The sequence below is a fragment of the Somniosus microcephalus genome, chromosome 2 (genome assembly GCF_052327205.1).
Source record: "Somniosus microcephalus isolate GS21.2 chromosome 2, FLI_Smic_1.0, whole genome shotgun sequence".
Lineage (NCBI taxonomy): Eukaryota > Metazoa > Chordata > Chondrichthyes > Squaliformes > Somniosidae > Somniosus > Somniosus microcephalus.
Genome location: NC_140988.1, coordinates 248,561,767 through 248,827,095, shown reverse-complemented (window position 1 = coordinate 248,827,095; position 265,329 = coordinate 248,561,767). Strand labels below are relative to the sequence as shown.

Genomic DNA, 265,329 nt, shown 5'->3' with positions numbered 1-265,329 from the left:
TAGTAGTGACACAGTAGGTTCCTTTTCCCTGATCATTTTACACACACACCGGTTCCTTCCTCAATCAAGTACGTTGTCACCACAGTCCAGGTAACATTGCACACCCTAAGGAAGAATTCCTCCCGGGTGTTCAGACTAGAGATCGAATAGGAGCTTGTGTCCTCTTTCCTACTCACTCCGTCTCCCACCACTCTTGGTTCCCAATCCCACTGTGTCACTTTACTCACATTAGTCAGTGTACCTGACAGTCCCCTGAGCTTCACACAGGAGGCACCACCACAACCACCTCATACTGGATTTGTACTGGTTTTTCCCATGCTCTGTTACCTATGGAACACAATTATTACAGTTACAAGTTATAATTCAGTCTTACAATCACTAGCACGTTGACTAAGTACATACATTTCAGTGACAATGATGCAGACCAAGAAAACAGACATTGTAAAGAAAGCTACAGATTAACAGCTAATCAACAAATCATGGACTTAAGGGATTCTCCAGATCTCTCTTTTACTCATATCCATCTTGTGGATAATTCTTGCTAGATTTATTTCTCCCTAGCCCTCAATTGTCCCAATCCAAATTCTATATTGCTTTTTACTTAAATTTTAATCCCTCTGACAGGTATAGGTGTGTTTAACTCATTCCTGATTGTTTCATTAATTAGATAGTTTCTTGATGGAGTATGTGTCAGTGTTTTAAAAGTTGTCTCACTCTCTTGAGCCACCTTAACCATTTCATGTTGTGCTGTTGTCGAGTAATTGAGCATGTCTGAGACCCGTTCTTCAGTGCAAATTATCCATGCATCTCCACATGCTAATTGCTTCATACATAACAAATCACATTTGCACACTCACGCCAGTATCCCAATATCATGCCACACATGCCATTTGATACAAGCCATTCTTGGGCTTTCAGGTGATCTCATCAAAAGATTGTCTGGAGATCTTTGCTCATCTCCCACTGCATGGTCCCGATGTCTCGAGTAGTGGCCAGACTATCAAATTCAGTTTTTTCCCCAAAGTTCATAGGCAAGGACACAAATGTCTCCAAGAGAAAGCTATCAGTTTTCTATTTCTAACTACTCTTTCCTGACTTTCACTAGAAAGTTAGGAAAATTCTCATTTGGTAGTGTAATTTTCCTGTTTCAATCTTACACCCTCAATCACTTCCTCTCTCCATTTTACACATCCCATTAATTACCATTCTATCTCATTCTGCTTCTGGGGAAGGTGGGACTTGTACAAGTTGGACGGGTTGCACCTGAACCAGAATGGGACAAATATCCTTGCGGGGAGGTTTGCTAGCACTGTTGGGGGGGGGTTTAAACTAACTTGGCAGCGGGATGGGATACAGAGTGGAGCTATAATAGGGGGTGATGTACAGCCAAATATAGAGGAAAAAACAAGTCAGCTTGGAAGGCAGAGCAAATATGTAACGGCACAAGGGAGTAGGGCAAGACTGAATGGCATTTATTTTAATGCAAGGAGTCTTGCGAATAAGGTGGATGAACTGAAGTTGTTGATGAACACATGGGAGTATGATATTGTTGCTATCACGGAGACATGGCTGAGGGAGGGGCAAGACTGGCAGCTCAATATTCCGGGGTATAGAATCTTCAGGCGAGACAGAGGGGGGGGGGTAAAAGAGGAGGGGGTGTCGCAATATTAATTAAGGAGTCAATTACTGCTGTAAGGAGGGATGATATATTAACAGGTTCCTCTAATGAGGCCATATGGGTTGAACTTAAAAACAAAAAGGGGGCAAGCACTTTGCTGGGAGTGTACTATAGGCCCCCAAACAGTCAGGGGGAGATAGAGGAACAGATATGTAGGCAAATCTCAGAGAAGTGTGCAAATAATAGGGTAATAATAGTGGGGATTTCAACTTCCCCAATATTAACTGGGATAGTCAGAGTGTGAAAGGCTTAGAGGGTGCAGAATTCTTAAAGTGCATCCAGGAGAGCTTTTTGAGCCAGCATGTAGAAAGTCCTACAAGAGAGGGGGCGGTACTGGACCTAATTCTAGGGAATGTGGCCGGGCAAGTGGTAGAAGTGTTAGTAGGTGAGCACTTTGGTGACAGTGACCATAATTCGGTGAGATTTAAGGTAGTCATGGAAAAGGACAAAGATGGACCGGAAATAAAGGTTCTAAATTGGGGGAAGGCCGATTTTAATATGATAAGGCAGGGTCTGGCCAATGTGGACTGGGATCAGCTACTTGAAGGAAAATCCACAACGGAGCAATGGGAGTCTTTCAGAAAGGAAATTGAGAGAGTACAATGGCAACATGTTCCCGTAAAGGTCAAGGGTGGGACCAACAAGCCCAGGGAACCTTGGATGTCAAGGGATATACGAGAATGGATTAGGAAAAAAAGGGGGGCTTTTGGCAGATACAAAGGACTAAAAACAGAGGAAGCCCTAGAGGAGTATAAAAAGTGCAGGGGGATACTTAAAAAAGAAATTAGGAGAGCGAGGAGGGGCCATGAAATAACACTGGCGAGCAAAATAAAGGAAAATCCTAAGGTATTTTATAAGTATATTAAGGGCAAGAGGATAACTAAGGAAAGAGTAGGGCCCATTAGGGACCAAAGTGGCAAGCTGCGTGTAGAGCCAGAAGATGTAGGTGGGGTTTTAAATGAATTTTTTGCATCTGTGTTCACTATGGAGAAGGACGATGTGGACATAGAAATTGGGCAGGGGGACTGTGATATACTTGAACATATTAGCATCGAGAGGGAGGAGGTACTAGCGGTTTTAGCAGGCTTAAAAGTGGATAAATCCCCAGGCCCGGACGAGATGTATCCCAGGCTGCTATGTGAGGCAAAGGAGGAGATTGCAGGGGCTCTGACACAAATTTTCAGAACCTCTCTGGCCACAGGGGATGTGCCAGAGGACTGGAGAACAGCTAACGTAGTACCATTATTCAAGAAGGGTAGCAGGGATGAACCAGGGAATTACAGGCCAGTGAGCCTAACATCAGTGGTAGGGAAATTATTGGAAAAAATTCTGAGGGACAGAATTAGTCTCCACTTGGAGAGGCGAGGATTAATTAGGGATAGCCACCATGGCTTTGTCAAGGGAAGATCATGTCTGACCAATTTGATTCAATTTTTCGAGGGGGTGACTAGGTGTGTGGATGAGGGTAGTGCAGTGGACGTGGTTTACATGGATTTCAGTAAGGCTTTTGATAAAGTCCCGCATAGGAGACTGGTCAGGAAGGTAAGAGCCCATGGGATCCAGGGTGCCTTGGCACATTGGATCCAAAACTGGCTTAGTGGCAGAAGGCAGAGGGTGATGGTCGAAGCTTCTTTTTGTGACTGGAAGCCTGTGTCCAGTGGGGTACCGCAGGGATCGGTGCTGGGTCCCTTGTTGTTTGTGGTCTACATTAATGATTTGGATGTGAATGTAAAAGGTATGATCAGTAAGTTCGCAGATGACATGAAAATTAGTGGGGTGTTAAATAGTGAGGAGGGAAGCCTCAGGCTACAGGACGATATAGATGGGTTGGTCAGATGGGCGGAACAGTGGCAAATGGAATTTAACCCTGAAAAGTGTGAGGTGATGCATTTTGGAGGGACTAACAAGGCAAGGGAATACACAATGAATGGTAAGACCCTAGGAAAGACAGAGGATCAGAGGGACCTTGGTGTGCATGTACATAGATCCCTGAAGGCAGCAGAACAGGTGGATAAGGTGGTTAAAAAGGCATATGGAATACTTGCCTTCATTAGCCGAGGCATAGAATATAAGAGCAGGGAGGTTATGATGGAACTGTACAAAACACTGGTAAGGCCACAGCTGGAGTACTGTGTGCAGTTCTGGTCGCCACACTATAGGAAGGATGTGATTGCTTTGGAGAGGGTGCAGAGGAGATTTACCAGGATGTTACCTGGGCTGGAGCGCTTCAGCTATGAAGAAAGACTGTACAGGCTAGGGTTGTTTTCCTTGGAGCAGAGAAGGCTGAGGGGGGGACCTGATTGAGGTGTACAAATTATGAGAGGCATAGATAGGGTAGATAGAAAGGAACTTTTCCCCTTAGTAGAGGGGTCAATAACAAGGGGGCATAGATTCAAGGTAAGGGGCAGGAGGTTTAGAGGGGATTTGAGGAAAAACTTTTTCACCCAGAGGGTGGTTGGAGTCTGGAAGTCACTGCCTGAAAGGGTGGTAGAGGCAGGAACCCTCACAACATTCAAGAAGCATTTGGATGAGCACTTGAAATGCCATAGCATACAAGGCTACGGACCAAATGCTGGAAAATGGGATTAGATTAGACAGGGCTTGATGGCCGGCGCGGACGCGATGGGCCGAAGGGCCTCTTTCTGTGCTGTATAACTCTATGGCCTAGAAATTCAGTTGTTTGCGCCAGCCGCTAGCGCCTTAGGAGGAGGAGAAGTGGCGTGCTAAGCGGCTAGCGCCCGGGCGCAGCGCGATCTGCGCCTCTCGCGAACTTCAGTTAAGATTTAGCGGCGGCGCAAAACCTTTGCGCGCGCTCAGCTGCGCGCACAGATCCTGATGTCATTTCATGGTGCAACGCCCTTTGTGCGCCCCAAACCGGAAATTCAGTGGCGCCGGCCTATTGTGCGCCTGGCGCCCCTAACGACTGGTAGAGGGGAACGGTTCCCAGTCACTGCGGGGCGCGGGGGGGCGCTAATTAAAGGGCACTCCTCCTGCAGTGTAAATGGCAGCCATTTTGCACCACTCCTTCTTTGTGAGAGACGGATCTTTGGAGAGAGACAAAGGTAGAGAGCTTTCTGGTTTGGCTCAACACTCGCACAGGTACTTGTGGCTTCAGGCCACAGCTTTGCACTTGTCTTTAACTTCAGAGCCATAGCATTGATTGGAAACATATAATGGGGGCTGCAATGGGTGGAAACGTTGGGCTTCTCCATTGCATTCAAAGGGCTCAGAGATGCCGTGAGAGAGTGCCAGTCATGGCCAGACGGAGAAGGGGCAACAGGCGTCGGCAAAGGAGGCCTTACCCACCCAGGGTATACCGCCAGCAGTTCTCATATCTGAACATGTCTGAGGAGCAGTGTGTTCGGAGGCTGCGATTCAGAAGGGCGGTGGTCACTGAGATCTGCCACCTGCTTTGCGGAGATCTGCAGCCACAGCTGAGGAGCAGGACGTCTCTGTCCATGGCAGTGAAGGTGACTGTGGCCCTCAACTTCTATGCCACCGGCTCCTTCCAATCCGCTACTGGGGACATTTCCAACATCTCCCAGTTTGCGGTACATTGCTGCATCCGCCAGGTGACCAATGCCCTTTTCAGAAGGAGACGTCAGTTCATCTCCTTCCCCATGACCATTGACAAGCAGCAACAGCGTGCAATGGGCTTTGCAGCATTAGCGGGCTTCCCCATGGTGCAGGGCGCCATTGACTACACGCATGTGGCTTTGCGGGCACCTCTAGAGAATGCCGAGGATTACCGCAACCGGAAGGGCTACCATTCGCTCAACGTGCAGTTGGTGTGTGACCACAGGCAGCTCATCCTAGCTGTCAATGCCTGCTTTCCAGGCAGCAGCCACGATGCCTTCATCCTGCGCCAGACTTCTGTGGCAGACATGTTCGAGGCCCAGCCTCACCCACGAGGATGGTTTCTCGGGGACAAAGGCTATCCTTTGTGCACCTGGCTGATGACCCCGCTCCGTGCGCCCAGCACCCCTGCTGAAGAGCGATACAATGACAGCCATCAAGCAACCAGGAACATCATTGAGCAAACAATCGGCGTGCTGAAGCAACGGTTCCGCTGTCTGGATCGTTGCGGAGGAGCCCTACTGTTGTGTATGTACCTTTAAGGGAATAACTGGTCTCAGACTGCAGTACCAGCAGTGACCACCCCTGTATAAAAGGCGCTAGCAGCCTTCTGTAGTTTCAGTTTCCCAATTGTCTCCATTCAGTAAAGACTTGTTATAATCAACTCCTGCTGTCCGTGTCTCAATTATACATGGACATAATATTGGCGACGAGCAGATACGAACTTACCTACAGTCTGCACCACCTCATGGGATCCGTTCCTGAAGCGAAGTGAGCAGAGGTCGAGGCCAGAAGGAAGAAAGAAGCAGTAGAAACGGGTGTCAACCATGGGCATCCGCCCCTGAGTCAGCGGAGTTGAAGATTACAGGAGAAGCTGTCGAGAGCGGGGCTTGGTTCCTGTCGACGGTGCTTCAGCTAATCGGGCTGGTGGCAGGTAGTACACTGATCCTTCCTGGGCTGCGGCGGTCTAGAACTCGAGCGGGTGGCTTGCAACGGGGCCGAGCAGCGTTGTCGGGAAGAGGAGAGAGAGAGAGCGTGGAGCACACAGGGCGCGGCCGGTGCTACAAAGCCGGGCAGCGTACGGACCCGAGAAGAGGGAGGCAAGAGTCCCACAGGGTTGTTCCACGACGGGAAAAGAATTTAAAAATATATATATATATATATTAAACGCGCAGAAAACCGCGAGCAGCTGCAGGTTGCAACGGAAACCGCGGAAAGCAGCGCTAGCAACAGCGGGGAAGAAGGCAAAGCGCGGGAGGTGCCATCTTAATCCAGCGGGGAAGAAGGCAAAGCGCGGGAGGCGCCATCTTAATCCAGCGGGGAAGAAGGCAAAGCGCGGGAGGCGCCATTTTGTTAAATCGGGGAAGAAGGCAAAGCGCGGGAGGCGCCATTTTAGATTTCCAAGATGCCGAAGACTGGCTGTATCACTGCCTTTGATAATGCAATAGAGGACTGGACCACGTATGTGGAAAGAGTCGAGGTATATTGCGAGGCAAACGAAATAGCCAATGAAAAAAAGGCATCGGTACTGCTAAACTTAATGGGCGCAAGAACGTATGGCCTATTGCAGGACCTGATTACTCCAGCCAAACCGAAGGCGAAGAGTTTTAACGAAATTGTTGCTATCCTACAGGAACACCTAAACCCTGCACCGCTGCTGATAGCAGAAAGATTTAAATTCCACAGGAGAACTCAGCATAAAGATGAGAGCAATGCTGAGTACCTTACGGAACTACGCAAGCTATCAAAGCACTGCCAGTTCAGAGCAGGACTGGCAGATACCCTACGGGACAAATTTGTCTGTGGACTCCTGAGTGAAGGAACACAGAAGAAGTTGCTCTCAGAGAAAGAGCTGACGCTAGATAAGGCTTTCAGCATGGCAGTATCGTACGAAGCAGCAGCCAGGGGAGCTGCGGAAATACAACAAAAGCCACAGGAATACGGCACCCACGAAATGACACGGGGATTTGCAAAATGTTATCGCTGCGGCAGAACTAACCATGACCAGAAGGACTGCTGGTCCAAGGACAAAATATGCAGACAATGCGGAAAGATGGGACACATTGCATGAGTTTGCAGGTCTGGGAAGAAGACCAATGACAACAAAAAGGCTACTAAGGAACCGTACAAGAAAGTACAAAAGATGACGGACAGCAGTTCCGAAGACCAGATGAGCGATAGTGAATCTGGGAACAAGAGACTAAGCTGTCTCAAACTTCACAATGTAATCGCAAAAGAGGATCACCGAACCATTTGGGTCACCCTCACGATAGCAGGGTCCCAAGTTAAAATGGAATTGGATACAGGATCAGTGCTAACCGTCATGAATCAACGAGACTACGAGCGGCTATTCTCACACATACCCTTGAGAGAGACATCCATCGTCTTGACGACGTATACGGGGCAAAAGGTATACCCCAGAGGAAAAATAAGGGTGCCTGTCGAATACAACGGCAAGAAAATACGGAAATTGTATCTCTACATACTGCAAGATGGTGGACCACCGTTATTGGGACGTGAATGGATCAGAAAGATAAGCTTAGATTGGCACTCCATTCAGGCAATGACGGTGGATGGCAAAAAAGATGATGACGTCACTCCTGGACGATTGTCAACAATCTTAGCTAACGCCAAAGAGGTATTTCAACAAGAACTGGGCACTCTTAAAGGCATAACCGCCTCGATAAAAATAGAAGAGAATGCAATTCCCAAGTTTTTCAAAGCAAGACCGGTACCATATGCAATTCGCCCAGCCGTCGAGGCAGAGCTGGAGAATCTGGAGAATGCAGGCGTGTTGTCTAAGGTAGACTGGAGCGAGTGGGCGACACCCATCGTTCCTGTCATGAAGAAAGCGTTAAACAATAAGTCTGAGGAGCCAAGGAAGGTTCGCATCTGTGGGGACTTCAAGGTGACGGTGAACCCAATCCTTCACACAGTACAATATCCTCTTCCAAGGATAGAAGACATCTTCGCCTCACTATCTGGAGGGAAGCGTTTTACAAAAATTGACCTAGCACAAGCGTATTTGCAGATGGAGGTTGAAGAATCCTCAAGGAAGTATCTCACGATAAACACTCACAAAGGTCTTTACCAGTATAATCGATTGGTATTCGGAGTAGCATCAGCTCCGGCGATATGGCAAAGAGCGATGGAACAAGTCCTGCAAGGGATTCCGGGGACTCAGTGTTACTTGGACGACATCCTAGTGACAGGTGAAGATGACAGTGAACACCTTAACAACCTAGAACAGGTGCTCACTAGACTACGGGAACATGGGCTACGAGCCAACCGCCCCAAGTGTGAGTTTTTTAAGAAACAGATATCGTATTGTGGCCACGTGATTGATGAAGAGGGGTTACATAAGTCCCCTGACAAAATTGAAGCGGTTGTTAAGGCCCTAGCGCCTGAAAATGTGTCGCAACTGAGGTCATTCCTCGGATTGGTGAATTACTAGCATAAGTTTTTACCAAATTTGTCCACAATTCTGCACCCACTGAACGCCCTACTACGAACGGGAGTAGCATGGAAATGGAGCAATGACTGTAAGCAGGCCTTTCAGAAGAGTAAGGACTTAATCACTTCAAGAGAAGTATTGGCTCACTACAACCCATCACTACCGATAAGATTGGCGTGTGATGCGTCTCCCTACGGCATTGGGGCGATACTGTCACATAAATTCCTTGATGGTTTAGAGAGGCCGATAGCTTTTGCGTCATGCTCGTTAACTTCAGCCGAGCGTAACTACGCCCAGATTGACAGAGAGGCCCTCAGCCTAGTGTGGGGGGTGAAGAAGTTCAATCACTACCTGCACGGTCAAAAATTTACTCTACTAACTGATCATCAATCTCTTGTCTCCATTTTCAACCCTCAGAAGGGCGTACCGATAATGACAGCACAACGGCTGCAGGGGTGGTCCCTTTTCCTAGGGGCACACCAATATGACATCGAGTACAAAGGAACTAAACAGCATGGGAATGCTGATGGATTGTCGCGCCTACCATTGCCGACGGTGGAAGAAGAATTTGCAGTGGATCCAATGGAGATATTCCACTCGACCATAGTCGAATGTCTCCCTGTGACGAATTCAAACATAGAAAAGGAAACACGAAATGACCCGACACTATCCCGGGTCTATGATTTAACGGTGAAGGGATGGCCAGCACATGGCGAACCACTGCTGCCAGCATTCTCGCCGAGAAGAGAACAGCTGTCAGTGTGCAGAGGAACCTTGATGTGTGGATCCAGAGTAGTAACTCCACCCAAATTGAAGGATAGGGTGCTCAATGAGCTTCATGAGGGTCATCTGGGAGGGGTAAAAATGAAGAACTTAGCCAGAGCGTTTGTGTGGTGGCCGGGAATTGATAGAGAAATCGAAGAGATGACCAAGAGCTGTACAGGATGCCAGAAGGTCCAAAACGCCCCAGCACACGTCCCTCTACATCCATGGGAGTGGCCCTCATCTCCATGGCAAAGGTTCACATTGATTTTGCTGGTCCCTTCATGGACTCGATGTTTTTCATTGCGGTGGATGCACATTCAAAGTGGCCAGAGGTAATAAAAATGTCCTCAACCACCACGGAAAAAACTATCACAGTCTTACGAACCATATTCGCCAGGAATGGGCTGCCTGAACAGATTTGCTCTGACAATGGACCACAGTTTATGTCTGAAGAGTTCCGGAGGTTCTTAAAGAATAATGGTGTTAAGCATTACACATCTGCCCCATATCATCCAGCCACTAATGGATTGGCCGAGAGGTTTGTTCAAACATTCAAGAAGGCTATCAAGGCAATGTGTAATGAAGATATACCCCTACAACACAAGGTGGACAACTTCTTGTTTGCCTACCGGAATGCGACACATGCGGTTACCAACCAAACTCCAGCCATGATGTTCTTCAATCGAAGACTACGATGCCGCTTGGATTTGGTTAAGCCAAACATCCGAAGAGATGTGGAGAACAGGCAGTTTCAGAATATGAATGAAAGGCCGACCAGGAGTTTTAAGATAGGTCAACCAGTTTTGGCCCGGGACTACCGCACAGAGAAATGGCAGCCAGGAACGATTTGTACACGGCAAGGACCTCTAATGTATACTGTGGACGTTGGGGAGAGCATTGTAAGACGCCATGCTGACCAGATTCTAGAGTTACTGGAAAACGTCAACTCCACACCACGATCTGATACACCTGGCGATGAAACCGACGTACCAATTGCATCTACCGCAGAATCGGTGATATTGGAAGCAGATGAACCAAACAACGACATTGATCCCGACTCAACCTTGCCAGAAGAACCTGATATCCCAAAGAGGCGTTATCCAGACAGAATCAGGAAGCCTCCTCAAAGACTGAACTTATAATTGCTTAACCTCAACCAATGTATCTAGCAACTGTAATTGTGATTGTAATTAGTTATCATTTAGTTGTTAAATGAATGTTATGTACTGTTTATCTAAAAGGGGAGGAATTGTTGTGTATGTACCTTTAAGGGAATAACTGGTCTCAGACTGCAGTACCGGCAGTGACCACCCCTGTATAAAAGGCGCTAGCAGCCTTCTGTAGTTTCAGTTTCCCGATTGTCTCCATTCAGTAAAGACTTGTTATAATCAACTCCTGCTGTCCGTGTCTCAATCATACACGGACATAATACCTACAGTACTCGCCTGAGCGAGTTTCCCATTTCGTTGTCGTGTGCTGCATGCTGCACAACCTGGCTATCCGCAGGACTCAGCCACTGCCAGCAGACATTGGAGGACCACCAGAGGAGGAGGAGGAGGAGGAGGAGGACCAGCACAGGAGGGAGGCAGAAAGTGCAAGGGCCGCCCGTCAGCGGCTTATTTCAAGTCGGTTCTAGGCCCCCTCTCAGGGAATGGCTTGTGCCAATGGCAGAAGATGAATGTAGCCGCTCCACAAGCCCTCAGCCAAGCAGGGCAACCAGGACTTCCAAAAGAAAGCATGGACAGTGCGATTTAAGAAAAATTTTTGCTATGATACCTCTGTGGCCTTCCCACATGACAAACTAATGGAGAGAAACCCCCACAAAAACACAAATACACCAGTCTCGGCCTTTACAAGTAAAACAAATAGACCAGTCTCGGCCTTTAAATATGAAACAAATACACCAGTCTCGGCCTTTAAATATGAAACAAATACACCAGTCTCGGCCTTTACAAGTAAAACAAAACATTTGGCCACACCTTCTACTTTTTCACCTGCGAGGGTGATCCGTTTCGCTTCCATGACTGGCCCCTACCCGCCCTGCAGCTCCTCCTCAATGGGACCCCGGTGGCTGGGGGAAGGCTGGGGGAAGGCTGCTGAAGGTCAGATGGTGAGACGGCAGATGCCGTTGGGGGTCGGCCTGGACCAGCTCTGGGCCTGGAGGGGCCAGCTGCTGACTGCTCCAACTCTGCTTGGGCGGCAGCAGTCTGTCCAACAGCTGGTGGCAGCTGCAATGGAGGAGTGACAGTGTTGGCTGCAGGAATGCTGCCAATCTGACAGATCACAGGCACGCCCTGGTCGGCTGATACATTGGCACGCGCACGGGCCAGCACTGCAGCATGCGCAGCAATCTGCTGAGGCACAGACTGCTGGGCTGCTGCGGCACAGCGAGTGCCCCGGCGATGCCTGGCTGATCCAGCGAGTGTGGCAGCAGTTAGTGCCCGTGTGGCCCTGGTCTGTGTCTGCATGACAGCAGCCAGTGAATGCACGGCACGACTGAGCACTTGGCTAGAAGCCGCCTGTGAAGCAGCGAAGTCCTGCTGACTCCTAGCCTGTGCTGCCGCGATGTCCTGCAGACTCCTGGCCTGTGCTGCACTGAATTGTTGCAGACTCCTGGCCTGTGCTGCCCCGAATTCCTGCACACTCCTTGCCAGTGACTCTATGGAGTCAGGCATCCTTGCCACTGCAGCCATGAGCTCAGTGTGCCTGCGCTCAGCCTGGGCGCCCATTTCCGCTAGGAGCCGCACCTCCTCTGCGCTCACCATAGCAGGACTGGAGGCCGCACTCTCCCTCCGGGGAGAAGGCCGCCGAGCTTCCCCACCCCTCCCGCGTTGCTGCAGCCCGCTGGTCCCCGGAGCTTCACTATCCTCCGACCCTTCCCCCCTGATCCCCTCCAGGGAAGACGTGTCACCATCATGGCCATGAGCTGCCTCGGCTGAGGGTGTCCCTGATGGGCTGGCTTCCTCTTCCTCCTCCTCTATGTCTGACTCGGACACAGTGCCAGCTTGAGGGGCTGCCTCCTCACCTGGCGAGTCACCATCTGAAAGCAGGGAGGCACAAGAGTTGCTTTAGAGTGAGGACAGGGCGGCAGCGAGGGAGGCATGAGTGCTGCTGTGCACTGCATTGGTTCAATAGTGGCAAAGGATGCTGGTGTGAGGCGCAAGTGGAAAGGGAGAGGTCAAAAAGGTGATGACCTTACCATTGGTGCCCAGAACAGGGTCAGCATCTCCAGTGGCGATGGGGCCTCTCAGCCGGCCTGCCATGATCCGCTCCACTCGCTGCTCGAGGTCGCTCAGCTGTTTCAGGTCAGGATGGCCTCCCCCGGTCTGTCGCTGCTGTCTTCTGTTATGTGCCAGCTTGGCCTGCAAGAGAAAGGACCGCCTCTAAGTACAGTGTCAAGCCCTGATCTTGCCTGCACTGCCTCCCATGTTCGATTAGCCCTGACAGTGTCAAGCCCTGATCTTGCCCGCACTGCCTCCCATGGTCGAATAGCCCTGACAGTGTCTAAAGTCCTGATTGTGCAAGTGCTTTTCATGACAGTCCCATAGCTGCTGGATGAGGGCTGGCCATTAGGGCTTTCAGACCTGTTTGGCCATAAAGTGAGGTGCACATGCAGGGATGAGGAGGACACTGGAAAGGGTACTCACCCTGACAACCCGAGTGAGGTCGTTGAATTTTTCCGGCACTGGGTTGGTGTCCTGCCAACTACGCTGTTGGACGTGACCCGGTTTGCCACATCCCTCCATGCTTTCCGATATTCGGCGGGCAGTGGCCTCCTGCCACCCTCAGGGAAGAGGATATGGCCCCTGCGGTCCACTGCGCCAACCAGCAGCCTCAGGTCACCCTCGCCGAAGCGCTGCGCTCTCTCCCTGGCCTTCTCCATTCTCCTGGGCGTGGAGCTGTTCCAGAAGCAGTGTTTAGGCCTTGCCTTAGGGCTGCAGTGTGCAGGGCGTGGCAGCCAAGCAATTCCACCCTCCCCCTTTAAGTGCTGACCGGCGCCTGACTGTCTGCCCTCAATGAGCAACTCGCCGCACCTGCGCTGCGCCCGCCTTCGGTGTTTGCGCCCCGGATCGCCGGCTTAGCGCCTAATGATAGTCGTGCATCGCCTGCTTTAGCGCAGCAGCAACCTCTTGGGGCGATGCAACTGAATATCGGCGAAGGTGGCGCTAAGTTGCGCCGGGCGCAAAAGTTAGCGAACGCCATGCTGTAGCGCCCCAAGCGTGGCTATACTGAATTTCTAGGCCTATGACTCTATGAGCCCTGGAAGAACTTTACTGTCCAATACAATATTGAAGATATAAAACATAGATCAAACATTCCCACTTGGTCCAAGTTATTAGCACATTCTTTTAATTCTTTATAAACTGCTATATTGTGCCTGAGTCCACTTTATCATTTCAAACTTATCCCAAATCCAAACAGCAGTATTGTTGGACTGACAGGTTTTGTCAATGTTCAATTTTATTTCCCATAAACTTTCTTCTTTAATACACGGCAATTGGCAGGACCACCTAGACTGCTCTCAACCAATTTATTTTAATGAACATTTAATTACTGTGGCCACAATGTAAGTTGGGTTTTTACATTTTAATAGGTTAATTATTAACTTCAATAGTTACAATTTAATTCAGACCAGTATCTTATTAACAAACTAATGGAGAATAGATTTTTTAAATAACCAAAATAGCACATGCTTACAAAAAACAGTAAATTACGTCATATTTCTGCTACTCTAATACAGCCAGGAAATCCCCAAATAATGTTTTGGGTCAAATATTTTTTTTAAATAATCAGAGCAAACAAAAGACTTAAGGTGCTTCTTTGGATTGTGTAACACATATATTGGATGCTTTGGAAGTCTGCAGAGTATTTGGAAGGAATAGGCTGGATTTCACTCTCATACGGAACGTATCGAGCAAGTTGTAACTTTATAACATGTAACATCGTATGGCTCAGGGAAAACCCACTTAAATTGCTTTTCTGATATTTGTATGTATTCATCATTAAGAAGCTGGAAGCTATGGGAATACACAACCAAAGCTTGGCTGGGATTTTCCACTTCTGCATCCGCTAGCCCACAATTTTCTTCCATTCATTTTAATGGGTGGAATGTCACAGACTGGTGAGCACAGAAACAGAAAATTCCGGCCCTTGGATTTTATCCAGTATGTGTTGTGCACCTCCAAGATCAGTGTAAGGTTGGAAGACGTGGAGTCACAACACAGAAATATGTTGGGAGTGCACGGCCTGATATTTTCATATGGGCTGCACTGGAGAAGCAGGAAGCTTGTGTTGCTTTGTGGCTCAAGATTCTTTAAAATTGAAAATCTTATGAAAATTAAGGCAGGGTTATCCTCCCCTGCATTTTCTGTTGGTTTGCTCCAGTAGTGCAATGCCATCACTGTATTCCTATATTAAATCAGACTCATAAGCAACCAGACTTCTTGGACTGCAGGTCAAAATTTCTTTAATGGAAGGGACATTGCAAATTAGAGTCTACAGGCCTTGCTGTTCCCTCAATGATGACGAAGAAGAGGCCTTTTTAAGAAAACATCAGTTCACTAAGAAGGCATAGAAGGAACTCTGTCTTCCAATGCAAACTGACCTCCATACTAACTTCAGAACACTAGACTTCAATATGACAAAGTGGTTTTACTCTGCACATATATATTTACAGGTGCTTCTTTTTTCCACTGTGTCTACTCCGGTGCCTCTCTGTGCTGTCCTTCAAACTTTCCTGGTGCTGCAGCGAGGTGATGCCTGAGGGCCAAGGACAGCAGTGATGCTTGGCTGCGCTGTGGTATCATGAGCTTCTTGGGACTGAGATGGCCTTCATGTCAAGGTTTCTGCATCCAGGGTGTACTCTTCAGCAGGTTGCGACACCACTGCAAGTGATTGGGCAGCCTGGTCCTGCTACCAACATGTGTAGGATTTGCAAAATTGAACTTTACATTAATAAGGGCCAAATGGCAGAAGAGGCCATGATTTTAAAGACTGTTTTAAAAGAAGCCCAGAAAAAGGGGCATACAAAATGGCCACCATACCATGTGACTGGCTTATTGGGACACTTTAAAATGGTTCCTGCGCAACCTCAGACAGATTTGTGGATTCAACCCACAGTAAGTTCTGGAAGCCGTTCCTGAGAGAACGAAACCAGACCCACAGGTATGCATGTGGATTAGATGCAGATCTAGTCAAGATCGGCCTGGAGACAGAGGCCATCAAGATGTTGCCCCAGACAAAAGGGGATAATTTCATATTCATGAGAACAGCACCCAGGACTAGATAACGAGATCAGCAGGCCATTAAAAACAATGGAGGTAATTCCAGGCCAGAGATGGGCGTTACCAGTCATTTAAGACATTTAAAAATATAATGGCTACCCCACTGTGCTCGCAGCCCGCCAAAAATAAAACAAAGACTAACCTGATTTTGGGCGGGAAGTGAAGCTTCTGGAAGAAAGGTATATCTGGAAGACTTTTTCGGCAGTTAAAGACACTCGTCACACAGCAGCAAGCTCTCGGGACAGTCAGACACGCCGGATTGGAGAGCTGGAAACACGCAGCTTGAATCCGGACACCCAGAAGAAGAAGAGGCACTTGCAGGAGGAAGAAGAAAGCCAACATCGAGAAGGCCGTCTCGAAACCGGCGTTCCGCCCCGGGGAAGCACATCGGGAGATCATCAACCATCCCTGGGCCGTTGCCGGAATGAGAGGCCATCGACCCAGCTTGGGAGAAGAAACAAAAAAATAAAGGTCCCAAGAGAAGAAACCTTCCAGCCACCCCAGCTCAGGAGAAGAGAGAAAAGAAACCTGAAGAAGCGATGGGAGCCTGCCCAAGGCTCCTCTAACCAGGGTCGAGCCGACAATCCTTGACCCCACCGACATCCAGGCCCGCCAGTGTCCAGCCGCCCCCGACCCCCACCTCAGGAGAGAGGTGTGGCGCAGCTCGCAGGGGCTCCACGATCCACGTGGAGACGAGACGCCTGAAAGGACCAACCACAGACTCGATTTCAAAACCTTGCACTTCCTAGTAGGATTGGTGAGCATGTTTCTGGCCCTTCACAATCAGATCTAGATAGGTTTAATAAGGGGGTGGATTTAAGGGTACAATTAACATGAGTTGTTGTCCCTCGATGTTCCGTGTGTTTCCTTATTTTCATGATAATCTTTGTAGAGTATAAGATGCCTGTATTTGCTTTAGTTAGTACTGTGTCGTTATGATTTGTTTGTGTGTTTTTCCCCTCCCATGTATCCCTTTATCTGCTTGCATTTGATTTGATATTTTTCCTTATGCAATAAAATTTCATTTTGTTTCATCAAACTTGGTCTACACGAGTTTTCTCTACATTGTAGTTCCTGCGCCTAAGTCCAGAGTACAGAATCTAAGGGGCGAGTGGGTCGAACCACTCAAGGTTTACTGTGCAAGAGAGAGAGGCCTCTAGAGAGAGAAACCGCAGGGAAACCTCTCGAGGAAAACCCCTTACACATGATCAGGCATCAGAAGGGACTGGCTAGAAAGGTCACATGAGCAGTCACCAGGCGAGAGAATAGTATCATGAAGGTGGACACTAAGGAGGAAGAAAAGTGTCATGAAGGTGGACTCTAAGGAGAGAGAATAATGTCATGAAGGTGGACTCTAAGGAGAGAGAATAATGTCATGAAGGTGGACTCTAGCCACGCCACTTGAGTTCGATCCTGGATCTGAGTGCCCACTGATAAGTGGGAGGGCAGACTTGATGGTACCAGTTAGACCCTGCAGACCCTCAGAGATGTCACCTGAAGTTGTCAGAAGCCAATTCCAAATGCAATATTCAAGAAAACTGAATGTTTATTTGTAAATCATGTTTCTATTAGTTAACTTATCTGTGTCAGGACAATGCAAAGAACTGGTGTTGGTGGAGGAGGCTGACGGTTGTAATGGCATAGTGCCGCACTCACTTCCATTTCCCACTCTCAGTCTCAATGGGGTGAATGCCACTAGCACTTGGGCAACCTCAGTCAGTGCCCAGAACATCTTGCCAGTATTTCAGGGGCTAAAAATAGATTAAAATTATATTGTTGCACAAAATAGACTAAACACGGTACTTGTGATCAATCTCTGCTCTCTGTCCCCACACTTGTACCCCAGTGGACACCCCTGTGTGCTGTGGACTCCCTATTCTCTCTACCGTGAAATTAAAGGAAAAGTAAACTAAATTCAATAGCCACATACACACAAAGAGAACTTGATACCTGAGTAATGATTACAAATCATTATTTGAGATTGTCTATATATTAATTGATTGAATATCATTTTAAAATACACCAATAACTTATTTTTCAAAGGAAGATTTGAACCCACATAACCTGCTGGAGATCAGAACCAGCACACTGGTGAATAACTCATCATTTCTATTTTTGAAAAATTAGAAAAGAATGTTGCACATACTACAAAAATATTAGATGCCCTGCAGGTAGATAAAGCAGTAACACAATCTTGGCATTTAGCTGGCCCTCCGACCCTCTTGCTACCTGACCCCTTTTACTATGGTTCTACCAATAACTTTCTCCACTGGTTCTTCTGCGGCAAGGGATGGTGGAAGCTGATTCCATAAATAATTTTAAAAGGGAGTTAGACAGGTACTTGAGGATGAGGAACTTACAGGGTTACGGACAAAAATCGGGGGGTGGGGGGATGGTGGGACTAAACACGACTGCTCTTTCAAAGAGCCAGCAGAGGCATGACAGGCCAAATGGCCTCCTTCTGTGCTGTAAGTTTCTATGATTTTATGGGCTAAAAATTCTATTGTCCCTGAAAACGGGCGTGGGTATCTCGATGCAGGATCAACCCTCGTCTGTTCAAAGTAATGCAGGCAGCACGCAAACTTTGTGCTGCCTGCTAATTATAATGATTGTGGCATGCAGCCCAGTGCTGAACACACTGCTGAGTGGCAGCGCGCCTCAGCAGGGGCTCAAGCTCATGCGAGGCTAGCACACTTAAAGCTAGCCTGCACTACTTAAAGGCAGCCTGCACCTCTTAAAGGGGAGGTGCATTCTGGCTGCAGCAGGTGATTCAACTGGCTGGGCAACAGAGTCTGAAAATAAACAACACAGAGTAATGGTGCAACACAGCCGAGAGCGAGTTACAAGATTCTCTGATGCAGCACTGGAGGCCTTGGTGCAAGAGATAGACAGGAGGAGAGAAGTCCTATGTCCACAGGGGTCCAGGAGGCCCTCCAGTCAAACTCTGAGAAGGCAAAGGGAACAGATAGCTGACGTAAGAAAACTACTAAGCACTTGGTCAGAGTATTAAACAAGGCTTTAATCGACTGTTTCACAAAATGGAAGTCTAGTTATCCTTCACTAGTTCCTGTTTACAAAATGTCCCTGAGCAAGCTGGGCCCATGCCTGAGTATTTATACTCTCCCTGGACAGTGCCACTAGCAGGCCGCCCAGTATATTTCATAAGTCATTTCTACATGAATGGCACGATTTATGCCATTCTTCCCGCCTGAAAGATTGGAAGTCCGGCAGCTTCTTTCTACCGAATTAGTCGGACTAAGAATAGACGCAGTCGTTTGGATCTCCGCACGTCTCCTCGGACCGTGTTTTGGTCCCTGGGTCACTTAGTTCGTACCAGCGGGCTAGCAGAGTCCGTGTCACTTTGATCGACCTGAGGGTGACTGGGGAGATTGTGGCTCCGGGTGCATTTGGATATCTGTTGGTGGGCAGAAGGCACGTCTCCTCGGACCGTGTTTTGGTCCCTGGGTCGCTTAGTTCGTACCAGCGGGCTGGCAGAGTCCGTGTCACCTTGATCGACCTGAAGGGGACTGGGGAGATCATGGCTCTGGGTGCAGGCCCCCACAGGTGCAGAGCTGGCTTCAACCTGCCCAGTAGTCAGTGACTGATCGGCATCCTGGCTTCGGGTGGCCATCCCGCAGGGAGCGCTCTGTTCCCTGGGTTGATCCGGTGGAATAGCTGGCAGATCCCTTGACGTCCCGGGTATGGCATGATCCTCAGAGGAGTGTAGGGTATCGGCGTCATTGATACGGGTCCCACCATTGATTGGGTCCGTGGGACCGGTTGGGCAGGGAGCCAGATCCCGGAGTGACACTGCGGATTCCCGGCCATCAGGGTACCGCACGTATGCGTACGTGGGATTGACATCCGTCAGTTCCACTTCGTCGACGAGGGGATCACTCTTCGAGGATCGGACGAATCTTCGGAGCAGCACGGGGCCAGGAGCTGCCAACCATGATGGTAGGGACGTCCCATGAGTGGAGCGACCCCAAGAATCGTTCGTGAGGAGTAGCGTTGGTGGATGTAGAAAGAAGAGACCTGATGGAATGCAATGCGTCAGGGAGCATAGTTTCCCACTGCTAGTCTGATAGGTTGTGTGACCTCAGTGCAAGATGAACAGCGTTCCAAATGATAGCGTTGTATCTCTCAACTTGTCCGTTTCCAATAGGATAATATGGTGTCGTTCTACTTGTGGCAATTCCCTATTGGGAAAGGTAACTTTTGAGTTCGCTTGACATGAAGGAAGGACCCCGATCAGAGTGGATGAAATTGGCCGTACCGTAAAGGGAAAAGACCTGATCGAGGCATTTGATCACTGTGGAAGTAAGCATATTGGGACAGGGGAATGCAAAGGGAAAGCATGAATATTCGTCCACCATAGTAAGCAAGTAGGTGTTTCGCGTTGAGGAAGGCAGTGGCCCTTTAAAGTCAATGCTGAGTCGCTGCATAGGCTGTGTAGCGTGTATGAGTGAGCCATCCGACGTACGGAAGAATTGCGGTTTTAATTCCGTGCAAATTCTACAAGTGGAGCGTGTTCTTCTCACGTCTTCCATAGAAAATGGGAGATTTTTAGATCGCACAAAGTGTAACATACGGGTAACGCCAGGATGGCATAAGTCGAAGTTGACATGGAAGAGCAGAATGCACGCGTGAGGGTATCCGGGGCCACATTCTCTTTGCCGGGTCGATAATGTATGGTGTAGCCAAAGGCAGCCAATTCCATCCTCCAGAGCTGTATTTTGTTATTCTTGATCTTAGTGCGTTTCCGGTTATCCAGCATAAAGGCCACGGAGCGTTGATCGGTTATAAGCGTGAAATGGCGACGAGCGAGAAAATGACTCAATTTACGTACTGCTTCGATGATAGCCATAGCCTCCTTCTCGACAGGAGGATAATGGAGCTCGCTACCCTGCAAAGTTCTGGACAGAAATGCAACGGGTCGACCACCTTGATTCAAGGTAGCCGAGATCGCCACATCCGATGCATCGCACTCGACCATGAAAGGGAGATTTTCATCGATGGAACGAAGCGTGGCTTTTTCCAGTTGTTGCTTGAGGAGGTCGAAAGCTGAAATAACTGTTGCCTTCAACGGAAATGACTTCACGTGAAGCAGGGGCTGGATCTTGTCGGAAAAGTGGGGTATCCACTTCACATAATAGGCGAACATGCCGAGGGCCCGACGAAGAGAGCCGAGATTCGTAGGAGGAGGGAGCTCCTGAAATCGCTCCGGATCCGGTTTGATGACACCATTGCCCACCCAGTAGCCAAGGATGTTGACTGATGGTACTGATTTCACAGATTTGGACTCATTTAAGGTTAAGTTACGATGACGGAGAACGTCAAGAAATTTCTGGAGGTTGGCATCATGCTCCTTCTGGTCATGACCAGCAATGGTGATATTATCCAGATATGGAAAAGTGTCCCTTAAGTTCTCCTGTTTGATTAGGCTATCCATTGCCCGTTGGAAGACGGCCACCCCATTGGTGACCCTAAATGGAAGGCGACAAAACTGGTAAAGCCGACCATTGGCCTCAAAGCCTGTAAACTTTTGTCAGAGTCCTTTAACGGTACTTGATGGTATGCGCTCTTTAAGTCAAAAGTTGAAAATACCTTGTAGCTGGCAAGGTTATTGACCATGTCTTCGATGCGTGGTAGTGGGTAGGCATCCAGGTCAGTGTAGTGTATGTGCCTTTAAGACAGAACTACTTTTACAGCTCCTGTATACTGTAGTACCGGCAGTGACCACACCTGTATATAAGCTTTGCGCATGCCTCTGTACCTCCAGTCTTGAGACTACCCTCCTCCAGTAAATACCTGTTTATTGTTAAGTTACAGCATCCGTGTGGTTATTGAAAAACAGCATACCTTCAGAATCACGGATCTAACAGTGGCGACGAGTGTCAATTCAAATCTACCTGCAACTAAAAAAAAAAGTCGAGGCCAGGAACACGGGCGTCGACCACGAGCAACCGCCCAGTCGTCAGGCAGAGAGTGAACATCGCAGGGGAGGCTGTGGCGAGCCGGGCTTGGTTCCCCAGCCACGACGATCAGCAAGAGACTGACGACAGGTCCAGTGCAGACCCTTCCCGGGCAGCGGCGGCTGGAGCCGACCGACGGCGGAGAGAAAGCCGAGCAGCGTCGACGGGGTAAGACAGAGGGTGAAGCGCACAGGGCGCAGCCGGGGGTTGAAAACCGAGCGGCGTTGAGAAAAGAAAAAAACAAACAAACCGGAGAGAGGGTAAAGAAACAGCCGGGTTCAAGACTGAGTGGCGTTGAGAATTTTTTTTTTTTTTTTTTAAATAAAAAGAAGAACGCGCAGAGCACAGCCAGGGCTCACTGGCTGAACAGGGTCCGCGGGGAGAAGAAGGGAGATGTTATTGAGCTGCGGAGAAGAAGGAAGAGCGCGGGAGACACCATTTTTAGAAGCCGCAGCGGGGAAGAAGGGCGAGCGCGGGAAGGAAGCAAAGCGCGGGAGACGCCATTTTGTGCCAGCGGAGAAGAAGGGGAAGCGCGGGAGACGCCATTTTTGACAGTTAAATCACACCCAGGGATGCCGAAGAGTGGCAGTATCTCTACGTTCGACAATGAAGTCGAAGATTGGGCGACATATGTGGAACGTATTGAGGTGTACTGCAGGGCGAATGAAGTGCCAGATGCTGATAAAGCACTGGTTTTGTTCAATTCCACAGGTGCAAAAACTTATGGGTTACTGCAAAATCTAATAACCCCAGAGAAGCCGGTGAACAAGAATTTCGAAAGCATAGTAGAAATCCTACAGGACCACTTAAACCCCACACCGCTGCTGATAGCAGAATGATTTAAGTTCCATAAAAGGAACCAACACAAAGACGAAAGCAATGCTGAGTACCTAACGGAACTGCGCAAGCTATTGAAACACTGCCAGTTTGGAGCGGGACTAGCAGACACGTTAAGGGACAAGTTTGTGTGTGGGCTACAAAGTGAAGGAACCCAGAAACGGCTTCTATCAGAAAAGGATCTTACGCTGGACAAGGCTTTCAGTATGGCAGTATCACACGAAGCAGCCGCAAGGGGCGCTGCAGAGATACAACGGAGACCGCAAGAATATGGCACCAATGAAATGTCATATGGAACAGGGAAGTGCTATCGCTGCGGCAGAACAACACATGACCAGAAGGATTGTTGGTTCAAGGACCAAGTGTGCAGACAGTGTGGGAAAGCAGGACACATAGCAAGAGTCTGCAGGTCTGGGAAGAAAACCAACAGTAAGAAATCTCCACAGGAGAAGTACAAAAAGGTACACCAGGTGATGGACAGTGGTTCAGATGAACAGAAAAGTGACACAGACTCCGGAAGCAAGGAGCTGGGTTGTCTGAAACTACATAAGGTAACCGAAATGGAGGATTACCAGACTACCTGGGTTACACTCAAGATAGACGGAGTCCAAGTGGAAATGGAATTGGACACAGGATCAGCCCTAACAGTCATAAACCAAAGGGACTACAAGCGGCTATTTTCACATATACCCTTGAAAGCTACAGAGGTTGTCTTGAAGACGTATACGGGGCAAAAAGTCTACCCCAAAGGAAAAATGATATATAAAGGCCAGGAAATACCTCAAATGGATATATATGTATTGCCAGATGGAGGACCACCACTGCTAGGACGTGAATGGATCCGGAAGATACAATTAGATTGGCATTCCATACAGGCACTGAAGGTTGAGGCCAAAAAGGATGACGACGTCACACCTGAACGACTGTCAAAAATGCTACCTGACGCAAAAGAAGTGTTCCAGGAGGGACTAGGAACACTAAAAGGCATAACAGCAATGATTAAAATAGAGGAAAATGCAAGCCCAAAGTTTCTTAAGGCCAGACCAGTGCCTTATGCGATCAGACCAGCTGTTGAAGCAGAGCTGGAAGGGTCGGAACGTTCAGGAGTACTGTCCAAAGTAGACTGGAGCGAGTGGGCTACACCCATCGTTCCTGTAATGAAGAGGTCGTTGAGTAATACGCCTGGGGAACCAAAGAAGGTCCGCATCTGTGGGGATTTTAAGGTGACAGTGAACCCAGTCCTTCACACAGTACAATATCCGCTTCCACGAATTGAGGATATTTTCGCCTCGCTATCTGGAGGTAAACGCTTCACCAAAATTGATCTAGCCCAGGCGTACTTGCAAATGGAGGTAGAAGAAGCTTCGAAACAATACCTTACGATTAACACTCATAAAGGTCTCTATCAATACAACCGGCTGGTGTTCGGAGTAGCCTCGGCTCCGGCTATCTGGCAAAGGGCGATGGATCAGGTCCTGCAAGGGATTCCAGGGACCCAGTGTTATTTGGACAACATCTTGGTCACGGGCGAAAATGACAGTGATCACCTCGCCAACTTGGAGAAGGTGCTCACCAGATTAAAGGAGTATGGGCTACGAGCTAATCGCCACAAGTGCGAGTTTTTCCAGAAACAGATCTCGTATTGTGGCCACGTCATCGATGAAGAGGGGTTACATAAGTCCCCTGAAAAGATTGAGGCAGTAGTCAAGGCTCCAGTACCGGAAAATGTGTCACAACTGAGGTCGTTCCTCGGGCTGGTAAACTACTACCACAAGTTCTTACCAAATTTGTCCACGGTATTACACCCACTGAACACCTTACTGCAAACAGGGGTACCATGGAAGTGGGATGACGAACGTAGACGAGCTTTCCAGAAGTGTAAAGAATTGATCACATCAAAAGAGCTGTTGGCCCATTTCAACCCAGCACTACCAATTCGTTTGGCATGTGATGCATCACCCTATGGTATTGGAGCGGTGCTGTCGCAAAAATTCCCAGACGGGTTGGAGAGGCCAGTAGCCTTTGCGTCTCGGTCACTAACCTCAGCCGAGCGCAACTACGCCCAGATTGACCGGGAGGCCCTCAGCCTAGTATGGGGAGTAAAAAAATTCAACCACTATCTGCATGGGCAGAAGTTCACCTTGCTGACTGACCACCAACCACTTGTCTCCATCTCTAATCCTAAGAAGGGCGTTCCAGTGATGACTGCACAACGGTTACAAAGATGGTCCCTGTTTCTAGGGGCGAATCAATATGAAATAGAATATAAAGGCACGAAACAGCATGGGAACGCTGATGGGCTATCGCGCCTGCCACTGCCTACTGTGGAGGAAGCACCAGCAGTGGACCCTATCGAGATATTTTATTCGTCAATAATTGAACGATTGCCAGTAACGAACGCGGATATAGAGAAGGAGACCCGCAATGATCCGACACTGTCTCGGGTATATGATTTGACGGTGAGGGGATGGCCAACACATGGCGACTCACTGTTGCCAGCATTCTCATCCAGAAGAGAACAGCTGTCAGTATGCCAGGGGATAGTGATGTGTGGATCCAGAGTGGTGATTCCACCCAAGTTAAGGGAGAGAGTGCTAAATGAGCTACATGAAGGTCATCTGGGGGGAGTGAAAATGAAAAGCCTTGCTAGGGCTTATGTGTGGTGGCCGGGAATCGATCAACAAATCGAAGACCTAACTAAGAGCTGCTTAGGATGCCAGAAGGTCCAAAATGCACCACCACATGCCCCTCTACACCCATGGGAGTGGCCCTCCTCTCCATGGCAACGGGTGCATATTGATTTTGCTGGTCCATTCATGGACTCAATGTTCTTAATAGCAGTGGATGCTCATTCAAAGTGGCCTGAGGTGATAAAAATGTCTTCAACCACTACAGAGAAAACGATTGCAGTCCTATGGACCATATTTGCCAGAAACGGTTTGCCAGAGCAGATGTGCTCTGATAATGGACCACAGTTTGTGTCCGAAGAGTTTCAAAAATTTATGAGAAGGAATGGGGTAAGGCATTACACATCCGCCCCGTATCATCCAGCCACAAATGGATTGGCTGAGAGGTTCGTACAAACCTTTAAGAAGGCGATAAAGGCCATGTGCGACGATGAAATTCCACTACAGCATAAGATGGACAATTTCTTATTAGCCTACCGAAACGTGACACATGCAGTTACCAACCAGACCCCAGCCATGATGTTCTTTAACTGAAGGTTGAGATCTCGTCTGGACTTGCTCAGACCAAATGTGCGAAGAAATGTTGAGGACAAATAATTCCAGCACATCAATGAGAAGCTGACAAGGAGCTTCAATGTAGGGCAACCAGTCTTGGCCCATGACTATCGAACAGAGAAATGGCAACCCAGAACGATATGCACAAGGCAGGGGCCATTAGTGTACACAGTGGATGTCGGGGAGAACATTGTGAGACGCCACGTCGATCAGATCTTAGCGTCACAGGAACGCGTCAACCCCATGTCTCGAGTACCTGGGGATGAACCCGACATACCGGTAGCATCTACCTCAGAACCAGTAGCAGTGGAACCCAATGAACTACCCGATGAAAAGGGGTCAGAATCGCCTCTGCACCAAGAACAAAAACCTCAGGAAAGGCACTATCCCAAAAGGGTCATGAAGCCGCCCCAAAGACTGAATCTATAAATGGACTATTGTTGTTTAATGTACATGTTAAAGTGTTAATTGTTATTTGAATGTTAGGGGTACTACTAATCTAAAAGGGGAGGAATTGTAGTGTATGTGCCTTTAAGACAGAACTACTTTTACAGCTCCTGTATACTGTAGTACCGGCAGTGACCACACCTGTATATAAGCTTTGCGCATGCCTCTGTACCCCCAGTCTTGAGACTACCCTCCTCCAGTAAATACCTGTTTATTGTTAAGTTACAGCATCCGTGTGGTTATTGACAAACAGCATACCCTCAGAATCACGGATCTAACAGTCGGTATACTGGTTAATAGTTTGCGAGTAATTGATGCAAAGATGTTTCTTGTGTTGCTTCAGAGGATTTTTAAGAACGACGACTTGAGCCCGCCAGGAAAATGAACATGGCTCAATGCTACCGTCAGCTAGAAGGCGAGAGATCTCTGCCTCGATAAAGGATAGATCATCTTGGCTGAAACGTCGTGATTTAGTGACACTCATAAAGGTCTCTATCAATACAATTGGGGGGAAAGATTGGCAAACAAGGAGGGCTCATCGAGCGAAGCCGCCGAAAGCGCACAAAACGGTACTTTGGAAATAGTAAGCTCTGGTTTCGACCCTCCAAACTCAAAAGTAAATCTTTTGTGTTGTTTCTGGAAATCCTGTCCCAGGAGCACATCACTGCATAGGTTTTTGAGCACCCCGAGCTGGTTGGAGGAATAAGTGCGGCCATTGAGAATAAGGTCGACAAGACAAAAGCCAGAAGAGTTGATGGTCAGTGTCGTCAGATCCATTGAAATTTCCCTGTCCGAGGGGTAAATACGCAGTTTTAACTTACTGACAGCCTGCTCACTGATGAAGCTGTCAGAGCTGCATGAGTCGATTAGTGCACTCAACATGTGTCCATTTACCGAAACTTTTGTGGCTGCATGGGACAGGCTTTGGGGAAAAGCAGCTGTGATAGGAGGAGTAGTTTTACCCTTGACAGTTGTAACCTTAGTAGTGGCTCTTGGGGGAGGAGTAGTTTTATAGATAGCAGCTGTAACCTTAATAGTGGCTCTTGGGGGAGGAGCAGTTTTATAGATAGCAGCTGCAAAACTAACAGGGGCTCTTGACTGGTATACCTTAGAAAAGTGACCTTTCTTACGAACAGAGGCTCTTGAATGGCATACCTTAGAAAAGTGACCTTTCTTACTGCAATGACTGCAGGTTGCATTACGAGCAGGACAAAATTTCCTATAGTGAAATGCACCTCCACAGAAGAAACACTTCCTTCCAGATTGCCAAGATGCCGCTAGGGCAGGGTCATCATCAGTGAGGGCTTCTAGGGTAGGGTCATTCATCGACTAGGTAGAGTAGTCATCAGTGAGGGCTTCCGCCCGAGGCCCATTGGAGGAGTCACCAAAAGTGATAGCAGCAGTCCGTGCATGCGGTAAAAGATAGGCATCTGCGTTTTTTTTGCTAAGTCCAGAGAACATGCCTGGTCATAGGCAGCTTGTAACTTGAGGGTTTTATTCTCCAACAGACGCTGGCGTATGAAAGGAAACGCAATTCCGTTAATAAAGGAATCACAAATTAACTCCTCCTGGTACTGCTCAGCTGAGACAGCTTTGAGATTACAATCCTTGCTGAGCCTGCAAAGCTTTTGAAGGAATTCATCAAGTGATACCCCGGGTTGTTGTCGAGTTGTGGCCAGTAGATGCCGAGCAGGAATTCAGCGGCAGCAGCGGAGCTATAAAAGTCCAGAGACCCAGGTAAGGCCTCAGTGCGTCGGCGGGAATTCAGCGGCAGCAACGGGGCTATAAAAGTCCAGAGACCCAGGTAAGGCCTCAGTGCGTCGGCGGGAATTCAGCGGCAGCAGCGCGGCTATAAACGTCCAGAGACCCAGGTAAGGCCTCAGTGCATCGGCGGGAATTCAGCGGCAGCAGCGGGGCTATAAACGTCCAGAGACCAGGTAAGGCCTCAGTGCGTCGGCGGGAATTCAGCGGCAGCAGCGGGGCTATAAAAGTCCAGAGACCCAGGTAAGGCCTCAGAGCGTCGGCGGGAATTCAGCGGCAGCAGCGGGGCTATAAACGTCCAGAGACCAGGTAAGGCCTCAGTGCGTCGGCGGGAACTCAGCGGCAGCAGCGGGGCTATAAACGTCCAGAGACCAGGTAAGGCCTCAGTGCGTCGGCGGGAACTCAGCGGCAGCAGCGGGGCTATAAAAGTCCCAGAGACCCAGGTAAGGCCTCAGTGCGTCGGCGGGAACTCAGCGGCAGCAGCGGGGCTATAAAAGTCCCAGAGACCCAGGTAAGGCCTACCAATCTCCAGTCTGGGAACTCGGAGGGAAGGAGAGAGGTAAAAAGTAATCCAAGTGTGACGTCACCAGAAAGCGGGTAAGTGATTGGTTGGTAAGTATTTCTCCCTTTTAAAGCTTAAATCTCTTTGGTTTATAGTTTCTAAGGTGTGATATTCACCATCTAGAATCGGGGCAGAGGGTATTTAAGAATAATAATAAATTTAATTAATTACATAGAATGGGAGATCAGGTGATGTGTTGCTGCTGCAATATGTGGGAGCTGGTGGACACCATTGATGCTCACAGTGATCACATTTGCAGTAAGAGTTGGCTGCTCGAGGAATTCCGGCTCCGTGTTGAAGAGCTGGAGTCCGAGCTTCAAACACTGAGACACATGAGGGAGGGGGAGAGTTACCTGGACTCTGTGTATCATGAGGTATTCACACCAATTAGATTAATTAATTCAGATGTAGTCCGTGGCCAGGGTCAGGATGGTGTGACTAGAAGTGAGGCAGGTATGGGGATCCAGGAGGTAGTGCTGGAGGAGCCGCAGCCCTTGCACTTGTCCAACAGGTTCGAGGCTCTTACTCCCTGTGAGGATGGGAACAGGGACTGCGGGGAGGATGAGTAACCTGGCCACAGCACCGTGGAGCGGGGGGCCATTCAAGTGGGGGGAGTTAAAAGAAATGTTGTAGTGGTAGGGGATAGTATCATTAGGGGGATAGATAGAGTTCTTTGCAGCCGAGAGCGAGAGTCCCGAAGGCTGTGTTGCCTGCCCAGTGCCAGGGTTAAGGACATCTCCTCTGGACTGGAGAGAAACTTGGAGTGGGAGGGGGAGGATCCAGTTGTCGTGGTCCATGTTGGTACCAACGACATAGATAGGACAAGGAAGGAGGTTCTGCTGAGGGAGTTTGAGCAGCTAGGGGCCAAATTAAAAAGCAGAACCACAAGGGTAATAATCTCTGGATTATTATCTGAGCCACGAGCGAATTTGGCTAGGACAAATAAAATGAGAGCGTTAAATGCGTGGCTCAAAGACTGGTGTGGGAGAAATGGGTTTTGCTTCCTGGGACACTGGCACCAGTACTGGGGCAGGAGGGAGCTGTTCCGTTGGGATGGGCTTCACATGGCCAGTGCTGGGACTAGAGTCCTGGCAGATCATATAACTAGGGCTGTAGAGAGGGCTTTAAACTAACTGCTGGGGGGGAGGTTCCTAAAGAGCAAATAATAAAGATGACAACAGAGAAGGTCATAGACTTAGGTAGCAGTGGGGAAATTAAAAACCAGAGCGTGTCAGGAAGGGGCAGAAGGTATGGAGTTAAAGGTAAAGTAATAAAAAGGGCAAAAGCAGGAACTAAGTGTCACAAAACATCTTTGAAAGTTCTCTATCTGAATGCATGTAGCATTCGTAACAAAATAGACGAGTTAATGGCACAAATAACTACATATGGGTATGATCTTGTGGCCATTACAGAAACATGGCTGCAGGGTGACAATGCCTGGGAATTAAACATACCAGGTTATTTAGCGATCAGGAAGGACAGGCAGGAAGGAAGGGGAGGTGGGGTGGCTATGTTAATAAAGGAAGGAATCGCTGTAATACAGAGAAATGATATTGGGTCAAAAGATCAGGATAATGAAACAGTTTGGGTGGAGGTAAGGAATAATAAGGGGAAAAAAACACTAGTGGGCGTAGTCTATAGGCCTCCGAACAATGGCAACTCTGTTGGATGGAGTATCAATCAGGAAATAGTTGAGGCTTGTAATAAGGGAACATCTATAATTATGGGGGATTTTAACTATCATATTAATTGGACAAATCAAATTGGGCAGGGCTGCCTTGAGGATGAGTTCATTGAGTGTATATGGGATGGGTTTCTTGAGCAGTATGTAACTGAACCGACCAGGGGCAAGCAACCTTAGATCTGGTCCTGTGTAATGAGACAGGATTAATTAAAAATGTCCCAGTAAAGGATCCCCTTGGAATGAGTGACCATAACATGGTTGAATTCCATATTCAATTAGAGGGTGAGAAGGTTGGATCTCAAACAAGCGTGCTAAGCTTGAATAAAGGAGACTATGAAGGTAGAAGAGCGGAATTGAGTAAAGTGGATTGGGAAAATAGATTAAAGGGTAAGACGATACATGATCAGTGGTGTACATTTAAGGAGTTATTTTACAACTTCCAAAAAATATATATTCCACTGAGAAGAAAAGGGTGTAAAAGAAAAGACAGCCATCCGTGGCTAAGTAAAGAAATTAAGGATAGTATTCGACTAAAAACAAGGGCATATAAGGTAGCCAAATCTAGTGGGAGGATAGAGGATTGGGAAAACTTTAAAAGACAGCAAAAAATAACAAAAAGATTGATTAAGAAAGGGAAGATAGATTATGAAAGTAAATTAGCAAAAAATATAAAAACAGATAGTAAGAGTTTTTATCGTTATATAAAAAGAAAAAGGGTGACTAAAGTAAATGTTGGTCCCTTAGAGGATGAGACCGGGAAATTAATGGTGGGAAATATGGAGATGGCAAAAACACTGAATGAATATTTTATATCAGTCTTTACAGTAGAAGACACTAAGAATATCCCAACACTGGACAAACAGGGGGCTAAAGGGGGGGAGGAGCTAAACACGATCAAAATCACTAAGGAAGTGGTACTCGGTAAAATAATGGGACTCAAGGCGGATAAATCACCTGGACCTGATGGCTTACATCCTAGGGTCTTGAGGGAAGTGGCGGTAGGGATTGTGGATGCATTGGTAATAATTTTCCAAAACTCCCTGGACTCGGCAAAGGTCCCGGCAGACTGGAAAACTGCTAATGTAACACCCTTATTTAAAAAGGGCAGTAGACAGAAGGTTGGAAACTATAGACCTGTTAGCCTAACATCTGTGGTAGGTAAAATTTTGGAGTCCATTATTAAGGAGACAGTAACAGGACATTTGGATAATCATAATTTAATAGGACAAAGTCAGCATGGTTTTATGAAGGGGAAGTCATGTTTGACAAATTTGCTGGAGTTCTTTGAGGATGTAACATATAGGGTGGCTAAAGGGGAACCAGTGGACATAGTGTATTTAGACTTCCAAAAGGCATTTGACAAGGTGCCACACAAAAGATTATTGCTTAAGATAAAAAAAATCATGGGATTGGGGGTAATATTCTGGCATGGATAGAGGATTGGCTATCTAACAGAAGGCAGAGAGTTGGGATAAATGGTTCATTCTCAGACTGGCAATCAGTAACTAGTGGTGTTCTGCAGGGGCCAGTGCTGGGTCCCCAACTCTTTACAATCTATATTAATGATTTGGAGGAGGGGACCGAGTGTAACATATCAAAGTTTGCAGATGATACTAAGATGGGAGGGAAAGTAGTGAGTGAGGAGGACATAAAAAACCTGCAAGGGGACATAGACAGGCTAAGTAAGTGGGCAGAGATTTGGCAGATGGAATACAATACTGGAAAGTGTGAGGTTATGCACTTTGGCAGGAAAAATCGTAGAGCAAGTTATTATCTTAATGGCAAGAAACTGGAAAGTACTGAAGTACAAAGGGATCTGGGGGTCCTGGTGCACGAAACTCAAAAGGTTAGTATGCAGGTGCAGCAAGTGATTAAGAAGGCCAATGGAATGTTGGCTTTCATTGCTAGGGGGATAGAATATAAAAATAGGGAGGTATTACTTCAGTTGTACAAGGTATTGGTGAGACCGCACCTGGAATACTGCGTACAGTTTTGGTGTCCATACTTAAGAAAGGACATACTTGCTCTCGAGTCAGTACAAAGAAGGTTCACTCGGTTAATCCCGGGGATGAGGGGATGGACATATGAGGAGAGGTTGAGTAGATTGGGACTCTACTCATTGGAGTTCAGAAGAATGAGAGGCGATCTTATTGAAACATATAAGATTGTGAAGGGGTTGGATCGGGTGGATGCGGGGAGGATGTTCCCGATGATGGGTGAAACTAGAACTAGGGGGCATAGTCTTAGAATAAGGGGCTGCTCTTTCAAAACTGAGATGAGGAGGAACTACTTCACTCAGAGGGTGGTAGGTCCATGGAATATGCTGCCCCAAAAAGCTGTAGAAGCTACATCATTACATAAATTTACAACAGAAATAGACAGTTTCCTAGAAGTAAAGGGAATTAAGGGTTACGGGGAGCGGGCAGGAATTTGGACATGAGTCTAGGTTCGGATCGGTCATGGCCTTGTGGGTAGCGGAGCGGGCCCAGGGGCCATGTAGCCTGATCCTGCTCCTATTTCGTGTGTCTAATTCTGTTAGATTCAGGAGATGGTTCTGTGATAGTGGATTGGCGGTTAGGATCAGATCAGCCATGATCTTATTGAATGGCAGAGCAGGCTCGAGGGGCCGATTGGCCTACTCCTGCTCCTATTTCTTATGTTCTTATGTTCTTATGTAAAAATTTCATTTGGGGCCTTAACATATAGTTGCTCTAGTATTTGGATAGCGGAGTCATAGTCTACACAGTCTTTGATATAGTCAAACACATGAGGGGAGTATCTCTAACTTATCAGGAACATTCTCACCACACACCCTGAGGAAGTTGCAGAAAGTACGATACCAGTGTTTCCATACCTTAGCCATTGTAGGTGAATTCATGTCCAGGTCAAGACAGGCGGGTCAGAGTTGTTTCTCCATAACGGATTGATTACTACCTTTGGTTTCCTTGTACTGTTTGAGTCGTAGCCGTCTGTTCCCAAAACCACTCAGAACGTGGAGAAGCAAACAGTCGATTAAATTGACGTAAGAAAACTACTTGGTCAGAGTATTAAACAAGGCTTTAATCGACTGTTTCACAACATGGAAGTCTAGTTATCCTTCACTAGTTCCTGTTTACAAAATGTCCCTGAGCAAGCTGGGCCCATGCCCGAGTATTTATACACTCTCTGGACTGCGCCACCATCAGGCAACCCAGTATATTTCATAAGTCATTTCTACATGAATGGCACGATTTATGTCAATAGCCATCGCAGTCAATGCAAGCAGTGTAGCCCCGAGGACCTGGATGCAGTGCCGCAATAAGTTTAATGACCTCACACGATTGGTGAAGGTCAGTGAATTAATTCTCAAATGCCATATCTTTACAGCTGAACAACTAGACTCAGACACTGCTCAGTTCACTACCCCCACCCCACTTCACTCACCTACCAACAATCTATATCAATCCCCACTTATACCTCACAATCATTGATTCACCTCACCATCACACACTTAGCATTGCTGCAAGCCTCACACCCACATCTGACAGCTTGCACACACTGCCAGCTTTTCAACCATGACAGGCACATCACCCAAACACATTGCACCACACTCACTGACACACTTCCCTCTCTCTTGCAGGACTAGGTGGTTCATAATCGGAGCCAGCAGGGGCTACCCATAGGGATAGAGGTGCACCTGCATGACCTAACCCCCATGGAGGAGATGGTGTTGGAGATAATTGGAGCGCCCATCACTGAGCCCTTGGCCAGTGGCTGGGCTGAAACAATCCAAGATGACGGTATACGGATACCTAATCCTCCTTCTCACAACCCACTTCCCCCTCATCCCACAATCTCTTCTGATTTACAAGCTACAGATGGTGTAAGCATGCACATCTTGCTGCCCCCGCACCACCCCCCCACCCCCCGCCACCTTCACCGCAACCCTACCCTTGTGCCTTTCTCCTTTCAGATAGCCAAAAACTGCAACCTGGCCAGGCAGTGGTGGAGGAGTAAGAACTGCAAGAGGAAGAAGGAAGTGAAGCTGAAGATGCACTGTCACTCGATTTCACACTCACAGCCTCCAGCTCAGGTACTGACACTCTGCGTACTTTAGAGGTTAGGTTAGATGTGGGATCTGCATGTGGTGAGACACTGGGCACGAGTAGCCTGCGGCCAGGGCAGGGGGAAAGGGTGGCGCAGGTGCCAGCTCCCCGGAAGGCTAGGTCCCACATGAGTTCTGCTGCGCAGGACTCAGATGAGGACTATGATGGGGCGGCCATCGGTTGATGGGTATGCACAATGAAATGCTTGGTGCATTGGCAGGCCTGCCAGAAAGCCTGAGTGCAATGTCAAGGATCATGGAGGAGTCTGGCACCAACCTTGCACAGGGCTTTGAGTAGAGCTTGGAGCCCATGATTTCCAGCATTGAAGTGATGGGAAACTCCATTAGCGCATTTGTGGACCCAACCATGATACAGCGTCTGATGGCCAATGATTCAGCTTCCATTGCAGCACAAGCAGAAGCCACCCAACATCTGGGTGCTGCAGTGGAAACTCAGACGCCTGTCATGCAAGTTCAGTTTGCTGCCATCATGACTGCAGTTACCAATATGGAAAGGGGCTTGCAGGGTGTCACAGCAGTCCAGCAATCTGTCCTCCAACAGATTACTAGGACTGCTGAGGCGCCACCCCGGGGGATTGACAGTGGCTCTGTGGAGCATGAACCACCTGTCCTATCTCAAGAGGATAGCATTTGTCCTCCCACCACTGTCACTCCACCAGTGCCCTTGCTTTTGCCTGTCAGTCAACCAGCCCGGACTCCAGCCACCCATGCCGAGGTGGTGCAGTCCGAAGCCAGGCCTTCTAGGCCCATAGCTGCTTGAGGTCATCCTCCAAAGCCATCTGCAGTTTCCCCCATTGAAAGTCAGCAGCCTTCCATCAGCCATGCTGCAGCCACTGGGGTAGCACTGCATAGGAGCACAAGGAGAGGCAAAGGCACACAGAAGACAGGCACTAAGGGAATGCATAAGAGTATTTAGTTGACTTTGGTTTGATTTATAAATTTGGTTTGGATTGTTTGTTTTGTGGTGGCTTTTATTATAGCATTGTGGCCAAGATTGTGATGGTCAGTAACAGAGGGAAGGGAAGATAAGGTGTGGGACTATTGTTGATTGGGGAATTGCGTTCACTGGTACCGCAGTCGGATGAGTCAATCACAGACAGCCCGGCCTCCTCCTCCTCCTCTTCAGCTCTTCGCCGTATATGTGGTGGCATGGGCTGTGCCTTCATGATGCCGAGGCTGTGCAGCATGCAGCAGACCACACCAAATTTTGAGACGTGCTCTGGTGAATACTGCAGGGCTCCTCCAGAGTGGTCGGAAGCTTGTTTAAGCATCTCAATGGTCTGCTCGCTCACATTACATGTGGCAGCATGGCTTTTGGTATATGCATACTGACCACGTGTGCTTGGGTTAGGCACCGGAATCATGAGGCATGTTGTTAACGGATAGCCCTTGTTGCCCAGTAGCCACACTCTGGTTTGTCGTGGTGGCTCAAATGCGGATGGTACAGCGGACTGTCGCAGAATGAAGGCGTCATGACTGCTGCCAGGATACTGACCATTGACCTGCATGATGCCCTGAGTATGGTTGCACAACAGCTGGACAGTGAGGGAGTGGACTCCCTTCCGGTTCCGAATTCACACACAGCGCCCGCAAAGCAACATGTGTGCAGTCAATGGCACCCTGCACCATGGGGAAATCTGCTATCCTGGTGAAGCCCCAAGTTCGCTCCGCCTGCTTCTCTCTGGCAAGAGTGAATGAAACATATTCACCTCTCTTTGCATACAGAGCCTCAGTGACCTCCCTTATGCAACAATGCACAGCAAACTGGGAGATGTTGGAATTATCACCTGCTCCAGCCTGGAAGGAGCCTGACGCATAAAAATTCATGGCCATGCTCTGAGGCTGTAGTTCTGCCTGCAACAGGTGGAAGATTTCAGTGAGCACCTCCTTAGCGAAGCGGAGAAGTCGCATGCACTGTTCCTCGCTGAGGTTGAAGTAGGAGAATTGCGCCCTGATGACCCTGGGTGGCTATGGCTTCCTGCTGAGAACCCTTCTCCCCCTCTTCCTCCTCCTTCTTCGAGCAGCTTGTCCTCCTGTGTCACCTGTGCTCATTATCCCTGTCATGCTGCAGGCCAAGGGGGACACAAACTACTGCACCCATGTCTGGCAGCAACTGGTCTGAGCAAAAGCCTTGAAGTAACCTGCCACACCACTCCCTGGACACTTCAGCAACTTCAAATAGGATAACAAACCACCAAACTTGTGCAAACTCACCAAGAGCCAGTAGAAATCAATCAGCAACTAACCTGAAAGCAGTTGATGATCCCTTTAAATAGCGCTGGTGGGGGGGGACAACTTTCCTGCTGCTGAACACATGTTTAGCTGTGTGAGTTTAAGAGAGGGCGTTAGCTGGAGTGTTGAGGTTGAAAATGGCAATGCTGGCATCAAATCAGCGTGACGTCACGATCTGCGTACTCTGCATACTTCTGGCGCACACCCCCCAGTGCCCACACTATCAATCTACCCAAAATGCCATCCTGCGCAGCCCGTAGCAAAAGTGTGTGCACCGTGGATGCCATTTGGAACACAAATTGGTACCCGTAGCGCTGAAAAACCAGGCGCTACGGAGCCGAATTTTGCAGCCAATAATTCTAAGACAGCAGCGCCATCTGGTGTCTGTGCAAATGAGACGTCTGAATTCCTAAGGAGTGCTGGGTCTTGAGATAGATTTTCAAGGTGAACTTGCTTGAGATGTTGCATGAAAATGTAATGGGTAAAATACACCATTACACAAAGCTGAAATTTTCTACCTGTAAATTTTAAGTGGAAATATATAAATATTTAACATGCAGTCTTTATTCATACGGTTCTTATTTCTCTCCCTCACTGTTGTTTGGACAGCAGTTAGACCAGGCACACAGTGGGTATTGACTTCTTCTTCCCCTTCTCCCTCCTCAAAGCTTGCTATCGAAACTTATTTGGACATGATTCTTGAGACCGCTGTGCAGTCAAATACTATGAAACCTTGGGTGAAGTTCTCCCACTGGCAGCATTCGCAACATTTTGCAAACATTCTGCACTGCAAGGCTTGAGTTCTGTCCCATAATCTAATAATCATGGCCAGGGATCTGAAATGATCTTCTATGCCAGATATGACTAATGCGCAGCTTCTACTTTCCTGTCTCTAGTGTCAGTAACACTGCACATTCAAAGGAAAATGCAAATGGTGGGTCAGTATTTGTGCCTACTCCCTGTGCACCCACACCCCAAGTTACTCAGACTCAGGTGTTGCTTCTCACTGCCTGCACTCGGAAAGTGGAGAAAATAGCTGACTTTCTTTTAGTATTAACACCAGATATAAATTTAGGTTGTGATTTAAAGAAAAGATGTGATTAAGAGGCATCTGAAACAAAAACAGAAAAGGTCTGGAGGCCACCGGCACCTGAAACAGGAAAATTGTTTAACATTTTGGGTGGAGACTGTTTGTTCGAACATAAACCTAGGTTGTGATATGGTAATACTGCTGCCAGTGGGAAAATTTCACCTCAGGTTTCATAGTTATTGACCACATAGAAATCTCAAGAACCATGTCTAAATAAGTTTTTGACAACACTTTTTTTTAATCAGAGGTTAGCAATAGCCTTTGGAAAAAAAGAGTCAGTAGCATTGAGTGAGAAATAACTTGCTTGGGAAGAAAGATTGTGCTGGTCTCACAACATGGAGGAGTACTGATTCATCAGCTGAGGGAGGGCGGTAGATGGTAATCAGCAGGAGGTTTCCTTGCCCATGAGCCATGAGTCATGAGTCCAGAGTCAATGTTGAGGACTCCCAGGGCCACTCCTTCCCAACTGTATACCACTATGCCGTCACCCCTGGTGGGTCTGTCCTGCCGGTGGGACAGGACATACACAGGGATGGTGATGGAGGAGTTTGGGACATTGACTGAAAGGTATGATTCCTGTGTGTATGACTATGTCAGGCTGTTGCTTGACTAGTCTGTGGGACAGCTCTCCCAATTATGGCACAAGTCCCCAGATGTTGGTGAGGAGGACTTTGCAGGGTTGAATGGGCTGGGCGTGCCGTTGCTGTGTCCATAGCTGGTGCCAAGGTCGATGCCGGATGGTCTGTCCAGTTTCATTCTTATTATTGTGTTTCGTAGCAGTTTGTTACAACTGAGTGGCTTGCTAGGCCATTTCAGAGGGCAGTTAAGAGTCAACCACATTGCTGTGGGTCTGGAGTCACATATAGGCCAGACCAGGTAAGGACATTAGTGAACCAGATGGGTTTTTACAACAATCGACAGTTTCATGGTTACCATTACTGATACTAGCTTTTTATTCCAGATTTATTTAATTAACTGAATTTAAATTCCCCAGCTACCATGGTGGGATTTAAACTCACATCTCTGGAACATTAGTCCAGGCCTCTGGATTACTAGCCCAGTGACATTACCACTACACTACCATTCCCACAACTTGCATTTATAGACTCCTCCACACATGCCTGGATATATCAGAGAAGACCCGCTTTCATAGCCTGTGCTTCACCAGATAGCCTGTCGCAGAGGGTGTCATCTGCTGCCCTACAACCTGCAGATAACAATTAGGAATGGCATTTTCTGTCGAAGTTAAAGCTAAGAATGTGTGCAAAAGGGCATTAGTTGCTCACAGTATTTCAAATAGGAATATCCAAAGGGTGACATCTGATTTTGTGCTCCCCAGCTAACTGTGCTGCACATCAAGCTCTTTGGGGAAGCTTTACTTGTGCTACTACAAAATTCAAAACCATGGGCCAGTGTAACCCCATTTTTGAATGACTTGAAAAATCAGGGCTTAGGTATAAGGAAATTCAAACTAAGAAATAGCTATTCTTGAGCAATTAATTCATGCTGATTGTCGTAAGTAAACCTAACTTTATCCTTTGGTTTAAAAAAAACTTCGGCAACAATGAAAAATAAACTGAGAATGGTTTCATGTTGTCCAATATAAGTTCATGGAAAATTAAAGGTACAACTTTGTACTTTTTTGTGAAATACACTATAATTTACACCATTACTTTAATAAAGATTTCCATTAAAAATTGTCAGCAGTAGAACCCAAGCCCAAATGTCCAGCTGGAAACCAGGTGCTTGCATTTCAAAACAGCATGATCAAAACTGTTCAGGACAAAGAATTTATTTGCTATTATTATCAGAGAAATGTACAAACTTCAAAATATAATGAATAGTTTTAAGCAGAAATAAACTACAACAACAGCTTGTATTTATATAGCGCCTTAATCGTCCCAATATAACCAATGAATAGGATTATTACTATGAACACACTATGAACACAAGGCTGTTGAACTCTGAACCTTTAAAACTACCAGCCCATAAATAATGATTTTTAAAGATTACCCGCTGCACTATAATCTTTAAACCGGTTTAGGATCAAAATTCCATAAATCAAAGTCCAGGTTTTAATTGCCCAATAACTGATTCCTCCCTCCAAAATTGTTTATGCCCATTCCTCACCTTCCCTCATCCCAAGTATGTCCTGACTGCTTTCCTAGCCATAGGTTTAATAATTAAACCATATCCCTTTAACTTACTAAACCAAACTTTCCTATGGTCTTCAATAAGAATTCTTTCCCACCGAAGTATGTTGTCAGTTAAGTGCTGAACTCCTGAAGTTTACCTTCATTTGACTGAATGAGTTTCATACGTCCATGATCAAATTGAACGTGGGCTCTGGCGGGGAAATGTCTTTGCTGAGTTGAAAAGGCTCTGCATCTTTCATATTCTCTTACGTTTTTACCTGACAACTGAAATTTTCCACATTTTCTTTTTTTTTGTTCCTTGAGTTTCATTGATAATATACTAATCTCAACTGGAAGCACAGGGTACCTTGATCCTGAAGGTTAATATTCTCAGCTACAAGCTTATAAATTATATATTAGCAGATGAATGCTCAACATGCGCATGTGGAATTCTTATGCCCGCCATTTTAGCAGAAGTATTAGCACATTTAAAATAAATGGGTTAGAGGAAGGCCATCAAAACACACTTGTCTGGTCATGTTTCCAACACTAATTTCAACACTAAAAAACCAATATAGCAGCCGATAGTAATAATTTGTAAACCTTATACAAAGTCTATCAGGTGAATTTGCTCATACTGGCTCATATACACATTCTTTGCTCTCAGTAAATGATAGATAGGTTTCCATCTTTTCTATGTGACATAGGCATTTTCCCCAGTCTGTTGCTACATGCTATAAATGTGTAATTGTTAAATTATAATTGTCATGAATGCAAACCACAATACACTGTATTTATTAATGCAACAAGTATTTTAGGGATGAAGTATTTATTTAACTTTTTGTAAATAGTTACCAATTTTGTTCAAAAAACATCATAAATATACTGTTATTGGGGAATATAGGAACATAGGAACAGGAGGAGGCCATTTAGCCCCTTGAGCCTGTTCCACAATTCAATGAGACCATGGCTGATCTGCAACCTAACTCTATATACCCGCCTTTGCCCCATATCCCTTAATACCTTTGGTTAACAAAAATCTATCAATCTCAGATTTAAAATTAACAATTGATCTAGCCTCAGTTGCTGTTTGCGGAAGAGGGTTCCAAACTTTTACCACCCTTTGTGTGTAGAAGTATTTCCTAATTTCACTCCTGAAAGGTCTGGCTTTAATTTTTAGACTATGCCCCCTCGACCTAGACTCACCAACCAGCGAAAATAGTTTCTCTCTATCTACCCTATCTGTTCCCCTTAATATCTTGAGAACTTCAATCAAATCACCCCTTAACCTTCTAAATTCTAGGGAATACAACCCAAGTTTGTGTAATCTCTCCTCGTAATTTAACCCCTGGAGTCCAGGTATCAGTCTGGTAAACCTACGCTGCACTCCCTCCAAGGCCAATATATCCTTCCTATGGTGTGGTGCCCAGAACTGCTCACAGTATTCCAGGCGTGGTATAACCAGTTTTTGTATAGCTGCAGCATAACATCTACCCCCTTGTATTCTAGTCCTCTAGGTATAAAGGCCAGCATTCCATTAGCCTTTTTGATTATTTTCTGTACCTGTTCATGGCATTTTAATGATCTATGTAGCTGAACCACCAAGTCTCTTTGGACCTCCACTGTTTCTATCTTGTCACCATTTAGAATGTAGTCTGTTCGATCCTTTTTAGGACCAAAGTGGATGACCTCACATTTGCCTACATTGAAATCCATTTGCCACAGTTTTGCCCATTCACTTAATTTATCAATATCTCTTCGTAATTTTATGCTTTCATCTACACTGCCTACAATGCCGCCAATCTTTGTGTCATCAGCAAATTTGGATATGTGGTTTTCTATCCCATTATCTAAGTCATGAATAAATATGGTGAATAGTTGAGGCCCCAACACAGATCCCGGCGAGACACCACTAGTCACATCCTGCCAATTAGAGTACCTGCCCATTATCCCTACTCTCTGACTCCTGCCACTCAGCCCATTTCCTAACTAGGTCAATAATTTGTCTTGAATTCCATAAGCTTCAACTTTAGTTAACAATCTCTTATGAGAGACTTTATCACATGCCTTCTGGAAGTCCATATAAATAACATCCATAGACATTCCCCTGTCCACTACTTTAGTCACCTCTTCAAAAAATTCAATCAGGTTCGTCAGGTATGACCTACCTTTCACAAATCCATGCTGGCTCGCTCTGATCAGCTGAAAATTTGCGAGGTGTTCAGTCACCCTATCCTTAATTATAGACTCTAGTAATTTCCTGACAACAGAGGTTAGGCTAACTGGTCTATAATTCTCTGGTTTCCCTCTCTTGCCATTCTTAAATAATGGAGTGACATGCGCAATTTTCCAATCTAAAGGAACGGTTCCTGAATCAAGAGAACTTTGGAAGATTATAATTAAGGCATCTGCAATGTACTCACCTACGTCCTTTAAAACCCTAGGATGGAAAGCATCTGGTTCTGGGGATTTGTCACTCTTTTGTGCCATTATTTTCTTCATTATTTGTTATTTTGCTTACGTTAATTTTGTTGAGTCCCTGTCCCTGATTCAATATTAGTTTCCTTGAGATTTCCGACCTGCTATCCTCTTCCTCTACTGTAAGTACTGATGCAAAGTAATTATTCAACATGTCCGCCATTTCCTTACTATCATTGACAATATCACCGTTATCAGTTTTCAAGGGGCCAACATCACTCCCGACTACCCTCTTTATCCAATATAAATGTAAAAAAAAAATGGTGCTGATTTTGATATCCCTTTCAAGTTTCTTTTCATACTTTGCTGTTCTTTGTATCTTTCCCATTTGCCAGGATCTGTGCTACTTTTTGCATTTTTGTAGGCTTTCTCTTTTAGTTTTATGTTGTCTCTTACCTCTTTAGTCATCCATGGCTTTTTTTGGCAAGAGGAGCTCTTGCCCCTTAGGGGTATAAACTGGTTCTGTATCACATTAAGTTCTTTTTTGAACACCTCCCACTGATCTTCTGTTGTTTATTACCATTAACAGTTTTGCCCAGTTTACTGTGGACCGTCTTTTATCGCATTGAAGTCAGCCTTACCTAAATCGAGAATCTTAGTAGCTGTTTCGCGTTTCTCCCTTTCAAACATTACATTGAACTCGATCATGTTATGATTGCTATTGGATAAATGTTCACGCACCGTTAGGCTGTTAACTAAATCTGGCTCATCACTCATTACTAAATCTAATATGGCATGGGGGGTGATGTGCCTCAATAAATCCGAGACTCAATGTTAGCGGAACAAAACAAGGCTTTTATTAACTTAGAAGGTAACACACAGTGGAGAGGTGTCTTCCATCCAGAGGTCTGCAGTACTGGATGTGAGGCACGCTGAGCCTGCTTACATAGGGGCCAGGTATGGGCGGAGCCCTACACACAATACAATACAAGGTGAGGAAACGGAACTGAGGTAAGGGAAATGAAACTGAAACTAAACCACAGTCACAGGCACAATCACACAGAGAATACAGATGAGTGATGAATGGCGTATTTCATCACAGGGGGGCGGCAGATGTCAGGGATAAAGATAATGCAATAACAACAGAAAATGCTGGAAATACTCAGCAGGCCAGGCAGCATCCGTGGAGAGAGAAACAGAGTTAACGTTTCAGGTCTGGGACCCTTCATTAGAACTGGAAAAAGCTGGAGATGTAAAAGATATTAAGCAGGTGCAGAGATGGGGGATGGTTAGGAGGGGAGGAAGGAATTGAAGAACATCCTGTACTTTTGTAAGGCAGGAAAGATAAAATGTTGCAAATGGGAGTGGCAAAAATCATACAGCATGAAAAATGGGGGCAGGGGTTATTATCTGAAATTGTTGAACTCGATGTTGAGTCCGGCAGGCTGTAAAGTGCTCGTGGACACCAACGCCCCTCCAGAACCTTCTTCCCCGTTACTTTCCTCTGATCCCATCCCTTCTTCCAATCTCACCCCCTGCCGTGTTTTCACTATCCCCTCTGACCTTCCCCTCTCTGACCCCGAACGATCAGTCCTCAGCAAAGGCCTGAGCTTCATCCCCTTACGCCCCCATCTGAATGAATTTCGAGCTCGGCATGATGCTGAGCTCTTCTTCCGTCGCCTTCATCTCCATGCCCACTTCGCTGGCCAGGAGTCTTCCTCCCGCACGGCTGATCCTTTCTCCCGCTTTCTACATTCTCGTTCTACTTGGACCCCTCCCTCTGGCCTCTTACCCTCTCTAGATCTTTTCATTGCTAACTGCCGACGTGACATCGGCCGTCTCCGTTTCTCTGCTCCCCTCTCTCACTCCAACCTACCTCCCTCTGAACTTGCAGCACTCCGTTCTCTCCGATCCAACCCTAACATTATCATTAAACCTGCTGATAAGGGTGGTGCTGTTGCTGTTTGGCGAACCGACCTCTACCGTGCAGAAGCTGAACGACAACTCTCCAACACCTCCTCCTACCTCCGCCTGGACCATGACCCCACTAGCAAACATCAAACCATTATTTCCAAGTGTGTCACTGACCTCATCTCCTCTGGAGATCTTCCCTCCATGGCCGCCAACCTCATAGTCCCCCAACCCCGCACAGCCCGCTTCTACCTCCTTCCCAAGATCCACAAACAGGACTGCCCTGGTAGACCCATCGTTTCAGCCTGTTCTTGCCCCACGGAACTTATCTCTTCCTATCCCGACTCTATTTTTTCTCCCCTTGTCCAGTCTCTTCCCACCTACATTCGCAACTCTTCCGACGCCCTCCGTCACTTTAACAGTTTCCAGTTTCCTGGCCCCAACCATCTCCTTTTCACTTTGGACGTCCAATCCCTTTACACCTCCATCCCCCACCAGGACGGCCTTCGGGCGCTCTGTTTCTTCCTTGAACAGAGGCCCAACCAGTCCCCATCCACCACCACCCTCCTCCGCCTGGCTGAACTTGTTCTCACATTGAACAACTTCTCCTTTGACTCCACTCACTTCCTCCAAATTAAAGGTGTTGCTATGGGAACCCGCATGGGCCCTAGCTATGCCTGCCTTTTCATGGGATATGTGGAACACTCTTTGTTCCAGTCCTACTCAGGTCCCCTCCCTCACCTCTTTTTCCGGTACATCGATGACTGTATTGGTGCCATTTCCTGCTCTCGCCCTGAACTAGGTAAGTTCATTCACTTTACTTCCAATTTCCACACTTCCCTCATCTTCACATGGTCCATCTCCGACTCTTCCCTTTCCCTTCCTTGACTTCTCCGTCTCCATTTCTGCCGATCGGCTTTTGACAAACATCCACTACAAGCCCACCGACTCCCACAGCTACCTGGACTACACTTCCTCCCACCCCGCTTCCTGTAAGGACTCTATTCCATTCTCCCAGTTTCTCCGTCTCCGCCGCGTCTGTTCTGACGATGCCACCTTCCATACCAGTGCTTCCGACATGTCTTCCTTTTTCCTCAACCGAGGATTCCCCTCTACTGTGGTTAACATGGCCCTTGACCGTGTCCGTTCTATTTCCCGCACTTCTGCTCTCACCCCTTCCCCTCCCTCCCAGAACCACGATAGGGTTCCCCTTGTCCTCACCTTTCACCCCACCAGCCTCCACATTCAACGGATCATCCTCTGCCATTTCCGGCACGTCCAACGTGATCCCACCACCAAACACATCTTCCCCTCACCTCCCCTTTCAGCATTCCGAAGGGACCGCTCCCTCCGCGACACCCTGGTCCACTCCTCAATCACCCCCAACAGCCCTTCTCCTTCACCTGGCACCTTCCCGTGCAAGCGCAGGAGATGCAACACATGCCCTTTTACCTCCTCCCTTCCCACTGTCCAGGGCCCCAAACACCCCTTCCAGGTGAAACAGCGATTTACTTGTACTTCTTGCAATTTAATATACTGTATTCGCTGCTCACGATGTGGTCTCCTCTACATTGAGGAGACCAAACACAGATTGAGCGACCGCTTTGCGGAACACCTCCGTTCAGTCCGTAAGGGTGACCCTGAGCTTCTGGTCGCCTGTCACTTTAATTCACCGCTTCACTCCCACTCTGACCTCTCCGTCCTTGGCCTATTACATTGTTCCAATGAAGCTCAACGTAAGCTCGAGGAACAGCACCTCATCTTTCGATTGGGCACTTCACAGCCTGCCGGACTCAACATCGAGTTCAACAATTTCAGATAATAACCCCTGCCCCCATTTTTCATGCTGTATGATTTTTGCCATTCCCATTTGCAACATTCTATCTTTCCTGCCTTACAAAAGTACAGGATGTTCTTCAATTCTTTCCTCCCCTCCTAACCATCCCCCCGGTCTCTGCACCTGCTTAATATCTTTTACATCTCCAGCTTTTTCCAGTTCTGATGAAGGGTCCCAGACCTGAAACATTAACTCTTGTTTCTCTCTCCACGGATGCTGCCTGGCCTGCTGAGTATTTCCAGCATTTTCTGTTGTTATTTCAGATTTCCAGTATCTGCAGTATTTTGCTATTATAAAGATAATGCACATGTTATTAAAATAAAGCTGTCAACATATTTTAAGTTCAAACAATGTTAAGATTATAAACCAGTTATTAACATATTTTGTTTCGAGACACCAGGTGTATGATATCTCGCTTGGATCAGTGAGTACAACGTTGGTGTCCTAGACAATAAATCATTAAAAAAATTCCCTGCAGAAAATGATAAAAGAATATTAACGTTGACTGCAATTAATGACACCAAGGCATGGGAATAGTACTTGAAAGTAATCTTCTTGTCAATGACCATCTGCTTGCATGCTTGTTAGGCGTCGCAGGTCACCTGATATTCCTACGGTATTAATGGTCACATATTCCTCGCTAGTGTTAGCTTTGAAAGGTTGGATGTGATTGTGGAGACAATGGGAGAGCCTTTAAGAGCTTGTTGAATGGCAAACAAGGTATCAAATGAAATAAAAACAAAGCAACTTGGAAAAACATAGTGCTTAATAGAATCTGACAAAGAATGGCAAGATAGTGTTTCAGGTAGGGATATTTTATCAGAACTAACCTAGTGTCGCTTACCTAAGTAACTAAAAGTCTTCACTCCGAATTTCCTTGTGTGTTCTACTGTGTCTCTTCAGACTCTGGGGGCTAAAAGTTGAGTATCGCCCCTAACTTCGCCGGGGCGCTACTTTTAGCGCCGGAAATTGAGTGTTTGCGCCCCAAGAGGGGTGCTGTGATTCAATGTCGCAGTGCTACATGCCGCGGTATTGCAGGCCTTCCTTCCCTTCTTAAAGGGGAGGGGCCATGCGCAGCACAACCTGGGGCCCAGCTGGGCCCCCAGGGATCGGGAGTGCCAGCAAATGAGCCCAGCACGCAAGAGAAGTGCCGGGCTCTTGGAGCACAGCCGGCACTCCGCGGGGGGGCGGTGGGGGTTGGTTCAGAAGGCTGGGGATGGGAGCGCAGGCAGCTGATGGCAGGCGGCCAAAAAATGGCCGTCCCGCACCTCGCCTTTAAATAACACCTCCCCGGCCGCAGGTAGGCTCCCCTGACCTCATAAGACATAGTGTCCAGCAGTAAGTCAGGGGGCGCTCCTGAAGATCGCGGCCGGGGTGCGAGCAGGGCGCTGCGCACGACGATGATGTCATCGCCAGCGGCGCGGTGGCGTGGGACGCTACTGTTTAGCGCCACCGCTACCCTCCCACTGAATTTTTCTCCATGGGAGTTTCTAGTCAGCCTCTGCCTGTTACTTACAAAGTCAATAATGCAAAGGTGCCACAGCCAGGGGCAGTTCTCGGGGTAGTGGCACCCTATGCTGTGAGTTTCTGCTTCCCCATCCCAGAAGGGTGCAAGTGGTCCCCCTCTGGGGAAGTAGACTCGACCCCAAAGATAAGGTGAGATTTTTTTTAAATTCTCTATCAGTCCCTTTACACAAACGGCTAAGTGGGGATTCCGTGGGGTTTTGGAGGGGGGCAGATGTCGGATTTTCTGGCAGTCGGAGACAGGTAGGAGCCTGAGATGTGCCATTAGTGGCGTAGGTGCCAGCTGACCCATTGTTAATGAGGTTCCCTCCCACTGATCTAACAAAATCCAGCAGGGCCAGCACAAAGGTGCACAGATGGGGGGGGGGGGGCATCGTACCTGTAACTATCAGAATCACAACTTGTAGATGTTCAGGCCTTCAGTCCAGTGAGTTTCCATTACATCACATCCTTCAAAGGTGGTGTGGTATCTTTCAGTGTCAGGAAGGTGTGTATCATGTTTTTTACATCAAGCCAGTTGTATGATATGTTACTCAGTAAATGTGATGTATCACAGCAATGGGCAAACCGCTGTAGCAGGATAGTAAACATCAGAAACCATTTTTGAGATCCTGGGTACCTGGGAGAAACAGCACAGAAAGTCTACCAATTTATTTTAAAAAGTAACCTATTTTAATGTAAGTCCCTCTGAATTCAGATGACGTGTCCTACCTGAAATGTTGACTTAACATTTCTCTTTCAAACATTAACTGACCTGCTGTGTATTTCCAGCTTCACAGTTTTTCTTTTTATCTCATAGTATCAAATGAATTGTGTTTTGTATGAATGTAAGAAGTCACACAACACCAGGTTATAGTCCAACAGCTTTATTTGAAATCACAAGCTTTCGGAGCGCTGCTCCTTCGTCAGGTGAAGTGGAGAGATGCATAAAGACACAGCTTATATAGTCAGAGAATACTGCCAGATGATTACAGGTAATCTTTCTAACTGCCCTTTCTCACAAAGATATGCTGTGTCTATATGCATCTCGCCACTTCACCTGACGAAGGAGCAGCGCTCCAAAAGCTTGTGATTTCAAATAAAGCTGTTGGACTATAACCTGGTGTTGTGTGACTTCTTACATTTGTCCACCTCAGTCCAACACCGGCATCGCCACACCATGTTTTGTATGAGACTAACTGATAATTAACATAGAAAATTAAGAAGCTTAAAGGTACAAAAACAATCCTGAGGAAGGCTAGTTTTCTGTAGTTCAGGGGAGCTCTTTATTTAATATACCACATGGTAAATGTAGATTTGGACACAGGCATCCTTATCTTTGAAATAAATGTTTGTGTATATCATTTTATGTTGATATAATCTTTATGACATTTTTGAATTACAGTTGCGAGGAGAATAAAAGATGTCGGAGAGTGCACTGCACGGCTGTAACAACTGGGCTGGTATATAGGCGTGGAGCTTTGCGCTTGGAGTTAGTAGTTTGAGTTAGTGTCTTGCATAATTCCATCGTCTTTATCGCGATATTTGTAACTGAATTTGTCTTTCATCTGATAACACACCTACCAGCAGCGGGGAATGTTTAGAGTGATTTTTTATCATCAAAGCTTTTCAAACCATTTAAGCATGTGGAGCTGTGTTTGTTTTTAAGAGTGACATACATCAAAATAGATCACAATTTTAAATCAAAATAAATGATTGTCACTTATTTTGAGTGCACTTGGCCAGAATGTCTTAAGTCTTCGTGTGATACCCGAAGGCTTCTGAAAAAGTATTGTCAACAAGTACACTGTCTTCTGACCAAAACGTTGTTGCTAAATTTACCATTCAAAAAGCGGTTTAGATTTTGCACAATAAACATTGATTTTTTTTGTTGCATTTTCTGACTACTTTAACACCGTGAACAAGGTAGCATTAAATGTTTGTGTATCACTTCATGTTGATATAAGCTTTATGAATTTTTGAATTACAGTTGCAAAGAGAATAAAAGATGTGCGAGAGTACAGTGCAAGAACTGGGCTGTCACGTTGGCTAAGTAAAGGTGTCCACGTCTATAATTGGGCGTTGGGAAGGTTGGAAAAGCACGCGAGGCGCCGGCCGCAGCGAGCTTTGATCTGACCGCGGGTGGGGCGACTCGCGGGAGCGGCCGGGCTCAGCCTGCGACAGGAGCGCCAAGTGGGGCCTGACTTACCGAGTGAGAGCAAGTGGAGAAGGTGTGTTGGACTGCGCTATGTTAGGTTTTGGAGTGTGGAAGATGTGGGTTCGTGTGAGTACATTTCTAATTGCACGCTCCAAAGTGTTTTGAAGTATTATTTGTGAACTCTTGGTGTTTCATTTCCGAATAGGATTTTAAACACCACATCAACAATAATGTAATTGTTTTTTCCTCCGTATCGTTTCGGGTCCAAATTGTAACCAAGGTGATTGTGGGGGTGAGGTGCCGTGATACTTTTTGGATGATGTAGTTTTAGTCAGTGTCTGTTGAAGAACTCCAACTCCCGCAGATCACTGCGGAATCTGTAACTTAAAACAATCCAGGTGTTGCAGCTGCAGCCCGCCGCCCTCGCTTGGGTTCTGGCACCGCCAATGAAACCTGTTCGAACTACGAAAGCAAAGTAACCCCCTTCTTTGAAGGGATCATGAAATGGCGATTTGGCATTTACTTGGATTTAATTTCCTAGTAACAAGTGTACACCGAGTGGCAATCAATGGATTGTATTAATACTTGCAGTAATTTAGTGTGCAACTTCAACTTTTCAATATTCCAATGCCATCTTTCAAGCGATCTCTTGCCTTCCCCCCCGAATGTATTTTAGTAAGAATGTAATTGTAAATCGTTGCGTTTAAATGTGTCGGCTAAGCCATCATTTTTTTGTGTCGTACCAAATACTTTACAAAGGAATATGCACTGAATCAACCGCTACCGGGTAAAGTTGTACTTGGTAATGTGAACGGCAGTACTTTTACTTAAAGAAGGTGCTTGATGAAACAGGAAGTCGAGGTTTTAAAACGTGAACCGAATAAAGTGTTTTAATTGCTAGTTTTGTTTTATTAATTGATATATTATAGAAGAACCAGATTAGTGATTAGCTATTGGCTATAGATGTATATTGCATTCGATCACGCTTCTACGAAATGCTTACGTATTCGAAAGGATTGGCTTCCCAACAGCTGCCAAAATTCCTCCGGGTTAAGGAATAGCTGTTGCAGGGCAACTGAACTTTGTGCCAGCTACTTATCAGTGAGTTGTTTCTAAGTGTTTATTCTGTTTGGTTTGCTAAGCAAGCAAGCAACTCTACATCACTGGGTTATGTCGTAACATACGATTTTATTTCCGCTCGTTACTGTAGCAACTGGCTTCCTTCTATGTAGTAGGTAGATTTTACAGCAATTAAATTCCTATTGTAGAAACTGCTTGTACGCGTGGAATTTTCAACTCGAGAACCACTACCTTTCCCCAAAACCTGACGGCGTAACTTTTTTTGGGGACGATTTGATTTGACACATGCCAAGTTGCTGTGGATGTATATAACTATATATAGATGTGTGGGCCAAACAGTGTCCCTTGGTGTGCATTGCCTTGTTTTGCATTTATTTGCTTTGGTTTGCTGCCTTCTAGCTGTTATTAAATGTGCTAATACACCAGCATAGGATTATACAGTTTGTGAAAATACTGGGAATTGATTGAAGGGGAAGGGAGGGCATATTTTTAAATTTTAATGTCAGTTAGTGATATATTTTGGTAGCAAGAATGAAGAGGGGCAATATATTCTAAGAGGGTGCAGGAGCGGAGAGACCTGGGGATATATGTGCACAAATTGTTGAAGGTGGCAGGGCAGGTTGAGAAAGCTGTTAAAGCATATGGGATCCTGGGCTTCATAAATAGAGGCATAAGAGTACAAAAGCAGCAAACTTATGATGAACCTGTAGAAAACACTGGTCTGACCTCAGCTGGAGTATTGTCCAATTCTGGGCACTGCACTTTAGGAAGGATGTGAAGTCCTTAGTGAGGGTGCAGAAAAGATTTACAAGAATGGTTCCAGGGATGAGGGCCTTCAGTTACATGGATAGATTGGAGAAGCTGGGGTTGTTCTCCTTAGAGCAGAGAAGGTTAAGAGGAGATTTGATAGAGGTGCTCAAAATCATGAGGAGTCTAGAGAGAGAAACTGTTCCCATTGGCAGAAGGGTCGAAAACCAAACTACACAGTTTTAAGATGATTGGCAGAAGAACCAAAAGCGACATGAAGAAAAACTTTTTCACGCAGCAAGTGGTTATGACCTGGAATTCACTGCCTGAAAGGGTGGTGGAAACAGATTCAATCGTGGCTTTCAAACGGGCATTGGATAAGTACCAGAAGGAAAAAAATTTGCAGGGCTACAAGGAAAGTGCAGGGGAGTGGGACTAGCTGAAGTGCTTCTGCAGAGAGCTGGCACAGGCTCGACGAGCCACATGACCTTCTGTGCTGTAACCATTCTATGATTCTAGGGGGAGGAGAAATAGAACCCATCAGCACTGAGCTAGTTGATGGATAGCTTGATGAGTCAAACTCCTGCTGTATTGTTAGCTCTGGCTCAGTTGGGACAACTCTCTGCTGAGTCAGAAGGTTGTGTGTTCATGTCCTAATCCAGAGACTTGAGCACATAATCCAGGCCACCACTCCAGTGCAGTACAGAGTGAGTGGTGGTACAGAACACTGTCGGGAGGTGCTGGCTTTCAGATGCAGCATTAAACCGAGGCCCCGTGGGTGGATGTAAAATATCCCATGGAACTATTTTGAAGAAGAGCGGGGTGTTCTCCCTGGGGTCCTGGCCAACGTTTATCTCTCAAAACACCACTAAAACAGATTATTTGGTCATTATCACATTGCTGTTTGTGGGAGCTTGCTGTGTGCCAATTTGGCTGCTGCTTTCCTATATTACAACACTGACTACACGTCAAGAAGTACTTAATTGGATGTAAAGCACTTTTGGACGTCCTGAACGGCACTATATAAATGCAAGTCTCTTTTCTTGCCCACATATACTGCTGAACAGCAATTGCATCAGTGAAGGTTAGAATTCTCTGCAGCACACTGTTGGAAGAGTCCACAAATTCTTTCAACAGGACATTTTTTGTTGAAAAGCTCTGAATATTAGAGGAGTGAGTAAGAGAATGGCAGTAGACTGTGATTTGTAGTGAAATAACACTACTCCAGAGTTGATAGGTTAAGGAGCTTGATTGAAAGCATTGCCATGCTAACTGTTTTTAAAAAAAAAAAATACAGTATTGTTTTCCCTAGAGAATTGTTGCTGAATGTGTTCTGTAGCATTGCTACCTTACTGCTATTTTTGCTTTTGTTAGAATCTTTCTATTGCAGTTGAATGTAGTTATTTTGGCTTATGTTTCAAGTTTTAAAAACATCACTTATTTCGAACTATTTGTTAATTAACTTGAGCATGTGTGGATTCAATAAACAGTATCCAATTAATGATTGGTAGTGGCTAATGCACATGCTATGTTGCTGTACCTTTTTTGTAATGAGCAACATTTCACATTGCCTAGAACAGACACCACTCTGAATTAAACATATATAGTTATTGGACTCCTGGCTGGCCTCCCACATTCTACCCTACGTAAACTTGAGGTCATACAAAACTTGGCTGCCCAAGTCCCGTTCGCCCATCTCCCCTGTGCTCGCTGACCTACATTGGCTCCTGGTTAAGCAGCGCCTCGATTTCAAAATTCCCATCCTTGTTTTCAAATCCCTCTATGGCCTCGCCCCTTTCTATCTCTGTAATCTCCTTCAGCCCCACAACCCCCCTGAAATATCTGCGCACTTCTAATTCTGCCCTCTTGAGCATCCCTGATTATAATCGCTCAACCTTCGGTGGCTGTGCCTTCTGTTGCTTAGGCCCTAAGCTCTGTAATTCCCTGCCTAAACCTCTCCGCCTCGCTACCCCCTCCTCCTTTTTAAGACGCTCCTTAAAACCTACCTCTTTGACCAAGCTTTTGGTCACCTGCCCTAATTTATTCTTTTGTCTTAAAATACTCCTGTGCAGCACCTTGGGACGTTTTACGATGTTAAAGGTGCCATATAAATACAAATTGTTGTTGGATATATATTTAATATCATTAGCAGTTTGAAAATTTTGAAAACTTACTGCAAAATTAACACTAATTTGGATATTTGCAGTAAACACTAGGAAATTTTGGAGCTTAACTGTTAGGACTATATAGTAGCTTTTGAAAGTTAAATTTCTAATTCTAGAAGCAACTTCTATTTATTGTAGTTTGCTTGCTCCAAAGAGAGGGTGGGGGCAGGTACTGGTGTACCTCTGTAGCATTATTTATCCAAGCGCTTGTTTTGGGAGTGTCATATCGGGCATGCCCGATACGAGTCTCCCAAAACAAGTGCTCTACTCAGAACTCCGACACGGCAAGAGAGCCCCAGGTGGGCAGAGGAAACACTTCAAGGACACCCTCGAAGCCTCCTTGGAAAAAGTGTAACCTCCCCACCGACACCTGGAAATCCCTGGCCCAAGACCGCACAAAGTGGAGGAGAAGCATCCGGGAAGGTGCCGAACACCTCGAGTCTCTTCGCTGGGAGCAAGCGCAAGGAGCGCACGTCAACCCAAGTACCCCACCCACTGTCTGCCCCACCTGTGACAGAGACTGTAGGTCCCCCATTGGACTAGTCAGTCACCTGCGAACTCATTTTTAATGTGGAAGCAAGTCATCCTCAGTTCTGAGGGACTGCCTAAGAAGAAGATGATGATGATGATTTATCCAAGCTTTTTCCCTTCAGTTTGGTTGGAATACTGTGCACCAAGCCTTTGGAAAAAGAGGTAGCTCTGTGGCATGGCAAACTGGGCAGCTATGCTGGTAACTGTTTGGTTCACTGGTGGGCACATAATCTCAGATCTGGTTGAACTTGTATAAATGCTTTGGAATTTTGTGTAGCCATAAATTTATCCCAACAGTTGGAAGTTTTTTTGATGTACTTCACACAGTTGTCCTCAGGACTTTAAATGTGTGGAACTTCTTTCTCCTACTTTGTTTTACCCCCAATAAAGTTTTTTTTTAAAAAGCTAAACACCACTGACTTCCAACTTATTAACCATAATTAGCCACCACCACTAACCCTGGATGGTTATCAGAATTGGTGAAATGTTGTAACTTTTTATTCCCCTACAGCTTGTTGGGGTTTAGGGCTTTTTTCTGTGCTTTTTGTTAACTGCAGTGGTCAGTTTGAGCCTATACTTTGTCTCAACCGCTTCATTATAGTTATTCTGCTTAGCAGTGTAAACTCTTTGGTCACGAGGGTACAATTTCAGAGATTTTCATTTTTTTAATGGTTTGATATCTGAGAGTATTTATAGCACTTTTCACCTCCTTAGGACATCCCAAAGCACTTTACAGCCAATTAAATACTTGCGAAGTGTACTCATTGTAGGGAAATGTGACAGACCATTCTACAGTCCCACCAGCTGCAGTGAAATAAATCGTGGTTTATTGGCATTGATCGAAGGGTCTAGGGAAGAACTCTGGATGAAAAGTTCATCCCTAGATGAACTTGTGCCTCCCCAATTCCCTTTGCCCCACCATTGGCAGCTATGCCTTCAGACATCTAGGCCCTAAGCTCAGGAATTCCCTTCCTAAACCTCCACCTTTTTAAGGACTTATTCAGAACTTGCCTCTGACCAATCTTTTAGTCACTCTTCCTAATATCTCCTTTGGCTTGGTGTCAATTTTTGTCTGATTGCACTTCTGTGAAGCTCCAAGGGATGTTTATCTGTGTTAGAGGCACACTATATATAAATGCAAGTTTTAAATTTGAAGCCGTAATAGAAGTCTATTAAGCTTTGTTCATGTATCATTACTGTCACAAATTCCTCCAGTTCTGTCATATTTCCAATGCTTCTTGAGTTCATGTTTTGGCATCACATAATTTTTTTCATGTCTCCCCAGTGTCGGCTTTTTTTCCTGAGGTCATGCACAGGTTTGTAACTGGGTCCATACCTACCTGATGACTATATATCCTGTGATCCATTTCATCTCCTCTCCACTGCCATCCACCCATCTAGTTTAAATGATCTTTAATTGCAGCTTCTTAAATCCTACTTAAGGTACAGCCTGTACCAGTCTCTTTGTTTTATTCTGAATGTTATGAGTTTTAAAAAATTAAGATAGCATTGTTTTAAGAACACAAGAAATAGGAGCAAGAGTAGGCCATTTGGCCCCTTCAGCCTGCCCTGCCACTTAATGAGATCGTGGCTGATCTGATCTTGGGCTCAGCTCCATTTCGCTGCCTGCTCCCCATAACCCATCACTCCCTTATTGTTCAAAAATCTGTCCCCTGTCCATCTCCACCTTAAATATATTCACTGACCCAGCCTCCACAGCTCTATTGGGCAGAGAATTCCACAGATTTATGACCCTCAGAAGAAATTCCTCCTCATCTCAGTTTTAAATGGGCGACCCCTTATTCTGAAACTATGCCCCCTAGTTCTAGATTCCCCCCATGAGGGGAAACATCTACCTTGTTGAGCCCTCTCAGTATCTCTTATGTTTCAATAAGATCACCTCTCATTCTTCTAAGCTCCAATGAGTATAGGCTCAACTTTCTTCATAAGTCAACCCCTTCATCTCGGGAATCGACCTCGTGAACCTTCTCTGAACTGCCTCCAATGCAAGTATATCCCTCCTTTTTAAATAAGGAGACTGAAACAGGTTGCTAGCCATTTACTTACATCCCTAATTTTATTATTGAGCTCCCCCTTTATTGAACACTGGAAATGTACTGGACAATGCTACTTTGCTTCCTAATCTGAGTTTCAAGGCAATAGGCAATTTCCAATTCCAAGTATTGCAAGTGTATAACTAAAAGACTGTATTCCAAATTACAAAACCTAAAATGAGCATTACAATTTGCACATGAACAGGCCAATCATCTGTTGTAATATTAAGAGCTTTACTTTTTCAAAAATAAATTACAGCTTTTATTTTCTAAGCAGAGTTCTCTTAATCCCAGTGGTAATTTGTTTTAAGTAAATGGGTTATTGCTGATTTTAAAAAAACATTGAGGATAGTAACAGACTTCAGGAGCACATAAACAGACTGGTGAAAGGGGCAGACAAATGGCAGATGAAGTTTAACGCATACAAGTGTAAAGTGATGCATTTTGGTAGGAAGAATGAGGGGAGGCAATATAAACGCAATGGTACAATTTTTAAATGGGGTCCAGGAACAGGGACCTGCGAGGGTACATATGCAAATCTTTTGAAGGTGGCAGGACAAGTTGAGAAGGCTGTTAAAGCCAAAGATGATATATGCTTTTATAATAGAAGTGCGAGTACAAAATCAAGTTATGCTAAAACTTCATAAATCATTGGTTAGGTCCCAGCTGGTGTATTGCATCCAATTCCTGGCACCACACTTTAGGAAGGCTGTCAAGGCCTTGGAGGGTGCAGAGGAGATGAGGGACTTCAGTTATGTGGAGAGACTGGAGAAGCTGGGTTTGTTCTCCTTTTGAGCAGAGACGGTTAAGGGGAGATTTAATAAAGGTGTACAAAATCATGAAGGGGTTTTAGAGTAAATAAGGAGAAACTGTTCCCAGTGGCAGAAGGGTCGGTAACCAGGGACATCGATTAAAGGTAATTGGCGAGATGAGAATTTTTTTTACACCGAGTTATGACCTGGAATGCATTGCTTGCAAGGGTGGTGGAAACAGATACAATGTTAACTTTAAAAAGGGAATTGGATAAATACTTGAAGGAGGGGCAGGACAAGGAAGTAGGATGATTTGGATAGCTTTTTAAAGAGTTGACACAGATACAGTGGGCCAAATGGTGGCCTCCTGTGCTGGATCATTCTATGAACACTGGGGAAGTTCAGGCTTGCTTTTGCACTCTAACCCCACAACCTTATTACTGAATCTCTGGTAATTCTGCACAGGTAGTGAGAATAAGCAAAGCATGTTCATGTATTTACACCAAAGAATCGTCTCGCCTGATAAGTGGATACAAACCGTGTTTTAAGAACTTTCATTTTAGGCAACAGCAAGATTTACTCAAGTTCTTTTTTTATATTTTTAGCATTTCAGCAGTTTAAAGCTGATTGCTAAATAAATGTGCACTCTGCTTCAACTATAACTCTTAATTAATTTGTAGGTGGAAAAATTTACAACCAGTGGGAGAAAGTGGTGTCTGATTCTGACGAACTCTATTCCTGCTTTTCAGCTGATCTGATTGATGCCTCTAATCTCCAGCGGTGGGGGGAAGCTGATTTTTTATTTTAAATTAAATTTCTTAATGTGATCAAGAAGTATAGGTTAAAAACTGTGGCATATCTGAGGCAGGGTACTGCACACAATGGAATGGACAGTTTCAGGTTTAGTTACAACAGCTGCAGATGTAACACTAAACAAGCTAACTTGTGAACTGATACTTAAATGTTGAAAGTATGCTTGGCAGTTTTAATCGTTATGTTTTGCCATTGCAACTTTTATCTCATTAGACTAGTTCTGTCATGTATTGATTTTTCAGTATTCAGCTTTTTCTTTTGTGTGGCCTAAGTGGTTGAAAGCAGTATTCTGTTTCTGTTCATGCTCATCAAAAAAATCGGAGGCATTTAGTCTGTGGATTTTGAAGCTAATGGATTTTGTTTTTACGCAGTGACTTGTGATCTGGAATGCATTGCATGAAATGGTGGTGGAAGCAGATTCAATACTAACTTTCAAAAAGGGAATTGGATATATACTTAAAGGAAAAAATTGCAGGGCTGTGGGACAAATTGGATAGTTTTCTTCGAAGAGCTGGTACAGGCACGATGGACCCAATGGTCGCCTCTGGTGCTGCATAATTCTATGTCTTGCCAATCTGTAATTCTTTGGGGCCAAAAGTGGTGGACAGGTACCATCTTGTTGGATTTTCATTAGGCTTTTGCTATTGTGAAATTAGTGACAAATTAGCTACCTGGGTTGAAGACTGGGCTGGAAATGGAAGTTGATGAAAGGAGAGCTTTGTTGGCAACGGGGTATCACCGTGGTAAAAGCAGGGAATTTAGAATTGACCCTTTTGCGTTAACGTTGTTAAACCAGTAGATGCAAAGCCATGTGGTCAAGTGACAAATGTATAAAGGCGATGAACAGAAACCTGAGATGTAGACTGGTAAAGTATGTCGTCTAATTTTGTTAATGGGGCGTTGGCTGCAAGTTTATTCTTGTCTTGATGCCCAACATGGAATAGTAACTTCCATGCTTAGGTGCTAGGGAAACAAGAGTAACTGCATTTAACGCATGCTATTGATTTTAAGATTTAAGTACTAATGAATGTGGGAAATGGTTGCAGATTGAAGGAAACAATCCTGTATTTGCAGGACAAGGAACCCAGGATTCAGATGTGCAGGCTTTTTTTTCTATGATTTAAATACCTGCTCTAGTGGAATAGCCCACGTATGAACATTTCTAACTTTTTTTTATAGTCTGATGGGGAGGGCTCAGAATCTAAAGGATAATTCTGAGATTTTGCTGTGGAGAAATTTGCAGGCCGGGTCTTTTCCATTTTTGAGAAAAAGAACATGATCCACGAATGTATATCAAAAGTGACTTTAATGTGTTGTCGGCAGAAGTCAAAATTAGATTGTTGAAGTGGGAACAGCTCCTGTGATCTCTTTCATTCCCTTTTCTGAATATGTGCAACAAACAATTAGTAAATTGCTGTCAACTAGTGCTTTCAGAAGGGAGCTGGATAAATGGCTGCCATTTATGAGGATGGTGTGATGAGGGGGAAGGGTCTTGATGTGCTTCTCCCCACAAAGTGGTTGTGCCTCTGGCTGGTTGTGAATTGGAGGCATAATGCTTGGCATGTGGCTCCTGCTGGACTGTATGGAATGCGGAGAAGAGGGTGGTGGTGTATTGGAGTGCTAGCCAGGATTTAATGTCTGTTAATAGTATGGCATCACCACCTTTTGGAGATTAGTGTGGATTCATGATTGAATATACCAGCTGCATAACTTGTGGATTCATTGGACTTTTTGGGCTGAAGGGCAATCTGTTTCTTCCATGGCTTGTGTAGCAAGTTGAAGGTTTATTTCCTGTTTGAGCATTATGTCTCAATTGGCATTGGATGGCTATCTGACGTAAGAAGGCATTTTTTTAATAATGGTGTTCATAAAGATGTTTGGAAGTTTCATAACATAAAAAATAGGAGCAGGAGTAGGCCATTTGGCCCTCTGAGCCTGCTCCGCCATTCAGTAAGATCATGGCTGATCTTCGACCTCATCTCCACTTTCTTGCAATATCCCCATATCCCTTGATTCCCATAATATTCAAAAATCCATTGATTTCTGTCTTGAATATACTCAACGACTGAGCCTCCACAGCCATCTGGGGTAGAGAATTCCAAAGATTCACCACCCTCTGTGAAGCAATTTCTCCTCGTCTCAGTCCTAAATGGTCGACCCCTTATCCTGAGATTATGCCCCTTGGTTCTAGACTCCCCAGCCAGGGAAAACATCCTCCCTGCATCTACCCTGTCAAGCCTTGTAAGAATTTTGTATGTTTCAATGAGATCACTTCTCATTCTTCTAAACTCTAGAGAATATAGGCCCAGTCTACTCAATCTCTCCTCATAGGACAATCTCCCCCATCCTAGGAATCAGTCTAGTTGCACTCCCTCTATGGCAAGTATATCCTTCCTTTAGGTAAGGAGACCAAACCTGTATACGCTACTTCAGGTATGGTCTCACCAGGGCCCTATATAATTGCAGTAAGACGTCTTGACTCTTATACTCAAATCCTCTTGTAATAAAGGCCAACATACCATTTCCTTTCCTAATTGCTTGCTGTGCCTGCCTGTTAACTTTGTGATTCTTGTACAAGGACACTCGGGATGCTCTGAACACCAACATTTCCCAATCTGTCTCCATTTAAAAAATACTCTGCTTTTCTATTTTTTTTCTACCCAAGTGGATAACTTTCTCATTTCTCCGCATTATATTCCATTTGCCATGTTCTTGCCCACTCACTTAGCCTGTCTATATCCCCTTGAAGCCTCCTTGCATCCTCCCCACAACTTCTATTCCCACCCAGCTTTGTATCATCAGCAAATTTGGATATATTACATTTGGTCCCCTCCTCACTATCTACATCAATGATTTGGAATAGCTGAGGCCCAAGCACTGATCCTTGCGGTATCCCACTAGTTATAGCCTGCCAACCAGAAAATGACCTGTTTATTCCTACTCTGTTTTCTGGCCATTAACCAATCCTCAATCCATGCTGGTATATTACCCCCAATCCCATGAGCCCTGTTTTGTTTAATAACCTCTTGTGTGGCACCTTATCAAATGCCTTCTGAAAGTCCAAATACACCACATCCACTGGTTCCCCCTTATCTGTTCTGTTAGCTACAACCTCAAAACACTAACCAATTTGTCAAACACGATTTCCCTTTCATAAATCCGTGTTGCCTCTGCCCAATCCTATTATTATTTAAGTGCCCTGTTACCACGCCGTTATTAATTGATTCTAGCATTTTCCCTACTACTGATGTCAGGCTAACTGGTCTGCAGTTCCCTGCTTTCTCTCTTCCCTCCTTTCTTAAATAGTGGGGTTACATTTGCCACCTTCCAAGCTGTGGGAACTGTTCTAGAATCTATGGAATTTTGGAAGATGACAACCAATGCATCCACTATCTAGCCACCTCTTTCAAACCCTAGGATACAGGCCATCCGGTCCAGGAGATTTATCGGCTTTCAGTCCCATTAATTTCACCAGTACTTTTTTTACTAATGCTAATTTCTTTCAGATCCTCATTCTCGCTAGAGCGTTGGCTCGCCACTATTTCTAGGAAGTTTTTGGCGTCTTCTTCCGTGAAGGCAGACCCAAAGTATTTGTTTAATTTCTCTGCCATTTCTTTATTCCCTATCATTTCCCTTTAATGTCCAAGCCTTTCCATGTACGCACATCACTATAGCAGGGCGGAGGGTGGGAGTTACGACTGAACAATCACTGAAATTCAGTAAGACACTTCTCAATGTGTGCTCAGATCTGTCCAATAAGGGGCACTTTTTGAAAAAGTGATTTCACTGTATGACAACATATTACCAGAAACTCCACATGGACATTGGCTAAACCTCTCAAGTGCCCACCCTTGTGTGGTGTTAGTTGGTATGCTTGCAGTAGAATGAGGGGAAGTGTGAAGGTTGGCTAGTGAGATGGGGAAGTGATAAAGTAGATAGAGACAATAGCAAAATACTGCAGATGCTGGAAATCTGAAATAACAGAACGCTGGATGCTGTCTGGCCTGCTGAGTTTTTCCAGCGTTTTCTGTTATTTAAGTAGATAGCGAGGGTTTGGTGGAGGTGCAAGGTAAGTTGGTGTCCTGGGGAGGTCTCTTCTTCCCTTGGAAGGGAAGAGAACCTCCCTGCATACTGTGACTCACTCCATAAGCATATGGAGGGTTCATTGGAGAGCCTGGGTGCAAGAGTTTACCTTTGTGCAGTGATTGTTGGTGTTTTCAGCACCTTAATGCTGTCAAACACTGAAAAATCAACTGTCAAAATAAAATTGTGCATGGTCCCTTTAAGGAAACCGGCTATGACGTGTCATCAATTTACATAATCAGACCTGCTTCCTGTTAATTGGCTGGTGCCAATCAAGGGAAAATCATGTCTGCAGAGCAGAGGCAGCTGGGGGCGGAACTGGAACCTGGAAACCAGCTGACCCGCCCCCATTGCGACACCGATGAGAAAATCGCGGCCAAAGTATTTGTTTAATTTCTCTGCCATTTCCTTATTCCCCATTTATAATTTCTCCTGTCTCAGCCTGTAAGGGACCCATATTTACTTTTGCTAATCTTTTCCTTTTTTTACATTCCTTTTTTTACATACCTAATAGAAGCTTTTACAGTCTGGTTTTTATGTCTCTCGCTAGTTTATTCTCGTATTCTATTTTCCTTTTCTTTATCAATTTCTTGTTCCTCCTTTGCTGAATTCTAAAATCCTCCCAATCTTCAGGCTTACTGCTCTTTTTGGCAACATGATAAACCTCTTCCTTTGATCTAATACTATCTTTAACTTCTCTTGTTAGCTGCGGTTGGACCACTTTTCCTGTGGGGTTTTTGTGCCTTAAAGGAATGTATATTTGTTGTAAATTATGTATTAATTCTTTAAATGCTAGCCATTGCTTCTCTACTGTCATACCTTTTTAATGTAGTTTCCCAATCTACCTTAGTCAACTCGCCCCTCATACCTACGTAGTTTGCTTTTAGATTTAAGACCCTAGTTTCAGATTTAACTAAATCACTTTCAAACTCAATATAAAATTCTATCATATCACTCTGCCCTATAAGCTCCTTTACTACAAGTTATTAACTAACCCTTTCTCATTGCACAATACTAGATCTAAAATAGCCTGTTCCCTAGTTGGCTCCTCAACATACTGATCTAGAAAACTATCTTGCATACATTCCATGAATTCATCCTCCACTCTATTACTGCAAATTTGGTTTGCCCAGTCTATATGTAGATTAAAGTCCCCCATGATTACTGTATTACCCTTGTTACATGCACCTCTAATTTCCTGATTTATACTTTGCCCTACATTACAACTACTGTTAGGGGGCCTATAAACAACTCCCACCAATGTTTTCTGCCGCTTGCTGTTTCTTAGCTCCACCCAAACTGATTCTCCTTCTTGATTTTCGGAGCTAAGATCCTTTTCTTTCTACTGACTTTATCCCATCCTTCATTATCAGGGCTAACCCTCCTTTTCCATTTGGCCTATCTCTTCTAAAAGTTATGTATCCTGGAATATTTAGTTTCCAACCTTGGCAACTTTGCAAACATGTCTCTATTATGGCTATTAAATCAAACATGTTAATTTCTATTTGCGCTGTTAATTCATCTATTTTGTTGCGACTGCCTTGCGCATTCAGATATAATGCCTTTAGCTTTGACTTATTTCTATTTTCCCCTGATGTCAACTTAGTCACTGTGATGCCTTATTACCTTTGTTACACTCTGTCCCTTCCTGACCCACTCTACTTATTTTTACTCAAAACTCTACTCTAGAGCCTTGACATTTCAACTGCTTTTAAATTTACTCTTTCCTAAATCCTCCCACCCCCTCCCCCCTTCATCATTAGTTTAAAGCCCTGTCTACTGCCCTAGTTATTCAGTTCACCAGGACACTGGTCCCAGCCTGGTTTTAAGTGGAGCCTGTCTCCACAGAACAGCTCCCTCTTTCCCCAGTACTGGTTCCAGTGCCCCATGAACGAAAACCCCTTCCTCCCACACCACTCTTAGAGCCATGCATTTGAACCTCTAATCTGTTTGTCCCTATGCCAATTTGCATGTGGCTCAGGTAACAATCCAGAGATTATTACCTTTTTGAGATTCTGCTTTTTAATTTGGATCCTAGCTCCTCATTCCCTCAGCAGAACCTTATTCCTAGTTCTACCTATGTCGTTGGTTCCTACGTGGACCATGACAGCTGGATCCGACCTCTCCCACTCCTAAATCTCTTTCCAGCCACGAGGAGATGTCTTTAACCCTGGCACCGGGCAGTCAACACAATCTTCGGAACTCTGTCGCGGCTGCAGAGAACAGTATCTATCCCCATGGCTTTACTGTTTCCTACCACAACTACATTCCCTTTCACTCCCCCCACTTGAATGGCCTCCTGCACCATGGTGCCACGGTCAGCTTGCTTATCCATCCTATAGGCTTTTCCCTCATCCACACAGGCAGCAAGAACCTCATACCTGTTGGATAAGGGCAAAGGCTGAGGCTCCTCCTGCACTGCACCTGGGGTCCCCTTACCTACCTGAGTTGCAATCACACCCTCCTGTCCCTCTCCCTGACCACTAACCAGGCCTGTACCACTACCTAACCTAAGGGGTGTGATTGCCTCCTGGATCAAAGTGTCCAGGTAACTCTCCCCATCCCTGATGCCCTGCAATGTCTGCACCTCAGACTCCAGCTCAAAAACCCTGAGCTGAAGTTCCTCAAGATGCAGGCACTTACTGCAAATGTGGTTGTCCAGGATCACAATGCTCTCCACAAACTCCCACATGCTGCAGTTGAGGCACACCTCCTGCACTGCCATCCCTATATGACCTTGTTTTATTTAGTTAAATTTAATTAAATTTGTAATTAGGTAACTTAGTTTATAGTGCAGTTTCTTGACTAATTACTTGATGTAGATTAAGTTAAGGATACTGAAATTAAATACAGTATCTAGCTGTAACACAAAGCACTACAAGTAGTGTAGGCAAAAAGCAACAACTCCTTCACCCTCTTCAAATTCCTACTCTTTCCAAATTCCCAACTGTTCAGGTCCACTCCATTTAATCCAGCTCTCAATTTCAATCATGTCACTTTGCTGTCCATCTTTCAAAATACTCTATTGCTTCCACTTATGAAAATTGTGTGTTGCAATCATGCTCACTTCAAGCTATTCTTTATCTGCTTCATGTATATAAACATGTTCCTATTATAATTTAACACTTGAAAAATATGTTTCTTGAATTTCTTCGATGACTTTTGGAACTTTTGCTCATGGCTAATTTGATTTTAATACCTAGCCAAAGTCTTCTGATTAATTTTGGAACTGATGACAAGTTTGGTAAATTCTAAATATTAAATGGGATAGTGCAGTAATCAATTTTTGTTGCTGTTTGGTGTTTCATGAACACACTTGTATGTGTTTTGTTGCTGATTTCCCTTCCTGCTGGAGGTTGAAAACTGCAATCTGTTGATGGTGTAAGAACAGTTCAAGCTGCCACTTGGATTAAGCATTTGATATTGATAATCTTAAGCCAAATTCATAACTTAGCATTGTGATAGTCAAACACATGGAACCTAGAAATGCTTTCACTGTTAACAATGGCACAAATTTGCATTTTTTAAATTATACATAAGGACTCAATTTCAGCTCTCTGGAGGCCATGTACATAGGAACAGGAGGAGGCCATTGAGCCCCTCGAGTCTGTTCTGTCATTCCATGAGATCATGGCTGATCTGCGACCTAACTCTCTCTCCCTGCCTTTGGCCCATATACCTTTGGTTAACAAACGATCGATCTCTGATTTTAAATTAACAAATGATCTAGCATCAAATGCCATTTGCGGAAGTGTTCCAAACTTCTACCACCCTTTGTGTGTAGAAGTGTTTCTTCATTTCACTCCTGAAAGGTCTGGCTCTAATTTTTAGACTATACCCCCTAGTCCGACACTCCCCAACCAGCAGAAACAGTTTCTCTCTATCTACCCTATCTGTTCCCTTTCATATCTTAAACTTCGATCAGATCACCCTTTAATCTTCTAAATTCTAGGGAATGCAACCCTAATTTGTGTAATCTCTCCTCGTAACTTATCCCTTGAATTCTGGGTATCATTCTGGTAAACCTACACCACTCCCTCCAAGGCCAATATATCCTTCCCAAGGTGTGGTGCCCAGAACTGCTCACAATACTCCTGGTGTGGTCTAACCAGGGTTTTGTATAGCTGCATAACTTCTACCCCTTGTATTCTAGTCCTCTAGATATAAAGGCCAGCATTCCATTAGCCTTTTTGATTATTTTCTGTAAATGTTCATGACATTTTAATGATCTATGTACCTGGGCCACCAAGTCTCTTTGGACCTCCACTGTTTTTAGCTTTTCACCATTTAGAAAGTACCCTGTTCTATCCTTTTTTTAGGCCCAAAGTGGATGACCTCCCATTTGCTTACATGGAAATCCATTTGCCACAGTTTTGCCCATTCACTTAATCTGTTGATATCCCTTTGTAATTTTATGCTTTCTTCTACACTGCCTACAATGCTGCTTATCTTTGTGTCATCCTCTTGCATATCTAATAGCTGTCAGTGTGAGCTGTTTAAGGCCGTGAAGCAGGCCAGCATCTGATGTAATGTGCTGCAGACATTCAAAGTTTAAGAAATGCCTTTAATAGAGGAAGTTCTTTCTACACATGATCCATTGCGAATGTAAGCTGTTGCAGTTTGCCAACAAATTGAAGAATGATTCAATAACATGGATGCTTATTTTAAGTTCAAGAAAGCCATTAAAGCTGTAGGTGGATTGTAAGCTAGTGCAATACAAGAACTGCAAGACACACTCATCCTCATGTCAGTACATCTTTTCCCACAATGATCTCCACATGATGCTGGTTGTTCTGGTCTAACCCCACAACCTCTATGTATTTAACAGGAATTTAGACAACATGTTTGGAGTGTACATCAAGTATAGCAAGTTGGGATGGGCTCTGAATCCTCTAGTAAACATAGAAGATAGGAGCAGGAGTAGGCCATTCGGCCCCTCGAGCCTGCTCCGCCATTCAATGCGATCATGGCTGATCATCCAAATTCAGTACCCGGTCCTTGCTTTCTCCCCATACCCCTTGATCCCTTTAGCCTTAAATATATCCAACTCCTTCTTGAATATATTTAATGTATTGGCCTCTACTGCCTTCTGTGGTGGAGAATTCCACAGGTTCACCACTCCTCCCGGGTGAAGAAATTCCTCCTCATTTCTGTCCTAAAAGGCTTACCCCTTATCCTTAGACTGTGACCCCTGGTTCTGGACCCCCCGACCATCGGGAACATCCTCCCTGCATCTCGTCTGTCCAGTCCTGCCAGAATTTTAGAAGTTCCAATGAGATCCACTCATTCTTCTAAACTCCAGCGAGTACAAGCCCAATCGACCCAATCTCTCCTCGTATGTCATTCCTGCCATCCCAGGTATCAGCCTGGTGAATCTTTGCTGAACTCCTTCCATGGCAAGAATATCCTTCCTCAGATAAGGTGACCAAAACTGCACACAATACTCAAGATGTGGTCTCTCCAAGGCTCTGTACAACTGCAGCAAGACATCCTTGTTCCTGTACTCAAACCCTCTTTTTGCTATGAAGGCCAACATACCATTTGCCTTCTTAACCGCCTGCTGCACCTGCATGCTTACCTTCAGCGACTGGTGCACCAGGACACCCAGGTCTTGTTGCACTTCCCCTTCTCCCACTCTATTGCCATTCGGATAATCTGCCTTCCTGTTTTTGCCACCAAAGTGGATAACCTCGCATTTATCCACTATGTTGCATCTGCCATGCTTCTGCCCAATCACCCAACCTTTCCAAATCATCCTGTAGTTTCTCAGCATCCTCCTCACAGCACACATGACCACCCAGCTTTGTGTCGTCTGCAAATTTGGAGATATTACATCTAGTTCCCTTATCTAGATCATTAATATATATTGTGAATAGCTGGGGTCCAAGGACCGATCCCTGCGGTACCCCACTAGTCACTGCCTGCCACTCGGAAAAAGATCCGTTTATTCCAACTCTTTGCTTTCTATCTGCCAGCCAGTTCTCTATCCAAGTCAATACCTTGCCCCCAATCCCATGTGACTTAACTTTACACGCTAATCTCTTATGTGGGACCTTATCGAAAGCCTTCTGAAAATCCAAATACACCACATCCACTGGTTCTCCCTTATCTGTTTTACTAGTTACATCCTCAAAAAATTCCAGTAGATTAGTCGAGCACGATTTACCTTTTGTAAATCCATGTTGACTTTGTCCGATCCTGTCACTGTTTTCCAAGTGCTCTGCTATTACATCTTTTATAATAGACTCTAGCATTTTCCCCACTACCGATGTCAGGCTTACCGGTCTATAATTCCCTGTTTTCTCTCCTTTTTTGAATAGTGGGGTAACATTAGCTACCCTCCAATCCATGGGTACTGTTCCAGATTCCATCGAATGTTGGAAGATGATCAGCAATGCATCTACTATTTCTAGGGCCACTTCCTTAAGTACCCTAGGATGTAGATTACCAGGCCCTGGGGATTTATCGGCCTTCAATCCCATCAATTTCCGTAACACCATTAGCTTGATTCAAGTCCACTAAAATGACTTTTTCTATCTTGAACATCAGTGGGAGTGTTTGGGATTTCCTTAACGGGTACAAGTTTGATATTCTAACATTTTGGTATCTGGATAATCCTAGGCTTCAAGTTTCACATTAAATATGGTATTGCAGATATTCTGTTGTTTATCAAACAACAATACAAAAATAGTAAGTAGAATTGCAACAGATTTGCAGAAACAGTACAGAATGGCCTAGACTTTCCCCGGTTTGCACTAGTTTTCAGTGAAACTGGCCAAACTAGCGCAGAATATTTCCGCAAATGGAGTCTGTTTACAGCCATTCAATGAGGCTCTTCAAATTGAGATCCTTATCTTTAGATGCACAGGCACTGGTAGGCACATTTTAAAAGTTTTTACATATTAAAAAATATTTAACATTAAGAATCAGCCAGTGTACATCAATAAAACTAGTAAATGGTTCCATATACAGTAGTTTGTCATTTTCTGTCATTTAAAATCAAGTTACTCGGGTGGAGGAAAAGACACATTATTAAAAAAAAAAAAAAATTATAAATCCATTTTGAGCTATCAATAAAACTAAATAAAAATAAATCGGGTTACCATTCTTAAATACGTCAATGTAAAAAAAAAAACTTGTATTCTATTACACTGACCTTTGACCCCGCTGTCCTTGCAAACTATCGACCCATCACCAACCTTTTCCTCTCGAGTCCTTGAACATGCTGTCTTCCCCCTAAATCCATGCCCATCTTTCCTGGAACTCTGGTTTCCGCCCCTGCCACAGTACCAGAACACCCCTTATCAAAGTCACAAATGCCTGTGTGACTGATCATTGGTAATCTATTCCTCCTTGTTCTCTTGACCTGTGCAGCCTTTGACACGGTTAATCACAGCATCCTCTTCTGCGCCTCTCCTCCGTCGTCCAGCTGGGTGCACTCACCTGGTTCCATTCTTATCTATTCCATTGTAGCCAGAGAATAACGTGCAATGGCTTCTCTACCCGCTCCCACACTGTTGCCTCTGGTGTCCCCCAAGGATCTATCCTTGGCCCCCCTCCTATTTCTTATCGATATGCTGCCCCTTGACGACATCTTCCGAAAAAAACAGCGTCAGTTTCCACATGTACGCTGACCTTGACCCCTTCCACTGTCTCTAAATTGTCAGATTGTTTATCTGACCTCCAGTACTGGATGAGCAGAAATTCCCTCCAACTAAATATTGGGAAGACCAAAGCCGTTGTCTTCAGTCCCTGCCACAAACTCCGTTCCCCAACCGCCGACTCCATCCCTCTCCCTGGCTCTCTGAGGCTGAACCAGACTGTTCGCAACCCTGGTGTCATATTTGCCCCCAAGATGAGCTTCCGACCACCTATCTACTTTTGGTCATCTGCCCTAATATCCTCTTGCAGCTGTCAAATTTTGTTTATGCTCCTGCAAAGTGCCTTGGGACCTTTCACTTCGTCAAAGGTGCCAAATAAATGCAAGTTTTTGTTGGTTCACGGAAGATTTTTTGGTTATGATTGTACAAATGAATTTTAGTGGAAACTTGAACTGTAACCTAACCAGCACAACTTGCGCCCAATTTTCCATTTACGCCCAAAACACAAACTCTACCCCAATTTCTTTTGCCTCTGTCAACAGTTCCGCAAAGTGCATTGTTACATGAATGCATACATTTTCATGAAGAATCCTGTGTTGAGATTTTTGTAAACCGCTTGCATCTCCACCTTCTGGATAAAAACTTGCCCAAGGGTTGTTGTCTTTCACTTTTAAATCATTCTGCTGTACTTTGTATTCTTGCTAATGTAGTTCTGGAAAGTAGACTTGCTGTGCAACGCTTGGTGCTAATTTAGCCTGACCGATCAGACCCTCCCATTTTAGTGACGAAAGCAACCAGTTGCTGCTGCTGAATTTTGGCTCAGTTGCTCGATTGGACCTTGAACTGCCGCATAGGAATATTACTACGTTGAGAAAGGGGCAGCCTACAGCGAGGTGTCTGCAGATTTTAGTGATGAAGTATTGCCAAGACTTGGCATTCCACACTGTCTGAAAAAGTGAATGCTTGCCCTTATTGCTGCATGGCTGAGTTAATCCACAAAAAAAAGAGCAGTCCCATGGGAGAGCCCTTAATGCAAGCTGATGGTTTGGTTTACAGTACATCTCCATTTCTAGAATGTCGCAATCGACAAAGCAGCTAAAGTAAAGCTGCAGTATAATGAGTGCACTGAGTAAAGTACTGGCAGGCAGAGGAAGCTTTCATGATTTGACTCATTGCTTTTTAACTTGCTGTCCTTTACACGATACATGTTTCATGGTAAGTTGCTATTTATTCTACCAGTGTTGATTCCTCCTGGTTGTAAATTTTATTAGATGTGCTGCTCTTGAGTGCATTCCAGCAACCTTGTTTTTTTAACTGCTTCCAGACCACAATCCAAACTGGAAAACTTCTATATGGTGGGTTATGATAAACTACTTAAAAGTTAAGTGCAGGGATGTCTGACGTATCATAATGGCCAAAGTTTTCTGAAAAAACTGCTGAAATAGTGTGAAGTTTAAAAGAGCTGGACTGAGGGTGAATGGGGGCAGTTTGGTTGTGCTTTGTAGAATTAATAATTTTGGTAATGAGTCCCCAGCCAGAAGTTCAATTTATATTTTTTTAAAAACCCCAACCGTTAATAAATTTTTGTGGCTAGCTTATCCTCCCTCCCTAATTAGAAAATTGTTGCCTAAATTCAACATGATGTAACTTTTTGTTGCTGTTTACCTGTTTGGCACAAAGACATGGTTGTCTTCAGACTGCAAGCTGTTGAGATGTGCTGCTCTTTTTGTGTCCTAAAAATAACTGGGTGGTTTAGAAGGTGATGACCAGTTTTTCATTGCATTGATCTTGACCATTTAGCAAAAGTTTATTTTTATGTAGTGGAGAGGAGAATTCTGATTGTGAATCATTGTTCGCCTTGCAAATTGATCTATAGAGCCAAGCAAAGTCATGTCCTAAAAGGAGTTGCAACAGAAAGGTGATCTGGAACCTGCTTTAATGGTCAATGCAAACTTGTTACTCTTCCACTACATCTTCAAGTTTGCAGGCTGTCTGTCACACAAATAATGTTCTTTTTTTAAGAGCATATTTTAGTAAATGAGCATGACTTACGTTTTCAATACAAATTTAGGTTAGAATGAATCACAGCAACCTGACTTTCAGGATGTTATGTGGTAGTATCACTGTTCTATTGGTTGCCGAATGCTCGGTGCTATATATGGTCTTGTGCTCATTTTAAAAACTTCCACTGGGGTAAGGGAGCCAGAATTTGTGTAAAAGCATCAACATTGGTAAAGGTCTGAAGATATCCGGCAAGATTGCACTCCTGCCTTCAGAGAAACTGTTTGAATTTAGTCTTTTGTAGAAATGGTGTAGATTTGACGAGAAGAATTATTATAGTAACGGTTTCTCAAGCAAAAACTTTTTGAGGCTGATTTTTATTTTGGGAGCAGTAGTCAAGAGTTTCAATCAGACTGTTACAGGAACTTGGGCTGCCCAACATGGTGATTGCCTACTGTGGTGCTTTTGTTTTTTTTAAAAAAAGCACTTTTTAAAAAATTGGTTACTTTGACCTATGACCATTTATAACAAAGCTTTTCTTGACGTGATTAAATTGTTGGAATTATCGAAGATGACGACCCATTTGTAATGTCTTTTATTGCAATTTATTCTTTTGTTACATATTGCTCGCTGCACACAATGCACTGTAATAATGAGGTAAAGCTGAATTTGAGTAAAAGCATTTCAAGATATTGAGGGGAACAGATAGGGTAGATCGAGAAACTATTTTGCTGGTTAGGGAGTCTAGGACTAGGGGGCATAGTCTAAAAATGAGAGCCAGGCCTTTTCAGGAGTGAAATTAGGAAACACTTCTACACACAAGGTGGTAGACGTTTGGAATTTTCCTGCAAATGGCAATTGATGCTCGATCACTTGTTAATTTTAAATTGGAGATTGATAGCTTTTTGTTAACCAAAGGTATTAAGGATTATGGGCCAGAGGCAGGTATATGGCATAAGGTTGCAGATCAGCCATGATCTCATTGAATGGCGGAACAGGCTCAAGGGGCTAAATGGCCTACTCCTGGTCCTATGTTCCTATTGAATTATGCAGTCCATTTTGTCAATCTCTACAGAGCCATTAATCGATTTTTAAAATTGCTCCTTGTTCTGAGGAATTATAAGCCTCCTTGAATCCATTGCCAGAGTGGAAGTTGATGTAGTGTTTTTCTTCAGCAATGCAGTTGAGTCATGGTTATAATGTGCTCAAAGCTCATCTCCTCGTCTTCAAAACTTAATTACAGCTACATTAAATTATTACAAACTTCTCTTCAGAATTAACTGCACAGATGAACTTTGGTATCGCTCTCAATAATAGAATTACATAGTATCTACAGTACAAAAGCAAGCCATTTGGCCCAACTGGTCTTTATACACCAACAGCTTGACTTGGTAAACAGAATTGCCCACTCACTTTCTCAATGGTTTAAAAACATAACTGATCTTTCAAATAATCCTTTTGAATGTTCTTGCAGCTTTTGGTATAAAATCCCTTGGGCTAGACCAGGTAAGGGTGGTAGGTTTCCTTTCCTAAAGACATTAGTGAATCAATTGGGAGTTTGCAACAATCCAACAGCTTCGTGGTCACATTTTATTTAACTGATACCAGCTCTTTTTGAATTCAGTTTTTAAATTGAAATAAATTCTCAAGCTCCCAATATTGCCAGCAGCAGCAGACTAAATTGATAAAATATTAATACATTTATCTTGTAATATTCAGTCAACAATAAAACTTCAATTGCTGAGGGGGTGTTTCCTTTGAACATGTCGGGGACTTAGCGAGGGTGTGTTTTCAATTTGAAGGTGGTGGATTAGGTAATGGATGAGGTGAAATTTGTCTGTCTGGTTATAATCTGGTCTCTGAGGAGTTGGCTACCTGAGCGATTCCCCCTTTGTGCCAGGTTTGGAATCCACAAGTGGTGACTGCATCTGAATTCCCCATCAAACTACAATGGGTGAATGGTGGTTGATATGAGCCTCTCTCCAGTGGTGTAATGGGCTAGTTCTGGATTCTTCTGACCTGCCCAGGTAGAAATTGTTGGAGGCATCTTTGATTGCGTCGCACATGGCAAGTCAAAGAACATGGTCACTGTTGCCTATATGTCCTTGTGTTGCTGTTTCTTTGTCTCTCTAGCTGCAGGCTTATTTGGGATGAGGGTTGTGGGGGAAATGTGTCCCTCAGCCACTGTTTCCATTCACTCCCTCAACTGATCATCCTTCATGTCTCCTAACATTATCCACTCACTATATTACATTCTCACTTCCATCACTGCCCTTAATATCTTTCCCTTTATGCTGCCCACTCAAAACAGTTTTTCTTTAACTCTGCTGTCGTTCAACTCTTTCTCTTCCCCTTTCAGCCCCCTCCATTTTCTGAGGCTTTTTGCTTTTTAAAATTCAAGTCTTGTAGCCTTTGCTTTGCAAATTTTTTTTAATAGTTATAATTGGAAGTCTTTCCCTTTTTTGCCTTTTTTTAAAAACAAAAAAACTGAATTTTGCCATTGGCTTTTGAAGCTGTTGTCTACCTTTACTCCAAATAACTTTGAAAAATGTTTCAGCTGAGACATCTGGAAGCTAAAGGAAAAAAATATTCTATAGTATAATGTACTGGTGCATCCTTGGAAATTGGAAACACTTCATGTTTATCTCAGTATTGCAGTGCTGGGCAAAAAATCAAATTCAAGCCCAGGCTCTTGGAAGTGGCTGAGGCCTTTAAATGTAAAATGAGGGCATTAAAAGACACCAGCCAATTCCTGTTTCTTAATATAAAATTATATCAATGTGAAATGTCTTGAATTTTTCATAATTTGGCTGAAACCATATTGTGGGCATGCAGTTACTGAGTGGGAAAAATATTCATGTAATTGAGAGAATTAAGACAACCCAGTGGCCAGATTGTGAAATCAGTGAGTTTATGAAGACTGTTTGAATTATAACTCTAGATATAGGAATATATAAAGGAAAAAAATTGAGTGTCAAAGATACTGGTGTGCATGGATTGTCTGTCTGCTAGTCAAGCAAGATAGTGGCTGATTTAAAAATGTCAAAAAATATTTAGTTTGCCTTTTCTCAAATTAAGAGAAGTGTGGTTTTTTTTTCCTTAGTGTTTCTGCCTGCAATGGTTTGTTCAGCAGTAAAATATCAGGCAGCCAATATTTTTTAATCAATATGCTAATTAGAAGGATATGTGATGGCCTAACTTGTGGGAACATGTGCCAGATGCAAAGCTTTTAATTAGATAGAAGTTGCAAGCCAGTCAACAGATTGGGTTGCCTTAAGGGTGTAGGGTGGAGGAGCAGAATTTAATTTGGTGGTTTGATGGGATAAGTTGGCACAGAACCAAATATATAAGGACCCCATCAACCTGATGCCTACAATAAAAATGCCATGCACAATTGCCACCCAGTGTCCTTTGTCTGAAGTGATGTTTTTGTACATGACCTCCAGAGAGAAATGGAAGCCTGTTATTCTTGCATGCTCACAGAACTCACAGAAACCCCACAGTGCAGATAGAGGCCATTTCGGCCCATCGAGCCTGCACCGACACATATCCCACCCGATCCCCGTAACCCCTACACCAACACATATCCCACCCTATCCCCGTAACCCCACGTATTAAATTGACCCTTAGTGTTAGGGGGATTAATCATAGCCAATCAACCTAACCTGCACATCTTTGGACTGTGGGAGGAAACCGGAGCACCCGGAGAAAACCCACGCAAACACGGGGAGAATGTGCAAACTCCACACAGACAGTCGCCCGAGGCCGGATTCGAACCCGGGTCCCTGGCGCTGTGAGACAACAGTGCTAACCACTATGCCACCGTGCTGTACTGTGTCAATGAAATGCTTTTGTGTGGTTTAATCAGAGGGAAAAGCAAGCAAATTAAGATCACATTCAGCCAAAGCAGCTGAAATGTGACTCCAATAAAATCAATTAAATTGTATTAGACTTGTGTGCAAAATCTGTTTTGAGGTAAAGGTAGCTAATCCTACAGCTGATTTGCCATTGTCATTTCAAACTGTTTTTAAACGACCCCAATGTCTGAATTAAATACCTAAATTTGAAGTTCACAAAACCATAAGGGTTGCCATACTGACTCCTGTGAACTTCAATGGTACAGTATTAAATGTCTTTGCAGATTCGTCCATGACTTATTATTTCAGTGGCATTTAACATTTTGTCAGCCAAATTTTTGTGCATTGCTATAATGTGGATTTATTCTTGGATCTCCAACAAAGTATTCCTTAACTTCCTTTTGGATGGGAAGAGGAACACCAGAGATTGGAAAGATGCATTTTGGAGGACGAACCTTATTTAACTTGTACGTAGAGTGGAATTCACACAATTGAGAGCAAATTAGGTGTATTGCTCTCAAGTTGTGAATTGTGTACATTAAAACAATAAAACCTTACAATTGGGATGGAGGTGGGGCATTTGGACTAAATTCCTAAGATTGCATTGTCTGATTTTTCCCTCTGGTTTTTGTGAGTTCAGTAACTTACTATCCAATCCATAGTGTCACCTTGGGCATCCTGTATGTGCTTAGTAAAACATTTTTAAGGCAATCTTCTACAAAGCATGAATAATTAATCATGCTGATCAAAAAGATGGCGATTTGCCTGGTCGTCTTGTTTTTGATTAAAGTGTTTTTGTTGAAGGTCAAATGTTATGTCTGCTGTGAAAGTAATCAATTCTACTTGGTTCTAATGGGGTCTGTAGTTCGGCTCATTCTTCATTCCTTTTCATTTAAAGCTAGGGGCAGAGACCAATAATTGACTTGTCTTACTTGGGTTTCACCTCCGATTTTAGCTTTGCGTTTTTGGAACTTGATAAAATCCACCAACTTCAGACAGTTACTGCTGGTTTGCTGAACTTCTGGAGCATATGTATTGAACTAACCTGAAGAGTTAAGAATGCAAATGTCTCTTGTTTCACCCCCCCCCACCCCCCCCCCCCCCCCCCCCCAAATGTCTAAATAAGACTTTTGGGATTAAAGCAATCCCTTAAGTCCAGTATTTGAAAATCCTACTCCTATGTTCCAAAAACAACTTCCTGCTCTAAAATGAAATCTCCTTCCTTGAATGTGGCTTCTTGTGCTGGGTGCAGTTCCATGGGTGTTGGCACACCTCTCTTACCTTGCCCAAGTGGTCATTCTTAGTTGAGGTGGAAAATTTGCCTGAAGAATTGAGTTTTGAGGTTCGGAGATGGAAACCAATGGGATTAAAGACTCTATCACCAGAGATGGGTGAAGGATTAATAGAAGGCTAGAATTATGAAGAATGTTTGGGAGGGGTTATATGACTGGCAGTGTTTTTAAGGTAGGGTGGAGCAAAGCCACAGTGGGATTTAATAGTCCAAGATAAGAATGTTAAACTTTAACACATTAGGGGATGGGAAAACAGTGAAGATCATCAAGAATGTGTTTAAGATTGCAGAGGTGGAAGTCTGTGATCTTGGTGATGGGTGGTTCAAAGCTCACCTTGGGGTAGAGATTGCAAGCAGTCTGGTTTTGTTGGAAAGTGATTTTTGTTGGGGAATGGAATCAGTGGCCGGGACTAAAGACCATATTGACTTGAGAGCAGGATGCACCAGGCACAACAGATGATTAGGTTGAGGGGATAGAAAAGGTTTTTTTTTTTTTTTTAATAAAGATTTATACTTTTTAGGGATAGCAACCTTTTCTTCTTGGGAGGAGAAGCTGGAAGTTTTGGTTTAAGGTGAACTATCCTCGTTGAAGTCGACATCCCTATTTTGGGTTGGGAGGGAAGTGTCTCATTTGAAATGGGTTGTGGGGTGGAAATTCACCAATTTCAAACTTGGTTTTTTGAGGCATTTTTATTCTACATGGTGACTTCTATTTAAAAAAAAAAAAAAGAAAATATTTACGTTCCATTATGACTGTTGTAAACTGCACTTGGCTTGACATTTTTACACACGTGTGCTAATCTAGTTTTTCTGATCTAAAATTGTGTTGTGAGCTGCTAATTAAAGCACACTCATATTTTCTAGCAACTATCTTTAGTGTTCTGCCAAAACATGATTTTTGGGGAATTATTGAGCCAGCAACTTTTCCACTCCATTGCATCTGTTTTAAAATGCTGTGTTCAGCACTTTTTTAGTCACTTTATGGTCGAGAGTTGAAGAGGTTGGAAAATGTTAAGTTGCATGGGATATTTTAATTGCTGTTTTATAGTTTAGGTATGCAGATGTAAATGCTGGCTTGATCACAGTTAGCAGCTGCTGTTTTATTTAAAATAACATGCTTGCATTTCTCAAGTAACTAATCTGTTTGTTTAAATGGAGGAGTCAAACTGTCTTGCTATACTGGTTCCAAAGAATACTTAACAGTATACTTAATTTTATGATGGTGGAAGGCAGGACTGTAATTGAAGAGGAAGAGTGCAAAATATTAGCGGAGATAAACCTAGAGAGAGAGAGGAAGTATTCAGTTGTTTAGCATCTTTGAAAGCAGATAAATCACCAGGCCCAGATGAAATTTATCCCAAGCTGTTCAGAGAAGCAAGGGAGGAAATAGCAGAGGCTCTGACCATCATTTTCCAATCCTCTCTGGCTACAGGTGTGGTGCAGGAGGACTGCTAATATTGTTTAAAAAGGGATAGACCAAGTAATTGCAGGCCAGTCAGCCGAACCTCGGTGGCAGGCAAATTGTTGGAGAAAATTCTGACAGACAATATTAATCATCATTTAGAAAGGCATGGATTAATCAAGGACAGTCAGCTTGGATTTGTTAAGGGAAGGTAATGTCTGACTAATGTGATTGATGTTTTTGAGGAGATAACAAGGAGGGTTGATGAGGTTAGTGCGTTTGATGTAGTCTACATGGATTTGTAGCAAGGCCCCACATGGCAGACTGATCAGAAAAGTAAAAGCCCATAGGATCCAAGGGGAAGTGGCCAGTTGGATCCAAAATTGGCTCAGTGGCAGGAAGCAAAGGGTAATGGTCGACGGGTGTTTTTGTGACTGAAAAGCTGTTTCCAGTGGGGTTCTGCAGGGCTCAGTACCAGGTCCCTTGCTTTTTGTGGTATACTTGAATGATTTAGACTTCAGTGTAGGGGGTATGATTTAAGAAGTTTGCAGATGATACAAAAAATGACCGTGTGGTTGATGGTGAGGATGCAAGCTGTAGACTGCAGGAAGATATCAATGTGCTGGTCAGGTGGGCAGAAAAGTGGCAAATGAAATTCAATCTGGAGAAGTATGAGGTAATGCATTTGGGGAGGGCTAACAAGGCAAGGAAATACACAAATGGTAGGATACTGAAGTGTAGAAGAACAGAGGGACCTTGAAGTGCATGTCCATAAATCCCTGAAAGTAGCAGGACAGGTAGATAAGGTGGTTAAGAAGGCATATGGAATAATTTCCTTTTATTAGCTGAGGCATAGAATATAAGCAGGGAGGTTATGCTTGACCTGTATAAAACACTAGTTAGGCCACAGCTAGAGTACTGTGTACAGTTCTGGTCACCATATTACAGGAAAAATGTGATTGCACTAAAGAGGGTACAGAGGAGATTTACAAGGATGTTGCCAGGACTGGAGAATTTTAGCTAGGAGGAAAATTTGGATAGACTGGGGTTGTTTTCTTTGGAACAGAGAAGGCTGAGGGGAGACTTGCTTGAGATGTATAAAATTGAGGGGCCTAGATAGTGGATAGGAAGGACCTATTTCCCCAAGCATTTTGGTCAATAACCAAGGGGCATAAATCTAAAGTAATTTGTAGAACGATTAGAGGGGAGTTGAGAAATGTTTTCACCCAGAGGGTGGTGGGGGACTAGAACTCACTGCCTGAAAGGGTGGTAGAGGCAGGAACCCTCATTGCATTTAAAAAGTACTTGGATATGTACCTGAAGTGTCGTAACCTACAAGACTATGGACTAAGAGCTGGAAAGTGGGATTAGACTGGAGAGCTCTTTCTCGGCCGGCATAAACACAATGGGTCGAATGGCCTCCTCCTGTGCCATAAATTTCTATGATTCTATGACTGATGTGACAAGTTATGATGGTGCAAGGCAAAAGGAGGTGAATGAGACCAGTATAGAAACAAAAGATGGGTCCAGAAGAGGTGTAAATGGTTACAGCAGGGTAGCAGATTGGGAGGGAAGCATGGAAAATCTGGTGAAGGTGAGATGAGCAATACCACAGATCTAGTTGTCTTCTGTTACTGTATTTCTCTCGCTCATGGGACTGTGCTGTACACCCAAGGTTTTAACAACATAGTAACAGAGATGCACTTACCTGATGGGTTAATTGATCTGCGCTTTATTTCCAAGGTTTGTTCTTGCAGTCCACTACAATTAGCGTTCACTGCAGCTCCCTCATTGGAATTTTTTGAAATCTGCAAAATCTCATCCTGCTGAAGTGTCTCCAAATGAAACTACTGAAACTTTTTGTAAATTTTAATCAGTAATTTCTGTTTTGCCTTGTGACATGCACACTTTTATTCCATCCCTTCCCCAGCCTTTTTGTTCCCCTACCTACATAATGTCTCACTCCACTTAGTTAAGAACAGCTTAAGAAGAGCTATTGCATGTGGAGCACCAGAATATGTGTAGGTATACTTATGGAATTTAACCTACAAGAATGATTTATCTTACCGAACAGAACATGATATTCCTGTTTGTCCAATTTACACATTAGGGTATTGCTTTCCAGGGTTTGCTAGAAGGAAGGTGGGAAGTATCCCAGGTCCCATCCATGTGCTAGTCTAGCTAATCAATAACCTGTGTCCTGGAGTACTGCAGTTGCCAAGGCTTGGGATCTGTGAGTTAGTCAATCAATTCCAAGCATCGATTCTGGCTCTAAGCTGCCATCTACTTGGGGGATCAGAACAATCAATACCAGAGATCCCACTTGCCTCTACCCAGAAGGATTGATTTAATTGGTCAAGCAACTCGAGCATGACTCGTACCAGAAACTCAAGTGGCATGGTGCACAACTTGCTGTAAATGAAAATGCATTGCCTCTCCAGAGCATAATGTGGAAGTGTACATAGCCATCCATATCCAATAAATAGTGGATTCACAAGTTGGATGTTGAGCATCAACTGCTTGAACCTCTGCAAACCAGTCAAGGCACTGAATACTGCATAAGAGCACCTGGTCCCATAACTGATTTCCAGCAGCTGTCGCCCAAAGCCTGATGTGGCAACATTCTAGATGTTCAGTGTCCTGTACCAGGCTTACTTGACACCAACTGCTTTTAATCAAACATAGATAGGAGCAGGTGTAGGCCATTTGGCCCCTCGAGCCTGCTCTGCAATTTAATAAAATCATGGCTGATCATCCAAATTCTGTCCCTGCTTTCTTCCCATAGCCCTTGATCCCTTTAGCCTTAAGAAATATATGTAATTCCTTGAATATATTTAATAAGTTGGCCTCAACTGCTTTCTGTGGTAGAGAATTCCACAGGTGGTTCACTCTCTGGGTGAAGAAATTCCTCCTCATCTCAGTCCTAAATGGCTTACCCCATATCCTTAGACTGTGACCCCTGGTTCTGGACTCCCCTGCCATCATGAACATCCTTCCTGCATCTAGTCTGTCTAGTCCTGTTAGGATTTTAAAAGTTTCAATTAGATCCCCTCTCATTCTTCTAAACTCCAGCGAATATAAGCCTAATCGACCCAATCTCTCTTCATAAGTCATTCCTGCCATCCCAGGTATCTGTCTGGTCAATCTTTGTTGCACTCCCTCCATGGCAAGAACATCCTTCCTCAGATAAGGCATCCAAAACTGCACACAATACTCCAGGTGTGGTCTCACCAAGGCCCTGTACAACTGCAGCAAGACATCCTTGCTCCTGTACTCGAATCCTCTCGCTACAAAGGCCAACATACCATTTGCCGCCTTAACCGCCTGCTGCACCTGCATGCTTACCTTCAGCGACTGGTGCACAAGGACACCCAGGTCTTGTTGCACTTCCTCTTTTCCCAATCTATTGCCGTTCAGATAATCTGTCTTCCTGTTTTTGCCACCAAAGTGGATGACCTCTCATTTATCCACATTGGGCAGATGCAGTATAATCACCCAACCTGTCCAAATCATACTGGAGTTTCTCTGCATCCTCCTCACAGCACACACGCCCACCCAGCTTTGTGTCATCTGCAAACTTGGCGATATTACATCTAGTTCCCTCGTCTAGGTCATTAATAGATAGTGAATAACGGGTCCTAGCAACGATCCCTGCGGTACCCCACTCGTCACTGCCTGCTACTCGGAAAAAGACCCGTTTATTCCAACTCTTTGCTTCCTGTCTGCCAACCAGTTCTCTATCCAAGTCAGTACCTTACCCCCAATCCCATGTGCTTTAACTTTGCACGCTAGTCTCTTATGCGGGACCTTATCGAAAGCCTTCTGAAAGTCCAAATACACCACATCCACTGGTTCTCCCTTATCTATTCTACCAGTTACATCCTCAAAAAAATTCCAGTAGATTAGTAAAGCACGATTTACCTTTTGTAAATCCATGCTGACTTTGTCCGATCCTGTCACTGTTTTCCAAGTGCTCTGCTATTACATCTTTTATAATGGACTCTAGCATTTTCCCTACTACCGACGTCAGGCTTACCGGTCGATAATTCCCTGTTTTCTCTCAACACCTTTTTTGAATAGTGGGGTTACATTAGCTACCCTCCAATCCATGGGAACTATTCCAGAGTCTATAGGAGGAACTTCAGTTATGTGGTGAGACTCGAAGGTTGTTCTCCTTGGAGCAGACTTGATTGAGGTGTTCAAAATCATGAATTGTTTTGATAGATTAAGTTTCCAGTGGCAGGAGGGTCATTAACCAGAGGACACCAATTTAAGGTGATTGGCAAAAGAGCCAGAGGCAACATGAGAATCTCTCTCTCAGCTGTTGTGATCTGGAATGCACTGCCTGAATAGTAACTTTCAAAAGAGAATTGGATCAGTCCTGGAAGGGAAAAAAATTACAGGGCTATGGGTAAAGAGCAGGGTACTGGGATTAATTGGATTGGATAGCTCTACCAAAGAGCCAGCACAGGCACAATAGGTCAAATGGCCTCCTGTGCTGTTCCATTCTATGGCCTTTAGCAAAGAAGTGTGCTAGCAGTGAGGCTGGCTTTTTTTTCTTCTCCACCCTCTTCCCCTCCCCTTAGCATTTTTTTTGGGTGGCTGAAAAGACTTGTGCTGCATGCGGATGGGTCGTTGATAGGTATTCATAGTTTTCAGTCTCTGTGTGATGTTCAAACTTAAACTCTAGACATATTGTAGGGTTTCATTCTGTATTTGAAATGCATTAAATGTACAATGGCCTCTCCCTTGGATTTTAAAACTTAATGCAAAACATATGACTAGCTTAATTCAGCATAAGGAACATGGATAAATCTTGCACCTAGCATAATGGTTTGGGACATCTTGATTTTAATGAAAAATGAGCTATCTATAATTTTTTTATTCTGGCAACTGATAACCCAAGTATCTGATCCAATTTGTAAAAATATAAGCATTTTCTGTACTAATCCAAAATGTACTGTGCATTAAAAAAAAAAATTTTTAATTACTGTTGTCAATATTTAACCAGCGTATTCTCAAAATAGAACAGGTACCAGTACACTTAAGAATGCAACTGGCAACCTATTGAACCTTCTGATATTTAATGAGTAACTTTTTGGTTTAATTGAATAGAACACTTGTCAGTGAAATTGCCCACCTCGTAAATCACAAGTCTTCTATTCAGCCCATAACAAAGTTGAATTATAAGAAATAATTCCTGAAGTGAAATAACTTTTGATGCTTCAACTAAATACAACGTAGTACAATTTCAGGACGCTGAAGTAGAGAATAATTCAGGGTAATGGGCATAACTTTTTTACTCTATAAACTGCTCCCTCTTGGGTAAACCTCATACCATGGTGGTGTCGTGATTGTTACTGGGTTAGTAACAGGATGGAAGTTAAAATAATGCCAATTTAACTATTTGAATTTTTTAAAAAATCAACACAAATAAGTAAAAGTGATTGTAGCTGTCGCATTGTCATAAAAATCTGATTGGCTCACTAATGTCTGATTTGGGAAAGTAACCTGCTGTCCTTAGCTGGTCTGGCCTACATGTGACACCAGTCCCACACCAACGTGGTTGACTCTCAACTGCCCTCTTCCCCCTTGAGTGGCCTAGCAAGATACTTTTTTTAAATTTTGTTTGTGGGATGTGGGTGTCGCTGGCAAGGCCAGCATTTATTGCCCATCCCTAGTTGCCTTCGAGAAGGTGGTGGTGAGCCGCTGCAGTTTGTGTGGTGAAAGTACTCCCACAGTGCAGTTAGGTAGGGAGTGCCAGGATTTTGGCCCAGTGACGATGAAGAATCGGTGATATGCTTCCAAGTCAGGATGATGTGTGACTTGGAGGGCAACTTGGAGGTGGCGGTGTTCCCATGCGCCCGCTGCCCTTGTCCTTCTAGGTGGAAGAGGTCGTGGGTTTGGGAGGTGCTGCCGAAGAAGCTTTGGCGAGCTGCCATAGTGCATCTTGTAGATGGTACACACTGCAGCCACGGTACGCCGGTGGTGGAGGGAGCGATGTTTAAGGTGGTGGGTAGGGTGCCGACTGTAGTGTCCGCGCATCAATAACACATGGACTGCAGGAGAACGATAATAAGAGGTGTTTACTGAAGAGAGTATGCTGGAACTGAAAGTATAGAAGCCTGCTACTGCTTTATATACAAGGGTGGTCACTGCTGGTACTACAGCATAAAAGCAGTTCTCTCTCAAGTACATACACAACAATTCCCCTTTTAGATAACCAGAACATAACATTCATTTAACAATTGAATAATAACTAATTACAATTTTCTTTGTTTACTTTCAGCTGATGTATATAGTACACTTATGAATTCAGTCTTTGAGGAGGCTTCCTGATCCTGTCTGGATAGTGCCTTTTCTCGAGTATCCTGTTCTTGCGGCGGAGTCGATTCTGGCTCATTGTCATTGGTTCGTCGGCTTCCAATACCACTGATTCTGAGGTAGACGCAAGCTGTGCTTCGGGTTCATCACCAGGTGCGCATGCTCGTGGTATGGGTTTGACTTGTTCCTGTGACTCTAGAATCTGGTCAGCATGGCATCTCACGATGCTCTCTCCAACGTCCACTGTGTAGTGGTCCCTGCCGTGTGCATATCGTTCCTGGCTGCCATTTTTCTGTTCGGTAGTCGCGGGTCAAGACTGGTTGCCCTATCTTGAAGCTCCTGGTTGGCCTTTCGTTGATGTGCTGGAATTGCTTATTCTCAACATCTCGCCTTCTGTTTGGCTTGAGCAAGTCCAGGCGACATCGTAAACCGCGGTTAAAGAACATCATGGCTGGAGATTGGTTGGTGACTGCATGTGTCGCATTTCGGTAAGCGAACAAGAAATTATCCACCTTGTGTTGCAGTGGTATGTTGTCGTTATACATCGCCTTTATTGCTTTTTTTAAAGGTTTGAACAAACCTCTCGGCCAATCCATTTGTGGCTGGATGATATGGGGCTGATGTGTAATGCTTTACCCCATTATTCCTCAAAAACCTCCGGAAATCCTCGGATACAAACTGTGGTCCATTGTCGGAGCAAATCTGTTCTGGCAAGCCATTCCTGGCGAAGATGGTCCGTAGGACTGCAATAGTTTTCTCCGTGGTGGTGGAGGACATTTTGATGACCTCTGGCCATTTCGAATGTGCATCCACGGCGATTAAAAACATTGACTCACTGTGTACCCGTTGCCATGGAGACGAGGGCCACTCCCATGGGTGTAGCAGGGCCTGTGGTGGAGCGTTTTGGACTTTCTGGCATCCTGTGCATCTCTTGGTCATATCCTCGATTTCTTTATCGATTCCCGGCCACCACACAAACGCCCTGGCTAGGCTCTTCATTTTTACCCCTCCCAGATGACCCTCATGAAGCTCATTGAGCACTCTATCTCTCAACTTGGGTGGAATTACCACTCGGGATCCACACATCAAGGTCCCCCGGCACACTGACAGCTGTTCTCTCCTTGGTGAAAATGCTGGCAACAGTGAGTCGCCATGTGCTGGCCATCCCTTCACCGTCAAATCATAGACCTGAGAGTGTGTCTGGTCATTTCGGGTTTCCTTCTCTATACTTGAGTTTGTAACAGGTAGACATTCGACTATGGTCGAATGGAATATCTAAACAGGGTCCACTGCAGGTGCTTCCTCCACCGTAGGCAGCGGCAGGTGCGACAGCCCATCAGCGTTTCCATGCTGTTTCGTGCCCTTGTACTCTGTCGTATTGATGTGCTCCTAGAAAAAGGGACCATCTTTGCAGCCGTTGCGCCGTCATCACCGGAACGCCCTTTGGGTTAAAAATGGAGACAAGAGGCTGGTGATCAGTCAGTAAGGTGAATTTCTGCCCGTGCAGGTAGTGATTGAACTTCTTTCCCCCCCCCCCCCCCCCCCCCCCCCAAACCAGGCTGAGGGCCTCCCTGTCAATCTGGGCATAGTTACACTCGGCTGATGTTAACGAGCGTGACGCAAAGGCTATTGGCCTCTCTGAACCGTCAAGGAATTTGTGCGACAGCACCGCTCCAATGCCGTAGGGAGACGCATCACATGCCAACCGAATCGGTAGTGATGGATTGTAGTGAGCCAATACTTCTTTTGAAGTGATTAGGCATTTACATTTCTGAAAGGCACGCTTACACTCATCACTCCACTTCCATGCTACTCCAGTTTGCAGCAGGGCGTTCTGCGGGTGCAGAATAGTAGACAAATTTGGGCAAGAACTTATGGTAGTAGTTCACCAACCCGAGGAACGACCTCAGTTGCGACACATTTTCCGGTGCTGGAGCCTTGACTACTGCCTTAATCTTGTCTGGGGACTTATGCAACCCCTCTTCATCAATCACGTGGCCACAATACGAGATTTGTTTCCTGAAAAACTCGTATTTGGGGCGGTTGGCTCGTAGTCCATATTCTTGTAGTCTAGTGAGCACCTGCTCCAGGTTGGCAAGGTGTTCACTGTCATTTCCGCCCGTAACCAGGATGTCGTCCAAATAACACTGGGTCCCCGAGATCCCTTGCAGGACTTGTTCCATCGCCCTCTGCCAAATAGCTGGAGCTGATGCTACCCCGAATACCAGTCGATTGTACTGATAAAGACCTTTTGTGAGTGTTGATCGTGAGGTATTTCCTAGATGATTCATCTACCTCCATTTGTAGATACGCTTGGGCCAGATCAATCTTCGTAAAGCATTTCCCCCCAGATAGTGAGGCGAAAATATCTTCTATCCGCGGAAGTGGATATTGTACCGTGTGAAGGACTGGGTTCACAGTAACCTTGAAGTCCCCACAGATGCAAACCTTCGGTTCCCCAGGCGTGCTGCTCAATGATTTCTTCATTACAGGGACGATGGGTGTGGCCCACTTGCTCCAGTCCACCTTGGACAGCACACCCGAACGCTCCAGACTCTCCAGCTCTGCTTCCACGGCTGGGCGGATCGCATACGGTACCGGCCTGGCCTTAAAACATTTTGGGTTTGCGTTATCTTCAACTTTTATCGTTGCCGTTAGCCTTTTAAAGTCCCAAGTCCTTGCTGGAACACCTCTTTCGCGTCAGTTAGAATTTTTGACAGTCGTCCAGGTGTGGTGTCGTCATTTTTTTTGTCAGCCACAGTTAGTGCCTGAATGGAATGCCAATCCAATTGTATTTTTTGGATCCATTCACGTCCCAATAATGGTGGTCCTCCATCTTGTAGTATATATAGATACAGTTCCTGTGTTTCCTTGCCGTTTGTATTTAACGGGCACCCTTATTTTTCCTCTGGGGTAGACTTTTTGCCCCGTGTATGTCTTCAATACAATGGATGTGTCCTTCAAGGGTATGTGTGGGAATAGCCGCTCATAGTCTCGTCGTTTCATGACAGTTAGGGCTGATCCTGTGTCCAATTCCATCTTTACTTGGGACCCTGCTATCATGAGGGTGACCCAAATGGTTCGGTGATCCTCCTTTGCGATCACGTTGTGTAGCTTTAGACAACTTAGTCCCCTGCTCCCGGAGTCATTGTCACTACTCTGGTCTTCTGAACTACTGTCCATCACCTTTTCTACTTTCTTGTACTTTTCCTTAGTAGTTCTTAGTGTTGGTTTTCTTTCCTGACCTGCAGACTTGTGCTATGTGTCCCATTTTTCCACATTGCCTGCATACTTTGTCCTTAGCCCAGCAATCCTTCTGGTCATGGGTTGTTCTGCTGCAGCGAGAACACTTTTCTGCTCCATATGCCATTTCATTAGTGCTATATTCTTGTGGTTTCTGTTGTATTTCCGCAGCTCCCCGTGCTGCTGCTTCGTAGGATACTGCAACGCTGAAGGCCTTTTCTAGCGTAAGGTCCTTTTCCGAAAGTCGTTTCTGGGTTCCTTCACTCTGGAGCCCGCAGACAAACTTATCCCTTAAGGTATTTGCCAGTCCTGTTCCGAACTGGCAGTGTGTCGATAACTTGCGTAGTTCCGTAAGATAGTCAGCATTACTCTTTGTGCTGGTTTCGTTTATGGAACTTGAATCTTTCTGCTATCGGCAGCGGTGTAGGGTTTAGATGTTCCTGTAAGATATTGACAATCTCTTCAAAATTTTTCTCCATTGGTTTAGCTGGGGTAATTAAATTTCGCAATAGGCCGTACGTTCTCACGCCCATCAAATTTAATAATATCGACGCCTTCTTTTCAGCGGCCACCTCATTTGCCCTGCAGTACACTTCAACTCTTTCCACATACGTGGTCCAGTCTTCTATTTCGTTATCGAAAACAGTGATGCTGCCACTCTTTGGCATCTTGGGTGGTTTAAAATGGCGCCTCCCGTGCTTTTCTTTCTTCCTCAATGGATTAAAATGGCGCCTCCCACGCTTTTCCTCCTTCCCCTTGCTGCCAATGCTGCTCCTCGCGTTCTAACAGGTAATGGCGGCGCCCCGCGGCTTTCTGCGCGTCTCTTTTTCAACGCTGCCCGACTCTTGAGCACCGGCCGCGCCCTGTGCGCTCCACCCTCTCTCTTTGTCTTCCCGACGACGCTGCTCGGCCCCCTTACAGAGTCGCTCGCCCGAGCTCTAGCCCGCCGCAGTCCGGGGAGGGTCAGCGCACTACCTGCTACCAGCCCGATTTGCTGGGACACCTTGATTGGAGAACCAGGCCCAGCTCTCCACAGCTTCCCCTGCAACTCTCTGGACTCCGATGGATCACAGGGCGATTGCCCCAGGTCGACGCCCGTTGCTCTGGCTTCGACCTCCAAGAAGCTTCTTCCCAGGGATGGATCCCCGTGAGGTGATGCAGTACTGCAGGTGAGTTCGAACCTGCTCGTCGCCACTGTAGTGTCCATGCTTCAATAACACACGGACTGCAGGAGAACGATAATAAGAGGTGTTCACTGAAGAGAGTATGCTGGAACTGAAAGTACAGAAGCCTGCTACTGCTTTATATACAGGGGTGGTCACTGCCGGTACTACAGCATAAAAGCAGTTCTCTCTTAAAGGTACATGCACAACACTGACCAAGCGGGCTGCTTTGTCCTGGATAGTGTCGAGTTTCTTGAGTGTTGTTGGAGCTGCACTCAGCCAGGCAATTGGAGAGTATTCCCTCGCACTCCTGACTTGTGCCTTGTAGATGGTAGAAAGGCTTTGGGGAGTCAGGAGGTGAGACACTCGCTGCACTTTTATCAAACCATAGCAAAGAATAACATTTGTAACGAGGACTGTAGTGTTTCAAGAAGGTAGGGTTGCAAAATTCTGGGAATTTTTAAGAGGAAACTTTCCATGGGAATTTTTGGGAATTTTGAGGTTTTTTGCACTCTGATGGTTTTTGTATCTTTGTCATCAAAATAGACATGCTGTTCCATACAAATAAACAGGCTTTCAAAACTTTATTTAGGTTATAATTTTGAACTTTATTGAACCTCACAAAAAAGACCCATCTAAAATAATATAAAAAGAGCGTCAGCTTATTTAGCCTGTAATTTGTCCTTATTTTGTCCCTTTTGAGTTTTCTGAGTTTTCTACTCATCATTGCTCCTCCTGATTCTCTGGCTCTGATGTGTCCATTTCCTCCTCTGTCACTGTCTAGCTGTGTGGTGGACACTTCTGTATCTGGCTCAATAAGTTGTAGGTTCGCCCGGATAGCCACCAGTTTCTCCACTCTCTTGTTAGTCAGCCTGTTGCGCACCTTTTGTATGCGTATTCCCAAAAAGTGACCAGTTTCGTTCAGAGGCCGCTGATGAAGGTGGGATTTGGAGTATCACCGATGCAATGGATGACGGGGCCTTAGATGCACAAAGTCCCTTCCACTAGGTATGTGCACTGATATGCTTGCATGATTCCCATATCCCGTCCCCATTCCAAAGAATGGTAGAGAACTTTGCCCGACTTCCCAGAACTTTGCCCACGTCCAGATTGAGGTGGCGTGAGAGGGTAGAAATCACACTAAGCACTGTTGATCTGTTCTCCAGAAAGTATTGGTCTCCCAACATGCTTTGGGTCCAGCATGTATGCTGCAGCATGAATCGGCTTGACACAAAATTCTTGACGCGTCTGTATGAATTGAACAATTGCTTTCTCCTCTGCTTTGAGCAGCAGGGATGTGGGTAGGGCAATGCTGATTTCTTTTAAATCAGCAAAAAGCCTGAGAACATCTGACAAGACAGCATCATCTTCAATCTGAGCAATTGCAGATGCTACTGGTGAGAGTAGTTTAAGGCTGCTAACCACGTTCTCCCAAAACACATCCAGCAGTATTTTCTTGATGGTGGTTTCCATATCCCCAGACTGGGATATTGCCATTTCTTGCATTATGACAACGCCACCCCATCTAGTGTTGCTGGGCAGCTTCAGTGTGCTGCTGTTGTTCTTTGTCGTTTGCTTGGAGTTGTAGGTTGCTGCAACTACCTGTTTTCCCCTGACATATTTAACAACTTGCTTGGCTCTCTTGTACAGTGTTTCCATGGTTCTCAAACCCATGATGTCCTTGAGTAGGTTGAGCCCATGAGCTGCGCACCTAATAGAGGTAATATGAGGGTAGGCCTCCTCCACTTGAGCCCAAGCAGCCTTCATATTCGCAGCATTGTCGGTAACTGCTGCAAAGACCTTTCGTGATCCAAGATTGTTGATGACCGCTTCCAGTTCATCAGCAATGTATGTGCCTGTGTGTCTGTTGTCCTTCGTGCCTGTGCTTTTGAAGAACACTGGGAGAGGAGTGGAGATGATGTAGTTTATGATGCCCTCCCCTCGTACATTTGACCCCCCATCTGAGATAACTGCAACAGAGCGTGCCATCTCTGTTGTTTCTTTGCGCTTTCCTTGGACTCTGTTACACTCGGCCTCCAGCAAATAAGTAGACAAAGCATGTCTGGTGGGAGGACAGTATGCAGGGTGAATTACATTGAAAAATCTCTTCCAGTACACATTGGCTGTGAGCATGAGGGGCGAGCCTGTTGCATATACAGCTCGAGCAAGGCACTCATCTGCATTCTTTTGGCTATGGTTATCCATTGTATCAAACCTTCCAAGTGGGCCAGGAGTTGCTGATAAGGAGCCTGATGCTGAATGTGAACCATCAACTTCTTGAATGGAAGTAGAGGAACTCTGGGTTGACTGCTGTGAGCTTTGAGTGAAGTTGTTGCATTTGGATAAATGCTGCTGCATCTTTGTGGCATTCTTTACATATGGCATTGTACAGTGTTTGCACATGTACAGTCTTTCCACCTTTTTAATGCCTGGGGTAAAATGCTTCCACACATCCGACGGTAAACGTGGCATTGTTCTATACAGAGAAATAAAGGGCATTCGTCTGTCGAACTGCGGTCGATCAGCACGATTGCAACAGGGTGAGTAAATTTTTCCTGATGCTCCATGTGATGGAAGCATGACCTGTGCATGCACGACACTACATTACCAATAGAGGGAGCTAATTGCTCATCCACTCATCCAACCAATCAAGGCACATTTGTTCAGTCACACACAAAACTTGTAATTATTAAAACAAGCCAAGTAAGAAGATAAACATATTGATTAAGAAATTCCTTAATAAAGATTCCATCTCCGTTTAGTAATTTTAAGAGTGGCTCTGGGGGTGGGGGGGTGGAAGGGAAATGAAAGATACAAAAAAAAAAATATTATGCTAGCATATGCTTTTTTGGGCAAAATTCCCAAGCTAAACTTCCTGTGGGAAAATTTCCAGAAATTTACCAGACACTTTCCATCCCTTCGCAACCCTAGTAGGCCACCACCATCTATCCAGGGCAACTAGGGATGGGCAATATATGCTGAACTTGTCAGTGATGCCCACATTCTGAGGTGAATTAAAAATAACCTGGTAAACCTTCTGATTGTCGAGCTAAAGTCATTAGGACTTGAACTTGAAAGATTATTTGTAGTTAAGTGGCAAGAATCCCAGCCCTTGTTGATCTAACTATCTATCTTTCCAACTTTGATTAACCGGCCTTGCTCATGAATAATTCATAACCGTATCCTGAAGTACTGGGACTTGCATGGTTTAGCTATCTGATCAATTAATTTGCTGCAGTGAGTTTTTCCAAATTTTGATCACCAGGTATATTGTTCTAAAGCCGCCTCAGCCCCCTTAGTTCTCATTGATGGATAGCTCCTTGCATTTATACAGTGCATGTAATGTAATAAAATGTCCTGAGGTGTTTCATATTTTAGAGAACGGACCAAACAAAAGCATGATGCAGAATAGTGTTAAAGAATGCTTTTGTAAGTGGGAAGGGCATAGTAAGACGAACTAACAAATGGCCCAGAAATTCGTGTCTCCACGGGTGAGTACGCATGGGGTACTCACCCAAAAGCCCAAAGGAAGTGCCGGTTTCGTGCATTCGCGGGAAACCGGCACTTCCGTTCCCCCTGAAAGAAGGGGTTCAGAGGTGGAACGTGTGCACGGGAGAGGCAACGCGTGCGCATCGAACTTGAGTTTTTTTTGCAGGTTTTCCCGGGAGGGATTTGTAGGGCATTGTCTTGAATTATGCTCTATAAAACTTGTTCCTTGGCAAATCTTTTGCTACTCCCAGATAATGTCGTCATCTCCATTGACCTTGCAAGGAAAGGATCATTTGGTTGTTTTTCTTTGAGTGGTGGGGACATTAATTTAAATCACGATTAGTTTCTACAAGTAAACTTACGTTCAGACAGTCAACACACCAGCTTTTAAGGTGTAACTGTTAATTTTGTGCTATTGAAGGGTGAACTCAAGTTCCTTGATTTTAAGATCATTAGAAATTTATATATAAATGAAACAAAAAAAGGGTGTATTATGAATGTCAAGTGACTTCTTCAAGGGAGAACCAGACCAAATACAATAAGTTGTGAGGATGAAAGGGGATGTGAGGATGAAAATAAGATTGGCAAAGAGCGAATGAGAGTAGAATGGCAGTTAACATGAAAGGGAACCCAAAAATCTACTGGCATGTAACCAGGTAGTAAGTGGCGGGGTGCGGCCTATTCGAGACAAAAGGTGATATATGCTTAGAGGCGCAGGGCAAGGCTAGAATACTCAATGAGTACTTTGTATCGTGTTTACTAAGGAGGTGGCTGCTGACCAAATTATCGGTAGAAGTGGAAAAGGTAGAAACAATGGAAGGGGTGAAAATTGATAGACAGGATGTACTAGAAAGGCTGGGCATGCTTAGAGTGGACAAGTCGCCTGGTCCAGATGGCTTGCATCCCAGGTTGCTAAGGGAATTGGGGGAGGAGATAGCGGCAGGGCTTGCCATAATTTTCCAATCTTCCCAAGACGTGGGGGAGGTGTCTGTGAGGATTGGAAAGTGGCAAATGTGACCCCATTGTTCAAGAGGTGTAAGGACAATCCTAGTAACTACAGGCTGGTCAGTTTAACATCCGTGGTGGGTAAAGCTTTAGAAATGACAATCAAGGAGAAAATTAACAGGCACTTGGAGAGATTTAAGCTAATTAAGGAGAGCCAACACTGATTTGTAAAAGACAGATCGTGTTTGACTAATCTAATTGAACTTTTTGATGAAGTAACAGAGGATTGTTAAAGGGAATGCAATGCATGTTGTCTACATGGATTTTCTGAAGGTGTTTGACAGTACCACATAGAAGGCTGGTTAACAAAATTGAGGCTCATTTAATAGGTGGGTCAGTGGCAGCTTGGATAAGGAATTGGCTTAAGGACAGAAAACAGCGAGTTGTGGTATAAAAACAGAAAATGCTGGAAATACTCAGCCGATCAGGCAGCATCAGTGGAGAGAGAAAGAGTTGACGTTCTGACGAAGGGTCATCGACCTGAAACGTTAACTCTGTTTCTCTCTCCACTGATGCTGCCTGACCTGAGTATTTCCAGCATTTTCTGTTTTTATTTTAGATTTCCAGCATCCGCAGTATTTTGCTTTTGTATTAGTTATGGTAAGTGGCTGTTTTTCAGACTGGATAGACAGTGATGTTCCCCAAGGGTCAGTGGATATTGGAATACTGGAGTAGAATTTCTAAATTTGCCGATGACACCAAACTTGGGGCTGTGGCAAACAGTGATGATACCAATTGACTGCAACAGGACATAGAAAGACTAGCAGAATGGGCAGACAAGTGGCAGATGGCATTTAATAGAGGTGTGAGGTGATACATTTTGGCATAAGGAACCGGGAGAGGCAATATACACTTTATGGCCAGTTTTAAAGAGTGCGCAGGGACAGAGGGACCTGGGAGTTAATGTGCATCGGTCCCTGAAGGTGGCAGGACATATTGTGAGAGTGGTTAACAAAGCATATGGGGTCTTGGGCTTCATAAATAGAGGTATTGCATACAAAAGTAGAGATGTTATGCTGAACCTTTAATAAAGCGCTGGTTAGGCCACAACTGGAGTATTGTGTCCGGTTCTGGTCACCACACTTTTTAGGAAGGATGTGAAGGCCTTTGAGAGGGTGCAGAGGAGATTTGCCAGAGTGATTCCGGGGATGGGGGATCTTGACTACAAGGACAGGTTGAAGAAGCTGGATTTGTTTTCATTAGAGAGAAGGAGGTTGAGGGGTGATTTTGATAGAGGTGTACAAGATTATGATGGGTTTGGTAGGCTTGACTGAGAAAGGCTGTTCCCACTGGTTGATGGTACAAGGACTAGTGGACACAGATTTAAAATTTTGGGCAAGGGGGGGGGGGGGATGTGAGGAAAAAACTTTTTTACACAGCGAGTGATGACCTGGAATTTGCTCCCACTGGAAGTGGTGGAAGCGGAGACACGTTTTCAAGGAGTCTGGATAAGCACTTGAGGGCAATAAACTTGCAGGGCTGTGGGGAATGGGACTGACTGGATTGCTCTACAGAGAGCCCACGCGGACTCGATGGGCCGAATGGCGGCCTCCTGTGCCGTTATGACTCGGAGATTAAAAAGGGGAACCTAAGCTATGCAGGTCAACTGTTCCATCCCTAAATAGAAAAGAATAAGCTAGTTGTGATTTGCAAGATTCTATATAATCAGAATGCTAATAAAATAAGGGAGCAGCTTTCACATACTATCCTGTCCATCGAAGGGTTCTAGGTTTAAACATATTCCCAAAGTGATTGCGAGATCCATGTTTTGATAACTAAAACTTACATTAAAAACCTTATGAATTCATTTTTTTTCTTTCTCTGACAAGATCCAATATTTAGTAAATGTGAAGTATACACTGAGATTACCACAGTTTGCTCCTAGTTCAGCCGTGAATTTTATAGTGGCTTTGTCCCATCAGATGGCCCACCTCCATAATTGCAAAATCTGCAAATCCAGCAAGACTAAATTATCTATGTTAGAGATGCAACAAACCTAATTTTTTTTTCTTCTCTTTTCAGCTCTAGCAAAGAAAAGTCACTATTTCAAATCTTGATTCCTCAAGCAAGTATAACGGGTGTTGCTATTTTGGAAAAATTCATAGCCTTTCATCGTACTGACTTGAGATTCAAATTCAATTTTCTATGTCCCTTGAAAGTGGTGGGCGCACTGCTTCTGATCCCAAATCTATGCTCTAGAAGGCTTTTATTTAAATGGAAATCTTTAAAATGAGCTTTCAAGCCAACTCCAATGGAATGGGGGAGTCTTCAGACAATGAGATGATAAACAGCTTTCACCTGCCTGTTTTGATCAGTGACCCAAATGGCAATGAAGTCCCCTCCAGCGCAGGAATATCTCCTGAAACAATCCATGTTACAACCCCGCTGACTAATGGAAATTGTATGAGCCCAAATGTTCAGATGTTTCCATTTAATATTGGCATTGATGTCAGGAAAACCGTATCTGACCAAGCAGCTTGTCGGCTGCAAGGTATATGTGCACCTGAATTGGAAATGGCTAGAGATTATCTCTCTGATCATGAAGCATCTGTTGGCACTGATTCGAGAAGTAGCTCTTCAGATGATCAATACGTGACTGCAAATTTGAGTTGGAACGCTCAGAGTTCTGACTCCTCAACAGGTCCTGGACAGTGTCTGCTAGAACACAAACAAAACCATACTGTCAAAAGTCAGTTGCCTTGCAGTGAAGCCATAAGTGAGTGCTATGGAACCGATATTGAACAAAAGTTGAACCTTTGTGTTACAAATGAAGCACATCTTCAGCAGAAGACATTGCAGCATCCTGTTTCAGGTAACAGCTTGAAGTCGGGTATAACTGACAATCCTACTGACACGGTTATGAGAATTACAACCAATATGGAAACGAGTCTGAAATACTCAATACTACCTTCTGAATACGAGTTGGAAATGAAGGACAGCAGTGTAGGCAGCACTGAGCATGAAGCTAGTATGACTGTTCTTGAATCATCTGTATTTTCTAATAGTTTAAATGATCAAATAGTAATGTCAGATCCATCATCAGAGGCTTTTGAATCTCCAGGTGTGATGGAGATGATGGATGATGCAAAGATTGCACATCAACTGCCAGTGGAAACCAGCTTGAATTCTAAAGAGTGTGCTGTAGATGTATCAAATCAGCAGCAGGCCCTAGATAAAGCAGGAAAAAAAAAATTTCAAACAGATTTGAGTAACCAGAGTACTGGATTATCACTGTTCTCCACCCTCGATCCAAATCAGAACTTCAGAGAGAGGGTGTGTTACAGTGCAACTAGTTCTACTGATACTTCACACATTTGTAAACATCAACTGAAAGAAACAGTAGATGGGCAGTTACCAGTTATAAATGAACAGTGCTATCAAGAAATTAGTATTACAAGACCTAATCTAGGAATGGCTGTAGCCAAGATGGGTGAAGCTTACACAAAGCCAATAAGCTCAGCAATGAATACCACATTTATAGTGCTAAGGGAAGAAAATAACTCTTTAAAACCTGGATCTGAAATTATTAGCTGGAGAACTGAGGTACAGGATCTTGTACCCCAAGCAGGAACACCTAGCCAAAGGAATGCAAATAATGAAACTTTTTTGGTTTCCAGTCCAACAATTCATGAAGATGGAAGTTCATATTCTCAAACATCAACTCCTTTGCCAGAGTCCAGAAAAATGGTTTTCTTCAGCTCACCATTTCAGAATCTAAAACATTTATCTGATCGTGAGAGCTGTTCCACACCTGTGGTAGAAGAGTCTCCAACTAACTTGGTGCTGCAGCCAAATGCAAGGGACCCTGTACAGAAACCATGTTTCAAAATACAATGCAACACAAATTTGAAAGCAAAATTGACTAAAGTGGAGATCAAATGTTATCCTAAACCTAATTTTAACAATGTCAAACCCAAAGTTGTATCTAGAGCTCAGCAAATGTCTTCACTACCAAAAAGCAATGTGCCTCTTTCAGCAGAGGGTTCATTTAAATACTTTCCAAAGTCTACCAGTTCCATCTCATCTCTTCAGTCTCCGTGTTCTCTATCTCCTGCACCGAAACAACTGAAAAAGGAACCACTTTCACAATCGAAACCGAAATCAGCAATTTTGAAATTCCAGAAGGTTTTTAGGAAAACTCTCCCTACAAACAAGTCACCTACTACTACTCTTACAGAAAACAAAATTTCAAAATCCAATCGCAATAACAGCCCTCAAACCAAAGCACCTTCAACCTCAACCTTTGCAAATGGAGCAGAAAGTCAAGTATGTGGCTCGTTGCACTTCTCCAAGTCATTGCTTTCTTCTTTGGAAGCTACTACACGCGAACTTTATAAAACCTTTCACTATGATGGAACAGAGAGAACTAAACCATCAAAGCAGATTGTTCCAGTTGTTGAAAAACCAAGAGCACGATGTAGAAGCTTGGCAGGTGCAATAGATGACCACTTGGTCAATTTTAATGGTCCAGTTTCTGCTACTACTTTGGAGAAGGTTTGCACCACAGCAGAAGTAAGTGATGACTAAAATTGTTATTTATATGCAATTTGAAATGTATAGCTCATTTTTACTGTGTTTGGGGAAAACCATCTTGCTGATTGGGTTGAATTTCTATTAGACAGTCAAATCTGTGACAGGCATCATTTGAAGGGTTTGATCGAACTTGGGTTGATCAGAGTAAGCATTTAAGCAGGACAGAGTTCAGCTTGTATTGGTTAAATGTGCATTAATTTTTGCGCTCTTTCACTCCATATAGAACAGGGCAATAGAGTTTTTTTAAATTTTCCAAGATTGACAATAGCTATTTTATTCCAGTTTAAATAGGAATGCTTTTTACAAGGTATCCAGGATTGCTTCCTAGATCAGTGTTTTTCTCGTCCAACAATAAAAGGAGCAATGCTTAGTTGAGTTTTGGGAAGTGACCTGGGGAATGAGTGGCAGAATAATTAGGAAATGATGACCACTGCATAATTTTGGTTCTAATTAAGAACTGAAACGGGTACGTGAGATTAAAGTGAAGATGCTGGACTGGGGAGCAAGATGTGATCTGGGCAGAAAACTGCTAAACAGGTTCATGGATCAGCAGTAGTGTGTGGAGCAATTGTCAGTCTAACTTTGTCAGAACTATATTTCTTGACAGTTTTTTGAGAATTGAATACTTTGACAGTGTATGAGGCAGCGACCAATACTTTTGAAGGAAAATTGATACTTGTTTGAAATCGAGGAAGATGCAAGGCAATGAAAAAAACATGGAATTTGCATTAGTTTTGCTTTGCTTAAACAAGGTTAGCAGAGACACGGTGGGTCTCATGACCACTTTGTGCTGTATTTCTGTTTCTATTTAGACGCTTTACCAAGTATTTACTAAAAATTGTAAGACCCTTTCCTGAACAAATGTTGCAAAGCCTCTCTTGATTATCTACTCCACTGTACAACTCAACTGGTAGCCACTCTATATTTAGAGGACATCTTGTTGAACGCTCTCATGACATGAAGCTTATCTCATCTACATGTTGTCCCTCAGCGACATCATCCGAAACAAGTCTGGTTCCACCAAAGGGATAATTAAACTGATGGTGAGATCGGTTCCAATTGAAAAGTTACTGGAAACAGTTAAATTAATGTAAAGGTAAATCAATAGCAGTCCTATTTGATTAACCCTTTGCTAACAGCTTCCCGCCCCCACTTGTTGGCTGGAGATATTTAAGGCCAATACTAACTCTTTCATCAGGATCATGCATCTACCTCAATCAATTCTGTGTCTCAAATTTCTACCAGTTTGTTTTACATAACATATCAAAAATATTCTGTATCCTTTTGCATTGAATGGCAAGTAAAGCCTATTACAGGAAACTTTGTGATATCTGGCACCGACGGGACCGAGCTGTTGCCGATCTATCAAAACTGCCGGACAAACCAGCGGCAATGTTGAAGCATACGGAGATTTGCAGCTCCGTATCTGGCAACAAACACGGTTGCTTAGCAACAGCTTCTAAACAGTCGGCCGTACCTTGGAAGCGTCTCTGTAGCTTAGCAACAGCTTCAGAGAGACTTTGCAGAGCCTGACTGTTGAGAAAAAAAAAGCCACGAGAAGAAGAAAAACGCCACGAGAAGAAGAAAAACCTAACAAAACGGCTCCTGATTTCTGCCAGTGGATCGAGGTTTCCGGACATACAACCTCCGGATAAACCAAAGTTTCCTGTACTCCCATATATCAGTCATCCCCTGGACATAAAGATCCTCAAGTGCTCTTAGTTATGCATATTGTGGAAAATTTCAATTAAAATTTGGGTGTTTCACTCTGAATTGGCATTTCCAATTTTATGCCTCTCGAAGCCTATCCTATTAGCTTTCTTTTGGAGCATGTCCGTGCCAGCACGCTTATACATTTCATGACTGGGATAGAAACCGAAAACCTTGCACTTCTATCTTTTTTTCTCTCCCACCCATTCTCTGGCCTGTGACTGCTGAAGTCAGCTGTAGCACTTTTTTTTTTCCTCTCCCTGCCCATTTTTTTTTTTTTTTTACACTTGCACTTATGGAAATCAGCCAACTTGATGCAAGCCAATGATTGACCCTAGTATGGTTCAGTGGCACACTGTGGCTTAACACCGTTTTAAGATGTGTTTAGGTTACTTAATCTGATAATTCTACAGGAAAGATAGGGAAAATGGTAGATGGGGAGGAGCAGCCTTAGTGATTGAGGATGAAATCACTTCAATGATGAGAGAGGCTATAATGAAAGGTAAGCAGGCAGTGGAGACTTTATGGGTAGAATAGAGAAATAGAAAAGGATTCAAGACTGTAGTGGGAGTTGTGTATAGACTTCCTGGTAGTAGCTGTGAAGTGCTAGGTTGTATAAATGCTGAGATTAGACAAGCATGTAGTAAAGGCAGAGTGGGTTTAATGGGGGATTTTAACTTCCATATAGATTGGGATAAGCAGATGAGCACCTGTCAGAAAGGTAGTGGATTTCTTGCATGTGTCCGGGATAGTTTTCTACAACATGTCCTAGAGGCAACAAGGGGGCAAGCCATATTAGATTTACTAATAAGTAATAAGCCAAATTTAGTTAACAGCCTAACTGTGCATGAACATTTATCCAATAGCGATCCTAACATGATCGAGTTCAACGTAGTGTTTGAAAGGGAGAAACACTAAACCGCTACTAAGATTCTAGATTTGGGTAAGGCCAGCTTCAAAGGGATGAGACCGAGACTGTCGACAGTAAACTGGGCAAATCTGTTGGCGGGTAAACCAATAGAAGATCAGTGGGAAATGTTCAAAAAAGAATTTTAAGGTGATACGGAACCAGTTTATACCCCCCCAAGGGGCAAGAGCTCTGCTTGCCAAAAAAACCCCCAGCTATGGACGACTAAAGAGATGAGGGACAGCGTCAAACTAAAAGGAAAAACATACAAAAATGCAAAAAATAGCACAGACCCTGGCGAATGGGAAAGATACAAAGAACAGGAAAGGGTCACAAAACAGTAAGCTACAAAAAGGGAGTATGAAAGGAAAATTGCAAGGGGTATCAAAATCAACACTTTTTTACAATTATTTGGAAAGAGGGCAGTCAGGAGCAATATTGGCCCCTTAAAAACAAAGTGGTGACATTATCAATGATAAGGAAATGATGACATTGAATAATTACTTTGCGCCAGTATTTACAGTAGAGAAAGAGGATAGCATGCCGGAAATCCCAAGGACACTAAATCAGGGACTCCATAAAATTAGCCTAAGTAAAATAACAGTAATGAAGAAAATAATGGCACTAAAGAGTGACAAATCCCCAGGACCAGATGGCTTCCACCCCAGGGGTTAAAAGAAGTAGGTGCGTACATTGCAGATGCCGTAACTATAATCTTCCAAAGTTCTCTCTATTCAGGAACTATTCCTTTTTTAGATTAGAAAATTGCGCATGTCACTTCACTATTTAAAAATGGTGAGAGGGAAACCAGGGGCTTATGGACCAGTTAACTTCATTTGTTGTTGGGAAATGGCTACAGTCCATAATTAAGGATAGGGTGACTGAACACCACAAATTTTCAGTTGATTAGAGAGCCAGCATGGATTTGTGAAAGGCAGGTCATGCCTGACAAACCTGATTGAATTTTTTGACGAGGTGACTAAAATAGTGGCTAGGGGAATGTCTTTGAATGTTGTTATTTAAAAGGACTTCCAGAAGGCATTTGATAAAGATCCACAAGAGATTTTTAACTAAGTTAGAAGCCCATGGAATTGAGAGCAAATTATTGACCTGGTTAGGAAATTGGCTGAGTGGCAGGAGACTGGCAGTAGGGATAATAGGCAAGTACTCAAATTGGCAGGAGGTGACTTGTGTCCTGCAGAGATCTGTATTGGGGCCGAAACTACTCACCGCATTTATTAAGGACTTGGATGATGGGATAGAAAGTCATATATCCAGATTTGCCTATGGCCCAAAGATAGGTGGACTTGTAGGCAGTGTAGATGGAAGCATACAATTATAAAGAGATATCAACAGATTAAGTGAGTGGGTAAATGTGGCAAATAGATTTGAATGTAGGCAAATGTGAGTTCATCCACTTTGGACCTAAAAAGGATAGAACAGGGTACTTTCTAAATGGTGTAAAGCTAAAAACAGTGGCTGTCCAAAGAGACTTGGGGGTTCAGGTACATCATTAAAATGTCTTGAACAGGTACAGAAAATAATCAAAAAGGCTAATGGGATGCTGGTGTTTATATCTAGAGGACTAGAATACAAGCGGTTAGAAGTTATGCTGCAGCCCTGGTTAGACCACACCTGGAGTACTGAGAGCAGTTCTGGGCACCACACCTTAGGAAGGATATATTGGCCTTGGAGGGAGTGCAGCGTAGGTTTACCAGGATGATGCCCAGACTTCAAGGGTTAAGTTACGAGGAAAGATTACACACATGAAGATTACAATCCCTAGAATTTAGAAGCTTGAGGGGTGATCTGATCAAAGATTTCAAGATATTAAGTGGAACAGATAGGGTAGATAGAGAAACTATTTCTACTATAACAACAGAAAATGCTGGAAAAACTCAGCAAGTCAGGCAACATCCGTGGAGAGAAATTTGAGTTGACGTTTCGGGTTTGACCCTTCTTCAAAACTGGAGAGAAAAGGAACTAGATCGAAGGCAGGGCTGCGATCGGACAAAAGAATAAAAGAACCAAAAGAAGTAAAAGAGATTAGAAGCTAGACGAGATGGTAATAGGCTGTGATTGGGTGTAAAGTGTACTGGCAGGGCAAAAGATAGCTGCCAGGTGTGAGAGAGAAACAAAAGGAAAGGGGGGGGGGAAAAGGAAAGGAGTGGAAAAATATAAGTGAAAATGAAATAGGGGCCGAGGTTATGATCTGAAATTGTTGAACTCGATATTGAGACCGGAAGGCTGCAGACTGCCTAATCGGAAGATGAGGTGCTGTTCCTCGAGTTTACGTTGAGCTTCCGTGGAACAGTACAAGAGGCCAAGGACGGTGAGGTCCGAGTGGGAATGGAGCGGTGAATTGAAATGACAGGCGACCGGAAGCTCGGGGTCACCCTTACGGACTGAACGGAGGTGTTCCGCAAAGCGGTCACCCAATCTGCGTTTGGTCTCCCCAATGTAGAGGAGACCGCATCGTGAGCAGCGAATACAGTATACTAGATTGCGAGAAGTACAAGTAAATCGCTGTTTCACCTGGAAGGGGTGTTTGGGGCCCTGGACAGTGGGGAGGGGGGGAGATATAGGGGCAGGTGTTACATCTCCGCTTGCACGGGAAGGTGCCAGGCGAAGGGGAAGGGCTGTTTGGGGTGATAGAGGAGTGGACTAGGGTGTCTCGGAGAGAGCGGTCCCTGCGGAATGCTGAAAGGGGAGGGGAGGGGAAGATACGTTTGGTGGTGGGATCACTTTGGAGGTAGCGGAAATGCCGGAGGATGATCCGTTGAATGTGGAGGCTGGTGGGGTGAAAGGTGAGGACAAGGGGAACCCTATCGTGGTTCCGGGAGGGAGGGGCAGGGGTGAGGGCAGAGGTGCGGGAGATAGAACTGACACGGTCGAGGGCAGTGTCAACCACGGTAGAGGGGAATCCTCGGTTGCGGAAAAAGGAAGACATGTCTGAAGCACTGGTGTGGAAGGTGGCATCGTCGGAGCAGATACGGCGGAGAAACTGGGAGAATGGAATAGAGTCCTTACAGGAAGCGGGGTGGGAGGAAGTGTAGTCCAGGTAGCTGTGGGAGTCAGTGGGCTTGTAGTAAATATTGGTCGATAACCTATCCCCAGAGATGGAGACGGAGAAGTCGAGGAAGGGAAGAGTCAGAGATGGACCATGTGAAGGTGAGGGAAGGGTGGAAATTGGAGGCAAAGTGAATGAAATTGTCAAGTTCGGGGCGAGAGCAGGAAACGGCACCGATAGTCATCAATGTATCGGAAAAAGAGGTGAGGGAGGGGACCCGAGTAGGACTGGAACAAAGATTGTTCCACATAGCCCACGAAAAGGCAGGCATAGCTAGGACCCATGCGGGTACCCATGGCAACACCTTTGATTTGGAGGAAATGAGTGGAGTTAAAGGAGAAGTTGTTCAATGTGAGAACAAGTTCAGCCAGGCGGAGGAGGGTCGTGGTGGATGGGGACTGGTCGGGCCTCTGTTCAAGGAAGAAGCGGAGTGCCCTCAGGCCATCCGGGTGGGGGATGGAGGTGTAGAGGGATTGTACGTCCATGGTGAAAAGGAAGCGGTTGGGGCCAGGAAACTGGAAACTGTTAAAGTGGCGGAGGGCGTCCGAAGAGTCGCGGATGTAGGTGGGAAGAGACTGGACAAGGGGAGAAAAGATAGAGTCAAGATAGGAAGAGATAAGTTCCGTAGGGCAAGAACAGGCTGAAACGATGGGTCTACCAGGGCAGTCCTGTTTGTGGATCTTGGGAAGGAGGTAGAAGCGGGCTGTGCGGGGTTGGGGAACTATGAGGTTGGTGGCAGCGGGGGGAAGATCTCCAGAGGAGATGAGGTCAGTGACAGTCTTGGAAACGGTGGTTTGATGTTCGGTAGTGGGGTCATGGTCCAGGTGGAGGTAGGAGCAGGTGTCGGAGAGTTGGCGTTCAGCTTCCGCTAGGTAGAGGTCAGTACGCCAAACAACAACAGCACCACCCTTGTCAGCGGGTTTAATGACAATGTCAGGGTTGGATCTAAGAGAATGGAGTGCTGCAAGTTCAGAGGGAGGTAGGTTGGAGTGAGTGAGGGGAGCAGAGAAATGGAGACGGCCGATGTCACGGCGGCAGTTAGCGATGAAAAGATCTAGAGAGGGTAAGAGGCCAGGGGGAGGGGTCCAGGTAGAATGGGAATTCTGCAAGCGGGAGAAAGGGTCAGTTGTGCGGGGGGAGGACTCCTGGCCAAAGAAGTGGGCACGGAGACGAAGGCGGCGGAAAAAGAGCTCAGCATTGTGCCGAGCTCGAAATTCATTGAGGTGGGGGCGTAAGGGGATGAAGCTTAGGCCTTTGCTGAGGACTGATCGTTCAGGGTCAGAGAGTGGAAGGTCAGAGGGGATAGTGAACACACGGCAGGGGGTGAGATTGGGAGAAGGGGGGTCAGAGGAAAGTGAAGGGGAAGAAGGTTCCGGAGGGGCGTTGGTGTCCAAGAGTTGATGAAGCTTGCGATCCTTGACATCGGAAAGGAAGAAAAGTTTTTTGTTGAAGTGTCGGATGAGTCGAAGGATGAAGTGGAACTGAGGACCCGGACAGCTTTGAGTATTCAAGACTAGGGGGCATAGTCTGAAAATTAGAGCCAGACCTTTCAGGAGTGAAATTAGGAAACATTTCTACACGCAGAGAGGGTGGTAGAAGTTTGGAACTCTCTTCCGCAAATGGCAATTGATGCTAGATCAATTGTTAATTTTAAATCTGAGATTAATTGCTTTCTGTTAACCAAAGGTATTAAGGGATATGGGCCGAAGGCGGGTATATAGTTAGGTTGCAGATCAGCCATGATCTCATTGAATGGCGGAGCAGGCTCCAGGGGCTGAATGGACTACTGTTACTATGTTCCTACGAATGTTAAAACTAATATCAACAGTTGTACGTGCTGAACATCAAGAAAATTTTTTACCTTCTCTGCTAGGCACACCATATTTTTGCAAAGCAAAACCTATTGAGTAATGTGGGAGTTCGTGCATTACCCTTGTCTAGAGTTTGGTTTATTTACAATGTAGACAGTTACATATGGTTGTTATGATATATAGGGGAATGCTGGATATGCTCGGGTGGGGGGGGCTTGCACAGTGCTTTAGGCAAAACAGAATCCTTATTCAGTGGGTGTTTACACACAAGGGAAGGAAACTGGGAATGTTGCCAGTTTCTTGAAGCATAGTTCAACAGCAAAATTCTATAAATATATAATGAAGTAAAATCTTAAATGGCTTGTAATAAAAGAAAATTAGGCAACACTTTGCAGAGAATATGTTTGTCTTCTGTTTCCCCCCCAAAATTTCCATTTTTGCAGGCTCCTTTAACTAAATCATCAGCACCCATCAGTGAAGTTCAAGTTGGACGGAGGCCATCTCTCAGCAATACTAGGAGCCTGACTGTGCAGTCTCCATCTGCAAAATTAAGAGTGCCACCTTCTGTGTCTAAATCACGATTGGGAAGTGTGAACAAAGATGGCAACATGCAGTGTCCAGCAAATAAACAGTCATTGATCTCTGGTAAGGATCTATATTGATTTTTATATATGTTAATATAAACTTTATTAAATTGGCTAAAATTTAAGTGCGTATAATACTTTACATTAGTAGTTTAAGCAATTGTAAACATTATCGACATGGAATTGTATAACTTCCTTGGTTAAATTATATGTGAATCTTTCAGGTAAAAATAGTGCTTTGTAGCATTTTGTCACTTATTGACTAGAAGTAATAATACCAAATGGGAACTGTAGATAAGCATTTCAACCTGTGGCAGGCATCCTGTGTGCTGCTTTCTAAAACCATGAGCTCCTGTACCTTGCAGAAGTCTTGAATTCTCAACACTAACACAATTGCCTTCATTACAGTTTTGAACAAGGTGGATTAGCTTTTATTTATGCTGTTCAAAGCGAGTACAGTTAAGTGAGGGGTAAATGCTGCAATGTGGTTTTGTGAGCTTCTCAACTTGCACTACAGCTGTGGCTGTGGCACAGGAAAGAACAGCAGCTGTAACAGTAGGAAGCCATCTGATTCGCTGCAAACTATTCCTGGTGTTGACCCGTTCACTGTCAATCTTAGTAACGAGATCTGAATAAGATTGTCGTCTTAGATTGCATTTTTTGATTAACGCCCATAAATAGTGTAGCAATTTCTGAAGCCTAAAATTTTTTTTAAAAAGGCTGTGAAGGAAATTTTCCATTTCTATGCAACATTCCTTTTGGAAGATATTGGGTGTATTTGAAAGGCACATGAGCGAAATACAAAAGTTCTGAGATTCTGATAATTTTGTGTGTGCTTGTGCACCTAATGTCTTTTTCAAAATAAGTATTAAGCAACTGATTATTGAAAGCCCAATCTGGAAGGAACTTGAGATGAGCATCTTTTTATATTCACGAAGTAGCATGGATCTGCTTGCCATACCTTCTGATTGCAAACATTTACCATTTTAACTGCATATTTAACATCCCTTAGCTTTGGCAACTCAACAATGCACTGCTGTTGCTAAACACAGAAAATGCTGGAAACTCTTAGCAAGTCAGGCAGCATCTGGAATGTTACCTTTTTGCTCTTTCTTCCATAGATGCTGTCTGATCTGCTCAGTGTTTCCACTGTGAAGTTACCTAAATTCTTCTGTTGCCAAGTGTGTTGTTTTTGCGTTCAATACTTTGGCATTAAAGCCAAATTGAAATAATTATGCAAATCTATTTCAGAAATGGGCTCTGGTGATGGACACTTGAATTAGGCGAACCCTTTTTTTTCCCTCTAGTAATTATATTTGGTTTGCAAGTATACTTCTACCTAATTTTTGAACGAGGTACTGCAGTAGCTTAAGGAAAGCTATTCTTCAAGGTATTTTTGGTTTCTGTCCTAGAATTGTTTAACAAAGAAGTTCTTGTCTACTTGATAATTGAAACCAAATGAAATTCCTTGTTGAGGCTGCAGAGTCGAGTTACGAGGGCTGTGAGGTTGAACACAAGGCATGCACATTTAAATTGTGACTGACTTAATTTTGATGAAAGCCTGTTGCTTATGAGTCCGTGGTACTGCTGTCACTGTATTAACTTACTAGCTGCTACAATCTTGTAGGGAATGTTGTACTTTATGGGCCAGTCATTATTTTTAGATTTTAGCTCAAATGAAGAGGTTAAAAAATTCCCCCTAATAATAGACGCCATGGTGTTTGAAGTATATTAATGATGCTAAAACCCAACTTTATGCTCATTCTATATTCATAAAAACATAGAAGATAGGAGTAGGCCATTCGGCCCCTCGAGCCTGCTCCGCCATTCAATGCGATCATGGCTGATCATCCAAATTCAGTACCCGGTCCCTGCTTTCTCCCCATACCCCTTGATCCCTTTAGCCTTAAGAAATATATCCAACTCTTTCTTGAATACATTTAATGAATTGGTCTCCACTGCCTTCTGTGGTAGAGTTCCACAGGTTCACCACTCTCTGGGTGAAGAAATTCCTCCTCCTAAATGGCCTACCCTTTATCCTTAGACTGTGACCCCTGGTTCTGGATTCCCTGACCATCGGGAGCATCCTTCCTGCATCTAGTCTGTCCAGTCCTGTTAGAATTTTATAAGGTTTCAATGAGATCCCCTCTCATTCTTCTAAACTCCAGCAAGTACAAGCCCAATTGACCCAATCTCTCCTGATACGTCATTCCTGCCACCCCAGGTATCAGCCTGGTGAATCTTCGCTGAACTCCTTCCATGGCAAGAACATCCTTCCTCAGATAAGGCGACCAAAACTGCACACAATACTCAAGGTGTGGTCTCACCAAGGCCCTGTACAACTGCAGCAAGACATCCTTGTTCCTGTACTCAAACCCTCTCGCCATGAAGGCCAACATACCAATTGCCTTCTTAACCGTTTGCTGCACCTGCATGCTTACCTTCAGCGACTGGTGCACAAGGACACCCAGGTCTCGTTGCACTTACCCTTCTCCCAATCTATTGCCATTCAGATAATCTGCCTTCCTGTTTTTGCCACCAAGTGGATAACCTCACATTTATCCACGTTATATTGCTTCTGCCCAATCACCCAACATGTCCAAATCATCCTGGAGTTTCTCAACATCCTCCTCACAGCGCACATGCCCACCCAGCTTTGTGTTGTCTGCAAATTTGGAGATATTACATCTAGTTCCCTTGTCTAGATCATTAATCTATATTGTGAATAGCTGGTGTCCAAGGACCGATTCCCTGCGGTACCCCACTAGTCACTGCCTGCCACTCGGGAAAAAGACCCGTTTATTCCAACTCTTTTTTTGCTTTCTGTCTGCCAACCAGTTCTCTATCCAAGTCAATACCTTGCCCCCAATCCCATGTGCCTTAACTTTACATGCTAGTCTCTTATGCGGGACCTTATCGAAGGCCTTCTGAAAATCTAGGTACACCACATCCACTGGTTCTCCCTTATCTATTTTACCAGTTACATCCTCAAAAAATTCCAGTAGATTAGTCAAGCACGATTTACCTTTTGTGAATCCATGTTGACTTTGTCCGATCCTGTCACTGTTTTCCAAGTGCTCTGTTATTACATCTTTTATAATGGACTCTAGCATTTTCCCCACTACCGATGTCAGGCTTACTGGTCTGTAATTCCCCGTTTTCTCTCTAGCACCTTTTTGAATAGTGGGGTAACATTAGCTACCCTCCAATCCATGGGTACTGTTCCAGATTCCATCGAATGTTGGAAGATGATCAGCAATGCATCTACTATTTCTAGGGCCACTTCCTTAAGTTCCCTTGGATGTAGATTATCAGGCCCTGGGGATTTATCGGCCTTCAATCCCATCAATTTCCCGAACACCATTTCCCTACAAATATTCAGTAACCTGTTTAAAATTTTAGTCCTTTGGCTACAAAACCAATGAACGGAGTGAAATAACAACAGAAAATGCTGGAAAAACTCAGCAGGCCAGGCAACATCCGTGGAGAGAAATTAGAGCTGACGTTTCGGGTCGAAACCCTTTTTCAAAACTGGAAAGGAAATAAAATAGATCGAAGTCAGGGCTGCGATAGAATAAAAGAAGTAAAAGAGACATTAAGAGGTATTCAAAACCAGATGAGCTGCTAATCGGACAGTGGAGACACAAGACGGCTCAGATTAGGTGTGAAGTGTACTGGCAGGATAAGAGACAGCTGCTATGTGGGAGAGAAGAGAGGGGGGGGTGGGGGAGGAAAGGAAAGGTGGGGGGAAGGGAAGACCCAAAACAAAAGGGTGGAAAAAATATAAGTAAAAATGTAATGGGGGCCGAGGTTATGATCTGAAATTGTTGAACTCGATATTGAGTCCGCAAGGCTGCAAAGTGCCTAATCAGAAGATGAGGTGCTGTTCCTCGCGTTTACGTTGAGCTTCCGTGGAACAATACAAGAGGCCAAGGACAGTGAGGTCCGAGTGGGAATGGAGCGGTGAATTGAAATGACAGGCGACCGGAAGCTCGGTCACCCTTACGGACTGAACGGAGGTGTTCCGCAAAGCGGTCACCCAATCTGCGTTTGGTCTCCCCAATGTAGAGGAGACCGCATCGTGAGCAGCGAATACAGTATACTAGATTGCAAGAAGTACAAGTAAATCGCTGTTTCACCTGGAATGGGCGTTTGGGGCTCTGGACAGTGGGAAGGGGGGAGGTATAGGGGCAGGTGTTACATCTCCTGCGCTTGCACGGGAAGGTGCCAGGGGAAGGGCTGTTTGGTGTGATAGAGGAGTGGACTAGGGTGTCTCAGAGGGAGCGGTCTCTACGGAATGCTGAAAGGGGAGGGGAAGATGTGTTTGGTGGTGGGATCACTTTGGAGGTAGTGGAAATGGCAGCGGATGATCTGTTGAATGTGGAGGCTGGTGGGGTGAAAGGTGAGGACAAGGGGAACCCTATCGTGGTTCTGGGAGGGAGGGGCAGGGGTGAGGGCAGAAGTGCGGGAGATGGAATGGACACGGTCGAGGGCCGTGTCAACCACGGTAGAGAGGAATTCTCGGTTGTGGAAAAAGGAAGACATGTCGGAAGCACTGGTGTGGAAGGTGGCATCGTCGGCACAGGTACGGCGGAGACAGAGAAACTGGGAGAATGGAATAGAGTCCTTATAGGAGGTGGGGTGGGAGGAAGTGTAGTCCAGGTAGCGCTGGGAGTCAGTGGGCTTGTAGTGAATATTGGTCGATAACCAAGAACTGAGTGAGTCTGTAAGAGGCAGGTGCTTTTAAGGTTAGACTGAGCGACATTAGTGACGAGCCTTCCATTTGCAGGCACCGGAGGACACATTGACTCAGGGTAAGGAGTAATTGGAAACCAGTTCCTTTTTTTGAAGCTGACTAAAACTGGGAAAACTAGAAATTATGTTGAAAGCATGATTTGAGTTTTCCAATGACCACTGGACTAGCCATTATCAACATCATAACCACAACAGCAGAGCAGAGGCTGGTACGGAGTGTCTTGCCTCTTGACCCCTCAACTTCTCCACCATCTAGAAGACTCAAGTCAGGAGTGTGATGGAATATTCAACATTTGCCTATATGGGTGCAGCTGCAACAGCATTCAAGATGCTTGAAACCATCTAGGTCAGAGCAGTCTGCTTGATCGACACCCTTTCCATTGGATTCAATATGCATTCCCTCCACCACTGTCGCACTTTGGCTACAGTATGTAAGATGCCCTGCAGCAACTCGTTGACGACACTTTCTTGCCTTTGATCTCTACCACAGAAAGGGACAAAGTGCTATCCTCCCAAAGAACACATCTTCCTATACACTTTACCATTTAATCATGTAGGCACATCTTATACTTTCCATTCTGAGAGTTTGCATTCTAAGATTTCTCCATATTCAAGATTTTCTTCCAACATGCTGAATTTCACTTTATGCCACAGCACACTTCTGTGCATTACACCTGTGCCACTTTTGTTAGCATTGCCCATATCCAATCATTTGTTGACAAAGTAGGCCTTCACCTTCAACCACTGCAACCTTTTGTGCTGATGGTGTACCCATGATAAAGGATAGTAAAGGATCCTCTGAGGCAGAGTGATCATAATATGATAGAATTTCACATCAAGTTTGAGAGTGATTTGCCTAAGTCCGAAACTAGAGTCTTCAACTTAAATAAAGCCAATTACATAGGTATAAGGGGCAGTTGGCTAAGGTAGATTGGAAAAATAGATTAAAAGGTATGGTGATAGATAAGCAGTGGCGAGCATTTTAAGAAATATTTCATAATTCTCAAGAAAAATACATTCCATTGAGAAACAAAAACTCCACGGGAAAAGCGATACACCCGTGGTGAACTAAAGAAGTTAAGGATAGCATTAGGCTGGTACGGGTGGATGCAGAGTGATAGAAGATTTGAGGTTAGGATCAGATCAGCCATGATCTTATTGAATGGTGGAGCAGGCTCGAGGGGCCGATTGGCCTACTCCTGCTCCTATTTCTTATGAAAGAAGAAGCTTATAATGTTGCAAAGAATAGTAGTAAGCCTGAGGATTGGGAGAGTTTCAGAAACCAGCAAAGGATGACCAAAAAATTGATAAGGGAAAACATAGATTGAGAGAAAACTAGCAAATATAAAAACAGATTGTATGAGCTTCTACAAGTATGTAAAAAGGAAGAGAGTAGTAAAAGTAAATATTGGTCTCTTAAAGGCTGAGACAGGCGAAATTATTATGGGGGATAAGGAAATGGCAAATGTTAAACAAAAATATTTTATATCTGTCTTCACAGTAGAAGACACAAAAAGCATACCGAGGGTCTAATGAGGGTGATGAACTTATAAATAAATACTAGAGGACTAAAAGCTGACAAATCCCCTGGGTCTGATGGCTTATATCCTAGAGTTATAAAAGAGGTGGCTGCTTTGGTTTTGATCTTCCAAAATTCCCTAGATTCTAGAATGGTCCCAGCGGATTGGAAGGTAGCAAATGTAGCACCGCTATTCAAAAAAGGTGGGAGAGAGAAAATGGGGAACTACAGGCCAGTTAGCCTGACATCAGTAGTGGGGAAAATGCTGGAATCCATTGTTAAGGAAGTGGTATCAGGACACTTAGAAAATCATAATCTGATTAGGCAGAGTCAACATGGTTTTATGAAAGGGAAATCGTGTTTGACAAATTTATTTAGTTTTTTGAGGATGTAATTAGCAGGTTAGATTAAGGGGAACCAGTAGATGTAGTATATTTGGACTTCCAAAAGGCATTCGATAAGGTGCCACATAAAGGTTAGGGCGTGTGGGGTTGGGGGTAATATTAGCATGGATAGAGGATTGGTTAATGGACAGAAAACAGAGTAGGGATAAACTTGTTGGCAGGCTGTAACTAGTGGGGTGCTGCAAGGATCAGTGCTGGGGCCTCAGCTATTTACAATCCATATTAATGACCTAGATGAAGGGACTGAGTGTAATGTATCCAAGTTTGCAGACGATACAAAGCTAGGTGGGACAGTAAGCTGAGAGGAGAACCCGAGTCTGCAAAGGGATATAGATAGACTAAGTGAGTGGGCAGTAAGGTGGCAGATGGAGTATAACGTAGGGAAATGTGAGGTTATTCACTGGTAGGAGAATAGAAAAACTTTTTTAAATGGTGAGAAACTTTCAAATGTTGGTGTTGAGAGAGATTTGGGTGTCCTCGTGCAAGAAACACAAAGCTAGCATGCAGGTACAGCAAGCAATAAGGAAGGCAAATGGCATTTTGGCCTTTATTGCAAGGGGGTTGGAGTGTAAGAGTAAGGAAGTCGTGCTACAATTGTACAGGGCCTTGGTGAGCCCACACCTGGAGTACTGTGCAGTTTTGGTGTCTCTCTTTATCTAAGGCAGGACATACTTGCCTTGGAGGCGGTGCAACGAAGGTTCACTAGATTGATCCCTGGGATGAGAGGGTTGTCCTATGAGGAGAGATTGTGTAGATTGGGCCTATACTCTCGAGTTTAGAAGAATGAGGTGATCTCATTGAAACATACAAGATTCTGAAGGGGATTGACAGGATCGATGTTGAGGTTGTTTCTCCTGGCTGGAACATCTAGAACTAGGGGGCATAGTCTCAGGATAAGGGGTAGGCCATTTAAGACTGAGATGAAGAGGAATTTCTTCACTGAGTTGTGAATCTTTGGAACTCTCTGCCCCAGAGGGTTGTGGGATGAGGATATTCAAGGCTGAGATAATTGATTTTTGGACTCGAGGGGAATCAAGTGATATGGATATTAGGCGGGAAAGTGGAGTTGCAGTCGATGATCAGCCATGATCTTACTGAATGGCCGAGCAGGCTCGAGGGGCCGCATGGCTGCCTCCTGCTCCTATTTCTTAGGTTCTTATGTTCTTATGATATTCCTGGTATTCCCTACCTACAACTATTAACCCAGTGGCTATGAAGAAATAAGGTTTTCTGTCCAGTTAATTGGGTAGTGGTTGTTAATGGACAACAAATCCAGAGGGCTAGATTAATAATCCAGAGAATGAGTGCAAATCTCATCATAGCAGTTTGAGAATTTGATTTCAATACTTTTTAAACTCTGGAAATAAGCATGTACATGTGAATAAATGGCCTGCCCTACATGTGACTCCAGCCCTATGCTACATGATTGATTCTTGAAACCCTTGGCAACCAGGAATGGGCAATAGATACTTGCCAGTCTTGACAACATTCCAAGAACAAATGGGGGAAACATTAGAAAAACTAGAAATTAAGTTACATATTTAAACCCCTTTTAACAACAGAATTGATCTTTGGGTGCACTTTTGATGTGCACCTTGATGAACTCTCTGACCATGCAATTTATATACAAGCTAACTATTATATGCTATACACATACATTGGGGTAGGGAAACTGGTGCATGCACATTAACTGCATTCAGTGGACTGTGCTCATTAGGCCTGATTTTAATTTTACTCCTACCCTACCCTATTCTGTCATTTTGCATCTTTATTAATTTTGCTGATCTACCAATTGTCACATTGTGTGCCTTATATTACATTTTGGGATTTCTGACTTAGCTGACCAAGGAATCTTGATGTAATACATTAAAAATATTACTCTTAAATTAAAATAAACTCTGGAGGGGTTAAAATTACACGTCGGCAGAGCTGGGAAATGTAAATTCCAATTCAGATGGGAGAAAGAAAGACTTGCATTTATATAGTGCCTTTCACGACCCCTGGATGTCCCAAAGTGCTTTACAGCCAATGAAGTACTTTTTGAAGTGTAGTTACTGTTGTAATGTAGGAAACGTGTCAGCCAATTTGCACACAGCAAGCTCCCACAAACAACAATGTGATGATGACCAGATAATCTGTTTTAGTGATGTTGATTGAGGGATAAATATTGGCCAGGACACCTGGGATAACTCCGCTGCTCCTCTTCAAAATAGTGCCATAAGATCTTTTACGCCCGCCTGAGGGGACGGATGGGGCCTCGGTTTAACATCTCGTGCAAGTGTCAGCCTAGATTTATGTGCTCAAATTCCTGAGTGGGACTTGACCGCACAACCTTCTGACTGCAAGGTGATGGTGCTACCCACTGAGCCATGGCTGACGCTGTCTGAGCAGCATGCTTCTCGCAATGTTTTTATGTTTCATGCTTCTCATGGAAGTTTGGAATTCTCTTCCGCAAACAGCAATTGATGCTAGATCAACTGGTTTTAAATCTGAGATTGATAGCTTCCTGTTAATCAAAGGTATTAAGGGATATGGGCCAAAGGCAGGTATATGGCGCTAGGTTGCTGATCAGACATGATCTCATTGAATGGTGGAGCAGGCTTGAGTGGCTGAGTAGCCTAATCCTGTTCCTAGTAGATGTGATGAGGAAAGTTATAGACTTCAGGATGACAGACTGGATAATGGAAGGGGCAGAAGCATGGCAGGGGAGTTCAGTGTGGAGAAGTGTGAAGTGATGCACTTTGGGAGGACTAATATGGAAAGAAAGTATACTATAAATGACGTGATTTTGAGAAGTATAGATGAGCAGAGACACCTTGGTGTCCAAACACACACACCCTATAAGAACAGGAGTAGGCCAATCGGCCCCTCGAGCCTGCTCTGCCATTTTAATAAGCTCATGGCTGATCTGATCCTAACCGCCAATCTACTATCACAGAACCATCTCCTGAATCTAACAGAATTAGACACACGAAATAGGAGCAGGATCAGGCAACACGGCCCCTGGGCCCGCTCCGCTACCCACAGGGCCGTGACCGATCCGAACCTAGACTCATGTCCAAATTCTTGCCCGCTCCCCGTAACCCTTAATTCCCTTTACTTCAAGGAAACTGTCTATTTCTGTTTTAAATTTATGTAATGATGTAGCTTCTACAGCTTTTTGGGGCAGCATATTCCATGGACCTACCACCCTCTGAGTGAAGTAGTTCCTCCTCATCTCCGTTTTGAAAGAGCAGCCCCTTATTCTAAGACTATGCCCCCTAGTTCTAGTTTCAACCATCATCGGGAACATCTTCCCTGCATCCACCCGATCCAACCCCTTCACAATCTTATATGTTTCAATAAGATCGCCTCTCATTCTTCTGAACTCCAATGAGTAGAGTCCCAATCTACTCAACCTCTCCTCATATGTCCATCCCCTCATCCCCGGGATTAACCGAGTGAACCTTCTTTGTACTGACTCGAGAGCAAGTATGTCCTTAAGTATGGACACCAAAACTGTACGCAGTATTCCAGGTGCGGTCTCACCAATACCTTGTACAACTGAAGCAATACCTCCCTATTTTTATATTCTATCCCCCTAGCAATGAAAGCCAACATTCCATTGGCCTTCTTAATCACTAAAGGTGGCAGGGCAAGTTAATAAGGTGGATTTAAACAAAGCATATGGGTTACTTGGGTTTATAAATACAGCAATAGGATATAAAAGCAAGGAAATCATGCTAGAACTTTAAGTTAGGCTTCTGTTGGAGTATTGTGGACAATTCTGGGCACCACAACAGGAAAGATATGAAGGAGAAAGGGTAAAGAAGAGGTTTACCAGGATGTTACCAGGGATAATGGACTTCAGTTATGAGAAGAGGTTGGAAAAATTAGGACTGCTCTCCTCTGAACAGAGAATGTTAGGAGGTGACCTGATACCGGTTTTCAAGATGATGAGAGGTTTTGATAGGGTAGATAGAGAAAAATTATTCCCTCTGGCAAGTTGGTCAATAATTAGAAGTCATAGATTCAAAATCATTGGCAAAAAAAAGTAGGAGAGCTGAGAATTTTTTCACGCACAGGATCAGGAACGCTCTACCTGGGTTACGGACAAAAAGCAAGGATGTGAGACTAAGCACAACTGCTCTTTCAAAGAGCCAGCACAGTCACGATGGGCCGAATGGCCTCCTTCCGTGCTGTAAGTTTCTATGGTTCTACTAATATTTTGTAGTAATTTTTGTGTAGCCACTTGACTTTTGATTGACCTATTTTATAGCTATAACTGAGTAACCAAATCTCTGGTGTGCATCATGTCGTGGACCAATGACTGATGTGTAATGAATCAGAATTTGTTAACAGTTTAATGGTAAGGGAACACCTTGTGAATAGGGGCCATAATAGGAGTGAATTTTGATATTGGGTTTGCGGGGGAAGAATCATCAAACACATTTTTAATTTAAGTAAGGCAGACTTCAAAGAGATGAGAAATTGACCACAGTAAATTGGGCTAATCTGTTCATTGGTAAACCAACAAACAAACTGGGATGTATTAGAACTCCAGTTCCTAAAGGCAAATTCTCCACTTCTGTAGTTAAGCACCCATTGTTGACAAATGAAGCAAGACTTCATATCAAGCTAAAAGAAAAGGCTGTACAAATCCAAGGAAAAGTGACAATCCAGCAGACTTGTATCCCTTGGTTGCATTTTTTGCTTTTTAAAGCTCTATTAAAATAAGAGGTGCAAAATGGAAAATTGCATTTTTTTAAAATTCCAATAGATACCAAAGCTTAACAGTAAGTTTTTATAAATGTAGAGAAAGAATGGGAATGTGGGCCCATTAAAGCAGCTGCAGGCGAGACTATAATAGACAATAAGACAATTGTGGAATTGTTACAAGATTACTTTGTATCCATTTTCACATTGGAGCAAGAGGTCAAAATGTGTCTCTACAAGAGAGCCTAAAATAAATGGAGTAATCTAACTTAGTGGATTTAACTGAAATAAAATGGTAATGGAGAAAATAATGGGACTTAGACAAGTCTCCAAGACCTGATGCACCCCAAGGTATTTAAAAGTACTAAGTGAGGAAATTACAGATGGTAATTTTCTGAACACATTCAGGAATTGTGCCTTATTTTGAATTGAAAAATTGCATATGTCCCTTCATTTAAGTAGGGAGGCAGAAACCAGTCAGTTTAGCATCAGTTGTGGGAAAGTTACTGGAAGCTATGACTGGATAGTGAGCACTTGGACACATGAGCTGCTCGAGACACGGCATGGATTTATGAAGGGTAGATCATAATTGACTAATCCTAGTTGATTTTTTTTAAGGAGGTCACTAGCATGATGGATAGAGGAGTGCTTATGATTGCCCATAGATTTTCAGCAGGCATTGCATAAGATGCACAGATTATTTGCAAAAATGAAAGCTCACTAAATTAGAGGTAACTTTGTGATGTGGGTTGACAATTGGAGTAGGCAACGGCAGTAGGGATAAAGGTAATGTTCTCTTGGAATGTGACAAGTGGTGGTCGCCAGGGATCTGTAGTAGTGACTCAGCTTTACACCATCTATGTCAATGACTTGGAAGAAGGAATAGAGAATTGAAATGAGTTTTCAGACAACAAGTTAGGAGGCACAGTAAGTTGTGTAGATGGGAGCAAGAAGTTATGAAGGCAGCCTAAATGAGTGGAGAAAAAAGTGGTAGACACAGTGGGGAAGTGAGAGGTCATCCACTTTCGATCCAAGAAATGTAAATGGGGAGAGACTAGGTACAGTGGAGGAGTAAAGGGTGTCCATGCACTCATTGCTAAAAGCTAGTGCATAGGTACAAAAAGTAATCAAAGGCTTGTGGAATATTGGCCTTTGCCTCGAGCGGCCGAGAATATGAAGTGTAGGAAGTTCTGCTTCGACTGTATCGAGCCTCGGCAAGACCCCATCAGGCGTACTGGCATTGATGATGGGGGTACTGCGCAGATTTATCAATATCCGGGCTTAGTGTTAAATTACAAGGGCTGATTGTACAAACTTGTTTGCATTCCTGAGTTTAGAAGGTTGAGGGGTGATCTAATTGAGTTGTTTAAAATGACAAAGGGATTAGATGGGGTAAATAGAGAAACTATTTCCTTTGGTCAGACAATGCAGAAGAAACAATAATCAAGGAAAAAATTAACGGGCACTTGGAGAGGTTTAAGCTAATTAAGGAGAGACAACACATTTTTAAAAGGCAGATCGTGTTTGACAAATCTAATTGAATTTTTTGATGAAGTAACAGGATTGACGAAGGGAATGCAATGGATGTTGTCTGCATGGATTTTCGGAAGGTGTTTGACAGTATCACATACAAGGCTGGTTAACAAAATTGAGGCTCTAGGAATAGGTGGGTCAGTGGCAGCTTGGATAAGGAATTGGGGATCTTGGGTTTCATAAATAGAAGTATTGAGTACAAAAGTAGAGAAGTTATGCTGAAACTTTATAAAGCGCTGGCTAGGCCACAACTGGAGTATTGCATCCAGTTCTGGTCACCATACTTTAGGAAGGATGTGAAGGCCCTTGAGAGGGTGCAGAGGAGATTTACCAGAATGGTTCTGGGGATGGGGCATCTTCGCTACAAGGACAGGTTGAAGAAGCTGGATTTGTTTTCATTAGAGCAAAGGAGGCTGAGGGGTGATTTGATAGGTGTACAAGATTATGATGGGTTTGGATAGGCTAGACGTGGAAAGGCTGTTCCCACTAGCTGATGGTACAAGGACTAGGGGACACAGATTTAAGGTTTTGGGCAAGAGATACAGGGGAGACATGAGGAAAATCTTTTTTTACTCCAAGTGGTGATGACCTAGAATTTTCTGCCAGCGGAAGTGGTGGAAGAGGAGACACTCTGTTTTCACGGGGAGACTGGATCGGTACTTGAGGGAAATAAACTTGCAGGGCTACGGGGATAGAGTGGGGGAATGGGACTGACTGGATTGCTCTGCAGAGTCTCGGCACGGACTCGATGGGCCGAATGACTACCTTCTATGCCGTTACGACTCTATCAATGAAATAGGCAAGTTTTTTTTCTACACAGGATAGTGGAAATGTAGAACACTTTTTTTTTCTCCCCTCCCCAGAAGGCTGTGGATGCTGTTTCAATTAAAATTTTCAAATCTGGGAACAGTTTATTTTCGTTAAGTAACGAGGGTTAGGATCAAAGGCGTGTAGATGGAGTTAAGGTATAGACCAATGATGTGATTGAATGGCTGAACAGGCTAGAAGGGATAGATTTCCTTTTCATGTTTGGGTTATTACTCAATTAACAGAGAAACTGATTATCTGCATTGTTTTTAATTAGATATTGGCCAAACTTTAAACTAGGTGGTGATGAGTTGGTATGCCAGCTTTCCTCCAATTTTTCTCCACTCCTTCCTCTCCACTCTAGAAGGCTGTACCTGTACTGTGGTGTAGTTCTGTGGGGACCAATGGATTTCTAATACTAGTTTTTCATGTGAGCCTAGACAGAGTATTGGGCAATCTTGCTGTGGAGTTGTTGCAGCCATATCTGATCTTCACCTCAAATGAACATATTCCTGTAGAGGTTACTGGATTGTCAGCAAAAAAACGAGCTTATTTAGTTTCAACTCCACTTCTTGGCTTTTAAGTGCAATAGTCACCTAAGATGTGTGTGCCAATTGCTCATTTTACTTTTGCAAACTGCAAATTCTTGACTGTACTCTTTGAAAACTATTCCAAACGATAGCTTTACAATTTTTTTCACAATCTCTCTCTCAAATGTGACTGAAGTTGGCAGCCCCATGGGTACAAAGGCAACAAATCTACGTTCAACCTTTTTTATGTGGAGTGACTGCCAATTTTGTTTAGTATGACAATTATAATGCACAAGAAAACCTTTTTATATGGCAACAGCCTTCAGTACTGTTTGACTGACCCAACCTGTGCCACTAATGTACCCTTTTGAAATGGCACTTGGTCTGAAGTTGTTTGGGCTCAGTAGATAACCTTCCTGCAATTCATTTCTGGAAATTGGCAGCTCCTATAGTTGCCTCACATGTTCCTGTTGTAATTTGAGCTCCAGTGACATAATAACACGTGTTTGGTGACGTAAGCTGAAGATAAGTAGAGAGATTTGACAGGTTATGCAGGTATTTGTATTGGTTTCTGTATTCTTGCACTGGAATTTCCAGTGCTGTCCAGGAAGATGAGTGGCATTTAGTCCTTGAATGCAATGTATTGCCGCATATAAACCTAAAATACAATTGTCAAGTAATTATTTAGAGCATCAGAGCGGTTGAAAGCATCCTTGGTGCCATTTTTAATCTCTTGTAACTGTTTGAGTTTTGTGCATGTGATCTAAAATGTCAGCTGAACTACAGGAAAATATGGCAGAGGTGAACTGTTTCTGGAATCACAGCACCATAGTAACTGGTAGGAATGTGTTCTGTTTGTAGTTATATCGTTTTATCAACTTCAAAATGCCTTGTAAACCAATCCTATTTTTTTCCTGTTGTAGCATAATGTCATTAGGGCAATTAAGACTAGCTCTTTTTGCTGATCGTGCTGTGTAAAGCAAAAATGGGACCAGAGAAGGGCAGGAATTTTTTTTTAAACTTGAAATTTCACTTGTAGTGGACTGGAAGTGTTCAGCAACTTGATGCTTCAGAACAAAAATATCCTATTGACTCGGGGTATTTGAACTGGAAGTTCCTATTTACGTGGTTTGTTTTGATACATTGGGAATTTCTTGAACTGTTGAATTAATAAACCTTATTTACATGCCCAGGATATGTCAATTTCAAATAAGGATAGTGGGGTAGAGATTCCATTAGGTTGCATTGCTTTTTCCAGCACAACTCGCCCAAAATTGGCCAAACCAGTGCAGAAGCCTGCAGAATTTCAACCGCAAGTTGCGTTCAGTGCAATTTCTGCAGTTTTTTACGCTAGTCTAAAATAAGATCATGCTGGAAGCCGGCCCTGCTCACAAAACTAGCCACGCCTCCAGATTGAATTAATCATATGGTGAGTTTCTGCTAATTACACCCATTTTGCGGGCCTTCGAAGAGGTTCTTAAAATTAAGCTTTTTTTAAAGTTATTTTCAATTATTTTAAAATGAGGTTACTCTCAAGTGGTCAACTAGGCACTTTTTAAAAAAAAAAAGTGTTTTTTTTTGTAATAAACCCATTTTACTCTAATAATGAAACACAAATTTGCATTTATATAGCACCTTTTTAGCATACTAAAACATCCCAAAGTGCTTCACAGGGGCATTATCTAACAAAATTTGACACCGAGGGGAGATAAGGACAGACGACCAAAAGCTTGGTCAGAGGTAGGTTTTAAGGAGCATCTTAAGAGTTAGAGAAGTTTAGGGAGGGAATTTTAGCGCACTAGGTCACCACTCTGAAATACAGGTTTGAGCGTCTTGAATCCGGCAACCTTGGGACCGAGGCTGAGCCGGTTTTCATGTTTTTCCGAACTTCGGAGCGTGTTTCTGATGTCCGAAGTCCGGAAATATTGCAACCTTGGGCTTGGGCGTTTCCGGACATCAGAAACACGTTCCGAGTCATGAAATGCCTGGGCCCAGCTGGCGGCAGAAACAGGGTGTCTGGATTACGGAACATTTTACGGATTCCGGATGACCAACATGGTTGACTCTTAACTGCCCTCTGAAGCCACTCAGTCATCTGAATACCACCTGGGCACTAGCAACTAGGGATGGGCAATAAATGCCAGCCATTACAGCAATGCCCACATCCCAAGAATGAATGAAAGGGAAGACATATTAACGGTTCTGTAAAATGCCACCAATCAGTCTGGATTCCGGAACATTCCAGATTTGGAACTCTGGATTTTGGGCGCTCAACCTGTATACTTTATATAAAAAAAATAAAAAAAAAGTTACATTCTAAAACGCTGCCTGATTGTGCTGGTTCATGGACGATTTTATGTTTGTGATTATACAAGTGAGTTTGAGCAGAAATTTGAACGATAACTTTCATTTTGGAAAACCAGTGCAATTTGCATCCAATGCAAACATTCTAATGTCTTTTATTTTTCTTGAATTATCCAAACTCTTTTTTACAATTATTCCATCTCCAACTTTCCTGTCCTCTTCAGGCCTGGGGTGCATCAAGTATGTCTTCTGCTCTATTTGCTTCATGCTGGTGACCACACCGAAACCCTTCAGCTTGCTGGGTATGTTGTGAACCCATGGGATCTCAGACATCCAGATGTGGTAGAATGATCTATTCGATCATGGCTTATAAATAACAGAATGGATTTATTCATGACCGTTTAACAGTAGCAAAAAATAATAAAGCACATTACAGCATTTTACAGAACAGTTAATGTCTTCCTTTCATTCATTCTTGGGATGTGGGCATTGCTGTAATGGCTGGCATTTATTGCCCATCCCTAGTTGCTAGTGCCCAGGTGGTATTCCGATGATTGAGTGGCTTCAGAGGGCAGTTGAGTCAACCATGTTGGTGTGGGACTGAATGCATGTAGGCCAGATTGGGCAAGACAGCAGGTTTCCTTCCCTGAAGGATATTGCACAAAAGCATTCCTGTGCACACCTGAGTCCTCAACTTCATCCTGCAGCATGCTACCTGCCGCCACCTCGCACAACCCCAGCCTGGCATGAGGTTGAAAAGGCCATCCGACAACTGAAGAACAACAAGGCCTCGAGTAGATGGAATCCCCGCCGAGGCACTAAAACATGGCAGAGAAGCACTTTTGTCATGAATACATGAACTCTTTTCCCTTATTTGGAAGGAGGAGAGCATGCCAGGGGATCTCAAATGCCGTAATCATGATCATCTTCAAGAAAGGTGACCAGTCCGATTGCGGTAATTACAGAAGAGCCTCCCTGCTGTCTGCCACAGGGAAAGTCATCAAGAATCCTCCTCAATTGCCTTCTCCCAGTGGCTGAAGAGCTCATCCCAGAGTCGCAATGTGGATTCTGCCCACTAAGGGGCACAATGGACATGATCTTCACCGCACGTCAACTGCAAGAGAAATGCAGGGAACAGCACCAATCGCTGTACATGACCTTCTTTGGCCTCAGAGGCCTTCGACACCGTCAACTGAGGGATTATGGAGTGTCCTCCTCAAATTCGGCTGCCCTCAAAAGTTTGTCACCATCCTCCGCCTGCTTCACGACAGTATGCAAGCCGTGATCCTGACCAACAAATCCACCATAGACCCAATTCACGTACGGACCGTTGTCGAGCAAGGCTGTGTCATCGCACCAACGTTCCTCTTGATCTTCCTGGCTGCAGTGCTCCATCTCGCCCTCGGTAAGCTCCCTGCTGGAATGGAGCTAATCTGCAGAACAAATGGGAAACTGTTTAACCTCTGTCACCTCCAGTCCAGATCCAAGGTCGTCCTATCCTCTGTCATCGAACTACAGTATGCAGATGATGCTTGCATCTGCGCACACTGAGCTCGAACTCCAAACCATTGTCAACACCGTCACTGACCACTGACTCGTACAAGAGCATAGGCCTTGCACTAAACATCCGTAAGACAAAGGTCCTCTACCAACCTGCCCCCGCCACACACTACTGCTCCCCGATTATCAAAATCCACAACGAGGCCTTGGACAACATGGACCACTTTCCATACCTCTGGAGCCTACTGTCAACAAGGGCAGACGTCAATGATGAAGTCCAACACTGCCTTCTGTGTGCCAGTGCAGCCTTCAGTCACCTAAGGAAGAGAGTGTTTGAAGACCAGGACCTCAAACCCAGCACCAAGCTCATGGTCTACAGAGCAGTAGTGATACCCGCCCTCCTGTATGCTTCAGAGACCTGGACCATGTACAGCCTCCAAGATCCTGCAAATCCATTGGCAGGTTAGGTGCACCATCAATTTTCTCGCTCAGGCCAACATCCCCAGCATTGCAGCTTTGACCATGCTCGATCAGCTCCGATGGATGGGCCATATGAGATTCCCAAAATGAGCGCTCTACTCTGAGCTCTGACACGAAGAGAGCCCCAGGTGGGCAGAGGAAACGCTTCAAGGACACCCTCAAAGCCTCCTTGGAAAAAGTGCAACATCCCCACCGACTCCTGGGAATCCCTGGCCCAAGACCGCACAAAGTGGAGGGGAAGCATCCGGGAAGGCACCGAACACCTCGTCTTTTTGCCGGGAGCAAGCGTAAACAGCGGAAGGAGCGCATGTCAACCCAAGCACCGTCTGCCCCACCTGTGACAGACTGTAGTTCCCACATTGGACTCATCAGTCACCCGAGAACTCCTCTTTAGTGTGGAAGCAAGTCCTATTCTGTTCCGAGGGACTGCCTAAGAAGAGAAGACTAAACCTGGACTGGCAACCACGTGGTGACCTTTTATGGATTTCGAAGGCTCCCCTTCAAATTTAATGTTTTTTCTTGATGTCTGTGGTACTGACACTATTGGGTAAGGTAGCATAATAATGGTGATGTTACTGAACTAGTAATCCAGAGGTCTGTACCAATAATCTGCAGATGTGATTTCAAATCCCACCATGGCAGTTTGTGAATTTCAATTCAGTTCATTAAATAATCTGGATTAAAAAGCTAGTATCATTAATGGCGACCATGAAGCTATCTCTGTTGTTAAAAACCCAACTGGTTCACACATGTGTCCTTTAGGGAAGGAAACCTGCTGTCCTTATCCAGTCTGCCCTATATGTGACTCCAGACCCACAGCAATGTGGTTGACTCTTAACTGCCCTCTGAAATGGCTTAGCACACCACGGAGTTGTAACAAACCGCTACGAAAAGTTACAATAAGAATAAAACCAGGCGGGCCATCTGATTCGGACTCGACAAAGGCACACCCAGCCCAGTCGACTCTGCAAAGTCCTCTTCAGTAACATCTGAGGACTTGTGCCAAAATTGCGAAAGCTGTCCCATAGATTGGTCAAGCAACAGCCTGACCGTTATAGAGGAGTACTGATTCTTCAGCTGAGTTAGGGCAGTAGGTTGTAATCAGCAGGAGGTTTCCTTGCCCATGTTTGACCTGATACCGTGAAACTTCATGGGGTCCGGAGTTAATAGTGAGGACGTCCAGGGCCACTCCCTCCCGACTGTATACCACTGTGCCGCCACCTCTGGTGGGTCTTTCATGCCAGGGATGGTGATCGAGTCTGGGACGGCTGAAAGGTATGATTAAGTATAACGATGTTGAACACCACTTGGAAGAAGAACTGAGGGTAGCAAGGGCACAGAACATACTCTGGGTGAGGGACTTCAGTGTCCATCACCAAGAGTGGCTCGTTAGCACTGCTATTGACCGAGCTGGCAGTCCTGAAGGACACTGCTGCAAGACTGGGCCTGCGGCAGGTGGTAAGAGGAAAAACCTACTTGGCCTCTGCCTCACCAATCTACCTGTCGCAGATGCATCTGTCCATGACGGTATTGATAGGAGTGACCACCGCACAGTTCCTGTGGCGACAAAGTCCTGTCTTCGCACTGAGGACATCCTCCATCATTTGTGGCACTACCACTGCTAAATGGGATAGATTCAGAACGGGTCTAGCAGCTCAAAACTGGGCATCCATGAGTCACTACAGGCCATCACCAGCAGCAGAATTGTATTCCACCACAGTCTGTAACCTCATGGCCCGGCATATTCCTCAGTCTACCATTACGCCAGGAAATCAACCCGGGTTCAATGAGTGTAGAAGAGCATGCCAGGAGCAGCACCAGGCATACCTAAAAATGAGGTGTCAACCTGGTAAAGCTACTACATGCATGCTAAACAGTGGAAGCAGCATGCTATACATGGAGCCAAGTGATCCCACAACCAATTGATCATCTCAAAGCTCTGCAGTCCTGCCACATCCAGTCATGAATTGTACTGGACAACTAAATAACTAATGGGAGGATGAGGCAGCTCCATGACTATCCTGATCCTCGGTAATGGTGGCGCCCAGCACGTTAGTGCAAAAAAACAAGGCTGAAGTGTCGTAGCCATCTTGGTCTCCTCCTGAAGTGCTCACCATCACAGATGCCAGTCTTTAGCCAATTCGATTCAAACCATGTGATATCCAGAAACTGCTGAGTGCACTGGATACAGCAAAGGCTGTGGGCCTTGACAACATCCTGGCTGTAGTACTGAAGACTTGTGCTCCAGAACTAGCTGCGCCTCTAGCTAAACTGTTCCAGTACAGCTTCAGCTGTCCATCTCGTGGAGGAACTGAAATTTCCTTCAGTTTGTGGACAAAACCATGTGGCTCTAGTCTTGGCTCCCTCAAGCTCCTCACCTTGTCAACTAAACTACATCCAGATGTGCAGAATCTTGGTGTACTGCTACACCGAGTTTCTTAACCCATCAGAGTAGGTGCTGCAGAATTGAAGAAAGGGCTTCAACTTGATAGGATTATGCTTTTGAAATTATATGCAGGGATGTAATGATTACTTCAGATTTTATCAATGCAAAACCTTTTTCTAGAAATTGGGCAAGTTGATTGGTGTAGAAACTAAGATCAATCTTGAAGTATAAATATGGAATACCCAAATTTTTGATTTTAAAGCATTACTGGATTGTGCGAACTTGCCTAAAGCAGGAAGTTTTCAAATCCTTTTCCTTCTATCCCTATAATTTTGTATCTGGCAGTGTAAACATTACATTTTGTTGTTGACATACTGGATTTTGCTTGGGTAATTTGGAGTGAGTGAAATGTAAAATCTTCACATGGTATTTAATTTATATACAGTAATTGCTATCTCACTGTAGTACTAGGCAGTGCCATAGGGTGGCATGAAGCTATAGTAATAAATTAAAATTAACAGATGGTAATGAATATGTGACATTTTTGCATTAATGCCTCCCAGAAGGTGTGATTGCTTCTGGTTTTATATTCAGAAGACATTAAAAAAATGCAGCACATTTAAAATTAAAGTGTCCTACATAATTTGCATTGTGTTTTGAAGTTGCATACATTGTGCACATTAAATTCATTATGAATTAAATGTGTGCTGTATAGTTGGCTGTAACACCTTTTTAGATATGATCTCAAACCTGGAGATCATTGCCATGGTTACCTACTTTACTGCTTGTTCCCTATAGGACATAATGACATCACTAAAAGCAGGGAAAGGCAAAAAAAAAAATCTTAAACTATTAAAGGGGCACTACCATGGAAATGTTTGAATCTTTTAAGGGGAACTGCAAGAGCACTGTCTTTTAATCATGTCCCATACAAATGGCAGTGATATGATTTGTATCCTGTTTTCAAATTATTTGAATATATTTGTAAACCTAGTAATGATTTTATGGACTTTGTTAAATCTATAAGGTCCTTCAGTATGATATTTGGGAGAAATGCATGCATATATTTGTTACCCTTGGCTAGTGGTAGCAAGAAGGTAAAGACTCAAGTACATTGGCCCCCATTTTGTGGTACTAATAATGGAGAGGCTATTTGTGCTCACTGTTATGGAGTAAATCGAACAGCTACTTGGCCGTCCGCACATGCGCAGTAAAAAGTGGAAATGAGGAAGCTGCTGTCGTATTTGCCCTGCTCCTCCACAAGCTTCGCTACACCGATACTTCACTGATAGATTGGGCATTAAAACACACAGGGTCTGATTTGCCCACTAGTTAGCCATTTAACAGGCCAGATAAAGTTGGGGCTTGTCCATTCAAGTGTAAGTGAAATTTTAATGGTGTGGTAAGTCTTAATTACGACCAAACAACACCTCTGGCACTGAAATTACTTTTACAAGTGTGGAGCCTCATTCCTTCAGATTTTAATTATTGGAGATTGTTTAAAATTAAACTTCTTTATTTTCTGTTTCTCATCTCTTTCCCTCAAGCCCAACTCTCTCTCTCTTTTCTGCACATGATTTTACATTGAATTAAATATTCTAACTTGCACTTCCTGCTTTAGATGCTGCATGCCTGCAGTAAGGATTCTTCAATCTGATTGGTTGAAGAGACACACTGTTGCTTGCCTTGTTCAGATGGGTCCCAGATTCTCTGTAGAAGATGCTGCGCTGAAATAGCTCTCTAATTACTGTAATTTTCCATGCAAAATCCCACTAAAAGTCTGTGGGCAGCTGTAGCGTAATGAACGGTGAGCACTGCTTGTTTGCCGCTGACTGCAAAATCCAGGCCATTATCTAGGCTGACATTTCAGTGCAGTACTGAGGGAGTGCTGTCTTTTCAGATGAGTTGTTAAACCGATGCCCTGTCTGCCCTCTAGGTCGGTCTGTCTGTCTCCTGTCCAGTTTGCCCAACATCATTTCAAAGTAGCTGGAAACTGGCTGCCACTATTTCTGATGCAGTTTCAGAATTGGACACAGTATTAAAGGTGCAGTCTAATCACAGCACTGTGGTGTGATTGTTGCATAGAATGTACAGCAAAGAAACAGGCCAGTTGTCCACACCTTTGTTTATGCTCCAAGCCTCCTCATCTAACCCCATCAGCATAACATTCTATTCTTTTTGGCCTCTTGTTTATCTAGCTTTCCTTTAAATGGATCAATGCTATTTGCCTCAACTGCGGGGAACCAGCATGGGTTCGACAGACCAAATGTCCTCCTGTGCTGTAACCTTTCTCATTCTAACTACTACTTGTGGTAGTGAGTTCCACACACTAACCATTCTTTGCGTAAAGAAGTTTCTGCTGAATTCCTTATTGGATTTATGGATGACTATCTCCTATTTTATGGCCCCTAGTTTTGGACCCTTCCACAAGTGGGAACACGTCTACCCTCTCTTCCTTTTATCATGAAGATCTCCATTAGATCACTCCTCGGTCTTTTTTCTATAGAAAAGAGCCTGAGCCTGTTGAGTCTTTCCTGATTGGTATAACCTCTTAGTTCTGGTATCACCCTTGTAAATCTCTTTTGCACCTTGTAAATCTCTTTTTGCTCCTTATATTCAACTAGTGCAGCTGTGTGGTTGATCTTATTGGTTTTGATTTGCTGCTCTGCATTGTATAGACATGTTTAGTGTAGTTAACTAAGGGTCTTGACCAAGGATGAAGCTGAAAGATCCATTTTGACACTTTATGGAGTACACAATTTTCCCTTCCTAATGTGTAGCATTTGTCTGCATTAAAGTTCATCTGCCATTGTTCTGTCCACTTGCATATCTTGTCCAACTCTGAGCTGTCTCCTCCGATTCCACTACCATTTGGAGTTTGGTTTCGTCTGCAAATACGACCATGTTGCATTGTATATCCAAATCCAGGTCCTACATGTAAATGAAGAAAACAGTAGTTTGGAAGTTGAGGTACACCATGATCGCCCAATTGAATTGTGGAAAACCTTTCCATTTCTGCCAGAGATTAGTCAGGCAGATTCTCCCCCTCTGAATCCATACTGGTGGCTGTTAATTTGGTTATAGTTTACTTCTAGCAATCAATTCCATTATTTTACATGGAATGGAAGTGAGGCTAATGGGTTTGTAGTTGGCCCTGTCTGTTTTGTCACCTTTTTTGAATATGGGTACCACCTTAGTCTGTTTTCAATCTAATGGTATTTTCCCAGTGTTCACTGACTCCCTCAGAATTCAGTTTTACAGGTCTTCTCTCTAATTTCTCTCTGCAACCTGGGATCAATACCACCAATTCCAGGGGATTTATTTGTCTTGAGCCATTTAGCTTGTCCAGGACTTCCATCTCCATTTATAATGTGGTAATTGATTCTATTTGGGACATCTTTTTCTGGAGAGGTTGTGCTGCTCCTATCTTGCATATACTTGTAAATATTCTGAAAGAAAACTTCCATCAGTTTCATGCTCATTTTGTGATCGATTTTCATTGCTTCTCAGACTGCCCTCTTGCTGTTGTGCTGAGAATGTTTTTACTGATGTGCTTGGCTTCAGCTGTATGCCTCTTTCCAAGTATCTCTCTGCCCTTCTAACCACTCTTAACATGTTTCTACATTTTCTTGTATTTAATCTAGTGAGTGCCATCTTCTTTCTCCCTGCAGAATTTATAAACAAAGAACTTTCATTTCTTCGACATCTGAAAGCACTTCAGCCAATGAAGTTCGTTTGAAGTTTAATCATGGTGCAATGTAGGAAAATATGGTAAACCATTTGCACATAGCAAGGTCCCACAAACTCAGGAAAAAAAGACCAGATAATCTGTTGTTGGTTGATTTTTGGCCATAACACTGGGAGAGCTTCCCTCCCCTCTCCCTCTCCAAATGAAAAGAAGGCAGATTCTATAACTGGCAGGTAACCTGCATCACTGGAATAGCGTGCAGGCAATGCGGATGGAAAATCTACCTCCCTCCATATCTATATTCTCGGGCTATTGTACATTTAAAACTAGCTGTAACACTTCCTGTGAATGACCCTGGTATTTAAAACCCGTGTGTACGGTGAATGATGTAAAGAAAAATGCCAAAACCATGATGCATTATAGACAAAAATCTTTAATTCTTTTCACAACACACCATTTTGGACTTGTGCAAGAGTTCCAAGAGAGTGCTATTGTGAGGATCAAGATTGTGATGAAGGCACTATCTTGGGAGATTTCTAGGCATGCCTAAAATTCTGGCCCTACTTATAATATTGCATGTAATTAAACAATTCCCCTGGTGACAAAATGGTCGTAAAACAAGTGGGGTTATCCATAAGTTTGCTTGCTCTATAATGTGACAATCCGATGACAATTTAATGCCTTTTGACATGGGCTAATGCAAAATATTGGACCAAATACAAAAAGGCATTGCTAACATTGTGTCACTGACTGTCCATTTGCCAATAGCAATTTTGACTATGAAACGAAATACTTTTTGAAGTGTAAGAAAAAAGGAATAGTGACTTTTTTGCCAGATTGACTATCAACTATATGGTAGGCAATGCTAAAAACTGCAAATGGTGTTCATAATATTTTATCTTTACATACTGCATAGTAAAAGACCATCTGAAGGCTTCCATACAGCAGGATTCACCTTGTACAGCTTTGTCGTAGCTAAAACTTTGAAGTGTGTTATGGAAAATCTGTAGAATGCTTTATTGTTGGGTGTGGTAAGCTTGGAAGGTGATTGTTGCTTTTGGTATGCACCGTACATGTCTTTGGTTTCTTTGGGCACCAACTGGAAGAAGGCACTATCTAACTTATCTAGTTTAACTCTTGCTAGAAGTGCAGTTTTAGTTGAGTGAAAATTTTGCTTTTGCATTTTAAAACTAAAATGAAATAACATTGCCTTATTTGTTACAGTTGAGCAAAAAGGAATTTCTATTAAAGCAAAACCAAGGCTTGCATCAGTCAAAACTGCTTTGAACTTGGGAGGTAATACAGTAAAAAGCACACCCAGCTCTAAACTACCTGTACCGGCTTCTGGGTTGCAACGAGTCAACAGCTTGTCATCAGTCAGCAGTGGTGTGTCGGTTCAGAGTGTTCTGAGCACTTGCAGTAATAAATGTAAGTGTTCTTTCATCCTATTTGTTGAAGGGCTTCTGTTGAAAGGATGTTGATAGCGAATATAATTTCTTTGATGTTTAGCTAACTGTATAACTCCAAACAAGATATTTATGTTGGCTGCCAAAGTGTCGGATAAGTATTCTGTTGAAGATTTACCTTTTTCTATGTCAACTTATTCAAAAGACTTTGAAATGTGTTTGTTTAGAAAAATAACCATTCTGGACAAAAGTGTCATCATAAATTCTAATACATGCTGGAAAACTTATCCAATATATAGAAGCTGAGATATTGGCCAATAAAATCCTTACTCATCCATCTAATTGCAGACAATTATCTGCTATGGTGCCCTATTCCTCCTAAACTGGAGAAGTGTGCATTTTCTTTCTTACACAGAATGTGCACTTGGCTGAGAGATTAATTCAAATGTTTCCATCTTCACTCTTATTATTGCCTCAGTAACAGCCATGCAATAGCTGTTATTATTCTGACTAACCTGACTGACTGATAATGATTTGGAATGCACTGCCTAAAATGGTGGTGGAAGCAGATTCAATAGTCCCTTTAAAAAGGGAATTAGAGATATACTTGAAAAGGAAAACATTTCAAGGCTATGGGGAAAGAGTAGGGTAGTGGGACTTAACTGGATAGTTCTTTCAAAGAGGCGGCACAGGCACGATGGGCCAAATGGTCTCCTTGTACATCATTATTCTGAGATTCTAATTGTTAATTTTGCAATAAGCTTGCAATGCAACAGTTAATTGGCCAATGTGAATGTTCTGCATAAAGTGGAGCCTGCCAGCATTTGGTTTTGGCAGAGACTTTTACTTGCTTAACAAAACAAACTAGTATGATTGTAGTAACTGTTTATGTAGTGTACGTCGTGAGGTGCAGATGGCATTTGCTCAAGCTTCACATTCTAAATCTAAATGGCTTGACAGCATCCAGCCAAAATAAAACTGGAAATGGCTTCATTAATTTGATAATGGTATTTTTTTCTGGTGCAGTTGTTTTTATTGTCCATCTGTCTCCAGTTTAAATGCTAGAGTGCAGTGTGCTCCTAAGAAATGGGCAGCATTCCGCAGCAACACCGAGGAACAAAGGCAATCTAGCCAAAATACGGTGCATAAGAATGATTCACTGTTCTGTAACAAAGGCAGTGACTAAAACGATGTGTATATGAGCAACCATTATAATAAAACCCCATTCAAAATATTGAGGGTGTAATTTATACAGATTTGCGACAAATTTTAAAAAGAATCAAGGTGTCTAGGCACATGAATATAAAAGATGTAGCATGGAAATTCCTGTAATGCAGTTTTTAAATGAAGCTTGAATTCTATATGCTGCTGCTCTTTGTTTCCTTTGATTGGCCATCTCTTTGTGCGTGTGTGTAGCTGGAGCACAGCACACATGCATGCCTAGCAAATTAGTTTATTTCCACTCTATTTCACTGAGGGTCAGCGTAGGAAATGGCAGCATGAGCAAGGGTGAAATGTTACTTCTGCGTCTGCTTGATTTTGGACCATTTCAATGACTGTACTAGGAGGACTTCGAAGCTGCACCCACACCACCTTTTCTCCACGTATTTTCTCCAATTCTACACTCGTGCCACCACACACTTCAGGAAGTCGTAATGATGTCATGTTTGTGACCTTTCTATTAATTGGATCTTATAGTTTCTGTATTGTTCCTTTGTTAGCAGTCTTCATTGGACGACCTAAATACCAGCACTTAAAAAGTAAGTTCAGTGTATGTTCAACAAAAGCTGTTTTTCTTGCAGATTAACTGCTTGTTTTAGTCCCACTGATTTTAATAAATGAAGATTTTGTTGAATTGTGTATTTTACTTGAGCTTGAAATCTAAAATTTAAGGATCTGACAGTTGCAAGCTGGGGAATGGCGGTACAAAGGCAGTTGCATTTTTTTTGTGATAAACATTACTACAGAAACAGATGGATTCCTCTGGGACCAGTTCGTGCTGTGATCTCATGGTTATGAATGAATTGTAACCCTAAAAGCAGTTAGTTAAGCAAGTGTGCAATTTTATTTGTTTATTCTGTGCGGTGTATTCCTTAACAAACCAAAGCAAATTGTAAAAATGTGTGAAATGGTTATTGCATAGCTACTTGAATACAAAACCAAAGGGTAACCGTTGCTGATTAAACAAGCTGTACTCTTGTTTCGATGGTGAAGCAATTAAGCTTTTTGGAGTAAATCTGTTCTGAGCTTGTGCCAAAAATAATCTGTCAAAGGCTAGCTTTAATTTCATGAATAGGGAGGTACTTTGTGCGGTCGATCAATCAACCAAAGCTTGTCGTCCTGCTGGTACTGCCTTGTCATGTGACTCTTGTATTCTTGCAATATACAGTAACTACTTCCATTTGTAGGATGATTAATTCAAATTTACATGTCTAAAATTGATTTTTTTATATACTGTTCCTTTTTGTGTAAAGTATATAGCTAGCATAAATTGTTTTCTACGAATGTAGATATTTATTGGTCTTCCCTGAAATTAATTTGCACCAGTTACAGTTGTAGGTTTGTTTGCTTGTTGAATTGAGGTAATCTTGTGCAATGTGCTGTTGTGGACCAACAGACTTGTATTAATCAGACTTGTATGAATCAGATTTTAGAATGTGTTCTGTGCAGGCTCCTGTTTGGACAGGGAAGGGAGCAGACTTGTCAAATGTTCAAATTAAAAATTGCTTCCAAATGAGATCTCATTTCAGAAATAGTTAGTCTGATTTTTACCCACTTCTGTGCAAAGTATCTGTTTGATGCGGCAGCAGATGGGTCACAGTTACGTCATGAAGGAGGTAGCAGCTAATAGTCCAGAGTTTGCAATGCAGTAGTGTCTGCTATGGTTTTACTTTGACCTGATAGTTGTATTAAAAAGGTTTAGGGGTACCCAAAGCTCAGCCTTTTCTTTCAGATACACTCACTTGCATCTTTACTTGATATTACATTGTTATAACTGTTAACTGGCACAGTATCTGAGGCAAGCACCAAGTCTCTGTGTACACATCATCTGAGGATAAGCCTCTAGTCTGTAGCACACTATACGCCCATCTTCAGTAGATCTATTTAGTGTTGTCATTTTAAAGCAAAGTGGCTGGTTGCTATAACTGAGATTGTAAACCTTTTTTTTCCAGCTACAGTTGCTTCAACTAATCGAGGAGGAGATTGTCCTAGGAAATGTGTGCTTTCTGCATGCACTAGCGGTATTCGAAAGCAATCCACAAAATCAGTGCAGAAAAATAAGTCTGTTTCTGTGAAGACCCCTTGCAGAGGTAGATGTTCCACTTAAACTATGTGCCAAGAACACTATGTAGAGTTTTATTTAAACAAGGACTTTGCTATGACAAAATTACTGTGTGCGATTATATGTCCTAATCAAATTTCTGAATAAAACAAATCTGGTTTTTAAACTATCAAATGGTGAAGCAGCTCACTATGCTTTGGTAGTTTTTGACTTTCCTGGGGGTGCATTTGTGTTGTGGAAGTGACATTAGTACACTTACTGTTAGCTTTGTTACTGGAAAAGTTTTGGCATAACCCTAATCTGCTGTGATGATGACTTATTCTGTGAGACAGTTATATTTTGCCGTAATCTGACTGTCGATTCGCAAAACAGGAGCTCAGCAGGTGACTTGGCCCGTGAGAAGTTGAACGTAAAGCACAGACCAGGAATTGAAGCTGGGTCTTTCCTCATCTGACTTGGTTGATATTAATGTGGACAGTGATGAGGTTGATCCAATTGGTTTGCAATAGAGGAGGGAAAAATATCTGCCTTTCACACAAATTCAAACTTTTTTTGTACTGCCTGCCACCAACACTTCTGTAACATTCCAGGCCCGAAGGAATGATGAAACCTGATTGGTATATATATATATATATATATATTTTTTTAAGTGTTTCCTTCCCCTCCCTGGCCTAAATCCAGCAGGGAGCAGTCTTTTCTAATCCTAGTGGCCTGAGATTTGAAGCGCTAAGACAGGTTGACTATTGACACAAAGGAAAGCAGAAACTGCAGGTTGGGTAAGGTATTGTGTGGGCTATCCAGTTTGGAACTTTTTTTATTGCTGCAAAGCAGTGTGACTGCACCCTGAAAGGATCAATCTGCACCTTCAAATTTCAAGCATTTCCTTAAAAGGTGGTTTCCTTACTAAATGATGACCTTAATTTTGTTTTCTATTTCCTGCTTGGAGTGTCCACTGTATACTTGCAGTGAACTAATGAATACTAAAGGCTCTTTGGTCACGCATCGTTATTACTGGTCACTTCAAGTAACTTTAAGTATGCATTATCTATAAAATGTAAAGGTGTTTCTAATATGGTGTTACTCTGACAGAGGATTTCTGATTTGTTACTGATTTTTATTTTTTAAATGCAGTGTTGTGTAGAGTTTCGAAAAATAATTCCAACCAATATTTGCAAATTTTAACTTTTTAAAAAAAACCAGGAGCATACAGAAATATCACCACTCCACCAAGTCAGATCCTTCCAGGATCATCATCAAGGTCTGCAAGACAACTGAGCACTTCACACAAGTTGAAAGGTAACTGAAATTTTCTAATTTTCTTTTTTGATTGATTAAGTGGCTAGACTTGTTGGTCATGGTAGTAGCTGTCAAAATAATTCTGTACTTCATCCCAAAGAGGTTTTGTTTGGGTGGGATGGAGGACGAAGATGGAGTAAGATTGTGTTCACAGATGCCACCACATGAACCAGATGTGTGAGACTTTGAAGTGTAGTCACTGTTGTAATGTCGGCCAATGTGGCAGCCAATTTGCACAGAGCATGGTCCTGCAAACAGCAATGAGACACATGACCAGATAATCTGTTTTAATGGCGGCTGTTTGAAGGATAAATATTGGCCAAGATACCTGGAGAACTCCCTTGCTATTTAATTAGTGCCGTAAGATCTTTTACGTCCACCTGAGGGGGTAGACTGTTTAATCTCTGAACTGAAAGATGGCACCTCTGACCGTGCACTTCCTCAGTACTGCACTGAAATGTCAGCCTGCGCTTCTCTGCTCACGTCCGAGTGGAACTTGAACCTACGACCTTCTGACTCCTGTGAGACTGCTACCACTGAGCTGACGCTGGAGACAAAACTTTAGGCCAATGCGGTGGTGGTGGGGGTGGTACTTGGTAATTCCCCTCCAATGGCAAAGAAGGCAAGGAGACTGCAGCAGTCACTAGCATTGGCGCAAGCAGTTTCATGTGGCATAGACTCTGCAGTTCTTGTATAAATGTAGCCAAACCTGGAATCAGGGCCTGCTGAAAATTCAGTTTGGGCCTTGACACCCTGATTTATGCTATACAACATTACCCTCCTTCATTAGCATTTAGTGACTTGTGTACATGGACACCCACATCCCTTTGCTCCTCCACAGTTTCTAGTCTTACAGCATTAAGAAACTATTCCGATTTGTGTGTCTCTCTGGTCCAAATCCAAATTGCACTGTCCCTGTATTGAACTCCAACTGCCATAGTTCTGACCACTCACTTAGTCTATCTATGTCCCTTTGTAACTTCCTGTTCCCATCTGCACAACTTAGTGTTTCCTACATTACAACAGTGACTACATTTCAAAAGTACAACACTGATTGATTGTACAGTGCTTTGAGACATCTTGAGATCATGAAAGGTGCTATATAAATGCAAGTCTTTTTTTCTATTTCTAACTTTGTACCATCTGCAAACTTCAATATACAACTATCTCTTCCTTCATTCAAATCATTAATTTATAAGGTGAAAAGCTGAGGCCCCAGTGCAGAATGCTGAGGAACACCACTTGCCTTATTGGCAGGATGTAACAATGTTTCTTGTGTCCCTACTTTTGAATTTCCTACTTCCCAACCGAATGCTGACCCATGTCACATTCCATGAGCTTCAATTCCATGAGCTTTTAATTTTGCTGAAGTATAGATGTGAAGGAATAGCCATGAGTCAGAACTACATGATACTATGAACAGCTTTCTAATATCTTCTAAAATTGCGCCTGCGGTATCCAAAAAACATTCAACATTCCGCTCATTAGCATCGAGTGACGTCGAGGTCGACCAATCGTACGGTCGAGCGACCCGACGGTCGACCAATCGCTGTGTGGCGGGCGGCGGGTTCCTGGCGCTTGCGGGCGAGCTCTCCTAGAGTCGAGTGACTGGACGATTGACCAATCCTACGCTTCGGTGACGTGACGATCGACCAATCGGTGCGTGTGTGGGCGGGCCTTATCGTTCTGAACCGAGGTGCGTCGCCGCCATCTTAATTCCAAACTTTTCATTTCTTTTTCCCGCTTTCTGCGTGTTTCTTTTCAAATCTACATTTCCAGCAAAAAAAAGGTTGCTTTTAAAACACATTGTTTTTTAAAAAAGTTAATTAATTTGTAAATCTTTTCTGTAACATCTAGAATTTTCCTACCTTTAACGGTTTTTCCAGGCCTGTAAGCCTGGGCCTCTGTTGCCCAGCCATGCCCGAGCTAGGCACCTCCCGTCGCGCTGAACAAGCAGCTCGCGATCTCCGCCATCTTTGTGAAGGCTGGAGGGGGCGTCGCCACCGCCGCCATGCTAGTAAAGGCGGGTGGGGCAGGAGTCAGCGCGCGCTACTTGAGTCCGGCCGGGCCCCTCACGGTAGGTTGCGCGGTGGCGTCTCTGCTCTTGAAGCCGGTGGGGCTCGGGAGATCGGGCCTCCGGGGGGGGGGGGCCGGGCCTCGGGAGATCGGGGCTCGTGAGTTCGGGCCTCGGGAGGGCGGGGCTCAGGGACTCCCTCTTTCCCCCCTCCCTTCCCCTTCCCCCTCCCTCCCCCCTCTTCCCCCTCCCTTCCCCCCTCTTTCTCCCCCCCAAAACAACAACATGCCCTCGAAAAAGCCTCGGCACCGCCGGGCACTCCAGCTAGTTATTAATAAAAGACATACTGGGTTTAAAAGACACAAGTCTCAGCAGACAAGGCTGTAAACAGAATACAGGCTTCTGAGAGAAGATCAGTTGATAAAGTTGTAAACCAGCTTTGATATGGGAATTAGTTAAATATTCTAAAACAATGAAAGATTGAAGCAAACCATTGGTGCTTCAGAAACACAATGAACACAATGAGAAGGCCCAGTTTAAAGTGTGACGAGCTAACACGTAAAGCAGAAACACAAACATTAAAAGAGGAATGTGCCTTTGAAACATGACATCAAGTAAAGAAACATCTGCTGGTCAAATAGTCTTATGTTAAACTTGGAAAACAGGAACCATAAGATTAAATGAGATAGCTAGAAATGCATGAACCACCCTGGTCAAAGTGTCTTTTAATTTAGATATAGTAAAAACCATACCAACAAGACTTTGAAGATATAACTTCAATAGATGACACCAAGCAATTGCATTGTGTTTGTATTAAACTTCAAGTAGAACGGAGTCAAAATGTCTGCTAAAAAGCAGTTAAGCCAATATTTAAGAATTGAATGGAAAGCATTTCATAATGACATCAAACAAAAACCATACCTGTCATTGTTTTTATGATCGTTTTTAGAACACCTAAAGGTAGAGAAATAATTATGCATGCAATAGTAGAATTGATGGTAAATAGAAAGCATTCGAAAGAGGTATCAATAAAGACAATTAGCTGACATCAGAGCACATCAAAGAAGAAACCAATGCCAAAAGGGTCTAAAAATAAGACCTTTTTAACAGAAGTCAGAACGTGCTTAACGGGCAGAGCGTTTCTCAACTTTCCAGAGGCATCTCTGCAAGTCTTTAACTATGAGTCTCAGCAGGTCAGATTGACTTTGGTGGATGTTCTGGATTTAGAAATAAGTAAGAAATGTAACGAAGCAAAGATTTGAGAATAAGGATCTCTGAGAAATAAGAAATGTAAGCTAATTGTATTTTGAATTGTTAATGTTGCGACTGATACAACAACTGTTAACTGAATGTCGGCTCTTAAATAAAACGATATATTTTTAGAATTGTCTCGAGAGTAAATCTGTATAGACTCGCAAACCCACAAATTCTGTACACTCTTTTGAAAGGAGTTGCAGGATTCTGGGGGGTATTCCGGACCCTTATAATATCCGGAAGGTTACAGTCTAGTTCAACTTATTAAAAGTACTATCCGGAGGACGGGAACATCTTTAGTCGTTCCTTTCCTTTAGGGAGAGATAGCCTGAACCTTTAGACCCATTTAAGTGTCTTATGGAATTCGGCTATTTCTAACTTAAGTTGAGGGTGAACGTCTGGGGAATACGCCTGATCTGGGATAGCCCAAAAGGGCCAGGACTGTAATTACCCCTTCATGGAGTACACAACAACTTACATTTATATAGCCCCGTTAATGTAGTAAAATGCCCCAAGGCACTTCACATGGGCATTAGCAAACAAAATTTTGACACGGCCACATCAGGAGATATTCAGACAGGTGAGGAAAAGTTTGGTCTAAGAGGTAGGTTTAAAGGAGGAGAGGTGGAGGGGTTTCAGGAGGGAATTCGAGTTTGGGGCCTAGGCAGCTGAAAGCATGGCCGCCAATGGTGGAGCGATTAAAATCAGGGATGCACAAGAGACCAGAATTGGAGGAACGCAGAAATTTAAGGGTTATAGGGCTGGAGGAGGTTGGAGAGATAGGGAGGGGTGAGGCCATGGACTGATTTGAAAACAAGGATGAGAATTTTAAAATCAAGGCATTGCTGGACTGGGAGCCAATGTAGGTCAGCGAACACTGGGGTGGTGGGTGAACGGGACTTGCTGCAAGTTAGGATGCAGACAGCAGATTTGGCTGAGCCAGTTTATGTAGGGTGAAAGATAGGAGGCTGGCCAGAAGAGCATTGGAATCGTCAAGTCTAGAGGTAACGGGCGTTGAGGTTTGCTGAAGCAGGGGTGGAGTCGGGCAGTGTTATGGACATGGAAGTAAGCGGTCTTGGTGTTGTGGATATGTGGTCTGCAGCTCCTCTCTAGGTTCAAGACAACACCAAGGTTGTGACCTGTCTGAAATAAAAACCGAAAATGCTGGAAATACTCAGCAGGTCAAGCAGCATCTGTGGAGAGAAACAGATTTAACGTTTCAGGTCGATGACCTTTCTTCAGAACTGGTGAACTTGTGAACTGTCTGGTTCAGCCTCAGACAATTGGCAGGGACAGCGATGAATCGGTGGCGCGCGGACCAAGCAAGGAATTTGTAGTCAACCTTTATAAATCACTGGATGGGCCTCAGCTGGAGTATTGTGTTCAATTCTAGGCACCACACTTCAGGAAGGGTAACAAAGCCTTGGAGAGGGTGCAGAGATTTAACCTGGGATGAGGGACTGAGGTGAGAATGGAGACGCTGGGATTGTTCTCCTTGGAGCACAGAAGGTTAAGGGGAGATTTAATAGAAGTGTTAAAAATTTTGAAGGATTTTGATAGAATAAATAAGGAGAAACTGTTTCTGCTGGCAGGAGGGTTGATAACCAGAGGGCACATTATTAAGTTAATTGGCAAAATAATGAGGGGCAATGAGAAACTATTTAACGCAGTGAGTTATGATCTGGAATGTAGTGGAAGCAGATTGAACAGTAACTTGAGTATATAAATTGTAAAAGTTAACAGGGCTTTGGGGAAAGAGCAGGGGTGTGGGTTAATTGGATAGTTCTTTCAAAGATCAAGCACAGGCATGATTGGCAGAATGGCCTCCTTCTGTGTTGTGATTCTATGATCTCTTGTGTGGAACTGTATCAAATCCCTTCTGGAAGTTCATATAGACAACAGTAACAAACTGTCTACCATGTTGCTGAGTTCCTCAAAAAAAAATAATCAAAATTAGTCTGATATGATCTACCCTTCTCAAATCTATGCTGACTCTCTTACTCTCTGATCAGTTCATACTTGTCCAAGTGCTCAGTCACTGTCTCTAATGGACTAAATGAATAGGATTGTTGAGCTAATGGTGTTTATTGGCTAGTCATCAACTGTATATAGCAGTGCATGAACCCCTTTGAAATAATCTGCATAGGATGTGGTAACTATTGCATTAGTACCAAGTAGAACTTCATGGTGGCTCCAAGTAGTAATAATAGTCCACAAATGCTGAGATATTGCGTCAACTGAATAGCAAATGAGACCGAGTTCGCTGAGCTATGGTCTTGCATTTTGGACAAGTAAGTACAAGATATTATGAGAAAAGTATTTACGATGCATGGAGTATTGCCAAATGGAAGGTGGATTACTTTCAATTTAATTACTGTAGTTATTCTTCAAATAAGGTTGGGTTACATGCAGCATTCACCCTCCCTTCCCATATAGATTTATTTGTGAGGAGGTGTAACTGGGTGTGAGGTGTTTTTCTTCTTTGTCAGGTGTGTCCACATTTAATTTGAGGGGTACTGTCATAAGGTGACTATACTTAATTTATTCTAAGAGTTTTTAGACTTTCTGTTTGAGATCTTGAATTTTGATATATTGAATGTGTGTAGTTCAGTTAAAATTTTCATGGTTGCAGATTTGCTGAGTATCCTAAGGCGATTTCTTCAATCAGTATGTATGTGTTGAATATCTAGAAGGTGTAATTGTGTATCTAAATCCTTGGGCTAAGATGCCGTCTTTGTCTGAGGAAAAAATGACTCGGCAAAAAGGAGAAAGAACCATTTGAAGTTGTGCTGCGGAATCATTCTTATGATTCTTGCTCAGAAACTCCAGACAAGTGATCCTTGATGATTTTTTTTTTTTTGTCTGCTCCCATAACGTGTTGTAACCATGGACCAGTATATGGTTACTAACTTTCATTTGAAGATGACTACAGCATTTGGAGGCAAGTAATGAAGTATTTGATGTACTTTCTTTTGGCTTCATCGTGGTTTATATAGTTTTTTTATTCCTGTAGCAATGGCATTGTGATGATGGGTGATGTTTTTGGATCTGAAAGTGTATAATTTGACTAATTTTGACCTGGGGGTTCCCATATGCAAATCTTTGACAGTGGCAGGACAAGATGACGAGGCTGTTAAAAATGCATACAGGATTCAATTCAATTTTATTTGCCATATGTAACCAGTACAAGTACAATGGAATGCTTACTCCCCGTAGGGACACGTCAGCTATTTTTACAGCGCCGTGTTCAGAAAGTCAATTCTTTGGCATCCAGTGGCAGTGGGAGCACAATGTCCCTCAGCCGCTCCGTCCTCCTCGTCACCGCGGCTTCCTCCTCACTGTTGCCGGCTCGGCTCCACGTGTGGTGGCCTGCTTCTCCCGCTCACCCTCTGGCCACCATTCCTGGCTCCCCTCCTCCCAGTCGGACTGCGAGTCATCGTGGCTGTTGCTGTGTCCCGATGCGCTGCGCTGCCTCCGCCCAACTCGCCGAACACATCCTCCGGTCGCTGCAGTCTCCACCTCACCGTCGCTGGCTCCACGGTCCGACGGCCCGGGCCTGCCTTTCCCGCTTCCGGTCTGGCCTCTGGCCGCCATGCTCGGCTCCCCTCCTCCCAGGAATGCCTTCCTGCTGAGGAGCAGCCGGCCGACGTGCCCTAGCGGGTCAACGTGGCGGCTGCTGCTGCATCCCGATGCGCTGCGCTGCCTCCGCCCGACTCGCTGAACACACCGCTCCGGTTGCGGGAGCAAGCGGCGAAAGCGGGCCGCCCGAAGCAGGGAGAGCGCGGTAGCGCCGGACCGTCTTGGGCGCCATCTTGACGATTCTGCGCAACATAATTGGCTTTATAAATAAGAGGCAAAAGTACAAAAGGAAGGATGTTGTGCTAATCCTGTACAAATCACTGGTTAGGTTTCAGTTGGTGTATTGTGTCCAATTCTGGACACCACACTTTAAGAAGGATTGGAGATAATGCAGAGGAGATTTCCCAGAATGGTACCAGGGATGAGGCAATTCAGTTATGCGGAGAGACTAGTGAAGCTGGGGTTGTTCTGCTTAGAGCTCAGAAGGGTAATGGAAGATTTAAGAGGTGTTCAAAATTATGGGTTTTGATAGAGCAGGGAAGTGGGACTAATTGGATTGCTTTTTTAAAGAGCCAGCATGGGCACGATGGACTGAATGGCCTCCTTCTGTGCTGTATGATTCTATGATGTCATGCTGCACCAAATAATTTGCCTCGTGATTTTCTTTTGAACTAGTGAGAGTTTGCCTTTTGAAAACTGGAATGAAAGATTACTTGTAATTGAAAGTACTTTGTAGATTTTTTAAGCATTTGTATATGTACTGTACAAAGCATCCATAGTTGGATTTTTTTTGAATTGGGGTGGGAGAGGAGGTAAATAGGACATTCTTTAAAGGCTATCTATGAACAAATATATCTAATAGCAAATCTCAAAGCACTGAATCTGAGATAACAAAATGGAGGGCATTTGTATACTGCTGGAAGTCTCATCCGACCAAAAGTGTAAAAAAAATCTGGCTCTTCTGAAACTAACCTGCAAAAATCATGATTGCAGGAAGTTCTCTTTTTCAGTATACAATATTTGCTCTAAATGTTTTTTATAACAATCCACTGAACATTATTGAGAGCAAGTTTTTGGAGGAAAATTGGGATATAGGCAAGGAATAGTAAATCTCCAGGAGCTGAAGGAGGTGGGCATATATTTTCTCAAATGGAAAGACTCCATAGAGTAGAATGTAAGGGAGTAACTGTATTGAAGGTGTATATTTTTGAACAGCATCACAGGTGCCTATATTCCTACCATTAGGAGGAAAACTAAACTAAAATGTATGCCCTGTTGGTCTGGATCCCTTAAAAGTTGACTGAGTTAACCAATGGTCAGTTAACTTTCATTACAATTTTCCTATACAATTTTCCTATAACTCTGCATCTCTTGCTTAGGGAATTCTAGAATTTGATAACTAACATTGTACAAAACCGAATAGGATTTAAATACCCTATATTTTAAAGGAAAGTTAAAGGTCCCATTCTAAATTCAAGGTGTGGAAGGACAGTCTGAAGCACTGACCCAAATACCACTTAACTGCAGTGAAATGTTCCTTGTGCTAATGTGCACTGTATATGACCCCTCATGCTAGAGAATCTTGTGTAGAATTCCTTATTGTAACTACTTCCCACCCTTCAGTGGAAAAAGTGTTTGCAAGTCTCTTCCCGTTTGGAATCAGAGCCCAAACATAACCAAAATACTGAAGTGCTAATCTTGTCCAATATTAGCAACCACAAGGATTCTGTAGCATTCTTGTAAGCGTGTATAAACTATTTTTGGAGTGTTATTTAAATCATGTGTTTCTTTTTTACTTAACCAGTTATTGCTATTCTAATTGTGAATCAGCAAAATGGAGCCAGTTGTGAGATCTGATTGGCACACTGAATTATTGTACATCTGTTTGCAATCTGGGTTTGAATTCAAACTGAAATGGATAAGTTTCCCATCTCCAATCGATATGGGTCCTCTGTGAAATCCCTCTGATCAATTATGGGTGACTTTGTACAAGCCCATGGGGAACTGGCTAAATTGGCAAAATCAAACAATAAGAACAGCTAGTGCACAAAACAGAAACATGCCAGGCCTGTGCAGTACGCAGTGTTCAAGGTGGCAAGAGCTGTCTGCATCTGGAGCTGCTTGATGCTGAATGCCCAAAATTTAAATTGTTCCATTTCCTCAGCAAGAATATATACTTGGAATTTGTGTAAATTTGCCACTATAAATCCACTGGATTTTGGTGATTTAAAAAAAAAAACTGATTTGGGGTTTCTGTAATAGCTGAACTCTGCAAACAAATTGACATTGCTGTCACTGGTCATCTGCTTCCTGTGTTCTTGTCCAAACAAAAGCCTCAAATGGCAATTTAGACTCGTGTAACTTGCCCCTCCTTTTGACATGGCTAAGGAGTGAAGGAAATGCTTGTTTTCTTTAGTTTTACCAAGCCATGGACGAATAAAGCTAGATAGGAGAGTGAACGTTAAGCAGGCGTGTATTAACTTTGTTTGTTGTAATTTCCATGTTCATCATTCCTTTGATAATGCCCTGTTCTCCAATATAAATGCTTCATTCCAATTGATTGTTCAAAGCTCTTTTGAATAGGATGGGACCCTGCCTTGAGATTGTAACCATGTTAATATTGTAAATAACCTTGGATCAGATTTCAGACTTTGTGTACTTAATTCATCAATACACAAACAAACTAAGCCACAATGTGCAATGCATCAATATGCAAAAGATATTTTTGCAAGGTTGGAATGTGATGTAAAAGGAAATAGATATTTTCCAAAGCTACATCTTATGGAAATGCAAGAAAAATTGAATTATGTTGGAAATTATAGATGGAAGCAATTTGGTCCCCTTCAAGCTGGCAATGTGTGGTGTGGTGTTCAAGCTTGCTGCAGACCACTTTAAATCTAAAATATTTTGGCACTTTGTCAGATTGGTGTGGGTTGGTTACCTTGTATTTAAAAACAATAAATTGAGATTAAACCCATGGGCAAACAAATTCAGTGTTAACTTCAGTTTTTTGGAGTCCAAGTTAATCCAAAAAGCTTCAATCCAGTTAGGATGTTTATTTCATCAATACTGTGTCAAACTGTATAGGTCTACTAATGCATTTAGTATTTTGATGGTAACCTTAGCAACTGCAGTGTTGTTTATATTGCCCAGGCTGCAGCATTCATGTAACCTGAAATGTACATGTGCACTGTGAATGCACAGATTGCAATTTTTATTTAGGCTTTAAATATTTGGTATTTATCTGTTGCCCCTCTTTCAAAGCAATGCAACAGTTCAGTTTTTGAATGAAACTTAAAATAAAAATTTTAGTTAAACTCTGGAATTGAACATTTTTATACTGGTCTGTTGAGGCAACTTTAAAAATACATTGGCCTGGAAATTCGGGTCTCCACGGGTGAGTACGCGCTGGGTACTGTCATGTATTGATTGCAAGTTTGACACCAGTAAATACGGTAATGTAATGTGCATTGCATTATGGGAATTACCCAGGAAAGCAGCAGTCAGCCATTTTACCAATAAAGTAAAGATCACTGTTAGAAGCCTGTCTGCCTGACTGATTTAATTCGACAGCTCTACATGCTTGATTGAACGTATTAAAGCATAGATACAACATTGGCGACGAGGATAACAAAGAATCATTTTAAAAAGGTAGATGCCCAAGTTTTAGTTAGCTAGGATTTTGCATGTTTCGCCGAGCCAGCCATGTTGGGTCCAAGATGGACGAGGTGGTTAACGTCTTTTGAGCTTTATGCTGACGGCAAAGGACTCCTTATCGACGATATCTCTACAGCTGCCACAAAGCGGAGAAGAGCTCTACTTCTACACCTAGCAGGACCAGATGTCCAGGATATCTTTTCGACTCTACCGGACACAGGAGAGCCAGCAGACTACTCGGTGGGAGTTAGTGCTTTGAATCACTACTTCGTGCCCCAGGTCAACGCAGCATTTGCTAGACAGACTTTTCATAAGTTGTCCCAGAAGCACCTGCCACAATTTGCTACTCGCTTGTGGCAGGCTGCTAAAGACTGTGCTTTTGGGGAGGATGCGGATAATCAAATAAGAGACGCTATCCTGAGTAGGTGCACGTCAGCCTATGTGCGGAGGAAATTGCTAGAGGAAGGGCATGGTCTAACGCTTGCCCGCAGGTTACAAGTGGCCTCACAATGTGAAAATGTCAAGGAGCAGATGTCAGCCATGTCATGTACAGAGAAGGCGGCGACAGATACTGTTTGTCATGTTACACAGAAAAGAGGGTGACATAAGAAATAGGAGCAGGAGTAGGCCAATCGGCCCCTCGAGCCTGCTCCGCCATTCAATAAGATCATGGCTGATCTGATCCTAACTGCCAATCCACTATCACAGAACCATCTCCTGCATCTAACAGAATTAGACACACGAAATAGGAGCAGGATCAGGCTACGCAGCCCCTGGGCTCGCTCCGCTACCCACAGGGCCATGACCGATCCGAAACTAGACTCATGTCCAAATTCCTGCCCGCTCCCCGTAACCCTTAATTCTCTTTACTTCTAGGAAACTGTCTATTTCTGTTTTAAATTTATGTAATGATGTAGCTTCTACAGTTTTTTGGGGCAGCATATTCCATGGACCTACCACCCTCTGAGTGAAGTCGTTCCTCCTCATCTCAGTTTTGAAAGAGCAGCCCCTTATTCTAAGACTATGCCCCCTAGTTCTAGTTTCACCCATCATCGGGAACATCTTCCCTGCATCCACCCGATCCAACCCCTTCACAATCTTATATGTTTCAATAAGATCGCCTCTCATTCTTCTGAATGCCAATGAGTAGAGTCCCAATCTACTCAACCTCCTCATATGACCACCCCCTCATCCCCGGGATTAACCGAGTGAACCTTCTTTGTACTGACTCGAGAGCAAGTATGTCCTTAAGTATGGACACCAAAACTGTACGCAGTATTCCAGGTGCGGTCTCAGCAATACCTTGTACAACTGAAGCAATACCTCCCTATTTTTATATTCTATCCCCCAGCAATGAAATGCGATAAGCTCGACAGAGAAACCAAAGGGAAATGGCGATAGGAACGAAAGGAAATGTTACAGATGTGGAGACACAAACCACATGGGCAGAGATCCGAAATGCCCAGCACGTGGACAAACGTGTCAAGTGCAAGGGAAAGGATCATTTCTCCAAAGTATGCCGTACAAAGAAACAGTGTGAACAATGCAGAGGAACAAAATAACTCTGCATTTGCTGTTACTGGAAATAACGTGACGGCGACTTACATTTTGTGTGGGGGGAGTAAACCTGAGTGTTAATTGATTCAGGTGCAACTAATAATGATAGATGAGAATACATGGGAAGGATTAAAGTCAGAACACTAAGTGTCAGTCACATGCCCCTAAGACAGAGAAAGTTATTCTCATGCTTCTAGCTGACCACTGTCAGTTAAAGCTATATTCACATGTGGGATTACAATAGGTAAGAGAACTGAGCAGGCGGAGTTCATTGTGGTTAAAGGCCATGGAGTGCCATTGCTAGGAAGGGAGACAGCCATGAAACTGGGAGTTTTAAAAATAGGCGCAGATGTCTCCGCTGTGGTCGATGTAAGACAGCTACTGGAACAGCGGTATCCAAAGGTGTTCCAGGGAGTAGGAAGGCTGAACACAAAACAGATCAGTTTGTATATCGACCCATAAGAGAAGCCTGTGGCCCAGCCACTCAGGCGTATACCATTCAACTTAAGGGGGGCAGTAGAGGCCAAAATCAAACCATTGAGGGACATGGACATTATCGAACCTGTAACTGGTCCCACCCCATGGGTAAATCCTGTGGTTATTGTACCAAAAGTGGATAAGGATATAAGGTTATGCCTAGACATGAGACGAGCAAACCAGGCAATAGTGAGGGAACGATATCCAATCCCCACCGTTGATGAGATACTCCAAGGTATGAACGGCTCGACGGTGTTTAGTAAGCTAGACCTGAAATGGGGTTATCACCAGCTAGAACTGACCCCTGAGTCACAAGAAATCACAATGTTTGCAGTACATAACGGAGTATACAGGTACAAGAGGCTGATATTCGGTGTATCTTCAGCTAGTGAGCAATATCAGCACGAGATAGCTAATGCCTTAGCTGGAATAGAGGGTGTTGAAAACATCTCAGACGACATTATCGTGCATGCACATGACCAGGAAACGCACGACAGACGCCTGCACGCTGTCATGACCAGACTAATGGAAAGTGGACTGACACTAAACTCAGAAGTGCCAATTCAACATGGACCGATTGATTTTCATGGGAATCCTGTTGTCTGAAAAGGGCATCGGACCAACAGAGAGTGCGAGCGGTGGCAGAAGCTCGGGAACCAGAGAATGCTAGAGGTGAGGAGTTTCTTGGGACTCGTTGGGTACAGTAGCAGATTCATCCCGCAGTTTGCAACGCTATCAGAGCCACTGCGACGCCTGACTAGAAAAGACACGCCATTTAAATTTGGATCACAACAGAGACAGTCATTCAGTGTGCACTGAGGTACGGAAGGCAATCTCACTGACATTTTGAGAACTGTAAAGCTTATGCAGCAATTGCAAACGAGCTGTGCGTAGTGGGGTACCTAGTTCTTCGGGGAACGCGCATCGTGCAACCCACAGTGTTACACGCACGAGCCCTGGTGTTAGCACATGAAGGACACTTGGGAATAGTTGGAACAAAGCAACACCTCAGAACCAAGGTTTGGTGGCCTGGCATGGACAAGGCAGCTGAAAAACACTAAAGCATGCCACGGCTGTCGGATAGTAGCTAGACCCGACCCACCTGAACCGTCGAGACCAACACCATTACCGGAGGGCCCCTGGCAGGATGTAGCTATAGACTTACTGGGACCCTTGCCATCCAACCACTCCATTCTTGTGGTAGTTGATTATTATAGTCGCTACTATGAATACGACATCATGACCTCCACAACAACGGAGAAGGTTATTGATAGTTTAGAGTCAACCTTCAGCCGTCATGGTTTGCCAATCACCTGCAAATCTGATAATGGTCCCCAATTCAGATCTGAATTATTCAAAGGATACTGTGAAAACAACAGGATCAAACACCTGAAAATGACAGCAAAATGGGCTCAGGCTAACGGAGAAGTCGAGCGCCAGAATGCATCGCTGATGAGAATCAGAATTGCTCAGTCAGAAGGACTAGATTGGAAACGTGAACTTAAAAAATGTGACTGTGTACAGGAGCATTGACCATGCCACGACAGGAAAGAGCCCAGCAGAGCTGCTCTTTAAACGGAAAATGAGAAGAAAGCTGCCAGACATCACAGACGCGCGCAGACATGGAAGTACATGACCGGGATGCAGAACAAAAAGGCCAGTCCAAACTGTACGCAGATGAACAGCGGAGAACACCATACTCAGAGGTGGAAGTTGGCGACACGGTGCTGGTACGGCAGGACAAAGTGGACAAGTTCGCCACTCCTTTTAATGCCACGCCGCACAAAGTTTTGAGTAAAACGGAGCCAAGTAGTAGTGGAATCTCCAGAAGGAGCACGCTACTCGAGAAACACTACGTTTGTGAAGAAATACAGAGCCAATGGACCAAAGGAGACACTCCATGAGCAGGAGGAAACACAAGGGACTGAGGACAGTATAGTACACCCTGACACACATACCACTGTGACACAGGCAATACCCACTGACACCAACATGTCCGACATACCCAATACAGCCAGACCTCAAAGGTTAAAAGAAATCCCCAAAGACACTGATTATGTCACAACATAAACTCTGCGAGAACTGCATGGGTGATGTTAAATGTTTAAACCTGAGAATTATTTAGTTGTGTGCTAAGACACAAGTTTGTAAAGTTTATAAATCAAGTTATGCAGTGTTATTGTAAGCAACTGTTTGTAAACTGCAAGTTTGTTTCCAAGGAAAAGGGGGATGTCGTGTATTGATTGCAAGTTTGACACCAGTCAATACAGTAATGTAATGTGCATTGCATTATGGGAATTACCCAGGAAGGCAGCAGTCAGCCATTTTACCAATAAAGATAAGATCACAGTTAGAAGCTTGTCTGCCTGACTCTGATTTGATTCGACAGCTCTACATGCTTGATTGAACGTATTAAAGCATAGATAAAACAGGTACTCACCCGTGGGCCCGATGGAAGTGCCAGTTTCCTGCATGCGCGGGAAACTGGCACTTCCGTTCCTCTGAAAGCAGGGGTTCAGAGGTCGAACGCGTGCACGGGGGAGTCTGCGTGTGCGCTTTGAACTTTTTTTTTTACAGGTTTCTCCGGGAGGGTAAGTCTTTAGAATTTAGAAATGTAAAAAGCAGGCATAAGGTTAATTAATTAAAATTAAAACATTTTTTCCACAAGTTTATTATTTTTAAATACTTTAAAGCAAGGTAAGTTTATTTTTAGGCCTGTTAGAATATTTAAAAAAAAAAAAATTCAAAAATTTTAATTATTGTTTAAAATCGTTTATTTAATGTAATTTATAGTTTATTTTAAAAATGTGATGTTTTTAAAATTTATTTGAAGGTTTACTGCTATTTTGGGGCCGTAGTATTTATTAGTCTTCCCTGCTCTGATTGGCTGCCCATGGCCCACGTGATCCCAGGGGATGCATCGAACTAACTGCGCCCCTGGGACACGCAAGCACTGCGTGCCGGCAGCTGGGCCAGGCCCCTGATCGGAATTCCACGGGGCCCTACAGCTCAACTGCCGGCGCGCAAGCTAAGTGCAGGTCGGGGGCTTGCACCCGCGGGAAGCCCCCGACCCGAATTTCTGGGCCATTGTGTTTAAAATGAGTGTGAGCTTCCGATGCCAAGTCCTCTTCATGACAAAGGTGGCCTCGTTCTACCTCCTGTAATATCTCCCATCTCTACCCCTGCCTCAGCCCATGTGCTGCTGAAACACTCATCTGTGCTTTTGTTTCCTCCGATTCAACTATTCCAATGTTCCCCTGGCTGGCCCCACATCTTCCACTTTCTGTAGAGCCCATCCAAAACACTTCTGGCTGTATCCTAACTCGCACCAAGTTCCATTCACATCACACCTGTACTTGCTGACCTATATTGGCTCCTGGTCCACCAACACTAAAATTTTGTTCAAATCCCTTCATGTCCTTGCCCCTCCCTATTTCTGTAACATCCTCCAGCTCTACAACCCTCCGCGAACTCTGCATGCCTTCAGTTGTGGCCTCTTGTGCTTCTCCAATTCCTTTTCCCCCACATTGGCAGCTGTGCCTTCAGCTGTCTTCGCCCTAAACTCTGGAATTACATCCCTAAATCTATGTGCCTCTCCACCTCTCTGTCCTTCTTTCAAGGTGATTCTTAACACTTGCCTCTTTGACCAAGATTTTGGTCATCTGTACTAATGTCTCCTTCTTTGGCTCAGTGTCAACATTTGTCTGATTTACTCTCCTGCGAAGTGCCTTGGGATGTTTTGCGAGGTTAAAACCGGTATATAAATGCAAGTTGTTGCCGCACATTTAACAGAATCACAAACCTGAATTGATTAGAATGGACTGGGAAAATAGATTAAAGGGTAAGACGGTACATGATCAGTGGTGTACATTTAAGGAGTTATTTTACAACTTCCAAAAAATATATATTCCACTGAGAAGAAAAGGGTGTAAAAGAAAAGACAGCCATCCGTGGCTAAGTAAAGAAATTAAGGATAGTATTCGACTAAAAACAAGGGCATATAAGGTAGCCAAATCTAGTGGGAGGATAGAGGATTGGGAAAACTTTAAAAGACAGCAAAAAATAACAAAAAGATTGATTAAGAAAGGGAAGATAGATTATGAAAGTAAATTAGCAAAAAATATAAAAACAGATAGTAAGAGTTTTTATAGTTATATAAAAAGAAAAAGGGTGGCTAAAGTAAATGTTGGTCCCTTAGAGGATGAGACCGGGAAATTAATGGTGGGAAATATGGAGATGGCAAAAACACTGATATAAAATATTCATTCAGTCTTTACAGTAGAAGACACTAAGAATATCCCAACACTAGACAAACAGGGGGCTAAAGGGGGGGGGGGGGGGAGGAGCTAAACACGATCAAAATCACTAAGGAAGTGGTACTCGGTAAAATAATGGGACTCAAGGCGGATAAATCACCTGGACCTGATGGCTTGCATCCTAGGGTCTTGAGGGAAGTGGCGGTAGGGATTATGGATGCATTGGTAATTTCCCAAAACTCCCTGGACTCAGCAAAGGTCCCGGCAGACTGGAAAACTGTTAATGTAACACCCTTATTTAAAAAGGGCAGTAGACAGAAGGCTGGAAACTATAGACCGGTTAGCCTAACATCTGTGGTAGGTAAAATTTTGGAGTCCATTATTAAGGAGACAGTAACGGGACATTTGGATAATCATAATTTAATAGGACAAAGTCAGCATGGTTTTATGAAGGGGAAGTCATGTTTGACAAATTTGCTGGAGTTCTTTGAGGAAGTAACATATAGGGTGGATAAAGGGGAACCAGTAGACGTAGTGTATTTGGACTTCCAAAAGGCATTTGACAAGGTGCCACACAAGATTACTGATCAAGATTAAAAAATCACCGGGATTGGGGGTGGTAATCTGGCATGGATAGAGGATTGGCTATCTAACAGAAGGCAGAGAGTTGGGATAAATGGTTCATTCTCAGACTGGCAATCAGTAACTAGTGGTGTTCCGCAGGGGTCAGTGCTGGGTCCCCAACTCTTTACAATCTATATTAACGATTTGGAGGAGGGGACCGAGTGTAACATATCAAAGTTTGCAGATGATACTAAGATGGGAGGGAAAGTAGTGAGTGAGGAGGACATAAAAAACCTGCAAGGGGACATAGACAGGCTAAGTAAGTGGGCAGAGATTTGGCAGATGGAATACAATACTGGAAAGTGTGAGGTTATGCACTTTGGCAGGAAAAATCGTAGAGCAAGTTATTATCTTAATGGCAAGAAGCTGGAAAGTACTGAAGTACAAAGGGATCTGGGGGTCCTGGTGCACGAAACTCAAAAGGTTAGTATGCAGGTGCAGCAAGTGATTAAGAAGGCCAATGGAATGTTGGCTTTCATTGCTAGGGGGATAGAATATAAAAATAGGGAGGTATTGCTTCAGTTGTACAAGGTATTGCTGAGACCGCACCTGGAATACTGCGTACAGTTTTGGTGTCCATACTTAAGAAAGGACCTACTTGCTCTCGAGTCAGTACAAAGAAGGTTCACTCGGTTAATCCCGGGGATGAGGGGATGGACATATGAGGAGAGGTTGAGTAGATTGGGACTCTACTCATTGGAGTTCAGAAGAATGAGAGGCGATCTTATTGAAACATATAAGATTGTGAAGGGGTTGGATCGGGTGGATGCGGGGAGGATGTTCCCGATGATGGGTGAAACTAGAACTAGGGGGCATAGTCTTAGAATAAGGGGCTGCTCTTTCAAAACTGAGATGAGGAGGAACTACTTCACTCAGAGGGTGGTAGGTCCATGGAATATGCTGCCCCAAAAAGCTGTAGAAGCTACATCATTACATAAATTTAAAACAGAAATAGACAGTTTCCTAGAAGTAAAGGGAATTAAGGGTTACGGGGAGCGGGCAGGAATTTGGACATGAGTCTAGGTTCGGATCGGTCATGGCCCTGTGGGTAGCGGAGCGGGCCCAGGGGCCGTGTAGCCTGATCCTGCTCCTATTTCGTGTGTCTAATTCTGTTAGATGCAGGAGATGGTTCTGTGATAGTGGATTGGCAGTTAGGATCAGATCAGCCATGATCTTATTGAATGGCGGAGCAGGCTCGAGGGGCCGATTGGCCTACTCCTGCTCCTATTTCTTATGTTCTTATAAACTGAATATTGGGTTACTGGAATATGTGGAACTGCAGATTATTGATCAGTCACATTATTCAGACAAATAAATTATAGTAGTTGCCTGTGAGGGTTGGATGTGGCGGATAAGATCATCAGTTAACATGTAATTGATCCATCATTAATAGCCAGAGGGGAAAGCAACTAAGAATTTTTTTTTAAATAGGTATTCATATGTATATTAAAACCTTGCATTTAGAATGGTACTTCACAGCCAAAGAATTGCTTTTGAAGTGTAGTTACTATTCTACAGGCAAACATGGCAGCTAATTTGCCTACAGCAAGAGCACAAATACCAAATGTGATGAATGAACAGCTTATCTGAACTTTGTTAAGTAGAAGTTTTGGCCAGGATACCAAATAGTTCTATGGGATCTTTTGCGTGCATTTGAGAGGCACTTGGTTTAACCTCTCATCTGAAAAATGACACCTGGAGAATGTAGCATTCCTTTAGTACAAGTGTTGAAGTGTCTGCTTAGTTCATGTGTCATTCCTATACTTGATTTTTGAATCCACTACCTTCTGACTAAGCCCTACTGACAGCTTAAAAATAGAACTCACCTGGATTATTCTGCTAATTGTTCCCAGTGCTTTGAACAGGCAGTTTTGCTCCTGTTGGATGCTCCCCTCCCCTGCCACTTCAAAAGTTTTATTTTGTTGCATTGGCACTGGTTATCTCCGTTGGCAAACATCTCTACTGGTAAAGGTAGGTCAGACATTGGGAATTGTCACTCCATCAACGTGGTCTCCTAGAGATAGCTTGAGGGGTCAGTGGAATTTACCAGAACTTTTTCCTAAATCGGCCTATTTTTTTTGCCTTTCCTAGGAGATTGTGTAACTGTGTTTGGGAGGAGTAGCAAGAGAGTGGTGGTGACGTGTGCATGCTGTTTTTTTTCATGCTTTTTTTTTGTATATTCATCTGGTACCAAAAGTGGATATTCTTTGTGAGCTAAACAGTAAGGCTATTTGTACTTTCAAGTTGGAGTTAGTAGATAGCAAACTGAAGAAAAAAGCTGAGCTTGTATAGAATAGAATGGTTACAGCACAGAAGGAGGCCATTCGGCATGTCAAGAACATGCTGGCTCTGCAAGAGCAGTTAAGCTAGTCCCACTTCCCTGCCCTTTCCCTGTAGCCCTGCAATTTACTTCCTTCAGGTACTTATCCAGTTCCCTTTTGAAAGCCATGATTGAATCTGCGTCCACCACCCTTTTAAGTAGTGCATTCCAGATCATAACCACTCGCTGCATAAAAAAAAATTTCCTCGTCACTTTTGGTTTTTATGCCTATCATAAATCTGTGTCTTCTGGTTCTCGAACCTTTTGCCAATGGGAGCAGTTTCTCTCTATTCTTTAGATTAGCAATGGAGAGGAGCAAGGAACAATGTAGATTGGAACTTCCAACCTGGAATAGGGCTAACTTCAATGGGATGCGAAAGGATTTAGCCAGGGTAAAATGGAACCAAATGTTGTGTATGTAACCTGTTCCACCTTAAGAGAGCTTAAGCCTGTTCCACCTTAAGAGATGTACTACTTTCTCAGGCTGCTGTAGACGTAATACCGGGGGTGAACACACCGGTATATAAGCACTGTGCAGTAATCTTGTATTCAGTGTAGTCCCTACCTCCTACCAGTAAAGACCTGTTTTATTGTTACTGATTAAGTCTGAGTATTAATTACTTGAACAACTCACAGACTTAACACCAAAGACTGAAGGGAAACAACTGTAACGGAACAATGGGTGATCTTTAAGGAGGAGACGTTCCAAGTACAGGCTAGGTACATTCCAACAAGAGGGAACTAAAGCAAGGGCTCCTTGGATGATTAGGGCGACAGAGAAGATGATGAAACAAAGAAAGCGGGCGTATGATTCATGTCGGGTGAATTTTTCAAGGGAGAACCAGACCAAATAAAATAAGTTGAGAGGGGATGTGAAGATGAAAATAAGATTGGCAAAGAGAATGAGTAGAATGGCGGTTAACGTAAAAGGAACCCAAAAAATCATCTACCGGCATGTAAACAGTAAGCGGGCAGTGAGAGGCGGGGGTTGGGTCTATTAGAGACAAAGGTGGTGATATATGCTTAGAGGTGCAGGGCAAGACTAGAATACTCAATGAGTACTTTGTATCGGTGTTTATTAAGGAGGTGGATGCTGACAAAATATCGGTAGAAGTGGAAAAGGTAGAAGCAATGGAAGGGGTGAGAATTGATAGGCAGGATGTACTAGAAAGGCTGGGTATGCTTAGAGCGGACAAGTGGCCTACTCCAGATGGCTTGCATCCCAGGTTGCTAAGGGAATTGGGAGAGGAGATAGCGGAAGAGCTCACCATAATTGTCCAATCTTCCCTAGATGCGGGGGAGGTGCCTGAGGAGGATTGGAAAGGAACAATGGTGTCACATTTGCCAAAGAGGTGTAAGGACAATCCTAGTAACTACAGGCCAGTCAGTTTAACATCAGTGGTGGGTAAAGTTTTAGAAACAATAATCAAGGAAAAAATTAATGGGCACTTGGAGAGGTTTAAGCTAATTAAGGATAGCCAACACTGATTTGTAAAAGGTGGATTGTGTTTTACTAATCTAATTGAATTTTTTTGATGAAGTAACAGGATTGATGAAGGGAATGCAATGGACGTTCTCTACGTGGATTTTCTGAAGGTGTTTGACAAGTACCACATAGAAGGCTGGGTAACAAAATTGGGGTTCATGGAATAGGTGGGTCAGTGACAGCTTGGATAGGAATTGGCTTAAGGACAGAAAACAGAGTTGTGGTAAATGGCTGTATTTCAGACTGGAGGATGGTAGACAGTGGTGTTCCCCAAGGGTCAGTGCTGGGCCACTTTTTTTTTGATATATATAAATGACCTGGACATTGGAATACAGTAGAATTTCTAAATTTGTCAATGACACCAAACTTGGGGGTGTGGCAAGCAGTGAGGATACTAATTGACTGCAACAGGACATGGAAAGGCTAGCAGAATGGGCAGACAAGTGGCAGATGGAATTTAATAGAGAAGTGTGAGGTGATGCATTTTGGCAGAAGGAACAGGGAGAGGCAATATACACTTAATGGCAAGTTAGTGTGCAGGAACAGAGTGACCTGGGAGTTGATGTGCATTGGTCCTTGAAGGTGGTAGGACATATTGAGAGAGTGGTTAACAAAGCATATGGGATCTTGGGCTTCATAAATAGAGGTATTGAGTACAAAAGTAGAGAAGTTATGCTGAACCTTTAATAAAGCGCTGGTTAGGCCACAACTGGAGTATTGCGTCCAGTTCTGGTCACCACACTTCAGGAAGGATGTGAAGGCCCTTGAGAGGGTGCAGAGGAGATTTACCAGAATGGTTCTGGTGATGGGGGATCTTAGCTGCAAGGACAGGTTGGAGAAGCTGGATTTGTTTTCATTAGAGCAAAGGAGGTTGAGGGTTGATTTGATAGAGGTGTACAAGATTATGACGGGTTTGGTAGGCTAGATGTGGAAAGGCTGTTCCCACTAGTTGATGGTACAAGGACTGGGGGGCACAGATTTAAGGTTTTGGGTAAAAAATACAGGGGGATGTAAGGGAAAAACTTTTTTATGCATGAGTGGTGATGACCTGGAATTCGCTGCTGATGGAAGTGGTGGAAACGGAGACGCTCAATGTTTTCAAGGAGACTGGATAGGCATTTGAGGGAACTAAACTTGCAGGGCTACAGGGATAGAGCGGGGGAATGGGGTTGACTAGATTGCTCTACAGAGAGCCGGCATGGACTCGATGGGCCGAATGTCCTCCTGTGCCGTTATGACTCTGACTCTACTGTCTAGACCCCTCGTGATTTTGAACACCTCTATCAAATCGCCTCTCAATCTTCTCTGCTCTAAGAACAACAACCCCAGCTTCTCCAGTCTATCCAGTAACTGAAGTCTCTCATCCTTGGAACCATTCTTGTAAATCCTTTCTGCACCCTCTGAGGCCTTCACGTCCTTCCTACAGTGTGGTGCCCAGAATTGGACACAATACTCCAGTTGAGGCCAAACCAGTGTTTCATAAAGGTTCATCATAACTTCCTTGCTTTTGTACTTTCAGCCTCTATTTATAAAGCCCAGGATCCCATATGGTTTTTTTAAACCGCTTTCTCAACCTGGCCTGCCACCTTCAATGATTTTGTGTACATTTATCCCCAGGTCTCTGTTCCTTCACCCCCTTTAGGATTGTACCCTTTAGTTTATATTGCCTTACCTCATTCTTCCTACGAAAATGTATCACTTCACACTTGTGTTAAATTTCATCTGCCACGTGTCCACCCATTCCACCAACTTGTCAATGTACTCTTGAAGTCTATCACTATCTGTCTCGCTGTTCCCTATACTTCCAAGTTTTGTTTCATCTGCCAATTTTGAAATTGTCCCCTGTACACCCAAGTCCAAGTCATTAATATATATCAAGAAAAGCAGAGGTCCTAGTACTGACCCCTGGGGAATACCACCTTCCAGTCTGAAAAACAACTGTTCACCACTACTCTGTTTCCTGTCACTTAGATAATTTCATATCCACACTGCCACTGTCCCTTTTTATTCCATGGGCTTCAACTTTGCTGGCAAGCCTATTATGTGGCACTTTATCAAACGCCTTTTGGAAGTCCATTTACACCACATCAACCGCATTGCCCTCAGCAACCCTCTCTGTTACCTCCTCAAAAAACTCAATCAAGGTAGTTAAACACTCTTTGCCCATAACAAATCCGTGCTGGCTTTCCTTAATCCACACTTAACCAAGTGCCTATTAATTTTATCTTTTCTAAAAAGCTTCCCCACCACCGAGGTTAAGCTGACTGGCCTGTAGTTGCTGGGTTTATCCTTGCATCCTTTATTGAACTCGGATGCAACATTTGCAATTCTCCAGTCCTCTGGCACCCATATCGAAGAAGGATTGGAAGATTATGGCCAGTAATTTCCACCTTTACTTCGCTCAGAATCCTAGGATGCATCCCTAGTGACTTATCCACTTTAAGTACAGCCAGCCTTTCTACTACCTCCTTGTTACCAATTTCTAGCCCATCCAGTATCTCAACTACCTCCTCTTTCACTCTTACTTTGGCAGTATCTTCTTCCTTGGTAAAAACAGATGAAAAGTACTCATTTAGTCCCTCTGCCTCCATGCGTAGGTCTCCTTTTTGGTCCCTAATGTAGAGATTCGCATATCTCTGGTAAACGGGATCGAGTGCAAATGAATATGGTGGGTATATTGTGTTTAATTCCATGTTTGAATCCCTCCAATCAGGTTTCCGCCCTTGCCACAGTACCAGAACGGCTCTCGTCAAAGTCACAAATGACATCCTTTGTGACTGTGACAAAGGTAAACTATCCCTCCTCATCCTTCTTGACTTGTCTGCAGCCTTTGACATGGTTGACCACCCCATCCTTCTCCAATGCCTCGCCACCATCGTCCAGCAGGGTGGGACTGCACTCGCCTGGTTCCGTTCTTATCTATCTAATCGTAACCCAGAGAATCGCCTGCAACGGCTTCTCTTCCCGCTCCCGCATCGTTACCTCTGGTGTCCCCCAAGGATCTATCCTTGGCCCCCTTCTATTTCTCATCTACATGTTGCCCTTGGTGACATCATCTGAGAACACAGCGCCAGCTTCCACATGTACGCTGATGACACCCAGCTCTACCTCACTATCTCTTCTCTCGACCCCTCCCACGGTGTCTAAATTGTCAGACTGCTTGTCCGACATACAGTTCTGGATGAGCAAAAACTTTTTCCATTTAAATACTGGGAAGATTGAAGCCATTGTTTTCGGTCCTCGCCACAAACTCCATTCCCTAGCCACTGACTCCATCCCTCTCCCTAACATCTGTCTGAGGCTGAACCACACTGTTCGCAACCTTGGTGTTATATTTGACTCTGAAATGAGCTTCCGACCACATATCCGCAGTATAACTAAGACCGCCTACTTCCACCTCCGTAACATCGCCCGTCTCCGCCCTTGCATCAGCTCATCTGCTGCTGAAACCCTCATCCATGCCTTTGTTACCTCTAGACTTGACTATTCCAATGCACTCCTGGCTGGCCTCTCTCTCATTCCACCCTACGTAAACTTGAGGTCATCCAAAACTTGGCTGCCCGTGTCCTAACTCGCACCAAGTCCCGTTCGCTCGTCACCCCTGTGCTCGCTGACCTACATTAGCTCCTGGGAAAGCAGCGCTCGCTTTAAAATTCTCATCCTTGTTTTCAAATCCCTCCATGGCCTCGCCCCTCCCTATCTCTGTAATCTCCTTCAGCCCCACAACCTCCGAGATATCTGTGCACCTCTAATTCTGCCCTCTTGAGCATCCCTGATTATAATCACTCAACCTTTGGTGGCCATGCCTTCTGTTGCCTAGGCCCCAAGCTCTGGAATTCCCTCACTCAACCTCTCCACCTCTCTGCCACTCTTTCCTCCTTTTAAGATGCTCCTTAAAACTTACCTCTTCGACCAAGTTTTTGGTCACCTGCCCTAATTTATCCTTATGTGGATCGGTGTCAATTTTTTTGTCTTAAAATACTTCTGTGCAGCGCCTTGGGACGTTTTACTACGTTAAAGGTGCTACATAAATACAAGTTGTTAATCAGAGTTCAGGATGGAATATAACACACTAGTAATACAGCAAAAACATACGACCGTGACAAACAGCTCGTACTGGACTTGATCAGACAGACGGCTGGCGTGCGTGAGCAGTTCTTTGACTTGTGGCCTCTTCCTTTTGTCTAGAACTGGTGAGTATGGGATCACTCTCAAAGCGCTTGACCAGCCCAACCTTTGCTTAGCTGTTCCCTCCACTGTATGTGGGGGAAGCAGTCAGGGTGTTACTTTTATTCTCTTAGGGGTGGGCCTGAGGCCAAATTATTGACCAGACCATTTAACCTATCGAGATTCCCCTAAAATCTCATCACCCAATGGGGCATCAAATTCTTTGTCTCGATTCTTGGATGAAAGCCCTGCCCTAAAGGGGATCCCATTACCTCATCCAATTTGTCATATTGTTTAATCTTTCTGAAGGTTCTTCCTTTGTAATTCATGTCTTATCTCTGTCACCATCCTCCCTGTTACAATTGCTACTAGGCCTGTCCTTGTACCCCTTCAATTAAGAGTCCCAAGCCAGAGCTGTCCCACTCCAGCCAGTCATTATCTCCCTTTTATTCTATGTCTTTCTATATTAATTAACTTTTAACTATCTTCACGAGCAGTTCTGCTAAACAAACTCCAAATTCTATCTGTAGAGATTATAGTATGGTTATTGGTAATAATGGAAGAAACATAGGTTGGGCCTTCATTGGCCAAATTAAAGATACATTAACCAAGTCAAAACCCTAACTTACAACCAACAGATATGGCAGGCAAGGCCATCATGTGAGCCCCTGTGGAATGTTTATGCCTCATCTAATCTAACTAACTGAAGACATTTTGTCTCAAATTCTAATACGAACCTCCAGGAAAATGAAACTTATACATTAACCCCTTACTTGTCTCGAGCAGCAACATACAATCATTTAAACACAGTATTATTCGCGTAGCCATATACATTTTTAGGCACCCCTAGTTTCTAACACTAATCAGCCCCACCCCTCTTACTCCCCGTTTACTATTTATATGCCTCTCCAATTGGATTCCCTTTTATGTTAGCTATTCTGCCCTCTCAACGCGTGGCTATGCAGAGCTAGACAAATAGCGAACAACTTGATATCTTCCCATAAAATCACAAGGCTTGACTTTTCTTGTAAAACTTTACTGAAAGATTCTTATTATTGTAAAACTGAAATACAACACAGAAATGGAAGCACACATTAGTATACAAGCGCATAACTGATATGTATACACAAATTTAGGTACGCCTGAGCAACACAGTACATTTAGTATGTAAATTACCAAACACGTGGAAACACAGCTTACTGTGAATATACATTTAGCAAACTGGGAGGCATTCTCTTTAAATTAGCCCTGTACATAGTGTATCAAAATACAGCTACTAGTTAACCAGCTAGACAGAGAAAAGTTACAACTAAACGTTTTCTACAACATACAGTGCACACTAATCATCTATAGCATTCTAAAATACTTACAGACAAATAATTTCCAAGACTCAAGCATGGGAACAATACAACTTCTCAGAGCCTGTGCTGTTGTAGGAGCACCGTGGTGTAGGTCTTGTCCCAGCGGGGACTCCACGAGGGCTGGGTTCGCAGTCCTGTGGGGAGCGTGATGACCTCATCACACTCGGTCGCGTTTGCCAGCGCTTGGGGCGTCCCGTGACTGCGTAGTTGCGTCGCTGGCCGTGTTTCTGGCCGTTGAGGCCGAAGTCGGGAGCGGGAACTGGAGGCCAGGCTGAGCCGGTGCTTGCCGCGGGAGCGGAAGATCGCGTCTCTCCCGGCGGCTGGTCGATGCGGCCGAAGACGCTAGGCCGGGCTGTGCCGGCGGCCTTTCTGGAAGGCCGAGTCGGGCCGGCAGCCGCCTCACGCACGTCACGTCGTACGTGACGTGACGTCAGCACGCTACGTCGTACGTGACGTGACGTCAGCACGAAGGCGCGTCTTAAAGGGGCAATGGCCCTGAAAGGTAAGTTAAAGGGGCAACGGCCCCAATAGGTAGGTTATACATATATAAGTAAGTTAAATACATAGTGAGGTTAAGTTAGAGGGAGAGGCAGCACATTAGCTGCAAATCTATTCTCATACTCTTTGCCCCTCTTATTTCCTTTTTCACTTCCCCTCTGAACTTTGTTTCTCACTTGTATTCTCAACCTGACATCTGTCATACGCCCACTTTTTCTGCTTCATCTTACTCACTCTCTTGTCATCCAGGGAGCTGGGGAGGAGCGATCATAATACGATAGAATTCTTCATTAAGATGGAGAGTGAAGTAGTTGACTCAGACTAGGGTCCTGAATTTAAATGAAGAAAACTACGATGGTATGAGGCACGAGTTGGTTAGGATGGATTGGGGAACGTTACTTCAAGGGTTGACGGTGGATAGGCAATGGCAAACATTTAAAGATTGCATGGATGAGCTACAGAATTTGTTCATCCCTGTCTGGCATAAAAATAAAACAAAAAAAGGTGGCGCAACCGTGGCTAACGAGGGAAATTAGGGATAGCATAAGATCCAAGGAGAGGACATTTAAATTGGCCAGAAAAAGCAGCAAACCTGAAGATTGGGAGCAGTTTAGGATTCAGCAAAGGAGGACAAAGGGATTAATTAAGAGGGGGGAAATGAAGTATGAGAGTAAGCTTGCAGGGAACATAAAAACTGACTGTAAAAGCTTCTATAGATATGTGAAGAGAAATAGATTGGTGAAGTCAAGTGTGCGTCCCTTGCAGTCAGAATCAGGGGAATTTATAATGGGGAACAAAGAAATGGCTGACCAATTTGTTGTGTATTTTGAATGTGTATTTGAATTGTCCCACATGGGATACTGTAGAGGTGATTTGCAATGCACTGGGAAATGTAGTGCATTGAGTGAAGAAGCACATTGTAAATAAAATGGCCGTTAACTAAACTCTCCACCCCGGAGTCCGTCCTTAATTGTTATATCGGTAAGGGTATAAAACCCCTTGAGACACAAATCTTCACAAAGGAGGACACAAATAACCTCCCAGAGATGTCGGCTAACATAGGGTCTCATGAGAGGGAGGGACTGAATAAAATCAGTATTTGTAGGGAAATGTTGTTGGGGAAATTGATAGGATTGAAGGCCGATAAATCCCCAGGGCCTGATGATCTACATCCTAGGGTACTTAAGGAAGTGGCCCTAGAAATAATAGATGCATTGCTGATCATCCAAAATTCTATAGACTCTGGCACAGTTCCCATGGATTGGAGGGTAGCTAATGTAACCCCACTATTTAAAAAAGGTGGTAGAGAGAAAACGGGGAATTATAGCATGACCTGGGTAGTGGGGAAAATGCTAGAGTCCATTATAAAAGATGTAATAGCGGAGCACTTGGAAAACAGTGACGGGATCGGACAAAGTCAACATGGATTTACAAAAGGTAAATCCTGCTTGACTAATCTACTGGAATTTTTTGAGGATGTAACTGGTAGAATAGATAAGGGAGAACCAGTGGATGTGGTGTATTTGGAATTTCAGAAGGCTTTCGATAAGGTCCCGCATAAGAGATTAGCTTGTAAAGTTAAAGCACATGGAATTGGGGGTAAGGTACTGACATGGATAGAGAACTGGTTGGCAGACGGGAAGGAAAGAGTTGGAATAAATGTCTTTTTCCGAGTGGCAGGCAGTGACTAGTGGGGTACCGCAGGGATCGGTGCTAGGACCTCAGCCATTCACAATAAATATTAATGATCTAGATGGAGATATTACACCTAGTTCCCTCAAGTTTGCAGATGACACAAAGCTGGGTGGGCGTGTGTGCTGTGAGGAGGATGCAGAGAAATTCCAGTATGATTTGGACAGGTTGGGTGATTGGGCAGATGCAGCATAATGTGGATAAATGCGAGGTTATCCAATTTGGTGGCAAAAACAGGGAGGCAGATTTTTATCTGAATGGGAAAAGGGGAAGTGAAACGAGACCTGGGTGTTCTTATGCACCAGTCGCTGAAGGTAAGCATGCAGGTGCAGCAGGCGGTTAAGAAGGCAAATGGTATGGTAGCCTTCATAGCGAGAGGATTCGAGTACAGGAGCAAGTATGTCTTGCTGCAATTGTACAGGGCCTTGGTGAGACCACACCTTGAGTATTGTGTGTAGTTTTGGTCGCCTTACCTGAGGAAGGATGTTCTTGCCATGGAGGGAGTGCAGTGAAGATTCACCAGACTGATACCTGGAATGGCAGGAATGACTTATGAGGAGAGATTGGGTCGATTAGGCTTATATTCGCTAGAGTTTAGAAGAATGAGGGGATCTCATTGAAACTTATAAAATTCTAACAGGACTCGACAGACTAGATGCAGGAAGGATGTTTCTGATGGCAGGGGAGTCCAGAACCAGTGGTCACAGTCTAAGGATAAGGGGTAAGCCATTTAGGACTGAGATGAGGAATTTCTGCACCCAGAGAGTGCTGAACCTGTGGAATTCTCTACCACAAAAGGCAGTTGAGGCTAATTCAGTAAATATATTCAAGAATTAAATATATTTCTGAAGGCTAAAGGGATCAAGGGATATGGGGAGAAAGCAGGGACAGGGTACTAAATTTGGATGATCAGCCATGATCATTAAATGGTGGAGCAGGCTCGAGGGGCCAAATGGCCTACTCCTGCTCCTATCTTCTATGTTTCTATGAGCTCTTGCTTTGGTTGCCCTACGTTTCCCCCTCGTGGGAATGTACCTCGACTGTACCTGAACCATCTCCTCTTTTAAAGGCAGCCCATTTTTCAATTACAGTTTTGCCTGCCAATCATTGATTCCAATTTACCCAGGCCAGATCTGTTCTCAACCCACCAATTATGTATTTTTATTCTAGATTGCTCCCTTGTCCTTTTACCTTAGCTAATCTAAACCTTATACTATGATCACTGTTCCCTAAATGTTCACCTGCTGACACTTGCTTTACTTGACCCACCTCATTCTCCAGAACCAGATCCAGCAATGCCGCCTTCCTTGTTGGGCTGGAAACTTACTGATCAATAAAGATCTACTGAGCACACTTCAGAAATTCTTCCCCCTCTCTGCCCTTTACACTACTGCTATCCCAGTCTATATTAGGATAATTGAAGTTCCCCATTATCACTAGTTCTTGCATCCCTCTGTAGTTCCCTGCAAATTTGCTCCTCTATCCTTCCCACTAGTTGGTGGCCTATAAGAATACACCTAATAGTATAATGGCACCTCCTGTTGTTTATTAATTCTAACTAAATAGATTCTGTCCTAGACCACTCCAGGACATCCTCTCTCTCCAGCACTCTAATATTCTCAATCAATCCTATCTTTCCTGAACACTTTATATCGAGGAATATTTAAAACCTAATCCTGCCCTCTTTTGAGCCAGGTCTCTGTTATCGCCACAACATCATATTCCCATGTGGCTATTTGCACCTGCAGCTCACCAACCTTATTTACAACGCTTCATAGGTTAACAGTGCATGTGTATAAACATATCTTAGACCTTGTATTCTTAGTACGTTATTAGGTGGGGTCAGACTATTTCTTACTCTAGTGCAATCTGTCCCAATCCTTTGTACACCTTGTTTCTCCTTTCAAATGCTATATCCTAGTGCCCATGCCCCTGACAAATTAGTTTAAACCCTCCCCAACAGCACGAGCTGTAATGTATATACCTTTTTAAAGGGGGGGGGGGGGAACTACTTTTTACAGCTCATGTATACTGTAGTACCGGCAGTGACCACACCTGTATGTAGCACTGAGTAGTAATCTGTACAGGCAGTTCCACATTGAGTGAACACCTGTTGTACCGTTTCTCCATGCAGTCTGTGTCTTATTATACACAGACACAACACGAGCAACCCCACCCCCCCACGAGGATATTGGTTCCGGCTCTATTGAGGTGCAAATCGTCCAGCCTGTACAAGTATCACCTCCCCCCAGAACCAGTCCCAATGTCCCAGGAATATAAAGCCTTCTTTCCAGCCACGCATTCATCGAAACATAGGAGCAGGAGTAGGCCATTCGGCCCCTCGAGCCTGCTCCGCCATCCAAATTCAGTACCCTGTCTCTCAATAGCCCTTTAGCCATCTGCTCCATCCTCTTCACATTACTATACTCAGTAGCTCATGGCACAGAGAGTAATTCAGAGCTTATTACCTTTTGAGGTCCTGCTTTTTAATCTTTTTCCTAGCTCCCTAAAACCTGCTTGCAGGACCTCGTTCCTGTTATGTATTGTGTGTTCTCCTCCCACCTGTGGTGGCGCTGTCACAGGAGATAAATGGCTGGGTGTTCTCGGTTAAGTTTAGCTCTTTGGAACTTTCCAGAATTTCCTTTCCTTCCAATAAAGCACTTCATGTTTGAATCTCTGAGTTCTGAGTCCTAAATTGTGTCTAGGTAGAAAGGTACCGACACAACAAGTGGCGACGAGGAGCGGATGAATCTGCGTACGTTACGGGTGCAGTGAGTAAACAGAAAATTTAATTTGAAATGTGAGATGGCTACTATATTAGGAAACCGGTGATTTTGATGAAAATGTGGAGCAATGGAGCGCATATACGGAACGTTTTGACTATTGTATTGGCGAATGCGGTGGCAAATGAAAAGGTCGTGCCTACCTTTTTGAGTGTAATCGGGCCGAAGTCTTTCAATTTACTTCGCAGCCTCATGCAGCCAGATAAGTCAGGAACTAAAACATATAAGCAACTAGTGGAAATTCTTGGAGCACATTTTTCACCAAAACCTCTGGTTATTGCTGAGAGATTTAGATTTCACAAACGGAATCAAGAGGAGGGGGAAATCAGTGACTATGTTTATTGCTGCTTTAAAAAGGTTGTCGGAACACTGCCAGTTCAAGGAGGTGCTGAATGACACCATTAGAGACAGACTTGTGTGTGGTCTGCAAAATGCAGCCACACTGAAGCGCCTTCTTACTGAGGACAACCTTACTCTTGAAAAGGCCATTGAAGTTAGTGTCTCCATGGAGATGGCGGGAAAGGAGGCTCACCAGTTGAGTTCAACAGGGAGAGTTCACAAGGTGTCGTCTGAGCCGAAAGGTGCGCGGAACAGCACATGTTACTGTTGTGGGAAAACGGGCCATCACGCTAATGACTGCTGGTGTACGGAGCTGGAATGCCGAAATTGTGGCAAAAAGGGTCACATTGAATGCGCCTGTAGAGGTAAAAAAAGAACAGACAGCTGGGAAGCATGGAAGCAAAATGTCTGTATTTGGACAAGAGAGGAAAAAGAGTGTTCATTCAGTGCAGTATGATGGAACAAGCAAAACAGAGGGGAGCGACACCTCTGAGGAGGAAGAGGTGCACATACTGACGGTTGCAGGTGGTTCAAATGGCTACTGGGTATCACCACTGGTGGAGGGACAATCAGTGCGGATGGAGGTGGACACAGGCGCGGCTGTGTCCCCTGTTTCAGACACTGTCTACAACAAAATGCTAAAGCATCTTCCCTTCGAAAGGACCGGCGAAGTCCACATGTACTCGCTGCCCCACTTCTGCAGGCCAATCCCAGGGGTGTAGGGTTGCCAGCTGTGGAACATTCCGGACCCTTTGACATGGGGAACATCAGATTTTGAGTGGACTGCCAGGAGTCCAGTGCTACCTGGACGACATCCTTGTCACTGGGACAAATGAGGAGGATCATCTTCTGAACTTGGATGCGACACTACAACGATGGCATAGTGGTTAGCATTGTTGCCTCACAGCGCCAGGGACCCGGGTTCGAATCCGGCCTCGGGCGACTGACTGTGCAAACTCCACACACATTCTCCCCGTGTTTGCGTGGGTTTCCTCCGGGTGCTCCGGTTTCCTCCCACAGTCCAAAGATGTGCAGGTTAGGTTGATTGGCTATGATAAATTGACCCTTCGTGTTAGGGGGATTAAATACGTGGGGTTACGGGGCTAGGGAGGGATATGTGTTGGTGTAGGGGTTACGGGGATCGGGTGGAATATGTGTCGGTGCAGGCTCGATGGGCCGAAATGGCCTCTATCTGCACTGTGGGGTTTCCGTGATCTCTGAATACGGACTCAGAGTTCGTAAAGACAAATGTGAATTCTTTCAGTCTTCAGTTGAGTACCTGGGGCATGTGATCGACGCTGCTGGCCTGCATAAGGTGCCGCCAAAGGTCAAGGTGATCGTGGAGGCCCCAGCACCCCAGAATGCGAGCCAGTTACGTTCATTTCTGGGGCTACTTAACTACTATGGGAAGTTTATTCCAGACTTAGCAACTGATGTAACGGCTTCAGCAATGTTGCTATGTCAAGGCAAAACATGGAAATGGACTGAACTGTGCAACGAAGCTTTCGCCCAAGCAAAGAAAGCATTGCTGAATTCGGAGGTCCTGACACACTTCGACCCAAAGCTACCCGTGCAGCTAGCATATGATGCATCACCATATGGTGTGGGAGCAGTCATATCCCACATCATGCCTTCGGGTGAAGAGAAACCTATCGCCTTCGCATCACGCACCTTGAACAAGGCTGAGAATAACTATGCGCAGATTGAGCGCGAGGCCTTGGGAATCGTTTTTGGAATTCGAAAATTTCATCAGTACCTGTTTGGGAGAAGGTTCACACTCCTGACAGACCACCGTCCATTGACTTCAATCTTCGGGCCCCACACCGGCATTCCGTCTCTCGCTGCAAGCAGGATGCAAAGGTGGGCTTTACTGTTGTAAGGACACACATGACATCAAATATCGCAAATCAGACTTGCACGGCAACGCAGACTGTCTCTTGAGGCTACCCTTGCCTGTTACTCCCCCAGAGCCTCGTCAGATAGACATCATCTACTTTAGACAAGTGGAAGGAGCACCTGTCACTGCAGTTCAGGTGCGAAGGTACACCCGCAACGATCCAGTCCTGTCTGAGGTAATGGATGATGTCATTCGAGGGAGAGCGAAAGGAGATTCTCCTAGTTTGAAACCTTGCGTTTCAAAAAGAAATGAGCTCTCCGTCCAGGCAGGTTGTCTTCTTTGGGGACGCCGTGTCATCATTCCGCCACCTCTGAGAGAACCTATACTGCAACAACTTCATACAGGCCACAGTGGGATGGTTCGGATGAAGGAAATGGCAAGAAGCTACTTCTGGTGGCCAGGTCTCGATGGGAATATTGAGGAGAAAGCCAAAAATGTTCCCCATGTCAAAGGGTCTGGAATGTTCCACAGCTGGCAACCCTACACCCCTGGGATTGGCCTGCAGAAGTGTGGCAGCGAGTACATGTGGACTTCGCCGGTCCTTTTGAAGGGCAGATGTTTATGGTGGTTGTGGACGCTCGTAGCAAGTGGCCGGAGGTCGCTGTGATGAGGTCTACCACGGCAGAGAAAACAATTGAGAAACTTGGTGAGATGTTCAGCCGTTATGGCTAACCAGAACAACTCGTAAGTGACCACGGTCCACAATTTGTATCACAGGAGTTTGCAACCTTCCTGCATGTGAATGGTGTCCAACACATCAGGTCTGCGCCCTATCATCCCTCTACTAACGGCCAGGTAGAAAGGTTTGTGCAAACTTTGAAGCACGCCTTGAAGGCATCGCAAGGTCAGGGCTCAATCCACCAACGTCTGAACAGCTTCCTGTTGTCCTACAGGAACGAGCCGCATGCCACAACCAAAACTTTCCCCGCTTCGCTCATGATGAAGAGGCAGTTGCGGACAAGTTTTGACTTGCTCAAACCTCCAAGGGCAGAACAGGTTGTCCATTGTCAACAACAAGCTCAAGTTGAAAAGAGCCAAGGAGCGACTGTTTCATCCGGGAGAGCACGTCCTAGCTCGAAACTACAACACTGGACCGAAATGGGTTCCTGCTATGGTGATCGCGCAGACGGGCCCTGTGTCTTAGACGGTTGAGACTGCTGAGGACGTCGTCTGGAGAAGACCCACAAATCAACTGTTGCTAGGAGCAGAGACAGCCACAGAGGCTCCAACGGCTGGTTGGCCTGAACTGTTTCTGGATGATACCGCAAACCAGCATCCTTTGCCACAGTGCTCTTCTCCAACACAGGAAGTCAAAGAGACTGTTCCACTTGTGCAAACTCCTGACTTTCAACTGACACAGGCACCTTCTCCATCCAGGCCTGTGTCAATGCCTACTGCTGTGGAAGCCAGCGATGACCGCCGGTATCCTGCCAGAGAGTGGCGGCCTCCAAGACACTTGGATCTGTAGGCTTAGTGACTTACCCACAAGACTGGGGCAGAATAAACCCCAGGGTAAAGTCAGGGTTTGAGGCAGTCTACCTCTACCCTAGGTTCGTTGAGCACATTGAAAGTAACTTACCTGTTGAGCAATAATGTGGACCTTCCATTTAAGAGGGGAGGAAATGTTATGTATTGTGTGTTCTATTGTGTGTTCTCCTCCCACCTGTGATGGCACTGTCACAGGAGATAAATGGCTGGGTGTTCTCTGTTAAGTTTTAGCTCTTTGTTCGGAACTTTCCAGAACTTCCTTTCCTTCCAATAAAGCACTTCATGTTTGAATGTCTGAGTTCTGAGTCCTAAATTGTGTCTAGGTAGAAAGGTACCGACACAACAGTTCCTCTTTCTAACTGTCATTGATACCAATATGGACCACGACCTCTGGCTATTTACCACCACACGCCCCTGCCCCCTCAATGTTCTGCAGCTGCTCCGTGACCTCCCTGGCACCAGGGAGGCAACATATCATCCTGGAATCACGTTTGTGGCCGCAAAAACGCTTGTCTGTTCCCCCTAACTATTGAATCCCCTGTCACTATTGCTTTCCTAATCTCACTTTCTTTTCCCCTCCCCCACCCCAGTATAGCTAAGCCACCTGTGGTGCCGTGGAATTGGCTCTGGCTGTACTCCCCAGAGGAACCACCTTGTCTGTCTGGCATTCACCCATTCCCTCTCTGCCTGCAAGCTCTAAATAGACTATTTACTAACTTAACAGAAATAAACCCAAGACTTGCACATCAGCTTCTTCCCTTGTGCTGACATCACTTTTTTACCTCGCGCTCTCTGGCCTATCTTTTTATCTCTGGCCATTCCTCTCGCTCTTCCACCCACCCCCCCCCCCCCCCCCCCCCCCAAAAACCCCTGGTCCACTCAGGCCTATTAACTTAGAGTCCTTGGGTTCTGTGGCTCCACTCCTCCTTTTCAGTTAGACGTCTCAACCACCTTCCTCCTTGCCACTTTATTCCTATCACCAAATTCTTGTACACTGCTTGCGATCCACTCCAACTGTGTTCTCCCAGCCCTGTACTCAAGCTCTAGAGGTACTAAAACCAGTTCTAACATTGTCCCACATCAACAAACTTTTTTTAAAATCCCTCTTTGTTCTTTTGAAGTAAGAATCTGAAAGGGGCTGTATGCCTCTGGCCACTGAAGGACTATCATGTGGAATCACCAAAGACCGCATGCATGTCCCCACATTCGCAATAGGAATTGGAACCCTGGTTAAAGGCTTGGTTTTCCTTCCTTTTTTAAAAAAAAAAAACAATAAGAGCCTAATACTTTCCAAATTATTCCCTGTCGGAACAACTTGCAAGGGAATTTGTTGGGTAGCTTGGCCCTTCTCAATAATGGGGATGGGGAAAAAGACTCAGAGATTTGCAAGTTCAGTATGTGCTGCACCACTGTACCCCGTTATAGTTGTTTGTGCAGTTATATGGAGAGGCATAACTGGTCAATTTCCTTCAGTGAGCTTTTCTCAATATAGCTTTTACCCTATTGTCTGTCATTTTGATGAAGTCTGTCTGAAATCAGCATGTATCTACAACTATCCGGCTACTAAGCAATGGCCGAAGAATCTTATTGCTTAGCTTTCACACTGGAATGTTAATGTTAAAGTCCAATAATGCTGTCTTTTTCCATGGTATCAAAGGTCAAGTATGGTCATTTGTACAGTAAAGCTTTTATGTGGCAATTGGAAGGATAGCAAGAATTCTATCCCAATTGGTTGAAAAGACTACATTGTTTTGCACATCCGCCTGCATGAGTTATTACATTCAAATGAATCTTTTTAAGGATTTCAGTTTTGTGAAGTAACAATGGAAAAAAAAAAAAACCCATACAAACGTTCCAAGTTTCTTATTTTCTATAGTGGCCTTTACTACAAACTATATATGAATAGACGCTTGAATTTTCATGTACTACAGTCTCAACACTTTTTAAATTCAAAACTAAATGTCCCAGTTACCAAAGATAAAATATTGTGTGGCCAAGTCCCAGTTGAAGGAGCATGATCTTGTGCTTGGTAGTCAACTGGTCTAGCTCAGAAGGGAGCAAAAAGTAGAAATGTGGACATCAAATGATTCAGTCATAGGTTTGGATTTCATGCTCAAATGGAATGTGCATAAATTGCAGCTTCGCACAAATGTGTTGACCTGCACGCTTGAGGGCAGAGCATGTATACTGTTGCTGCAATATTTTGCTTTCTGGTATAAAAATTGTAAGTGTTAAATTTTACAGTTGAGCACACACTGCTGTTCTCCTTCCTTTCCCTTCACATCCCCTTTTGTACTCAATATACAGGAAACTTTGTGATATCCGGCACCAACGGGACTGAGCTGTTGCCGTCCCATCAAAACTACTGGACAAACCAGCGCTAATGTTGAAACATACGGAGCTTTTGAGTTCCGTATCTGGCAACAAACCCTGTGCTTCTAAACAGTTGGCCGTACCTTGCAAGCGTCCCTGTAGCTTAGCAACAGCTTCAGCGAGACCTTGCAGAGCCTGACTGGTGGGGGGAAAAAAAAGCAACGAAAAGAAAAAAAACTTAACATAACGGCTCCTGCTTTTTGCCGGTGGATCGAGCATTCCTGACAGTTAACCTCCGGATAAACCAAAGTTTCCTGTACTCCCAATGCTGTTCCTCATTCTACCAGTCCTGCCTATTCCAGTTTTGGTCATGCATTCCAGGCTATTAGCTAGATCTAGGCAGTGATTTCATTGTCCTAGAAAGAAGACAAAATATTGTCTGCAAGTCTCTTTGATTACATTTAAGTTACTGAGAAGTGGATAATGGCTTGATTTGCTATGATTTTATAGAACTACATTACAGAATTGTTAAAATAGGCGCATGTTGAGGCAGTATAGATGTAGAAAATATATAGCTTTTTAAACTTAAATAGAATATTTTACTAGTAACCTTGTGGCAGAACTGCAACCAGTTTGTGAGTGTTTAAAGTTGTCTTTCCTAACTCTTACAACCTGGCATCTGTTTTTACCCAGTTACATTTACTACTTTCAAGGTGCCGTATAAAACAAGTTGACTTCTGAGATGATCTCTATTAAGAGATGATCTTGCAGAAAGCTGATGCAAATGATCCTGTAATGTATACAGCAGTATAGTTCTTGATTTTTTTCATTGAAGTACACCTACCTCAGAAGTCTAATTACAGTCTAGAAATGCTATTTGCCAATGTTACAGGATAACTTAAAAAAACAAATATGCATCACAAGGTGAATGTTTACATGTGTAGTTCTGAAATGTTTCCAATTTTATTTCTAAGTTATGCTTCTAATAATCAAGTGCACTAGTTTCTCACCAACTCTGGTCTAGAATCCTTTGTTTGAAGCAGCAGGATGAAGAGCTACCTTAGTGCATTTCAGAATTGATTTTTAGAGATGGCATTGTATGAGGGATTTCAGAATGAGGTAGAACTTTTTTTGTATTAAATGGGAAACAGCGCACAAAATAACTTGTACTGCAGGGGTCTTCACCATTTCAGGATAAAGTAAAATTGAAGCAAAAATGGCCAATTTTGTACCACTGCTTGTTTTGTTTCTGATTCCATGGAAGCAGCATCTATGAAACCACTGCTAAATATGACTCCTCCACCCCAGAGGAAGAATCATTGATCCAGTTTTTTTCCTGTTTTAAAATTTTGCTGAGCTAATGGAACTAAATTTGGTAATGTCAACAAAAGAAGCTAGCTTATGAACATTAATCTCCTGGAATCTTACCTCAACCTGAGGGACTACTGTATTCAGACGGAACGTTGAACTGAGGACTTGCCTGCTTATTCAAAAACAAGTTGTGTTTATGTAAGTGCCTTTTAACGTAGAAAAAGATCTCCAATGTGTTTTACAGAGGCTTTAAAAATCAAAAATGTTTAGGAGGACACACAAGATCCCATGGTACTGTTTGAAGAGCAGTGAATTCTCCTGGTTTCCTAAATAAGCTTCTTGCCAAACATCACCAAAAGCAATTAACTGGTCATTAATTTAATTTGATTTGTTGATTGAGTCTTGCTGTGTGTAATTTAGTTATTGCAATAGTTTACCTATGTGGCTACATTTCTAAAGCGTTTCAAAGCCAATTATTTTTGGATATCTGGAGTGTGTGAAAAGATGGCATGCAAGTGTCGGCACCTGCTTTCATTACAAGTGTGTAATTTTTTTTTTAAACTCTCGCTTTACTGCTTTAGAATATAGAGAGGAAAGGATTGACCAAGGCTAAAAACTTTTTTCTAAGTAATTGGTTTTATTGACACTAAACCAGGTTTTACAGATGGAGATGCTTACTACCTTAGTCAGTAGTATGGCTCTGAACTCAATGATCAATTCTTCTGCATCGGGAGACTGAGGAGTTGATTCTTCATAGACTAGGAGACCAAGAAGGAGGTCAGTCATCTCAAGCAACAGTTTGCTAATGTGTGTGACAGTTTCTCTGTCTTCCAAGGTCATGTCAGGTAGCTATATTATCTTTAACCTCGCCCTTATCTCCACAAAAGTACATCAAGTCTCAAACACAGCAGTTTGTAAGCTATAGTACTTGGTCAAGCTTCCCAGCATGCCTTCTTGAACAGTTAACTTGACCAGTTCTATATTCTAGCCTTTAATACTGTAAACCAAATTCTGCTCTTTTTAGCAAGTAATCCAGGGTTTTCAGTCCATCCTTTGAGTTTTCCTTTAAAACTGGTATTAAAACTTTTTTAAAAAACAAAATCCCAAATTCTTCAGTGTATATGTTGTCTCACTCGCTCGTGCTATTAAAATCAGTTAAATATGGCAATATGGTTTTGACTCCATGTGAAATGACTTTTGCTACGTGGAAAATTATATAGAGGAAATGTGCTTTTATTCTGGGTTGATGTGGGAAATAGTGTATGTTCTTGGCCTCTTCCTGCGATACAGTAGCAGTTGGTTCATAACCTCCCTACCCTCTGATTCTGCACTAAGAATTGAGTGAAGAACACAAAGTAAAAATCCACTGAACAATTTGGAGGAACATACAAGGTAGGAGAGGATGCAGTCAAGACAGCTGAGAAGGTGATCTCTAACTTTGAGCCAAAAAATTCCATGAGATCCTTTGGATAATTGTCAGGTGGGGGTGCAGGGTCGGGTGGAGTGAGAAGGGAAGGAAAAGAAGCAGGACTTTGGTGGTGAAGGAATTGAGGGGATAAAGGCATTCAAAGCAGTGAGTTGTTGAGGCTGTGGAAAGGCAAAATAGTGACAAAGCTAGGCACAAGGAGGTAGCTTTTATAATGCCTGTCCCTAATGTTGAGGAAGGACAATACCAAGGCCATTGTATGGGAGAGACGGTCTCTACTAATGTCATGAGTCAAATCCATGCTGCGACTGTGTTTCCATCGTGAAAGTCAAAATAAATAAATGCAGCCACTCTTCTAATTCAGTGGAACCCAAATGCTGGAACCCAAATGCTGAATGTAACAAAATTTTGAATAATTTAGTGGAAAAATAAAGGATCCTCCTTTTGTTAAACACTTAGCATTTTTTTTAGTACAAAGAAACTTTCATTTAGCCTGCAAATGTTTGTAAGTTGTCTTATGAACATACGAATTGGGAGCAGGAGTAGGCCACTCAGCCCTCCGAGCCTACTCCGCCATTCAATAAGATCATGGCTGATCTGATTACTCCATATTCCCGCCTACCCCCGATAACACTTCACCCCCTTGCTTACCAAGAATCTATCTACCTCTGCCTTAAAAATATTCAAAGACTGCTTCCACTGCCCTCTGAGGAAGAGTTCCAAAGACTCACGCAGTGATTGTATAATTTTAGAGGCCATAATACCCGCATTTAAAGACGCTCTACTTTGCAATGTGGCAATTGTATTCTTCAGCTAGCGAGATTATAACTTTTAGGATTTATAATCCTGGAAATTACAACACAGATGTGCCTATTTGGTTCATTTTGCCTATACTAGTTCTTGAACGACTGCTGTCTAGATCCATTTAAAGGTCTATGTATCTGGACCCTAAAACTTGCTTCACTGACATTTTAACCATTTTGACTTTCCTTTCACTGTTCTTGTTCTCGGTGAACTGCTTCAAATTACTACAAGTGCTACCTACTGCCCGCTCCATTAACCTATGTCCTCCTGCAATCTCTTGTCTGCCTGACAATTTGCCGTGGCTCTAATTTATCAGCACACTTTGCTATATCGTATCCCTTCATTCTGCCTCTAGCTCTCCAAGACATTAGTAAATTGTTTTTACTAAACGTAATCGTATTTTGTTCGAGAAAGTGCTGATTGTGTATATTGTACTTTGTTACATGGTCAACAGCACACAAATCAGTTACTCGGCCCAACTGGTCTATGCCACAGTTTATGCTCCACACGAGTCTCCTCACCCCTCTTCATCTAACCCTATTAACATATCCTTCTATTCCTTTCTCCCTCATGTGCTTATCTAGCTTTCCCTTAAATGCATCTATGCTATTTGCCTCAACTAATTCTTGTAACACGTTCCACATTCTTATCACACTTTGGGTTAAGAGGTTTCTCCTGAATTCCCTGTTGGATTTATTAGTGACTCTTTTTTTTACATTTATGACCTCCAGTTTTGGATTCCTCCAGAAACACTTTCTCTGTCTACCCTATCAAACCCTTTCTTAATCTTCAGACCTCGATCAGGTCACCCCTCAGCCTTCGCTGTTCTATGGAAAAGAGCCCCAGCCTGTGCAGCCTTTCCTGACAAAGCATGCCTAGAATTGAGAGGATTCTACTTCTCAACTGAGTCTGAATTTTATATGCGCATACTGCACCTATTTTGTTTTTTAAGAGATGTCTCTTGTAACCAACTATTTAATAATGTATGGCTTTTGTTTACTCTATCTTTTAATTCATGCCTAACCATGTACAGAGGACAAGGTTTGACATAGAACTGAATAGGAGGCATGTTAAAACCTGGGGATACAAGATTTCTTTGGTTCAGATAAATTCCTTACCCTGCTTGCTATCCTTGTTATCTTCCCCTATGAACCACTCCCCAAACATCAGACGAGTTTGTGGATTTTTTAATCTCCAGGATAGAGGCCACTTGCTGAGCTGCTTCCTCTCCCACCTTGTTTGTTCCCCCAAATTTTTGCCCTGACTCCATATCACTTAATGATTTCTCCCCATCTTCCTTTTATCTTTTTTTTTTCCCCCCCCTTCTCACTTTCTCCCCCTCCCCACCTGCCTTTCCTATCCAGCACTTTCCAAGCTTATCTCTATGGAGCCCACCTCCTGCACCCTTGACCCTCTCTCAACTTGAGTCCTTATCATATAACCACTTCTGCTTGGCTTATCTGCCATTGTCTATAGCTCCCTTCTTCAGTCTTTTTATCTTTTTTTCCTCCCTCCCTCCCTCCCTCCCCCCCCCCCCCCCCCGCAAAAAAAAAAAAAATCCTTGTTCCATCCAACCTCCACTTCTTTGAACATGTCATTGCCAGCTCCTAGCCGGTTGCTTCCTCTTCGAGTTTCCACACTGGACAAAGTCACCCATTATATTCTGACTGATTTGCAGTCTATTATCTCTTGTCCTCCCTAATATGAGAAACAATGGATCATTCCATTCTTCTCAATCTCTTGTCTGTGATCTTCTTCTGTGCTGCTTGATTCCACTTCTTGTCCCAGCCAGCAAATCTCCTTTCGTGGTTTCTTTTGCAGCCCCACATTTGGGTGCGCTCCGATCCAAGTCTTCACATTTGGCCCCTTACTTTATCGACATTTTGTCTCTTGGTAACATCATTCCTTGGCATGGGGTATGCTGACGACCCACAGATTTACCCCACTGCCACCACTCTTAAGCAAAACTTCTTGATCACAGCTATGCTGTTCAATTGCTTAGGCAATATCCAGTATTTGCAAGGGCGCATAAGAACTTTTCAACTCAATCTTCCAAGACTGAAACCTTTGTTTCACCTGCCTAAAGTCTGCACCTTGGCATCAATCACCTTCCCTCTCCCTGACCGCTTGCTCAGAATGAACTTGAGATGCAAACTCGGCATTCTATCTGCTCATGCTGAGCTTCAAACAGCAAAACGTGTCCATAAGCAAGAATGCCATAATTCTACCTCTGCACCATCACCTGCCTTTGCTGTTGAAAGGTTAGCAGCAGTCCTTTCATCACATCCATACTCTTGATCCCATTTTCTACCAATTTGCAACTTGCAGAGAGCTGAATTTTAAAAGTTTTGAACGAGTGCTCTATACTCGAACTAGTATCAGTACTAGTTCCCCGAGATGAGCTTCAACCACATATCCACACCATCACACTGAGGCTGCCTATTTCTACCTCTGGAACATCGCCTGACTCTGCCTCTGCTAATCTGCTGCTGAAACCCTCAGCCATTCCTTTGCTACCACTAAACTTGATTATTCCAATACACCTTACCTGGCCTCCCAAGTTTCCACCTTTTTTATATAAATTTGAGCTCATCTAAAACTCTGCCTGTGTTCTAACTCTCACCAAGTCCCGTTCACCCATCACCCCTGTGCTCACTGCCCCGTGTTCTAACTCTCACCAAGTCCCGTTCACCCATCACCCCTGTACTTGCTGACCTACATTGGCTCTCAGTTAAGCAGCGCCTCAATTTTAAAATTCTTACCTTTTTTTGTTTTCAAATCCGTCCATAGCCTCGCCCCTCCCTATCTCTGTAAACTCCTCCAACCCTACAACCCTCTGCAATATCTGCGCTCCTGCAATTCTGGCCTCTAGCTCATCCCCAATTTTAATCACTCCACCATTGGCAGCTGTGCCTTCAGCTGCCTAGGCCCTAAGCTCGAATTCCCTCCCTAAACCTCTCCGCCTCACTACCCCTCTTTCCTCCTTTAAGACGCTGCTTAAAACGTACCTCTTCTCTCCTAAAATCTCCTTGTGTGACTTGGTGTCATTGATGCTCCTGTGAAGTGCCTTGGAATGTTTTACTATGTTAAAGATGCTATATAAATGCAAGTTGTTGTAGTTGGCCTCCATACAACTGAGTGTTCTCATTTGCTATGTGGAATAGTACTTGCAAGAACTGAGGTAAATTTCCCTTGAATCCGACTAGGGTTTCAAACAGTTTCCTTAGAGGTTATCCTTTTTTTAATGCAGTTATTGTAGAATTTTGAAATTCATTTATGTGGATTATAACCAATTCCTTCTCGAAGCAAAAGTTCTGGGGTTTTTTTCCCCTTCATTCTTGAAAGCTAGGATGGGAATGGGATCTCTACTCAGAAAATAATTAGTACCTTTTTTGAGCCAGTTGGGTTAAATTTCTTCATTTGGAGCTGTGAGAACCTAAACAAAATTTCTGCTGTATGCCTCAGATACCAAATATTCTGGTATAAATTTAAACCAGGTGCCTCCTTATTAACTCATTTGAAGCACAGGTCACAATTACACCCCTGGGACTCTTTTCCCCCCCAGCCTTTAATAGTTTTTATCTGCAACGTAGATAATCTTGGTATGATTTTCTAAGTATGTTTGAAAATTACCATTTGTGTTTTTTTTTATTCATTCATGGGATGTGGGCCTCACTGGCAAGGTCAGCATTTATTGCCCTTGAGAAGGTGGTGTTGAGCTGCCTTAGTGGCTTGCTAGACCTTTTCAGAGGGCAGTTAAGAGTCAACCACGTTGCATATAGGCCAGACTGGGTAAGGATGGCCAATTTCCTTCCTTTAAAGGACATTGGTGAATCAGATGGGTTTTTGCAACAATAACTTCCTGGTCACCATTACTGATACTAGCTTTTTATTCCAGATTTATTTAATTATCTGAATTCAATTCATAAACTGCCTTGGTGGGATTTGAACTTGTGAACTCCAGGTTAGTAGTCCAGCCCTCTGGATTACTAGTCCAGTAACATAACCCTGATTTTCCTAGTGGTCTAGCTCTTGTCATGACTTCCAAGCCATAGAACTGAGAAAAGCTAAGCACTTCAAAGAAGCTGACACGGCCCCCCAAAGGAGCAGAGAAATAAGATGACCTACACCGGTAAATGGCTTTGAATGAAGGCCTGTGACCCAAATTACTGAATAAAGTGAATTCCTTGATTAAATTAAATTGCAGAATAAGCTCCCAAACCTAACTATCCTGAAATCCAGTTTGTTTTTCTGGGAAAACTGTGAAAGTGGGCTAATGTATGTCACATAGTTGCAATGAGTGGAATTTGTCATGACTTGATGTACAATTATATTGAATATTTTCTGTTTGATCATTGGGGGGAATAATGTAAACAAGTAGAGTTAGAAATTTTTGAAGGGAGAAGCAAGTCAGAATCTGTGCAAAATGTATCTCCTGGAGGAAGGGGCTATGAGCCCCCAACACCAAGAAGTGGGTTTCTTTTTTATTTGGGTGTGGTTCTGTTTTTGAAGCCAAAAATTTATTCTAGAATTTATTTTGGTATGAAACTTTACATATTAGAAATTTAAAGGAGGAAAAAAGTCTATAAATTATGGTACAGGAACACCAAGCTACTTAGTACAGTAAATAAAAATAAAACACAACCTCAAGGGTAATAATCTCTGGATTATTACCTGAGCCACGAGTGAATTTGGCTAGGAAAATAAAATTAGTGTTTTAAATGCGTGGCTCCAAGACTGGTGTGGGAGAAATGGGTTTTGCTTCCTGGGACACTGGCACCAGCACTGGGACAAGAGGGAGCTGTTCCGTTGGGACGGACTTCACTTGGCCAGTGCTGGGACTAGAATCCTGGCGAATCATATAACTAGGGCTGTAGAGAGGGTTTTAAACTAATTAGTGGGGTGGAGGTTTCTAGAGCAAATAATTAAAATGACGACAGAGAAGGTCATCGACTTAGGTAGCAGTGGGGGAATTAAAAACCAGAGCGTGTCAGGAAGGGGCAGAAGGTATGGAGTAAAAGGTAAAGTAGTAAAAGGGGAAAAAGCAGGAACTGTCACAAAACATATTTGAAAGTTCTCTATCTGAATGCACATAACTCGTCCATTTTGTTACGAATGCTAACGGCACAAATAACTACATATGGGTATGATCTTGTGGCCATTACAGAAACATGGCTGCAGGGTGACCATGACTGGGAATTAATTATACCAGGTTATTTAACAATCAGGAAGGACAGGCAGGAAGGGAGGTGGGGTGGCTATGTTAATAAAGGAAGGAATCACTAATACAGAGAAATGATATTGGGTCAAAGGATCAGGATAGTGAAACAGTTTGGGTGGAGATAAGGAATAATAAGGGGAAAAAAACACTAGTGGGCATAGTCTATAGGCCTCTGAACAGTTGCAACTCTGGACGGAGTATTAATCAGGAAATAGTTGAGGCTTGTAATAAGGGAACAGCTATAATTATGGGGGATTTTAACTCTCATATTGACTGGACAAATCAAATTGGGCAGGCCAGCCTTGAGGATGAGTTCATTGAGTGTATTAGGGATGGGTTTCTTGAGCAGTATGTAACTGAACCGACCAGGGGGCAAGCAACCTTAGATTTGGTCCTGTGTAATGAGACGGGATTAATTAAAAATGTCCTAGTAAAGGATCCCCTTGGAATGAGTGACCATAACATGGTTGAATTCCATATTCAATTAGAGGGTGAGAAGGTTGGATCTCAAACAAGCGTGCTGAGCTTGAATAAAGGAGACTATGAAGGTATGAGAGCGGAATTGAGTAGAGTGGACTGGGAAAATAGATTAAAGGGTAAGACGGTACATGATCAGTGGTGTACATTTAAGGAGTTATTTTACAACTTCCAAAAAATATATATTCCACAGAGGGGGAAAAAGGGTGTAAAAGAAAAGATAGCCACCTGTGGCTAATTATAATAATTAAGGATAGTATCTGACTAAAAACAAGGGCATATAAAGTAGCCAAATCTAGTGGGAGGATAGAAGATTGGGAAGTCTTTAAAAAACAGCAAAAAATAACACAAAGATTGATTAAGAAAGGGAAGATAGATTATGAAAGTAAATTAGCAAAAAATATAAACCGATAGCAAAAGTTTCTATAGTTATATAAAAAGAAAAAGGGTGGCTAAAGTAAATGTTGGTCCCTTAGAGGATGAGACCGGGAAATTAATGGTGGGAAACATGGAGATGGCAAAAACGCTGAACAAATATTTTGTATCAGTCTTTACGGTAGAGGACACTAAGAATATCCCAACACTGGACAAACAGGGGGCTCTAGGGGGGGAGGAGCTAAATACGATTAAAATCACTAAGGAAGTGGTACTTGGTAAAATAATGGGACTCAAGGCGGATAAATCCCCTGGACCTGATGGCTTACATCCTAGGGTCTTCAGGGAAGTGGCGGTAGGGATTGTGCATGCATTGGTAATTTTCCAAAACTCCCTGGACTCAGCAAAGGTCCCGGCAGATTGGAAAACTGCTAATGTAACACCATTATTTAAAAAGGGTAGTAGGCAGAAGGCTGGAAACTATAGACCTGTTAGCCTAACATCTGTGGTTGGTAAAATGCTAGAGTCCATTATTAAGGAGACAGTAACGGGACATTTGGATAAACATAATTTAATAGGACAAAGTCAGCATGGTTTCATGAAGGGGAAGTCATGTTTGACAAATTTGCTTGAGTTCTTTGAGGAAGTAACATACAGGGTGGATAAAGGGGAACCAGTGGACGTAGTGTATTTAGACTTCCAAAAGGCATTTGACAAGGTGCCACACAAGATTATTGCTCAAGATTTAAAAAAAAAAAAAAAAAAATCATGGGATTGGAGGTAATATTCTGGCATGGGTGGAGGATTGGCTATCTAACAGAAGGCAGAGAGTTGAGATAAATGGTTTGTTCTCAGACTGGCAATCAGTACCTAGTGGTGTTCTGCAGGGGTCAGTGCTGGGTCCCCAACTCTTTACAATCTATATTAATGATTTGGAGGAGGGGACCGAGTGTAACATATCAAAGTTTGCAGATGATACAAAGATGGGAAGGAAAGTAGTGTGAGGAGGGCATAAAAAACCTGCAAAGGGACATCGACAGGCTAAGTAAGTGGGCAGAGATTTGGCAGATGGAATACGATACTGGAAAGTGTGACGTTATGCACTTTGGCAGGAAAAATCATAGAGCAAGTTACTATCTTAATGGCAAGAAACTGGAAAGTACTGAAGTACAAAGGGATCTGGGGGTCCCGGTGCACGAAACTCAAAGTTAGTATGCAGGTGCAGCAAGTGATCAAGAAGGCCAATGGAATGTTGGCTTTTATTGCTAGGGGGATAGAATATAAAAACGGAAGTATTGTTGCAGTTGTACAAGGTATTGGTGAGACCGCACCTGGAATACTGCATACAGTTTTGGTGTCCATACTTAAGAAAAGACATACTTGCTCTCGAGTCAGTACAAAGAAGGTTCACTCGGTTAATCCCGGAGATGAGGGGGTGGACATATGAGGAGAGGTTGAGTAGATTGGGACTCTACTCATTGGAGTTCAGAAGAATGAGAGGCGATCTTATTGAAACATATAAGATTGTGAAGGGGCTTGATCGGGTGGATGTGGTGAGGATGTTCCCAATGATGGGTGAAACTAGAACTAGGGGGCATAATCTTAGAATAAGGGGCTGCTCATTCAAAACTGAGATGAGGAGAAACTTCTTCACTCAGAGGGTGGTAGGTTTGTGGAATTTGCTGCCCCAGAAAGCTGTGGAAGCTACATCATTAAATAAATTTAAAACAGAAATAGACAGTTTCTTAGAAGTAAAGGGAATTAGGGGTTACGGGGAGCGGGCAGGAAATTGGACATGCGTCTATGTTCGGAACGGTCATAGCCCTGTGGGTAACGGAGCGGGCCCAGGGGCCGTGTAGCCTGGTTCTGCTCCTACTTCTTGTGTTCTAATTATGTTAGATTTCAGGAGATTGTTCTATTCCTGTTCCTGGCTGGGGTGGAGATCATCTTTACAGAAGGTAAGTACTGTAGAAAATATAGGGACAGTGATCTCCTGGACGAGTTTCGATCGCCTAGATGGGCCGGAGAAGAATTTCCCAGATTTTTTTTTTTCTCCCAAATTGGCCATTGGGTTTTTTATCTGGTTTTTCACCTCTCCCAGGAGATCACATAGGTTTGGGAGGGATGTAGAGTGATAGTAGATTTGAGGTTAGGAGCAGATCAGCCATGATCTTATTGAATGGTGGAGCAGGCTCGAGGGGCTGATTGGCCTACTCCTGCTCCTATTTCTTATGTTCTTATGTTCACACTTGTGCATCCAACCATTTCCTCCACACCATTCCCTTTCACAAATGCACTCCACCCTCAATCAAAGCAGTTCAGAGATGCTGCTCCCCACCCTTTAACCTGAGACCCTCAGCTCCACATCTTTGGTTCATACTGTCTTCTCTTCTCCCCATAAATGCTAGTACACTCCACTTTCCATTAATGCAGGAACTCTCCTCTCTTCCTTCCTGCTCTCGCTCTCGCACACACACACCCTTGCTTCCATTTCCAACTCTCATCCACTTACCCCCCCCCCCCGGTGGGTACCAAGAGTTTTTTTAGGGTTCAAAATTATATTTATTCTGTACGTGGTCCAATCAATGCATGCAGCACTTTGAATTACATCCATCTTCAGTTAGGCTGCCAGTTATGTTGTGTTCACTAAAAACTTTCATTGCTGTGTTTATGGAATAAATTAAGTCTTTCTCATCAAGCCATTTGTGTCAATTTGTGATGACCTATAAAGATACACCAACCATCAGAAATGCACCTTTACATAGTCGTAAGAGGCATAAATCAGATTGGGGTGTGATTGATTTAAAATGGAAGGTTCATGATTTGTAGCTAACTTGAAGGAAACTAGGGTGCAAATTACAAATGTCGATGGGAACAGTTCTGAAAATGTGATTGTATTTTAGCAGTTACCTGAAAAATATTTTGGATTGCTCTAGCAGACATGATGAGTGAAATGGCTTTCTTTTGTGCAGTTAAAAAGGCAGTGTAAACAGCATCTCAAAATGGGCCTCAGAAGCCCAGTGCTAAAACCTCGAATTATTCCTCTATGCACCTTTTTTGAAGGGTAATGAAAGTGGAATGGTAAGTAAATCCACATTGATATTACTAAATGCTTATTTAGATCAAACAAATGGAGTCTTTAGCTTCATGTGAGAAGGGAGTCCGATTAGCTCACTTGATAGTACTGTTGCCGCTGAGGCAGCAAATTTTGGGTTCCTGTCATCTACAGGCCTCCTTGTTTTCTCTTGATGTGGACAAGGCTGTACTTGTCCAAGTGCACATATCTAGGCTAATGCTTCAGTGCATTACAGAAGGAATGTTACATTGTTGACTGCACTTTTATTTTAGTTGAGACCATTCGAAGAGCAGGAAGTTCTTACCACTCATCATCTCCCTCAACCAAAAAAGAATTATCTGCTCGACTGTTCACTGCTGTTACGGGGACCTTTCTCTTCACAACTTGGCCTGCCCTGTTTGCAAACATAATGTATTAGATGTGAAATGCTGCAGACATAAGATTCTATATCTTCCACCCGCCCCCTCTCTTCTCTCTGTCTCCCACACGCCCCCCCCCCCCCCCCCCAAAAAAAAAGAAATGAAACTAAATTGCAATGCAGGATCATAATGGTCAAAGTTGAAGAGAAATGTTACAATCATTACGTCATGTGTAAAATTTGAAATGGCATCCAGTATTTAAAACTGCAGGTCATAGCTTAATATATTATTGACCTTCTACTGCACCAGAAGGTTCAAAAGAGATCGTTGTAGTTTATTTCTCTGTTGTACACTGTTTCTTATTAAATTTGCCTTGGTAATTATCTTCAGATTGTATGACTAATTCAGAAGGTCAGTAAGTCTGTTTATTTCTTTGATCTATTCAAATGACTCCTCAAAGGAAAATGGTAATATGTTGCTAACCACGTGACTTGACATAACTTCCTATCCGTTGAGAACATGAAATCTTAGGGTATATTTTACTGAGAGACAGGAATCAAGTAATTTTCTGCTGGAACTTTGGAATTAAATATGCTCTTAATTTTTAATGTCCATTTAATGTATTCTCCTCCCTTATGAAATCAATACCAGTAGTTAGAAATCTAAACATGCTGGAGTGGAAGTCATAATAGTGAACCTAGGTGAATGGAATGCGCACTTCTGGTTTGCTTAAGAGCCCTATGTGCTAAATCCATAGTTACCCAGTGATTATAGCAGAAATTAACTAGTTAATGTGTTAAATTTTAGAATTGCAAGTAGCTGTTTTTAGTTGCAACCAATTTATTAATGCCTGAAGAACCTACTTTAAAAAAAAAAAAAAAAAAAAAAAAATTCTTAGCATTGGAGCCGCATGGGTTGCATTCATAATTGTGCATATTTAAATTTTTTGAGGGATAGTCACTTAAAACTTGTTAATCTGCTGAAATTAGTGCATCACACTGAACAATGTAAAATGTGCACAAAAATAGATACATTTTCAATGTTTTGGAATATTTCCCATAACTCAGAACTTTCCATAGCTCCGAATTTGAGACTGGGCGTGGGAATGAACCTCAGCAGATTTGCAGCAGGAAACCTGTTTACAGAACAATAAGCTTACCAAGGAGCCAGAATTCCTTTGAGGAATGTAAGAAATCTCTTGCAAAAATTATACAGTTACTTATAATCCAGAGCCTTTTACTCAAACTAAACTAAACTTTACAAAGTATTTTATGTAATAAACTGATTTTTGGTAGTGTACAACATTTTCAATGCAAAGTTGAACATCGAATCTTTGTTTTAAACCCATAAGAGATTGCTTTTCTTTCCAGTTTCAGTCCCCACCCCCACCATGTTTGTTGTAGCAGATTAAGCATGTAACAGCAATGCAATTTAGGGGCTGGCTTGTTGCTATATGAATTAGTAGGAAGGTTTGTTGTCTGCTCGGTCTTTGACTGTGTCACAACTGTGAAGGAAAGCTCTGCTAAATGGATGTATTCTCCTCTGGTCTGAATAATTCTCAGATTTGAAGAAGCATTTTCATTCTAGAGTTATTACACAAGAATCAAAGCAATTACATGTTTTGCATGGTTTGGCGATGGTGATGGAACTTATGCTGTGCAGTATGTGATTGTAGAGGAGCATGATTTTTTTCCTTCAGTCTTCCATTATTATCTTGAAGAAATGTTAGGGAGTTCAAGAATCTCCCTAACCAGAATCCATGTGCGACTGACCGTAAAAGGATTGCTCCAAAATCTTCAGTTTCTATCCGTGTACAGCAAGAACACAGTTGTTTTTCGAACAGGTTTGTGTCATGTAGCTGGAGTGGGGGAGGAGAAGATCTTGCTGTAATTGCAGCATGTGCCTGTATGGATGTACTGTATATCACGTAGAAACATTCACATCGGAGTAAATGGGCCACAATTGACCATTTTTACAATTTCTTGGTGCTTCATAAACTCCTAGCAGGTTTTGTTTCTCAGGATTTTGTAATCTCAGTATCAGCATTTTTTATGTTGGAAAATTGCGTAACTTAATATACTTGGAGGAACCCGATAGTCCTTAAAAGCTAGAACGTACTGTTGTATTTTGGCAATTTAGAAAGGTGAAAATTATAATTTTTTCACTAGGTAACTCCTTTATGTATGGAATAATTGCCAAATAATGTAATGCTCTATTAATCACATTCTCTATTTAGTAAGCATCTGCAGGGATGTTTCTAAATATTCTGTTAGAAACACAATTTGTGTCTACAGATGTGGAAGCAGCTCCCTTTTTGTAATCCACAGAGAGCTAAAAATATTGCTGACAAAGTACCAGTGCATGTAGTTGTAATTTGAGATACGAGAGTGATTATACTTTTAAGCTAAATTCAGCTCGTGTTATGCAGCTAGTGTAACTAAATAAAATGTTAAATTTGGTACAAGCAATAAAAATGTACAGCTGTGATTTACCTGCTCCAATGAGCAATGTACTGTTGGTGACATCTTTGTTGCTGTTTTTTAATAATTACGTTACGTTTTTCTTCATTTTTGAAATGTATAATGAAGAACAGCAGGCATCCATATCCCTTTTTTTCCAGAAGTACAGTAGCGGCCTTTGTAATTACTGACCGTGGAGTAGCTACCATTGTAACCTATTTAGTCAGTAAAGCAGTGTAATTCAGTGAGTAGATTTCTCCATCTTTAGCACCAGGTGTCAGTGTTATTGCTGTTTGTATTCATAACGGCTTCAAATTCATATGCTTCCAATTGAAACTGGTTCAGGGTGGCACAGTGCAGCATATTGAATCTTTGCAGTATGCCACAATGTGGCATTCAATTTTTAAAATATTTTACTGATTTGCCACAGTGGATCTCTTGGTCATACTGTTTCCCTCGTGTTAGCTGGAGTAATGGTTACAATTGTGAACAGTCTAGCTCAGTAATACATGGAGCCAGGCATCCGCTGTGGGTTCACCAGTATTGTAAACTGCTCTGGCAGGGTGGCAGTAGTGCTACGTCAAATGAAAATTTACATAGATTACGAATCACGTCTACTAGTGGTCATGATCCGTGATTCTGAGGGGATGCTGTAACTTAACAATAAACAGGTATTTACTGGAGGAGGGTAGTCTCAAGACTGGGGGTACAGAGGCATGCGCAAAGCTTATATACAGGTGTGATCACTGCCGGTACTACAGTATACAGGAGTTGTAAAAGTAGTTCTGTCTTAAAGGCACATACACTACAATATTAGTCATGCCATAAATCCCATTTGAGGCATATTGCTGCTTTTAAAATAAGTATGGAATGCTGGGTGGGAGGACGAGAGAAATAGTAATCCAAACCTGCAGTTGAAGATAAAGGGACTGATTGCATGACACTAATCAACCTGGATCTGTGGTTGGATGTAGATTTGTGCCTGTTGCTTGTATATTAATTTGCTGACATTTTGGGCCTATTGGAGGATGCCATTCATCAGAGAGAAAATCACCTGAGCTGCACGTGTGTACTTTTTCAGAGCAACACTGCCAGGGGCTTGGGAGCAGTTTTCTTTTCCCATCCTCTGCCAGGAAATGACATGTAGAAGTGGAAAAATCTGATGCAGGAAGAAAATTACCTGTGCAAATAATGTTCCCTGTAACAGAATACAGTTTAATCATGCGAAGCAGTGCTAAAAGTAAATCTGACTCTTCTCTGGGCCCTATCCAATAGCCATATTAACTAAATTACTTGATATTTTTAAAAAACTGTTTTTTGCAAGTAACATTGCCGATGAAATGTCAAATGAGTGCTGCCTTGTTAACTGCAGTTGCCTTTGTGTTAGAAGGTAGTGGATTCAAGTTCCATCATCTAGTCTGACATTCAGTGCAGTACTGAAGAAGTGTGGCATTGTTAGAAGTGCCCTCCTGGATGGGATGTTAAACCCCAGGTAATATTTGCCTGGCATGGTTTAGGTGGACTTGGAACATCTCGTGATACGTGAAAGCCAAGGTGTTAATGCATTCCTCCCCAAGCAATACCAGTTGTTTTTTTAATCATCCATTTCTTCATACAATCATAGAATTTTACAACAGAAGGCCATTCAGCCCCTCGTGCCTGTGCCAGCTCTTTGAAAGAGCTTATTCAATTAGTCTCACTCCCCTACTAAAGGCATAGGTGTAACGAAGGTTTACTAGATTGATTCCTGGGATGAGCGGGTTGACCTACGAGGAGAGATTGAGTAGATTGGGCCTATACTCCTCGAGTTTAGAAGAATGAGGGATGATCTCATTTAAACAAACAAGATTCTGAGGGGAACTGACAGGGTAGATGCTGAGAGGAATGGTTCACCTGGCTGGAGAGTTACAACTAGGGGGCATAGATAAGGGGTCAGACATTTAAGACTGAGATGAAGAATTTCTTCACTGAGGGTTGTGAATCTTTAGAATTCTCTACCCCAAAGGGCTCTGGATGCTGAATCATTGAGTGTATTCGGAGCTGAGATAGATAGATTTTTGGACACTCGGGGAATTGAGGGATATGGAAAGCGGGCAGGAAAGTGGAGTTGAGGTTGAAGATCAGCCATGATCTTATTGAATGGCAGAGCAGGCTCAATATGGCCTACTCCTGCTCCTAATTCTTATGTACCCTTTCAGAAAGTGTAAAAACAAAATTCTCCACCTCCTGTTTGGTTCTTTTGCCAATTATCTTAAATCTGTATTCCATGGTTACCGTCCCTCCTGCCAGTGGAACCAGTTTCTCCTTATTTATTCAAAGCCCCCCGTAATTTTGAACACTTCTATTAAATTCTTCCTTAACCTTCTCTGCTCTAAGGAGAACTATCCCAGTTTCTTTAGTCTCTCCACATAACTGAAATCCCTCATCTCTTTTCTCTTTTTGGATGTTGCTGGTGCTGAAACGCTGTACCATTTGCCTACATAGGTAACTGCTGTTCAAAATTAATTTGCGGTACATTCTGGAGTACTTATGATCATGCTTTAAAAGATGTACTGGTACCACCACTTTTAGCGGGCGCATTGGTGCTAACATGACATGTTGGACCAATTAAGTGATCAAAACATTCTACTATAATTAAAGCTTGAAATAGACACAAAAATCCTTCAAGGGAATAATCATGCCATTGGTACTCATAGAAAAGGAATAGTCAGATTTCATTTGCTTGTTTGCCAGAAATGTCTTCCACAATGATTGCCTGCATAAGAACACTGGAACGGTAGCATAGTGGTTATGTTACTGGACTACTAATCCAGAGGCCTAGACTAATGATCCAGAGACGCAAGTTCAAATCAAACCATGGCAGCTGGGGAATTTAAATTCAGTTAATTAAATAAATTTGGAATAAAAAGCTAGTATCAGTAATAGTGACGATGAAACTACCGGATTGTCATAAAAATCCATCTGGTTCACTAATGTCCTTTTAGGGAGGGAAATCTGCCGTCCTTACCCAGTCTGGCCTATGTGTGGCTTCAGATCCACAATAATGTGGTTGACTCTTAACTGCCCTCTGAAATGGCCGAGCAAGCCACTCTTGTACACAACACAATAAGAATAAAACTGGACGGACCACCCGGCATCGACCTCTGCACCGGCTTTGGACATGACAATGGCACACCCAGCCCAGTTGACCCTGCAAAGTCCTTCTTACTAATATCTGGGGACTTGTACCAAAATTGGGAGAGCTATCCCACAGACTAGTCAAGCAATAGCCTGACACAGTCATACTCACAGAATCATATCTTTAAGGAATTGTCCCAGATTCCTCCATCACCATCCCTAGGTATGTTCTGTCCCACCGGCAGGACAGACCCACCAGGGCTGTCGGCACAGTGGTATACAGTCATGAGTGGCCCTGGGAGTCCTCAATGTTGACACAGGACCTCCTGAAGACTCATGGCTTCTGGTCAAGCATGGGCAAGCAAACCTCCTGCTGATTACCACCTACCGCCCTCCCTCAGCTAATGAATCAGTACTCCTCCATGTTGAAAACCACTTGGAAGAAGCACCGAAGGTAGCAAGGGTACAGAATGTAATCTGGATGGGGGACTCCATCACCAAGAGTGGCTCATTAGCACCACTACTGACCAAGCTAGCCGAGTCCTGAAGGACATAGCTGCGAGACTGGGCCTGCAGCAGGTGGTGAGAGAACCAACACAAAGGAAAAACCTTCTTGACCTCATCCTCACCAATCTACCTGTTGCAGATGCATCTGTCCATGACAGCATTGGTAGCTATGACCACCGCACAGTCCTTGTAGAGACGAAATCCCGTCTTCACGCTGAGGACACCCTCCATTATGTTGTGTGGCACTACCACCATGCTAAATGGGATAGATTCAGAACAGATCTAACAGTTCAACTGGGCATCCATGAGGCACTGTGGGTTATCAGCAGCAGCAGAACTGTATTCCACCACAATCTGTAACCTCATGGCCCAGCATACCCCTCACTTTACCATTACCATCAAGCCAGGGGACCAACCCTGGTTCAATGAGTGCAGAAGAGCATGCCAGGAGCAACACCAGGCATACCTAAAAAATGAGGTGCCAACCTGGGGGAAGCTACAACACAGGACTACATGCATACTAAACAGCAGAAGCCGCATGCTATAGACAGAGCTAAGCGATCCCACAATCAACGGATCAGATCAAAGCTCTGCAGTCCTGTCGCATCCAGTCGTGAATGATGGTGAGCCATTAAACAACTAACGGGAGGAGGCGGCTCCATGAATATCCCCATCCTCGATGATGGAGCCCAGTGCAAAAGTCAAGGCTGAAGCATTTGCAACCATCTTCAGCCAGAAGTGCAGAATGGGTGATCCATATCAACCTCGTCCTGAGATCCCCACTGTCACAGAAACCAGTCTTCAGCCAATTCGATTCACTCCACGTGATATGCAGAATCGGCTGAGCACACTGGATACAACAAAGGCTATGCGCCATGACAGCATCCTGGCTGTTGTGCTGAAGACTTGTGCTTCAGAACTAGCCGTGCCGCGAGCCAAGCTGTTCCAGCACAGCTACAACACTGGCATCTACTCGACAATGTGGAAAACTCCCCCAGGTATGTCCTGTCGTCAAAAGTCTGGATAAATCCAATCCGGCCATCAGTCTACTCTCAATCATCAGCGACGTGATTGAAGGTGTCGTTGACAGTGCTATCAAGCGGCACTTGCTCACTGATGCTCAGTTTGGGTTCCACCAGGACCACTCGACTCCAGACCTCGTTAGTGTCTTGGTCCAAACATGGACAAAAGAGCTGAATTTCAAAGGTGAGCGTTTGACCGAGTGTGGCATCAAGGAGTCCTAGTAACTAAAGTCAATGGGAATCGGGCAAACTCTCTACTGGCTGGATTCATACCTAGCACAAAGGAAGTTGGTTGTTGGTCAATCCTCTCCGCCCCAAGACATCGCTGCAGGAGTTCCTCAGGGCAGTGTCCTAGGCCCAACCATTTTCAGCTCCTTAATCAATGACCTTCCCTTCATCATCATAAGGTTAGAAGTGGGGATGTTCGCTGGTTGCACTTAAGTTCCATTCACAACTCCTCAGATAATGAAGCAGTCCATACCCGAATCAAATCAAATCAACTTTTATTGTCATTGTTAGTGCACAAGTGCAGTACAACAAAATGTAGGCTTGTGGCTCCCGAGAGTGTACATTTGGATTAAGACATTTAACATTCAACATACATTTGACTTGTAGTATATTAACATAAATATAACCATAATAAAGTGCATTGGCAGATGTGCAGGCTTTAGAGTTTATTTGTGGAGTTCAGTAGGATGACAGCCCTGGGAAAGAAGCTGTTCCTAAATCTGGTCGTACGGGTGCAAGACCTAGACAATGTAGCAAGACCTAGACAACATTCAGGCTTGGGCAGATAAGTGGCAAGTAACAGTCTTTGCCAGGCACTTGTGGCGCCAATATCTCCAAGCGAGAGTCTAACCACCGCCCCTTGACATTCAAAGGCATTACCGTCACCAAATCCCCCACCATCGACATCCTGGGGGTCACCATTGACCCGAAACCTAACTGGACCAGCCACACACACTGTGGCTACAAGAGCAGGTCAGAGGCTGGGTATTCTGTGGCGAGTGTCTCACTTCCTGACTCCCCAAAGCCTTTCTACCATCTACAAGGCACAAGTCAGATGTGTGATGGAATACTCTCCACTTGACTGGATGAGTGCAGCTCCAACAATACTCAAGAAGCTCGACACCATCCAGAACAAAGCAGCCCGCTTCATTGGCACCCCATCCACCACCTTAAACATTCACGCCCTCCACCACCAACGTACCATGGCTGCAGTGTGTACCACCTACAAGATTCAGTGCAGCAACTTGCCATGGCTTCTTGGACAGCAACTCCCAAACCTGCGAGCTCTACCATCCAGAAGGACAAGGGCAGCAGGCACATGGAAACACCATCACCTGCAAATTCCCCTCCAAGTCACTCACCATCCTGACTTGGAAATATATCGCCATTCTTTCATCGTAGCTGGGTCAAAATCCTGGAACTCCCTAACAGCACTGTGGAGTACATTCACCACATGGACTGCAGCGGTTCAAAAAGGCGACTCATTTCCACCTTCTCGATGGCAATTAGGGATGGGCAATTAATGCTGGCCTTGCCAGCGATGCCCACATCCCAGGAACAAATTTTTAAGAAGCAGCAGGAGAGGAAAATCAATTCCACTGAAGCTTTGTAGGGTTAGCAGGTGACAAACTAATACCAAAAATAAATATTGTCTAATTAAAAGGTTGAATTATCTGAAGCTGAGCTGCTTGGTCCAGTTATTGTCATGTAATTTACTCTCACTACTCCTTAATGTGAGTGAACTACTCATTGAACAGCTGTTTCTGCCCACAATAGCCAGGGCACTTAACATGCTGTGATTGCTGACTTTGTAATTGACTATAATTGTCATGGAAATTGGTTAGCTCTATTAAAAATCAGGCAATTGTTTCAAATGAGTAGTTTAAGTGGTGTGGCTTGAATGAATTAGAAAGGGTTAAGAGAAGAGTGACCATGATGATTCTCACTTTGAGCACTAAATTATAAAATGCTAATGACAAGATCTAAGGAGACTGAGGAAAGATATGATGTGGATCATTTCATGACAAAGGTACAAAAATGTTCAAATAAGCAAGCTATTTAAATAAAATTGAGTATAGGACTAGTAGATACTAGTACAAATTTCATAATCTTCCAGGTTATAGTATAGGTAGTTCCATTGATTGTCTAGCTAGAGTGAAAGTGACAACATTTCGTTTTTTTTAAAAGTATTAATTCTGTGGGATGTGGATTTCACTGGTAGGGCAGGCATTTATTGCCCATCCCTAGTTGCGCTTGAAGGTGGTGGTGAACCACTGCAGTCCGTGTGGTGGAAGTTCTCCCCACAATGCTGTTGGGGAATTCCAGGATTCTAACCCAGTGACAATGAAGGAGCGATATGTCCAGGTCAGGATGGTGTGTGACTTGGATGAGAACTTGGAGGTGATGGTGTTCCCATACACCTGCCCTTGTCCTTCTAGGTGGTGGCAGTCATGTGTTTGGGAGATGTTGCTTAAGGAGCCTTGCCAACTTGGTGCAGTGCATCCTATAGATAGTATACTCCTACAGCCATGGTGTGCCAATAGTGGAGCCAGTGGATGTTTAAGCTAATGGATGGGGCTCCAATCAAGTGGACTACTTTATCCTGGATAGTGTTGAGCATTTTGGATGCTGGAGCTGCACTCATCCAGGCATGTGGACAGTTTTTCTGTAAGTTTCGGTGTCCATTTGACACTGGGAAATTAAGGCGCTCAATGGTCTAATCTAGGGCATTCATCATCCAAATCCAGTATAGTTGCAATGTATGGTCTGTTTGGGGGGGCAGGGGTTGGAGGAGGAGAAAAGAGCATGAACAAGTGCCTGTGATTTGTCCCATTTTGACACTTATTTGCAAGAAGCACCTTTCTTGCAGTTTAACTGTTAGTTAGTTGGCATCTTTATACTATTTTAAAATTGAGAGGATTATGAAATGCAATATTTGAAATATTGAGCTATAAAATTTGATGCCACCTCCATGAAATGTTTCTGAACCAGCACACAGGAAAAAAAGCAACTATGTAATTACACCCATTGCATCCACTAATAAAATTTGCATTGAAGCCTTTCAATCTAGTCATTCTAATTCCACAGTACTCTCAGCATGTGGTATACAAGTGGATAAAGCTTTAAGGGATGCAAATTATAATGTTGCACTAACTCCAATACTCTTGTAAATTTGTTGCATGTATGTCACGGATCTAAGTTATTTGCCACCGGTCTTGTCTGTATATTGCACAATTGCCTCTAATAGAACGTGGGACATGAAACCGAAGCAACTGAATAATGTGTAGGGTCTGGACACAGGAGAACATATTGGAGTATGGGAAAGAAGAACTGCAACATGTCAAAATAATGCAGTTGAAACTGAGGGGGAAGATTAACTTTAACCAACTAGGTCTGGAATAAGTAAATGAATTAGACATGCACTGTTTCCATTAATATTTGATTGGATGCTACTGCGAAATGTAGTTGAACATGTGCAGTTCCAGTGAGTTTTTTGGTTGTTCTTGCCGGACTTCCCACAGATTGGTGAGAAAGGAGGGGAGTGGGTGGGGAAGAGAGACTGCTGCTGGCAAACTCAGCCCTGTCGGGAAGGAGGGCAGCGGGTGGGGATAGAGCCTGCTGCTGGCGAACTGAGCCCTGTCAGAAGAAATTTAAAATTAAAAGTTGAATTGGTGTTTCTATCGGCTTATGTTGAATTGGTGTTCCGGCTCGTTGGCAACTTTTGTGCGCGGAATGCTTCTGCACAGTTTCCACTTCATTGGCAGCAGTCACTCTGATAATAATGAAGATAAGTGAACAAATAATAGTTAAGGCGGGGTGGGAGGGGGGGGAAGGAATGTGACTCTCAAATTAACTTGACATTCTGGTTATGGTAATGCAATCTGACATGCAATCAGATGTTTCCTCTCCCACTGTTGTATCTGTTTCCCTGGGTTTTTTTTGATCCTCTGAAGTGCCTTGGCACAATTTCTTTGCTAAGGGCCATACAAATAGTAGTGGTTGGTTATTTAAGTACAGCTTTGTGTCGTATCCCACTTCTCATGTTTTTCAGTTCCATTTTAAATTCACAGCATACTGCCTTAGCAAATATTATGAAAGATGTACAGATATGTTACAATATGAAGCAGGATAGGATTCTGCTGCCTTAACCCAAAAGGATGCATAATTTTTTTAACATTTGATCTCTGGATGTAGGGGTCACTGTCATGGCCGCATTTATTGCCCATGTCTAGTTGCCTTGAGAAGGTGGTGGTGGGCCGCCTTGAACTGCTGCAGCCTGTGTGGTGATTATTCTTTGTAGCTGTTTGATACAACTGAATGGGTTGCTAGGCCACTTTAGAAGGCAATTAATGTTGACCATGTTGGTGTGGGATTGGGGTCACCTATAGGCCAGACCAGTTAAGGAAGGCAAGTTTCCTTCCCTAAAGGACATTCGTTGAGTTCAGCCTTAACGTGAATTTTTTAACGCCTTAAGTTAATAAAGCTAATCTCTTGATAGTTTGCACAGTCTACACCAAAATTCCAGTCAGCGAAGATAAATATTAAATATGCACCACTATTGCACTTTTGGAAAAATATAACCTTTAATTTCATATGTTGTGAAAATTAATTTTTAATCTAATCTCATTATGTAACAACATACATTTTTGTTTTGTAGCTGACAGAACTTGGGTGAAGTCGAACTCTTCCACACAGAAGCCAGGCTTCCGAACCCCTTATGCATCAACCCAGGCTCCACCGGATCTGCTTCCAGTTGAAAAGAAAGCCCCTGGGTTACCTCACTACAGAACTAAATGTGAGAAGCAGGTTGAATGGATTGCATTGCTGAAAGAACTATTAAAAACCAGTAACCAAAGATTTGAAGCTGTTGCAATAGTGGTTCAATATCTCCAAGCCCAGGTGAGAATTTCTGTTTCTTCTGAGGTTGACTTCTTTGGCTTTGCCGACGGTAATGGTAAAATGGGACAGGTTGATAAATTGATGTAAAATTGACGAGCTTTTGTCCTTCTGATTGAATAATTGTGCTCAAAAGGCTGCGGTAAAAATCTTGAATTGTTGCAAATGGCTTAATTTCTATTGAAGTAGGAATCATTAAAAATTAACTTGGATGAGCTAATGTTCTCTGGGGCAAAAGCTTTGTGGTGGAATGTGCAGGTTCAACGTGTGCTATTCGCTCTTGGTTAACTCTACATGCACATAACTAGTTACTGGTATTTTAGGACTTTACACCACCTGTTACTAAGGATTAAAAGGTAAATGGAACTTGGTTTCTTAATGAAAATCTACTTTCTCGGAAATGGGTGGGGGTGTTTACAAAATGAGAGATCTCGTCACAAATTGGCTGGGTATCCAATTTTCTTTTTTGATGCAAGTAGCTGTTTCTTGGATAGCCTTGTAATTGTGCAATAGCACTGGACCTGTGGTGTGTATAGTTCTGTTTGCATTTGAGGTTTTGTGTCATGCTTACATTTTTCTAACATCAGTTTTACACAAAATTTAGCTGAAATCTTTGAGGGAAGGTAAGTAGTGACATTGGCAACTGGATTTGAATTTGAAACTAGGACCTACAGTTGAACAACAATCTAGAGATTGTTGTGTATGTACCTTTTTAAGAGAAGAACTGATTCTATACTGCAGTACCGGCAGTGACCACCCCTGTATATAAAGCCATAGCAGGCTTCTGTATTTCAGTCTTAACTTACCCTCTGTTCAGTAAATACCTGTTACTATTCTCCTGCAGTCCGTGTATTATTTATACTCGGACACTACATTGGCGACGAACAGGTTCGAACTCACCTGCAGTACTGCATCACCTCACGGGGATCTTTCCCTGAGAAGAAGCTTCTTGGAGGTCGAAGTCAGAGCAATGGGCATCGACCGTGGGCAACTGCCCAAGGATCCATCGGAGTTCGGAGAGTTGCAGGAGAGGCTGTGGAGAGCTGGGCTTGGCTCCCGAGTCAAGGTGTTCCAGCAAATCGTGCTGGTAGCAGGTAGTGCGCTGACCCTTCCGGACTGCGGCGGGCTCGAGCTCGATCGAGCGGCTCTGCAAAGGGGCCGTGCAGCATCGTCAGGAGGAAAAGAGAGAGGGTGGAGCGCACAGGGCGCGGTTGGTGCTCAAGAACCGGGCAGCGTAGCAAAAATAAAACAAGGGGAAGGAAAAGTGAGACACGCCAAAGCCGCGGGTCGCCGCCATTACCCTGCAGAACGCTAGGAGCAGCGTGGCAGCAAGGGGAAAGAAGGAAAAGCGCGGGAGGCGCCATTTTATTCCATTGGGGAAGAAGGAAAAGCGCGGGAGGCGCCATTTTAAATCACCCAAGATGCTGAAAAGTGGCAGTATCACTGCTTTCGACAATGAGGTAGAAGACTGGACCACGTATGTGGAAAGAATTGAAGTGTACTGCGAGGCAAATGAGGTGGCCGATGGAAAGAAGGCGTCGGTATTATTAAATTTGATGGGCGCGAGAACGTACGGCCTATTGCGGAATTTAATTACCCCAGCTAAACCAATGGAGAAAAGTTTTGAAGAGATTGTTAATATCTTACAGGAACACCTAAACCCTACACCGCTGCTGATAGCAGAAAGATTCAAGTTCCATAAAAGAAACCAGCACAAAGATGAGAGCAATGCTGACTATCGTACGGAACTACGCAAGTTATCGAAGCACTGCCAGTTCGGAGCAGGATTGGCAGACCCCTTACGGGATAAGTTTGTCTGCGGGCTCCAGAGTGAAGGAACCCAGAAATGACGACTTTCGGAAAAGGACCTGACGCTGGAACAGGCTTTCAGCGTGGCAGTATCCTACGAAGCAGCAGCACAGGGAGCTGCCGAAATACAACAGAAACCACAAGAATACAGCGCTAACGAAATGGCATATGGAGCAGAAAAGTGCTATCGCTGTGGCAGAACAACCCATGATCAGAAGGACTGCTGGCTTAAGGACAAAGTATGCAGGCAATGTGGGAAAATGGGACACATAGCAAGAGTCTGCAGGTCGGGAAAGAAAACCAACACTACAAGAACTACTAAGGAAAAGTACAAGAAAGTAAAGAAATTGATACAGTAGTTCGGAAGATCAGGAGAGTGATAAGGACTCCGGGAGCAGGAGACTAAGTTGTCTAAAGTTACACATGATCGCAAAGGAGGATCACCGAATCATTTGGGTCACCCTCATGATAGCAGGGTCCCCAGTAAAGATGGAATTGGACACAGGATCAGCCCTAACTGTCATGAATCGACGAGACTATGAGCGGCTATTCCCACACATACCCTTGAAGGACACGTCCATTGTATTGAAGACATAAATGGGGCAAAAAGTCTACCCCAGAGGAAAAATAAGGGTGCCAGTTGAATACAACGGCAAGGAAACACAGAAACTGTATCTATATATACTACCAGATGGAGGACCACCATTATTGGGACGTGAATGGATCCGAAAAATACAATTGGATTGGCATTCCTTTCAGGCGCTAACTGTGACTGATAAAAAGGACGATGACCTCACACCTGGATGACTGTCAAAGATTCTAACTGACGCGAAAGAGGTGTTCCAACAAGGACTTGGGACTCTAAAAGGAGTAACAGCAACGATAAAAATTGAAGATATCGCAAACCCAAAATTTTTTTTTTAAGGCCAGACCGGTACCTTACGCGATCTGCCCAGCCGTTGAAGCAGAGCTGGAGCGTTCGGGTGCGCTGTCCAAGGTGGACTGGAGCGAGTGGGCCACACCCATCGTTCCTGTAATGAAGAAATCATTGAGCAGCACGCCTGGGGAACCGAAGAAGGTTCGCATCTGTGGGGACTTCAAGGTAACTGTGAACACAGTCCTGCACACAGTACAATATCCACTTCCACGGATAGAAGATATTTTCGCCTCACGGAGGGAAACGCTTTACAAAGATTGATCTGGCCCAAGCGTATCTACAAATGGAGGTGGAAGAAGCATCTGGGAAATACCTCACGATAAACACTCACAAAGGCCTTTACCAGTACAACCGACTGGTATTCGGGGTAGCATCAGCTCCGGCTATTTGGCAAAGGGCGATGGAACAAGTCCTGCGAGGGATCCCGGGGACCCAGTGTTATTTGGACAACATCCTGGTCACGGGCGAAAATGACAGTGAACACTTTGCCAACCTGGAGCAGGTGCTCATGAGATTACAGGAATATGGGCTACGAGCCAACCGCCCCAAATGCAAGTTCTTCAGGAGACAAATCTCGTATTGTGGCCACATGATTGATGAGGAAGAGTTGCACAAGTCGCCAGACAAGATTGAGGCTGTAGTCAAGGCTCCAGCACCGGAAAATGTGTCGCAACTGAGGTCGTTCCTCGGATTGGTGAACTACTACCATAAGTTCTTGCCGAATTTATCCACAATTCTGCACCCACTGAATGCCCTACTGCAAACTGGAGTAGCATGGAAGTGGAGTGATGAGTGTAAGCGTGCCTTTCAGGAATGTAAATGCCTAATCACTTCAAAAGAAGTATTGGCCCACTACAATCCAACACTACCGATTTGGTTAGCATGTGATGCGTCTCCCTATGGCAGCAGTGCTGTCACAAATTCCTTGACGGTTCAGAGAGGCCAATAGCCTTTGCGTCGCGCTCGTTAACCTCAGCCGAGCGTAACTACGCCCAGATTGACGGAGGCCCTCAGCCTGGTGTTGGGGGGGTAAAGAAGTTCAATCACTCTCTGCACGGGCAGAAATTCAGCCCCTGGTCTCCATTTTTAACCCAAAGAAGGGCGTTCCGGTGATGACGGCGCAACGGCTGCAAAGATGGTCTCTCTTTCTAGGGGCACATCAGTACGACATAGAGTACAAGGGTACGAAACAGCATGGAAACGCTGATGGGCTGTCGCGCCTACCGTTGCCTACGGTAGAGGAAGCACCTGCAGTGGACCCTGTGGAGATATTCCATGCGACCATAGTTGAATGTCTACCTGTTACAAACTCAAGTATAGAGAAGGAAACCCGAAATGACCCGACACACACTCGGGTCTATGATTTGACGATGAAGGGATGGCCAGCACATGGCGACTCACTGTTGCCAGCATTCTCGCCAAGGAGAGAACAGCTGTCAGTGTGCAGGGGGACCTTTGTGTGGATCCCGAGTGGTAATTCCACCCAAGTTGAGGGAGAGTGCTCAATGAGCTTCATGAGGGTCATCTGGGAGGGGTAAAAATGAAGAGCCTAGCCAGGGCGTTTGTGGTGGCCGGGAATCGATAAAGAAATCGAGGATATGACCAAGAGATGCACAGGATGCCAGAAGGTCCAAAACGCTCCACCACAGGCCCCGCTACATCCATGGGAGTGGCCCTCATCTCCATGGCAACGGGTACACAGTGAGTCCATAAATGGACCAGCAAAATCAATGTTCCTAATCGCCGTGGACGCCCATGCGAAATGGCCAGAGGTCATCAAAATGTCCTCCGCCACCACGGAGAAAACTATTGCAGTCCTACGGACCATCTTCGCCAGGAATGGCTTGCCAGAACAGATTTGCTCCGACAATGGGCCACAGTTTGTGTCCGAGGATTTCCGGAGGTTTCTGAGGAATAATGGGGTGAAGCATTACACATCTGCCCCATATCATCCAGCCACAAATGGATTGGCTGAGAGGTTTGTTCAGCCCTTTTAAAAAGGCCATAAAGGCAATGCATAATGACAACATACCACTACAACACAAGGTGGATAATTTCTTGTTTGCTTACCGGAATGCGACGCATGCGGTCACCAACCAAGCTCCAGCCATAATGTTCTTCAACCGAATGCTAAGATGTCGCCTGGATTTGCTCCAACCAAACATAAGACGAGATGTTGAGGATAAGCAATTCCAGCGCACAAATGAGAAGCCAACTAGGAGCTTCAAGATAGGGCAACCAGTCTTGGCCTGCGACTACCGAACAGAAAAATGGCAGCCAGGAACGATATGCACACAGCAGGGACCACTAATGTACACAGTGGACGTTGGAGAGAGCATCGTGAGACGCCATGCTGACCAGATTCTAGAGTCACAGGACCAAGCCAAACCCGTACCACGAGCAGGTGCACCTGGTAATCAACCCGAAGTACAGATTGCGTCTACCTCAGAAGCAGTGGTATTGGAAGCTGACGAACCAACCAATGACAGAGCCAGAATCGACTCCGCCGCAAGAACAGGATACTCGAGAAAGGCGCTATCCAGTCAGGATCAGGAAGCCTCCTCAAAGACTGAACTTATAAATGATTATTTCAGTTGATGTGTATAGTACAGAGAAAATTGTAATTGTAATTAGTTATGATTTAGTTGTTAAATGAATGTTATGTACTGTATATCTAAAAGGGGAGGAATTGTTGTGTATGTACCTTTTTTTTTAGACGAACTGATTCTATACTGCAGTACCGGCAGTGACCACCCCTGTATATAAAGCCATAGCAGGCATCTGTATTTCAGTCTTAAGTTACCCTCTTTAGTAAATACCTGTTGTTGTTATTGTTCTCCTGCAGTCTGTGTATTATTTATACTCGGACACTACAGAGATGGTTTCCTCGCTGGTCAGATGTCAAGAGAAGTAGATATGATTTTTGGTGCTGTTTCAGGTTTAAAGGGAGTTGTGGGAAATGAAGGAAAAATAAAATGTGCATTATTGTACTCTTTTTAGGCATAGAGGTAGACCGAGGAGGTATCCTCTGCATCTGCCCAAAGCTGTACCAGGAGTACAACATGTACAGAAAAAGGATGTCCTACTTCTTTGCATTGATGTGCCTCATTTTGGTACAGATTTTCAGTGAGGTATAACCAAGTTTTTTTTTTTTTTTTAATTCATTTATGATGTTGGCATTGCTGGCAAGGCCAGCTTTTATTGCCCATCCCTAATTGCCCTCTAAGGTGGTGGTGAGCCACCACCTTGAACCGCTGCAGTCCGTAGTGAAGGTACTCCCACAATGTTAGGTAGAGTGTTCCAGGATTTTGAACCAGTGACGATAAAGGATCGGTGATATATTTCCAAGTCAGGATGGTGTGTGACTTGGAGGGGAACTTGGAGGTAGTGGTGTTCCCATGTGCCTGCTGCCCTTGTCCTTCTAGGTGGAAGAGGTCGCGGGTTTGGGAGATGCTGCCGAAGAAGCCTTGACGAGTTGCTGCAGTGCATCGTGAAAGAAGTCAGAAATGTTTGTAGCAACTCTTGATGTGGTTGCTCTCAATTATTCTGGAATTGGCATTTTAATCATTAGGATTTTTTCAGCAGCTGCTTCTGTTGAAATGGAACTTGATAGTTGATGCTTTAGAACTTTAAACATTGAATTTTGTGGATTTGCTTCTTTATTGAGATCTGTAGGAAGCTTTGAAAATTTGTTCCATGTATTGTCCATTTAATTGACTTGTGCTACATGTACTGTTTTTTGGCTTGAAGTTTGTATTTATGTGAAAAAGTAAAATAGATTGGAGAAAGTGGATGAGGTATAGGTTTTAATAAGCCATTTTTCATCCATCCCCAATTAGAAGGTTTGGATTTAAATGCCCTAGATTGCATATGTTATGACTATACACTATACAATTTGCATATACTGAACTATAAACTGTTTTACAAATGTATGCCAACAGTATTGCTATATAATTCAGGACACTTAAATCTGGACTGAGTCTTTTGTGAAATCTGAATCTTGTCTGTGAATATCCATCTGTGTTCTGCTTCTTCACAATCGCTCCAGCTGCTTCACTGACTTGCTAACACTAGCTCATCCACCTGCCACTAAAACCCTTGTGTGTCTTTTTAAAGTTCCATCACTAACAACTCACATTTATATTGTGCCTTTAATAAAAGTCCCAAGTCACCTTAAATGGAAATAGGGATTCCAGAGAGTAAGGCTCTCCATCTCTCCGACACTTAATTACAATTTCTTGCCCTAAAATGCAATTCCCTCCATGACTTTGTCCCTCTCTACATGTGAAACGTAGAAGAATGGCAGGTTCATGGTGCACCTGAGCATCATGAACCACCATCCCCATACCCACCCACCAGCAGCTGCACAATCTCTTGGGAGAGGTCAAAAACCCTAGGCCAATTCAGGGGGAGAAACCCTAAGCAATTGCTCTGTGACCTCTGAGGCGAATCCAGACAATTTCCACGAGAAGCATGATCATGAGACACATTGTCCAGTGCCCCACACATCTTTCTGTAAGCTGTGGTATCAACCATGACACATTTATCCAGCTCCTTTTTGAATGTTTGTCGTGAATCTGTACTCAGGGCACTAGCCAGCATTTTGTTCCAGAGATTGACCCTCTGCAAAAAGAAAAACTTCCTGACATCTAACCTTCTATTCTTGCATAATTTGTATGTGTCCCCAGTCCGCTGTCTTCCTCCTTCGCCCCCCCTCCCCCACCTCCTTGCCAATCCCACGAGACTCTACTTCGTAGCCTATTGTGTGGCACCATGTCAAAGGCTTTTTAAAATTTTGAGTATACAATGTCGACTGGGCTACCTATGCCCACCAACCTAGTAACTACCTCACAACATTCAGTCTGGCTGGTGGGACATGATCTTTTCCAAAAGCCATTTTGAGTCTTTAATAAACCTTCCTCTGTTAAGGTGGCCATATCTAACCCATTCTAGCAATTTTATTGCAACCAATTTCTAGCTAATGTGTTTGTAATTTTACACTCTTGCCTTGTTGGGCTTTTTGAAAAGCATCAGAACATGGGCCTCTCTCCTGTCCATGGGAGTAATCCCAGACACTGGGCTATTGAATATGTGCAAGGGGTTTACTTGAGCACATTTCTTTGAGAACTCTTGGGTGAGTGTCTTCAGGACCAGCAGCCCAATCTGTTTTGAGGCTTTTTCTTTTTCAGCATCCAGAGTCAACTGTACATTGCATTATTGGTACTGAAATGAAGATTGGTGCAAAGTAGTCATTTAAAACCTTGGCTATATCCTTGGAGTCCACCTGAATATGCCCTGAGGAATCCTTATGACTTTGCAGTCCTTAGTGTCCCTGTGGCTCCTAACCTAGTTTGAAAGATTTTACTAGTCATTCCACAGCTATCCACTATCATCATCTTTAATTACTTTTTGACTGCTCTGATGGCATGTTTTATTGTCGTAAGCTGAGCTTGATACCTATCCCTGTCTTCCTGAGAACTATTTTCTTTTAGTCTACAAAAGTTTTGTTTTGATCAAGCCTGATTTTTGTCCCTGCACATGACTTCTTTCGTATTAGGATAGTTTTTAAGGTATTCCATTTTTCTGTGGTAATTTCCCCACGCAATAGGATTGCCCAGTTGATTCGATTTCAAGTTGCCTACCATCTTTACAAATTTAGCCCTCTTGAAATCTGGAACTAACATTACATTTTTAGCCATTTTGGTTTGGATGATCAATGTAATTTAATATTGTTACTGTTGCCCAATTGGTTCCTGATGCTGCATCAGGGTCATTACTAAAATTCAAAAAGTATCTGGTTTTCTCATAGTTTTCTCTAAGAGTATAAATAGGAGCAGGAGTAGGCCATACAACCCTCCGAGCCTGCTCCATTCAGTAAGATCATGGCTGATCTTTTACCTCAACTCCACTTTCCCACCCTATCCCAATATTGCTTCTACTTAGCTACAAATATCTACAAATCTATTATCTGACCTGCCTTCAATGGCTCACCACTGGACCAGGCAGTAGTGGAAATTAATGTTTCAGGACTCTTGAAGTCCAATTGATTTGTCAAACCATTTAACGTACAATTTCCTTGCACTGAAACACTTCAGCTGATGAAAGGTTACCTGTATTTAAATCTCTCTGGCTTTGCCCCACTTAGCTTTTGCTGTATTGCCAACTTTCATAAAGCAAGGTAAATCTCCAGCACAAGTGGGAAAGCTTTGTCTATTTAGTAAGAGTTCAAAATATAAATACTCTTGAGAATAGAACAGCAACTTGTATTTATATTGTACTTTTTTTATATAAAAAATATTCAAAAGTACGTCACAAATCAGCTTAACAGAAGCAGATACTCAGCTAGAAAGGGGGACGTTGGGAGATATGCCCAGAAGCTTGGTTGAAGGAGTTTTTTTTTAGAAAAGAGGGATTGAAGGAGGGAATTCCTTTGAGTAGGATCTGGGTGGCTGGGACCAAGGTAGGGTGGGGTGCAGAGAATGGAACGTTAGGAAGTGGGTTGTGGCACGCCAGAAGCCTTGTAGAATAAACATAGGGTGGGGCAAAGCAACAGAGATTTAAATACTAGGATAAGATTTTTAATTTAATGCATTAGGGGAAAAGGAGCCAATGTATGTCAGCCAAAATGGATGACGGGTAAGTCGGATTTGATGCAGGACAAGATGTGCAGCAGAGTTTTAGAAAAGTTAAAGTTTGGGGGTGGAGGATGGGAGCCTACCAAGGAGAGTGTTGAGTAGTCCAGTCTGGATTTGACACAGGCATATCAAAGTTTCAATAGTAGTTGGGTTGAGGTGGTGGGGACAGGCCATGTTACGGAGGTGGAAATATGCAATCTTTGTGATAGAGAGGATGTAGAATCAGAATCTAACAATACACCATGGTTATGAATGCGCTGAGATGGTGAGCAGGTGGATTGAAGTTGTGGTGGGAATGAAGGTGATTGCTTTGGTCAGTCTGATGTTTAGCTGGAAGAAGTTCTGACTCGCCCAAGACTGGATGTTTGACATCTAATCAATCTGCCAGCACAGAGATCATTGAAAGGTGATGGAGAATTGGAGTTGGGTGTTATGGGATCAGCTGCCACATGCATGCCAATATTCCCAAGGGGCAGCATGTTGAAAGGGTGGTGCACTCCAGAGGTGATCGGTGCAGGAAGAGAGAAAGGAGGGTATTGCTGCAGATGCATTGGGCAGACATGTGGCAAATGAAATTTAACGCAGAAAAGTGCAAAGTGATACATTTTGGTAGCAAGAATGAGGAGAGGCAATATAAACTAATGGGTACATTCCTAAAGGGGGTGCATGAAAAGAGACCTGGGGGTATATATGCACAAATCGTTGAAGGTGGCGGGGCAGGTTGAGAAGGCGATTTATAAAAAATTAAAAAAAAACATATGGGATACTGGGCTTCATGAATAGAGGTAGAGAGTACAAAAGCAAGATGGGTATGGTAAACCTTTTATAAAATATTTGTTCAGCCTCAACTGGAATATTGTGTCCAATTCTAGGCACCACACTTTTTAGGAAGGATGTGAAGGCTTTAGAGAGGGTGCAGAAAAGATTTACAAGAATGGTTCCAGGGATGAGGGACTTCAATTATGTGGATAGACTGGAGAAGCTGGGGTTGCTCTCCTTAGGGCAGAGAAGGTTGAGAAGATTTGATAGAGGTGTTAAAAATCATTGAGTGGTCTGGACAGAGTAGATCGAGAGAAACTGTTCCCAGTGGCAGAAGGGTCGAGAACCAGAGGGCACAGATTCAAGGTGATTGGCAAAAGAACCAAAGGCATCATGAGGAAAATACTTTTTTATGTAGCGAGTGGTTAGGATCTGGAATGCACTTCCTGAAAGGGTGGTGGAGGCGAACTCGGTTGTGGCTTTCAAAAGGGAATTGGATATTACCTGAGGGGGGGGAAAAAAAAATTGCAGGGCTACAGGGAAAGGGCGCGGGGGTGTGGGACTAGCTGAAGTGCTCTTGCAGAGAGCTGGCACGGGCTCAACAGGCCGAATGGCCTCCTTCTGTGCTGTAACCATTCTATGATTCTAGGCAAGTAGGACAGCAGAGGAATATTAAAGGTTGGGGTAGGGATTCGGACGAAGTTTGTTTTGAAATGCTAAGCTGCTTTCTTCTACAGCAAGGTGAAAGAGCAACAGTAATGATCAGGGTCTCTCTAACCAATCAGTACAACATGCGTTTGCACAATACATAAATTTGCATTCCCACATTGATGGGTCGTCATAACTCAAACAGATTGCGCCGGATCTTGTTGGAGTGGGGCATTTCACAGTTGAGACTTTTTTCTGCACCCTTCAACTCCGAAGTTTTCTGTGCTGTAACTTGCTGGAAGTGTGAGCTGATAATGGCGCCATTAACAGGGGCTATGGTACCTTGGTTAACAGCAGGACCAACACTATGTCCTTAACCAATGAGATTTAAGGCATCAGAAAGATGCACAGGAATGACTGAGATGGAAGTTGAATTAGACTGGGTGAATTAGTCAAATCGGGTACAGAAAGAGACAAAAAGATTGAATTGAGAGAGAAAAAGACAAAGGAAAAGAAAAAAATAATTTTGTTTAAATTGCTAAACAATTGACTACATGCAGGAATGAGATTGAATACTTGAATATCATTCTGGGCCAGAGAGGTTGATTGGCAGTGCACTAACAGTTATCTCATTGTTAAAAAGGTAGCTATGCTCTTAATGACCAGATTTTGCTTTCTCTGGCGAGTTTAATGAGCAATTAATGTGCAAATCGAGTGAGTTCTTAAAAAAAAAAAAAAAAAATAACTGGGAGACTAAGGGCGAGATATCGTTTGTGCAAAGCAAATAGTGGAGCGGCATAAATCAATCAGCAAGTTTGGGAGATTCGCAACACACTGCGTATCTCTTAATCCCCTGATCTTGCTGGCTGATTTGTGCATTAATAACGGTGTGCATCATTAACATTTTTATTTTTCCAGCACGATCCAGCCCAATAACTCTATCCTGCCCTACAGCCCTGGACAGAGCTACATCTACCTGTGGTTCCTTTCTTCATGCTTCTTGCAACAGTTGTGTGACTGACTTTTTATTTCATTTTATTTTGTTTTGTTTTTTTAAAGCCCCTCTTATTGTCAAAAGGCCTGACCCTCTTCTACTCTTCTCTCAAACCAACAAATCAAAGGATTTTCTAATACAATTCTGAAGTGTCTTTCTGAATAACCGACAAGCTAACACATTGCCTAGTTTAGTCTCTGAGGTAGGGCACCAACTTCTATTGAAGATATTAGCCATATTTTCATCTTGGTGCCTTCTATTAATATACAAAAGTACTGACTATGCAGTGTTTTTAAAACCTCAAATTGTAAGTCCTTTTCCAAATCCTTTCTTTAGAAAAATGGTCAGAAAATCTATCCAGGCTAAACCTGGCTAATGAGCACATCTGCACATTTTGGATGCAGTTGCGGAATCTTGCATAGGGAACGGTGGGGGTTTGGGGAGATGGCGAGGAAAGAGTTTGAGGGCGGTTGTGAGGAGAAATACGAATGCCAAACCATGCGGTCAGATCATAGAATCATAGAAAGTTACAGCATGGAAGGAGGCCATTTCAGCCCATCCTGTCCGCGCTGGACAAAAGAGCTATCCAGCCTAATCCCACTTCCCAGCTCTTCATCCATAGCCCTGCAGGTTAGAGCATCCCAAGTGCACATCAATGTACTTTTTAAATGTGGTTAGGGTTCCTGCCTCTACCACCCCTTCAGGCAGTGAGTTCCAGACCCCCACAACCCTCTGGGTGAAGAAATGTCCCCTCTAAACCTTCCCCCAATTATTATTTTAAATCTGTGCCCCCTGATTTTTGACCCCTCTGTTAAGGGAAATAGGTCCTTTCTATCCCCTTTTATCTATGCTCCTCATAATTTTATACACCTCTAAGGTCTCCCCTCAGCCTCCTCAAGGAAAACAGACCCAGCCTATCCAGTCTTTCCTCATAGCTAAGATTCTCTACTCCTGGCAACATCCTTGTGAATTTCCTCTGTACCCTTTCTAGTGCAATCACATCTTTCCTGTAATGTGGTGACCAGAACTGCACGCAGTACTCTAGCTGAGGCCTAACTAGTGTTTTATACAGTTGAAGCATAACCCCCCTGCTCTTGTATTCTATGCCACGGCTAATTAAAGGCGAGCATTCCGTATGCCTCCTTAACCACCTTATCTACCTGGTCTGCTACCTTCAGGGATCTGTGGACATGCACTCCAAGGTCCCTTTGTTCCTCGACACTACTCGGTGTCCTACCATTTAATGTGTATTCCCTTTCCTTGTTAGCCCTCCCCAAATGTATTACCTCACACTTCTCCAGATTGAATTCCATTTGCCACTGTTCTGCCCACCTAACCAATTTATTGATATCTTCGTGCAGTCTACAGCTTCCTTCTTCAGTATCAACCACACAGCTGCTTTTAGTATCATCTGCAAACTTCTCAATCATACCCTCTATGTTCAAGTCAAGATCGTTGATATATACCACAAAAAGCAAAGGACCTAGTACTGAGCCCTGCAGAACCCCACTGGAAACAGCCTTCCAGTCACACACACACACCCATCAACCATTACTCTCTGCTTCCTGTCTCTGAGCCAGCTTTGAATCCAACTTGACACTTTGCCCTGGATCCCATGGGCTTTTAACTTCGTGACCAGTCTGCCATGTGGAGCCTTCTCAAAAGCCTTGCTAAAGTCCATATACACTACATCAAGCACACTACCCTCATCTACCCTCCTTGTTACCGCCTCTCAAAATTCAATCAAGTTTGTCAGACACGACCTTCCCTTAACAAATCCGTGCTGACTGTCCTTAATTAATCTGTGTCTTTCTAAATGAAGATTTATCCTGTCCTTCAGAATTCTTTTCAACAATTTTCCCACCACTGAGGTTTGGCTGACTGGCTTGTAATTACTCGATCTATCCTTTTCCCCCTCTTTTAAACAAGGGTACCACATTAGCAGTCCTTCAGTCTTCTGGCACCACACCTGAAGCCAGAGAGGATTGAAAAATGGCCAGTGCCTCTGCTATTTCCTCTTTTGCTTCGCTTAACAGCCTGGGATACATTTCATCTGGGCCTGGGGATTTATCCACTTTTAAAGCTGCTAAACCCCTTAATACTTCCTCTCTCTCTGTTTATTTCATCTAATATTTCACACTCCTCCCCCACCCCCCCCCCCGATAGTAATGTCTGCTTTTCCCCTCTCATTTGCGAAAACAGACGCAAAGTATTCATTAAGAACCCTACCGACGTCTCCTGCCTCCACACACACATTACCCTCATGATCTCTAATAGGCCCTACCCTTTAGTTATCCTCTTTACCTCTTAATGTATTTATAAAACATCTTTGGGTTTTCCTTGATTTTACTTGCCAAGAATTTTTCATGCTCTCTCTTTGCTTTCCTAATATCCTTTTTAATTGCACCCCTGCACTTTCTGTATTCTTCAAGATTCTGGAGTATTCAACCCTCGGTATCTGTCATATGCCTCCCTTTTTGTTTCTTTATCCTACCCTGCATGTCTCTAAACATCCAGGGAGCTCTAGATTTGTTCGTCCCACCTTTTAAGGGCACGTATTTGGTCTGAACCCTCCGGATCTTGTCCTTGAATGCCTCCCACTGCTCTGACACTGATTTACCTTCAAGTAGCTGTTTCCAGTCCACTATGGCTAAATCCCCCCTGAGCTTAGCAAAATTTGCTTTTGCCCAGTTTTGAATTTTTATTCCTGGTCTATCCTTGTCCTTTTCCACAACTACCTTAAATCTAACAGAATTATGGTCACTAGCACCAAAATGCTCCCCCACTCATATGCCTTTTAACTACCCAGCTTCAGTCCCTAAAACTGAGTCCGGAACCGCCCCCTCCCTTGTTGGGCTAGCTACATACTGGCTAAAAAAGTTCTCCTGGATGCATTTTAGGAATTCCGCACCCTCTATACCCTTCACACTAATTTTATCCCAGTTAATATGGGGGTAGTTGAAATCCCCTACTATTACTGCCCTATAGTTTTTGCACTTCTCGGAAATTTGTGTACATATTTGTTCTATCTCCCTCTTACTGTTTGGGTGTCTGTAGTACACTCCCAGCAGTGTGATCGTCCCTTTTTTGTTTTTCAATTCGACCCATATGGCCTTGTTTGATGATCCCTCCAACATATCATCCCTCCTCACAGCTGTAATAGTTTATTTAATCAATACCATGACCCTCCCCCTCTAGCCCATCTGAAAATCCTGTAACCAAGAATGTTGAGCTGCCATACCTGCCCCTCTTTCAGCCACGTCTCTAATAGCTATAATATCATAGTCCCAAGTATTGACTGTCCTCAGCTCATCTGCCTTGTTCACTATACTCCTTGCATTGAAGTATATACCATTTAGTACAGGCAAACCTCCTTGTTGATTACTATCTAGCCCTTGATTCCTCTGTCCTTCCAATTGACTTTCTATGTTTTTGTTTTCCAATTCCAGTTTTTCTTCCCTCCCTATTGACTCTATACTTAGGCTCCCACCCCCCCTGCCAAGCTAGTTTGAACCCTCCCCAACAGCACTAGCAAACCCTCCCACGAGGATATTGGTCCCATTCCCGTTGAGGTGCAATCCATCTGGCTTGTAGAGGTCCCACCTCCCCCAGAAACAGTTCCAATTCCTCAGGAATCTAAAGCCCTCCTTCCTACACCATCTCTCCAGCCACACATTCATCTGCTCTATCTTCCTATTTCTGAACTCACTAGCACGTGGCACTGGTAGGAGATTACTACCTTTTTGAGGTCCTGCTTTTTAATCTCTTTCCTAGCTCCCTAAATTCTGCTTGCAGGACCTAGCCCTCTTCCTACCTATGTCGTTGGTACCGATATGGACCATGACCTCTGGTTGTTTACCCTCCCCCCTCAGAATGCCCTTCATCCGTTCAGGGACATCCTTGACCCTGGAACCAGGGAGGCAGAAATGCCTGTCTGCTCCCCTAACTATTGAATCCCCTATTACTATTGCTCTCCCTCACCTCTTCCTGCCCGCCTGTGCAGCTGAGCCTTCCATGGTGCGGTGGACTTGGCTCTGGCTGCATTCCCCAGAGGAACCATCGCCCTCACCAGTAGACCATCTTCCATGGTGCTGTGGACTTGGCTCTGGCTGCATTCCCCAGAGGAACCATCGCCCTCACCAGTAGACCATCTTCCATGGTGCTGTGGACTTGGCTCTGGCTGCACTCCCCAGAGGAAGCATCTGTCTTAAAACAATAGGGGCCAATTTAAATGCATAAGCTCAAGAATGGTAGTTGGATTTTAATGTAAGTAAATAGTTATGCACATTGCCATGAGAAGCATTGAGATGTACATTAAGGGATGCCCATTAGCTACAGTGGAGAAGTAGTTGAGTCACTTGAAACCATTGTTAATGTATCTAATTTGAAGTTATTAGCGAGATTAATTATATATTGGAATGCTGCTTAAGGGCATTTAATCAGTTGAAGTAACTTATAACCTTTAGTGGATCATTGAGGCCATATTTGGGATATCATTTTCATAGAATCATAGAATAATACAGCACAGAAAGAAGCCATTCGGCCCATCGTGGCTATGCCAGCTCTTTGGTCGCACTATCCAACTAATGTCGCTCCCCCTGTCATTTCCTCATAGCCCTGCAGATTTTTCCCCTTCCAAATATTTATCCAACTCCCTTTCGAATGTTACTAATGAACAGCTGCCTTAACTTGTCCTGCCACCTTCAAAGATTTGTGTTCATACAGCCCCAGGTTTCTCTCTTCCTGCACCCCCTTTAAAATTGTGTAATTTAGTTTATATTGCCTCTCCTCATTCTTCCTACCAAAGTGCATCATTTCACTCCTCTGTGTTAAATTTCATCTGCTGTGTGTCTGCCCTTTTCACCAGTCTATCTATGTCCTCCTGAAATCTGTTACTACCCTCCTCATTGTTTACTACATTTCCGAGTTTTGTGTCATCTGCAAACTTTGAAATTATGCTCTGTATAAGTCCAGGTCACTATATACCAAAAAGAGCAGTTGTCTTAATACCAACCCCTGGGGAACACCACTGTATACTTCCCTCTGGTCTGAAAAACAATCTTTCACCCCTACTGTTTTCTGTTTTTTGGCCAATTTCATATCTACACTGCCGCTGTCCCTTTAATCCCATGGGCTTCAGTTTTGCTAACTAGCCAATTATGTGGTACTTGGTCAAATGCCTTTTAAGTCCATATACACACATCAACTGCACTACCTTCATCCTTTCTGTTATTTCATCAAAGAACTCAAATCAAGTTAGTTGAATGCAATTTGCCTTTAACAAATCTGTGCTGACTTCATTTATTAGCTCATGCTTTTCCAAATGGCAATTAATTTTGTCACGGATTATTGGCCTTAAAAGTTTCCCCACCACCGACATTAAGCTGACTGGCCTGTAGTTTGCCGGGTTTATCCCTCACCCTTTTTTTGAACAGGGGTGTAACATTTGCAATCCTCCAGTCCTCTGACACCACTCCCATAAAGGCGGAGGATTGGAAGATTGTGACCACAGCCTCTGCAATTTCAGCCCTTTGTTCTCAGTAACCTAGGATGCATTCCATCCGAACCGGGTGACTTTTCTACTTTGAGGAGATGCCAACCTTTAAGCACCTCCTCCTCTTCTATTTTTATCCTATCCAACAGCAGTACTACCTTCTCCTTCACTGCTACATTGACAGCATCCTCTTCTCCCATGAAGACTGATGCAAAGTACTCATTTAGTACCTCCGCTATGTCCTTAAGATCTCCTTTTTAGTCCCTAATCGGTCCCACCCTTCCTTTGACTACTTTCAAAATACATTGTTTGATAAAAAAGGTAAAAATTGCAACTTTTTGGAAATATGAAATCAAATTAGAAAATGCTGAAAATATAGAACAAGTTTGTTAACTGAGAAAGGTTGGGTTAAAATTTGGGTATAAACTCTTCATCAATACTGGACAAGGGTCAACATTGAAATCCAGAACCTTAACCAATCTTTCCTTTTATTGTTGCTGAAACCTCCTGTAAGTTTGTTGTGTACAGTCCGCTCCTGTTAATTTTGAAGTTTTTTGGCTGAAATAGGTTATGCAATAGTTTTAAGTCATTTAACTAAAATACCACAGCAGGGTTTTACCACCACAGGGGTTTTTGCGTTCTTTAAATGAAAATCAATAGATAATTTAAATTAGCAGCTTTGAATTTAGAGGCGTAGACTGCATCGTAAATGCTCCATGGGAACAAGATTGCTACTTTGCATGTCCAATATCTGGTGATGAAGTGTTGCCTGGAGTTGAACGTAGATCCCTGATATACTTAGCTTGCGAGATAGAACACGGGCCTTACCTGAGTGGCTCAGATTTCAGAAAGTACTAGAATTAAAACTTGGACCACAGCTTAGGCTTTAAACGGCAGAATAACTTTATTAAAAGCACAAAAAAAATAACACGGTGCAACAGATTACAGTAATTTCCAGGACATAACCATTCCACCTTTGGTTTAGAAAATAAATACTCGATGCTTCAGTAGTTCCTTTTTAATTTTGCACCTGCAACAGCTTCCATTAGTAATAACCTTGTATCAAGTCCCTAGCTTTCCTCTTGATTGCTACCTTTTTGGTGAGCTGGGAGCACACACTGAGATACCCCTTTTGAAGTTTGACCAGGAATAATGAAAATTCAGAATGTATTTTCCAAAATCAGATAAAGCTGCAATCATACAGAACCTTAGATACAAATAAAGGGAAGGATTTGCATTTATTTAGCATCTTTTATAACCTCAGGATGAGTCAAAGCACTCCACAGCCAATGATGTGTAATGCTGGAAATGCAACAGCCAATGTCCCACAAACAGCAATGAGATACATGACCAGATAATCTGTCTTGGTGGTGTTGGTTGAGGCATAAATATTGGCCAGGACACGGAGAATTCCCTGTTTTTCGTCAGATAGTACCATGGGATCTTTTTGTAAAGTCTGTGGGTTGTGCAGTTAATAAATACACAGACTTCAGAAGTAACAAACAAACAGGTCTTTACTATTCGAAGGTCCGGGCGAATCTGCCCCAGCAATCCTGCCACAACACTTATATACTGGTGTGGTCACTATCGGTATTACAGTATACAGAAGCCAAACAAATAGTGCCACACCTAAAGTAGTTCTCTTAAAGGTGAACGGTTACATTCAATAGTTCCCTTAAAGGTAGACGGGTACATACACTACAATCCTCCCTTTTTAGCTTATTACTTAGAGTCCCCGTTAAACATACATATCTTCAACTTACTATAAAACAAATTACAGATATAATCTCGGTGGAGTCAATGTCATATAAAACAATTTACAGATATAATCTCGGTGGAAACAGTTCACGGGTTCAGTCTCTGCGGAAACGGTTCATAGATTCAGTCTCTGATCTTGACTCGTTCCGAACAACATTTCTTTGGTGTAGCCGGTTCACCTGGCTAGCGTGACTCCTCCATAGCCTTTTTCTTGACGTAACAGCTTGAACTTTCGTCCTGTTGAACCAGCAGTGCGGACTTTTACAACCAACTGGCTGTCTTGACATTTTCCAGTTTTGCAACTAATTTAGCTCCTTTAGTAATGTCCCGCCTGGGATGGTAGAAGTGCTAATATTTTAGACAGTTATTATCTTCTGCTTTTTCTTTTCTGCCTTTTTGAAACTCTCGGAGCTCCTTTCTCGGCTGCCAGCTGTAGCGCCACCAACTCTCTATGTTCCTTAGACCTTAAGTGCTTCATCCGGATTTCAGTACTTTGGGAGTTTTCATCACAAGCTGGGCAGACCACATCCTCGTAATATTCAGTGTCACTCAATAGGTCATGGTAATATTCGGGTTCGTCCTGAGTTAGGCCAGCGAGAGAGCCGCCGCCTTCCTCCTCACCCGTCTGGACGTTAGCTGACGGTGGTTCCTTCCCTAGACATCTTTCTTGAAAAGACTTCTTCATGCATTCATATTCATCCCGCTCTTCCTGGGTTATCTGCCATTCCTTCACGACAGACCTCATTTGTGAGTTCAATACCTTCCCTTCCATCGGGAATTGCGTTATCAGGCTATTTAAACCTTCTACTGAAGTAACGGTTTCCACATTCTTCTGTTCACCTTGACGTGATTCAACGTACTTTTGGCATCCTTGTAAAATTTGTGTTGCCACCTCAGCTATCTCTGTGACTTTTGAGAGCTCCGAACTCGTTCCCCCTGAAGATTGAAGCTCGTGTTCAGATTGTTCCCCTTGCAGAGTCTTGTCCTTCAGCATATGAAGGAGTTGGCTGACTGTTAACTCTTCCCTGGGAACACGGTGGATCAGAGTCTTCTCCATTTCATCCACCTCTTTCTCCAATACTTCCACCTTACGTTCCTCTTGAACTTTGGCTTTCAGCGCTCGGAAAAGTTGCGCCCTGATGCGCTCTAGTTCATGTTCAGGGGCCATTCTTACAGTCTCTGAGTTTCTTACAGTTTCCTTTTCTTCCACTGAAAGGATTCCCAGTTGAATCTGTTCTTCAAGTTGTTGAACCTCGGTCATTGCCGCCTCATATTTGTCTTGGGTGTCCTTCAATGTTTTTATGAGTTCTTGGACATCCTGTCTTTCATGCTCTGCCATGTTTTTCACCTCTAATTTCTCATCTATGGATGGAACTTCTACCGATGAGTCTGTCTTGGCCTTGAGCTCATCAAGAATTTCCTGCAGCCTTTGGACTTCTTGCTCATGTTCAACCTTTAGTTGTTCATATGCTTCTACTGAAACTAGCTTTTCGGAGGCTGCCGAGTTAACCCCCTCCAGAATTGTAGCCTGGGCCTGTTCATACTGTTCTTTCAACTTCTCACACTCTGCTTGTAAGGAGTCGTAGAGAAGAACTGGAATAAAATCCTGGCTTCCTGAAGATTCCTCTTCCTTTGGTTCGTTCTGTAAATATTCTAGTTCCTGAACAGCATCAGGGGAATGTGATTGGTATTTGACCACGATGGCTCTGTGGTCGCTCTCTGCTTGAGCTAGCTGTCTCTGTTGTCTTTCCAGGTTCTCCCATTCGGTGTCCCAGAACTTTTCCATATTTTTCATCTCTTGTACGAGACGGTCACTCAACTGTTCTAATTGTTGTCGTACTTTGACATAAGTTTGCGTCCGAGCTCGGTGTTCTTCCGTCGTGGATGAATCCTTTGCTTGAACAGGCTCAGAATTCTCTGTCAACCTGGAGTTCTGCTCTGCAGCTTTATTCTTCCTGGTACCATAAGTCCTTCTGCATGTCTTCGTTTTCTTCCCCATCGTCGGCAAGTCCCTTTTTAGCCTTGTCTTCCATATTCGACTTGGTCTTAGCTCAGATTCTGAAATGGATGATGATAATAGCTTGCACCGAGTCCTCCCTCATTATGGCTTTTAGGTAATGCCATTCTATGTCTATTTTCTTAATCCACTCCCGTCCTAGAAGTGGTGGTCCTCCCTCAGGTAATACGTACAAGTTCATTCTTGGGTGTTCTTTACCCCTATCTCTCACCTTGACTCTTATTTTCCCCACGGGGTATACGTTATGCCCCGTGTATGTCTGTAATACGAACTTGGTATTTCTTAAAGGTATGTGAGAGAATAGCCGGTGGTAGTCCCTTCGGTTGATGACTGATAGAGCTGATCCAGTGTCCAGCTCCATTCTTACTTGGACTCCAGCTATTTTTAGTATGACCCAGATGGTCTGTAGATCTGTTTCTTTACCCACATTGTGGATTCTCAGACTACCCAGCTCCTGGTTGTTTGGGTCTGAATTCTGTTTGTCTGAACTCTTCTCAGCCACCTTGTGTACCTTGTTGTACTTTTCTTGTGGTGGCTTCCTTTGATTGTTGGTCTTTTTCCCAGACCGGCATACCTTTGCGATGTGACCCAGTTTGCCACATTTCCTACACTCTTGGTTCTTAAACCAGCATTGATTCTGGTCATGCGTTGTCTTCCCACAACGGTAGCATTTTGTTGTGCTTGAAGTAATTTGGCCCACCCCGAGTGCCGCCGCCTTTAGTTGCATTTCCGCCGTTCCTTTCGCTGCGGCTTCGTGCGATGCAGCTATAAGGACAGCCCTGTCCAGTGTGAGGTCGTTCTCTTCCAGTAGTCGCTTCTGCGTCCCTTCTTTGGACAATCCGCATACGAACTTGTCCCGCAGCGCTTCTGTCAGATTCCCTCCGAACTGGCAGTATTTCGCTAGCCTACGCAGTTCGACCAAGTATTCCGCATTGCTTTCGTCTTTCCTCTGCGTTCTTGCGTAGAATTTGAATCGTTCAACCAGCATCAACGGTGTGGGGTTCAAGTGGTCCTTCAGCACAGCCACAATCTCTTCGAAGGTCTGATCCGCTGGTTTATTTGGTGCTATTAGATGCTTCAAGAGCCCGTATGTTTTTGCCCCCATCGAGTTTAGCAATGTTATCGCCTTGTCGTCTTCCTCTATTTTGTTGGTTTCGCAATAGATCTCTATGCGTTCCATGTACGTGGCCCAGTCTGCTATTTCAGAATTAAAGTCGTTAATATTCCCTCGCTTAGGCATCTTTCTTCCCTTGGGAGCAGCACCAGTATTTCTTTAAGTATTCTTATTTATTTGTTTATTTCTAAGATGGCGGTTTTCCCGCGAAATCGGCGGTTTCCCGCTCTTTCCTTCTCTCCCCGCCCACTTCAACGGCGGTATGTCAGTTAAGATGGCAGTTTTCCCGCGAAAATGGCGGTTTCCCGCTCTTCCTTTCTCGCCCCGCCCACTTCAATGGCGGTTTCCCGCTTCTGGCGTCTTCTCCGCCTAATGGCGGCTTCCCGCGTTTCTTCCCGGTGGAAGGGGTACGCTTCCCCCCACAGCGGACAGGTTCAGCACAGCTCCCCTTACTCGGCTCTGTCTTTTCCTCCCGCCCGCACGGCTCTACCGGCGCTGGGTACACCCCGTTAACTGAGGACAGTTCAGCCGCTGGACTGGCTCTCGCGCAGTCTCTCTGTACCCGGCTCTGTCGCTCTCTCTCCCGCACGTTCGGTGCTACCGGCCCTGGGTACCCCGTTGGTGGAGAACAGTTCAGCCGCTGGACTGGCTCTCGCACAGTCTCTCTCCCCTTGCTCGGCTCTGTCTCTCTCTCCCACCCGCACGGTTCCTGTTCACCTCCCAGCCCTCTCGCAGACCGGTGTTTCCCTCCCCGGCTGCGGCTGGGTTTCTCTTCCCGCGCCTACTCACAGTCTCAGCGCTTCGTGGCTGCGGTCGCTGCCCGGTTTTCCCGCCGATCGAGGTCCGACTGTCTCACGACGCCATTGGACCCGACTTTCTGACCGGCTCCGTTCCCCCCTCGACCGTGGTCGAGTGCACAGCCCTTATCCTCCGGATATTCTCTACACCTTCCCCTACTCACAGTCTCCGCGGCCGCCTTGTTTCCAGCTGATCGGCTCACTCCGCACCGTGGTAGAAGGGTAGTCAGTGCCTGTTGCAGATGGAAGCTTTTGTTGCTAAAGTCTTCCTCCTTCCTCCTGCTGCAGCCTCGTGTTTTCTTTCAGCAGCACGCCGAGGGCGGTTGCCTCTCTTCGACGCTCTTCGTTGCTTTGGTAGTCTTGCCGCAGGGTACGATCGGACTCGTCGCCACTGTAAAGTCTGTGGGTTGTGCAGTTAATAAATACAGACTTCAGAAGTAACAAACAAACAGGTCTTTACTATTCGAAGGTCCGGGCGAATCTGCCCCAGCAATCCTGCCACAACACTTATATACTGGTGTGGTCACTATCGGTATTACAGTATACAGAAGCCAAACAAATAGTGCCACACCTAAAGTAGTTCTCTTAAAGGTGAACGGTTACATTCAATAGTTCCCTTAAAGGTAGACGGGTACATACACTACACTTTTTCATCCACCTGAGGAGGCAGACAAGATCACAGTTTAACATCTCATCTGAAAGATGCTACCTCTGACAGTGCAGCGCTCCCTCAGTGCTCAACCTCCCTGCCCTCAAGTTTGTCACCATCCTCCGCCTGCTTCACAACGACATGCAAGCCGTGATCCTGACCAGCGGTTCCACAGCAGACCCAATTCACGTACGAACCGGGGTCAAGCAAGGCTGTGTCATCGCACCAACGCTCTTCTCTGTCTTGCTGCAATGCTCCATCTCATCCTCCGTAAGCTCCCCGCTGGAGTGGAGCTAATTTACAGAACAAACGGGAAACTGTTCAACCTCCGTCGCCTCCAGTCCAGATCCACGGTCGGCCCATCGTCTGTCGTCGAATTACAGTATGCAGACGACGCTTGCGTCTGTGCTCACTTGGAGGTCGAATTCCAAACCATCGTGAACACCTTCACTGACGCGTATAAGAGCATGGGCCTTACACTAAACATCCGTAAGACAAAGGTCCTCTACCAACCTGCCCCCGCCGCACAGTACTGCACCCCCCCCCCCCCCCCCCCCCCCCCGATTATCAAAATCCACGACGAGGCCTTGGACAACGTGGACCACTTTCCATACCTCGGGAGCCTACTGTCAACAAGGGCAGACGTCGATGACCGAGTCCAACACCGCCTTCAATGTGCCAGTGCAGCCTTCGGTCGCTCGAGGAAGAGTGTTTGAAGACCAGAACCTCAAACCCGGCACTAAGCTCATGGTCTACAAAGCAGTAGTGATATCCGCCCTGCTGTATGCCTCAGACATGGACCATGTACAGCAGGCACCTCAAAGCACTGGAGAGGTACCACCAACGCTGCCTCCGCAAGATCCTGCAAATCCATTGGTAGGATAGGCGCACCAACGTCCGTGTTCTCGCTCAGGCCAACATCCCCAGCATCGAAGCTTTGACCACGCTCGATCAGCTCCGATGGATGGGTCACATTGTCCGCATGCCCGATAAGAGACTCCCAAAACAAGTGCTCTACTCAGAGCTCTGGCACGGCAAGAGAGCCCCAGGTGGGCAGTGGAAATGCTTCAAAGACACCCTCAAAGCCTCCTTGAAAAAGTGTAACATCCCCACCGACACCTGGGAATCCCTGGCCCAAGACTGCACAAAGTGGAGGAGAAGCATCCAGGAAGGCGCTGAACACTTTTTGAGTCTCTTCGCCAGGAACAAGCGGAAGCCAAGCATAAGGAGCGCACGTCAACCCAAGCACCCCACCCGCCCCTTCAACCACCATCTGCCCCACCTGTGACAGAGACTGTAGGTCCTGCATTGGACTCATTAGTCACCTGAGAACTCATTTTTAATGTGGAAGCAAGTCATCCTTGCTTCTGAGGGACTGCCTAAGAGAGGGAGTCTCTGGAGTAGAACTTGAACCCACAACCTTCTGACTCAGACGAGAATGCTACCAATTGAGCCATGGCTGACGCATACTATAATAGTCCTACTACTGTATAGACGAAAAAGTCTTGCATTTCTATAGTGCCTTTCATGACCACCGGACGTCTCAAAGCATTTTAGTCAATGAAGTACTTTTTGGAGTGTAGTCACTGTTGTAATGTGGGAAACACGGCAGCCAATTTGCACAGCAAGGTCCCACACAGCAATGTGCTAATGACCAGAGAGTCTATTTTTGTTATGTTGGTTGAGGGATAAATATTGGCCAGGACACTGGGGATAACACCCCTGCTCCTCTTCGAAATAGTGCCATAGGATTCTTTTACGCCCACCTGAGAAAGCAGATGGGGCCTCGGTTTAACGTCTCATCCGAAAAAGGCACCTCCGACAGTGCAGCACTCCCTCAGGACTGCACTGGAGTGTCAACCTAGTTTCATGTTGAACCCACAACCTTCTGACTCGGAGGCGCGTGTGCTACCAACTGAGCCACAGTTGACACTTTTATATTAAAAAAAAAAGTGTTGCACTGAAAATTCCATGTTGGTTTATTGAAATGGAAGAGAGCCCAAATTAAGACCGTAGTAGTTTGATGTATTTAAATTCCACTAACGTGTGCATGCCTATTCGTGTTACCCAGTCTTATCATGTGAAGATAATTGTTTGCCTATCGACTGGAAAAAGGGTGGTGTAATTGTGCAAGATATAACTGTTTGAATTGCCTATCTGATTTTGGCTATACCTGTTTCAAAGGCTTCCATTGTACTCTTTGTGGAAAGTGAAAAAGTTAGTAATCAACATTTTGCTGTGTAGGGCGGAGGTTTTTTACTGAAAATCGTGTCGGCTTGGCTCGCTTTAGCCTCTAAGTCCGAAATTTGATTTTAAGACACGCCAGGACTTCAACTTGAGTAGAGTGCTAAATTCGTGAAGGAACTGTCTTTTCGATGAGACGCTCAATTGATGTCCGATCTTTCTTTGTGGTGGTCCAAATGAACATCATGGATCCCACAAGAAAAGCTTCCATTGTCCTGGCTGACATTTCTCTGAACTACCATCAAAAAACAGATTAACTGCTCATTCATCTTGTTGCTGTTTGTGGGGCATTGTGTGTAAAATGTCTGCTGTGTTTGACTACACAACTTAACTGTACTTCAAATGTCATGTGAGGCATGCTATGTAATGGTTGTGTCTCATAACTGTGTGGAATTCATGATGGTGCAAATTTGAATACAGGTTTGCAGTGTTAAGACTTGACCTATATTGTCTTGTGTGCAAGTAAAATAGCAAGCTGAGCAATCAATGGAAAATCTTGTGATTAGCCTGGCAAACTTGTTCCTTTATGTTGAAATCTATGGGGTATAGTACAATACCTTTAACGTAAATGCACAAACTTGGACCTGGGAAAAATCCAAATGTGGCTTAAGCAGACATAATATGGATTAGTCTTAAGCGCACTTTAAATTTCCAACATTAATTATAGTTGAATTCAGTTCCTCAAGGGTATATTTTTTGTGTTTCCCTAAATAGTCATTTAGAAGTCTTTCAGAACATGATCTGAGGCACCATAGATATAATTGTTGTCACTAAAAGTTTTAACACATCAGATATGTTTAACACCTTTTTGCTGAGCCCCCTCCTCTACTCCCTCTTCACCCACGACAGTGTGGCTGTTCATGGTTCCAACACCATCAAGTTTGCGGATGATACCACGGTAGTAGGCCAGATCACCAACAACGATGAGTCAGCCTACAGGGAGGAGGTCCAGCATCTCGTGAAGTGGTGCACCGATAACAACCTGGCCCTTAACATCAAGAAAACCAAAGAAATCATTGTGGACTTCAGGAAGTCTAAAGGCGGAAGTCACACCCCCATCCACATCCATGGGGCTGTGGTGGAAAGGGTGGACAGCTTTAAGTTCCTCGGAGTCCATATCACGGAAGACCTCTCCTGGTCCCTCAATACCTCCTCTCTGGTGAAGAAGGCCCAGCAGCGCCTATATTTCCTAAGGAGGCTGAAGGGATGTAACCTGTCGCCCCTGATCCTCTCTAACTTTTACCGCTGCACAATAGAGAGCATCCTGACTAACTGTATCACAGTACGGTATGGCAGCTGTAGCTACTATGACCGGAAAGCCCTGCAGCGGGTAGTCAAAACTGCCCAACGCATTACCGGCACCCGGCTACCGACCATAGAGCACATATATCAGAAACGCTGTTTACGGAGGTCACGGTCCATCATCAAAGACCCTACCCACCCCAGCCACAGTCTGTTCACCCTCCTGCCATCTGGGAGACGCTACAGATGCATTCGCACCCGAACGACCAGATTTAGGAACAGCTTCTTTCCCAGGGCTGTCATCCTACTGAACTCCACAAATAAACTCTAAAGCCTGCACATCTGCCAATGCACTTTATTATGGTTATGTTTATGTTAATGTATTACAAGCCAAATGTATGTTGAATGTTTAAATGTCTTAATCTAAATGTACACTCTCTGGAGCCGCAAGCCTACATTTCGTTGTACTGCACTTGTGCACTAACAATGACAAAGTTGATTATTATTATTATTTAAGCAAGGAGGCTCAAAATGCCTAATCTGCTGAGCTTGTTTTCTGAAAATCAGCTGATTGGAAAAATGTCTAGAAAATGTTATCAGAAGTTGCTTTAAGAATTTTTGCTCAATGTCAAATGTAAGTGGAAAATACAAATGACAGCATTTACTTCAATTTCCTAATCTTGAATCACAAAATTTAAAGCATTTTAAAGTGCCACATTAAAATTGCAGCACAGTAGGGCAAAATAAGTCTGCGTGGGCTCATCAGTTTGAGCTACATTATGTTAAAAATGTAATGTTTTTATTTTAAATAGCTTTTAGATTAAAATAATAAACTTCCAAATGGAACTGGATGGTGCAGTGAGTTAGGCACTGGTATTTAACCTCTGGGACCTGGGTTTAAATATAGGCCAGACTGATTGGATTGAATTCTCCCCTGGCTACTTTCTGTGAGGTTCCTGTGAAATGAGTTTGGCAGCCTCAATCCAGTTCATAGTGTGCAGCCCATAATAAGCACTAAATGGCAATGTTAGGGGAAATGGGAGGAAAATGCCATACTAGTGCAGTGGAGGTGCTCTTTTTAGAGGTTGGGGTTAAACCACATGCAGAGTAGAATGAGCTTTGTTCTGCATCTGGCCACGGTATAGGTAGACAAGGAGTGCTTGCTGCTGACACTGGTGGCATTCCCCAGTACTGGCATTCCTCACCTGATGAGTGCAAAAGCAGTTCAAGAAAAATATCTAATGTTGAGCAAAAACACGAGATGTGCTCAATTAAATTATTTGCTGGAGGTTGCGTCAAACACATCTAGGCATATTTGGGTTAGTGTTGTAAAAGGGTGGTAATCTGTTTGCATCAATTGGTCAATACATAAAACTGCTGAAAGCCACCACGCCAAATAATGCTAGTTATGTATTGGATTGCTAGTTAACCCTAGTTGAGTATCTGCCTTTATGAAACTGAATCATTATTTGCAATGCAAGCTTTATAATTTTGACACTCCATAGTTGATCTACCAGTGACTACAAATGCACTTCCATTGTCAAACTTTAGCTATGCAACAAATATGAGGAATGTTATAAAGGCTTGGGAATGGAATATGTCTTTATCGTTATTAATGCAATGTGAAGACTGTATAACCTTTTAAGCCTAGCAAATGCAGTCCGTCTGTTGCAAGTTTCAAGGGGAAAATGTTGTAAATACCTTGTGGCATTTTCCACTTTAATACAATTATATAAAAGTGCTGCATATCCAGTGAAGAGCTGGGTAACAGTAGAATGTGGAATGTCCCTGCAATACTCCAAACTGAAACGTAACCTTGTGCAATGCTAATGATGTATGGTGAAAAGGTACTGTTGGCTTCTCGTGACGAGCAGTGCTCAATATGCTTCAGGCATCGGATTAAATTGAACCAATTTGAATAACATTTTTGACTCTTAATTTTGCAGTCTACTGTTAACAGGCTACATCTGGATGATAATTTGAAATTAATTCCCTATTAAGGCACATGTTCTTCACTAAGGAGTTAGCATTATGCATTATTCCAGATACCCTCCTCTGAACACATTGTCTACTTTTGACAGGGTAAGCCCATCTGTTAAGTACCTCGTGTTCATGCATGTTTTTTCAGTATTTGCCAGAGCTGCTACTTTGAAAGGTGATTCTAAATAACTTTTCTCAATTCAGACTGTCCACCCATCAAATTGTCAAGTTATATATTTTAAAGTGTTCAGTGTGTTTTCTTAAACTAGCTAACCTAGCAGTACGTTCACCTAAAATGCTTTGCATTGAAAATGTAATCTTCTAGCACTTGAAATATTTTTACTTTTTGATCATTTGGGCTGATGTGCTGCAATCTTGTGGCCCAATCTGCCTTAACATTGCCAACATAACACTTAAACCGACTACAATGACTAAAAAGGCTTAGTTTTGTACTGAAGTTTTATAAAGGTGGGGACATGTTAGTGAGCTTTTCACCACCTGTTGGCTGTCAGTGTGGCAATATCAACACTGCGATAGCAATTACCTTATTCTCCAGTGTACATGCTCACTTGCATATGTCTAATCCCTTTCTGCTGCCCCTCAAGAAAAATTCAGATTTTTGTATTGCATTTTTAAGTTATTTAAAAAACCTCAGCAAATTCCAATACAAAAACCTGAATTTCAGAATTATATATTTGTACTGTAGCTGGGTTCTGAATTAGGATAAGTTGAATTGGAAATATGTGTAGCTTGCATTAGAATACAAAACTGATTTTGTTGGGAGATTTTAGCAGTGCGTTTTGTTTTCCAGCTGGCCTGACCGCCCTATTGGAGGTGCTTGATAGCATTACATATTAAGCTGGGATATAAAAATAGAGCTTTTCCATTACTGTATTAGTTGGAAGATCAATGAGTGTTCCAGTGCTCCGCTTTAGCTGCTGACATTTGAGTAAATTAACATTGATCAGCTCTGCCCACTCCTCGTCTCCAGTTTGCAGACGCATAGGGCTGTGCCTCCTGTAATGAGTGTCTCCAACTGCTTCATTTATGAATGCAGCTGTTTTTTTTTCAGGGCAGAGTACTGCAGGAAATATGGTACACATCCTGCTCTGAAAGTTAACTTGGAAGGCAAGGCCTAATGGATCTTTTCCTTCAAGTATTTTAAATGTAGAAAGACCAGTTTGGGTTGTGGTGTGGCCACCTGTGCTTCTGCACAATACACACAAACAACCAGGAAAAAGGAGAATGGGCTGCAGCAGCAGCAAAATGTGCCTCTACGGTCCTTGTGCTGGAAAGAGGGTAACTGATGCATCCTTTTGTGATTTGCTGACTGGAAATGTGAGGGTTTGGTAACTGACGCAAGTAGTTTCAACCAATTCTTTTATTTCCAGCTGTTCCTCACTACTGTATATTGTTTCCCCTCTTTGCTACATAATAGGTGAATAATTATGGTGCATTGGGTAGTCAGATTATTAAGCAGGAGAGCTCGGAACATCCTATGGCATTTTATAGCCACATCCTGACTCTGCTTTAGGGATTAGAAAGCTCGAGTTCAATTTCCTGAGAATTATTGATTGCTGGTGAATCAGATATCACTTAATTTATCTGCCTATGATATTGAAGCTGATGCAAGGTCTGCCTGTTTCCTTGCCGATTTTTATTTGTAATTGTGTACTCGTTGGTTTATATTTTATCTTCCAATATTTAATAAGCTAAAAGATGTTTCAAAACCATGTTAAAGCCACTCTTGCTGGTTAATGTAATTAAGTTTAATTTTAAAAGAAAATACAGCAAGGACTGTGAACTAAGAACTAATTCAAGTCTTATATTTGGTTAAAATACAAAGTAATTTTTTGGAATGGCAGTGCATGCAGTCTGATGGATATGCTGATCCTGACTAGGTGTGCAAAGTTCTGTGCTCATTAGAAAACCTTAAGCAGGTTAAAGCTGTTGTCCCCTGTTAAGTCAGCTCTCTGACTTGTAGCAGTCGAGGCTTTATGGCAATACTAAGCGAAAAACACTGGATACTGGAGTTTTGTTTTTAATGAAGGTAAAGTTGTCTTGGTTTCTGAGGCTTTATCTAGAAAGCACACATGGCAATTTATGTTACTTTCTCATCACATACCTTTTAATGCAAAATGAATTGATGCGTCATCAGATTTTGCTATTGTCTGTTATGGGGTTTTTATACTAATTTCAGTGCACTAGTGATTTCAGACAAAATATTTCAGTTTCAACAGTTTTGAAAACTACATATTCACTTATGTTAACTGTTTAAAGTTTGTAGTTCAAAGTTTTGTTCCACTAAGGATATTTCCATAGTAACAAAATATTTTTTTTTCACAGCGGGAGGAAGTAGGCAAACAACACAAGGAGTTGGCTCGGGAGCTGCTTACTCTGCATAGTGAACTAGGTAAGAATTCCAGCAATGGGGCTGCATATCGAAAATTTTGTGGTTCAAAGTTCTTTCTAAAAAGAATATGCATGATGTGATCTGTTACACTCTGAACTGTTTAGTAATATTTCTACAGCTGACTCTTCCATGATGACTGTTAAAATACTTCTGCTTTAAATTTCCCTGGAGGCTGGCAGTGTGACCTAAGTTCATGGAATTCCAAGCATTTGCTGTACCAGGAACCGCCTTGGGAAAATGTGTTTTCCACCCCCCCATTCATCTGAGTTTAAATCCAAATAAGTTGCTTCACTGTTATTTTTCATTTAAAATTCATTTAATGCTGAACTTTCTTAATACACTTTTTGCTTTAAAGTTTATTAATATTGAAACAATTGAGGACTTGATGCAGTGGTTTAGAACATCACTTTTTATGTCTGGCAGAATGTTTTCAAATCCAGCCCAGAATTGAATAATTCTTCCATTGGTTAGTTGTAAGGAATTGAAATGAAATGCATAGTTCATTTCAGCCATGTTCATAATAGGCATAAATCTTTAGCAGAAATGCATCCATAGTTGAGCGAGCAATCATTTGGTGCCAGGGAAGTGTGGCAAATAGAAAAACTTAGTGGTGTTGAGGATGCATTTGAGTTTGATTTAAAGCAGCACAAGGGGATTGTTTCTCTCCACCTATTTTATAAATGACTTGGCATGCTTGATACCAACATGGGTTCAAAAGTAGAACAGCATTCCAGCCCCCAAAAGTGATATCCTTCCCACTGATGAACAAAAATCACCACCTCCCAAAATAAAACATCCTGGCATACTTTTGTCTTACTATTTATGAATTAAATAGGTTTGTTTTTTGTGAACACTAGTTATGGCCAGTTCCAAGGCAGCTTGTTGACTTGTGCTGTGAATCAGTGAAGGGGCATCTGGGCATGCACTTGTGAAAGACTGGTTTCATGCTTGTGGGTTGTTTTATGTCTTATTATTTTATCAAAGGTATCCTTAAAAACAATGAACTATTTGCTTCTCTGGGGTAACCTTTTTTAAATGAGGGGTTTTCTTTTTATTTGTGGAATTTCTTTTGTGCAATGCCTCAATTGTCAGTATGTGGTACAATATGTACTTAGATTTCTGCAGTAAAGGCCTTTTCCCCTCATAGGCGCAATATAGACAGTTTATATTCATGGCCTGCGTGAACTGATGTACCTAATTTTTGGTTAGAAGACTTGGGATGATATTCCAATTCCTCCAGGGTGGTGTGTATATGTCATGGAAGCCATTGGGCCGGAACTTGCTGAAAAAATAACATCATGTGAATGATGCACGGCATTATTGTGCAAATTGGCCAGCAGGTTCAGGGAATTGAGATACTCTGAGTTGCTGGTTGATTTACGCCATTCCACCGTTTGCTTCATAGAAACAGCATCTTGGCCTTAGTTGCCCCGTTATTTTTTAAGAACTTGCTGTATTTGCACATTAATTGCCCATTAAATTTGCTGCAGAAAGTGAAGCCTAATAATTAATAGTGCAAGTACACTTTTAATGATGTGATAATTGTTAATGTCTGCCAATCAACCTCTCTGGCCCAGAAAGTGAACAATTTAAACTGTGGCGTCTCATTCCTTCAGGTAGTAAATTGTTGTTAGAAATTTTTTAAATGTCAAATCTTAAACTATTTCTTTCTTTTTGGTCTCTTTCTCCCCCTCTCAATCCAATTTTTCAATTCCTGTCTTTATTTTTCCTTCTGTACCTGATTTGATTCTAATTCACCAACTCTAATTGACACTTCTCTTCTGCCGTTTCTCTGTTTATTTCTCAATCCTTGTATCTCCTTAAGCAAGGAGATTTATTACTGGTCCCACCATTGACGAAGGTCTGAGATGCCTTGTTCCCCTCACTATGCTGTTATAAGCTTGCACATCCAGCAAGTGAGGGCGCAAAAATATTGAGTTGAAGTGTGGAGGGAAATGTTGAATTAACGACATACACTGTGGGATGCATTGCTCCAGCAAGTTCCGTCCCATTATATAAAGGTAGAAAAATGAACAGCTGTGACAAGTGGGTTTTCTTTGAGGCATGGTATCAAATAAATCATGAATAGTTTCCATTGACCTCTAAAGTGGACTGATTTTAATGTAATATTGTAGTTGACCGTTTTATGCTATTTTAAAGCAAATCGATTTAAATTGGAGAACAGTTTGATTGGTAACTTTTTATAGTTCAACGTTCTGCAAATGGGTCTATCACTACAAGAATTGTGCTGCCACATTTGAAGCTAACTGCACATGTTAAGAAAGTACTTGGATTTTTTTTTTTAAACTCCATTGCGTTGCCATCAGTTTTCAGGTAGGCTTGGGAAGTGCCCAAATTGTGATTGGTGGGTACAACTTGCATTTCAGCAGATGCTGTACTTGCTGTGATGTAAACTTTGCAATATAATTGTGATTGGTTTCAATAAAAACAAATTGAAGAAGTTATGGCTACAAAACTTGGTGTCGCTGTGCACAATAGAAACCTGGTAACATCTAAACTTTTTTTTAACCATCATAAATATTTCTCTCTCATTCTGTAAATAATAGATAATAAATTTGAAAAAAAAATACTCTTAACATTTAGTATGAAGTTATCACTTTGACCCATACTTCATGTCCCAGAAAAATGTTATGTCCTTGGAAAGATTATCTGAAGATGTAATGCGCAGAGTTGGTTTACATAAAATGGAAGATGACCTAAAATTTCTTGAAGGGAATTTTTTTTTTTCGAGTGGGGAAGGTTGTTGATAATGGGAATAGAAAATGCTTCTACCTTGCAATTAGGGTTGACACTTGTTTCTGGCCAGACATCACTTTTTTGAGCAGCTGTCGTTTAATTTTTCATGCAAGATGGACATCCCTTCCTGAGTGTTAACTGCACTGCATCGAAATCTGCATCAACTAAATGAAGAACTGGCAAATGGCTAGGAGCCAGGAAACCCTGGAATACAGATGGCACTAAAATAAAGCTGCCCCTTTACCAGTTGAAGGTTGGGGCCATGCAACAGTTGAAATTTGCTTCAATACAATTTATTACAAGTTTCTTTCTAAGCTATGCCTCAGGATTTGTCCCCAGCCACACTATTTTGGACCTGACAAAAACCCTACTTCAAATGTACAATCTCTTAATGTTTCTTTTAAAGGATGAATGAAGTAGGTCACTAAATATAAATGGTTTTGAGTTGATTTTTTTTAAATGATGTAACTTCAGGTAATGGGATGAATGAGAGATTTTATTGGCATTAACTGAGCAAAGATGAACTAAAAATTTAATGAAATGGAGGGTTGTACAAATTTAACCAAATAATGGCTTTGCCGTGGCTGGGATGGGAAACGCTTGGAATAAGCAGACTGTTGTAAGTTTAGATTTTGCCTTGGATATTCTCTTGAGTACAGTTGTGCTGGTCACTCAACAAAAATAACTTGTATTTATATAGTGCCTTTAACGTAGTAAAACGTCCCACGGTGTGTATTATAAGACACACAATTTGACACTGAGCCACATAAGGAGAAATTCGGGCACGTGATCAAAAGCTTGGTCAAAGAGGTAGGTTTTAAGAAACGTCTTTAAAGGAGGAAAGAGCAGCAGAGAAGTTTAAGGAGGGAATTCCAGAGTTTGGGGCCTAGGAACATTCTTGCAAGATGTCTGACCATCATGTGTTTAGGGTGTGGCCATTCTATGATGGCATATCCCAGGGGTGCAACAATGGGACCACCTTGTGATCTGAACTGGATATCGTGTCTTGTACATGTGTCATGCTCTTCTCTGAAGGCAGATTGAGAAACACATGGTAAAATGAGGCCAGATACGAAGGGTCCAGCTGCTTTATTTTACAGACATAAAGTGAACATGCAGAGTAATAGTCGAGGAAAAATTCCAGTTACTTGGCTCAATCTCAGTTACCCCTTGAAAACATGGGGAAAAAATGAATGAACCTCATGCCTTTTCCTTTCATGGGCTTAATTGTTTTTGGCATTCTTTCTTTCAGTGTACTTTGAGCTGTAAAAATGAATATCCTTAATTTCTGTCTTCCATTCTCCAGGTTAAGGGCTATGTTTCGCAGTCCTATGTTCAAAATCTGATTGGGCATGTGCCTATTATCCCTTGTCTCTTGATAGACAATCTCTGCCGACTTTTCCATACAGCGATTTCTCAGCAGACCTATCAACTAAACTGTTTTTTTTTTTAAAAACAAAGTTTAAACCCATTTCTCTCCCGAGATATTTTCCATGAAGAAAAAATGACCAAACTCCTGAAATGTGACGGGCATAAACTCATGTTATATTACGTATGTCGCCATGTCTTTGTATGATAACATCCTCCTCTCTCTCACTGGTGGTTCACCCTGTGTCTCATTATGGATGCCTATGGTTGCTGCAAAGTTTTTATACTATGCAGTAAGACTTTTTTAGAACTGAAGGATTTTAATTGCTGTGCAGTTGTAGTACAGGGAATCATTAATCAAATGCAGGATGTAAATATAATGAGATGTGCAGAAGGTATTTTTCTACCATTATCCAGATGAAATGTTATTACCTGGTCCTTTGTCAGTTCCAATGGTGTTCAGATGGATGTTTGACCCCACAGCACTATTTTAAGATATGCAGTTTATTCTCTTGGTGTCCTGACCTCCCTCAACCAGAACCATCAGAAACTGATTTAATAGTCATTCACTTACTGCCATTTGTGGCATCTTGCTCTGTGCAAAATGGCTTCTAAAGTGACTTGTCTATGAGGCACTGAGGTGTTGCAAATTTGAGGGCCAGGGTGGAGCAGTAGGTTATTGTCAGGAATTTGAGACCATTGACAACTAAATAATAGCGTTGGACTGGATGGTTTCTGTGGTACCTAGTAGTGTTTGGTATGCCCATCTTTTTTCTTTTGACTCCCTGTTGGTTAATTTTGCAGACAGTATCTTGTGTTGGGCTTCAGGAAGATGGCCCAAATTGCGGTCTCCGGTTGGCAAATCTGCTACAGCTTAAACCTGCTCTAAACCACAGTGTAGGGGTGAACTTTCTTGAAACTAACTATTAATTGTGTTTGCTTGCAGTTCAAGTAAGATTTTCTGTTTCCTTCCGAGGCAGATAGTGGGTTAGAGGGATGCATGAGGACAGTTGTAGCCATTGTGTTGTCTTAAACTATCCTTAATGTATGGATCAGTAAAAGTGTCTCGCTGCAACCTCTCTAGCATTAGTCTAGGAGGGTTGAAATTCATGAAGTTTGTGTTAGGTGCTTAGTGACTCAGTGTAGTCTGTTCTTAAATCAAATACCATCATCCAAAATAAAAAATCTTTCTTTGCACCCACTTCTATCCAACACTTTACGTTATAAATTCCAATGTCTACATTTTAATGGAAATTGGGAACAGCCCTTGACTCTCTTGTGCTGTTGAAGATACAAGCAAGAGGGACTGAGAGCATGTGTCATTTCTCTTTAATCACGCTTGGGTGAATGTCATCTGGACCTGAAGGCTGATCTATTTTGAGATTTTCTATTTTTTATTTGTTCCTGGGATGTGGGCATTGATGGCAAGGCCAGCATTTATTACCCATCCCTAATTGTCCTTGAGAAGGTGGTGAACCTCCTTGAACTGCTGTAGTCCATGTGGTGAAGGTACTCCCACAGTGCTGTTAGGGAGGGAGTTCCAGGATTTTGACCCAGTGACGATGAAGGAAAGGTGATATACTTCCAAGTCAGGATGGTGTGTAACTTGGAGGGGAACTTGCAGGTGATGGTGTTCCCATGTGCCTGCTGCCCTTGTCCTTCTAGGTGGTAGAGGTCGCGGGTTTGGGAGGTGCTGTCGAAGAAGCCTTGGCGTCTTGCTGCAGTGCATCTTGTAGATGGTACACACTGCAGCCAGTGGTGGAGGGAGTGAATGTTTAAGGTGGTGGATGGGGTGCGAATCAAGCGGGCTGCTTTGTCTTGGATGGTGTCGAGCTTCTTGAGTGTTGTTGGAGCTGCACTCATCCAGGCAGTGGAGAGTATTCCATCACACTCCTGACTTGTGCCTTGTTGGTGGTGGAAAGGCTTTGGGAAGTCGCGAGGTGAGACACTCACTGCAGAATACCCAGCCACTGACCTGCTCTTGTTGCCACGGTATTTGTGGCTGGTCCAGCCAAGTTTCTGGTCAATGGTGAACCCCAGGATGTTGATGGTGGGGGATTCGGCAATGGTAGTGCCGTTGAATGGCAAGGATGGTGGTTAGACTCTCGCTTGTTGGAGATGGTCATTGCCTGACACTTGTGTGGTGCAAATGTTACTTGCCACTTATCAACCCAAGCCTGAATGTCATCAGGTCTAGCTTCATGCGGGCATGGACTGCTTCATTATCTGAAGAGTTGCGAATGGAACTAAACACTGCGAAGATCCCACTTCTGACCTTCTGATGAGGGAAGGTCATTGATGAAGCAGCTGAAGATAGTTTGGCCTAGGACATTGCCCTGAAGAACTCCTGCAGCAATGTCCTAGGGCTGAGATGATTGACCTTCAACAACCACAATTATCTTCCTTTGTGCTAGGTATAACTCCAGCCAGGGGAGAGTTTTCCCTGATTCCCATTGACTTCAATTTTACTAGGGCTCCTTGAAGCCACACTTGGTAAAATGCTGCCTTGATGCCGAGGGCAGTCACTCTCCCCTCACCTCTAATTCAACTCTTTTTGTCCATGTTTGGACCAAGGCAGTCATGAGGTCTGGAGCTGAGTGGTCCTGGCAGAACCCAAACTGAGCATCGGTGAGCAGGTTATTGATGAGTAAGTGCTGCTTAATAGCACTGTCGGCAACACCTTCCATCAATTTGCTGCTGATGATGATGATTGAGAGTAGACTTACGGGGTGGTAATTGGTCAGATTGGATTTGTCCTGCTTTTTGTGGACAGGACATACCTGGGCAGTTTTCCACATTGTTGGGTAGATGCCAGTGTTGTAGCTGTACTGGAAAGACATGGCTAGTTCTGGAGCTCAAGTCTTCAGCTCAACAGCCAGGATGTTGTCGAGGCCCATAGCCTTTGCTGTATCCAGTGTGCTCAGCTGTTTTCTGATATCGCGTGGAATGAATCAAATTGGCTGAAGATTGGCTTCTGTGGTGGTGGGGACCTCCGGAGCAGGGTGATATGGTCATCCACTCGGCACTTTTGGTTGAAGATGGTTGCAAATGCTTCAGCCTTCTCTTTTGCACTCGCGTGCTGGGCTCCCTCATCATTGAGGATGGGGATATTCATGGAGCCTCTACCTCCTGTTGTTTAATTGTCCACCATTCACTACTGGGTGTGGCAGGACTGCAGAGCTTTGATCTGATCCATTGATTATGGGATCGCTTAGCTCTGTCTATAGCCTGCTGCTTCTGCTGTTTAACACGCATGTAGTCCTGTGTTGCAGCTTCCCCAGGTTGGCACCTCATTTTTAGGTACGACTGGTGCTACTCTTGGCATGCTCTTCTGCACTCCTCATTGAACCAGGGTTGGCCCCCTGGCTTGATGGTAATGGTAGAGTGAGGGATATGCCGGGCCATGAGGTTACAGATTGTGATGGAATACAATTCTGTTGCTGCTGATGGCCCACAGCACCTCATGGATGTTCAGTTTTGAGCTGCGATAGCTGTTCTGAATCTATCCTATTTAGCACGGTGGTAGTGCCACACAACACGATGGAGGGTGTCCTCCGTGTGAAGACGGGACTTCGTCTCTACAAGGACTGTGCGGTGGTCACTGCTACTAATGCTTTCATGGACAGATGCATCTGCGACCGGTAGATTGATGAGGCTGAAGTCAAATAGGTTTTTCCCTCGTGTTGGTTCTCTCACCACCTGCCGCAGGCCCAGTCTGGCAGCTATGTCCTTCAGGACTCGGCCGGCTCGGTCAGTAGTGGTGCTACCGAGCCACTCTTGGTGATGGACATTGAAGTCCCCCACCCAGAGTACATTGTGTCCTTGGTACCCTTAGTTGTTCTTCCAAGTGGGGTTCAACATGGAGTACTGATTCATCAGCTGAGGGAGGGCGGTAGGTGGTAATCAGCAGGAGCTTTCCTTGCCCATGGTTGACCTGAAGCCATGAGACTTCATAGGGTCCCGAGTCAATGTTGAGGACTCCCAGGGCCACTCCCTCCCAACTGTGTACCACTGTGCTGTCACCCCTGGTGGGACTGTCCTGCCAGTGGGACAAGTGGAGGAGTCTGGGACATTAGCTGAAAAGTGTGATTCTGGGTATGATTGTCTTTCTATCCAAGGTGACATCCCTATCTTTTTTATAATTTTATTGTCTACCGTACATCCTGCTGTAGATAAGCTGGGGCTGCTTCATTAGTAGTTGTGAATGCAGCTGAATGCTGGAATGATCAGTGGGCAGTCCTTCTCTGATAGAGAGAAGGTCATTGGTATAGCTGAAGATGATGGGCTGAGAGCATTGCCTTGAACTCCAGCCACTTTATGGGGCTGCAATGATTGATTTCGTACGACCTCAGCCATCTTCTTGTCAAGGCATAAGCTTGTAATTATGTATGTGCAAGCTTTTTGTATGAATAATTAGTACAATCCAATTTCTGCCTCCAGGCTGTGATATTACTGATATTACAGCGGGAGGAGGATAAATGGAGGGAAAGGAAAAGAAATGGTCCGCATAGACCAACAGTGTTGAGATTGTATTTGGGTAGATTGGGAAATCAAAATACCTCTGGCCAGACTAATGGTCCTTTTAGATATTGCTCGATATTTAGCTATTGTGTCCTGGAAGTACTTTGTTAATACTGGTGATGAAATTATTTCACTTACCAACACTAATATCCTTCAGAAATCTGTTTCACTGTTGAATTTATGCTTTCATTCCATTTGACAAAGTACATCTGGCTTAGTAGAACTCCATTAATGTGGAACAGAAAATTTAATTTTGAAACACTGGCGATAAGTTTGTTTATGTAATGTTTCCGTGGGTGTACTTTGCTTTCAAGTGTTTTAACCTGTAAAGCTATTTTCAGCAACTAAAGTCAAAATGTGTTGAGCTTTTGTTTGGTGAATCAGATGCATTTTTGATATGTGAACTGTGCAGTCACACCACATCCTGCCAATTAACCTGCCTGAATGCAAGGGCATTGCATATACCTTGGAGCGGTTGTGTACATGTTTCAGAACAAAGGACTCGGTTTTTTGGATCTTGGAGTGTATTGCTAGATAGCATGATGGATGATTGTTCTGAATAATGTAAACAGCTGTGATGATGTCACTTGGATTCATGCCAGCAGTGCTCAGTGGATCCAAGCATTGCAGCATCAAGAGGCTGAAGGTTTTTCCGACTGCAGTCTACTGCATTAACTGTTATAACTTCACTCTGATATTGTAACTTGATTTGTAAATTGATATAGCTCCTAGCAAGCATGTTTATTCTAATTACTGTGCAGTTATGGAGTTGCTACTGCAGCAAACACATTTTTGCTCAATGTTACAAATGTTTCAAATGAGCACGAGCACAATCAAAAGCATATGCAAGATTTTTTTTTTTCCTGTGCTATTCAGATTGTGAAAATGTTGGACAAGATTAATTGTACACACTTTCCTCCTCCTCCTCCTCCAAATAAATTCACAAGTATAACTTGAGTCCGGCAGACAAAAGTTGCATTTAAAAGCTTGTACTACTGTTTGAATATGAATTACAGCAAAAATGCCTTTGTGATGTTGGTTTCAGATTCCTTTGGTTAAATATAGGGGAGTTGGTGCGTAACATTTGAGTATCCTTAAAATGATCCAGTTCCAAGTGGAATCTCTTGTCCTGATCTCTCTCGCTTCTCCTGAAAAAATCCCAGCTGTGTATTTGTGTTTAGATTTTTAGATTACAGCTCCCAGTACCATGGAATGTGCTATGCTTATACCCAATGTCCATTATATAGCTGAGCCATGCTGTAATGGGGAATAATGAATGGCAGTCAAGTGTTTCCATGTAGGAAGACAAAGCAGAGTAGCCTAGGACATGTTTGTTCTAATAGCAAAACTCTCTGTGGCATTTGTGGAGAACTGGAAACAGATTGCCCACCACCCTTTATGCAAATGTAAGCCCACTATTTAAGAAAGGAGGGAGAAAGAAAACTGGGAACTACAGACCAGTTAGCCTGACATCAGTAGTAGGGGAAATGCTAGAATCTATTGCATAAGAGCGTGAGAAATAGGAGCAGGAGTAGGCCATGCGGCCCCTTGAGCCTGCTCTGCCATTCAATAAGATCATGGCTGATCTGATCTTGGCCTCCACTCCACTTTCCTGCCCGCTCCCATGACCCTTGATTCCCCTGTTTTTCAAAAATCTGTCTATCTCTGCCTTGAAATATATTCAATGACTCAGCTTCCACAGCTCTCTGGGGTAGAGAATTCCAAAGATTCACGACCCTCAAGAAATTCTTCTTCATCTCTGTTTTAAATGGTCGACCCCTTATTCTGAAACTATGCCTCCTAGTTCTAGATTCCCCCATGAGGGGAAATATCCCCCCTGCATCTACCCTGTCAAGCCTCCTCAGAATCTTGTGTTTCAATAAAATCATCTCTCATTGTTCTAAACTCCAATGAGTATAGGCCCAACTGGCTCAACCTTTCTTCATAAGACAACCCTTTCAACTCTAGAATCAACCTAGTGAACCTTCTGTGAACTGCCTCCAATGCAAGTATATCCTTCCTTAAATAAGGAGACCAAAACTGTACGCAGTACTGCAGGTGTGGTCTCACCCATGCCCTGTACAGTTGTAGCAAGACTTCCCTACTTTTATACTCCATCCCCCTTGCAATAAAGGTCAATATTCCATTTGCTTTCCTAATTACTTGCTGTACCTGCATGCTAACTGTTTCATGTAGGAGGACACCCAGACCCCCCTGTACGGCAGCATTCTGTAGTCTTCATTTAAATAATATTTTGCTTTTTATATTCTTCCTACCAAAGTGGATAACCTCACATTTTCCCACATTATACTCCATCTGCCAAATCTTTGCCCATTCACTTAATCTATCTATATCCCTTTGCAGACTTTGTCCTCCTCACAACTTGCTTTCCCACCTATCTTTGTATCATCAGCAAATTTGGCAACAGTATACTCGGTCCCTCATCCAAGTCATTAATATAGATTGTAAATAGTTGAGGCCCCAGCACTGATCCCTGTGGCACCCCACTAGTTACAGTTTGCCAACCTGAAAATTACCCATTCCGACTCTGTTTTCTGTCAGTTAGTCAATCCTCTATCCAGTCTAATATATTACCCCTAACACCGTGAGGTCTTATCTTGTGCAGTAACCTTTTATGCGGCACCTTATCGAATGCCTTCTGGAAATCCAAATACAGTACATCTACTGGTTCCCCTTTATCCACCCTGCTCGTTACATCCTCAAAGAACTCTAGTAAATTTGTCAAACACAATTTCCCTTTCATATAATCAAGAAGCCTCAACATGGTTTCATTATGATTTTCTAAATGTCCTGCTATTAATTCCTTAATAATGAATTCCAGCACTTTCCCAATGACATGTTAGGCTAACTGGCCTATAGTTTCCTGCTTTCTGTCTTCCTCCTTTCTTGAATAGGGGACTTACATTTGCAGTTTTCCAATCTGCTGGGACCTCTCCAGAATCCAGGGAATTGTGGTAGATTACAAATAACACATCCACTATTTCTGCAGCCACTTCTTTTAAAACCCTAGGATGCAGGCCATCAGGTCCAGGAGACTTGTCAGCCTTTAGTCCCATTAGTTTGCCTAGTACTTTTTCTCTAACGATGGTGATTGTTTTACGTTCCTCCCTCCCTATAGCCCCTTGATTATCAATTATTATTGGAATGCTTTTAGTGTCTTCTACTGTGAAGACTGATATAAAATATTTGCAAAGTCTTTGCCATTTCCCTGTTTCTCATTATTCCCCAGTCTCATCCTCTAAGGGACCAATGTTTACTTTAGCTACTCTTTTTTATATACTTGTAGAAGCTCTTACTCTCTGTTTTTATATTTTTAGCTAGTTTACTCTCAATCTATCTTCTCCCTCATTTTTTTTGGTCCCTGTTATTAGGGATGTGGTAACAGGGCACTTAAAAAATAATAGGATTGGGCAGAGTCAACACTGATTTATGAAAGGGAAATAGTGTTTGACAAATCTGTTCATTTTTTGAGGTTGTAACTAGATATGGGGGAAACCAGTGGCTGTGGTGTATTTGGATTTTCAGAAGGTATTCGATAAGGTGCCGCACTAGGTTATTGAACATTATTCGGGCTCGGGATTGGGGGTAATATACTAGCATGGATTGAGGATTGGTTAATGGACAGAAAACAGAGAGTAGGAATAAACGGGTAATTTTCGGGTTGGCAGGCGTAACTAGTGGGGTATGGCAAGGATCAATGCTTGGGCCTCAGCTATTCACAATCCATATCAATGATTTGGATGAGGGGACCAAATGTAATATATCCAAGTTTGCTGATGATACAAAGCTGGGTGGGAATGTAAGTTGTGAGGAGGATGCAAGGAGGCTTCAAGGGGATATAGACAGGCTAAGTGAGTGGGCAAGAACATGGTAAATGGAATATAATGTGGAGAAATGTGAAGTTATCCACTTTGGTAGGAAAAATAGAAAAGCAGAGTATTTTTTAAATGGCGAGAGATTGGGAAATGTTGGTGTTCAGAGGGATCTGGGTGTCCTTGTACACGAATTGATGAAAGTTAACATGCAGGTACAGCAAGCAATTAGCAAAGCAAATGGTATGTTGGCCTTTATTGCAAGGGGATTTGAGTATAAGAGTAAAGACATCTTACTACAATTATATCGGGCCCTGGTGAGACCACACCCGAAGAATTTTGCAGTTTTGGTCTCCTTACCTAAGTAAGGATATACTTGCCTTGGAGGGAGTTCAATGAAGGTTCACCAGACTGGTTCCTGGGATGGGGGAATGGTTCCTGGGATGGGGGAATTGTCCTATGAGGACAGATTGAGTAGACTAGGCTTATTTTCTGGAGTTTAGAAGAATGAGAGGTGATCTCATTGAAACATAAAGTTCTTATAGGACTTGACAGGGTAGATGCAGGGAGGATGTTTCTCCTGCCTGGGGAGTCTAGAACCAGGGTTCACAGTCTCAGAATAAGGGGTCGGCCATTTAGGACTGAGATGAGACATTTTTTCACTGAGGATGGTGAATCTTTGGAATTCTCTACCCCCAGAGGGCTGTGGAGGCTAGTCGTATATTGAAGACAGAGATCGATAGATTTTTGAATATTAAGGGATTCAAAGGATATGGGGGTAAATGAGATGAGGTAGAAGATCAGACATGATATTGAATGGCGGGGCAGGCACGAAGTGCCAAATGGCCTACTCCTCCTATTTCTTATGTTCTTATGATGCACAGATACAAATAACAACTTGTATTTATATAGCGCCTTTAATGTAGTAAAACATCCCAAGGCGCTTCACAGGAGCGTTGTAAGACAAAAAATAAAAAATTTGACACCGAGCCACATAAGGAGAAATTAGGGCAGATAACCAAAAGCTTGGTCAAAGGGGTAGATTTTTTGGAGCGTCTTAAAGGAGGATAGATAGGTAGAGAAGTTTAGGGAGGGAATTCCAGAGCTTGGGGCCTAGGCATGGCCACCAATGGTTGAGCAATTAAAATCAGGAATGCTTGAGGACAGAATTGGGAATGCAGACATCTCGTGGGGTGGGGGTTTGTGGGGCTGGAGGAGATTGAGATCGGGGTGAGGCCATGGCGGGATTTGAAAACAAGATGAAAATTTTAAAATCGAAGCGTTGCTTTACTAGGAGCCAATGTAGGCCAGCGAGCACAGGGGTGATGGGTGAACGGAACTTGCTGCGAGTTGGGACACGGCCTGTTTGAATTTTGTTTTGCTTTTGTGATACTCGCCTCAAAGGCCACAGTCTGCCTGATGCTACTGTATTGCTGGTTGATTGCTTTATGCAGAGTTTCTTTTGAAGATGTTTGAAAATATTGTCACTCTGATTTTAATGGAGGCAATAATATATTGAGGGGTTGGGACCGTACAGGTAATTGATGCTCCATAGCGATGCACAGGAGAGTGGCAAGACTTGGTTTATGGTCCTTGGATTTTCTGACAAAAGTTAATTGATTTTCCCCATCCTCTTAATGGATGTGCAGAAGTGTAGATACTACCCTACACAGGGAGATAACATCAGAGTATACGTGGGCTACTTTCTCCCAACTTTTGATTGACTAGAAAGCGTCCTGTAAGGTTGGGCCCAATCGGCTCTCTTGATTAAATAGTGTGTATTTGCAAATGGAGGGGGAATTAAAAGGGTTAGTTTTATAACCTGTCCAAAGCAGCAAATCTTGCTTTCCTGAATAAATACTATTGTGCAAAAATACTAAAAGAACAGTCATTAATTTGAGCCAATCTTGAACTCTGAGCACATTTTTGCAGTCTTAAATTTTCCAATTGAATGAATAGTACAGTATTACAGTTCCTTTAAAAAAAAAAGACATCTTTGATATTTTGTGGAGCTGTGCATTAAACTTCTAAAATCCTAGAATCAGACCACCACATAGCTAGAATCCAGCTTTTTACAAAATTAACTGTCACGGGTTCGTTACCTTTTTGTAAAGAAATATTTGGTATATTAGGAATTTATGTTGCATTGATTTGGTAACAACCTACTGAGTTGCATCTTGAGAAATTTTGCCAGAGGTGCACAAGAAAGAACCCTCTATTTGCAAGGTTTACTGTTGCGGGTTTACTGCCAAGAAATGTTTAAGCTCGGAATTATGCTAATAACGCACACATTCATTGCAGAAATCAGGAATTTTTTTTGTAATTTGTCTTAACTCACTATTTTATCACTTATCTGCTTTTGTCAGAAGCGAGGAATTTGACTTGTGTTCAGATAGAGAAGGATCGAGAGGAACTGCAAAATAAATACGAAGGAGTGATTCAAAAGCTATCTGAAGAACACCAGACTGAACTTAAAGTGTTGGAAGAAAGACTCGAACAGCTTTTCACTGCAGAGAAGGAGCATCTACAGCAAAACTTTAAAAATGATGTGGAGAAACTGCAAGCACAGCTGCAAAAGGAGGTCTGTTTCTTTACTGGTTTGCCTTAATATTTTTCCCCCCCTTTCTTTCCTTCCACCAAGAGGATAAAATATAATCTCTGCTCTGCTCCCTTTTTTTACAACAGCAAGGCATATTGTTTGATCTAATTGTCTGGTTTGTCTGAGTATGGAGCGGAGTAAGTTGCTTTTGACTTTTTCTCAAACTGCCACATTTGCTAATTACTGTCCAAAAAAACTAATGAAACTGAAAAAGAAGAAACTGACACTCTCAACACAAACACAAGAACTACTTATCCTGCTCACTGAGGCTTGATCTGTCCTTTACAGCTCTTCATAGATTTGCATTCAATGTGAAAATAATTCTGCTTAAATTAGTATGAAGTTGAATAAGCAAAGTTCCTGCAAACTGCACTTGACTGTTTCTCCTGTCTGATAATGTTAGCTGGATTTTACTTGGGTGTCCTGAGCTGAATTTTTAAACTTTTTAAATATTTCTGTAGTCCTAGAAGCAATTTTTGTCAATGGGGGCGCGTTGGAGGTGGGACTGCTGCTTGTCAGGTTTTAGTCCCGCCTCCATCGACTTCTGGCCAACCCATGCTATTTTCCCTTGATTGACCTTGTTAAGCCCGCTCAGTGGGCTTAGCAAGCTAATTAAGGGGAAGCCGGTTAGAGAACATCGGCGTATGATGTTTCATCTGTCAAAAATGTTTGACAGATGAATTGTTATTGTTTAACAGCTCTGAAGCTGTCAAACACTGACATTCTCTGTTGTTTGACGAGTTCTTGTATTCAAGACTCATCAAACCTCTTGTGAACAGAAATTAGATGGCTGGTGCATCGCAGAATGCAGCAGCCATCTGTCATCTCTGCCATTGAGATGCGAGAATCTCTGCATCCCCAACGGTTGAATGAAGCTTGCAGGAAGAAACAAAGGTAAGTAAACATTTTCTATCACTTTACACTCACCTCACATACTCACCTCTCCACACTTGCACCCATCACTTACCTTCACAACGCACTTTTGCACCCCTCCGACCCCCGCAGACCCACTGCTCGCCTCAGTGACCCTGGCGGGGTGTCCCGACGTCGGGAAACCCGCACCTCAGCTGGAAAAATGGGGATAATCCTCTTAACTGCCTGTTAACAGGTAGTTAAGTGGCTGTAATCCCCTTCCTGCCTCCAGGAGACTGGACCCGGCACGAGTCGGCTGCCTGTCTCTTGGGAAGATGGCACGGGGCGGGATGGGCACCCGCCCCCAGATTCTACCATTTTCCCGGCAGTCCCGCCTCCAAACCTGCCTCCCCAGGGCTGGCAAGATCGTGCCCCTAGATTCAGCATGTAAGGTTTTTTTTATAAAACATTAAGCTAGCAACCTGAAAGCATCTAATTGTCAAGACTTTCCTCAAGATGCAAATTAATTTATGGTCTCAATAGTGAGTTAAGTGCTAATTTTGAGAGACATGCCAGCATCAAGATCCCTTGTTTACTCAGATGTTGAAGCTGACTCTAATAGGAAACTGTTCACTGGAATGATCAGACTCGTTGACTAGCATTTAAGGCATCAGCTAAAAGTGTTTTCATTGACTATTGATGAATAGCCTTTCTAAGTTAATTAAATAAATGAACTTTACCCACATTTCTAGGAGGATGTCTAGACTGATGTCCTCTGTGATCAACAGCAGGACCCCCTCACCCCCCCCCCCCCCCCCCCCCAATCCACTAACTGCTGCAAAGTAGCAGCTAAGGGAGGCAAGGGCAGGCTTTTGCAATCTAACTGTCCCACACAGAATGTGTTCTAGTAAACAGGAATTTACCTGTATATTAGATTAAACCAACTAGTTTCAGAAGCTTGGCAAGCCCTTTTCAAAGTTGTCTACATTGTTTTTCATAATAAAGGTGCACAGGAAATTGATGGCTCTCACTGTGAAATGTGTATCCTGTTCATTCATTTGTTTTGTGAAATAGACCAGTTGTTGGCTTGACGTTGCGCATTGCTTTGCTCTATAGGGGGCTTTTGGTCCATCTTCCATAAATAGAAAACACATGGTGATGTGAAATATTTCAGATGCGACTGTATGGAAGAGGTTTCTCTGTTGCAACCCCTAGGTCAGGTGCTAAGATACCACAAGATGTTGGATTGTAAATGGTACACACCAAATCATGGATGTGAGGTTCACTTGCCGGAGTGACCGACAGCACTGAACCTGAGAATATCTAATGCAAAAACCTGAAAATTGTGACTGTGCCTTGAAGATGACTTTTATTGCAAATTGAAATAAAGGATGATTATGCTGGGGATAAAATAATTTTTCTTGTTTTGTGTCGAAGATATATAAATTTAAAGGGTGGGGAATCTGCCTTTTTATTTCAGAGTAAGTATGGCAAACAATGCTGGAGCATGCCTGATGGGCTGAATAACCACTTCCTGTTCCTAGGTTTCAAAGTACCAGCATTCACTTAAGCAGCTGAAAGATTAATGTGTCTCTTGTATTTAGGTTGAAGGCTTAACTTCTAAACATGAAGCCCATAAACTGGAGCTTGTTGAAACTCATTCAAAGAACCTCGAGTCTCTCGAGAAAGAATATGAACAGTCTCTGGCAGGTAATTAATGCTGAATAAAATCTGGTATTTTATCGATAAAGTTACATTGTGAAAGGAACAAATCTAATGCTTTGTAACACAGCTGACAAACATTTGTCACTCCCCAGTATAATTTGTTGCATAATATCAAGTGATTATCGCAGCAGATGGGCTTTATTTTATGTTCATTGCAGAACTGACGAGATCACATGAGCTGGAACAGAAGACACTTGAAGAGAACTTTAAAGAGAGGCAATCACTGATGCAGGTTAGTCTAATTTGCTGCGAAGAAAATGCTTCACAGAGAATTAATTTGACTGTGGGTAGGTACAGTAGCAATTTTACACATATAATGGTAACACCAATGAAGTGAATGACCAGACAATCATTTTGGTGGTAGTTCAGGGAGGAATATTTACACTAGGAAAACTGCACTTCAAATATTTCTATGGGATGTTTTAATGTCTGCTGTAAGAGCTGTCACTGGCAGACGATCTTGGTTTAACATCTCATCTGAAGGATGATGCCTCCAACAATATAGTACTCCTTCAGTACTGCATTGAAGTGGCAGCTTAGCATCAAGTCAAGAGTTAAGGACTGAAATCAGTCTACGGCAGAAGTGTTAACAAATTTGTCAAAGTCGGCTAGCATTTACAAAAACCTGAAGTACAGCAAAGTAATTAAGACTAATTACAAGATATATATGGATGAGGCTTTTTGTCCCATCTTAGTTCATCCATTGTGTGCAAGAGTTCAAAAATAGAGGTAACCATCTAGAGAAATTTGACTTCCCATTGGCACCATATTCAATTTTCCAGCATTCTGTGATTCCAGATACAAGTTTCAGATTTTAGATATCAAACCTTGTTTCAGTTATACTACTGTTGTACTATCTAGTACTAAATACAAGACAATGGGTACAGTGATCTAGTGGGTACGATAGCCTAGCAGTTATGGTACCAGACTAGCGACCTAACGCAGTGAGTTGATATAGCATGTTGTGAAATTGTATTAATTTGTGATCTGGCACCAGAAAATGATATTGAATGCTATTAGATTGCTATAAAAACCCAACGCTTCCTGTGTGCGGATGTCTCGGATCAGAAAAAATCTATGCACTTACCTGCCGGCTCCATAGGTCCTGAGATTTGCGATCCTGGGCCTCTGCTCTATGAAATGCGCAGAGGCCCAGGTATCCCAGGGGCACATGCAGTTCACAAGCATCCCTGGGATCACATGGGGAACCAATCAAAGAAGGGAATTCCCCTCCACACTTTTGACAGGTCTCTACGCACAGACCTATCAAAAGTATGAATGGGGGTCACAATTAAAAAGTTAAACATTAAAAAAAAAAATTTAAATCACGTTTTTAAAATTACATTAAATTAAATATTTTAAACAAATTCAATTTTTTGAAAGTGTTTTATGGGGCTACAAGTAAACTTTTTAAATGATAAATGAGTGAAAAAATTAAATTTTTAAAAACTTTTTTATGCTGGTGAAAGCAGGCCTTCCGCTTGCTTTTACCAGGCGGAAGATTTTTAAAGATTTTCAGCGGGCGGAAGTTGTGCAGAAAGCGGAGCTCTCCACCGCAGAGGCCCTTTTCCCGAGCAGTCGGATGATCTTTAAGAGGATTCTTGACGGATCGCAAGTGCCGGGTTTTAGCGCATACGCTTCGCATGCCTGAAACCGGCACTTGCGAGGCCCCTACGGGTGCGTACGCCCCCCGTGGGGGTCGGAAAATCTGGCCCAATATGTTTCAGGGAAGGGAGCCTGCCATTCCTTTTCAGTCTGGCCTACACTATACGGTTGACTCTTTTATCCCCTTAAGGCAACTAGGGATGGGCAATAAATACTGCCTTGCCAGTGTTGCTGTCATCCCAAGAACCAATGTACTCTTGGCCGGGGGGGGGGGGAGCTTGCTGTAAAACATTGAATCGTAGAATGATACAGCACAGAAGGAGGCAATTCAGCCCATCATGCTTATGCTGGTTCTTTGGTAGAGCTATCCAATTAGTCCCATTCCTAGTATTTATCCAATTCCCTTTTAGAAAGTTATTATTGAATCTTCTTCCGCCACCCTTTCAGGCAATTAATTCCAGATCGTCATAACTTGCTGCGTTTATAAAAAAAAACTCATCTCGCCTTTTTTTTTGCCAATTACCTTAAATCTGTGTCCTCTGGTTACCAACCTTTTTGCCACTGGAAACAGTTTCTCCTTTTTTAGCCTATCAAATCTCCCCTTCACTTTCTCTGCACAAACGAGAACAACCCCAGTTTCTCCAGTCTCTCCACATAACTGAAGTCTTTCATCCCTGGTAGCATTTTAGTAAATCTCCTGTGCACTCTCTCCAAGGCCTTGACATCCCTCCTGAAGTGTGGTGCCCAGAACTGGACACACTATTCATCTGTAGCCTAACCAGTGTTTAAAGGTTTAGCACAATATCCTTGTTTTTGTATTTTATGCCTTTGTTTATAAAACCAAGAATCCTGTTTTTTTTTTTAATGGTTTCTCAACTTGTCCTGCCACCTTCAAAAATTTGTGTACATACACCCCCAGGTCTCTGTTCTTGCAATCCCTTTAAAATTATACCATTGTGTGGTTATATGATGATTCCAAACCAAGTGCAACTGTTATAAGGATCCATGTCTAATCAACATCTTTCATTTTCAGGACCAAATTGTAGAACTGAATGAGGAAAATGAGTCTTTAAAGGAGGAAATTAAAACCCAGGAGGAAGTCACAAAAACATTAGGGCAGAAAGATCAAGTAAGTCCCATCTTATTCCCAAGGATTACTTTTTTAGTTTGGGGCTGCTCTTTAGATTGCACTATTAATCATTAAATGCTCATTTAAATTGGATTCACATTATTTGTGTTGGTATTCTTGAAATATTTTTGTACCGAGTTCAGCTCATACTTTTTTCCCTCAATTTTTCAATCACTTTTTAATGTGGAGGTGTTTGGCATATGCACAGTTAAGTGCAAAAGCATATTTTTTAAATTAAATGAAACTGCTTTTTCTGAGGTAGGATTTTCAATGAAACATCATTTAAACAAATTTGACATTAAGTAACTTGTGCAAATACAAACGAGAGTGCAACATTATAAACTAGAAACCATCAAACATGGATACAAATTGTTTTTCTCGTATCTGTGAATTACTACAGTAACTGCAATTTGCAGTTGTACATCTAATATTAGGCATGAGTTACACTCGTTAATTTTATCTTTGACCTTGTGCGTGGCCATACCTCCACCAAATGTGTAAAACTGTTCTCCTATAGCTTGGATATATTCTCTTTCTATACCTCTGGCTAACTTGTAGGATTGAATCTTCTATTATGTTTCCTGCGGGCTATGATTGGTAATGCCAGAGAATAAAGGATCTTCAACCAAGAATGGGGACCATATAAGCAAAAACTTAGTTTGGTCCAGCCAAAATGAGAGATTTCTTCCAGAGAAATTGTGTTCACTTTTCTGCAGAAGAAAGTTTCTGGGGAATCATTCTCAACGTTATGGAGATGTTATCACCTGAAGATCTGCAGCTTTGGCTGTTTTGTTTTTGTCTTGTCATTTTAAGCTTTTTCAGAAGTCTAAAAGCACAAAGCTTTCAATCAGAAATGTTTACTTTGTTCAGAAGACATTGAGCTACAATGTAAAACTGGTACAGCTATTAATCTGCTGACCAAAAATATTCAGTGTTTCAAACCTATTCTTATAAATATGAAGCATATGGTATTCTGAGAACTAATTGTTATCTTAACTATTAGTATTATGTTACTGGACTAGTAATCCAGAGGTCTGGATTAATAATTCAGAGAATGAGAGTTCAAATCCCACCATGGCAGTTTGAGAATTTGAATTTAGTTTTGAAAAGAATATGGAAATTTAAAAAACTGGTTCCCGTATATAACCCCCCCCCCCCCCCCCCCCCCCCCCCCCCCGAGATGTCTGTGCTCCTCTAATTCTGCCCTCTTGAGCCTCCCTGATTATAATTGCTCAAACATTGGTGGCCGTGCCTTCTGTTGCCTCGGCCCTAAGCTCTGGAATTCTCTGCCTAAACCTCTCCGCGCCTCTTTCCTCCTTTTAAGACACTCCTCAAAACTTACCTTTTTCACCTGCCGTAATTTCTCTGTGGCTCGGTGTCAATTTGTTTCTTTTAATACTCCTGTGAAATGCCTTGGAACATTTTGCTACATTTAAAGGCGCTATATAAATATGTGTTGGTGTGTTGTTAAAAAACTGGCCATGAAGCTATCAGATTTTTGTAGAAAAAACAAACTGGTTCACCAATTTCCTTTTTTAGGGAAGGAAAGCTGCCACCCTTCTCCAGTCTGGCTTATGTGACTCCAATTCCACGCCAATGTAGATGACTCTTAACTGCCCTCTGTAGTGGTCTAATAAACCACTTCGTTTATGGATAGGCAACAAATGCTGTCTTTGCCAGCAACGGCTACATCCCAAGAATTCATTTAAAAAGCCCCAGAACAGTCTAGTATGATGGATGACAAATCTCCAGTGTAACAGCAACCTGCATTTATGTAGTGCTTCCAACATAGGACAATTTCTCCAAGTGCTTCACAGAAGCATAATCAGGGAAATGGGGCCTAATCAGCTGAAGGCACAGCCGCCAATGGTGGGGCAAAGGAAGTGTGGGGATGCACAAGAGTCCAGAGTTAGAGAAATGCAGAGTTCTGAGGGTTGTAGGGCTGGATGAGGTTTGAGATAGGGAGGGACATGACCATGAAGAGATTTGAACACTAGGACCCTTTTAAATTGGCAGTGTTGGGGGACTGAAAGTTAATGTAGGTTACTGAGCACAGGTGATTGGTGAGTGGGACTTGGTACATGTTAGGATACAGGTAGTAGAGTTTGGATGAGCTCAAGTTTATCGTGGGTGGAGGCTGGAAGGCCAGCCAGTAGAACGTTGGAGTAGTCGAGTCTGGAGATGACAAAAGCATGAATGAGGGTTTCAGTAGCAGTTAGGCTAAGCTAGGGGCAGAGACGGGCAGTATTAGAGCTGGCTGTCGGTGGTCATTGTGATGGAGAGGATACAGGGTTGGAAACTAATCTCTGGGTCAAATTGGACACTAATTGATTGCGAACAGCCTGGTTCAGTATGAGACCAGGGAGGGTGGTGAAATCTGTGTCGAGGGAACTGAGTTTGTCAGGTGGGGGTGGGGGGGTTGCATGCAGGCAAAGACGATGGGCTGGATTTTACTTTTCGGTGCGGCCTAGGGGCAGGACAGCTTCCTTCCGGGTTCCCGCCCCCATGACGTCCGAGACAGATGCTATTTTGCGTCAATTGGCTTTGTTAAGCCCGCCCTGACGGATGATTTTTAGTGTTTGACAGCATTGAGGTGCTGCAAACACTGACGATCACTGTACAAAGGTGAGCCCTTGCATCCAGGCTCTCCAGTGACTCCCTCCTTAGGCTAGAACAGATGGTAGCTGTAGGTGAGGTTACAGAAGCGATCTGTCACTAGTAAGAGGTGCTCCCAATGAGGTGGGACTAGACAAACACTTCAAAACTTGTTACCTACAGAAAAGTCTAAATACATGAAAAATTATTTTCCTACATTTTCTTGCCTCTGAAACTCACCAGTGGATCTTTCACACCACTTCTGCAGCTGTCATCAATGAAGAAACATTACAGTAGACGCACAGCATTCCACACTTACCCTGGTGTGGTGTCTGGATGTCGGGAAGCCTGCAGTAGACCTGTCACAATTGGATAAAGCCTTTTAACTGCCTGTTAACTAGCAGTTAAGTGCCTATAATCCGCTTCATGCCACTAGGTGTCGGGTCCATGCGCAAATCGGGGGCCCGACACCTGGGAAGATTGATTGGAGGTGGGATGACGGTGGGTTTCCAACCCACTGTCAATCTTTGCAATTTTGCCGGATGTCCCGCCTCCAAACCCGCCCCCTGAGCGCCGTTAAAATTCCAGCCGATAGCTTCAGTCTTACCAATGTTTAATTGAAGAAAATTGCTGCTTATCCATTGCTGCTGTGTGTAAGAAAAGCCAGCTGACTACACAAGGCAGTAGAGGGGCTGAGACACTGGAGAGGTAGAGCTGGGTGTCATGGACAAAAGAGAATCATTTGTGGAAATAAAAAAAATCTCTTCAGTTTAAACCCCATGGGAAATGCTACATATATATGCATTGTGTTTACATGGTCTGTTTACAGCAAGCAATGGCATATGGAAACCAGTGTTTTGGTTATGTATTTCTGAAATGGCTTTTTGAAACATTTCTATTTTTCTTAAATTCATTTTGCTGTCAAATGTTAATTTAATTATAGGAAATTTCACCTGATGTATCCATCCAGTTACTTTAAGGAACTGAATTCCTTCCACATTATATTGAGTTGTTTCTTGTCTCCAGATGTGTTGCAATAGATAACTGCAGAAAATAAGGAAACCAGAAAACTAAAGCTTTCTAAACCTAAAACAAGGCAGCTCAAGCAATGCTGGCTCAAATATAGCACCATTGAGAACCTACAAGTTTAAGTTTGCTTTTATTTCTAGAAAATTGACCCCCTGAGTCTATATCTGAAGCAAGAACTGGAAAGCCTTAAGGCAGTGCTTGAAATAAAAAATGAGAAGATACATCATCAAGAAAAAAAGCTGATGCAGATGGAAAAGCTGGTAAGTAGACTTGGTCAGGGAGAGGCAGAATCCAGTGCAGGATTGTCTAGTATTCAGAGTAGGCTCAGATTCTTGCATCAGAGAGGGATGTTGAGTCATTGACATAAGTAACTTCTGTTACCATTTTTATCAAACTTGATGTCAAAGTAACACACTGTTTATCAAAACAGTCATTAAACTTGGATAAGAAATCCTAAAAGTGCAGTGGATATTGTGATTCAGTTCCTGGAACAGTAATCTGAAATTTCCGCTGTAGCATAACAAGCTAACGGCAGCAAGTTCACACTATACACTCCTGAAATACATTTTTCCATTATCTTCCATATAATTGTCCTGCATATCTAGCTCATCATACTTAAAATATGCGCATTACACCTAGCATGTTTGTGGCATCAGATGAAATGGCTTCTGCTGTCTTGTGTAGAATTACATAGAAATTAGAATACAAAAACAGGCCATTTAGCCTAACCAGCCCATGTTGGTATTTATCCTCAACACAAGCAGTAGCCCACCCCATGTGCCTGCTCAGTTCCCATATCCTTTTATTCCCTTTTCCTGTAGTCCTCTATGTAACTAATTGACATGGTCTGTGCTTCAATCATTAACTCCGGTGTGTTCCACAGTATCGCAACCCTGTATGTATAAAGAAGTTTCTCCTGCTCTCGGTCTTAAACCTCTTGTATTGCATTTGCGTCCTTTGTTCTGGACCTCTCGATCACTAGAAAGTCTGTTTCTTTCGACTCTGTCCCATCCCTTCATAATTCTCTCTCAAATCACCCCTCTTAGTTCTAACAACAATAGACTCAATTTTCTAAGTGTTTATTTGTATTTCCTCGTACCAAGCAAATTCTGAATGAATCTGCGCTTACCCTCTTTAAAGCCTCAACATCCTTACAAATTGCATGGATCTCAATGTCTCGCAGTACTTAAACTGTGGTCTTCGAGGCACAAGGATAATTGTGGTTTAATCCAAGAGGGTTTCAAGCCTGGGATGGTGGTATTAAAGTTTGTTGGCGGAGGAGTAGTGTTGATTTGGGATAGGCATGAGAGGGGTGAAGTAATTGAGGGGAATGAAAGAGAGGCAACTTAACTTCAACCTGAACAGATAATTTTTTTTTAAGACGGAAAAACATATCGTGCTAGATGAAAAGCTTAAAATTGTGCTGCAAGAAAATGAAGATTTAAAAGCTCGAATGGACAAACACATAGCTGTGTCTAGGTAAGTGAATAAATTACTGTTGCGTATATTAACTAAAAATCGCTGAATGATCAGGGCTTTTGGTCTCTCTGTACAGTTTCACCAGAATTGGATATAAAAGATGAAATTTTAGTGGGCTGTGGTATTTATTTTCAACTAAGTTATTTGAACTCACCATGATGCCTGTAGCTCCACAGTAAATGCTGGGAGATGGCAAAAAACCTTGATGGAAGGAAGATCAAGCAGCAGAGATGAGAGGAATCTAAAACTCATCATGACAACAATTAAAGAAATGGACAAAGGAATTTGAGTTTTTAAACAAAACATGAAGAGGAATTTTAGATTTAGATAAGTGTTTTGAAAAATTTGCATTGCAACATGTTTGCAAAATGATCAATTTCTAGAAAAATTGCTCTGCATTTGAGTAATGTGTACAAAGTGGTAGGTCAAAGGTTTCAAATAATCTCTGATGCCCCTCTAATATAGATGTTCCCTGTATCCCTGAATTAGAAAGTATACTAGTGTAAGTAGTAAGATATATTCCAATTGTTATGAAAGTAGTAAATTTGAATTACTATGGTTCTGAATAATATATGTAATGAAACATCAAAATTGGTTCAATATGTTGGTGCTGTCTCAGTTGAGGCAGTTTGGGTAATGTCCTTTATCATCCATCATTGTGGCACTGTACATTCTTACAGAATTGGTTCTGACTTATCTGCAGAGAATTGTTCGTACCACCTATCGGCATGAATTTTCCCATATCCAAGATATGGCCATGGGGAGAGGGAATAAGGGTCAGTGCCTAGAAATTGAGCCTGCATCCCCATGCTTTGTGGTGTGGTTGCATATGAGAGCAGCTTGTAATAAAAGCCAGATTGTTAATCAGGTTTCAATTACCCAGGTATTGGCTAAGAAAACAAAAGCAAATCTATAGTTTTTTCTAAAACTAGTGTCGGTTTGCTTCCTTAATTTGTCAAATAACCAATGCAGTTGGTGGCTGTTCTGGATCTAATATTGAGTAATCATCCAGGTTTGGTAAGTAAGGTATTAGCGCATCAAAGATGTAATGGCATTAGTCTGGCAATCTTCATATTAAAAAGGACTGGCTCAAAAAATTGGAGTTTTAAAAAATATTGTCTGCCTCCTGTTCCTCAACATGTTGCAGCTGCATCTGGAAACACTGGGCCAGCTTCCATATGTACACCAACGACCTCCAGTTCTACCTCTACACCACTTCCCTCAACCCTCAACTTCCTTTGTACTGTCTGGCTACTTGCCTGACATCCCACCTTGGTTAAAGACAAATGTCAAGTATCTAACTCAGAATTCCAGAAATTGTATCACAGGATTTGGTCAGCCTGCTAATAGCTGATCTATTTGGTTATTAAAAGGTTGGACAGTCTTAATATAGACAATACAGACCACTGGATTTTCTTCCAGATAGCATTGGAAAGACCAAAGTCACCATCTTTCATCTCATTCCCATCTCAATACCTTAGGTTTAAATCCCTCTACGGTTTCACCCCACACTCTCTGCAATATTTTCCAGCCCTATATTTAACCTTCTCTTTCCTTCCTCCCCACCCCATCATTGGCAGCAAAGCCTTCAGTCATCTGGATGCTAACAATTTTAAATTCCTCCCTAAATCCTTGTGCCTCTATCTCTTCAATCAAGCTTTTTGGTCAGCCTCCAAACTTCTCGCTCCTGGCTCAGTGTCCAATTTCCATATGCTTACCTGTGAAGTGCCTTGGAATGTGTTTTTATGTTAAAGGTGCTATAAATTAATGCAAATTGTTGTTGGACCAGACTTCAATGCATGTCAATGGAATACAAAATAAAATGAGAAATTCAGTAGACAAGAGCTTGTGTAATTTTAAGACCAGGCAAATTAAGTTAGAGAAGCTAAGAAACGTTGATGCTGAGAATATATAACTAAGGGCTTTTCAAATGTATGCAGTAAGCCAAGGTTGAAATGGTCTTAGTCCATTTTTAAAAATGTTGGGAAGCTGGAATGCAAAGACTTATTAGACAATTCCCTTTCTTTTCCTGGTTAAAGACAAATGTCAAGTATCTCTCAGATTTCCAGAAATTGTATCTCAGAATTTGGTCAGCCTGCTAATAGCTGATCTATTTGGTTATTAAAAGGTTGGACAGTCTTAATATAGACAATACAGACCACAGTTTCAACCGCAATCATATATTAACTTCAGCCCCTGCATCCTTTTTAATATTTTTGTAAGTTTGTTAAATTCAGGAGAAATTCTTGAGCATTGGACAGTCACTAGCCTAATTCCATTATTTATAAAAATAAAAGTGAAGAGACGCATGCAAACTAGAGGTAAGTAAACTTAACATCAGTTGTAGGTGAAGTCTCAAACTGTCTTGGGATCTAGTGGGTGAACCCATTAAAGGACAGTTGGCATAGATTCAAAGAAGGGAGGCCATGTTTAACCTGGAGTTTTGTGAAGACATTACTGACCTTGTGGACAAGGAAATGCAGTTAGGAATTAATACTTGGATTTGCATAAAGCTTTTAACAAGGCACATGGCAATTAATGGCTGCCATAAGGAGCCATGGAAAAGATGGGGGTGAATTATGGCACTAAATGAAAACTCTTTAAAAATTGCAATTGGAAGTAGCAACAAATGGAACCTTTTCCAGTCTGAAAAGTTGCCAAGTAGAATATCCCAGAGTTGCTTGTGGGACCTTTTGTTTTGAATGTAAACACGATTATCTGCCATAACATTGCTCGTGGATCAAAATTAAAAGCAAAACTGAAGACCAGGCTAGGCAAGGAATTGAAGGAAACTGGTACTGTACTAATGGTATGGGTAGGATTTTCTTTCTTCCCTCTCCTCCATCTTTCTTTCTTTCCTTCTCCCCTACTTAATTTGACTTTGGAGCTAAGCTTCAAATGCCTCATCCTATCCTTCACCTCTTGTTTCCGCTTGTGTAGCATCGCGTAGCATCGCCCATTCTCCCCTGAACTTGCTTCCATTGTCACCTTTTGGATTTTATTTCTCAAAATCCTTCTTGCTGGCCTCCCATCCTTCACCCTCCAAAAATTCCAATTTGTCCAGAACTTTGCTGCTTGTATCCTGTCCCACGGTCGGTTCTGTTAACTCATCACTCCCACCCTCGCTGACTACATTGGCTCCCAGTCCCCCCAACCCATGAATTAAAAATCCTCATCTTTGTCTTGTGGTCAAAGTGAATGTATCCAAGACTGCTTTCTCGATCAGTAGACTTGTTGTCCAATAAGGAAAGCAGCATAGATTGATTTAGTTCTTGGAAATAAAGTGTGACAAATAATTATTTCCCAGTTGTTCCCCTATTCTTGCAGTATAGTTAAGTTCAGTGTGAAAATGAAAAAAGATAATGAAATGAAGATGAGCATGCTGGACTAAACAGGACAAAGTTCAGGGAGGTAAAAGATCTGGCCAAAATTAACTGAGCGTTAGCAAACTGTTTGGGTTAGCAATGAGGAATCTGCAAATTTGAGATAGCTAGAGTACAAAATAAGATATTCCTATGACAAGAGCATCAAAGAATAGACTTCTATGGATAAGTCAATTAAAACTAAACTGAATCTTAAAAGGAAGGCGTAGGATAAAACTAGGGTGGTTAATGCTAAAGAGTATCATGAATATAATTAGTGAAGAGGTAAACAAAAGATGAGAAGCAATAAAAGGGAATATGAAAAAACTAGCAGATCAGATCAAATAGGCTTTTTAAGCACATAAAGGAAAGTGAGGCAGCTCACGAATGAAGGAGGGAGTCTAATTGTGGAAAATTAATGTATGGTGAAGATATTAAACATCTTTCATTGGTTTTTACAAATAGTGCAAGTGAGAATGTAAGAGTTACTAGTGCAGGATATGGATCAATGGTTAGCGATAACTAGAATAGCAATTGGTATTGAAAAAAATTAGCAGAACTTGGTGGCTAACATGCACCCTCGGTTGTTGACAAAAGGAAAAAAACGGGCTATGAATGTAATTTTTCAATGTTCCTTAGATATGCAAATTGTGCCACAGGGCTGGAGCATAGCCAATTTAACACTAAGAAGGATAAACTGGGTACCTGCAGTTGGTTTTGGGCAAACTCTTGGAATCCATAATTAGAGATCAAATTAGTGAGTATTTGGCAGTGCATGGGATAACTACAGACACTCAGCATGGATTTGTTAAAGGCAAATTGTATCTTGGGTGGAAAAAAAATAGATTTTTGAGTAAGTGGTTATAAAGATAAAGGGAATACAATAGAGATAATGTATATGGATTTCCAGAAGACATTTGATGAGGGTGTTATTGAAGTTTAGGTGTATGGTATAAGAGTAAATGAACAGCATGGTTGGGAAGTTGGTTTTCGGACAGGAAACAAAGGGTTATATTTGGGTATAGGGAGTCTGATATTGAAACTTTGATAACACAAAAGCAGGGGGTTTAAGTAATCGAGGACTGTAGAAGATTTTAAAAATGGAGGTTAACTGGTTTTATAAATAGGGAGTAAAAGAGTACAAGAGATTATTATAAATTTATAAAAGGTAATGCTAGGCTACAGTTGGAGAACTGTGTAATTTTGATTGCCCTGTTTATAGAAAGGGGTTTTTAAGGCTTTGGTGCCCTTTTTTAATTACTGTCTTTCACGTGTGAGCTTTTTTGTTCATTGATTTTTAGAATGCAGCTCACTTCATATAAAATTATTATACAACATAAACCCTCAAGTCTTGATGCAGTCAAACAATTGAGTACTTTGGTCTCCAACATTTTTTGTGAGAATTAATAGAGATTTCCCAAATAAAAGTATAGGTACTTGTGATGCTCCAAGGTGTAAATGCTGCATATGCAGTAAATCCTTCACAGGATTTTCTATATCTACATATGTAATATGAAAGCAAGATTCTGAAATTAAATTTTCACTTACCAGCAAACTAGGCCATGAACTAATTCTACCTTTTTTCTCCTCTTGACAAGCAGCATCTTTATAAAAATCCACTAATTTCTGTATCTTTGCAGGCAACTCTCTACTGAACAGGTCGTTTTACAAGAGTCATTGCAGAAAGAATCAAAAGTCAACAAACGCTTATCTATGGAAAATGAAGAACTTCTGTGGAAGCTACAGAATGGAGATGTTCTTAGCCCTAAGAAGCTGTCACCAACCGCCTCTTTCTCCTTTCAGCCTTCCAGAAATTCAGTGTCCTCATCCTCTAGCCCTGCACCATCACCAAGGTGACACATTCCAAATCATTGCCATTCAAAATTACCTGTTTTTATGCCGCTGGCCATTATGACAAACCAGGGCTTTTGGATGTTGACCATGACGTACAAAATACTGTTCTATTATATGGCTTAATTGCTCCCATTTTTATTTCTAATTGTATATGATAGAATGTATATAGAAAATGTTGCACAAGAGCACTTAATTTACACAGCAAGATCCTTGCTTTTGCCTTTTTGCCTATTAAAAGAAAACTCAGGGCATGTAGATTATATTTGACAAATTTCAGTTTTCCTCATTCATTTGTGAAGAGGATTTGTGTTTAGTAAACTGAGCATTTAAGATTGAGCTGAAGTATTAAGGATTGCCTTCACTATTAGCTAGCAGGATGCTGCTAGAATTTTTTTCCAGCAGATAGAATGAAGAAATCTTGTGTTGCAGTCTGAAGTTGCATAACATGTGGCATAAAGGAACTAGGAACAATCTAGATAACATTCTCTAGGTTTTGTAAAATATGCCAAGAGGATGCTTGTGCAGTATGTAGTCTTTGATCTGTTAAATTTCCGTGGATACCTATATGTACAAATTTAAAATCTATTGAAAACTGATGGCCAGAAAATCTAGCATCATGGAGTTTAACAATGGGTGTTTTTATTTTAGAGCAAAATGATGCTGTCAATTTATCTAAGCACTTAAGCAATATTAAAGTAACAGTTTACATTAGACTGGTAGTGCAAATGGAGCACTTAAACCCTGATCCCAAGGTCACAGAGCTAGCTGCCATTTGCTTACATCTGTTCTGTGTGGATGAATTTTGGATGTGTTTTTTGGCGAGGTGAGAGCGGATCTGTGTGCTCGACAGTGCTGCAGGAAAGCAAATCATACCACCCTGGAGTTTATTGAGATGGTTTTAAACATGTATCCACATATAGATGGATGCTGGTTGTGAAGAAGGCTGCAGCTCTGAACACCCAACTGTCCAGAAAAAGGTGGAGACTGTTGTTTTTTGTCACAAGTACTTGGCTTCAATTGAATGTATGTATGAACTTAGTTTTTTTTGTAATGTGTAAATCTCTCCAACCAAGGTTAACCTGAGCAACATTGCAGTGGAAATTTAGGAGTTTGTGTTTCAAAGTTATAATTCCTGATTAGTGATGCTCGCATTGCCATCTAAGCCCACCTTGATGTCTCTAGCTTTTGGCCCTCTCTGTTTTGCACCTTTTAATTTGTACCATTCTCTAGTTGAGAAGGAAGGAGGGAAGATGTCTAGCCTTTCTGAAACTTCTATTGATGTCTCTATTGAACTGGTTGCTAGAGCAGTCTGGGTGACTTACCCTCATTATTTTGACCTTTTCTCCCCACTGTCCAATGTCTTCAATGGCATGTGAACCTAAAGCCTCATGCAGATCCCCAAGGCCTAGCAGTCTGGCCCTCAAAGCCCAGGCAATGTGAACCTATTTGCACTTGTATCGATGATTTGTTTGATATTTGTGGGTCTGGGAAGTTTACACGGTGCTGTTTGCTGTTGCTTCATTGGTGGAATAATCTTAAATCAGAACTCCAAGATCTGTTGGTATCAGCAACTTCAGACACATGCAATTTAATGAGAGCATTGATTTTAAATTTCATATGGCCCTGGCAGCTCCATGCTACATGTATGCGGCCCACAAAGACGAGCTTTGATACCCTTGGCATATGTCATCTACCATTGTGAACCTCAGTGAAGAAAACTTGTGCAAATCTTGTAATTGGTTTTTGAACTCTACAATCACTTTCTATTGAGATCACTTAGTCCTTGGAACACAATCTTCAAGATTGAATAGTAAATTTTATCAGAAGCTGGTGAGTTCCAAACCAATCCAGATTAAGCCAGTTCATACATCGTCAAAATTTACATTTAGCCCAGCAGAAATTATTTAGATTCAAGTCGGTCTTTTTCTTTTGCTAGAATGGTGCATGTGTGAACGGACCTCTTTGCTATTGTCCACTCACATGTGTTGTTACTGTTGATGGTAAAAGATTTGTACACGGTTGTTGGGGTTCCCAATTGAAAATTGGCACTTGCCTCCAGCAAGAGATTCTTTTTTATCTGCTATGTTGTGATATGCACTGGTTTGCACTCTTTTCAAAGTAACCATGGGCTCCACATAAAATAAGACTAAGCGACATTGCAGATTTTCAGGCAAAGTATTATCAGACTTGGAATTCCTGTTGCATGATATAAAATGCTGCAATTTCTCACGAAAATCTTGGTAAAAGCAAGATATTTTTAAAGTGAAACAGCTTTAAGTTACCAGTCATTGTACTGTTTGTACACTGGGTTAAATGGAAGAAAAACAATCAATTTATTTGTTATACATTCTGTATTAATTCATTTAACCTATAAATGATTGAAATAGAGAGAGCCAAGAACTGCATCAGTCAACTGGGTTTATTGGTGGGTTTCACATGCTTGATTTCTATGCAATTTTACAGCACTAGCCAACAAATATGCTGATGTGAAACTGCAATATTAAAATATCATCTTTCGAATGAAAACATTCCTATATTCATACTGATTTTCAAGAAACTTACCCAATGAACCCTTTACTAATTATCATCCAGTGTTGCTACTGTAAAGTCTGGTTTGGTCAAAATGTGTAGAAATCTATTAAAAATGCTAGTCCTCTGCTTAACTTTAGTTTGAACTTTATAAAGTTATGAGGTGTTCAATTACCCTTTGTCACTGAGCTATAAACCAAGTATGAGGTTTCAAATGAACTTGCTAGCAGTTGGCAAGCCAATGCTAATGGTTACCTGAGCAGCTCATTGTGAGTCAGCACTTACTTCAGTGAATACATCTTATTTGTTAAAACTGATTTATGCAAGTTGGCGGAGTCTCGTGTCCCTTGCTGGACAGGGTCTCCAATTAATGGATGAACATAGCAGCATTATTTGGGTATGTTAGCAAAAATAAATACTGAGTTTCCTAATGGGTGATCCAATTTGAGATGCATAATTGAGAAACCTTCCCATATAGTGATGCTTGTTATACCGTTTTAGGTATTTGTTGCAATATTTTAACAACTGGTATATCCATAGAAGCTCCATTCTAATTTTTTGTAGTTAATACCCAAATTATATAAAACCTCTACTCTTGAAATCAAAATGAACTTCTTACATTATAGGATAACATTTTTGATAAAATTTAGTGTAACTAAATGAAAGATAAATTTATAATGTATACTTTCTGGATAGCTTTAGGGGCCTATAGCAAAAGGGCCATCAAGTTAATCGAAATATTGTGCAACAAAGCTCGCGAACATTTTGATTTCATTTTACGTGTGCTTTGTCCGTTAGTGATCATTTTTAATCTTGATGTATTGTAAATGTACTTATCACATGTTGCTTTCTTGTTGAATAAAGTCATTGCTGTTTTCTCTATTCAAACATTTTCTGCTCTTTAATTTCCTGGGGTATAAACTAGGTGTTTACCTACATCACATTTGCTGTATCACTGACTTATAAAACATTTCAGGATTTTTGATCATATTTATTCTTTATGGAAATTATTTTGGGAGTGAGCTATATTTGTGTTTTAAAACAGTGAATACAGACGACGCTTTTTTTTTAAGTTGCAGGCATTGAAGCTAGATTGGCCAGTTTATAGAATGTTGTAGCTTGATCTATTCCAACCGGATTCAATGAGGGTTTATTTTCTCATCCCAGACTTGGAAGCCAGGCTGGCCCCAATTCATTTTGAGAGCAGATGATGTTCTTTCTAAGGAGTAGAGGGAAGGTAGCTGGTTTTACTGACAGGGCGACTGGTGAATCACTGACCAGGTAGGGAGTCGGCATCACAGCACCTCCCCTTCTCCAACAATATT

The 265,329-nt window shown here is 43.4% G+C and overlaps 1 protein-coding gene across 3 annotated transcripts; it reads left to right on the top strand.

The window, feature by feature from the left end:
- Positions 1-49,646: 49,646 nt before the first annotated feature.
- mtus1b (microtubule associated tumor suppressor 1b) lies at positions 49,647-264,886 on the top strand. Of its 3 annotated transcripts, XM_085970777.1 has the most exons (15): positions 49,647-49,727; positions 95,278-97,767; positions 105,730-105,931; positions 131,696-131,899; positions 135,051-135,188; positions 136,361-136,456; positions 199,039-199,280; positions 230,701-230,767; positions 245,613-245,827; positions 248,302-248,407; positions 248,581-248,654; positions 251,061-251,156; positions 254,921-255,040; positions 256,162-256,259; positions 261,262-264,886. In XM_085970777.1, exons 2-15 carry the CDS (start codon positions 95,470-95,472, stop codon positions 261,476-261,478), a joined length of 4,173 nt encoding a protein of 1,390 aa, XP_085826903.1. In that variant the 5' UTR covers positions 49,647-49,727; positions 95,278-95,469; the 3' UTR covers positions 261,479-264,886. The 3 variants fall into 3 exon arrangements, with proteins under 3 accessions (XP_085826903.1, XP_085826902.1, XP_085826901.1); XM_085970776.1 differs by lacking the exon at positions 49,647-49,727 and having other exon boundaries at positions 95,390-97,767; positions 135,057-135,188; XM_085970775.1 differs by lacking the exon at positions 49,647-49,727 and having other exon boundaries at positions 95,390-97,767; positions 245,616-245,827.
- The last annotated feature ends 443 nt before the right edge of the window (positions 264,887-265,329 follow it).

Coding starts and splice junctions, on each gene's coding strand:
- mtus1b (XM_085970777.1), top strand. CDS start 95,470: ATGGAAATCTTTAAAATGAGCTTTCAAGCCAACTCCAATGGAATGGGG. Junction 97,768..105,729: donor AGGTTTGCACCACAGCAGAA/GTAAGTGATGAC, acceptor CCATTTTTGCAG/GCTCCTTTAACTAAATCATC. Junction 248,655..251,060: donor AGAGGCAATCACTGATGCAG/GTTAGTCTAATT, acceptor TTTCATTTTCAG/GACCAAATTGTAGAACTGAA.